This window comes from Pelmatolapia mariae, linkage group LG15 (assembly GCF_036321145.2).
Source record: "Pelmatolapia mariae isolate MD_Pm_ZW linkage group LG15, Pm_UMD_F_2, whole genome shotgun sequence".
Taxonomy (NCBI): domain Eukaryota; kingdom Metazoa; phylum Chordata; class Actinopteri; order Cichliformes; family Cichlidae; genus Pelmatolapia; species Pelmatolapia mariae.
The window spans coordinates 34,427,986-34,713,230 of NC_086240.1; the positions used below are offsets into that span (position 1 = coordinate 34,427,986).

Here is a 285,245-nt window from a genome sequence, read left to right on the forward strand (position 1 = left end):
AATGATTATTTTGTCATTGACCTTTTTTTCTTTAAAACTCGATCAGAGAAGAGTCGGAATCACAGGAGACCTTTATGTCAACAATGACATCATTTTAGCTTCTTGAAGTTTGTTAATCTTCCCTTAAAAAAGTCAGATTCATTAAATGCCTCACCTGCCGAGGATCTCCGAGCCACTGGCTTAAGGTGTTGAGGGTGCTCAGGAGGCAGATGGGTCATCTACTAATCTGAAGATTGGTGGTTCAATCCCTGGCTGCTCCAGTCAAAAGATCACTGGGCATAATGCTGAACCTCAAGTTGCTCTGCAGTGTGTTCAATAGTGTGTGAGTGTGAATCTTGAATCTCAGAATAAAGTGTGTGTGTGAATGAGGCATGTTGTATAAACCAGAGCAGAAAAGTGCCACATAAGAACGAGCCTGTTTAAAAGAATGAGTAAGTTACTATCTTTCAAATGTTTCAGCATTTCACTGACAAGAAAATTCACATTTAACAGAAAAGGGAACTCCCATAACCAAAAGAGTTTCCGTCACTCACAGCCTCCTTACATGTTTTCTCGTTAGGGGTTAATGGGAAGCATTTACAAAATTTATTACATCAAAAATAAATTTTAGTCCAATAATTTAGGAAACTCTCCATCACCCTTTTGCTTTATGAAGATGAGTCATTTAAACTTGCCTCACAACAGATTCCCTCTTTTATTGTGAAAATACACTTTAGCAGCTCTGGATGCTACAATGGAAAAATGTTCTGTTCAAACAAGTACTGGAGCTCTCTGATATGATAGTTGTGCTACAAGAAAAGCCTGGAGCTCTCCTGAGTCAGTACAAGTCATCCTGATGGGAACATTAGTATCCATAGATTTCACAGAAATGCTTCAAACAGTTGGATCTGAAGACAGAAACGTCCAAAACCATGCAGTTTGTGAATATTTCGCAGAAAAAGTAGGAAAATTACAGCCTCAACAAAGTCAGGTGGATTCATCCTCTAGTTGGTGATGATTCCTGGATCAACATTACAAAAAGAAACATTAACAGTTACAAAAACTAGAACAATGAAGATATTTGAGGTCAAACTCATAAATTAACTCATAGTTTCAGGAAACAAACTGTTGTTTCACAGTACTCGCTCACAAAACATTACATAATCAAATTAAAATGATGAAAGTTACATAAAAGAAATCCATTTTATTAGCAGTCTTAATGTTAGTGTTTTACTAAACTTATCCATTACTAACATTTCAGTCAGGTTTTCTGGATTAGAAACCACTAAGATTACATTTTTAAAAACTGAAAAACTTTATTGATTTCTTCTGAGCTGCTCACCAACAGACCTTTGTGGGATATCATATGAATCCCATGAAATTTGAATATTCAAACAAAATGCAAACACTCTCCAGAGGGCTGATTTTGCCCGTGACCCTAATCTCTACACATGCCAACACTTATTATTTGTTTTCTGTTCATTTTCACACATGTGAGGGCTTTCCTCCCAGTTTCTGGGTAAAAGGTGAGCTGTGTAAAAACAGCAGCATGGCCTGCCAGGAGAAGTCACGACCAATCAGAGCGCAAAGTAACAGGATGGAGGGTGCAGTGAACCCCTGAATCAGAGGTTAATACCTGGTTAATACCAAAAGTATACCTGCTTCTTTTTATTGAGTGTGAGTATGCTGAAACATGTGCGATCAGTATCAGACTATTAAACAGGGTGGAGAACTCAAACTTGTGGGTTTTAGTAATCTGGCAACCGCAAATCAGAGTGGAAAGTCCCACAGAGTTTTGGTAAAGGGAATCTTTTTAATGGGAATGTGGACCTATCGCTTACAGAAGAACAACAAGCATACTGTGCACCACACCCACAGCAGATTACTTTAGTGATGAAATTCAGATGAAAACAGCCTAAGATGCATTTGTTTTAGGTGAAAGGGTGTAACTGCTACACCAAACAATGACTGAAGTGTGCTTTGTGTCAATTATTCATGTTTTTCACAAACTTATAAAACATTCACTTCTCCACTTAGCCTCATTAAGCCTTAAATGAGTCATTAGGATCTAGAAGGCGGGCTGTGGCCTGTGCTGATTAATGACATTTTCAGACTGACTGAAAACTCATGGAAATTATGCTAAATGAAGCTTAGACAAATGTTTGATAAAGAACATCTGTCCCTCATTCCTTTTGTTTCTCCATCACTTCTCCTGCCCACATTTTTTTTAAGCTCAGTGCTTTAAACCACTTATTTTTTCCCACTGTGCCACTTCCTCCTCCTCCTCCTCTTGGATGTCCAGTGACTTTCAAAATTTCCATCAGCTATTCCAAAACAACCTTCACCACCACCACCACCAGCATATGGACTACACACATGGTCCTATTCTGTGTTTTACCTTCATCTGATGTGACCTTTCCCCCCTCTTGTCATTTTAGTGTTTACTGGTTGAACTGCTGAATGCAACGCAGGTCGAGGCACAGCATTGTGCGATTTTTCCTTTCTTATAAAAACAAAGTGGGAGTCAAAACAACATATCAAAGAACATTTTCAGATCATATCTGTGATCTCTTCCACAATTATGCAAAAGTAACATCTGCACAGGGAAGCTTGTTTGGGTTGGAAGCAGAAATGAAGATAAGTCCCAGACATGTTGTTTTGCACACAGATGCATGTTTTTCCTTGCAACACAATGCCAACAAATCCTGGATGCAAATGTCCGGGACTAAAGAAGATACTTGCTTTTACACCAGGACAACGATCCAAGTGAACTTCAAAATCTGCATGAATAAAAGCTGAAACTTTTGAAGAGGCGCCTGGAAACCCATGGGGGCAAGATCTTAAATATCCTGAAGTGATTTGTAAAAAAATGAAGTACTACTTTTATAGTTCAAGGAATAGAAACTAATCATAATACTATTTAAAAACATCTGTTTGCTTAAACTTAAAAAAAATAAAGAAATGGTTCCAGTAAAGTGTAAAACTTCTCTCTTGTCCCTTCCTACGAGTGTGGATGCTTGGAAAGTGTTTAAATTTACACACTGATGCTTTTGCACAGAGTTAGGAAAACTGGGTAATAGTCAAAGTGCTACTTTACTATGCTCGGGCATTTGCAGCGGCCATAAAATCCAATTAACACACTGACATTAACACGAAAAGTCAGCATGTTTTTGCAGTCAACACAAATCTAACCTCTGACTTACATGTCTTTGGCTCTGCTTCTCTGTTTGACCAGAGGGAGGACACCCTGAGGAAACGGTGCTGCTTTCTGGGTTAAAGTGCATTCAGAAAGTGTAAAAGAAAAAAAGAAAAAACACCACCAGTCCCAAAGTGAGTTGTAAAGCAGGGATGCTGCGAGAGTGTGGAAACTAGGTAAAAGGTCAGTGTGAAGAAAGTCAGCGAATGGAGCAGCAGCCTTGCAATTGTGAATAACAGCTGTTTTTAATGAATCCCACATGACATCAACACATGAAGCTGTGCGTGGGCTGCGCATGAGCTGTGCACGAGCATTACCTTTCACCCACTTTTCTGCTCTACAAAAGTTGACATGAAAAACAGGAGCCAGACTAACATGAAGGCTCTCTAAATGAATCAATAATATAATGAAAACAAACAAAAAGTAAAATCAGACTTGATTTTTATGATGGAGATTTATCTTCTTCAGAAACAGATATTATACATATAACAGACATTTAAATAATGGGATGTGCAGTTGAGTGCACTGTTCTTGTACGTCTCAGTTTAACGGCGTTATCTACGTCTCTTCTTCTGTCACTCTGTCCTGTGGTGTCCCCCAAGGTTCTGTTTTGGGGCCCATGCTGTTTGAACTGTATTTATCATCTTGTACACCTTTCATCGTTGATATCTAATTTTAAATGTCTTTTCCAAAAATATCTATCGTTTGTGGCTGTGTTGATGCCATTAAGAACTGGATGGCTGTTAATTATCTTAATACTTAACACTGGGAAAACAGACTGGTCCAACTCACTGTTGGACTATTGTATTTCACTGTACCTTGGCCTCAGGATTTCATCTTTGGATCGGTTACAAAATCCAGCTGCAACGGTACCTACAAAGTCCTCCAAGCGCTGGCTCCCCATAAAGTTCAGACTTCAGTTTATGATCTTGGTGATCAAATGTCTGCGGACTCCTATGTGAATGCAGGTAACTGATGCCTTCTCACAGAAACCTGTATACGTTTTTGCATTATTTGTATAGGCTAGCCTTTAACTAGTAAATATTAATGTTTGAGAGCAGCATGAGTTTAACTCCCTCCATCTATATCAAATTTCAAGCTATTTCAGTAAAGTAAATTCATTGTGTAGGTCAGCATCAAGGTAAGGATAATAAAGCTGGGGGGGACTTCTGGTTACAGCCAAGTAAGAAAGGCCTCTTAACACATCTGATATGAAAATGGAAGAAACAGATCATATCCCAGGAGTGGAGGAGAATATCTTGAAATCTCTGAGCTTTATGGAATGATGGCAGCCATAGCACAATATGATAAAGAAAATAAAGGACTGGGTTTACCAAGCTGCAAACGGACAGCGCTTATTTAGCCTTTTTGTCTCATCTTTATGCCACTTACCCGACACCTGCCCTTGTTGGGTAAGTGGCCTTGTAATTGGCCACCACGACCAGATTCTTTTAAAGTCTGAAAACTTCCTTTCAGAGTTCTATGAATAACACTTTTCTGAAGTCGGTTGTTTGAGAATTACCTTGTTTGAGTTTCCTGATAATTACTAAACAAGATAATGGTTACATGCGGATCCAGCTGCTGTGCCTCTGCCTGTTTTTAGAGGCTTGGGTTCAGAGTCCCGGCTCTTCCTCTGGGCCTCCCGCTGTGTGTGTCTGGGCTCAAACAGAGCTCAGGGGGAATAGTATGGGAATAGTTCATGCCCGCTAGAGGCTGATGCAACATACCAGACGTGTAGCAACATCCTCACCTTTCACACACTAACCCACTGGTGCCTGAGGACACCGTCTCCCTGCGATCCCCCGCTCTGGAAACTCATGTACTGTACATGTGCAGATCTGACGGGACATGCTGTGTGGCTGTAATCTGCACAGTTACCGTGCCCTCGTGGGTAATAAACAAAGGAAGGAGGTTCCAGGGCTTTTTTAGACAACAGAAGCTGTTTTGACTTCCTACAAGTTTGAGATTTTAAAACGGCAGATGAACAGAGCCTGATGTTTGTGTTTATTTGTAATCAGACAGACAGCGTTATCCGGCTCTGTGATGATGGAGGTCCTTTCAAAGATAGACACAGTAAATTACACATCATGTAACACTTTTATCTTTGCACAGCATTGATTTTTATGGGGGTGTCGTCATATAAAAGCCTAAAAAGAAATACGCAGGGAGGCGATTACACTCTAGATTTGAACTTTGCCACAGTACCAAATTAAATACATGACGAAAGTGAAGTGTGCTATATTTAGTAATGATTGTAGCATTAAAATGTAAGATTTAAACCAAATATCTGTGCTAAACTTACAAGCTCATAAACATGATGCAATCATTTTTAATTAAATAGAAGTGAAATATTTAAAATCAAGGGTTTATTTATTTAAATAATTATTCATTAAGGAAAAAATGTTTGGTATAAACTGAATATAGAGCAATCAAGAAAATTTAATTTCACCAGAGTCCATTAAATTTAACATTTTACATTCTACTTATGTAAATTAAAAAAAAAATATACATCAAATTCCAGCATTTTTTACATAAATATGTTTTTGAGTCTAGATTGTGATTATCCTTCAAAACAAATAACCCGGTAACTTTGACCCAAAGTAGTCTGTGATCAGCAGTGTGCTGTGTTTCATCTCATCATTTCTTGGTCACAATAATTTCTAGAACTCACACTCAAGCTCAGATCAATAAAACCTACAAATCAAAAATAAATAACAAATCAAAGTCAAAACGTTTACAATAATTTCATTTTATTTTGAAAAATCTAACTTGAGAAGTAGTGATACTATATGTGTAATTACAGTTTTTATTATGAATGGTGATTTTTGAACATAAAAACAAAACTGACATGAAAGGAACACAACATGAGGCTTAAATCGAGGTGCAGCCTTTGAACTGCAGTTCAAAGCGAGTCATCCCCATAGTCTCCCGTGTTGAAATATTAAATGTAACAGCACTAAAAAGCACATTTACCTCCTGGTACAAAACACAGTTTTGGCCTCTGTGGTTATATCTATTATTTTATAACTCATCCACCTGGAAAACAAAGTCAGGGACGTAGCCATGATGACTGTCAGGTCTCTGCTACTGGAGCCTTCTGGAGCGTTTGAATGGATTATCTGACTGATATCAGGAGTTGCTGTGTGGTACAGAAGCTTGTTCTTGAGTTTGGGTGAGTGAGTAGCTTATTAGTCCGTTACTTGTAACTTCTGGCTTCAAGAAACTAACGTGGTGGTGGCCAAAATACAAATGTTCGAGGCTTCAAGTACTTTCATTTTACAGATGATTGCCTGCTAACACAAGTCGGAAAGTTTGGCCTCTTTTGTATACAGTCTGTTTTAGTTCCCAAAACGCTGAGTGAGTCAATCCAAAGTGAAGCACAGACTGACTGGAAAAAATGGTTCCAGGTTTACGCAGGTCCTCCTCCTGTGTCTGCTGGCTGTGCTGACCCTCCTGCAGCTCCCTGCATCACGCAGGGCCACATCACCTCACGGGAAACAACTGTTATTAGAACTGAGCCGAGGCATGGGAGCTACATGCAAGCAGCACAGCCTCATGTTTAATGCGAACACTGTGTTCTGATAGAGCTGAGTAAGGACGTAGACCCGCCTGTGCAGCCGACTGAGGACAATGGTCTGGTTCACGTAAGCTGAGTGCAGCGAGTTCGGAGGATACGTGCAGAACAGCAGCCTGCAGCGGGAGGGAGGCCTACGTGCACCGGGTGTCCAGCATCCAGGAAGTACCCTGCTCCCTGCAGAGGTTCATCATGTAAAAACTCAAATCCTGCTGGTATGAGAAGTGCACCTCTGCATAATGACACATGTGGATAAACAACAATTTTAAGGGTTTAAAAGAGGCTGAAGGAGAAACGCGTCTTTTTTATGACTGGACAAAATGTCCAGTAGAAATGCAAGTTTGCTCTTCTGAGTCAGAGCGAGGGTTTCTTTCACTTTTACTTGCAAGTAAAGGAATTTTTTTCAGTATTTATTTTCCACCATAACAACATATTGTTACTTAGTGACTCCAGTCAAACATTAACCACACTGACCTTTTAGTTAAACACAAACATTTAGTTGTTTGTTGTTGGCTGACTCTCTTATCCCTCTACAATACTCCTTACATTTTCCAGCCTTTCTCTTCCCCGCAGCATGAAACCTCCCAAGTTTACTCTCATCCAGTAATACCTTAACATACAGTGGATATAGAAACATTTGGACATGTGCATTTCATCATATTCCTCGGATGGCTGCTTAGCGGTTTGAGAGAAGTACAGTATCTGAGCCTAATGTGTGATTAAATGTGAAACAGGAGCCGTGACCCGCTGACACGTACGTGTGTGAGTCTGAGCGCCTGGCAGGACATCAGCATCACGTTCCTCATGTCTGCGTGAGTGCGTGAGCGGGGTTTCTGTTGTCAGGAACGAGTGTGTAAAAGGGCCCGAAGGCTTGAACTTTCCCCTACTTCTCACAGTGACTCCTCAGCCTCTGTTGTTCACCAGCATTCCTGATTCAGCAACTGGTTGTCTTCACCCGCTGAGATCATTCAGCTATCAGGGCTTTAGTCTTAAACGTGAAAAAATCCAAAAAGAATCATTGGTTTTTGGGTGAAACTGTTTTAGGGACGGCTTGAAAGCAAATCAGATGTGAAAATAGTGACTTTAAAGACTTCTAAAGGACTTTTTTAAGATGTCATGTGGGTTTTGGGGTCATTTCAAGGGAAAATTTTATAGCCCTGAGCTGTTGGAAATTATCTGCATTTATTCAGATATTATAGAAATAATAAAACAAAAGGTTGATTTGTAAATGAATCAGCAGTGAGAACAGTGGGAAGTGTTTTTGTAGCAAATGAAACCAACAGAGTGGGAAAAAGAACAAAAAATTTGACATCATCAGCATAAAAAGACTAAACTAAGTTTCAAAACTAATACTGTAAATATGTCATGTTTCTGCATCAGTGAGTGTATAACCAGAAATTCAGGCCCTCATTGCATCATGTTGCTCACTTTCCCCGCCCCCCCCCTTCCTCCTCCTCTCCTACCAGAGCTATAAAAAGCCTCAGTGCCTCTCAGTGAGCAGCACACACAACAGACGGAGACAGACTTCAGACACAGCACTGACACCAGATCGGACCTACAAAGATGAAGATGCCTCAACTTCTCATCCTCCTCGCGACCATTTTGGTGCACGCAGCAGTCGGTTTCCCCACTGACAGGAGGGGCCGGGAGAAACAGGCCTCGTGGGACGATGTAAACGTGGTGGCCCATGGCCTCCTCCAGCTCGGCCTGGGGCTCAAGGAGCACGTGGACAAGACCAAAGCTCAGATGGGCGACATCAACGCCAAACTAAAGGCCTTCAACGGCACGGTGGCCGAGCTGGAGAGGAAGCAGCAGGAGCAAGACGAAGCTCTGAAGGCCAGAAGCGAGGGACCAGAGGAGAGTCAGAGGCTGGCGGAGCTGACTGAGGAGGTGAAGAAGCAGACAGTGGATTTAAACTCCAGGATGGAATGGCTGCAGGGAGCGCTTACAGAGAGGATGCTGGACAGCAACGACAGCGGTCACTCAGGAGTCCCAGTGATCCAGGTGAGAGGGGGGAAAGAGGGCTTTTGTGGCTGCTCTTTAACCAGGTAGACACATGAAAGCAGTGCACGCCCATTTTAATTGACCTGAATAGCCCCTTTAAACCTTTTAGCGGCAGCCACTAAGAGTTCTCTCTTTAAATAATAGTTCATTCCAAATTTAAGCACCTCCCATCCCAGACAGGTGGATGTTGTACGTGACATAAAGCTGATGATGTTTCTCCCTGTTGTCTCCAGCTGCTGCTGGCTCAGAACAAACGCGTGGACCAGCTGGAGGAGAAACTCAAGCTGCAGCAAGACAAACTGGAGAAGCAGAGTCTGCAACTACAAGCACTGCAGAACAAGGTGAGCCGCACCACATCCACGAATCGACGTGTTCCCCAGCACCTGAGACGTTAAAGCAAACAAACTTTAACGAGAAGTTTCTGTGTCCTGCAGATTTCGCATAAGAGAGTAAAGGCGCACAGGAGGAAACACGAAGAGATGGCACTGAGGGGCGAGGCTCAGCAGATCCACACAGAATCAGGTAAGATTTGTGCTGATTGAAGTTTAAAGCTGTGCGTGTGTGTGTGCTGCTTTCAGTAGAGTTTAGACCATCAGAGCACTTTCAGACATCAAGTCTCTTTTTACAAAACTGGCAGCCGTGAGCGCAGACACGCATGAACTATACATGAATCATAACAAGTGACATAAGAGGTTCACCTTTGCGCCTGAGTTTATAGCGCTGACTCGTTGGCAGATCTGTGCGAGCACAGTCCAAAGATCAGGGAAAAGGAGGGCAGCAGCTTTAAAAACACGTTGACTGCACATACTTTTATTTCCAGGGCAGAGAAAGTTTCCCAAAGATTAATAATGAACACCAAACTGTGAGCAGAAATGCAAAGTGCAGCCTCAAACTCATCACTCTTCTGTTCCTCTCAGGTTTGACCGGAGAGGGTGATGATCTCCTCCTACGCGGGCAGCGAGCCAGCAGAGACAGGAGGAGCAGGAGGGAGCAGCTCAAGAAGCAGGCGGCATCCTTCTCCACGGCCGCAGAGCGAGAGAGCAACTATCTGAACGCCGGTCATCTAAAAATGACACCGCCATCCCCGAACCATTAAAGCAGAGCGCTAAAGAGAGAATGACTTTAACTTAAACACTGAACTACTGAAGGACTGAAACCAGACTGAGTGTTTACACGCACATCATTGCTCTCTGCTGATTCACTGCAGGGCCAGACACATGGATGCTATGCCATGCTATAACTCATTGTCTCATTGGACATGTTCAGTCATATTGACGGGTGTAACTTTATTCCCTTTGTAAGGGATTTATCCATTTGTTTTGTTTTGTACTTAAATAATGTGCAGTTTCTTATTTTATGGATTTGTACAAAACTTTGAATATTTTATATGAAGCGGATGGAAATAAAACTTTTAAGTTTACCTTACCAGGACGTCCTGGCTCTTTGTTTGTGGTTGCAGAGACTGAATGACGTGACTCCAGGAAGACAGTCTAGACTTTGCTCTTTGTTTATTTTATATTTCAGTGTGATAAACAAATAGAATTATTCACTTATGAGGCATTCATTTCTGTCATTGTGTGGGTCTATATGCAGAGAACTTGGCTCCACAAATGAGCAGCTATTAAACTGCATTTAAACCCGACTATAAAAGTGAAGTTGAAGCCAAAATGAGTTGAGGCCAAACGATTGGAAATCATGAGAGCTACACAAGTTTTGATGCCACCTAGAGGTGGGAGCAAAGAAGTGGCCACTTTACACTTTGCTAGAAGCAGGTTGGACACCAGTTTTCCTTCAGAACGGCTCAAATTTAACAAGCTGCTGAAACCATTCCTTAGAGATTTGGTCCATGTTGACCTGGCAGCATCACACAGTTACTGCTTGTTTGTTGCACATCCATGGTGTAAATTTCCAGTTCAGCAACATCGCAACAGATGTGGGATTGGAATGAGATCTGGTGACTGTTGAGGTTATTTGAGTACAGCATATTTAGTGTCATGATCAAGAAACCAGTTTACGATGACCTTAGCTTTGTGTCACGGTGTGTTATCCTGCTGGAAGCAGTGTGGTCATAAAGGGACATGATCGGAAACAAGACTCAGGTAGGCTGTGGTGTTTAAACAGAGCCCAGTTGATACTAAGGGAGAATATTCCCCTCACCATTACAGCAGCAGCCTGAACCGCTGATACAAGCTGGGATGGATCCATGTTTTCATGCTGTTTAGTGCGAATTGTGACCACCACCCAAATGTCAGACCGGGCAACATTTCAGCAATCCTTTGTTGTCCAGTTTTTTATCTGGAGTCACTGTTGCCTTCATATCAGCTCGCAGCAGTCTGACTATTCTCCTCTTACCTCTGATATCAAATCAACAAGATATTTTCACCCAGAGAACTGCTGCTCACTCGATATTTTGCTCCTTTTCAGGCCATTTTCTGTAAACCCCGGAGAAGGTCGAGTAATACTCAGACCAAGCACCAACAACCATGTGCAAAATCACTTAAAGTCACCGTTCTGATGCTCACTTTGAACATCACTGGGTCGCCTTGACCATGCCTACATGCCTAAATGGATTAGGTTGATGCCATGTGATTGACTGATTAGATATTTGCAGTAATAGGTGTCCCTAATAAAGTGGCCAGAGAGTTAATATTGACAATCCTGTCACCTGGGGGACTGAACAATGAACTTTTAAAGGTTTATTTTTCTTATCAGAGTATTATCTAATTATTACAGAATTGTAAAATAATCTAAATCACTCTGCAGCTCTGTAATAATGAAGCTGTCCTGCATTAGGTCTTCATGAACACATTTAAATTCAGTTTACTGAAAATACCCAATGCACTGTTTAAGTTACCGTGTTAAGTGTTTTTAGTCCATTTTAATAATTGCCTCCTAAGTTTAATAATGAACTGCCTTAAATAATATTCACTCTGCTTTGTGTGACAACTTTTTTTTAAAATACAATATGGTTAAAATGGTGCTATGGCGTGCCAAGGTGGTGCTCTGGTTGAAAGCAACAGTCCTAAAGTAGGTGTGGATATGAGTTGACAGCTGTTAGCCACACTGATCACAGTATAATAGGATGACTGAGGCAGCTCCTGTGTCTGTGTAACTGTGGGAGTGTTGAGGTTCTGCCCATGTACCTGATGAAAGCTGGGCAGATCTCGTAATCACTCACAGTCAGCAAAAATTATTTCAGCAGCACTTTAAGTGGTGAGTGCTGGAGCTGTTTTTAAACCGAGATTTTTACACGAGTATATTCTATAAATTCAATTTTGGACTAAACGATCAACAAAACGCCTTTAAAAACACATTTAATCCGGTGAGAAGAGTTTGGAAAAGATTGTTCACTGTTTATTTCTTCAATATCTGAGGGTACATTTAACCATGTACAGATACCATGTCATGGCAGCTCATCTTACAGATGTTCATCAGACACTTGAGGTACTCTAACAGGTTCCCTGATATGGGTGATGTGAGCGGGCGCTCTTAAACTCTTGCAAGGCACCTCAGATTGCCAACGGCTCTGCCAAACATCATGCAGGTCAGCTTGTCGGCACCAAGGCAAACATGTACTGTGCAAAAGTCCTCAGCAGCAGAAGAAAAAGAAGCTCCCGAGAAAAGTTAAAGCACGTGACTGAGGGAAGCAGCGACAGGTCGCTAACCATTCCCATTATGAATGATTAGATAACAATAAAAGTATAAATTTTATTAATACACAATAAAAATGTGGCATTTGGCTTGGCATGCCACATAAAAATCATCTCTGACAGCACATGAGAAAGAAATCTCAAAGCACAAAAAGACTACAAAGTGTGTGACAAGGAGGGTTAAGCGCTGTTTTGTTTGCTCTTTCAGAGCTTTACATTTAATAGCTTCACATCAGTGTTTATTCACAGGGGGGGAAAGTGATATCTCTGTCAGTTGATACCCAGAAAAGCAGAACTTTAAAAAAAAATGGCACCAAAAAGAAAAAAAAAAAAACCAGACAAACCAGGTTCAAAAACTGGGCACTGCAGGTCCATTTATGCACTTTTTGCATTGCTGATGAATTGATTGTGTTGGTGCAGCATGTTCAGCATCAATCATCATTACTGTCACACTCTCTTGCTCCACTGTGACTACAAACTCAGAAAGCTACAGTTCTTTCTGGCGAATAGCGCCCCCTGCTTGTTTTGTGGCTCAAAGCAACCGATCGGTTCTCTCCCCAAAGCCTCCATCAGCCCAAAGGCTACAAGAGGTCTCCTCAGTGCCAGGCAGTACCTGCCCATCGTACTGACATCTGCATATGATCCCTGTAATGATTTATTGATGCTAAAATGCTGAAGCGCCTTTAAGACAGACAGCTGTCAAGGTGTGATGAGATTTGGCATAGCTTGCATTCAACAGATTATGAAAATCTAGGAGGCGACGCGGAGTTGGACAAATGGAGGAATGTGAAAGAGGAGACAAGGGGAGGAAGGACAGGAAGCGAGGAGGGAAGGTTGCTGCGTCAAAAGGCTTATCAGAGGTTCTGCTGGAGGAAGTGCAGCAGTGTAATCTCATAATGCTCTCCGGACTCTGGACATCTGATGCTGTGTCGCTCGTTGGGGTAAACCTGGAAAAAATAGAAACCACAAACAAGCGTTCGTTTCAAAGCTGCTGCTTCTTCAAACGTGCTGGTCTCATGGTTAAACAGTGCGCAAGTTTGAACCCCGCGAGACATCAGTCAGCGGCCATACCTGCAAGCTGTACGGTTTCCCTGCTCGGATGAGTTGAGACACGAGGAAGTTAGTGTGGAAAAAGTGCACGTTCTCGTCTAAGAATCCATGCAGGATCAGCAACCTGTTGGGCCTGTATTAATCACAAAGAGGGCATATAAAAAAACCCTGATGTGTTGCACCACTCGGAGAAAACAAACACCAAAGAGCTTAGTTTCTTCCTGTGCTGCTTCATACAGAATTTTATGAATAAGTCAAAGTATAATATAGTACTGCCAGAGGTAATACTGCATTATAGTCTCAGCTGCCTGATGGATGCAGCAACATGCAATACCTGAATAATAATGTGTCATAAATGCACTAAAGCAGTAACTGTTTCTCACTCATTGGGAAGCTTGTCAACATGCAGAGCGACAGAACAAGCTTCGTATCCCCTCTGGTTTTTTTCGGGGGTGTCCAAATATCGCTCCGTGTAGCCGGTGTCATAGGCCATCCACAACGTCACCGGAGCGCCCGCGATAGCAACCTAACCAACAAAGAGATCACACAGGAGACGGCGTCATCATTTCTGCCTTTCACTGAAAGTGAAGTTCCAGGTCTGTTCTCTAACAGAGGCGGCAATCACTCTGCATGAAATGTAATTATAGAAACTGCCTAAAGCACCAGGATTATCAAAATCCATACAGCTTTTTCTATTTTTGTAATGCTCACATCCTTAGAAAAGATACGGTAAATGTATCTGATGGAACAAATAATTTACTCCTAAGGTTTCAAAGAGTCATTTATCAGGTGATGGAGACCTATTTTTTATTTAAACAACAAAGAGAGTATTACAAATGTGTGTTTAGATTTTTTTAATGGGTATTTCTGTTTCCCGGAGCAAAGAGGAAAAACTGAACTGACACATCAAACTTCTAGTTTTCGGCTTGTTGGCTGATCTAAATCTGGCAGTAAATGTTTTTTCACCTTAAAGACGTCGGGTCTGTGGATGAGGCCCATGAGGGACAGGAAGCCGCCGTACGACCAGCCGTGGATGGCGACGCGACTCAAGTCTACAAACTTGTACTTGTCTGCGATGTAGTGCAAACCCTCCACCTGGTCTTCAATCTCCACCTGACCCTGGACAGAGGAGAAAAGTTTGAACTTGGCTGCTTTGTTTCTACAGAAGAAAACAAAGAAAAGAGGCTAATGTGTTCCTGAATTTTAGGAAACCTAGGAGAGTTAGGAGAGAGCATCTCCATCTTTAACCCGTACATGTTCGTCTCGTGACATTTACCATTCTGTCCTTCACAGCTCCTTCAAACTTGAGGCCTCGCTGGCAGGAGCCCCGCCCATCGATAACAAGCACAACGTAGCCCAAAGAGGCCAGCGTGCTCAGCCGCAGGTACTTCACCCCTTTATAAGAATTGTTCACTAACTGCACCTGGAAGAAAATAAACTAATGTTTATGTCACTGTGACATGACAAAATGTGGAACAAATGAAGTGCTGTGAATACTTTCTGGATACGTTGTGCGCATTTTTGTGGAGTTCCTTTGTTAACGTTGAAAAGAAATTAAGGATCAGGTCATATAAATGAAGCGTGCAAACTGATTTACTAGCATCTGCAACAGGCTAACTGCACTCACACATCATTTTGACTCATTAAGTAAATCTGGCCCTATGAATAGGGTGGGGAGTGGGAGAGCGAACCTGAGGACCACCATAGACAAAGACGACGGTGGGGTGCTTCCTCCCGGGGACTAGCTTCTCCGGTTTGTACAGCATGCCGTACAGCTCGAAACCCGACTTGCCTGTGAAGCTAAAGATCTCTGGAGGTGTGCCGTCAAGTGGGAAAGCTGGAGACGACAAAAAAACCCAAAACAAAATCTTTAAGTTGTTGTCCATCTTTAATGAGCAGAACAGGAAAACTAAACAAACAGGGAGACAAGGGCGTCAAACCATCTGATAAAAGTGTAAAAATCTGTTTGATTTTAAGGGGAATTCAGTACCAGAAGATTCCATCATGCTCGCCCAAAACTGGGGCTCTTTGTGCAGAGGGTCGCTGTCTGAGCCATTCAGCTTGTAAATGTGGACACACGGCGCAGTGGTCAGGCTGCTGTAATGGCTGATAAACATGTCAAAGGTCTGTGTGAAAGAAAACAGATGAGGCAGAGTTAGAAAGCATCACCAAGGTGTACACAAACACTTCAAACACATATCTGAATGTGAAGTTTACTGCATTGGGTCAGGTTCTCTCATGTGTATTAAACTATTGAATACTGTCCAAGCCTGGCTCACATAAGAGAGCTACTTAAATGATAAAACAGGAAATAATTTGTGAAAATTTCTACAGGAAACAGCGAAAAAGGAACGATGAGACAGTAACTGCTTGTACTCTTAGATTTTAAAAAAGTAAAATAAGGTGACAGGTGTAGAAAGGTCAGAGGAGATTTGGCGAGGTACACGAGTGTGTATTCAGGTACCTGGCTCACAGAGCAGCTGTGGGAGAAGCCAGGTTTGGTGAGTCGGACGATTTCACCCGGCGAGTCGTAGCTCACCACGTAGAGGTGATGCTCCAGAGGAGAGTCTTTGGTTCCCTGAAAGTAAACCAGCTTGGCTGCCTCATCCACCCAAATCTGAGGGCTGGATGAACGCTGCACAAACAAGAAAAAAGCAAAAACAAAAACACTGTTGGGACATTTTGTTTACACACAAACAAAAAGACAGCTGAGCTATGACACCAAACAGTAAGTATCTCCTTTATTAGGTTGTTCTAATCTGCATCTTCTGTGAGTCTGTGTGTTATTAGTCGTCTTTTTTAAGCAAAATGTAGAAATATTATTCTCATATTCAGACACGTGCTGATGCAACAGTACAAGAGAGGTGAGGAAGAGAGCACAGGCAGGGTGGAGCAGGCCCGAGTGTCGAGGTGACAGAAGGAAGAGCAAGAGTGAAAGGGAAGGTTTACGAGGTTTGGAGACGGTGCCGCTGACAAGACGACAAGAGGATTTGTGTTCGGAGTGACCAGGATGGACAAGATTAGAAATGAGTAAATCGGCTCAGCTCGATCAGGGGGTGATTTTGGAGACAAGTGTGAGAGGCAAGGCTGGGATGGCTTTGTATGTGTGCTGAATATGGAGCTGCCAGGCTGGAGGAAAAGAGGAAGAACAGACAGACAGAGGTTTGTTGTATCAGTGGTGTGAGGGAGGAATGCTGGGGATAGGATGAGATGGAGGAAGATGATCCACTCTGGCAACCCCAAAACAGAGCAGAGAGCAGCAGCAGTAGAAGAAGAAGATGCGACACAAGAGTTACAGGAGCAACAAAACATAAAGGCGACCAACTCCGCTCACAGCGCTTCATTAACTGACTACTTACATTTGACGTATACTGTGTCACTACTGTTATACTAATGCTGCTGGCAAATTAGGTTGTGTGTCGTCAACGACAGCAGCTCATTGTAAAAGAAGGAAAATGCCTTTCATTTACTTACACTTACAAATCCTCCTGCCTGCGAGCGCCAATAAAACCTTCAGTATTTTTATTCTATAGAGATTGAAAATGTGACGTCATTCAGGGGTAAAACCGCAAAGGATTCTGGGAACCCGTGGCAAGAGGTACTAGCGCACCCAGGCTTTCAATTGAAATCAGTTACACAGCGATAAAAAGAAACACAAAAAATGGCAAGAAGCTGTTATATTATTAACTGCAATAGCCGGTCGCATGACAGCCACAGGAAGCCGACGGGTAAAGAGATCGGTTGTTATCGGTTTACGTCGTTGAAGAGAAATTGTTCGAGCCATGTTTCCGAAGTAACAAAGAGGCGACGGATGGCCTGGATTGCAGCCATTCAAAGACCAAATGTAACTTCCCAGTCTGCTCCAAGCATTCCCACAAAGGTCAGTGTTTTGTAGTAGTTAATACGTCATTTTTCATAACATAATTGGTGATATGGGTTACAAGCAAGTCTGGCGCTGAACAGAAATTGTCGCGCTATGCTCCTTTGTTTATTGTGCATAAATAGTGAATTGTCCTGACAGAATATTGCGTTTCGCTTCTGTTATTACCACGGTACATTGACAAAAACGTATACTTTTATTCACAGGATAAAACAGGTTTTTTTGTATCACTAATTGCCCAGTACGATTACAGCATACAATATTATTGTCACTGCTACATTTCTGTAATGCCTACCAGAAATTATTTCCACTACTAATTAATTACCGTTGAGCTCAAAGGTCCTATTAATAAACGGTTAACGAATGTGTATTTATGACGACGATTTGTGAGGTAAACTTACCTTTGTTCGTACGATGGTCTTTCGTTCTACGCGGTGCATTTCAAGGTCCTGTACCCATCCGTCGGTAAACTGTACCCGGGCTTGTGTATGTGTATGTACTCACTCCAAGAACCGTATAATTATAAATCTGAGCGTGGTGACAGTTGGGCAGCACGCTAACGTTTTTTGTCCACTCTGTGTGCTCGTAAGGGTCTGACCCTTTCACTCCTTTGATTTTTTCCTCGTATCTTTTCTTTGCCTTTTCGTCGAGTCTGTCTTTGTACGGTCCGGCATTATTCTCCTTCGTTTTGTACATTCCTTTTTTGGGGGGCAAAGAAAAACCAAGAAGGTATTGGAACGGGAGAATGAACGTTTTGCGGTGCTGCAAATGCTTGCGTTTGATGCGGTACTTGGATTGTTTTGCCACGGGTTCCCGGCATGCAATGCGCGAAAGTCACGTGGTCTGTCAATCTCTATATCAGGGGTGCCCAATCCTAGTCCTCCAGAGATACCGTCCTGCAGCTTTTAGATGGATCCTTGTTCCGACACACCTGAATCAAATGAATGGCTTGTTATCAGGCATTTGCCAAACTTGATGGCATGCTGAAGAGGCAATCAAACCATTTGATTCAGCTGTGTTGGAGTAGGGCTGCATCTAAAAGCTGCAGGACAGTAGCTCTCGAGGACTGGGATTGGGCACCCCTGCTCTATATCATTGAATATATATCACATTAATATATAATAGTGACACTACATCGCCTACCTCTACTCTATGTACTCAGGAGAAGTTATTTTGTATAAAACTATAGTTTTAAGTGGCTGCTGTGAATGTGGGAACCCATGTACAGGGGTTGGGCTTTACCTTTGCGCCATGATTGGCCAGCACCTCCCATTCCCCACTGGTCACCATCACCTCCTCTTTGACTGGACACTTGAAATCATCTGATAAGATAAGATAAGATAAGATGACCTTTATTAGTCCCACAGGTGGGAAATTTGTTTCGTTACAGCAAAAGTGCAAGTTATGTACCAGAAATTAGAAAACACTGGAATGCAATAAAATAAAATAAAATACTATATACAATAGAATAAAATAGAATAATATATACAATAGAATAGAAATGCTATATACAACTGAGTAAGAAATTACAAAAGTATGTGATGACAGAGGAGCAAATGTGTCACATAGGTCGTGTGAGTGGCACAGTAAGAACAGCACAGTAAAACTACGTTACAAACCCAGAAACATCCCAGGAATACCGAATTGTTCATAAAATAAATAAATCTCACTTAAAACCATGTCAAAGATGTTCTGCATGAACAGTACAGATGAGTTAGTGTGTGTCTGCACATGGTGTTACCTTCAGAGTGCGTGTAGCCTTTGGCCCAGTGATGGCTGCCCCGCTGTAACACTGAGGTGATCTTATACAGGTGGCAGAAGCCAGTTTTGGACTCGTTTACTGTGATGAAAGTGATCTCGTCATCACTGGTTTGGATGAAAGGATGGAAGATGTCATGGACCTGTGTAGGAAAGACAAACAAAATGTTTTCGATCCAAGTCCAGAGTAGGATTATATTTAAAGTAATCAAGCCTTAATTGTAAACTTCACAGCAAACATCTGCCTCTGTGCCACTCGGGCTGATTGAAACATGAGGGGAAACTAATCTGAGAAACAACCAGGCTCGCTAAAGACGTGCTGCTGGTGCTCACATTGATCCAGATGCCGCTGGTCTCTTGGTAAATGATGAAAGGGTGGACCGAGTCTCCGAGGGCCTCCAGGCTCTCCCGTCTTTTGGCTTCGTCCTGATGCGCTGGGATGAAGAGTTCAGGAGGCAGCAGGACCAGCTGGAGATTCTGCTGCCGTCGGTCCATCATCACCGCCCACGCGCTGACACACAAACACAGGAGAGCTGTGATGCAACGAGAACATGTGCCCTATACTGACAAGTTTACTTCTGGGCTTCCTGTTTTTAACTATTGATTATTTTCTGGCTTACTATCGGCCGTCTTTGGTCCATCCGGCTCTGGTAATGTACTCTGCACGTGGGAACAGGCTGTTGAAGGGAACAGGTAGCTCCTTTTCCTGTGTGCTGACAATCTGAAGAGAGAAAAACACCAATCAGACCAGCTCACATCAGTGCTGCGTTCACTGTGGGGGGGGAAACTCACTGAACTCTGAATGAGCACTTACTCTGCCTTGACTGTCTGTTCGTATTTCTGCTATTTTGAGGGTGATATCAGGATTTTTGCTGCCTGAAAAAGAAAGTAAGCTGATTTATGTACCAAAATATAAGCAAACATTTTACATGAGCACATGTATAAACACAAACTACACCCAGCATTAGGAGTTAAGCCATGTAGGACTATATGTAGAACTTTTGTGTAGGTTTCTGCTGATCTGATACCTGCATGTGGGTATCTGTACACATCTGTCTTGCGCTCTTCCAGAGCCGGAGACGGGACGTGGATGATCTCTACCTCAGACTCATCCACCTCTTCATAGAGAACCTGTAGAGTTTTCCCGCCGTCTGCCTCTAAACCAATGAGAACAGCCAGAAAAGTAAGCAGCTGTGAGGATTATTTAAAGGTCTTTGGAAGAAACCGAACATGAAAGCTTGTAGAAATGATTTCACGAAGAAGCGACTGGTCTCACAAAAACTGTATTAATAAATATCGTGAGTCATTTTCTAATGAATGATAACTACAAAATCAATGTACTCACCTTCACGAGCAGCCGGACACCACCAGTATCCAGTGAAGCGATCAAACTCTTCCTGGGTGACAAAAGTGGCTACGCCGGCAGATTTAGGATCCTCTTTGGGGTTATCGATACCTACAATAAAAACACGCGAGAGACGAAACACGAGAGTGAGCTTACATTAAGCAACCTGTGCCATCCCTGCCAGGGTTTGACCTCCAGTTTAAGTTTACGGTGCTGTGGCTGACTTGAACAGCCGCTGTTATGCTTCTGTAAATATCTGGTGCCATCACTGGCTTCATGCACCACAACTAACAATGACTTGATTTAATAACTAATATAAACTACTGTCTCACAGCCCCAAACATACCATAAACAAAGAAAGAGAGAAAAGGATGAATTACAGATGCTTTTGAGTCTATTTAGTTGGTTTAAGGGAAACCATTTCAACTACAAGAAAGGAAAAAGTTGAAGGGAACTTGATAAATGTTACAGTCACAGTTCACACCTTTGTGGCAGAAGGTGAGTCTCTTCTCTTCCCCTGTCTCAATACTAGTCACCCAAATGTCATTGTTGTTGATGAACCCGATGAAGCTGGGGTCACCGGGGCAGATCTTGGGGTCCATACGTGTGCCTGAATTCTGGCTCGTAATCTCTGTGGGATTCATCGGAGAAGTCTGGGGGAAAAAAAAGAAAAAGAAAAACAAAACATTAATTATAAGATGCAGAGCCGCCTCTTCTTCCTGCGGCAGCTGAGGTCATTTGGTGTGTGTGAGGAGATGCTGCATATATTTTAATCACACTGTGGTGGCCAGTGCTTTCTTTTATGCTGCTGTGTGTCGGGGGTAAAGACGGAGGTTGGACTTACTTAAGACTGTGGTGGAGATGGGCACATCTCAACTTGTCCCCACTGGAATAGGACTTTTTTCCTGTTTATATTGTATTTTTATCACTATTACTAACATTATTTAATTAGATGATTTTGTATTTTTGGCCAGAGGGATTTTTTTTTTTTTAAATAAAGATGCTGGATATTTGAATTTCCGCTTGGGGCAAAGTAAAGTATCGATCTGTCTATTATCATGGATTTATTCTGATCCCTGCTGATGCTTTGCAGGGTTGAGGGGGATGGAGAAAACTTCCAAGATACGTGGAGTGAAGCGAGACTGCAACGTTTTATATTTAGTGATGCACAAAAATCAGATGTCCTTCCCAACTAGCCTCATCGGGTCTGTAATTTTCAGCCTGTGCTCTGCAGCAGTGAGAGTCTTACTTAACTGGCCTTTAACTCACAATGAAGCTGCTGTTCCCACCATCACGGCAGTAGTACAGGCTGCTGTTGGCCTGGAACAGGAAGAGGCCGCTGGGTCGGTGGTAGTCATAGGAGGTGATGCCAGACACCCCCAAACGCTTCCTCTCTCGCAGCAGCTCTTCTTCCCGAGAGAAGCCTCCGTGGTGAGGGCTGGCCTGAGGTCAGGAGTGACAAGAGAATGCACAACGTGACGGTGAGGGCGACCAAAGTCAAGGTCAAAAACAGTTCGTTCATGGCGTGGAAAAACAAAAACAAACAAACAAAACATGACCAAATTCCTAAATTACAGAGAGCATCTCTGTGGACCAGGAAATAAAAGCTGTTCTCTCGCTTCAGCAGGAGCAAGCTTTGTTTGTGAAATCAGTGCAGACCAGCTGGATAGCAATTAACATCAATCATGTGGTCTCATGTGACCTGAGTGTTCGAGTTAATTTGTCTTCAGGAGAAGATTTACAACAGCAGTTTTAAGCTCCATAAGGAGAGGTGCAATTATTTAGGAAATGGCTCACAATAAACCTCTAAATAATTAAATAGTCCTAAAGGGGAAATATCAAACACATTTCCAGGTCTATAGTTTTATTCAGGGGAAATTAAAAACACATCACATTAATATTTCACAGGTCCTTTACACAGCCTCTCAGACCAGACGCCGTCTGATAAAGAGACCGTTTCATCCAGCATTCCCTCAGCTGACAACAACAACATACAGCTGTAGTCAGACTCATTCATTATATTATGACCATTTTTTTTAATCAAATGTAAATTCTGCTGCACAATCCCTCAGTTGTAGTTGGCCCTGTGACACCAGTGACCATCCCTCTGCTTTCTGGCTGCATTCGCTGCTAACTGAGAAGGTGCACGGTCAAACCCAGCGGATTCACCTGGTTGGTGCTTGACTTGAGCCCGACATGGAGCTTCCATGCATTCACATATGTAAAGTTTTATGCAAGTTAATGGTGTTTATGAGGTCAGACAGTCTTTGCTCTCAACTTTCAAGAAATATTTTTATATAAATTCACCTGTAATTCTTAAACGTTTTACCAAATACAAACTTTAAAATCATCACTGTAAATAAAGGGCAAAAAAACAGTAAGCCCCTTTAACCTCCTGCGACCCTGCATCCTCATTTGGGGACATTACCTTTTGGCTCTTTTGCACCTTCTACTCTGCTCAACAGTGCTCAACATTCTGCTCAACAGTGTTTTATATTTTGTTAAAGAATGCCAACGTTATTAAATAAATGCACTGTTCATATGACGATACACAAAAACACGTCTGAAACGAATGTCAAAACATCCGACTGGACAGAAAGATGAGGACTAAAAATTCTTCCTCACCTGAAAGTGATCCAGCATTGGTTTCCAAGACAAAACCAACAGGGCATCTTTGCGGATCTTCTTGGGAATGTCTGAGTAGAGTAACGCATTTTCCCTGCTGGCGTAAGGCATTCCTGTGAGGAAACATACCACAGAAGGCATCAGACCAAGCAAGGCTAGCTGGTCTTGTTGTAGGCGCGCTCTGGTTCGACCGGCATTCGCAGCAGTAGTGTTGGCTTACACAAGCTTCTTACTGAGGAACATACCGTACAGAGTGCCAAGATGAGGGGGCAACCCTTGTACCACAGGGCTAATGCAAAGGCCCAGGTTCAATTCTGCCCTGAGGCCATTCACAGCACGTCTTCCCCTGTGCCTCTTTCCCGTTTTCTCTCTACTGTCCCTTCAAAATAAAGGCTAGAAAGCTCCAAAAATATAATAAAAGAAAACTCAAAGTCCATAATCAGGGGTTTCCATGGGGTTTTAGACCTGATTGTGTTGTCTCCCATCTAATCAGTGTGTTCATGTACACGTCACCAGCTTACAGTCAAAATCCTGCAGTAAGGTCTTAAACAGAGACAGGTTTAAGACTGAATTCAATTCAGTTTTATTTATATAGCACCAAATCACAACAACAGTCACCTCAAAGTGCTTTATGTTGTAAGGTAAAGACCCTACAACAATACAGAGAACACCCCAACAATCAGATGACCCCTTTAAGCAAGCACTTGGCGACAGTGGGGAGGAAAAACACCCTTAAAACAGTGAAGAAACCTCCAGCATTGCAAAGCTAGGGAGGGTCCGCCATCTGCTGCGACAGGTTGGAGGTGAGGGGAGGGAGACAGGATAATAATAGCAACAACTAATGACAAGACCCTTACTGTCTTGTCTTACATGATCACTCTTCAAAAAGGTTTGTCCATGTAAGTGTACAGTTAGCTTTTTGTGTGCAGCTGTCTTGTGGCTGCATAAAAAAAAAGAGAAATGGCAGCTGATGTTTGTCATCACAGATGTTTGACACAGACAACACATTTGTGTGCTATAAAATGTTCTAATAATCCAACTATGCAGTTCACAGAAAGGAAAGAATAAATACTTGTGTAAGAAGTTATTTTAAAAGCATGAGGTAGGTGTTTTTGGTTTGTTTTTTGCGCGGCTAGCTATATTTGAGACTGAACAACAAATCTATTAAATCAGTTTGGGAAGACTCTACAGCAAAACTATGTAACTTCAGCTAAATGACAGTCAGGGGAGGCAAACAGCAATTAAAGGATGATGGCCAATGAAGCATAAATACATCACAAAGATAAAAAACAGGCATGAGATCAACATCTACCACACACTTCTGGTCACAGTGAAGGTCTAAATATAAAAAGAGCATTCAGACCAGGCGGTAACTGTTAAGGTCTGACTGGTTGACAAAACAACCAAACCATCAGTTATGGTTAGCAGTTATAGCTGACTAAATTAGTCAACATTACACAGCTTACTATAGCCAGGTATCAAAATGTAAAACTCAGAGCAACAAAAACTAGCAGCCATTTTACAGGAATCCTGTGTGCTACAGCTGCAAGATGAGGGGGAAAAAAAAAGCAGAAATATGTCCACAATGCAAAATGTTGTTCCACATTTTTTTCCAGCACACACTAAAGCCAGTGCAGCTCTGTGGAAATCAAATGAACTCGAAAACAGGTGCAGGCTGGCAGCTCTGACTCACCAGCTGCATCCACAGATTTTTCACAGACGTGTGCTACCTTTCAAAGAGACTGAACGGAAGCCACTGAATCTGCAAGCCAACAAGTCACGGCCGCTAAAAAATGCCTCTGTGAGCTCGGGCTTCTTACACCGCTTGTGGAAAATGACATGTTTTTTCAGCCATTCATGTGTCAGACCTCGGGTTTCAGTTACCGCCGCTCACCAAGGTAGTAGATGCGGTGAGAGTGCGGGCTGCTCTCGTCTTTCTGGATGAACTGGAAGTCGTGCGGTGCCTTGTTGATAACCACGCCGGTGTTTTTGCGGCTGTTGTGGATGATCTTCCGCAGGCCATCCCACGAATGTTTCTCCACCTGGAACTGGGTGGAACTCACGTCCTCCATCTCCACCACCTCTGTGCTGTCTGAGAGCTCGTCCACCCCGGTCATGCCTGCCAGTGCTGCTCTCACACTGTCGACAGACATTTATACAGATTAGCGTGATCTGCCTACGCTCAGCCCACAAATAAAACAAAACCATTAGGCTTCTAAATATATGAAACGCTCTAAACCACAGATGTGAAATTCAACTTACCTTTGATCGTAAGTGGGCCAGATCACTAAAACTCCCCTTTCTGTTAGTCTAAAGATATTAAACTAAGCATTTAATCCCTGAAATATCTTAATGTAAGACAAATAAATGTAATTTCTACGGGCCCGTTCTTTAAACGACCATAACTCTGCTACCGCTTGTACTAGAGACAAAATTCAGGAGAAGAAGAGAAGATGAGCGTATCGGGGTTATTTGGGAAATCATGGTGGAATAAAACACTCACAAGGCACCGCTGCCTGAACACAGACAGAAAATTTGGCTCCTCCTAGATTTTATCATGTATGCTTCCCAACTTCTCCTGAATGATATGAATAATTTTGTAATTTTACAACCCAAATTATATAAGTCCAAGCAGCCTGTGTGATACTTGGGTGATGATGATTACATGAATGGGGAAAGTCCTAATCAGCTGCAAAACCTACAGTAAAGTTAAACAACTACGGACTGCTTCACGTCTTCCAAAGCTATCCAGGGGGCTGGACTGGATCGCTTTGCCAGGCCGATTTTAGCCCCCACGCCTTATGTTTGACACCCATGGTTTAACCAGTTGAAATCAATCCTCTAAGACAGCAGTCCCCAACCTTTTTTGCGCCACGGACCGGTTTGTGCCCGACAATATTTTCACGGACCGGCCTTTAAGGTGTCGCGGATAAATACAACAAAATAAAACTAGTACCAGTACCAAAAAAAATACGATTTATTCATAACACACGTGAAAAGACCCAGGAAAACCGAGTTAACGAAAAAAAACCAATAACAAAATAACGCTAAAAACCGATAAAAACCCTGAAAACCATACATTTCACACCCGAGTCTCACTCTCGCGGCCTGGTACCAAATGACTCACGGACCGCTACCGGTCCGTGGCCCGGGGGTTAGGGACCACTACTCTAAGAGATCTTTTGAAGTCAACAAATGCTGCTAATTAATTGGCATGAAATTCAGCACCGATGTTAAAGACTTTGGTGTTTACTGGTCCATTTACCCCACCAGCAGGTCAGTATTTTAGCTTGTGAGATACTTCAGTCTATGATCAAATATCTACAAAGCTAATTAAATTCGTCAGAAAATACTTCTATTCTAATGATGAACATGTTAATCTTAACACTAGCTTTAAGCTTTTCTAAACTTTTTGTTCATTAAACCTGTGAAAATTGTTAAAAAATGATTTGATTGAGCTGAAAATTCAAACCAAATGACAGTCAGATAGCTTCACCTACCTTACCTCGCCGTCTTCTGTTTTGTCTTCAATTTTCGGCCTCTTTACTCTGTGCATTAACTGTTCAACCAGACTGAACCAGACCTGACACCCTGTAAAACACCAGGCAACCACATAAAAACTGGGAAACTTTCTTTCCAGATCACAGAAATTCAACAGCATGGCGACAGCTCGTCTAACTCGGTCTAATAACAAAAGCAAACAGAAACTACAGCAATCCATAAGCTAATCTAAGCTCACAGGCTATGAACAGTGAAACTGTTACTGGGGTTGAGGCCCTGCTCTTGTCCCACATCTCTGCACTTCTTCATGGAGGAGCTGCTGTTCTTCAGCTTGCCATATTCCAGCTGAGCATTTCTCATGTGAAGCCTCACCGAGTGTGACTCAGCTGCATGACTCGAACACTACAGCGTCTGTGTCATAAGTGTGGCAAATTTCACACTGCAACTACGCATTTTACTGCAGCACTGTAGGCTGTTCTGCTGCCTGGATCCTTAACATAGTGTACAGCACACACTGCAGTATTTTTCCAGAAGTTAGCCAACTTCAGGGATTTTGCCACACTGGGAATAGTAGGAATGATATACAGTCACCGGACACCTTTTCAGGTACACCTGTTAAACTGCTTGTTGACACTAATCAGCCAATAACATGGCAGCAACTCAGACCATCAGAATGTGGAAGAAAGGGGATTTAAGTGACTCTGAACATAGCATGGTTACTGGTGTCAAACAGGCTGGTGTGACTATTTCAGATATTGGTGATCTACTGGGATTTTCCTCCTGTGTGGAAAATTCCCACACAACCTCAACTGGGGGTTACCAGAGAATGATTTAAAAAAGAGAAGATATCCAGTGAGCAGCAGTTCTCTGTGTCAGAGGTCAGAGGAGAAGGACCAGACTGTTTCATAAATGAAGGCAACGGGAACTCAAAAAACAAAAACAAAAAAAACCACAAAGGTTATAGTGCAGTAGAGCATTTCTGGATTCACAACACCTTGAAGCAGAAGGACTACAGCAGTAGAAGACCACACATTTACCACTCCTGTCAGCTAAGAATAGGAAACTGAGGCTTGAATTTAAACAAGCGCAACAAAATTGGACAACAGAATACTGGAAAAACATTGCCTGGTCCGATGATTCTTGATAGTGGGGAATAAAGCATTGATGCTTCATGCCTTGCAGCAACGCCTCTTGCTGGTGGTAGTCTAATGGTGTGGCAGATTTTTCCTTGGCACATTTAGGACCCTTGATAAAATTTGATCATTGTTTAAACACCACAGTCTTCCTCAGTGCTGTCACTGAGCATGCCCATCAGTGTACCTGCTCTACCAGGATAACGCACTGTGTCACAAACTTCTAATTATCTCATATTGGTTTCTTGAACATGAGTTCACCGTACTCAAATGGCCTCCACAGTCACAGATCTCCAATAGAATGCTTTTGGGATGTGGTGGAAGACTTGCATCATGGATGTGCAGCTGACAATTTCAGTCATGTCAATATGGACCAATAATATCTGAGAAGTATTTCCAATACCTTGTTGAGTCTATGCCATAAAGATTTTAGGCAGTCTTGAAGGCAAAAGGGAGTCCAACTAGCCCGGTGTACCTAAATAAATGTCCAGTGAGTGTATACAAGTGAAGAAAAAAAAAACATAGCTTAATGATGTAAACATGTATTACATATGGTAAAACAACAACAAAACTTTAGTGCCTGATAAATAGAGAATATGAGCTGCTTAAAATACCAATTACACGTTTACAGTCCTCAGGCTAAAATATTACTGAATATTCCCCAACACCTGTCAGGGCATCCAGAAAGTGTTGTGTCACTGTATTTAACTTCTACTGACTGCTAGCTTAAATGTAGATTAGACTCATTTGACTCCACAAAAGACACCGTGAGAACCTCGCGTTTCATTTTTGACATCCGTGTCCTCTACATCTGTACATTTTTATGTTTCACTGACACCATAAAAACGCAGATTCGCGTTAGAAACAGCGGCTCAGTGTCACTATTTCTGCCCAGGCTGACACTTATGCTAGTAAACTTAAAGGTCTAAGCTAATAACAGGCTAACAGAAAACTTCTGGCAGAGTGTGTCCTAAGCGCCAAACTTTGCAAAGCCTAACCATCCAATAATTATATATGCATATATATTATATCCAATAATAAAACACCCTGTGGCTGTGATGCGCTGCTGGGAGCTAACACGTTAGCCACCCATTAAACAGAACAGAAACTAGCAAGCTAGCTATTGGGTAAACCAGAAGAGCACAAAACAGAAAACGTAAGAAACAAAGCAAAACAAAAAAAATAACCACTCGCTTCCATCTTACACTTTCTGCCCGGAGACCTTGAAGCTGTATCTCCTTTTGTCGAATAGACGTCTGTGTTGAAAAGTCGTGATTAATTAGAGTTAACTACTTTTCAGAGACCAGGTAGCTTGATGCTAATACGATAGCAACGCGGAAATAGATTGTGAATCAAACCCGAGCAACGTTAGAAAATTACTACCTTTAACCCGGATATACTCGATCCGTTTGTTTTTCGTGTCTTTCAGCGTGTATTTTTCCTTTTTTACTGGGCGATATTTCAAACTTGAACCTGCTATTTTAATTTCGAAGAACCCAAAATGATTTGCTCCCTTGTCAATGTGACAACAGCCAAATGTGACCCCTTCATTTAAAAACAATCAAAAGATACTTACATCAATCCTTTTTCAATTGTTTTACCCCCCCACCACCACCACCACCTTTTTTTTAAAAAAAAAAACCCAAAACACCAGATAGAAACACAACTGAGATCACAGAGAATCATTTTATCCTTAAAACGTTTATTTTTGTAATAATTTTTCATCTTTACTTTTTGCATAAGTGCAAAAATGCACCCAAAACAGCCACCTGAGGGAAGTCTACATCTTTAAATAAAAAAACAAGCAAAGTGTACATTTATAGTACAAAATTTTTTTTCCTTTTTAAAAAATTGCACAGTTTGTGTATAATATATATATTCATAATCTCCATTTTAAACAAACTTTAAAGGCTCAGAAAGTAAACAAAATTCACCAAATGAAAAATAAAAACATTTTCCCTATAATTTAAAGCTGAGGAAACTTGAGACCCTGTTTTCATTTGTGTCCACCATAAATATACATATTCATAGGCAAGTCTCTTTACATATAGTCTCTGTGCTAGTGTTTGACCAGACAAAATTATTGCAAAGTAGTTTATTTCTACTATAAAACATGGGTTGGGGGTGGGGAATAAAAGCTTCTTTCTGCTGAATGTTTTTTAATTTATGCAAAACGAAAAAATAAAATAAAATAATTTTAAAAAAAGACAAAAAATACCCTTTTAAATTTACTGGAATCCCTGTTTCACAAACTGTGTGCATTCAACATTCCTAAAGAACATCCAGAACTCCAGTTTTGCGTTTTAGCAAGAACACAGATTTCCCTGACTTCTTATTTTTTGTTTATTTTTGAACTTTACACAGCGGTCCTGCCTGGGAAGGGGTGATGGTGGTGGTGGTCAGCGTCGATACGGGTGGAAGCCCTGTACGTTGTGGTTCTGCCCTCTGCCGAATGCGCTGGCGGCGGGCTGGGGAGCAGCGGTGGGCTGTGCTGTCGGGGCACCGTACGAGGCTGTCGGCTGGCTGGGGTCTGCGAAGCTGTGGCCGAAGGCTGTCAGGTCCTGACCGTACCCTGAGGTGAACGACACACAGGAAAGTGCAGACAGGACAGAGGGGGTGACGTTAATGTTAGGTTCACCGGACGGTGTTTCGGTAGAAGGCTCGTGCCTTAAATCCTTTTATTGAATAACTTTAATGTAAAATATTCACAGTTTCTACTTTAAGGAAAAATCCAACACCAACTGCTTCTTATTGTACTCACACTGCTCCCATATTCCAAATATTACAGGATACACTGCTGTGCGTGTTGCTTGGTGCAGGTGCTACATTTGCAGCTTTGAAGTAGTTTTGTGCAGCTCTAACCAAGCAACAACAGGGGTTTAGAAACGGAGTAAGCACTGCTTGACAGTAAATTTAAGTTTTCTCAGTGTTTCATGGTGGATTTTTCCAACTAGTTGTGTAATCCTTCAATGAGCCTTTTTATGTCAAAACCTGTGCGTGTTCAAACAAACACTAAAAGGAAAATTTCAATTGAATTTAAGGGACATTTTTAAATGGCTTCATTGAGGAAAACATTGTTTAAGCTTTCTTGAACAATAAGAGCAACACTTAGGATGTACACACACACACACACACACACACACACACACACACACACACACACACGCGCGCGGTGGCACCATCTCCCTGCAAACACACGAGGGAACCACAGTGACTCCCAGGGAAGGTAACCAATCTTATAAAAAAAAGAAGCACTGCTCACACTGCTGAAACCTGCTTATGGTGACTGATTATTTTCCAACACTGGTAAAACCCAGTCAACAAAAGAGTGAAGGTATCAATGTGTCACCAAAAAAACCCAAACAAACAGAAAACAAAGCATTTCAGAGATAGTTCTGAATAACTGAATTGAAAAGAGAGAAAGAAAATGGTGAAAATTAGAAAATACAACAAAATTTCATAGGAAAAGAACTAAAATGAGGAGTGATCCCAACAGGACCATGAGACAGAACAATCTGAGAGAAATTGAAATTTACTGGTTTTGTGGCCTTCTTTAAATCTTCTTTCCTTTCTCACCCCTTTAGCTAAAATGTGGAGACAGTACATGGGGGAAAGAAACAATGGGTGAATGGACTGCTGATGCATAGAGATAACTGAACCATGAACACATTTTCTGACAATTAGATCATCCTTTAACAACCAGCAAAGCAATGCAGACTGAGAAAGTGAACAAAAAAGGAGGATGTGGTCGGTCTTGGTATAGTAAAGCTACAGCTGCTGAGGGAAATGGCAGGCCTACGGCTAAGCTTGCCAAATTTAAATTTCTTTCAAATCCACTCAGCTTTGGGGCTTGCAATAGCTGGATTTTACTATACAAGAATACACATAGTAATTTGTATGTACATGCAAAATGTACATGCAAAATACTCAACACAGAGCAAAAGAAAAGAGGCACAGAACCAAGTTGCAGCTCTAAATACTGTATTACTGAACAAATGCTGCTTTTGTGGTTGGAGAAGACGATGCTGGCACCTACCTGAACTATATCCTCCCTGCTCATCCTGACCATAACTGTGAGAAGGACGCGTTGGTCCGTAGGCAGAGGGGTCCTGAGGGTAGTTACCCAAGCCTATCAGGGAGATGAGGAGACCAGGTTGACTGAACCCACATACGGCTGGCCGACTACTTTACATAGTTCCCCCTCTTACTGAGCTAACAGAGCTGTACATTTATACTTATTTAATGGGTCTGCACTATGCTCCGCGATGCATTTCTTTTCAGCTTCGCCTACAAGTCAAAACACATTTGTGAGCTAGCTGCTAGCACGCCTGACTTTATCATGCCAGCCTGGTCTCGCAAAATTTTGTGAAATGTGCATTGTTCTAAAAAAAAAACAAAAAAAAAAAACCACCACAAAAACCACCAAAACAATAGAACAAGTAAGAAGACTGAAAATACGGGAAGGAAGCAGCTAGAAACAAGAAAGAGAACCATTGGTCTACCATGGTACACATTTCTAGGCTTGTTTCCCATCTTTCAACATGCCACTTGGAGTCTTTGTGTCACTGCTGTGTGCACTTTTCATCTCTTTGTTTGGTTACTTGAATAACCCCAGTTCTCTTAGAAATCGAATGCACCTTGGCAGTGCACTCAAGGGCATTTTGACAACTGCTGCTTTTAAGACAAGCATCACTTTAATAAAAGCCAAACTAACCATTTGCTAGTTTTACACACAAACTTATCCAGTATCTAAATCTTGCGTCACTTTTGAGCTCCGTGTTTTATGCTCATTTCACAAAACCTTCGCAAGGCTCTGCTGTTTCTACTAACTGATAAGCAGACAAAGTGCCTGAACAGTAAAAGCAAAAAAGCTGGATGGAGGGTAAGCACAGGCACAAAACACTGAACAAGATGGGCACCTGTCATGACTGGCAGCAATCGCAGGACTGCTGTAGATGTGGGATTAAGCAGTTGGAAGCAGCTGGAAGCCACGTCAAAATAATAATAATAATAAAAAAAAAATAACATCAGTCAGCCAAGAAACTGGATGGAAGCTATGAATGAGCATCTGACTGTTATCTGACTGTGTGCTTATGTAAGTGAATGGCTCGGTGTTGAACAAAGACAAAGACTGCTCCTTTTCCATGGACGCTGGTTAGTTTTTATCTCGGCCTTTTGTTTCACATCTGAAAACTTCCAGCCTCCATTTGTGCTCTCAGCGTGATCGCCGTCTCTCCATTGTGCGTTTACAACATGTGATTCAGGCCCCTAACAGTCTTAAAATCATACAAACTAAAAATCATCGTTTTCTACTAAAGTGGATTGGCAAACTGTCTCATTTTCAAGGCACTGAATGCTGACTGAAATGTGGCAGCAGTTTCAGAGCTCAGTCAAGATCCAGGACGAATATTTATTCTGGTCCGACACGATCTAAAGGTTTTGTTAGACTGGTCGACAGCACTGTTCAAAGACCACAAAGACAGAAACCACAAAGTACAACCTACAGACACATTAGTCAAAAATGACTAATCCAGTACTCCAATATCTCTATGCATTTACAACACAGAGTGGAAAAAGGTCACATTCTGCAGACAAGCATGCAAAGCTCCGGTGTAATAACAATGATGAACATGGTGAAAAAAATCTGATAGTTTGCTTGGCAGATTGGACACGGCATATTCCAGAAACAGTGTTTCATAAGATAATATTGTCATGCTGGTGCTCTTCTATGGGAATCGTGCCAAGTCTGGGAAAAGAAGCCAGCAAAGTCATCAACATGGAAGAGGAGGAAGGGTAGAAGGGATTAACTGAAAAGTAGGAGTGCCTGAACCAAATCAAATCAAATGGTTTGCACGTTCAGGCCAAGTTTGGAATCCTTTTAAAATAAAAAAAACAAAACAGGAAAAACAAACATTGCAAGGCAGGATGATCTAATTCAAACCTACCAAGACCTACCAATCTTTTATCAATCCAAGGACCGCCGGAAACACTCAACTGAAATGACTGCTGAGGACTCCTGGGTATGGCGAAACTTCAGCAGTGATCTTCTTGGCGGAGCCAGAGGGGTTCATGTATGCAGAAAGCATGTATGCATGTGTAGCCGTTCAAGCTAAATGGTACCATCAGCAAGCTCCTGCTCGTCTAAGGGGAATACTCATGAACCTAAAAAAGGCTGTAGCTGCACCCAGTAAAATAACCAGGGAGACGGGCAGGACCGAGAGGTGAAGAAAAATCAACTGGGAGAGAAAAGAGGCGGCATTCTTTATGCACAAAGCTCGTCTTACCATACTGGCTATAAGTGAAGTCGGGCTGCCCGGTGGGAGCTTTGCTCAAATCCTGAGTCGGTGTGGTGGCTGGTGCAAAGCCCAGCGGTGCAGTTCCTGGAGTCGTGGGTGGAGGAGGAACCTGTGGAGCATACTGGTCTGCTTGTGGTGTGCCGAAACTGTAACCTGTTGGAAAGACATATCATGATTTGTATTTGTTTTTCACCCCAAAGAAAGTTTTCTAGCGTTGCTTTAGCATTTTATACCATTTGTGTGCAAATCTCAAAGGAGAAAAAAGTGGATGATTTCTGACACCATTACCACCTCACAAAAAACACTTCTAGTCAAGGTACTAGCTACCATTTATTCACCTAATATCACTGTCTTACAGTCTAAACCTAGACCACAAAAGGGGTATAAGAACCAAAGCTCTGTGTGGCCAATACATGTCTTTCATAAATACAAACTGCCAGATCAAACTGTGATTGTTACAAAAATGACTTAAATCATTGTTTCAAATTTTGAATTTGAAATAATCAACCAACACTGATCGTTTTTTCCTCTGTGGTTTACACAGTGTCAGCTTATTTCATCTGTCAGTTTTAACTGACTGAAGGGAAAAACATGAAACAAAAACCCACAAGCTTATAAAAAATGTTGGATGTCTGTAAGTCATGATTATATCTGATAACATGATATTTCTTCAGTGAAGCTGCACTAAACATGTTTTTTTTCAAATGCTTTAAAAATAAATACAAGCCACCGTCTACTGGCCTTCGAACTATTAATTTTTTTATATACACAGCATTACCAATCAACATTTCACAGTGGTAAAATGTGACTGAGTTAGTACGACTGACCAAACTGAGGTGCGGTGCTGTAGCCCTGCTGAGGGTAGCCCTGAGGTGCAGCAAAGCCACCCGCCGGGGTCGTGACCAGGAATGCGTTGAAAGGCGACGGAGGCTGGGCGGGGGTTCCCCGGCCTGTTGGCAACGGAGGTCCATACCCGCCTACCCCAACACAGAATAACAAAGACTAATGAGACTTGAGCACAGTTGACAATAATAGGATACATATGAACTGCATCAAACAGATTCCTGATCATCTCTGATTAAAAGTGTGCACAGAGAAGTTGTTTAAAGACTGAAGCAGACGACAATCTGAAACTGAAGGATCTTGCGAGCGAGCACAGAGTCGACACTGCAGCGAGCGCTGCAGGTTGACCCGGAGGTGGTGATATGAAGCAGAGCCTGACCAATAGCAGAGGGAGGCCCGGAATCCATTCAATGCTGCCATCTGTCTCGAGCAGCAAATTATCAGCAGCCTCAGCCTTTATGAATCAGTGATAACATGTACTGTTAACTGTCATCGGTCCATGGGCCACACCGTGTGCAAGCCCTGTGCTGTCACACAAGCGTTTTGAGATAAGCACACGATCACATGGCAAAGACACATGTATCTGCAGTCTAACAGTTACACAACATGCAAGAAAGCCACAAAAATAACAAAAAGAAGACAGTTTTTGTGTTGTCAAGTGGAGGACTAACACCTACCTATGGGCTGGCCGGTAGTTGACACCCACACTCCTTTAGGAAGAGATAGAAAAAAAAAAAGATTAGACTGAAAACATAAAATGTTCACATAACAGTTAAGTATTCAAACTGTCACACGGACATACAAACCTAATGTTTAAGCAGAGGATTAAACATTGGATTTTCCTCTGAACAGTGAGCTTCTCTTGCTCTGCTCTGGGACTTGTTCCCACTCACCCTGTGGCCCATAAGGCTGTTGCCAGCCCTGGGCAGGCTGTGCTGTCCAACCATTAGCTGCACTCAAGATGCCCCTGGGCGCCCACTGGCCAGGGCCGAGCTGGCCAGGAGCTTTGCTGTCACGAGGTTCGGCCTTCTTTACTTCCACCTGGACAAAGGACAAGGAGGGCACATTTGGCAACACCAGTAAAAAGTCCATGAAGCCCCTCACCTAGACAGACCTGTCCTAGCTCTCATACTTAATCTCAGCAATTTGGGCCAGTTTGAAATATTTTACTTTATGTTTATTTAATTTATGTGGGCCAGCTATATATAAATTAATATTACTGTGTAGCCAGAAGGGCTGTATGGCTATGTGTCTCAGGTACTCTGTGTTAATCGGGAATTTCACTGGCCAGAAAAAAAAAGAAAAAAAATCATAGAGCCAATCAATGATCCAAGATCTGAAACGTACCTGAGAAACATAGATGTCTGTCTTTTTCTTTGTCATTAGCTACCCTACATAAAAGATAAAGACATCTAATGGAAGGTCATGACTTACCTTTCTCCAGCTAACGCTTACAGAGAATTTCATTTGTATTTTGTTTTGGAATAAGTTTTAAGGGGGAATGGATGTAGATCGGTATCTCAGCTCTAACAGAATATAAGGTAAACATGCAGAAACTACAAATGAACAGTCTTTTTTTCTTTATTCAATCTAAATCTGAATCTTCATACTGTGTCAAAAGTGAGAAAACAGTTTTCAAACTGGATCCCAACAATTGTCCATAAATTTGACAAGTTGTTTCTTCATTTTTGATAAAGATGATGTTAATTAAATGCCACATTTGATTTCATTTTATTTATATATATATAGTTGATATTTGGAGCTAAAAAAAAAAAATTGGGTGACCTTGAGTCAAGTATGAATGTGTTGACCCAATAACAAAACTTCCCTGTCTATAACTAGGCAAAGCTGCCAGCACTTAACCAGAGCAAAGAAACAGGCTGAGACTAAGGGGGAGCCAACCATAAATAGACTGAGAGGCTGAGTTATTGGGGTCACCTTGCGGGAGGAAAACGAATTGCAAATTCCTCCCTGCTTTAAGGTGTTACCACCTTCCCCAGCCTCCCCTCTTCCTTCTCTGTCGACCTAATTACATGCACATGTTTCCGGGAGTGGCCTCGCCGCCACCGGCGGTTACCTGAGCACTTTCTCCCTTGGGCATCTCAGCTACGAGTGATGGATACCGTGACTTCTGTACAGTCCCCAACAGCAGAATTGGGATTTGTTCCACAGTTTGATGTGCTCCAATTTCTAATTTTGTAACTCATATCTCCCAGCCTCCCTCAAGTCCCAGCGTAAGGTAATGTCAAGTCAAGAACAATGGATTAAGTTGAGCCCCCAATCCTACAAGAAATGAGGGCAAAGTCAAGGGGAGCGGGTACCAGCAGAGAGTATACAGGTCGGGCTGAGCAAAATTGGATTCAGCTCATCTTTTTCATGTAATAATCAGTGACATCTGCATGAAAATCTGTTGCCGTTCTAAATTGGCGAATAATAAAATCCAGTTCAGGGAAGCTTTCAAATTTACTGGCCTTAGGTATTTTCTGGAGAAAATTAACTGGTAGTTAATAATATCATTTAATTTGTGGTTTGGACTGAGGACTCCTGCTGAGGTCTTTATTGAATGTCACATCCAATTCAGAGTGGCGATCGGTTTGTTTTACAGCCATCTCGTCACTGTTCATTCTCCCTCGAATACTTACTCCAAGTCAAGTTTGACAGAGAAAAACATCTAAGAAGGGAGACACAGAGAGGTGTGCCTCTCCAAAATCATTTTAACATACGTTACGAAAGATGCACAAAGGTCTTCTACGTGTCAGCTACTATGGACTGACCTTGAAACACTAAAACCACTTGTGCAGTAACAGGATATGCATAAGAGTGGATGTAACTGTACTGCGATCATTTTCTCATGCCCACAACTCATTATTATTTGCATGGAGGGCAAGGAGGAGGCTGTCTTCATTTACTGCCTCTCCGGGGTGGTTTTCCTGGGGAGCGGATAAAGTCCCATTTAAACCCAAGTCAATGTCTTTTTGCCTCACTCAGGTGAGGTGTCAGCTGGATTGTCTGTACAATAGTACAATCAGAGGTGTGGCAGCAGGTTAAGAGCTGTGCTTAAATATTACAACACAGCAGACTTACTGTTACTTTACCGGACGGACGGCCTACCTGACACTATCTGAACTGACTCTGTGCACTAAACCTCATCCATCTGCTGCATGCGCTGAGTTAAAGCAAACACTGTGAAGTGGCAGACTTTCATTTGGTAGATTTAAAGAACTGACAGACACAGTATGGAGATTCTTCAACGGAGGTCACTGAGTTGAGCTTTTCTTTAACTTTTCAAAAAGAAAAACAAAGAAAATAAAACATGTTGACGTGTAAGTGACCTGCCAACAAAACATTAGAAAAGAAAACAACAACAACAAAAAAGAAACAAAAAAAAAGAAACAAAGAAACAAAAATAGAAGTGACTCGACCAATCCTTTAGGTGAGTTAAAATCTCAAGAAGACTGCTGGATTTAAAGCCTTGCTTTTCATTCATTTGGTTTCCATTTTAGCACATCAAGAGCCAGAAAATTACTGTAATTGAAATTCGTAGAATACAATTTAACTTGTTTAGACATCCTAAAGGAGTGGTCAGTTTAAACAAAGCCTTGGGCGACAATTTAAACTGTAACAGCAGCAAGAGAAGGATGAGTGCTTTTAGAAACTATGAAAGCATAAGTGGGAGATAGGCATGTAATGTGATGAAAAAAATATTACGTACATCAATTTAAGATATTAGACACTTAATTTTGAGCTGTATGATGCTGCGTTCACAAATAGGAAGCCGCTAGAAAATTAGCTCTGAGCAATAAAGCAGCATCACAGTACAGTTCCTGCTCTGTCGCCCAAGCCTCAGTTTGATCTTAAGGGTAAAATAAAACTACAACTACACACTTTTTTGCCCATGATGTCGTGAAAATGCATGTTGACAGCCTGGTCCACTGATTGTTCGGCCTCGAAAGTAATAAATCCAAAACCTAGCCAACGACCAAGAGTGAATCAAGGTAGCAGGGGGGTTGTGACAACACAAGATGAAGAACAGTATTGGGCTTCAGCAGAGTGAGGATCCGTCAAGACTGAGCAAGAGGCTCCTGGGGTTCGGATGACGTCGCAGACAATACAAATCCAAGACTAACGCCTGGGGAATTAAAGGAAACTTTACTGTGCAGAAAAACTTTAGGTGAAGATTAATAATGGAGTGCTTAAATGTTAAACATGAAGGGTGACAGGTTTGATTTAAAGTGAAATGTCACATAAAAAGGTCAAACGTGTAGCTGATGAATTCCAATTGAGCCAATATTACAATTAATTACTTCATGCTGTTTCATCCAAACCCCACCTTGATCTGTCCCGTGGTATATTGCTGTGGAGCACACACTCGCAACAGCCATTGTTAATGCATCACAAAAAATATGGAGAAACACAAACTGTAGAATGCCTAAAGCTTTCTCCAAGCTTTCCCAAATTCAGTATTTTACTTTTGAGTCAGCCAGGATAAGCCTAAAATGGACAATTAAAATATTGCTCACAACGGTAACACAAAGATATAGGCCACAACTGATCGTCCGCACTGATGAGCAGGGTACGTTTTGTTTCATCAAGGGAATACACAAAGTGCATCAACAAGTTCGACAACTTTTTGACCACGCCGGCTGTTCGGGAAACTATTTCATCTGATGGTCTGAGGCAAAACCCTGCAGAGCCAACAAGCTGCTGCGTGCTGCAGTGATCTACTTTCAATCTGATTAACTTTCCACTGTGGCAGAATTGGGTTGGGTGTGCATCTCTACTTGGGGACCTAACCTGAATCCAATTAAATGTCCTACAAGACAACTGAGATTTTCAGAGACCTCTAGTACCCTGCCAAACATTCCCAAGACTCGTGATCTACTGCTATTATTAACATCTGTCGATGACCCGTTCCCCAACCTAAATGTAAAACCAAGTTGGCCCATTAAAGATTTTGACATATGGTGTCATTGGTAAGGATTTTACCCAGACTAAAATATCACCTAACAAACTACAGACCGTCTGGATGGAGAACTAGAAAATAATTTGACATTTTCAAATTATTGGCTTACTAATTACCAAGATTTGTTATATTCAAGTGATAATTTAAGTATTTTTAATGCAGAAATGACACAAATTTACTGAACTCAAGTATTTTTTTTTGTCAGATTAAACTTTATATTACAAATTTGTATTATTGAAAATATTTAATAATAAATTATTATTACTGAAGTTGTAATTAGTTAGACTTTTTTCCCAAGGCAATGTTGACCTTTTGGGGTCACAATTAAGCAAGATTGGTCCATACAGAGTCTGTGTTACCTTATATATATATACATTTTTACATCTAAAATTCATTATATGTAGGGAAAAAAGGTTATTATTTATAATAATTATGCTGCAACATCATCTGATCACAACTGTGAGACACTGTTGCGACAGGACTTTCCTTAAATTGCTCTTAAGCTTAATAGAGTGAAACCATCAGTCAAGTCCAGGTAAACACAGATGCAGCTTTGTGTACACCTCATTTTTTACCAAGTTAAAAATTAAAAAAAAGTAAAAAATAAAACAGATAAAATAAAATAAATTGGCTGCATTTACGTTTGGCCTGTACCTCTGTGCTACCCATCAATACACAGTAACCTAAAGGAGAAAAGACAAATCTTAAGAGACACCGTTAATCACATTCAAACCATTCACAAGAAGAAGGGGGACAGAAGAAAGAAAAAATAGAAAGGGCTTACTTACAAAAATACTTAACTTTCTACATATGGGAAAACACATACTATGCCATTTAAGATACATGTATCAGTTACTTCTAAATCAAGGTAAAGAAAACTTATTCCAATGATCAGCATCCAACGGTTTTAGTAAAAGAAGGTTTACACTATTAAAGATTATGTAATGGTTGTTACTTGTGCAATAGATCATGTTAAAATCCAATGGCAAACTATTCTGGGTTTTTCCCAACAGAGAGTGAACAGAGAGTGGGTTCTGAAGGGAGAGGGGTGCTTGTTGTGGGTCAGTGACCGCTTCATCGTTTCTATGTAGGACAAATGCAGATGAAGCAGCTGTGACTGTAACTCAGTGGGCAGGGCCTGACACCATCGCGTCCGGTGGCACGGGTCTGATTCCCAGCGAGGCCATCCGTGCTAAAAGTGTCGGCACATGTCACACACTCATGATACATTTATGACTTAAGTGGGCAAACGTAAAAGGTCCTTTCTGAAGTTCAAAATTAGGTCTCTGAAAGTTTTGAGGAGTCCAAGGGAAATAAAAGGGTTTAAAATGATTCCATTGTTCTCCAGACAACAGGCTGCAACCAGCCTCTTTGAAGGACAAACCCCCCCTTCACACGCTCAAAGTGTTCTCAATACGCCAGTTGCACAGTGTGATTAAGTACTGTGTTTTTTTGAGCACCTATTTTTCCTGCAAAATGTCTCTTTTTCAGTTAGTTAGTCTTAGCTTGTTTCCGAGATCGTTTTTAATAACTAGTGGAAATAGTTTTAGTAAATAAAAAAGATAAGAGTAGTTTTACTTCATGGTGATTAATTGTGGTTGTCAAGACAAATTTGCATCCTTTGCGTTGTTTTCTTCTTCTTTTTTTAAGAATACGTTTTTATACCTTTTATTTCAGCTATTTGTAAAGAAAATGACAAAATGCACTAGGAATGGAATATTTTGACTAAGCTGTATTAAAACTGCACAATATATTTTTTCAATGTCATTTCGAAGGCCAAATAATGCTGGGGAGGTTAACTGGTAATTAAATATCACGTTACATTTGATTGGTTATGGACAGCGACAGCCACAAAACAAACAAAACGTTTGATACGTAAAAATCTAGTGTCAATATTTGCTTTAAGGTGTATTTGTTTTTCTTTTTTAAAAACTGAAATATTCAGCAGTTCTTAAGTGTCTTTAGTCCTCCTGGTTACACTCACTATGAAGAGATCTCTGCTTAAACAGTTCCAGTTTAAAGGTCACTGCAGTCTCAGATTTTGAAAGACACCAACTTTGTTTGACTTTTTTAGACTCAAGTTAGCTCCAAATAAACAAGGACTGTGGACTTTGCTTCCATCTCTCACACTAGAAGTGAAGTGAATACGAGCAAGAGGAAAAATTACACCAACAAGTAGTTTCCTAATTTTACTTCTTCATTTTACCCAACTATTGTTTACATACTTGAAAAAGTGAAGCCATCATTTACACTAAATGCTAATGAACTAGTTACGCTCATGATAGCCAGTTAATTTGCTCTTATGACACCAGTTTGCTAGACAACCCATGCAAAATTCACATATTCCCACTGTGATAATGTACAACACAGGTTGAGCTAAAGTTTTGCGTTATTATGTTATAAAAATACATTTACAAATGCACAATTATTGACTCCATTTATCTTGAGGAATTTAATGCAGCCTCAGCGGGCAGTGTTTTTTCCACAGCAATAATAAAAACTGGTTGATATTGACTGTAGCAACCTAGTATGGGTTCCAGTTAATGCTTGTGTTTACTATAAACAAAATTCCCGTTCCAGTGCATTAACTAAACGAGATCGCTGGGGCTGAATGGGATTTTTTTTTGGGCCAGAATAGTTTGTCATTAGATTTAATATGGTAAGGTATGGAGAGGGGAGGGAAAGGACAGGATCAGCTTTTACCTCGGGGCCTCTGCTTCTCCGCATCATAGATCATTACCACCTCTGTGACCTTGAGTGGGACAAAGGGAAACAGTGGCTCAGTTTTAGAAATCTGGTAAGGGTCCATTCTCATTCCAGTTAAATATTCTTGCTCAGTTTAGAAAAATAATGAATCGTCCTATCGCATCTCGCCCCATATATTTTTATGCTGTAGTACTGACCCTGTTCAATGTCACATCCATTCAAGCACTCTTAATGACAATAATGAACTGACTTGTATTATGCACTTGGCAATACTCACCACTCCGAATCTATTGAAATAGTCCCTGAGTTCAGGCTCGCCGCAGTTATGGGGGATTCCACCTACAAATATCTTCTTTGATTTATTGCTATCAGCTTTGCTGCCCTTCTGAAAAAAAACAGGGAGTGTATGGATTTCAATGTCTCTTAAAGGATCACTCTGGGAAGGGGCCAGTTAGCCATCATCTATTCAGACAGTGCAGAAGAAATTAGGTTCTCCTCTTGCCCTGGGGTATAATTCTTAACATGTCATGTCGATGCAAAGACTAGTCTCCACAGATCAGAGAACACGGTTTCTTCCACTTATTCTCAACCACTAAGCGTTTCGCCGTTGCTGTACACTGCACTCATGCCATAAGGGCTAGAGGCTGTTTACAACAATGATTTCTAACAATTACATCTTGTGTTTACTTAGTAAAACATTCAGTACCAGCTGCATGACTTAAAGCAAGTGAAAAGGGCTCCAGCAGCAGCAGCAGCAGGCAAAGAGCCGCATTTCTAAAAGCTTCTGACATACAGTCTGCTTACAGCCAAATAAGCGACTTATGAAAACGTTATATTGACAGTAAAGATGCAAAACTAAAGTCCCCGCTGCCCAAAGGGACAAAATGACTATAATAGGTCTGCAGGGGTTTGATAAGCATCGTTGATCGACCCACAAATTATCCGAGCAAGAGCGGAGATTTCTGCCTTTCAGAAAATTTGTTGCTGAAAGCGATGCACCACATTAGCCAACTCATGTTCGAACCATCCTTAATAATACCTCGATGTGTGAGGGCAATTACAAGAACATCACATTTTAGATAAGACGGCTAGAAGAAAAAAATTAATGCAATCATGCAGCTGTATTTTAATTTAGTGTCGTTATACAGGAACATTTTAAAATGTCACAATGCTATACTTCAATTTCAAATAAGTGGAAGCTGTACCAGAGAGTGGCTGATATTGCTGCAGTCCCTGCAGTAAGAGATCGAAGCTGACAGAAGTCACAGATTGTTTAATGTTTCTGTGATTTATCCAGACCTCAAAGTAATAAAGGCTGTGTTTTTGTCACGATGGGAGAAAAAAAGAAAATTATTATACTTTAAAGAAAAAAAATATAATTTACACTTAAAAGCTCAAGGTCGCCTCATTAAAACAAGCTACAGCCTAACCTCCAGAAGAGGAGGGGACGGAGAGGCTGGGGTCTATTCCAGGTTTATTCCAGTAGAAACAGCTAGCCTAGCATCCCCAGAAGAAATCAGATTCCTCTTACCCAGCCCTCCTTGGTTCGAGACTTTTCAGGCTGCATTCCTCTGGGAGTACATGGCTTCGGGTCAATCTAACAACAGAGAGAGTTTTCCATTAGCCTAAAATACAGGCACCTTCAAATGTTCCTCACCCCCCGCACTGTTTCTATCAGCACAGCAAACCAAGCAAAATCTCACGTGAATGAAACTGATTTAATGGACTTGGGAGAAACCCATCCCTATTCCAATTTCACTCATTTAAACAGGTAAATCTTGTTGGGCAAACTAATGTCAGTCTTTCCAAAATGCATCATCTGTACTAATGGTTCCAGGCATGTATGGCCTAAAGAAAACCTGTCCTCTCCCTTAAATAACTTCTAACTGGTGGATGATGAAATACAATATGAAGGTTTTTTTCACAGTTTTCTCACAGAAAGCGCCGGCAAATTACTGCGTTTGATTCAACCATCTGCTCTTCTGTTGTTAAAATACTTACATTTCTTCCATCGAGATTATGTGGCTTTGTCTCCAGCACTGTCCGTACACAATTGGGGTCTTTGAACTTAACAAAGCCGAAGCCTCGCGACTGATTTGTAGTTTTGTCCTTCATGATGACACAATCTACTACTTCCCCATACTGTGAGAAGTAGTTTCTCAGTGTCTCTGAGAAGAGAAGAGAAGATAACAAAGCAAAAGCATTGAGCCACAGCAATTTTCCTCATGAAGACAAGGAAGTGCAGTCATTATTTAAATATTAGATGACTTCTTTATGCTGAAGGACACCATAAAAATATCTGTGACACTCCAACTTGGACCAAAACCTGAATGGAAAAGTATGTGTGGATTATACTGGCAACACCAAAAGGTATTAAGGAACCTTTATTGCTATGGAAGAATATCTGGTATTGTGCTATCCATGCGAAAACATAATATTACAGTAAGTGACACACTGAAACTTCTCAAGAGCAAATGAAGCATTGACCCACTGTCATCTTGCATTGCACTAAATATACAACCAACAAATGTAAGGCCTGCACACGCCCACGGAGGCAGGACAAGCAAGGCGTGCAAGTTTGAACAAATGAGGAGTCACATTGGAGAGCGTTACCGTAATTGCTTTTCCTCATTGCTGAGAAGCCCTGAGGCATCACCGTAGAAACAAGCTCAGAGTTACGTAGCCCTGTGGTTCAGTGCTGGTAGCACAGACAAGCACCCGTGCAATGTTACACAATGGCCAATCTAGCATGAGACAGTGCAGGGCTTTAAACAAGCGAGACAATCTCCGGCTCGGACTGAATGAGAGGACAGTGTAAACACACACCCAACAGAAACGTTCATATATATACACGTGAATATATCAGTTATATTGCGATGTGAAAAGCACATCAAAAGTCACTACAGCATATCAAAAAATTCAATAATACCGAGAAACACTTGCTACAAGCAAACCATCAGGGACACTTACACTATATGCTTGGAAATATGAAAATTAAAGGCTCATAAATGACAGTTTGAATGAAATCATAGTAAAGCGAGAGGCGTTACTATGCCTACTTTTTATATTCGTGTTATTTATAACAGACAAAGCAAATTAATGACCACGGAGAGTTCAATGACATGATTTAATATCTAATAAATGCTGCTACTAACTATACGTTCCCAGTATGCTGTCAAGCCTATGCATATTACGATGTCACTATACCAATAATATCATGCAAAACTTGTTATTATCTGTAATTACGGTTACTGTGAGACTGTTACATAGTCTGATTCTAGATACTCAAGGCTAAGGACTAATTAAAATGATACACATGCTTTGGTACACACCAAAACAGTGCTCACAACAAACAGGAATGAGCAATTCCACCTCGGCAGGTTATGTTTTACGAAACCTCGCTTTCAGGTGCTCGTTAGATAAAAATGACATTGAGTTTTGAAGGGTTTGACATTAAAGGGTCAAAAATGTGTAATTAATATTAACTACATACTCTAAGCAATCATAAGGATAAATTTACTGAGACCTCTAGAGAAACTACTTCTCTACAGGTCTTCACATGACTCAGTGACAGGTTATCAATTAAATGCAAGCCCCATTAGTCACTGTCAGTATATCATCATAATACTGATATTAAAGCAAGATTTTATTTCATTATTATCTCTGGAAATCACCTCTGTATTGCTACTGACTTGACCTGACCTATATGCTACATTCACAACTAATTTCTGATACACTACCAGGCAGTGTGAACAGTGCAATGCAGAAAGGGTTGAATTATGTAAATAAGCCTTCATGGTGAAACCGTGTGACATACCTTGTGTGGTACTCCAGTCCAATCCACCCACAAAAAGTTTCCTGAAAGGAGATGTGACCATTAAGTGAGCACTGATCATCACTCTGAGCCAGACTAAATGATAATCTGGAAATCGTCAGGACAGAGTCACATATGAAAGGCATGATTTTAAAAAAATGAAAGCTCTCCTGCACAGGCTGAAAGCACAGCTGATTAAACAGCCAGGAACACAGCTATTACACAACATCAGGCAAGCCTGCTACCAATGCAGCATCTGGTTATATCCACAGTACAGCTACAGTTAAAATGTCCGTGTTTGGTGTGACTCATGTTGAGGTCTAGTCCTTGCTATGGATGTCACTTTGGTCTTCTAACATTCAAGGCAATGGCCTCGACAATAAAGGGCTTTTTATGAACCTCCTGCCACGTAAGTTACCCGGGACAGAGCCCTGGTGTCTAGCAGGCTAACACAAACTGAGTTCCGAAACCACGACAGCCCGTGTCTATCACCTTTCAACGCTGAGATCCGTATTTCCATCTGTGAGCGGAGCAACGAGCGGTTGCTCGGCTCTCCGCATGCGGACCAGTGAACTCGGATGATGCCTGCATAACTGGAAGTTTAGCGGCAGTTCAAACGGTACTACTGTCAAATGCGCTAGCGAGTTCGTTAATGTGTGCCTCGGATCACTGCTGAAACACACAAATGACAATTGTAACGACCGTGGGAAAAGTGAAGACTGGCTACACACGAGGATGCTCCATCCTCCAGCAGTGCCCGCTAAATGTCCTCGCACCGACGAAGTCAGGAACGGAGACTTTCGCTTCGCTGGCAAGCGTTAGCTCAACTAGCTCAGTTGCTTGGAGCTAACCGAAAACAACACAGAAATAACTAACTACAATTCCGTGTACTCTTCTGACAAGTGGTAGCACTTCACACAAACATGGTAAATTTCTCCATGAGCTGTGGCACCAAAGGTTGAGCTACTCTGAAGACTACTTTCACTTTTTTTGGCCGCCTTTCCTCTGGCTAGCGACTTCGCTAAGTTACTCAGGCTAGCTTAGCCTGCTAGCTAATGTTAGCTGTCAAATGACAGCTTGACAACACAGCGCTCTAACATAAAGTCACAAACAGATTCACGGTTCCATATGGATGCCGTGCACGCCTCTGTTAAACCGATCTTACCCGACTTCATCTCCGACTAAGTTGTTGTTCATTTCTGAAGCTAAAGCGGGGGGACTGCGGGAGCTGTGACCGGCTTATTGCTTCAGTGCTGCCCCTCTCAGACTGAGAGCGGAGGAAGGTCACTCCGCTTTTTGGTTCAAACTGCTCTGCGCAATGACGACGCTGCAGGGGGCAGCGCTCTTTAAAGGAACATTACACCCAGCAGCACCCACACACCCGTCAATTCTAATGAGCCCCGAGGGGGCAGCTAAACGCTTTAAACAACGATTCTTATTTCACAGTTAGTTTACTCAGCCTTAAAATGCTCTGATAAGGGCAACATTAGCGAGAAACAGCACCGAATGATAATCAAACACAAAGACAGTCAAAGAGAGCCAAAAAAAATCCTTTCCGTCTCAAAGTCAGCTTTGCGATTTTATGTCATGTTTTTTCTTTTATTTATTTATTTATGCTCATTCAAATGTAAAAGCTCCACCAAGAGACCCGTATGTAATAATATAATAATAATTATTATATTATCCATGAATGACAGTGTTTTTCTATCGAGGTATGCTTTTACGGCATTGGCAGTCTGTTTGTGACTATTGTCATGCTGAAAAATTAAGCATTTGCCAATCAGACAGATGTTATTGCATATTGGATCAAAATCTGATGCCGTCATTATTTCATTACTTTTGACAAAATCACCAACATTACTGGCTGAAATGCAGTTCAAGCCATGAGAGCCTCCACCATGTTTTATAGATAGCTATAGACAATCACCTCCTGAACTCCTGCGAACACAAAAACGTAAGACTTGTTGTTACTGATTTTCAGTCCAGTTCTTTAATCATTACCTTAGCCTCAGACAAAAAAAAATACTATTTTATGCCCATCAAACTGTATGTATTTTTTTGCTAGATTTAACTAAAGCAATTGAAACAAATTGTGTTTTTATGATAGGCTGCTTGTTACAAGTGCCTAAAGATAGTTGTCTATTATGTGTAGACACAACACCAATTCTCTGAGTTAAGTGCCCGTTACACTTCAATGATCCATAGGACAATGTTGAGTGGTTCACAAAAATGGTCAGATATGAGAACTGGACTGAAATAAGTGATAAAGTGACCAATGTCCAAGGAAAAACTTTGAACCCTCAGAAATCCTATTACTTATGACCACATTAAAGTCTGACTCCTTGGAAGCTGGCTCGAGACATTTACATACAGTGCTTTAGTTTTTAAAAACTGTAAGCTCAGCCTCCAGCGATGTTACAGCAAAGAAGAGGTCCAAAATCAACTTTCCTCCTCGCAGACAACAAATTTTATGCAAATTCAGACCTTACTTCAATATTTGTGCCTGATAACCAGATGGTGACGTGACAACGGCTCTTTAAATAAAACCACACACAAGTGACAGCAGTGACAGTTTAAACATGGAATGCAAATCCAAGTGTCAGGGGTGACACATGATGTGTGATTACATAACACTTTACATGCACAATGCCCATTATTTTATTTTATTTTTTAAATGATTGAATTCTTCTGTGTTCTGAACAGAGTGTGCTTATGCTGCTAATAGTACTCTGGCAAATTAGACTTATTCTACCCTCAGTAATGTATTATGTGCTCCTGTGTGTGGTTGTAAATAAACTAACTCTCTGCATTTATATCCTCGTTGTATGTAGACATGCTGATATTATTCAGTGCTGTAATAACACCATTTTCCCACTACAATCATTAACCACCAATCAGACAAATCAGGTTTTTGTTGAACGTATTATTTTGAACCTCATTATTTTTCTGGGTATCATTACAGAAAAATATGCTTTATGAGAACGCCAGACTGTATATCGTATAACTCCCCATCGCACATTTATTCTAAATGAAGCCGGCAACACTCTCTGAAGGATCAACAAAACCTGCATCCAAGTCATATCGGATTAAATGGAAAATCTGTCAGGAGAGAAAAAACTCGAGCTCTTTCACTATAAAACATAAAAGTACTTCATGTACATCTCATAATTTATACACATGCTGCCTCCTTTACTCTCATTGAAGGCATTAAATTGTGTAACTTGTAACATTCAATAATTGAAGAACTAATTAACAATGAAAATAGAGACATAGAGGTGTGCAGATACCCCCATGTGGTTGTGTTCCCTGAACTTTCCTAAATATTCTTGTGGGAACTGTGAATGTCAGAGAGATTCACCTTCTCACTCAGTCCTTGGAAGATCCTCTTCCTGTCTCTCTCTCTCTCTCTCTCTCTCTCTCTCTCTCTCTCTCTCTCTCTCTCTCTCTCTCTCTCTCTCTCTCTCTCTTTCCTTTTTGGAGGACAAAGTGAGGTTACAAATCAGCATGTCAAGATTTATAACGCACTCTCCGCTGGGACTGAAGCCAATTTTTCTTTCAAATTGCTTTGCATGTGGGGGGTAAAACAGCTGATCATGTTTCTCAGAGGAAATTGGCTCGCTTGAAATGGGTACTGTTGTGTTAACAGGGAGTTATAAAAGAGCAGGAGCGGGAGATGGTGATATGCAGCAAGCATACTCACTCTGTACTCACTAATTATTAGTCGTCAGTAATCTCAGAGTTACAATGATCAGCTACATTCTCCACGTGCATTTATGAATAGCTTGTGTTTTCTCTCATTTGAAGAGGATCTTAAATGGGGAAGATGATGATAATACAGCACATCATGTCATCATCACGAGTTTTGTTAGACAAATTAAAAGTCTATTTGTACACAAAGCAGTGCCAATAAAATGAAAAGTCAGTGGTCACTGAGTTGTGTAATTGCAGCCCTTATCTTTCGATCCTAAAAGGTCCAATATTTCCTGGTCTGTAGTGTGGTTACATTTTTGTTAATACTGATCTGTAGTAGTAGCCATAACCACTTCTACTACTGCTACTATGAATCTGATGCTGTTTAAAACTGATGCTGTTTAAAACAGATCCAATGGTCAGCAGGCAGCTTTGCAGCACTGCAGTCTTTGTGGAAAGGCTGTCATGAAAGTCAGTCTTGCATCATTCATTTCTGACAGTTGCCATAATACCATAAAGCTCTGCACTGCTGTTGCCTCTTTCTCACAATGAAATAACAAGACAAAACAAAGCAAAAGATTCACAGTCATTCCTGCTGTGTGCTGCGCACAGATTAACGCTGTGGGAAAAACAAGAAGGGGTAAATGTTTTTGTTGGTTGGTTACCACTGGGACACTGGTTGACCATGAGTTATTACAGCGTTACTATGGAGATATTATATATATACACACATATATATATATATATATATATATATATATAAATATATATAAAAACACCCATCTCGCCCCTACGGGCGGTTTATCCTTCAAGCTCGGGTCCTCTACCAGAGGCCTGGGAGCTTGAGGGTCCTGCGCAGTATCTTAGCTGTTCCCAGGACTGCGCTCTTCTGGACAGAGATCTCCGATGTTGTTCCCGGGATCTGCTGGAGCCACTCGCCTAGCTTGGGAGTCACCGCACCTAGTGCTCCGATTACCACGGGGACCACCGTTACCTTCACCCTCCACATCGTCTCGAGCTCTTCTCTGAGCCCTTGGTATTTCTCCAGCTTCTCGTGTTCCTTCTTCCTGATATTGCTGTCATTCGGAACCGCTACAATCAATCACTACGGCCGTCTTCTCCTGTTTGTCTACCACCACTATGTCCGGTTGGTTAGCCACCACCATTTTGTCCGTCTGTATCTGGAAGTCCCACAGGATCTTAGCTCGGTCATTCTCCATCACCCTTGGGGGCATCTCCCATTTTGACCTCGGGACTTCCAGGTTATACTCGGCACAGATGTTCCTGTACACTATGCCGGCCACTTGGTTATGGCGTTCCATGTATGCCTTGCCTGCTAGCATCTTGCACCCTGCTGTTATGTGATGGATTGTCTCAGGGGCATCTTTACACAGCCTGCACCTGGGGTCTTGCCTGGTGTGATAGACCCCAGCCTCTATGGATCTTGTACTCAGAGCTTGTTCTTGTGCTGCCATGATTAGTGCCTCTGTGCTGTCTTTCAGTCCAGCTTTGTCCAGCCACTGGTAGGATTTCTGGATATCAGCCACCTCCTCTATCTGCCGGTGGTACATACCGTGCAGGGGCCTGTCCTTCCATGATGGTTCCTCGTCTCCCTCCTCTTTCTTGGGTTTCTGCTGCCTGAAGTATTCACTGAGCACTCGGTCAGTTGGGGCCATCTTCCCAATGTATTCTTGGATGTTCGTTGTCTCATCCTGGACTGTGGTGCTGACACTCACCAGTCCTCGGCCCCCTTCCTTCCGCTTAGCGTACAGCCTCAGGGTGCTGGACTTGGGGTGAAACCCTCCATGCATGGTAAGGAGCTTTCTTGTCTTTATGTCAGTGGCTTCTATCTCCTCCTTTGGCCAGCCTATTACCCCAGCAGGGTACCTGATCACGGGCAGGGCGTAGGTGTTGATGGCCCGGATCTTGTTCTTACCGTTCAGCTGACTCCTCAGGACTTGCCTGACCCTCCACAGGTACTTGGTGATTGCAGCTTTCCTAGCGGCCTCTTCATGGTTCCCATTCGCCTGCAGGATCCCCAGGTACTTGTAACTGTCCTCTATGTCTGCAATGTTGCCTTCTGGTAGTTCAATCCCCTCAGTTCTGACTACCTTCCCTCTCTTTGTTACCATCCGACTACACTTCTCCAGCCCGAATGACATCCCGATGTCATTGCTGTATAGCCTGGTAGTGTGGATCAGTGAATCGATGTCTCGTTCACTCTTGGCATACAGCTTGATGTCATCCATGTACAGGAGGTGGCTGACAACCGCTCCGTTCCGTAGTCGGTATCCGTAGCCAGTCTTGTTAATGATCTCACTGAGGGGGTTCAGGCCTATGCAGAACAGCAGTGGGGACAGAGCATCTCCTTGGTAGATCCTGCACTTGATGGTGACTTGTGCTATGGGCTTGGAGTTGGCCTCTAGTGTTGTACGCCACATCCCCATTGAGTTCCTGATGAAGGCTCGTAGGGTCCTGTTGATCTTGTACAGATTACTATTATAAATGTGAGCGATATATATATATATATATATATATATATATATATATATATATATATACATATATATATACATATATATGTATATACACATATATAAATATATCCCAGGCTTTTTTTGTCCTGTCTCCTTCCCCTCACCTCCAACTGGTCCTGATCCTGCCCCTCCCTGGGCCTGGTTTTGGTGCAGGTTTCTTCCTGTTAAAAGGGAGTTTCTCCTTCCTTTTGTTGCCAAGTATTTTGCTCACAGGAGGTCGCCTGATTGTTTGGGTTCTCTCTGTGATATTGTAGAGTCTTTAACTTATAGGGCATCTCCCTATGTCAACAAGAACAAAGCACAAACTGCTTGACAGAGTAGAAAAACTTAAACGACACGTTGTAGTGGCATTTGAAAACATGGAGAGAGAAAACAGGTGAGTTTATAAGAAACGCTCAGTGCATCATGCAAAGTCCCCCAGCACACCAAGCCTATAGCAGTATAATACAGGTTTAAATTAATTAAGCTTGTAGGATTTTGTTAATTAATGTATTTATTTATTTTTGCATTTATTAAAATAAGGCACATTCTGATCACTCCTGCTGCCAATAGTTAAATACCTGTCAGTAACTGTCACTGCCACTAGAGGGCCGGTTTCCACAGTTTGTTACAGCTGTAACAAAGTATTAAAATGCACATAATCATTTTAAATAATATTATCTTGTAGTTAATTTCGACTTTTTGCTTTCATATGTTTGGTTGGAAAAACTGTAATTTATGTCCATGTCGATTTTAAATTTATAGCACAATTTTTAAAGCAACAATAGATTTAATAGAAAAGTTTAAAACGTAAGTTTAATCTTATAAGTAAGACCTATAAGATTAGATTTCATAAGATTTATGTTTTTATGAATGAATAATAAAGGATGTAAGACAGAAACGTGTTAATAAAAGTTTGTTACATAAAGAGCAACACCAGCCTGATTCTTGAGATGCTTTTTAAACTTTCAGCTGTGATTTGATCTGACCTAGCATCAGAGCTACCTTCCCCTTTAGGTTCTATTTTAAAACTCTGGACCAGTTAGAAATTTCTCATCTGAAGATATGAACGTGTTTGTATTGACTGTGAAAAGTATGACGTTTTAAAACAACCTTAACTGACATCCGCTCTTCACTGCAATTCAGTACCTACAGCGCCCAACCAGAGTAGGACATTTTGGAGGTAAATCTCCTGAAAAGATCTCTAGTGGGTCCATGACATGACTGCATTTTAGTGCTGCAGAATAAGAGTAATGTTTTATTGTTTCACATATCAAAGGCAGAACAAATCAAGTGCCTCATGTGAGAAAGAGAGGTAGGTGGATGAAAACATGATGTGGTGAGGACTCTTACCGAGGAGCCAGTCCCTCTCTGCCTCACCTAATGGGAGTGAAGTGGATGATGAGTAACCTGGGCAGAGGGGCCTGACCAAAAGAAGACCATCTGCCTGTATCACCAATAGGAAAAGGCTAGTGACGCTGGCTAACACAGGGTTTATAAGCTTGAAGTTAAATGGAAGTCCTTGGTGGGAAACAAATGAATGAAGATCCTGAAGTTATTCCCATTGTGCTAATCAGGAGTTTTATGATAAATCCATTGCTATTACAGCTGCAACCTATCTTCAGTCGATTGCTCTGCTCTGCTCTCCACACTCCCCCAAAACATCTTTGTTTGTGCAAAATCCAAAGACTCACTCAGATGGAAAACACTCACATTACAGAAACTGCATGAACCCGCTGAATTCTCGCATTTATCCAAATGATTGTTATTACTGTTATGATTGTTGTTACTCTAATACTCCTTCACAGCATGATGTGTCACTGTTAGTTAGCTCAATAACACCATCGTACTCCTATAATATAATGTACAATGTATATAACACATACATAACGTATATGGAGTTTTGGACACAATATTCTGTCAGTCATAACATCAAAGCTCCAGTGGAAACATGTGAGTACTATTTAGCTTATTGTAAAGAGTTCCTGCAGTATTTGAGTTTGTGAGCAGAGCTGGCAAAACATCTGGGGAAGTGTATTTACTTGATCATTTGAAGGATGCAAAACAAATATTAAGCTCACATTTATAATAGTAATCTGTTTGCAATGCAGGAGTAAAGGCCTAACTACTTCTTAGAGTAGTGGCTTTTAATCTGCTTATCCCTTTGACTGGACTGTTCCAATGTTGTGCAACAGGAGCCAATGTGCAGCATTTGTGATTAAGAGCAAATGGCAATGGTTAACTTCAGCATGTCCATTAGGAGAGCAGAGCAAAAGAAACACCTCTCACTCTGCTGATAATTCTGGATCCTACACTCAACTCAAAACAGGACATTTCTACACCAGTTATTGAGGCTAATTTTCTCCTGGATATGTAATGTTTAGCATCACTTTATACTGCTGATCCTGAATAATTAACCAGACAGTGCACACAGCTACCAAGGGATCCCACAGGTTTATCGCTGCTTTTGGAATTTAGATTTAATGTTAAGTGTGTGCGGCTGAATAACAACATCACGATATCTGCCTGGCTGAGTGTGGTGGAAAAGCGCTGCATCAAAACCTTGTTTTATGACATTTATTATTTTTATTTCCTGTCCTCAAATGGAGCGTGTTTAAAAATAATTTTGTCAATCTGGGAATTTTCCTCAGTTTTAAAGGCATCAACTCTGACTCTGGGGTCTACAACTTTTGGTGTAACCAGCAAATACTATATGTTGGGTACACTGCAAACGGGCTGCTGTCAATTTTATTGTAAAAAAAAAAAAAAAAAAACTAAACAAAAAACCCCCCAATCGTACCGTAATTACTGGTAACTTACACTACTATAAAAATTTATAGTAACCTGTTTACAGTGTAGGGATTGCACTTCCATGTATTAGCCATTATTTACAAGTACAGAAAAAAACTGTGACTACAAACTAAATAATCCCCAGATTATGGGGGAAGGTTTCGAGATTGTATTTCTACAAGTGCTTTTCCCCTCAGCATGGACTGTTAACTTGCATTCAACCAAAGCCTGTTCATCACTGAACACTGCTCAGTACCACTTGAATTACAAACTGAAACCAAAAAGCTTCCAGCATGTGTATATAAATCTGTATATTCAAACTGAGACATGCTGAGGTTTCAGAAAAGGAAATCCGGTTCTAGGGGTTAGTTTAACTACACATTTAGATAGACATGTTAATATGAGAAAGCAAAATTGAGTTTCATTAGTACGTCTTAGTTTTTCTACAATGCTGCTGTAGTAAATAAAAATAAATCCATCAGCATGACTCTTCAAACTTAAATTCCAAGAAATTCATGTGTCAAATTACAGAAAAAGTTCTGCTAGCTTATTGTCTAGACCAGGATGTCCAACTTAAGGCCTCAAAAGCCGGTGTCCTGCAGGTTTTTGATGTATCCTTGATCCAACACAGCTGATTTAAATGGCCAAATAACCTCCTCAACATGTCTTGACGTTCTACAGTGGCCTGATAATAATAAACTAACCATTTGATTCAGGTGTGTTGACCCAGGGTGATATCTAAAACCTGCAGGACACCGGCCCTCGAGGCCTGGAGTTGGACACCCCTGCCCTGGTGGATCTTGATCAGCAGAAAAAGCTATAAGAAAAAAAAGAAGTCCAAAATATATGTCCTCATTTACAGTTTCCAAAGCCGGTGGCCAAAGGGAGTCCCTGTTGGGCCGATTCTGGCCCACACGCCTTAGGTTTGACACACAGGTTATTTCCCAGTGAGTGAACCATCTTGTTGTCAGAGGATCTTTGGAGCTCTTGGAACGTGTGTGTGCGCGCTCCAAACTCTCAAACTCCCGTCGAGTCAGCACTTTAACCCAGATATAAACCGCGACCTCCCGCCTTCCCCTCCCTCTTCTGTGTGGAGACCCGGCCTGTCAAACCGTTCACCAGAGCCGAACTGCATCAAAACAAAATGACCACCTCTGCTCAGCCCATATTCTCAAAGGGAGAGGACTGCAAGGCCACCTGGCACGACGCTAGCGCGGGCTACAATGACGCAGACACGCACCTGGAGATCATGGGCAAGCCTGTGATGGAGCGCTGGGAGACGCCGTATATGCACTCCCTGGCCACTGTTGCTGCCTCAAAAGGTAAAAGCGGTTACTTGTATGAAGTGGCTTGTCCTTTGTCGGACACTGTACTCTGCGTCATGAGGTTTGTCCGATAATGGAGTCACAAGCCACCGTATGGAGTCGGCACAGCAGGCACTCACGTACTGTTTGTAAACACTTAGATGCCATCCAAAGGATACTATATGAAAACAAACTGTGGTCAGATGAATGAAAAATCATGACATCACGTGGGAGAAAACCAAACAGGGGAAAATGTATGTTGATATTATTTTTCAACTATACATACATGTTATTTAGTTTGAATGGAGTTTTCACACATATTTGAGCTTTTCTCTTCATTTACGGTTACTGATCTTGTGAGCACATGTGGCAGTGTGGTCAGTACTGGTGAGTACTACAACAGCTGTTACTTCACTCCAGGGACAGAGCCAAGAAATCAGTCTGCGGGAGGGGGGTGTCATCCGCTTTTAGCTATATGTGAAAATAGACTGATCCACATGACCTCACAGACAGCATGTGCACACAGCAGTCTGCACAATTTTGCAAAATTGCACAACTTTCTCACACTTGAAAGTGTTATTTGTTTAGGTGATTCAAATTGTTCTTCTATTGAATGCATGCTTTAATCAGTGTGATTTCCATTGCACAGTGTTGTTAGACTGGGGTCTTTTTACATTTACACTGTAATTTTACCACTTGTTTTACAAAATGACTTCACCTTTATGTGGAACAGTAGCTCTTATGTTTTCACCTGTCAATACAAGTAAAAATGTTATTTTGCACAGCCCTGATACTTTTCATTCACTTTCAGTAAGTTTTATTAGTATTTTTAGATATTTTTACCTCATCTGCACACATTGTTCTGGGACTACATAAAAATGAATACATTGAAAAGTGTGAAAATAACACTCAGCTCCTCTGATAGATCTTCAAAAATACAAAAAAACCTCCTATGAAAGGGTGAGGCAATAACTAAAAGGCTTCAGCCCACATCTATTTATATTCCACTCTGAAAGGAAATTAAACCCTTTGGCCTTTCTGTTCAGCCACAAGTCTGAGTGTTATCATGAAAATCAGCTCCAGTACTAGAATTATCACAGACGTGTCCTGTAAAGATACCGCATGTAAGAAAAACGGTAATATGATAATGGCCTCCCCCTAACCTAGCTTAGCTGGAAAAGACATTTTGACAGCACATCTGTGTGCAGTTATGCAGAAATACTTTGATACTCATGTCGCCAAATCTTTAGCAACATCTTTTGTTTCTGTGTTGAACGTAGGCGGTCGGGTGCTGGAGATTGGTTTCGGCATGGCCATCGCTGCCACCAAACTCGAGTCTTTCCCCATTGAGGAGCACTGGATCATCGAGTGCAACGATGGAGTCTTTGCCCGCCTGGAGAACTGGGCAAAGTCTCAGCCACACAAGGTCAGTAGGTCTGATGAATCGATAGGACACTAAGACGTCAGCTGATCTACCTGCATGCAGGACTAGCTTACAGTAAATTTTACTGTTCCTGGCCTTAAATGTGGCGGTGCTGATTAATGTTGCTGCAGGTCGTCCCTCTGAAGGGCCTCTGGGAAAATGTTGTCCCCACTCTGCCAGATAACCACTTTGATGGTGAGACAGATGAAGCTTAAGCTGTTTTCACATTTAAGAGTTATATTTTGTTTTTGTTAAAGGATAAAAGTGCATTAAAAACTGTGATTGACCTGCTGCTAACACACTGTCCTCCTCTCTCAGGTATCCTGTATGACACATACCCTCTGTCAGAGGAGACATGGCACACTCACCAGTTTGATTTCATCAAGGTAGGTAGTTAAACCTACCTTGTACTTGTGTGTACTTGTAAATACTTACAGTAAGTTACACACAAGGAATAAAGTAAAGAAAGTAGAACAATTTGACTGACCTACGTTTGAAGAGATCAGTTCATCTGTAGTGTGGAGAGGCCTTTGGTCATATATCCCTTGTATGCTTACACATAAGGAAGGGCTGAGGGTTTTTTGTGTCTTCTATAGGGTCATGCTCACAGGCTGCTGAAACCCGGTGGCGTCCTCACCTACTGCAACCTGACCTCCTGGGGCGAGCTGCTCAAGACTAAATACGACAACATTGAGAAAATGTTTGAGGTTGGTGCAGTTGCTAATAGACATACTGACATTTAGTGAGATGTAATTGCGTTGCTTTTGAGTTTCTAATGCGTTATATGCTTAAAACGAGCAGTGCAGAACTGGGAACGTTGTTGCTGTCGTTAAAGTAGCTGCAACTGCTATGTTGCAAAAGGAGGACGAGCACATAAAAAAACAAAGATGCGTGTAATTTCAACACTATTTACAAATGATAAATTGATTCATAAAATGTGATTTTAATTTTAAAATGCACATCAGCTGAAGATTGAACCGGTTGGTCCACTCATAAACATGTCTCAGGCCTGTGAGTCTAGGACTCGATTGATTCGTCAGTGTAGCACAGCACCTGGATTGGGTGAGGCAATCACTGGAAGGTTAATGATAAACAGGAGCGTTGTGTAGAGGCCGATAACGCCGTGAGACGCCTCACGCTGACCGTCTCTCTCCCCTCCCGTTAATGATTTCCAGGAGACCCAGGTGCCTCATCTGGTCGAAGCAGGCTTCAAGAAGGAGAAGATTAGCACCACCACCATGGACATTGAACCACCCAGTGAATGCAAATACTATTCCTTCCGCAAGATGATCACTCCCACTATTGTAAAAGAATAAAGTATAAAGACACCACTGTAGCTTTTTTTTTTTTTTTTTTTTTTTCTCTAACGTGCCTTTTCCTCTGACCTCTGCCATACATATTCAATAAACTCCATCCCCACTCCTTTACACATCCTTGTAATTACTTTGTCATGAGTTTATTTCCCTGTGTGGTTTTAATTCAACATTTCAAACGACTTCTGGAGTACAGTGTAGTTTTTAGCTCCAGTTTTGGGGGTCTGCACGATCACCTAGCTACAAATATATTTCAGTAACAAACGTGAGACAACAGCAGAGGTGCATTTACACCCCACTGAGACTCACCTGTTTCAGGTCTTTAATCACACAGCATCTCACACCATGCGTAGCCCAGTTTCAGACCAGCGAATATATCACTGCATGTTCAAAGACATGCTTTGTAATGAGTTTCACAAAAGTGTCCACCATGAAAAGTCTGTAAACTTATATCTGTCTTTATAATGCCAAATCGGTGCAAAAGTTTCCAGTAGTATTTCAGAAGTTATACTGTATGTATGCACTCATTGGCCACTTTGTTAGGAACACCTGGTCACTTGCTCGTTAATGCTGACATCTAATTACTAACATGGCAGCTGCTCTGGTGCACTTAGACATATAGACATGGTCAAGACAACATGCTGAAGTTCAAACTGAGCATCAGATGGAGGGAGAAAGATGACTGAACATTTCAGAGTGTTTCAGGAATTGCTGAGATTTTCCCACGCAGCCATCTCTATGGTTGCCTTGTTGAAGCAAGCGCTCAAAGGAGAAAAGTCAGACTGCTTTGAGCTGATAGGAAGAAAACAGTAAATCAAGTAACCATGAGTTAAACTAAGATGCAAGACCACCTCTGAGACTTTTGGATGGTAGGGTGAGACCCTGGTGTAAATGGTCCATGAAACCATGAATCCATCTTGCCTTGTATCCACAGTTCAGGCTGCTGGTGGTGTTTTGGTGTGGGGGGGATATGTTCTTGGCACGCTTTGGGCACCATAGTACCAACTTAGCATTGTTTAAACACAGCCTGCCTGAGTATTGTTGCTGACTGTGTCAGTTAGCACAGTGTACTAATCATCTGATGGCTGCTTGCAGTAAGATAACACACCGTGTCACAAACTCAGATCATCTCAAACTGCTTTCTTGAACATGAGTTCACTGTAATCAAATGGCTTCCACAGTCACCAGATCTCAAATGGAGCACCTTTGGGACGTGGTGGAACAGGAGATTCACCTGCAGCACCCGTGCGATGCTGTCATGTCACTATGGACCAGAATCGCTGAGGGATGTTTCCAGGACCTTGTTTAATCTATGCCACGAAGAATAAAAGCAGTTCTGCAAACAAAAAAGGAGTCCAACCTGACACTAACAACATGTAAGCAATAACACGACCCGTTGTTGAATATCATGCATGTTCACAAGAAAAGGCAAAAAGACTGAAACAAATCCCATAAAAATCACTTGCTTAAAAGTGACATATTTCTAATAACTGCGCATGTTAACATCCATCTACATAATGAAAGACAATCGTTTAAAACAAGGCATCAGCTGTCGAACAGTTCATCGAGGTTACCACAGACTACACTGTACACTATGTTTTCATTTATGGTCTCAGATAACGGTGCACGTTATCTGAACATGTGGAAATAAGTTACCACCTGGCGCAGACTCATTAATCATTAGATGGATGTGATGATGCAACACCAAGCGGCAGTCAGGTGGGAAACTACAGCAGCTGGCAGATCTGAATCAGGACTCGTATTTTTGCAAGTGTGCTCATGTGCAAAATGAAGAAGCAAAAGAAACAGACCTTACACCCAAGAGGGCACGAACTACACACAAGGACTGAAACTTAAGTGATATATAAGAAATTAATCAGTCTGTGCAATAAAGTAAATCTGCTTATTATAGTTGCCAATAGTTAAAGGGGAGCAAACAAATGCATGCATTTGTGGTACAGTGCTGTGCAAAAGTCTTGAGCCACCTCTTCTTTCTTTATATTTTGTTTGGAAAATGGGAAATATGTGCCATAGTGTAAAGGACATTCAAAGCTCTTCTCTGGATGTTAGCGGCTCGTAGTTCTGTTCTCTGTCAAGATGATCCCACAATGCTTCAGTAACGATGAGGTCCGGGCTAGGGTTAGGTTTAAGCCAATCCATGACTGATTGGGTTCTTTGTGCATTTTTTCTATCCAGGCCTGCTTTTACTGCATTGGCAATGTGTTTGGGATCTTTGGCGTGCTGAAAACTGAAGCTGTAGCTAATCAGATACTTTTCAGATGGTATTGCATTCAAAATAAAAATGGTTTAAACCCTGTCCAAACCAACCTCTCATAGTGAGAAGGAATTGAACCAGATATTTGAAATGTACATTAATCACTCCATCAGGTGTGTTGACACTGATCTTCACTCTTGTGTAACTTGGCAGGTGTCAGCCTTTTTTCCCTTTTCCCTTCCTTAAAAACAGCTTCCTGACAGCCACCCTCCCACTAAGACCATTTCTGAAGAGACTTGATCGAACAGTAGCTGGATCAACTGAAGGTCCAGATGCATCTCTCAGCTCTTGTGTCAGGTCTTTTTTTTTTTCCCCCTATTTCTTAAGAAGATGACTTTCAGATGCTATTTTTAGGCCGGTCACTTCTTTCATTTCCCACTCGTCCAGTTTCCTCAAAATATTCAAGGATACGTGTTTCAAGATTTAATTTAAAATAATTTCTTTGCTGTTTTGTTTAGACACAATGTGGGTTCATCCCTTGAGTTAGGTGCCTTTTTTATGTTTGAATGATTCATAGGTCAGTGTTAAGTGGCTTAATCGATAACAAAAAACATTCCTGAAAAGAGTTGGCTACAAGGACTGAACTGGAGATGAATAAAAAAGCCAAAGTCCAAAGAAAATCTTTAAAAGACCTTTGGAAACCTTTGGAGAGCTATTGCTCAAGACCACTTTAAAAATGACAAAACGTCTGGCTCCCTGGAAACAAAATAAGTAAACTGCTCAAGAGCTTTACACATGATCACCCCCTGTAATATATCAAGGCTAGTATAGCAATTCAACTGTTGAGGATATTTATTTCAGAGCTTCCTGAAATTTTAGTTTTGGTTTGTGCTGCTGTAACTTTTGACGACTTAATAACTAAATATCAGATGAACCTGTGGACTACAACGTGTTTCAGCTCAGTGAGACTAAACCATCACAACCTGCAGAAATGTTTTTAAATGGTTGATTCCTCTAGCATCCTGCTACCTTTTATTGAGCTTCATTATTTTGGTATACATTATATAGATACACACAAAAAAAACACTGCTCATAAACATGTAACCTGTTTTATTTTACTTTTGTGGAATTGAAACAATCAGATTAATGGAAGAACATAAAACAAAGACCCTGAAGTCACAGTAAAGAATCCCTGCATACTTGTGTTTTGATTGCACAGTGGTAGAGCGGTCTCAACAACCAGGTTGTTGGGTTTCCTCCCAGAGTTTAAAAACATGCATTTCAGGTTATATTGTGACTCATACTTGGCTCTCATGGCTGCACGGTAGATAACCATAAAGTGAATTCTTGTTTGAACTTTTAGGAAAAAAAACTCTATATTAACTGTAGGACACCTACAATAGGCGATTTTCACCCACGTCATTCTTGTTTTTGCTTTAGAGCCATTTTATAGGTTACCTTTCTTCAGTTTATGAATGTTGTAGAGGCAAAATAAAATAAGAGTAATTCAGCTTGCCATGTATTTTAATGGGCAGCACATTATAAGGGTTAAAATATACCTGATATTAGTGATAGTGTTACAAAACTGCACATTAGTGCTCTAGGGTTAATGTCAGCCTATTCCATTATAGCAGTACATGCAAACATACACTAACCTTTTTACTCCTTTGTGTGCGTTTTAAAAGATCAACCTCAGAGCGAAACAATCAGCACACAATAAAAGCGTATTTTGCTTCCAACCACTGCAGAATCCACAAACACCAGTGAAGGTCAGGGCTGGCGATCACAGGAGCCCCCTGGTGGCCGAGACTCGGCTCTGGCGTTCACAGCATCAGAAATGACGACAGCTGGCACGGGACTAGGTTTTCACGTAAGCTCAGTTTATTGAAAATAACACTTAAGATTCTGAAATATGTCACTCATATTCTATCTTCATGAATGACTGATGAGATATACAGTTTTTCTGATGGCTACTTGAAGACGTGAATTCAATTTAAAAGCTGTAATTTAAATACGCAGCGTGTGCCGTCTGTAAATTACAAAGACTTTAATGAAGTTCATTCCTGCAGCTCTACATTGAGGAGGAGCAGCGCTCCAAATGCAACCAGAAATACAGTGTTTACAAACAGACGCACACACATATACAGATTGTTCATTTCCTGTACCAGATCTTTAATTTCTTCTCACGCTTGATTTTCTTCTGCAGCTGTAAAGTCCCGTAGAGAAGAGCCTCTGCAGTGGGCGGGCAACCTGCAAGGCAAAAGTACTAATAATGCATGTTTCAACAGAAACACGACGCCACATTATTGCACAATGACATTAGCATTGCGCAGTCATCTCCTATTTAAAACAATCAAACCATCTATATTTGATTACTGCTGATGACACAATTACTAGTTTTCCTACTGCAGCTACAGATCAAGTATGAGTGCTTCTCTCCCCTTCCCCAGCCAGCAGACTCCAGGCTGCCGTGTTTATAAATTATTACTATGAAAAAGATGTTGATCTGGACTAGTGTGGATGGGGAACACAAGACCACAGACTGTGAACACACCAACAAATGTGAGAACAACATCTCTTTGCAAAATCTTAATCTATCATTCAGCAGCAGAAGCACGAGAGAGGTCAGCCACTGAAGGCCTACAGGCGTTTTCATAAAGGTTGACTTGGTTTATTGGTTCAAATCTAACTGGTTGCCAGTTCAGCTCCACTCCAGCAGAAAATATATGAAGATGGAAAAGGTCACAGATTGAAGAGGCTTGCAATATGGTAGCAGAAACCCTTAATTTGGTAATTCTTAATAACCAGACTACAGAAATGGCAATCCACAAATATCTCTCCACTAACTGGGTGTCTAGAGTACATTTTCCACTTTCATTAATAAGAAAATGTGCAAATTTTATCCTTTCTCTGTAATAAACTCTACCTGGAACATAAATGTCCACCGGTACGATTCGGTCACAGCCTCTGACGACAGCGTAAGAATAGTGGTAGTAGCCTCCTCCGTTAGCACAGCTGGAAAAGAAAAAAAATCCAATCAGCTTTCTTTAAACGTGACACAACAGCAGCAACATTTCACGTCAACGTCACAGCAGTAATAAAGACACTGCCGAGTTTCACGTTCAGCTAAATTATGGATTCCTAATGACACAGATGTGTTGTGTCCTAAAACCCAGCGTTGCTTTGATTGTGCTCGACCTTCTCCTCTGCAATCTCTGATTGTGTGATTGGCTGAGCCTCAGACTGCAGCCCAGTCTGCTTCCCAGCTGCTGTCTGAAGACTGAGTGGTGAGAAACCCACTCCAGCTTTTCCACCACACTCATGTTTGCTTTATTTACATGAAGCAGAGATGATGTGATTTCACGCGAACAGCTTAAAATCATCTCTCTCCTTTGATTATAACAATAATCCTGTTGTTGTAATGAGTGTTTGTATTTGCATGAAGCACTCATTTCACTACCTGGGACAGGCTTAGTTTTATCTGGTTGACAAATTTTGTGTGCACTAAGAGCAGAAGTGTTGTTAGGTGGTTAAGTGTATTTCTTTTCAATCACTTCTTCAGTTCTTTAGTGCTTTGTTAGTCTTTTGACTTCCTTTACTCTGATTTTGCTGCTTCTCTCATTCCTAGCAGAGCTGATCATTAAAAAGCTCATTGTGATGATCTGAAGGTGTCGGGATCCTCAAATCTTTTTTTTTTTTTTCCCCATCCACCTCAGTCTGCTAGTGTTGCAGTGAGGGTCTGACTCTACAACGTCACAATTTAAGAGTGTGCAAGAGTAAAATTACAAACGTGCCAGATTATTTGTCTTTGTAAGACGGAAAAGATGGGTGCAGAAACCAGCTTCTAAACATTTATCGTTAAATCAAAAGTTAATAGGTTGCAACTCAAAATTTCATAGTTTGGAACGAGCAGCTTCAGCACTTTAATCCAGTCTCTTTATCACAGAAGCCTAATATTTCTTTAACTGCCCCCCCCCCCCAAAAAAAAGGAACGACTTGATCAGTGGATCAGTGGTTGGAATAAAAAGATTAGAGGAGATCTCTTCAGGACTTACCTTCCCATGGAAATGACATATCTGGGCTCAGGCATCTGGTCATACACCTGTTGGGAAGAAGAAGCGGTTCAGACACTCTTATATAATGTCTAACTAAGAACTAATCTGTAGATTCAGCTGGAGGCGGCTTCATGCCAGTCACTCAATCCACCGGCAGGCTGCTCATAATCCAGCCAGCGTTTGCTCAGCTATCCTGCAGACAGACAGCACTGACTATGTCTACAAGCTGTGAGTGAAAACACATTTTTTGTTTCTCCTTCAATTCCCAAACCCAAGTCAAACCTCACACTTCAGCTAATCAGTTAAACTGCAGTTAGGTGAAAGTGATGATGATGATGATTAGTGGAGGCCCTTTTCTCACCTTGCGCAGGGCTGGAGCCATCTTATTGGTCAACGTTCCTGCCACGATCATGACATCTGCCTGCCGGGGACTGGCTCTGAATACGACTCCAAAACGGTCCATGTCGTAACGGGGAGCCGCCATGTGCATCATTTCCACAGCACAGCAAGCCAGGCCAAAGGTCATGGGCCACAGAGAGCTCTGAGGAGGAAACAGCAGTCATCGTTTGTGCAGTTTCTGGGCAATAGGCCGCAACGTTCACAGGGTTATAAAGGTTTTGAGGACGTTTACTTTCTCAAGGTGTACTTAGCTCTGTATGTGCATTATGTTAATGTGAAAGCAACAAGTCTGCAAGTTACTTTTGGCCCTTTAACCCCCTGTAGTCACGCTGTAGTGTCTAAATCACGTAACTGATTTAAGATGACGTAGCAGCAAGATGCAGCCTCGCTGAGTCTCTGTTTCAACTCGTGTTGAAAGCCTGGACTTCAAACTGCATACTAGTTTTTAAACTCTGTTGATAAGCCAGAAAAAAAAAAGTTATGATAAACTTTTTTTTATCATAACTTTTTTTTTTTTAAACAACTTGCACCATACTTTCTCCTAAATACTTTTGTAACAGATGTTGCATCAAGAAAAAAGGACAGCCCTTGAACAAAGACAAACAAAAACAAAAAAACCAAAAAAAAAAAAAAAAGGACACCCCTTTCCTATTGGTGGGAAAATGCACCACGGCAACCAAAAGAAATTATATGACAACATGTGGCATTCGGGTGCTTAGAAAGAGGGGAAAGTTTGGGGAGTGACGGCAGAAAGCAAGAGCAATATCGATAGTGAGTTTTGAGTGTGTTTGGAGTGAATGGTTAGTGTGTAGTTGAGATGTAGTGTAGTCATTTGTTTGATTTTGTGTGGCAAAACAATGAGGTGACTACTAAAAATAAGAAAATAACTGAACAGAGAAAAGCGAAGTTGTACTGAGACAAATGATACCAAACAAGACAAGGTCAATAGTTTTTAAAGGTGAAATATAAAGAGAAAATCAGAAGTAGTTGACCCCAGGGGGTTAAGATCCATAATACCACAGTTACAGTGACACATTTACAACGTTCTTCAGGTGATGTAGGGGTCACATCACATGCTGACAGAGAACTTGGTTTTATTTCCAGATGTGTACTTTATATCAGACTGCTTTGTTCTCCATTAGGCATGTAATGAAAACACAGCGCACATACTCATGAGTCTAACCCAGACATGCAGCACGTTAACACAGCTCACAGTTTCTCATCTACTCACCCTGCGAGCCCAGTTAACCAGGTCGTCCAGCTTGGTGATCACATACTCGCCCTTGCTGCTGGCTACAGACGTCGGTTTGGCTGCAGCGACAGCCGTGCTTTTCTCTCTAGCTGGCACCACGCTGCAGAAGCAGGAGGGGGGAATGAGAGAGAGCAGAGTTTTACCATGGTAGTAGTTTGAATGTATCTGTTACCACAGGATCTCTCTCATAAACTCACCTTGTGCTGTTGTTATCATTTTTAGCAGTGCTGTGCAGGCTCTTGTGCTGAAGAGCGAAAACCGAAATGGGCCTGCGGGGACAGAAGTAACAGTTAGACATAGCGGGATGTTAAATGTTAAAACCACTCCTAACAATAAAATAATGCACCACAAAAGCTCTCAGCTTCACAAAAAGACAGCATTTGAAATGCTATCATCATTTGATGGTACCGGGTGATGGACAGATGGGGGGGATTTCTTTGAGGGCGATGCGATAGCAATTTTGCCTGAGCCTTCAAAACCTGGTGGTGCTTTAAAGGATTAACTCGCAGGCTGGCTGCTGCTGCTTGCCAGTGTGGAGGAATAAAACCTAACAGCAAATGTTTCAGTCTTTGTTTTTTGTGGAGGTTGCTTCATCTTGTTATTTTCTCCAATAACAAATTCAGAATGTTGAGAAGTAAAATCGGGTCTACTCTATATTTGTGACTACCTTTTGTTATTTTATTTTTTTTAAGATGACCGCATACAGAATGCATTTGTACACAAGTATAAAGAGAACCTCTTATGAAGTGTGTGATGCTGTAACAGCTGTAAGCAGGACAAGGCCGGATTAGAATCGGTTTCAATACAAGGAACCAGATTAGAAGGTTCTTACCTTGTTGAAAAAGAGCCAAATATGGCCAGGCGAGGTGCTGCAAAATAAATACAGAACACATTATTACACAAGGTGAAGAAACTTTAACAACTAGAGAGAGTGCAAGAGCTAGAGGTGTATAAATGGGGCCTTTGCTCAAACTATGCAAAGAAGGATTTTTGCAAGCTATAGGAGCAGCACCATGTCTGCACACGAGAAACACTTTCTCTGCAACTACAGTTGTTGCAACTACACTGCAACATCTGTTCACTTAAAGTAATGTCAGCACCCAGCTGTTGACAATCCACCAAAAACACTATTTAACACTTAAATATTATTATAACCTTAGGGTGGGGAGAAAAAAAAATCTAGGAATAGAAAGGTATTAGTTTTCTTGCTGTCTGTAACATATCAAATTAAAGCCGAAAAGTCGAAAATTTCTGCCTCGTTTCAAAAAGTCTTTAACTTGTGCTTCTTAAGCTATGGTGATCGCAAACTCGGGTGACAATCCTAAAATTGTAAAGTTTTTACACGAAGTTTGGTTCCATGATCAGCACTTCGAACCTGTCGTCTTGCACTGGGAGCCACCAGCTTTAATCCAGTATGGATGCAGTCGTTAGTAAACTAAAATAACAGCAGTCTGGGTGGTTTAAACACGACATTTGTCCAAGCCTGTTTTAATATCTGTTTAATGTGACTACTGCATGCTAACATGGCTAGCCGCTATGCTAACACAGACAGAGCAAGGTCAGCGGCGCTTTCCTTAAAAGTTACAAACCGGCCGTCAAACGCAGCCAAGCCGCCGCGCAGTTCACTCCCCTGGGCTCATTTTTAAAATACTCACAGCAGCATGAGTATAAAAAGACACCAACGACTACAGAAAAGCGTGTAGTTTCAGTCAAAACATCACTCACCTACCAACGCCGCCATCTTTGGAGGTTCTGGTTACGTCAAACGGGCTCTTGTCGTGTCAGAGCGCGAGCAGCTGAGGGCGCTGCTGCCACGTGACAACAACCACATATTCGATCTGCGCACTTTAAACCAGCTCAAGTCCTCAGAGACTCATAATCAAAAACCAAAAAACAGACAAACAATAATCCCTAAAAGTACTAATACAATACTGGGGAACATTTTTAGACTCTGACTTTTAGAAATACTGAATTTTCAAAAAGATCGGAAATCTGTGTCACAGTGCAACCCTGAGCATTTAACCAGCAACCAAACAGGTCTGATGCTTCAGAAGGCCATGTTAGGGTCACATTTTACCTGTCAAATACAAGAATAACAGCATATCATAATAAAATATATTCTGTAGCCTAAAATAATGTTTTTTTCAAATTAGTATATTATTATAACTCTTAAATAATCATAAAATCAGTACATACGTGTCTAGATGTCTATAATATTATTAAATAGACTGATCACAGTTATTGAGTCTTTAGATAGCTGTTTGGCGCCTCCAGTGGAGGCACATTGCTACTGACAGACTTGAACGTCTCCGAGGGTGATTTATGACTGTAGTTTTTCATGTATATGTGTAGGTATGCATTTGTAAAAACCTCTGCAATGCTAAAGAGTATCCACAGATACTGTCACCGTGACACATTCAGACTGAGGTTAACTCACTGAGCCTCACACGTTTTCTGAGATGCCCCACATCTGATGCATGATTTTATCAGTTACATCCCACCTACAGTGGCCCATCACTGGGTCCCACCCCACAGTTTGAGGTGCAACTTAAGTTTCTGTGCAAAGGAAACAAAAAGTAAACCATTTGAGGTTGAGGTTGCTTTGACTTTCACTTACATGTCAGGTAATCAGAGCAGCAGCAGGAACAGCCTGGCTCTACTGGTTGAGCTGCATTCAGGAGCATGTTGTCATAACAAATACATTTATTAAATCAAATCTATCACACTCAAATAACGCTGTCATGTTACCCAGGGCTGATTTATAGCTGCTGCAGTAACAATATGATCCTGTGTGTGCTTGATTATATTTAAAATATGTCCGTGTTGACTCTTTTTTCATTACTTTACGATCACAGATGATGTTAAACTTATTGTCTCAATTCATGTGAGTGTTGCACCATGAAAACAGAGCACAGCCACACCAAAGGTTCGCACCAGCATTAGAGCAAAATAACATCAAACATTGCAGGAGCGCCTGACTTATTATTGGAGCTGCTCAATGGCTGAAAGCAGCAGTCTGTGGTTTCAGTTTGGTAGCAGAGAGCGAGAGGTCCTGCACGGTCTAACTTGTGTCTCATTAATCTCCTGATCCATCTCTGTAAACAGATTTAAATGTCTAAAAGTGTTTAAATGGTTAATTTTCTGTTCATTTGCTGACTTAGAGTGATGGTTTGTTTCCGAGTTCCTGCAGGAATAAATAAACTGACACGTGGACCGGGGTCCAACAACTACAACAACCAATGTTTCCTCTTAATTCTATCAGGAGGAGGATGGAAATGATGAATGGGAAGCTAATCTAACATCTTTATGTGCAGATTTAAAATAATTTATCTGAAATTAAATGAAAGCAGAACAGACGAGAAGCAGCGCAGCAAGCAGATCGTCCATTAATCTCCTATTTATTTTACGATGAGTCATTTAGTGTGAAAAAAGAAGCTCAATCTTGAATTACTTTGCTTGCCAAAAAAATCCAGAACTTCAACTGACTCTGAAAGCAGCTTATAGAACAGGAAGTTTGCGACAGATGAAATTTATTCAAAGTTGTTTGGAAACATGTTGAGGAAATCCCCAAATTTGATGTTATATACAGTCCTGTGCAAAAGTCTTGAGCTAATTTCTTTATATTTTGGGAAATGGGAAAATAGGTGAAACATTTGCAAACATGCATGGAAATACAGAAGACAAAAACAGTTTGTACAATTCTAACAAGATTTAAAAAGTCAGTATTTGGTGTTACCACCTTTATTCACCACCTTTATTATTTATACACACACTCTTCACCCTGCTGAGCATCCGGGCAATCACTGCCAGACTGAGGAACAGTTTCTTCCCCCAAGCTGTCAGACTCCTGAACACTCAGTGACTGGACTGACACACGTACACCTTCATACACATCACTACCAAGCACTTATCTGTAGTATCTCTCTCTCTCTCTCTCACACACACACACACACACACACACACACACACACGCACACGCACACCCCTACAGACACCAAGTTACTTTTGCACAATACTCAACATTTTGCACATTTCCATTGCACTGTGTTGTGTCTGTATCGTCCTGTTCTGTCTAGTGTTGCACTGTCTTGTCGTGTTTATTTTTGCAATTTTTTGCACATTGCACTTTTACGTAGTCCCGTGCTTGTCTGTTATATGTCATGTGTAGCACCAGGGTCTCGGAGGAACGCTGTCTCATATCACTCTGTACTGTACCACTGTACATGGTTGACTTGACTTATTCTTCAACACAGGCTGAACTCTCAGGCAAACTTTCTTTCTTTCTTCTGAAATATTTCTCCAGACTTCTCAAAGCTCTTCTTTGGATGTCGGCTTTCTTTCGTTCTGTTTTCTGATTCCATAGAGTTGACATACTTTGACATACCACTGCCTTTTCTTCCTGTTTCCCTTTCTTAAGAATGGTTTCTGACATCCATCCATCCTCCCACTGAGACCACGTCTGATGGTCAGTAGATGGACATGACTTCTTCTTTAGTCCCCCATTTGTCCTGTTTCTGCTCACCATGTCCAGTTTCTGGCTCGTGGCTCTTTGGGATTCACTTTGCTATGGCAAAAATGTTACTTTCTTTGGATTTTTTTGTAGATTCAACTAAAGAAACTGGAACAAATTATGAGTTATTGTGACATTCTGCTACTAAGATACAATTTCTTTGCCAAGTGTGATATTTAACCAATGCAGGTTCATCTGCTGAGTTAGGTGCCTTTTTATCACTTTTAAAAATGACCAGACAGTCTGGCTGCTTGGAAGCAAAGTATTTTGAAGAAAAACAAAAGAGTGGTGGCTCAAGACTTTTGCACATTAATGTATAAGAAAGTAAAGGTCTTTTAATAAACAGTCATTTGCAAAGTAATGTCAGGCATTCACTCTGAAACGCATCAAAACGTCTGTGTTCCCCTCTCACTGTGCTCCGTGCTCAGATACCTTTAGAGCCGGTTATTTAGTCTGACGCTGACAAACCTGTGTGCTGGTTGTTTGTAACGTGCGTGAGTGTGGTTCAATCTTTACTGCTATTTGGAAAACTCAAATAAATCTCTGGATTTGACGGTGAAAAATGTGCATTCAGATTCAGTGAATACCTCCGGTCAACAAATCTGCTGTAATTATAGTAATCTGGATCCCTGGGTATTCTCCAGTCGAGTGTCAGTTGTCAGACAAAAGGCACTGTGTCTCATCTCGTTTTTGTTTTGGCCCCGTTTTAGTGCCACAAACCGAGCAAGTTCATCAGCAGCAGCGAGGACGCCAGCAGGGTGGAGATGGAGCACGTTATTATCACATAATGACAGTCCCAGCTCTGAAAACGCACGCCGCCGTCTCTCCAGGAATAGACGCTCAGCCAAGGGAAAAGCAACGAGCGGTCAATGGAAAACCAACAACGGCAAGGCATTTTTTCATTCGTTTTTTTTTTTTTTTTTTTTTTTTTACAAAATGGCTTTTATTCTGTCTTCATCATGTACAAACTTTGTCAAATAATAATAAAGTCTGACAACTGCAGCTGCTTTGCTCGTGTTTCAGTCAAACCAAATCCAGCCATATATATGTATGTATATATAGCAGAGCTTTTAAGTATTTAGAGTTCAAAACATTAAATGTAGGCACAGAAATAGCTTAAAAGAACAAATGTTTTATGACTACAGCATTGTTCAAAGGCGTCTCCAGCCACTAGCAGGCGGAGCTCTTGCATTTCAGATAATAAGCATGAATCCACATAAAAGGTTGTGTATAGGGAGGAGCAAGAAAACACAAGTCAAGCTGTCACATAGTCGGGGGTTGCAGTGGCAGCACGGGTAGCTGTGCTGAACTGCAGACCACAGGAATGGGCTATTTTTGGAAAGATCTCCTCCTCTCGGAGAAGGAAGCAGGCAGCTCGCCTCTTCACTGAGCGTCCAGGATGTCTGGTGTGGCACTCGGGCTCTGTGATGACCAGGAAGAGGGGGTGACCTGATTATAGAGGACGTCCTGAGAGCCAAAAAGTGGCTCTCTGAGATGGAGCATGTACACAAGGAACAGATTGAGAGCCACCATGGCGAGGAGCGGGAAGACGCTCAGGCCGGAGCCGAAGCCTCGCCAGGAGACGCACGTGTTCAGGGCGACCCAGTAAACAAGCCTGAGGAGCACGAAAAGAAAACATCAAACAGGAAATCAGACACTCACAGCTTCCCCACCAGCGTTACCTCCAATCTGCTAAGCTCAGTCTGCCAGACATGATTAATAACTCCATATTTTTACATAAAGTCTCCCAAAATACATATACGCCTTTCATTGCACTGCAATAAATGTTGCTACAATCGATTTGTAGGGTCATAAATGGACCTTTTTTTGGGAGTGGGTGCAATAACACAAACAGCTCTCAGCAGTTTATAGCAACTTTCAAAACCACAGTTTTACTGGGTTTTTTTTGTACTCTCGTTTTTTACTGGCCACAGCAGACAGCTGCTCAGCTTTAAAAACCAACTGAGTAATACCCGTCCAGCATCAAACAGCATTGCAGACGCAGTCAGCAACGGGCTGTTTAAATGAGCAGGTTAAGAGACAGATGCTGCATTTCACTCAGATCTTAGAGACCAAAGTAAAGGAGACAAAACTTCAAGAGGTCACAAATGAGGCCTAACTAATATCTAATAAGACGGTTGATAAATCAGATGCACAAACCAACTTCACTTTGTAAAACTGGCAAATTTTGAGGCTCGCAGTCTGAGCTCTGCACTGCTCTGTGACGCAGAGCCAGAGCTTCTCTTTGGGTTTGTTAATGACAGTGGTTGTGTTCATTTTTAGCCCTGTCAGTGGCGTGGCTCTACAAACGGCAGTGTCAGCCTGTCAGTGCATCGTTTTGGACTAAAATAACTATCTCAACGCCATCGCCGTCATTTATCGTGCACAGAGGATAAACTCCGTGGCTTTTGGAGAAAACGTATGTGGTTGTCACACTTTTACATGAACTACTGATCACTGAAACATCTTTCAATAACCTTTTCTTAAAGTGCTGGCTCAAAATTGGTTTCCTTTTTATTTTTGTAAAAAAATTTTACTGTAACAAAAAGTAATTAACCTTTTGACAACTGGTCTTGGTCCCCTTTACCTCTGTCTAGTTTCAACATGGGGTTGGCATTTTGCACTCTTCCTATTCAGTGTACTAACTCTGTGTTTGCACACTGATGACAACACTGGGCTCACAGGAAAGCCTGGCTGCCAGCATGGCTATAAACTCTTAGGTTGTTGCAGGTGTAATATTCAATAAAGCCTGTCTTTATCAACTTTTCTGCCAAATAAAAAAAATAAGATATTAAATATTAATCTGCATATATGGGTTTTCATTTATATCGTATTTGCCAAATCCACTATTTATTACTTAAAAATGTGTTACTGGTGATGTAGAGGTCTCAAAAACTCAAATATGATACACGTGGCGTTACAGGGTTAACTCTCCGTGCGGACATCACGGTCTCATCTTAAAATGTCAGAGTTCTTTACTGGGAACAAAGTGATCTGTGTGTAACAGTGTGGAGTTATTCTAGACCTGACTTTTAGGCGGATTTATTGGTCCTTATTTGTGTAGCACTCCGGCTACGCAGATAGAAGGATTATGGAAATTCAGCTGACGCGGAGGCTGCTGAGACGTTTATGTAAAGTCCTCCAACAAGCCAGCAGCTAGCAGGCCCATCCACAGTGGGTAATTCAAATGGCTAGAATGGGGAAGAGAGTGACCACAGAAGAGGAAGAAATAAAAAACTAATCGTGTATCCGGTAAGGTCGGACCAACCCCACTGGCTCACAGGAGCTTTCCACCTTTCTCGCTTTTGAGCCTCACCTTCCAAAGATGAACATTATGACCAGGATAGGCACCAACTTCAGCTGGTCTTGAGGCAGTAACGCAGCCATAACAACAAGGTTCAGGACATAGAGGAGTAACTGCTCCAGGGACGTGGTGACGAAAAGCTGCTGAACCGCACCTCTTCTGGGAAACGACTCCTGCAGATCGAAGGAGCCGTTGCAGAACTGGCAGGCTGCACCCATGAGCATTGCTGCGAGGGATAAAGGAGCAATAAGTCAGTTAGCATCTTGAATCTGGGCCATCTTTCCGCAAACAGCGCGCTCGTCCTGACAGCACACTTTGTTTTTGCAATTCCATCATTTGAATGTGAAGCAAACGCCAGCAGACTGGCCCACATGCAAATACTCCTCACAGCCACCAGCCTGACCTTTATTTTTTTTACCACCTGCCCTCTTATTCCGAGTCACTCTCGGTTGGGAAGTGATTAAAATGTTCTTGAACAATTAGGCCACAGCCTGGGAGATGAGGGACACAGCCAGCCTCTTATTGTAGATTCCATTTAAAGCTATGTGAAGGAGAAGGAAATTATGCTTCTCCCCAGAGGCCTGGGAGACGTCTGCTGCTACTGAGGCTGAAAGCGCATGAAATTAAAGAGGACAGGAGACACTGAAGCATTCCAAGACAAAGCAGCCAGACAAACCAAATCCTTTCTTAATCATTATCTTTCATTCAAGGCTCTCACATGGCTGTTTTTGAATGTCAGCGTGCAGGTGTGTGTGTGTTTGTGAGACGCATACCGAGCAGGATGGGGACAGTGGCCACCACACAGCAGCACAAGGTGAAAACGATGCGGCTGGTTACGTCAGGGAAGTCAGGGGGTTTGATGGGCACGTAGAAATAGAGCGCATAGAGGATCCCGGATGCACACAGAAGCGAGGCCAGCACCGAGAAGAAAGCGGGGACTCGGCTGCTCTGACAGCATGTGCACTGGCAGCAGCGGCATCGCCCCCGATCCGAAGCCTCCCGTGCAGCCATGCAAGTCTCTCCCCGGCCCTCGGAGCTCCACACAGCCAGCTCCACGCTCTCCGGCGGCGGCCCTATCAGAGGCCGACCCTCGTCCACAGTGCAGTCCAGATTGGTGGATTCTGGACTCCATCTCGGTGCGTCTGTGCCATTGGGAATGTCTCCCTGAGAGGCCGGGGTTGGAGGGCCGACGCAGTTTTCCGTGGCGGCGTCCAAATTGCGCGCCGTGATGATAGGACTGGAAAGAGTTTGATCCAGCTCCCCCTCCTCCCCACGATGTGCTCGAGGCTCTTCTGGGAGGCTGACGCCAGACTGCTGGTGGCAAGGAGCAGAGCCTGTTCGAATCAGAGCACATTTTAAAAAAAAACATCAAAAGCAATCAGCTGCAGACTTACTCCAATCAATCATTCACTTTCTTACTTTCAAAATACAAAGCAGAGTCGAAATACTCATATAAACTGTTCTTACAAGATTACTCTGATGATGGTTAGGCCTGCCCACTAATTGTCCGGGGGGGGGGAGCAATTAGTGGCAGCTCTAGTTTACATGGTTGAACTGCGGTGCTCACGCACTAATTACATTTACTATAAGGCTGGATTTCTGCAGGCTGCTGGCCTGCTCAGAAATGACTGTTCATAGTTTAGTATTCGAAGCATGTAAACAGTAGGTAATATTAGCCTAATACACAGTGTCCTTAACAGGCTGGCTTTGTGTACACATTTGTGAAATCTATATTTGAAAGGTTTGTTATCATGTTTTAGTTATTTCTCTAGTCGTTTCAATGCTACTGAAAATATGTGTGGAATAAAGATATATCAAAATATTTAAATGAACCAATAAAGAGTCTAATAATTACTTTGAACTGTAATTCATCTTTGGTTGAGCTGTAGTAATGATATATGCATTCCCGGGCCATTTTATTAGGTCAATCACATGGCAGCAGCTCAGTGCATTTAGGCGTGAAGACATGATCAAAACCACCTGCTGAGGTTCAAACTGAGCACTAGAATGAAAAAAAAAAGGTGATTTAAGTGACTTTGCATGCGGCAGGATTGTCGGTGTCAGACAGGCTGATCTGAATATTTCAGAAACTGCTCATCTGCTGGGATTTTCTTGCACAACACAATGGTTTGACGAAGGGAAGCAATCCAGTGAGCAGCAGCGCTCTGGATGCCTTGTTGATGTCAGAGGTGACCTTTTAGAGTGCTCCGAGCTGATAGATAATCAGTTCACTGCACTCAAACGGCCCCCAGATCTCAATCCAATAGAGCACCTTTGGGATGTGGTGGAACGGGAGATTGATGTCATAGATGTGCAGCCAACAAATCTCAATCAAACTTCAGCACCTTGTTAAATCAATGCCCTAAAAGAACCAGAAGACAAAAAAGGGCCCCAACCTGGTACTAGCAAGGTGTCCCTAATGAACTGGCCTGTTTGACACCAGAGCCAAAGAGATCTGAATGTCCAGATCCAGGAAGGGGGAGAGGGAGAGCCTGGACGGGTCGATGTGAGTGTATTTGCATTACTGTCAAATAATCTAATGAAAATGGCCAAAACAACCAATAACCAATGAAAGGAATTAAATTTTCTGTATACTAAAAGTGTGACATAGTTTAACCAAAGGGTTGTGTTTTAATACACAGAAAATAGTCCTGTACAGATACTTCTTTAAAAATCTACCTATCTAAAGTGTAGATGGTTGCACCAACTCGCTGTTGGTTTTGGTCTTTAAATGGGATTTGTTTATAAAAAGTAAAGTCATACATCATGAGGTCCATCCCGACGGCCACAAAAACCACGTGTCATCTTTAATTTTCATTACATTTCATTCACTTCTAATTAAGCATCTGACGGGTGCTATATGCAGAAGAGAGCCCAAAGACCAACAGAAGCCCTCAGACACAAATTAAAGCTCTAGAAAAAGGGTTTGGACCAAAACGTAAAAACATCCAGACCGCCGCTGCTGCAAGGACACAAAACAGCACCCATTAAACACCAGAAGCTATTGAGGAGGGTTACAAACATCCGGACACTTCACATTACAGATGGGAGTCACCCACCAACAGCACTTTAACTGTTTCCCTCACAGCTTGGACTTGGTTCTCTCACACAAATATTAAATATAATTATAAGAATGTTTGTCTTGTTTACAAAAAAAAAGCTCAATTTCCTAAAGCACAACTCAAGTTTTTATGATATTTTACTCAGAATTAAAAGCTGATTTTTCCAAAATCTGACTAAAGCCAAGGATTTTAAAAGTTTTTCTCTTCAGGAAAATGAATTAACTTGTTTTTTCTTAATGTTTTTGTGATATAATTGCACTTAACTTATTCCATTCAACACAAACAATGCTTTTTTTCCTCTGCAGGTTCTGTCCTAACTCTATTTGGATCCAGCCTGGACTCAATCCCACTTTAGCTTTTGCTAATTTGCTCTGGCCTCCCTTCAAATCCTACAGCTCCGACCAGGAGACAGTAAAAAGCAGCGGCAATAACTCACTCCTTGGCTGATCCGTCGCTGGTGGCGGTTCCAGCGAGCGCTGGGAGCCGGAGACAGAGTGGGAGGACGAGTGCAGCTCCTCCACTGACGACTCGGGGCTGTCTGACACCGGAGCCAAAGAGATCTGAGTGTCCAGATCCAGGAAGGGGGAAAAGGAGAGCCTGGCCGGGTCGATGTCCTGGAGCTGGTTGATGATATCGCTGATGGATTCCTTCATGCTGTCGAGCTCCTTCGCATTCTGCCGGTTAGTGGCCTGAAGCCCCGAGGTGCTCATAGTCACAGAGCCTGAGAGGAGCAGGAAGAGGTCCAGGTGGAAATCAGGCCAAGATCAGTTTAAAACATCAGACTGCAGAAAGAGACAAGAGTGAGGGAGAAAATCACCTTAATTCCCCAAAGTGTCAGAAAAGCTTGATTAATACACACGTCTGAAAAAATATCCCCGAGAAAACACAGTGATTCATCTTTATTTTCCCTTAAATATCGTCAGTAATCCGCTTTCTTTCAAGCCTCCGCTGTCACATGTGGGCTTTATGATTCTTTGCCCTTTTCTTCTACCTGTAAGGCCCAATTTATATCCTACTTCAGGAATCTGTTTGTCCTGACCAGAATAGCCCTGACCTCAGGGGAAAGGTCAGCGCTGAGAGAGACACTTACACTCAAAAACTTCACTGGGACTTTACGCGGGCTTTTTTGGGGGGAGGATAGAGGAAATTATGGGTTTATGCACATGGTTATACAATAATCATCACTGACAGGATGTCAAAGTTTATCTTCCCCTGTTTCTGTTGGGAACACTTTCTCATCAGGTTTGAATCCCTGTCAGTAGAGAAACTCAGGAAATCAGCACACGAATGCGTCACACTCTCGTGCACACCGAAGCACGTCACAATAATCGCAGACTCCAGCTTTATGATCTACAGTGGGAAGTCCAGAAGGTGGCTGGTGTGCACCGCGCTGTTGCCCTGCATCCTTTAAATGTATCACACACAAGACTGTGAATCTGCAGGTTTCAATACTTTGGAGGGAGCTTATTATTAGTTAAAAGCTTCCTTTTGGCTCGTATTTCGCAGCAGGATGACTCAAATATCTATGTAGTAAAATGGAAAGCACTGCAGAGGCGTAATAAATATGCTTTGACCGTTTTCGCCTAAAGGAGCAAATCGATATTTTGAGGGATATGAAGCTCGAAACCATGAAGCTACAACAAACAGCTGACCTGCCGAGCAAAACTGAAACAGAGAGGAATGTTAAATGTGTTTTTACTCACATACTGATTAAACAAATGAGACATAATGTGTTTATTAACAAGATTTAAAGGCACTGGAAGTATTCACATAACGTCCCCCCTGTTTCTAATCTTTCTTGAGCAATGTGCTCAGACTGCTCAGTGTGTCACCATCAGGAATCTCTAAAGTTATATTTTGAAGTTTGGATGTCACCACACGTCCCGTCAGTACTGATAATCAGTTCTCGGCATCTTGTAAAAAAGTATTTCCTGTCCTGGCAGCTTTGACCAAAGTTTTAGAAGCTACAAATTTTAAGAACAAATATTTCAAATCCAAAGAACACAGGATCATAACACTGATGGAATTTCAATTCAGAAACTCATGGAAAATCTTGTGTTACATTGCTACTGTGAGGTCAGACTTTAGCTTTCTTCTAAGAGAACTCTGGAGGATGAAACAGGGCAAAGTTTCACCTGTTCCCATCTCATGATGTGAAACTGAACCAGAGATGTTCAAGTTAGTTTAAAAGGTCTAAAAAAGCACAGAAGCAGCTTACTGGAACATCTCCTTTATGGCTCTTCATGGACTACTTCAACTCCACTATTGATATCACAAATAATCCTAATCAGTTATTGTAACACTGTACCTTTTCCTGTATTACAACTGCACAACAAACACAGTAAATACAATCTATAAATATATATTCATTTATGACTGTTTTTCTACACATATGCATACACACGGGCGAATGTTTCCAGCACTTATGAACTCTAAAGCACATAAAATGCACTTACTGGACAAAAGCGTCTGCCAGGTGTGCGTAAAATAACATCAGTCACGCGCCTTTGTCTTCAAAGGCTTCATTAACATCTGCAGATTGAATCTGGAGCATTTTTCTCTGGGTTTTCTTGGCGCACATCCAACTGTGGCGCAGAGCGGGCGCGCACGGCGACGTTTCTCCAAACAAGCGAGGACCTTACCATGTATAGAGATCAATTAGGAGCCACGGGGCTTGAAGGTCTGAAGGAATAAATGTCGGTGGCGGTTATCGGAGCTGGCCTGGATGTGGCGCGTAGGGGGCGGAGAGGGGTATGTGGCTTTAAAACCCGCTGAAAAATAACTTTCCCCTCAGTGTTGAGCCACTCTCTGAAAACAAAAACTTTATACGATGCCTCCTCCACGAAGCTTCTCGGGCTCAGTGTAGCAGCTGCAGGAAACACCTCATTTATTGATAGATAAATAAATGAGGGCAAAACGCACGCGTGAAAGCTACGCGTAAAGGACAAGTCATTCACAAATCACGAATCGTGTATTTTGTGGCATCCAGCAGCAATTAAAGCGATTCATTTCATTTCACAGACAAACCTGCCTCACTTTGGCGAAACGAAATTCCCAAATGTGCAAATCAGCGGAACAAGAAGCGTTACTCTTATAAATGAACTTACTTTAGTCGGAGGTTGCGGAGTATTTGGGTGAGTTTACTCTCCTCGCAGTTTAAAAAAAAAACCCTCCGTCCTCGTCTGCCTTTCTTCCCTCCCCCTCCGTTTGCTTTTTGTCTTCCAGGATCCCGAACTTCTGAATCAAATTTCAGGACGGACAAAATACTAGGCTTTTTCCTCCGCCCACACAAGTTTTTTTTCCTTCCTGGGTACCATGTCAAACACCATATGGAGCAAATAAAGGCAGAGGAGCGGCAGCAGCAAGAGGAGGAGGAGGAGGCACTTACTTTCAGTTTACCTTCAAATTCAACATGAACAATCACATCCATCACGAACACGAGTGCATCTAAACAGGGCAGTAAATGTTTACACTGAAACCAAACCTCGGCGCGCCTCTGATATTCATACACAGGATGAGTGCGTGAAGTATATTAATGCTCACTCAGACAGCATCCGCTACTACAGACAACCCGTTTATAGAAAGCATGCTCGCTAACTAAATATGTAAAGCCGTTTCACTCAATAATAAGTGATGAACTTTTCAAAATTAAGGTTATAGAGACGTCATTGTGTTTTTTTCTGATATTGTTGGGCTTTTCATTATCAGGCACTCCAACTTCCAACAGTCCACTGATAACTCCTCGGTGGCCTCGGGCGCGACGAACAGACGCCAAACATTTTCGGATTGTGTGTAACTTTACTGCGCATGCCCCCTTTTCTCTAAACATCTGATTTCTGGAATTTCTCATCAAATAGGTAAATAAAAGCGTTTAACATCTTTGCCCACAAACAATACATAAAAGCCACTGGTGAATGAAGTCTGTGACTCACACATGAATCCTGGGATGCTTACTGTGCTGTCAGTGAATATCAGATTACCAATGGTAATAAAGGAGTGATCTAGGAAAGGTGTGCGCATGCGTTACCACCAATTTCTATTCCAGGAATCTTTTCCACTTGCCCTTGTGACACTTCCATTTCCTCCTTAACAGGAAGTGATGAGCAGGGTTTGAGCATTGAGTTATTGTGAATAGAAACAAGTTTAAAGCCCTGCTGCAGCGGTGCAGATGTTCAAAGGGTTACAGATACCTGCATAGGTAGTGCAGAGAGCAGCTGAGATTTTTGAAAATCCTATTACAGGATGTTTCCTTAGAGGAAATTCTCACATCGCTGCTTTTCGCTATGTTGAGGAGCGTTTCCTGGAAACACACGACTTTCACCCTTGAAAAATAGGGAGACCTGAACTAGGAATGATTGGAATTCAATTTCAATTCAATCACCTCAACTTTATTAATATTTATTTTTGTCTGACTCTTTTAGTTCAGCCTCCCTGAGCCAATGTGTTCTCCAAATATGTCACTTCCTCCTCTTCCTCACAATCATCTGCATGCTCAATGAAAACATTTCAACTACTGAAGATAAGGGGATCATATAAAATAACATAATCTAAATATGAAAATCAAATGACACCTGGGCATGAATGCTTTATTTTCCCCAGTTATTATCAGGGATATTTTATTGCATAAGAAAACATTTTAAAATATACAGATAACAGCTGTAGATTTGCAATATAATCAATAAATTAAAAAAAAAATCATGACTATAAACAACATATTTTGGATTCTGAGCTGTAAATATACACAGATATGAGTTTATTGCTTGTGTAATGAGTCCCGGAGAAGGACATCTGTTGAGTGACCAGCAGCATGTCTGAAACACCGCTCTGCTGTCATTTCAAGCCAACGGGAGGACGGAGGAGGGCGCACAGGTCCACCACAAACCAACAGTCTGCAGGTTACCTAGGTCCAACTGGCTTCTGCCTTTTCGCCAAAGCAAACATGGGCTGTGAAAGTCACATTAAGCAGTCAAAGTGGGGGGTTTGTCAATCCTCTGACAGCAGCCTGTGGAAGTGATCCTTCCTCTTCTTCAGCACCTCCCGAAAATCCTCCTGAAAAAACACCAGCGGGAGATATTCAGATATTCAGAGTCAATCATGAAACCGGGGGAGGAAAGACATCAGGCAGATGCTTCTGCAGATAACCAGCTGTTTCACTCACAGCTCACTGACCGGGGAATCAACAACAACCCTAAAAGAAAAGGAAAATCCATTTTCTCTATGACAATCTGAGTCTGTAGCACTTAGCCTGCCCGGCATGCCCAGAATACCTTTTCACTATCTGTCCTCACCAAACCACAAGCACGGTGACGCTGAGCAGCTACACGACAAGGTTATCAACTCAGCAAGCCAGCCCGGGCCTCCCCGCTCCAGCCATCAGCATGTTCACATAAAACAGGAAGCGAGCGCAGCATGCGACTCATCCCAAACATGGACAGGTTTATGCAGCAAAGTTTTCAAACAAGGGGTCAAATTATAACGCTGACAATAATAAACTAAACCCAGTGTGGATCCGCCCAATATTACAACATGTATCTCACCATATTCATGTGTCCAGTCCGTGAGGCACTAATGAACGTGAAGCATAACTGAGACTTGTACTAGGGCTAAGTAGAAATGTGCTGTAAGAGTACCACGCCAGTTACCGTGCATTCTTACAGCCTCAACTATTAAGATAAATCAATCATTGTATTAAATGGTGAAGATTTTCTAGTTTATCGAATGCGAGCATGTGAGAACTCTTTGTTGTACATGATAGATTAATAGTTCATGACAATTATTAACTGCAGCTACATAACAGACATCAGAAAAAACACTAGCATGTTTTAATCTCGTGAGATTAAAGACAGACAAACGCTTGCATCTTATCACAGGCACCATCACACGGACACGATTAAACATTTGTTTAACAAAACCGATGCAAATGAGCTCTGAGTCGATTAAGTGTCCGCCTGCCACACATCTAAACGTCTGTATAGATCGCAGGAAGCAGGCTCACGGACGAGAGGCCTGCACTAAAGCTGACGATCAAAGCTACTTATCTGAATTTTATATTCATTTTAAAATCTTCTTTGTTAACTGTAACTCACGTAACAACGTAAGTGGCCACTTGGCGGCAGCAGAAACAACACTAGCATACATTTCGACTTGATGCGGACCTTAAAGCTCAATCCTTTAATTTGGTTGGTGTTTGTGTCCGGCCAACTACTGTAACTCACACTTTTACTCTCCAAGATCTGCTCTCGTTCTCTCATAATCTTTAAAGTAAACGTGAGGCACTGATAAATGCCATCTCTATGGGTTTGCTGTCCAGTGCAGAGCAGCACCTGCAGAGCAGCGGGATTTTTCTCTGAAAACAGCCGCCTGCTGGGACCAAAAACAATGATGCTGGTGCAGCGAGAGTGGAAGCGGTGAAGGAGGAAGCACATGTTGTTGCCTCTGAATCCGTTTTAAACAAGCACACAGTAAACACAGAAGATGTAAGCAGACTTACAGCTGCAGACAGTTTCTCCATGTAGGGGATGAGCTTCTGCAGCTCTCTGTCATCAGACTCCCCAGACCAGCTCTTGATGGGAATCGTGTTCAACAACTACAAAAAACAAACAAACATGTTATTAAAAGTCAGTAACAGCAACAAAGTGCTGACAGAGCAAAACAAATTAATTAAGGATGTGTGCGAATAGTCAACCAGATGAATAATCGTTACTACTGCCAGTCGATGCCAGACGTAGTCATTTAGTCTAATTATTAACATTTTAATTGATGACCAGTTACCATAAATTGTTGTGTCATAAATGTTATGCAGTCATCTGCCACCAGATGGAGCTAAAGTCCCAATATCTAAGCCTGGTCTCATTCTTTATACTGTTACTGTTAGCTCGAAGAATGAGATAGTGGATACAATCAGCGCAATGAGCTTTCTCCGAAGGGTGGACGGGTCTCTGTTAGAACAGGATGAGAAGTTCAGTCATTCAAGTGGGGCTCAGAGAAAATCAAAGAACACAGGCTTTAAACTTACATTATATGGATATGTGTGGGGTGCATTATCCAGAACCACCGTCTTCTTCAGATCCCTCCCGAGGATGCTGAGATCTTTGATGTAGTGGCCAAGAACACAGGCACAGTCGTCCTGATACAGCCGGTGTCTACCAGAGATATCACAAGTGAAACTCACATTTACCGTCCTCGCTGTATGGCACGGGCAGAATGTTACAGGGAACATTTGAAGCAGACCATGTCAAATTTCTGAGCACGCAACACAGCAGCAGTGCGAATCTGCACATCTCTGCACTCAAGGACCGAGTTTACAAAACACAAGTGGAAGCAGCTCATACCGAAACAGCTTTCTCTGCGGGTCCAGGATGTCCAGGATCTTCTCGGCATATTCCCTCTTCGCACATGTGTAAACGAACAGCTAGAACAAAGCACGCACAGCAGTTGGAACAATTCCACACGTTTAACTGCTCCAGGTTAAAGCAGTGAGAGAAAAATAATTTGTTTAACGTGTGAATGAGGCTCAAAATAACCAAACTATTTGCTAATCTACACACTGACACACACCTCGTAGATTTTTGCCATGGCCTGCAGGAACTCCTTCACATGTGGTCGTAGCACCATGTATACCTGTTGAGAACAGGGGAAGAATAAGTGGTCAAGTCAGTAACCTCAGGTCTGCTCTGCTGACTGAAGCTCATCTTTTAACTCTGTTCCCCATCAAGACATCTGACAACCTTCCGGGTACCCTTTATGACGAGCTTTGACACCTTGGTATATACACACACCAATAAAAACGGTTTGACTACCTCTAGAATGGTTTGTCTGCATCAACAGAGGCCACCCTCACCAACTGCTGATGCACACTCAGTCATTTTGTTCTATAAGCCTGAGAAATGACAGAAACCACTCAGTTCATAAAAGAGCTTTGAGGGTTACACATAGTAGGCTTTAAGGGGTAAAGAGTTAAGTGCAGTTGTAGAGTCAGCTCCTGGACTCACAGCGTCCCAGATACCAAAATTTGTAGTTTCAGTAAAGATCCAACTGCCTGGTCTAGTCAGATGATTAAGGTTAGGATCATAACTTTTGGCAAATAACTCAAACCACCAAACATTTCAACTAAGTGCGCAGCGTTGTGAAATGTGTTGTCTCAGACACTCTTGCCTCCTACGTTATCTGCGCCCCAGTGTGTGCTTATTAAAACCCATTTCACCCTCACCTTTAAACCTCTGCCAGTGTTATGTCAGTGTAATGACAGCTGTGTAGCCTGCCTTGGAACGACATATCATTATTTATAACTAGACTGACTTCACTGGCCCTCCGCAGCATATCATCTTCAGATCCCAGCTAGATAACAAGCTTACAGCCAATTTCTAAGTCTGCTCAACCTCGTGAATCCTTTTTTCCACAAAGATGCCTTGATGCTGCACTTGATTACAACACTTTGGAGAATAATTACTTCTGTGGGAACAGAAAGAATTTAGACCATTTTAGCCCTCGATGGAAGCTCCCCAGTTGCTCACAAAACAGAAAAGAGGTCAAAGAAATCAAATGCATATTTCAAAATTCATAAAAATGTGTGTGTGTATCTTTTCAGTTTTCCAAAGTGGGTTTTTGCACTTCATCAACTGCAGTTTTTAATTTTTAGAGTGAATGAAAAATGGTTTCACAGATGCTCGCATGCAACACTTTCTACTAGTTTCCTAATTCATGCATCTTGTACGTAAATGAGCTGCCAAGGAAATAGAGAAGTGCACAATTTCCAAATACAGAAACCCAACGGCATCAAGTTATTAAAAACAAAATCCAATAGGTTATGTGACTTTCAACTGAAATATACATTTCCTTTTGTTTTTAACGACGTTAAGAAAGATAACATAATGTAGAGCTCCCCTGAAAATATTGGCTGTTTGACGATCTGCTGGTATCAGCGTTTATAAAAGCCAATTAAAGAGTAAAGACACGAGAAATTATCCATGACTTGTGACAATGCAGTTTAAAATTTTTTTTTTTTTTAATTATTGCCACATCATCTTAATAAGGAATCCAATAAGCAGGGATAACAAATGTTAGGGAAGTCTGCTTCTGTTTCGTGTCTCTGAAAGAGAAATGAAGCTGCTGATATATCAGTAGCACCATCACCTGCACTGTAATATAATGCACCAACATGTGAGGCACATGTTAAGTTCTCACACAGTAAATGAAAATGAAAGATCTTGTTTGTTGTTAAATAAGTTGCTGTGGTAAACATCTGGTCTGCAGAAGAGACTACCACAGAGGGTTGTGAAGAGTGGCTTCCAGTGAGTGGTCACCTTGTACTGATGGTCCTGGAAAGCTGCATGGAAGGTGTACTCTGCATCTTCGATCACATTCAGAGAGCTGAACATCAGGGTCTCCTCCTGGAAATAAACACGACCATATGCCTCAGATTACTTAATATTTTAAATATATAAATGACTGCTTTCACAAGGGAGTAAGGTTAAAGTGTCCAGTTTATGATTTTAACCATGTTAAAGCCACAGAAAGTTAATCTTTAACAATAAAATGTAAACCATACTCTATTCTTGCTAAATACAACATCCAAAAGGAATTGCAGATACTTAATAATCAACTAGAAAATGCATTTTCTGAAGAAACTGCTGTGTGAATGCTGATAGCTGAATGTTTTGAGCTGAAATGAAATAATTGCTGAATTTAAGTTAAAAATGTTGAATGAGATGAAAAATACAGAATTTTTAACCTGAAAACAAAAGTGCAGAACTGCTAAAAGCTGACGTTCACACAGAAGTTGGAAAATAGCTGAACATGTTTTAAATGTAAATTTGAAAAACCTGAGTAATAAGAAAAGAAAATTTAGAGTCCGAAAACATCTGAATAAATATTAAAAGTTCATCTTGTTAACTTGTTATTTTCTGTTATATCGCGAGAGTACTGTTGCCCGCGATGGTTTGTTGTTATTGTGGGTGAGCGGAAAAACATGGCGTATGGAATAAAGCGCTTGAAGTGAGACTATGACGTCGTGTCTTTTGACTTTACATTGGTAGCAGAGGATGGTTACCAATTATAAAGTACCACCAAAGCTTGATGAAGCCAGGCCATACGAGTGCTGGAAGAATGAAGTTAATATTTGGAGACGAGTTATGGAGCTGGATAAAAAGAAGCAGGCACTTGCGGTGGTGCTGGGGCTCGAGAGAGCCAGAGAACGGCCATGCAGATACCCACAGAAGATTTGAACAAAGATGACGGTATGGAAACACTACTTGCAAAACTGGACGCGGTGTTTCAGAGAGAAGAAAGAGACCACGCGTATGAAGCTTACTCGTGTTTTGATTGATTGCAAAGGGCCACAGCGTGTCCATGGCAGACTACATTATAGACTTTGAACAGCGTTATAACGGGATGAAAAAGTACAACATGACGCTGCCTGACGCTGTGTTAGCATTTAAGCTTCTAGATACAGCTTGTCTTAATGAGAAAAGTCGACAGCTTGCACTGACAGGACGCACGGACTTAACATTTGCGTCTATGAAGTCTGCACTGAAACATATTTTTGGAGGTAAAGTAGCCGGAGTTTTACGCAGAATTCAACTGAACCAAGATGCAGTTTTCCTTACGGAGCAAATAGGTCCCAAATAAAAACAAAACAATAGTACTTCGTTGCGGAGTGGACAGCGACAACCACTACAAGGTACCAACCCATTTGACAAGTTTGGCAAGCGAACAAGATGTGCCATTTGTCAGAGCACTTACCACGGGGCTAAAGACTGTCATAATCAGAATGGTGACCAAGTAAAGCTAACTGAAGATGGAAAAGTGGAGGAGTGTAACGTTACTTTGTACTCTAAAGCCTCAATGACAGACTCTGAAATCTTCCTGACTGAAGCACTGGGGTCAGCCATTATTGATACTGCATGTACACGTACAGTTTGCGGTCAGAAGTGGCAAGATAGTTACATGAGTCAAAAATGTGTGTCTACTAGGTGGGTCTGAACACTCAAAGAAACTACTAATGGTATTGTCCTGAAGGCCCGACTTGTGGCACAGGGGTTTGAAGAGGTAAATACTCAAGAGCTACAGAAAGACTCTCCAACATGTGCGTCTGAGTCCCTCAGACTGGTGCTAGCTGTGATATGTCAAAACAAGTGGAAAGTGAATTCAATGGACATTAAATCTGCCTTTTTGCAGGGAATGGAACTGTCAAGAGACATTTATCTTCGCCCCCCACCTGAAGCTGGCAAGGACAATGTTCTATAGAAATTAAAAACGTGTGTGTATGGACATGCAGATGCTTCACTTTATTGGTACAATAAGGTCAAAGACATTATGCTCAAAACTGGTGGTAAAATATCACAGGTTGATCCCGCAGTGTTCTATTGGCAGAATGAACAATCTGAGCTTACAGGAGCGCTTGCATAATAATAATAATAATAATAATAATAATAATAATAATAATAATAATAATGTTGATGATTTCCTTTGGGCTGGTTCAAGTCACTTTGCAGCTCATATCATTCCTGTACTGAAATCTACCTTCCTTGTGGGCCGTGAAGAACATGACAGCTTTTCTTATGTTGGTATGGACATTTGTACAGTTAATGATGTAATAGAGGTGCATCGACAACTTTACATTGACAACCTACAACCGGTTCAGTTACAAGCAGCACGGGCTGTACAGAGGGATGCTTCCTTAAGTGAAACAGAACGGGAGCAACTCCGGTCAAAAAAATAGGACAGATTTTGTGGGTTGCCAAACAAACAAGACCAGATGTTATGTTTGACACATGCAGCCTGGGATCTAATATCAAAGGTGCAACTGTGCAGTCCCTCAATCATGAAGTGAACAAAGTTATCTGTAAACGCTTCATTTTGCAACCTTCCCGATGGCGGTACTCAAGGAGGGGCATTAATCGTCCTTATGGGTAAAGGAGGAAAGTTTTGTCCTCTCTTTTGGCAGTCTAAAAAAAAAAAAAAAAAAAAAAAAAAAAAATCAGGCGTGTGGTCGAAGTACACTGGCAGGAGAAACTCTTGCCATGTCAGATGAAATAGACAGTGCAGTTTTCCTGGCAACACTTTTTTCTGAGCTTACAACTGGTAACACTGGTCTGAATGTTCTTCCGTTGATCTGTGTGACTGACAATTATTCCTTGTTTGATGCACTCAAGTCCACTAAGCAGGTTACAGAGAAGAGACTGAGGCTGGAAATGAGCAGCATTAAAGTGCTCATACAAGCCAAGAAAATCAGACAGGTTTGTTGGTCAGATTCCAAATCCCAACTTGCTGATTGTCTGACAAAAAAAAAAAGGGAGTTTCACCTTTAACCCTTCTAAAAGCACTAGATGAAGGACTCTGGATACTGTGATCCTTTGTTTACGAAGTTTTCTTTGCATTAAAATGCACTGTTTAGCCTAATTATTAACATTGCATTGTTTATTGTATGCAGTGATAGTATGCTTTAAGTAAAGCAAAGCACATTGAAATGTTTCCTGAATGTTCAACAATGTTGGCAAAGTTTTTTTTGTTTTGTTTAAATATATATGTATACAAATGTTTAAAAGGGGTGTTTATACTTTTATTTTGTTCTGGACTCTGGCGTGTACACTGAAGACAACTACAACCAACAGCGCTGGACATTTAAGACTGACCAACAATTTCAGTACGAGACAGGATATGAGTCCCTGGAGACTCGATACATAAAACTTACGCGTCTTGATGACCTCGAACAAGTAATGATGTTTAGACGAGGACCTGAAAATGGCCAATGTTTATTTGTCAGCTTAATTAAAGGGATGTTGGCCTTGGATGCAAACCAGCGGATAACACCCTCGGAGGTTCTCCGACATCCCTTTTTCAACCCTAAGAGTTCCCCTTGCACTAACATGAGTGCTGAAAGACCACAAAACCCTGTAGTCTTTCAGCACCCTTCAAACTTGAAAAGCAAGAGATCACAGAAAATCAACTGCAGTTTCCAAAACTCGGTTGAATTTTCTCAGCAAGTATACGTCCACACATCAGCCAGCTCATCCTTCAACTCAGATGAGCTTGAAATAGTTGAAGGGAGCATTTTGGGAAACCGCTACAAGGTAGAGGCTTTCCTCGGAGAAGGGGGCTTTGGTATTGTAGCCAAATGTCATGATACCAAAACCAACCGAGCTGTGGCTATTTCATTGAAGACAACTACAACCAACAGCGCTGGACATTTAAGACTGACCAACAATTTCAGTACAAGACACGATATGAGTCCCTGGAGACTCGATACATAAAACTTACGCGTCTTGATGACCTCGAACAAGTAATGATGTTTAGACGAGGACCTGAAAATGGCCAACGTTTATTTGTCAGCTTAATTAAAGGGATGTTGGCCTTGGATGCAAACCAGCGGATAACACCCTTGGAGGTTCTCCAGCATCCCTTTTTCAACCATGGCCTCTCTAAGAGGTTCCCGTGTATTGACATTGAAAGACCATACAGAATCAATCTCCAGCATGGCTTCCTCCACCTTGGACAAAAGTGACAAAAACACAAACTGGGGTTGGAAAAGGATATTAACAGCACTGAAAAAATTCATTAAGCTGCTCCAATAATGATCACTTTAGCTTTTTTTTTTGAGGGTAAAATAATGGCCGTAGACCGAACACTCTGGACACAGCAGCAGTTTAAAGAGAAGATTTTAAGATAAATTTTTCCCCTGCTCCCACTCTAGCAGTTGAGCTGTCTCACTTTAACCGCCAACATTCCGTCCCATACACACCCATTATAAACTCTAAAACGGGTGAAAAAAAAGCATGAAACTTAAACTGGAGCTGAAGAAAAAGTATAATAGATATTAAAAAGATAAATACAAGTTGAATAGTTGAATGTCTTGGCTTCGTTTTAAAGTTTGAATGGTGGCTCTAGGTCAACGTATGTGGAAGGAGTTAGAGTTGAAAGATGGGTAAGTTCAATGAGGATTTGAAGGGTCTCCCCACTGAAATACATTATACATTTTTGTTGAATAAAGTTGAATAATTGAAAAAAAATATATATAATATAAAAATGAGAAAAACAGAAGCAGTAATGCCCAAAAGAAGAGGAATCTAATGGTGATTGAATGGTTTTTCTAAGTTGAACGGTGTTGAAGGAGATAAACGGCAAAAAACATATGGAATAGATAATAAAATATTATAATAATAAAGATTTGAATAACAATACTGTGAATGCTTACCAGCATTCACACTAATAAGCAAAATAAGCAAACTATTCCTGACCATGAAAACATAATTAACACACAAAAAAACTGAGTAAATATTGTTTGTGATTTTTCTTTAAGATGGCCCCAGTTCGTGTTCCACAGTCGACATCCATGTGTCCGAGCTGCTGTTAATGTGTGCAGCGAGCAGGAGGCCACGGAGGATAAAACTCACAAGATCGACCACCAGCGTTCCCTCTGGGGTGCTTCTGGTCTTCGGAGGAATATCTAGAAGAGCAGGTCTGGAATGCTGGGACTGCGACGGCATGTTCTTGATGAACGTAAAGCTGCAGATGAAAATGATGTTCAGCAACAGAAACTTTCAAACAAAACTTTTGTGTTTCTCAAATAGCTAAGTTACCAAACCCATATCCACTGCCGGAGGTTTCTTCCTGTTAAAAGGGAGTTTTTCCTTCCCACTGTCGCCAAAGTGCCTGCTCATAGGGGGTCATATGATTGCTGGGTTTTTCTCTGTATCTATTACTGTACGATCTACTGTACAATATAAAGCGCCTGGAGGTGACTGTTGTTGTGATTTGGCGCTATATAAATAAAATTGAACTGAATTGCCGACATGATGTTACTGAAGAACTAGAAAAAGATATTTTTGGATTTTGTAAACTGATTTTGAATACTTCCTTTACAATAATGTATGAGATGAAGTTACATCATGGTCTTCTCCTGTGACTGTATGTAGAAAAACAACTTACGGATCAAAGATGTCATCGTCCTCGTCTCCACCCAGAAGGTCAATGGAGCCACAACCGAACACACCGTGTTCTGGGCTCATCAGTACACTGGTACCCGTTCCTGCGTACTTCAAATCTGAATAGAAAACACACACACACAGACTCTGTAAGTACCAAGTCTGACTTTATGACATCACATAAGACTTATGGTTGACTCCCGACCAAGTAGTTTAAGCAGGTCAGCTTGTTCAAGGTGGAGTTTATCCCATGGATCACAAAGCTGCATTCAGTTGTATGGTGATGTCTCTCAACCAGAGACTTTTGTTACATGTAAACAAGTTTCAAATGGATGACTGGTACTCACTTTCTTTGCTGGGTGTGAGGAAACGCACAATGGGTGAGTAGATGTTTCTAGCTGTTGTCGCGTTACGCGGAGTCACCAGGTCGATCTCTGACAGTATGCGCTCGTGGTGCATGATGGGACGGACTGGAGTCTTGAAGGTCAAATCTAGACAGTAAAATGAGAGTCATTCAGAAAACACGACAGAAAACGATGAGCATTTCAACTAACAACTAACAGGTAGTGCAATTGTGCTTTAAAGCAGAATCGGCAGATGGCGCTAAAATACCTGATTCTTGGTCATTCACAGCAATAGCCCTCTTTCTCGCCCGGCCACGAGGCAGCGGTCGCCTCACCATAGTGGGAACTTCATCCTCTGAGTCTTTATTCACAGTCTCTTCATCCTACACGATAAAAACAAGAAGAAGAAAAAACTGATCAGTGAAGCAACACCTTCATTATTACAGTTAAAGGTCCATTTAAAACTTGGAAACAGCATAATTAAATACATTTATTGCTACAAAAAAAAAAAAAAATAAAAAATTAATAGTGCATTACTTCAGGATGTCTCAATCAGGATCCCACGTTTATATATATATATATATATATATAAAAAAAAACAACAATTTCTGTTAGAGAAGACCCAAGCTGCACTTCCAGAATAACCTGGACCAGAAGCTGCTCCTGACCTTCTACCGCTCCTCAATGAAGAGCAAGCTTTCCTACTGCCTGGGTGTTTGGTACGCAGGGGCCACGACTGAGAACAGGAAGGCCTGCTGACCTCTGGTCAGCACTTCAGGTCAATCAGGTCCTACACCTCACAAACACCACCCCCCCACCAATCTGTGCCACTTTCTGAGTAATCCCCATCACTCAGGCCTCACATACGGACTCTATACTCAGACCAACTCCTTTGCACTGCTTCTAAGCACTTTGCTCTTCAATGTGTCCCCTTCTCTTGTTTTGCTTGCTCTAGCTTGTATACATTTCTCCTGTATGCCATTTATTCCTGTTGTTTTACTATTTATATTTCATTCCTGCACCGTTGGTGTAGAGCACCCATAGTTTCGTTGTACACGTACAATGACAATAAAGGGTTATTCTATTCTACACTATAGTGGCTAAGTATTCACTTACTCATCCAAATCATTGAATTCAGGTGTTCCAATTACTTCCATGGCCACGGGAACACCTAGGCATGCAGATTGTTTCAACAAATGCATAGTGCGCAGAGGTCGCCAATTTTCAGCAGAGTCAATCATTACAGACCTCCGAACTGTGGCATTCACATTAGTTCAAAAACAGCATGTAGAGAGCTGCATCCAAGTCTTACATCACCAAGGACAATGGGGCTTTGGAGTTGACGTCACGCCGCAATGCATTGTGGGAGCGCGGCACCATTTTAGCAGGCCACGAATCAAAACAAACACACTGTGTTGGAAGGAAGATTGCTACGAACCATACTTAAAAGCAGCTCAAAAGAAAAAGAACGTTATAGAGACAGATTGCGTCCGGATGCAAAGAGACGGTACTTGCAAAAAATAGCGCGCATTGGAAATGTGGACCTGTATGAAATACGGCAGTGGAGTAGAAACCTTGAAGACCAACCGCTATTTATTCTCAGCACATACAGGGCGAACCAATTTCGCAATTATAAATCTCTGGAGGTGCACATCCAATTCACCAAGGATGGGTACAAGATTTGGCTATTTTTAAGCCTTCATGTAGTGAATACGCCGTCATTCAAACAAAGGTATGTCAGTTTGAGTACTGCGAGTAAAATGCGTTTGATTTCCCCCCGAACATTCAGATTAGTGCAAGCATAAATTCATTCATGAGGGGAAATTACAGTGAGAACATGTTGAGGCTCTGTTAGATGGATAACATAGTGAGTTCAGTGCACTGATGTGACATTGTCCTGAAGGATTTAGTTATTCTCTATGGTTAAAAAAATTGCACTAATTAATTCACATTTATTATAAATAATTCTAATTATACATATTGCTTCATTGTTTGTGTGCTGTGTCACTAAAAATATATTCTATTTTGGTTTTCTACATTGATTAATGACCTGCAGAATCTCCTTATCATATTAGATGATTCATAAAAGTCAGGCTTTATGCTTTCTCCTCTTGAAAGTTACATCCTTGCATTACATACTTTAGGTTCATTTTTTGCTGGCAGATTTAAAAAAACAACAACAAAAAAAAACAGGCAGATTTAGAATATAACATGCAGGGTTCTATAGATGGATACATAAAAAGAAAAAAAATACATGTATGTGCTAACTTTCTAAACACTTTATTTGTTACATTTATGATAAATGGATTTGAAAGTAGATAAAACACATTTGTGTCTGCCTTGGCTCATTAAAGTTCTTGTCTTTAAATTAACTTTGTCTGTGTGTGTTTCAGGTACTGCACTCTCAAAGACTGATTGAGCCAGCATTGCAGCCATGGGTCATTGTGAGCATCACAGGGAAGGTTGAAGCTGCCCACTGCACCTGTATGGCCGGAGTCGCGGAGACCTGCAGCCATGTCACTCCTCCTCTGTTTAAAGTAGAAGCAACCGTGTTGATCTGTGGCACAAGGACTGTTACAGATGAACCTGTATACTGGGTTTTGCTGGGTAATATGACCAAGATACAGTCAGTGGTTGGCCATAAGATAGACTTCTCCTCTTTAGCTGCCCCTAAACCGTGAACCGTACTTTTTTTGACTGCATTAAGCCAATTGTAAAGTTTAGTGGAGGGGGAGATTATGTGGTTGTTTACCACAATATTTACACTCCTCCTATTTAAAGGCCAAAAATAATACCACCAGATCTCTCCCAATTTGGCCTTATACCACATGACCATGTGCCAAGTCCATCATTGTTGGTGTTCATTTGGTAAATATGTAAAAGTTCTTCTACGGGTATACATTTGAGTGCATGGGGTGGATATGTACCCATAGGCTGCTTTTTTTTGTACCCAGAGGTAGAGTCCTGAGTTTTCCATTCTCACACTCATTTTCGAGACAGAGCATATTACAAACTACTGAAAACGAAAACTAATAATTTTAGCATCATGTAACCCACAAAGTAACAAAGCAAGGATCTGTTCATGTGAATGATGGCTGTTTTTGTTTTTAGACCCCATGTGTTCCACACTTTGACCAGAAACCTACATCCACTACGTAAAGAGTGTGAGTTGAGAGACATTTGTCAAGAAGTAAAGTTGTTCTTCAAATACAACTATTACTGGATCTCCAACCTTTTTAGACGTTTGCTCTTCTCCATGCACCTTTGAAGGTAGGCAGAGTTGAGCCCTACTTTGTTTCCACTAAAAGGAAATCCTGTATTTTGGTAACCACACAGTTTCACAGCTATTTACAGTACAATTGTAATATGGTTAGAAACCTTACTTCAAGCAGCAGTTTGCCCCATATTTCAACCTGAGTATCAAGTTTATTTAACCAACACCAAAGTCACCACATATGTTGCCCTGAATGGGATTCTGTTCTGTATGGCCTCTATCCACACTAGTCTAATGGGTCTAAACAGAAAGACATGTCCTGGTGACCTACTTTACTGGGACCCTCTTTCACATGCAATTGGGATCTTTAATCCTTGTTGGCATCAATCCTCTTGGAATCCAGTGTTCTGATGTGATTAACGCTGCCTAGTATGTATGCTTCTTCTTTGAGATGTTCTCAAGTTTCTCTTATGGGTGAAAAGACCCTCAATTTTAAGGTAAAGGATTAAACTTGAAACCAAAGTTAACTCACTGTTTCATTTTAGTAATTTAAAGCAACACACAACAATGCGACTCGGTGTAGAGGTTAAAAGAAAAGAATACAAAAAAATAATACTAATGATAGTTTCATTGATTGATTGACTGATTTACTTAAAGACAGCTGCTACTAAGAATGAATTGGATCTGTATGGACAACATTGTTTTCCTTTGTTCTTTTCGACACCCAGTGAATGATCTACAGTTTAAATCTACAATGCAAACACTGGTTAGTCACAGTCATGTTTGTCAATCCAACACGTTTTAAAATCTAAATTTAAAGTCATAAAGCTTAATCAGTAGCTCGAAGTTTTAACAGTAGCTTATATTTACAACCACGATAGTTTATTTTCACGTCTAAATTGGAAACTATCTCTACCAACCCTCCTTGCTGTATTTAACCTACCAATTAAAATTAACCAAAAAACTTACTTAAATAGGTCCAGACAGATCCAGCTAAAACTAGAGAACGGTGGCAAAAGCCACCTACCATCGAGAAGGTGCTAATGTTAGCAACTCTGTTAGCTGTTTTGTTATGAGAACGCTAGTAGCTAGCTAACTAGCCTAGCATCCTAACAAAGGGACGATATTCAACATCCAGCTCTGTATGCTACCATAATGTTTACCTGTTCCACCAACATTAATAACAGCACTATCACCTTAGAGAAATAACCCGGAAAACAATAAGTTACCTTGGTTTGAAGCGGACTTTCAATCTCCGACCCGGACAGGCGCGATCGACTCCTTTTCCCGTTAGACCGTCGACGGGAACGCCTCGGTGTCTCCGGACAAGCAGCAACGGTTTTCTGAGACCTAAGTCTCATTTTTTTTTCTTTACGTGGGGGTTTGTTAACATCTAAACGTAACACTTGCCACTGTAACGAAGATAATCGCTCTCAATCCGACGCTTCGCTGTTCAAGCACCAAACAGAAGCTAGAAGTAGCTCCGCCCTCACTCACTGAATCAGCGCGTTCGTTTGAATCTACCGGGCTCCGATAGGTTTAGCACCGCGGAGACGCTTATTGGGCGGTGCTTTGTAAAAAGCCAGCGTCAACGTGATACGCCCGTCACGCTGCGAAGAACCTCTGGGTGAGCACGATTATTAAAGAGCAAAGAGGCAATTTCTGCAACAGCATACCTTACTTTTTAAACAACTGCATAATTCAATATACACGGCGAACTTGAAATGAAGCATTTTAAGTGTAGAATTCAGACTTTAATTCAATTTTATTTACATAAATGGCAACAACAGTGGCCTCAAGATGCTTTAGGGCAAAGACCCTACAATTATTAAAAGAAAACCCCAACAACCATACCCCATATTTCTAAGACTCTTAGGGCCCAGTAAGAAATTAAAGGCCACAATGATACAGTCAATGGGAAGCATGTGTAATATGAATATAAATGGTTCTAGCACAGAACCCTGTGGAACTCCATGATGAAACTTAGTGTTAGGCAGACTCCCCATTCACACAAACAAAGTGGAGTCTGTTACATATATATGATTCCAACCCCTGCAGCACAGTACCTTTAAGTCCTATTGCAAGATTCTCCGCCACCTATTCTATGCCACATCAACATCTCCTCCTTCACTACATCCATTAATCTTCTCTATGTTCTTCCTCTTTTCCTCCTTGCTTTGCCATCTTCAACATCCATTGTCCAGTATATCCACTATCCCTCCTCTGGACATATCCAAACCATCTCAGCCTCTCTAACTTTATTTCCAAATCGCTTGTTCAATCTGTCCTCCTGATCTACTCATTTCTAACTGTGTCCAATCTGATCACTCCACATGAAAATCTGAACATCTCCATCTCTGCTGTCTGTGCTTTTTGTCAATGCCATCATCTCCAAACTTTGTACCTCCCCTTTCACTTTTACTGCTCTTCTGTCACAAATCACCCCTTACACCCGTCTCCACCCTGCCTGCACTCTCTTCTTCAATTCCTATGTGCTTGAGTCTGTTACTTTTGATAAGTAACTGCAATGATTATTTTAAATTTGGATGCAAATTGTGTGCGTCCATGCACGTCACATCATTCTGACTTTCCTCCCTTGGGATGCTTGGCCAGGCTTTCCTGCAGCTGCCTTCAGTTGCTGCTTGTTTGTAGGACTTTTCTCCTCACACCCTCAGACCAGCTGACTTCAGGAGACAAAGCATTTGCCTATCAGTACTGCAAGGCATCATCCTATCGGTTTGGCTGCATCCAATGCAGTTTAAGCATACACTATAGTTGTAATTCATTCTGCTGCATCTTCAGTCACAAGAAATAGCACATGGTAAAGCCATTCCATCTCCAGCATCTCTGGGAGATGATATTTGAATCCTTTTTACATACCTATCCATCATTCTTGCAGAAAAACCTCTTAGCTTTTTTTTTTAAAGATCCACTGAATTTGTGTACAGAGGAGAAAAAGCTTTTCAAATCCTTGTGGATCTGACCGTCAGCATGGCACTCCCACAACCACCTTTGTTAATACAAATCTTGTTGCTTATCAAGATATTTCAAATAATCAAAAAATATAACATTTAAGGGAAAAAATAAAAAACTTTTTTTTTTATGCTAAATTGTTTTCACTAATGTAGAAATAATTTCCAAAGACTATACTGTGAACCGGTGGTAGGCTCATAACCATTAGTATTTGTTTATTTTAGGTTGCAAGTTTCCATAAGATGTGTAAAGTGAGAAGCTTCAGTAAATGGATTTTAACAACTCGATACAGTCAAGGTCAAAGAGACAAGTGCTGCAGCAGCGTAAATGTACAAAGACAACTCAGAATGAGGCAATCATTATTATTGATCTACTCATTTTAAGCAGTATCTCAAGATTTCAAATAATAACCCTGCAGTTGCTTTTACAGTCTTTATATTCTGTTAGATAGTTTGCAACAGTTTCTTGAGTAAAATTAATCTAAAAAATAAAGGAAAACCTTTTAACCTTTTCTAATTAGAGGATAACATCATCAGTTAAACATCTGGGACAGCAGAGGGGGTTGTTAATCAGTCTCAGCTGTTTTGGTGTTAATGAACTTAACAACAAGTACACTAGAGGGGCAACAATGAGAACACAAAACAGAAAAGGTTTTACAGGTGGAGGCCACTGACATTCTTTCCAACTCCTTCAGGTGTCTGCCAGCCCAGTCTCAAGAGCATGGGGCGATTCCAGCAGACATGCAGTTAGTCTAGGAGAACTGGGTAGGGCTGCAGAAGGTCCCTAATCCATGAGTAGGACCAGAATCTGCTCCTTTGTGCAAAGAACAGGAGCTGCCAGAGCTACAAAATGACCTCTAACAGGCCACTGGTGTGAATACCCAAGCAGAAACAGACTTTTATGAGGGTGGCCTGAGGGCTCCATGTCCTTTAGTGGGCTCTGCCCTCACTGACTGGCACCATAGAGCCCAAGAATACCAGAATTGGCAGGTCCACTACAGGCACCCTGTGCTTTTCACAGATGAGAGCAGGTTCACCCTGAGTACATGTGACAGCCGTGAAAGGGCCTGAAGAAGCTGTGGAGAACATTATGCTTCCTGTAACATTGTTTAGCATGAACCGTTTGGTGGTGGGTCAGTGATGGTCTGGTGAGGCATATCCATGGACGGACAGACAAATGGCCTACAGGCTACACAATGGCACCTTGGCTGATTTTTAACACATATTACACTCTGTCATTATTTAGTTAACGTGAAATCAGACAAAATGCAGAAGCGGTGTGTGGAAAACTAAAGTACACCCCACAACTCTGTAGCTTGTAAAACCACCTTTAGCAGCAATAACCTGAAGTAATCATTTACCGTAGATTTCAGTATTTCACATCATTGTGGAGGAATTTTGTCTCACTCTTCTTTGCAACATTGCTTCAGTCCACAGAGGTTTGTGGGATTTCATTTATGCACAGATATCTTAAGGTCTGACCGCAGCATTTCAATCTGGTTGAGGTCTGGACTCTGACTGGGCCATTGCATCACCTTGATGCTTCCTGTTTTTTTAGCCTTTCTGTCGCAGATTTTGCTGCAGTGCTTGCGATCATTGTCCTGTTTCATTTCAGCCAAGCTTTTGTTGGATAGATGGCCCCACCTTTAACTCTAGAATCCTTTGGTCTACAGAGTACACGGTGGGTTCACCCGGAACCTCGGCTGGTTGTGACCCACACCCGTTTTCACACCTTGGCTCATACGATTAGGTAGAGGATCAATAGGGGGTCCAAGTCCCTCTTGGTAGACACTCCCATAAGGCTCAAATCTACTACCGAGTAGTTCATGGTTGACTAAGTGATTGCAAGATGCCTGGCTCTAAACTTCTGCTTTTACTGAGCTGCTCACACTTGAAGGTGATCAATTAATCTGGTTGGCAGCACCTGGCTCTGCTATCTCTTAATTCCTGTGAAAGCATTAGTACTTAGTGGTCTAATTTTTGCAAAATAAATACTGACACAGTCTAATATTTCCACTGAGGCTGTATAATTCAGGATAACTGGCTGTTAAATCTTAGGCCCAAATACTTAAAATAACATCCAAAACACGTCTGACATTTAACAAAGGTGATATTTTATTAATTTCAGATTCAAAATAAAAGTATTCACACTAACATATATTGAGTAAATAGGCAAGAACAGATCTTCACCCTTCAAAATAAACAGTTGCATTGCCCCGCTGCCACATCACTGATGTGGTGGCCATTGGGGAAACATCCCACTTGTGAAAAAATGTGATCATTGATAGAAAAAAAAAAGGAGGAATAAGCACACATTAATAGAGCAGACTGCAAAACTCTGAACTGACAGTGGTGCGAGAAGCAGTACTTGTCCGAGTACTGGTAGTAGTTAGCTGTTGAGCTGGAGGTTCCCTGTTGTTGGTACTCAAATAAGCTAAACAGCAGAAGTGTTACGAAAGTGTAACGACAAACAAGAGGGCGGCGGACGCCCCGGCGTCAGAAATGAACCTCTCAACCAAGAATGTCTTGTTTGTATCTAACACAAGCACGGCGTTCATATCAATCGAGGTCGGCTGAAGTTCACTTCAAACGCCGGCGCCCGTTCTCGTGTCCTCTTCCTGCCAAACTGTTACTTGAGCCCTCACCGGGTTAAATGCATCAAACTGGAGGTAGAGGTAGATTTTCCTGAGACGTTGTAAGAGACAAGAGAAAGAGTCCTGTTTCTGTTCTGAGGATACACGTGAAGCTCTCTCACACACACACACACTCTCACTTGCTCACACACACACACACACACACACACACACACACACACACACACACACACACACACACACACCACATGCTTCCCTATAATAATCACATTACCATTATAATTATCATCACTGTATTCATAAATCTGCTCTATAAGTAATCTCTGTGTCTCCGTTGCTACAGCATGTCCAAAACAAGGAAAAAAAGAAGCAGGGAAATAGCCAAAAAACCAAAAAACAATAAAAAAAAATTTATATATCTATAGCCCTAAAAGCCATTTTCAGAAATAATCTACTTAATGAGTCTTAGTAATACATGTTAATTCATACAATTGTCACAGCAGAAGGCATCTTGTTATTTTATCATCATCATCATCATCATCTTCCATATCCACAGTCCCCCTGATTGAGGTAAGGTGAGTGGTGAAGTCCAGTCAAAAGTCCTCGAGCCCCACATGCGCCTTAACCCGTAAATGTTCTAGCAAAGTGTCCATGTCGGCAGCAGGTGGGAGCACGAGTCACGCTCCAAGCAAGACCCTCAGAACCATGTTAAGGTTTTCAAGCAGTTATTTTATCTACAGCTCTGGTTGGGATCAAAAACAGCTGAGATTCAGACGCTTAAAAGTTACGATTGAAGAGACAGAGAGCGAGCGAGCCGATCGCGATAGACTCTGAGGGTTTGTGCTGATATTACCATACTGTTATCAAAATTGGACTCCAAGACAGACAAAATAGACGAGTTATGTTGCTGTTCAAGTCTGTACAACAGTGTCAAACGAAGCAGGCTTCTGAAAACAGTCCAGGGCCATTAAAGAAGAATAAAATAATAAAAAAGCCAAAAATGTTGTGCAGGCATTGTCTAATCTAATGATGGAAAATCTGCAGGCTATAGGAGTCAAACTTCCTACAATACAATAAAAAACAAAAACTCCAGCCTGAACAAAAACCTCTACAGGCTACAGAGTTAAGACTGATGCAGTTTTCTTAGCTACACTGTGCCTTAAAATATCAGAGATGAACTACCTCTGACCAGAGGATCATACATGATCGCACTGATACAGGCCAGACTGCATTTTCCCTGTCTGAACTACTTCCCTGTTTGAGTGCCTTGCTGAGCTACTGATTCTAAAAGCCTGTGAAGTTTGGTTTTAGTGTTCCGTGATCTGAATGCTGATTCTGAAGCTTTTACATCCCCCACAAACATTAAACTCTGGAAACACCACAAGGAAGTAAAGACAGGAAAAGAAAGTAAATGGAATAGTTGAAGCCTTCATATCCTTCCATGTTTTTTTTTCCCCCATACAGGAAACTTTGACTGATTGTACGCTGTAACAAAAACCTTCCACTGAGGGGAGCTCTTGCCAAAGAGCTGTCTCTAAAACGGTCATCGTTAAAGGTGAGAATTGCATTTTCAGCTGATTGTCTGTGGTCACTACAATCTCTTTTAAAATCCTTATGAACCGGCACCACCATCACTTGAGTGGGGTTTTTTGGCCTGAGCGCAGCCTCCAGCAGGATTCTCCCAGGTGTGGCCCTGCAGGAGAAATCTGCCAAAGCTTTTAGTCCTTGAGGTAGAAACGGGATTCGATTGTGGTTGAAGGGATGTCGAGAGTGTTTGGAGGTATACAGTGTTGTCTTTACGTCTCATGATTGTTGCTACCGCGCATGTTAAGAACATGTTCCTTGAAAATGCTGCCGTCCACAGAGAGAGCGAGTACAGTCGAGCGGCGGTACCTTCGTTGTTCACGTGCAAATATCACACAGAAGCAGTCGATAGTTATACGATCAACATGGATCCACCGAAGGGGGGGCGGGTGCTTTAAAAGCTGCCTTGGGGGCCAAAAGGTCAAATGTGAAAAAGCAGTGTTGATCCTTTAGATTGGGATTGATTGAATTTAGCTTCTCTCCAGCCATCCTCCCCCAACATGCTTCCAGCTGCAGTACGTCTCTATTTGATTGTCAGCCATTACCGGCAACTGTGACACCTGCTACTCCTGATACAAAGAAAAACAGCAGATACAAGGAAGGAGGAATACGTGAGGGCTGTCATTTTCCCCTTTTGTTTTGTTTTGGTTAGGGCCTACGCAGTACTCCAACATACCAACCCATTACTGTAAGGGCATGAAAAAAAACAGATGACGTTCATGGAGCTGAGCCTTTGAATCTCACATTCACAAAGTGTTTACTGTGTTTCTAAGAGATGCACTTATCAAACATTTAAATCAGCTGTACGCCCGAGTTAATGAAGAGCAACACATTCTACACGTAGACACTCTCTGAGCCTGACGGCGTCCTAACAAATCAGCCTCATGTCTGAACGGGCACTCTCAGTCACTTTTTCAGAAAGGTGTCCTGCGCGTGGTCATGGGTTCACTGGAGAATTCGCCAAACAGCTGAATGTTTTATCGTCGTTTCTCAGCAACCGTGCGTTCGGTTTACGGCGTCTGTGTGGAACGGCCTCCTCGAGCCCCCGTGTGAGAACCAGGAGCAGCTACTGCTTGATGTTGCACCATGCACCAAACGCAGACACACACTCGCAACTCTAAATGTTCAAAAGTGTGGTTTAACCTCATCATAGTTGACATTGGCAATCGATGCCACAAATGCAACACTTCTTGCATGTGTCTGGCAATTATTGCAAGGTTAGTGTGGCTGTCGCTGCCTCAGCCATGGGCTCATCTTTGAGAAGGAGGAGGAACTTTACGGTAAACGGGCAAAGCCAGCAATGTTTTGTATTCCGCATCTAAAAGGCGCTTAAGCGTTTTGTGGAGAGAAACGAATTTAGTTATTCAATTTGCAAATCAAATGGTTTCTGAAGTCTCGAGCAGGGTTTTACATAAACCTGAAGTCCCCCTTTGCTTTCCTGTGCCTGAGGCTGGACAGTTCAATCCTTCGTGGACATTGCACTGAAATTCAAGAACGCCACTGTGATGACTGTGAGGTCCGTTACAAAAAACATAAAAATAATGACCAGTTGCTCTGTAGCAGCTGGTGGTGATTTCCCGCCGAGAAGTGAGTCCAGAATCAAAGCCACGACAGCCATCTGGTGATATTTGACTTGAACAGTAAAAACTGATTAAACTGAGGTACCGCGCGCTCTCTGGTCAGCTCATGCTGTGCCAAGGTCTCTGAACAGAACCCACGTACAAAGCCTGATTTACTTCCCAACGTCAGTAGGAATGAGGCTGCTTTGTGAAGTGGGGTGACTGTGTGTGTGTGTGTGTGTGCGTGTGTCCGGGCTGTGGGGAACAATCTTTAACAGTTAACAGTTCAGAGAGGTAACAGGTTAAAGTTCAAAAAGCTGAATTGATTGACTGACTTCAAAAAGCACGGACACAAATGACACAGATTCTCCTCTGTGTTTTGTAAAGCTAACAGAGTTTGTACAAACACGCGAGGCCGAGAGCAAACGCCGCAGCTGCGATCGCCTCTCAGCCATCGCAGGATCCCAGACAGGTCGCAAGCCAGCCTTAATGAGACCCTGTTCGTCTCAAGGCGTTGGGATAAGAAGCACTTGGATCAGAAGACGCACAAATTCATCAAAAACACAAAAGCTGAAAACGCTAAAATAAAAATAAAAAGCATCTGAAATCTATAATACAAAGCCAAAAAAGAAAACACAACACAATGCCACATACGAGCTGAAAAAAGCACTCGTCCGAAGCCCAGATAAGCATCTCCTGACACCTGATTGTCCATTTGAGCAGCTCTGCAATAATAAAGATTCAGTATACGCTCGACTCCTGCGAACCTAAGATGGGAAATCACTTCATATCTCATTAAGGGGGCTTTTTATCTACAAATACATGCATGCATCTTTTCTTTTTTTGAAAGACAATCACTCCACTAAAGGCCAAGTTAGAAAGAAGATAAAGCAGATTTCAACACGTGGAAAAGCAGTGCTCTGTCAAGTGGGATATTTGTTTAAGAGCGAGAAACACCTGAGAACATTCACCTAAAACCTGTGTCTTCCACATAAAACTGAACCCTAAACAGGAAAAGGAACACTTGGTGTGGACAGCACTGAGAAAGTCCATCCTGTGATGAGGTGCAGGGAGGTGGAAAAAAAAAACTAAACAAAAAGAAACACCTTAATTTTACCGCCTGTACAAACTGACCTTACTCTTACAAAAACTCTACCAGCATAATGGAGAGAGGAAAAAAAGGTAAAAGGTGTATTTAACAAGCCTCGTGTCAACAAACAGGAGTGGATTTTCTAGCTAAATTAGCCGAGCGTCACAGGAAGAACAACTATGCCCGCCTCCAATACGTGCTCCTTTGCATTAGTCTGAGTTGGGACGCCGACGTTACTCTGTCTATTCACAGGAGAATCTGTGATGTAATGCATATGTCCCCACACGACAGGAGCACAGACCTGCGCTGTTATCTCACACAGACACTCAAAACGACCGCCGCGTGTATAAGGTTTTACCCAAAATGAGGTCACAATGGTACAATTTATATATATTTATATATATTTATATATGCCCTGAAGAAACAACACTTATCCTTAAAGTTATTCTGATTAAAAATAGATGATATTCTTTTTTTTGTATAGAATTCTTAATATAGATTTTTTTTCCTGCAATGAAAAGATTGTTAAAGATTTAAATGATAAAAAAAACAATAAAGAGAATAAAATAATGAGAATAATGACAATGAAAACTTAAAATAAAATCTCTCCCCTGAAGGATAAAACATCATTGTCAGTCAGTAGCTGTGTTTGTGTGTGTAAACAATGCTTTCCTAGTTTTTATCTTCTCTTTTGTTCTCCAAATAATCTGTACATTGATGCATAAATAAATAATTCACAGGCTGTGCATATGTCTTTGTTTAGCATATACTGGCTCTCAGTTGGGAGATTTTGCTTTTTCAAGATCATTTTGGCGATGAAGAACAAAAGAGTTTGTGAGAGGAAACCTGAGATAGTGTACTTCAAGTGAACAGAGTTCCAGTTTGTGTCTTTCTGTATGGTTTATGGTTCTTCTCTTTTCTTTTCTTTTCTTTTCTATTTTTGGCATTGGTGAGATAGAAAATGAGGTTGCTTTTTGGCTTCACTTAGCGTGGTAAATAAAAAAAATATGAATGAAGGAAAGGCTGGGAGTTTGTTAAGACAATGAGTTGCTGGAGTTTGAGGTAGGTGTGTTCTGCGGCTGCTGCTGCTGCGGAGCGACGCGACTGCTGGGAGCCTTGTTGGTGATGGACGATGCAGATGCACCAGACGAGGCTGACCCTGGTGCTGCCTGAGCAAAAAGAACGCCTGGATAGAAAACAACAAGAGGGAAAACAAAAAGGAGTCAGAGTACAAAACATCTGTCTAATGCTTTGAATTACAGTCTGTATATACAGGTCTAGAGACTGCAACCGCTTGGCGACCACTTTTTGCTAGGAAAAAAACTGCCTTTCCTGACCAACTGGCTGCTCGAGGGCGAAGGTGCTTCAACAAAAACCTCCTTGCAACTGCTATGGTCGCATGCAGTTTGTATGGAAGAAGCTGACTTGTCTGCAGACACAGGTGCCAACTGCTCACCTGTTAGTAGTCAAACGGTGAAAAGCGAACATTCACTTTCAAAGAAAAAGTTGTCCCATTTGAAACATGTTGTTTAAGCTGCACCAGAAGAGATTTGCTCTTCACGCATCAATCTGAAGCTGACGGCTGGTCACTAACAACATTCAGGCTCTAGTTACCTAGGTAATCCTCTATTCTATTAACTACACGATTGGTGGTCTATCAACGCTTGATAGATACTTCACATTGCCAACTTTGTCTTCGCCCCGTTTTTATTCTCTTGACGCAATCCAATGCCTCTGGTTGGCACGTTACTGAGAATCACTTCATGTGTGAACACAGCTTAAGGTACAAATTTTTAGTTTAGTTTTTAGTTTCAAGGCAAACGTGCTCAGTTTCCCATTTGAGTCACACTGACGTTTCACTGCGGCTCTGCAAATAGTCAGTGAGAATGTGCAGAGAAGCCGGCACCTGCCATTTAAACTACAGGCGACAGCAGCGTTCTGCTAGTGACTAAAGCAGTCCCAAAGAGCTCTTTGGTGCACAACTGTACACCTATTTCTGACCAATTTCACCTAACTTTAAGCAATCTCCAACAGCCATTTGGGGAATACACATTATCCAAGGGGTCTAGGCCCACGAGACTGAGGTCTTACCAAACTTGGTAATCTTCCTCCAACAACAACACTCTAGGATGTTACTGCACGACTCTGCTTTGCCACAAAACAGGAATAACCTGCCCTGTGTGACATCTCTTACAGCTATAGTCATTTCTCCATTTCTTCACAAATCAAATAAGCAACGAAACAACATATGAAACAGAAACAAAAGAGGTGCTGATAGGAACATTTGGAGGAAGAAAGGGGGCTGGTCTTTATACCAATCTGATGCTTCTCCAGATCTGTAAGTCAGGCAAGAGACTTACTGGAAATACTTAACTGTTCATGACTAACTGCGAAGCAGTGAGCTCATATCTGACATTTTGTTGTGTCACTTTAAGTTACAGAGGAGCTGCTCACCAGTGTATACCACTCCATTGAGCTCCACGGACATGCTGATGCTCCCTGTGCCGTTGGTGGTGAGGTTCAGAGCTGAGTCTTGTCTGCCATCTGGAAGAAAGCAGTTTTCATCCTTATTCATTTTTGGATCCAGATTTGACTTAAGAATACTCAAACCAAATGGAGAAACAAAACCGTCCCACAGTAGGAGCAAAACTGAATTTTTCAAAAATGTCCCAATGAACATTTCTCTGAAGTCACTTACCGAGAAATGGTTCATGTGCATGATCAGATAGACAGTAACCGAGACAAATCCTTCTATAAGATCAAGGTGCGTGCTTACAGAAGGGAATCCCCACACAGATAATCATGCATGTATGTATGCACGCACGCTGCTTCTATAAGCTAAGCAGGTCAACCTATAGCCCTGCTAGGTGTTACTTTCTCGCAGTTGGGTGCTGTGGTTTGTGGTGAGATTACAAGAATGCACTGAGATACTAACTGTCATGAAAAGGGAAATGTGTCAAATCTAGCTTGCACTGACAACAATGAAATGTAAAAGCCTGTGATGCCAAGAGTAACTGTGATGTCGTAATAACTCCAGATTTTTATTTTTAGTTCATTTTGATTTGCAGTAAAGACAAAAATAAACTTCAACTCTGGAATACTTAAAAAAACAACAACGAATGTCCCTAAAAATGCACTCTAATTACCGATCGTTACCATTTGAAATACATTAATTCACCTTCTTCTTTTACTGTTCATTTACATGTTAACCACTACCAGAGGTGACATTTTCATTTTCACGTGGGTGTTTGCATACACAGATCACTGCTGCTAGCGCTCATGCTGACATTATTGACTTAATATTTCCCAGCAACCTTAATATTTGCTAGACAATTATAATATCTGCTTTTATCTGGACTTGGCCATTTGCTTTTTCTTGACAATCGAGAATAATTGAGAAATAACAGTTTCATTTCACATCAGCAAAATCAGTGTTCTTGCATCTTTGAGCTTTTGAAACCAGGGACATGTAAAAAAGGTGGTGTACTCTTTTATCTCATGTTGATTAGATAAAGGAGGAATTTCCTCAAACGACAGTGTAGAACAGCCTGCAGCTACTGTGCAAAACATGAAAGTCATGTCTGACTGGTTGTTTTGTTCCTCTCTCACTACCCGAATATGTCAGAGCTCCACTGTTCAGTACCTTGGTTGTTGATGCGAATGTTCATAGGTATCTGAGCAGTCATGGCTAGCAGGTTCTGCTGAAGCGCTCTCTGCAGCAGTCGCTGGTGTTCCTCGGCAGACAGCGCCATCTTCTTCTCTGGCGGCTCGCCCGCTTCCAGTTTGTCCCTCAGCTGCTCCAGAGCGGCCACCTGAGCAGCCATGGCGGCGTGGGCTGCTGCTGCCTGCACAGCAGCCACTGAGTGACCTGCCAAGCCCCCCGCTGGCAAACGAGCCATGCTGACGCCTGCCAGAGGCTGGCCTCCCTCTTCTTCTGGCCCAGCAGCACAAAGAGAAAGGGGAACTCAAAGTCAAGCAAACTCATATGATGCATTATAGTCCCCAGACATAAATTTCAGCGTGACCGCAGAAAACAGATAGTAAATAAGATGCAGTGTGTTACGGGAAGGTCCGAGGGTTAAGCTCTTTTAAAGAGAGAGATGACAGCAAATCAGATTTGATGCTATTTCTTAATTTGAAGATTAGAGCTTCCGTTTAAGAGATAAATTTGGCAGAAATGATCTCTGATAGTTAATGTGCTATCAGTAAAATTCTCAAGATTTCACAGTGGATCCTCATTTTAACTTAAATTTTCAAAGCTTTGACTGATCCAACACAGTCAAGAGTAAATCGTTATACTGTCACGTTATACTGACGAACCGTATACTTGACGTGAATTTGTCCTTTTGACCTGAGATTAGACAAAGTTACTGCCACATCCATGTATTTTAACCTGTTTCAAAACAATCAGCGTCAAAGAACATGTCCCTCAAACAGTAAATTTTCTCCGATGTGCATGCAGCGCAATAAACAAATCTCACCTTTCTTGATCTTGTGGATGTGACCCAGCGAGGTCCCGTTGGTGCCCACTGTTAAGCCTATGCTGGGCGTGGGGAGCTTCGGCGAGGACAGCATGGTGGGAGTCCCGTTGGGAGAGTAGGTGAAGAGAGAGCTGCCAAAGCTCTGTCGCCGGCCCTCCCGTCGATTGCTGTCGATGGCTGCTTGAAGCTCGTTGGGGTTGCTCAGTGCCCTCTTTTCACATTCATATGGGTACAGGTACTTCATGTATCTGAAATCAACAAAGTGCACAACGGGTATGCCCTTCTGAGTTTTCGAAGACAAAGTTTGGCCCAACTTCAGCTAACTAGGAGTGATCGGTCTTTAAAAAGGACAAACATAGGGATTCACTTCTACAGCAACAAGTATGATTTAACTTTAGCTAACTCTTGCTTAATTGCTTAATTAATAAAGGGTTCTAATAAGGGTATTTTCACACGATATTTAGTCAGTTTAAATCGGACACTGGTTCTGTTTGCCCACTTGGTGTGTCTAGTTGTGAACACAGTAATCACACTCGGGTGTGGACCAAAACAACAGCGCGAGACCCTTTGGAGAAGGTGTGAACATGATCCGAACCAACTATCAGGTGTACGTTAAACGTTTCAGGTAAAAAAAAATGTCCCGTAGTCATGTATGCTTTGTATTCTTAATGCGGAAAGGTACTATGGATGTGCTAACAACTAACCGTGAAATGAAAATAAATTCTCCATGTTCTCCAGTAGACCAGAACACAGCACCTTCTTCCTGTATTTACTTTTCTTGCTCCCGCCTCAGACACATCTGGCAAATGAGTGGACTGAACATTCTTACATGTTTTGTAGTAACGGATGCATTTTGGACTTCTGAATGTGAAGTCAAACCAAACCAAAGGAAAAACTACAAGTTTACAAACTCATGACCAGAGTCGGGCCAGAGTAAACAAACTACAGGTGTGAAAACGCCCTGAGTAACCTTTAAGCACCAGTTAAACGAGTGTTTGTATACTGACTGTGTGCGAAGAGTGAAGGCTGCACTGGTGATTGAGGTAGGCAGGTTGAGTCCTTTGGTGATCTCCCTCCACAGTTTCTTGTTAATAACCTCCACCAGGCCACCCTTCTCTGTCACCAGCTTGTACAGCATGTACAGATCCAGGACCTGTTTGGCCATGATGGGAATACGATTCACTGGGGTTCCTGCAGCAACAGGAAACAGAAAAAAAAATACAGTCATGCTCCACCAATAAAATACATATGAAATAGCATCAAAGAAAAACAACAGTACCTGAAATAACAGTTGTCTCCCTTTAGCCAATAAAGGTGGTGCGGGGTCACACCCATTCATTTTACATGTTTAAGACAGTGCTTTAGCTCACAACTTAATTGTAGCAAAACCTTCTTTGGCTCTTTTGTCACGATTAAAAGACCACACTTTTACCATTCAGTATTAGCAAACAGTAATTTGCCAGTGCATGGTGTTGTTTAAGTGCTCAGAGTGACGGTGCTGCGGTCAAGTGGCAGAGCTCACCAACGCGCGGATCTAAAAGATGCTTCGCCCATGCTAGGAAACTACACTAGGTTTGCTTTTACCCTTGAGCTGAACCAACAAACTTGGCATCCAGGCAACCCCACAAATAATCAACCAGATTCAGAACAATTTGACTGTCTTTTGGCCAGATGTTAAAACACAAAACAGTGGGCAGAGTAAGACCACTTATGACATTAACGGCTTTACATAGAAATGAACAAAAACAACAGGGGATCTTTCTCTTTCTTTTTTTGTGTTTAAACTCTGAGTAAGCATCAAATATATCTGTGAGCGTCAGTGGTTTGTGTCCTTGTATGACCACGTTTTTTTCCAGTCCACTCCTGATGGGGTTCAGAGGTCAGCCCTCACTTTTTAACTTTGAATTCTTACATTTCAAAACCTGGAACTATTCTTCCAACGAAAACGGTCATTTTTACAAGTATTTACCTTGAATATCTAATATTTCAATTACATTCTAAAATCACAACAAGAAGTTATTATCATTAGATACTTTTCAGCTTATTCACAAGGGCACGCCACCGTGGGCAACTCCACGTGTTTATCTTTTACACTTGATACCCTCCCTGATACAACCCCAGAGAGATTTGTGGTTCCTCTCAGAAATGAAAAGGGGATCTTTATCTAATTAGGGGAATTAGAAACTCTACTACTGCACAATAAACTTTGTGTCTTTTCGAAATCCACATTTAAAATACTGCTTGGAAATCTCCTTTAAAAGGACTTTTTTTTTTCTTTTAAACCAGAGGGCGGGGTTAAAGGGGTTCAGGGGATGTCCAAAGAAACAGGTTTTTATACCCAAAGGGCAGTTTATCAAAACTTAGGCGTGTGACTCATTTACGGCTAGTAAAGATAATTGGAAACAAGTTAAGACAAACTCTGATGAGGAAGAAGTTGCTCTAAAAATGTCTGGAAAAAAAGGCAGAGTAATTGTGACAGCTATTTTGATTTTATTTGAGAAAATTGTTAGAATTTAGTTAGAGCTCAAGGTCAAAGTACGGAATAAAACGCTTTCATTTACATTACTAATATGTTGTATTATTGCTATTATTATATTGGCTGAAAAACCAAACCAATCAAAGCCTTTTTTTAAATCAATTTTTCTTCTCAGTGATTATAATTCTCACGTCATATTTCTTATAATGGCCTAGAGATGGCGCTTTCAGAATCTAGGAGCACACTAGCAGAGGCTGTGTGAACATCTACTACTGTTTGGCTTTTTGTTTTTCAGTCATGAGCAAACTTTTCTTTTCTCCCATGTCAGTCATTCGCCCACTGATCTGATCATATCAGCCATGAGCATCCTGTGAAATCAACACGGCTTCAAGAAAATAATTATCTCAAATTGGCAGTCTGGCGTTAGCACACCAAACAAGAAAATACAAACAATTCACTTTTTTTGTTAGGTGTTTAGATAAGGAGAGTGAAAACTGGTTATGCGTATAGTGTTAGAAGTGGGGGTCGAGCTATGTGGACAGCCAGCAGGATGGGAAGGTAAACCAATCCATCCTCAAGCATCGATACAGTGTGTCCCTTCTAGTTATAGCCTGGGAACGCCGACTTGCTGTGTGACCATAAAGCAATCATCTCTGAAATGAATAAAGACCCCACCCATGCCAGTGAAAGATGAGTAGACAGTGCTGTGTCATATATCAGAGAAAGAAGGGGGTGGGTGATCATCCTCTCCTCATCACATTAAGAAGCTGCCTACGACAGCGGCCGGAGATAAGGTGGGGATATGTGATACAGCAAGATAAGAAATGGAATAAATAGGACGTCCTATAGTTAGTGAAATCAAATTTGACACAGGGGGACAAGGATATGAAAATATACCTCGTTTTTGCATGAAGCTGAAGAGGTCATCCAGAAACTCTTTCCTCTTTGGGTCTCCATCCAGTTCATAGAGCTGCGAAGAGACAGTGGATAGATGGTGTTTTTAAATTCTGAGACCACAATAAAAGTATTTTTAAAATATGGAGAATGATTAGTCAGTGCTGTAATATGCAACAACAAGACGGGAGGTGGGGGTCTCCGTCTGATAATAAGAAGATCTGAGAGACACCGTAGACCTTGTGGCCTGATGAGGACCTGATTAGGTACAGCTGTTAGCGGGGCCTGGGGCCTCAGAAACTTCAGTGAAAGTTGGCAGTAAAAGTGAAGCGGGTTACTCGAGGGGGGTGACAGTGAGGCCACCGAGCCTGTGGATGTTTTTTTCCTGCCTAGTTTCTTCATCGTGACTGTGAAACATCCTCTTAGAGCTCTGTTTACTACACGCTCGCATTTATTCGAAAGCGAGAAAGCAGCAGGCACACATTCGCCATCTTCAAACTTCAGCGGCGTCCGCAGTTATATTTACAAGGCTCGATAAAGCGCGAGAGTATCGACAACTGTACATCACACCGTGCATAAGTGAGGTCACAGAGTTTCATAATGTGTTATTGAAAATAGAAGGTTGTGAAACACAATGTACAACTGAGCACCACCAAACAAAACCACAGAAAATAGCACCAAGGCGTATTGTTACTACACAGCCACCAAAACAGCAGCCAAGCCACGAACCCTAATGTTGCAGACGCCCGTGAAGCGCGTTTGATATCACGTCAGGAAATCACTCGGCTCAGCACAAAGCTGACGCAAATAACCATTGTGAACATTTTGTCTGATAGCAAATTGCAGCTCTTTGGATTTTGGTGTGTTGGTGGACAAAACAAGCAGCCGGCAGACGCCTCCACATAGTTAATACGCAAAACAAAAACAACACAAAACAAAAAAACCTTTCCATTGCAGAAAAGTAACAAGTCATGAAAGCAGCGTTCCCATAGGAATGCAACACAAAGCATCTAGGGTGTGTACAATAGGATACGTGCCATTAGACAAAATGAAAGCAACGCATGATTGACTTGGGAAATTCTCATGACCTTCCTGCACCGGGTCAAAGAGTAATATGCGACAAAGAATTTATCAAACGAGTTAGTAAAAAGATGTAAAATAATCCTCCATATTGTCCTGTAACCTGTGCTTGCTACATAAAGAAGAAAAGATAAAAGGAAAGCCTTTATCGCACAATGTTACTGTATCTTGCTACCAAATTTGCCCCTCTCTGTGGCATTCAGCTCTCATTAGTGACGCCGAGCAGTCGTGAGATCTTATTATCTAGTGGGTAAGGGTTAACAGCGGGCCGGAGAGGGCTGTGGGGGATGCCAACTAATGTAGACGCCTGCTGGAGGCAAAGGGGGAGTTTTAATTACAGGATGCATGCATTTTGTGAAGTGCCGCGCCATAAATCTTAGAAATTACCCTCTCCCCAGCTACCACCCCCTCCCCATGTTGCTTTATTTGCTCTCTCTCCTGCCTAATCACACCAATAAATATTTCTCTAGTGGGAGCATTCAGATCCCATTCCCCATTTAATGCTCACGATGTGGTAACAAAGCAGGACAATAGAAATCGCTACTGTAGATTTAAATACGCCACGCATGATAAGAAATAAAAAACTGAAAGGTCTCACCTGATAAAATAGTTAAAGGTAACATTTTCATGTGTTAGTGTTACAGTGCTCAAAGACTGTGGCGTGCTTATTTTTGGTGGTCTTTCTGCAAACTAATCAAGTGAGTAATCTTTAGTGAAGTCTGAAACGTGTTAACAAAGTATGCTTGTACATATCCAGGTTCAGGTTTCATCCAGGTTTCACTGATGATAGATGTGGGTGAGGTAGTCTATCCTGCTTAGCAACAACGAACAATTTAACTATACTTTAACAATATCGTTTTAATGCCAAATAACCGATCCAGTTAGTATAAAACTTCAATGTCTACTTGAACTGCAATACTCTTAATCTAATAGAGGCAATAATCCACATTTTAAGATATGAGTTATTTTTTAGTTCTAGTTCACTCACATCATAAATCATGATTGTAGTTTTGCTGTACTCTATCTACTGACTTGGTATGAGTGAGTATGGAAACGATGCGATTGATAGTAAACCTATGGGAGCGTTTGCTCCACCGTGCTACATCTAAACACCAAATGAAAGAACGGCGCTCAGCCCATCCGGTAAAGTTGCACAGACTTGAAAAACCAACTCTGTGCTGCACTGAAGTTACTGTGAAACATGTGGTTGCAAAGCAACTCATTAACTCTTTCTGTTGGCTTTTTCCCACTTTGATTCAGCTTCTGTATAATTTTCCATTTTTGCTGGCCTGTGTCTTACTTCCTTAACACTCTTCTGTTTCTGGCCGTCTCACGGTTTTATGTATATATAACCCTTGTGTAGATTTATCACCCTACATACTTACATATGAAGAGTATCTATCAGGCTGAGCTGGGTGTGGATGTTTTAGGCTAGTATAGACTTTCACGTCTATAGTATGCACACTGGGGCAGGGGCCTCTCCTGGATTAAAGCGCTGTTACTAGAAACTAGATAAACGACTAGAAACTGGGCCAACTGGTAGCACAGGGTTCATGCCCCTTGATCCAACCCTCTAGAAAAAACAAAAAAAGACAACTGGGATTGCAGAGATGACTATTGTGTTTTGAAACTTGCACTAGCTCTTTTAAGCTCTTTTAAGTGGGAATTCATATAACTGTACTTATAGCAGTAAACTCATAATTGCAGCTAAAGACAGGAGTGTTATGGGGGCAAATTGCGACAGTAGAAAGGTCACCAAATGTACTCTACTCTGTTAGTGATTTATTGTTTTACTGCTGTCTTGATAGTTTCCCACCCCGACACCCTGTGTATGTAGGTCAGTGACAGCCGGCTACATATGAATTGAAACTAGGGTTGGAACAAAAACAAAGTGGTTTTATACTACAAATAATCAGTAACCAAAGAGCAGCCTTCGCAGCCCTCGCTGAGGTGACAATAACAGTGCAGTCGGAGTGCATGTGTGTGTGTTTTTAGAGGGGCTGGCCGCCCCACTGTTAATGCAAATGGCAGGTGTGATGGCACACAAGTGTCACATAGCAGATAATAGAGGCTTGCAACTGAAAACCAAAAACTGAGAGAAGACAAGGGTATCACCTACATGCTTCCTTACACCTGCTCATCACCTTGGGGTGAGGCTGACACACAAACACACGCACGCCAACCTACACACCTGTAAGCACACAGTAGGTCAGAGCAAGACAGAAGAAAACGTTTTGTGCTCGTGGTGGCTTTCCATTCTTCTCATCTGACCTAAATTGCTTCGCTTTGACAGTATTTTTTTCCAGGGGTGCAGCAGGTAACTTAACAATACAAGGAAATAATTCACGTAATTTTTGAAATAATTCAAAAATGGGCACATACACTTTTTTTTTTAAATAAAGGCCATTAGCTATTTGATTTTCCTTTTTTGAATGATCCTACTGTCAAATCATACAAGATAAATTTTAAACGTTTGAAATGAACAAGGTGGGGTGTGGTAGTACATAAGGCCATTTGTTTCAGTCACATCTTCTGTATGGTCCCCATATAGTCCTCACTGGTTACCCAGTTATCACGTATAGCCACCAAGAAGCTTGTTACATATGTAAAAGCACTTTACTATTCAGAAGGTTGTTGTCAGTTCTTGTCTTTACATATCTGAAATGTCCTTGGGCACTATAAATCCTATCATCAGATGTTAAAGTGTGTCTCTGGATGCAGACTGGAGTGCTAAACATGCTTTAAGTGCTAGGTAAGATTAAAAACACTATCTAGAAAAAGGTAGAACACTTGGATGGCAAAAAAAGTAAAGATTTTCATACCCAGTGAGATTAGTTACATGGGGTAATTCTAAAGTAGCTGTTAGTGTGAAGGCAGTTGTCTATGCTGTCCAGGGTGTACCCCATTTCTCAGCTAATGTCTGGGAAAAGTTCCCAAAGGTGTCAGCAGGAGAGCGCTGAGTGTTGAAAGGGAATAAATTGGCAGCGGGTGAATGTCTGAACCTAGCTGAATGCATCACAATGTTATTAAAGAGGTAAAAGGCTAATCGATCCAAAACAAAGAGCCTCTATAAAAGTCATAAATTTGACTTTAGACAGAAATAACAGACAGGTTATCATCAAATTCTTCAGCTTTCCAAACAAAAACCATTCTATGTTAAAAATGCAAACATTACTGTGTTGACTAAGTCTCACAATACATTTTATTTTCCTTCTTTAACTTAACTTCATGTGCAATAGGTCAGAAACGACGTGAGGGTTGAACTTTAGGCCATGTTATAACCTATTATATTGATTAAACTAACAAATATATTGTATACTTCATGACAGCTGAGGGTTGAATGCATGTACCAATCATTGTTTTCATTATATTATGCAAAGGAGCTTAATAAAGTGAATGGGCTTGTTTGGTTTTGTGCAGCATGACACTATAGAAGCTCATAATTCACTTTTAAATGCAGAGAGTGATAACCTTGTTGTGTGTGTTATAACGTTCCCTTTGCATGCATTTCATTCAACAGGAATCTTTGTTTTTCAGCAGCTATAGATGGCAGTAACTAACCTCTTCAGCCAGTGTCAAAGGAGCAGTTTCGCAACATCATATTAATCTTTGTCTTTGCATTGCCCCACCTAATCTGAATGGAAGGTCTTGTATGGCGTAATTTCTAGAAGGCTGTGTTAAAAAGAGTATACTGTATATGCAACTGTGGTTGAAGTGCTCAGTCAGCATGCATGTGTTAACATTGGTTTTGTTTTTTTTTTAGCTCCCTTTATATTGATAAACTGCCTCTGTGAAGCACACCCTCTGGTTATCATCTGTTTAACTGGGTTATGTGTGTATTATATTTCAATCTATGGAGAGCCTATAACATAAGTTATTCAAGTGGCTGTTCTATAATTTTACCGCCAAAACAACAAACAAACAAAACACCAATTTTTACACTTCCAGTTGGTTAAAAAAAAATTCAGTGCCAGAAGTAGTAGCTGGAATGTAAAAGGAGGAAATGACAGTAGTGGACAGGCCAGACTGTGTCAATGTACAGTGTGAATATATTTTAAAAGATGTTTACAGATGGTCAGATTAGGGCATTAGTTTTCAGATAAGTTTTTGGTCACAAAGTACCTGTGGAATAGGTTCAGCGTAGATCTGTAGTCTGATGTAGCCATAAGAAGTTTCATGTAAACACTATATTTTCTTTTTTAATATTCAAGCGTGCTGATTAATCCCAGCTTGTGTTGTCTAATTTTTTGTCCAGTTGCAGGCTGACCAGATCTCTGGTGTGGTGTCTATGGCAGTTGTAGTCAAGGGTGGTGGAGCTGGAGATTGTCTTTGAGAAGATAAACTCATTGGAGAGGCAGCTGACTGACAACAAGGACCGCTAAAACAGTGACCTGAGCGGACTGCATGTAGGGAAACACAATGTTGCTGTCTGAAGTGACTGAATTTTCAAGCTATTTCATTCTGTTGGGAAACCTCAGGTCCTGGCATTCATGTGGATCTCACTTAGCATACACCCACATGGCCCATTCACAGCAGCCATACCACATAAAAGCCCAAAAGTTCAACAACATCTCATGAAACGGAATAAGGCATTTTGAGCACAAGGCACTAATCCAAGGACCCACTGCAGACTCCCAGTGTCAGATACCACAGGACAGCACTTAAAAAGTCCTGTTTTGACAGCACAAGGAAGACCTATACAATATTAGGTGCTGGTATCTAAAATTGGCAGTTGGGTTGACAGAGAAAACAAAAATAAATGATGAGCTATACTCAAATTAGGGATGTTCCCGGCAGCTAGTTTACGATATGCTTAAATGAGAAAGGCAGAAAAACTGAGTTCAACATTAACTAGACACTGTTTTTGCTTTAATTACTTTGCTATACCAGATAATATTTTTTAACAAGATGACTAGAACTGAAAATAACTGTTTTCAGTTATTTGACAAGGCTTGAGACGAGATGAAGTGTTTCCTCTTGTTTTTTGGTTTGTCAGTTGCAAAGATGACAATGCGTGAGTACTAAAGCTGTCATCACAGCAAGATCATTAAAAAAAGAGCGGCCTGAGACATTCACACATTCAGGATACTGCTGAGTCTTCATCACCATTACAGGCGACCAAATGCCTCCTCCCTACCACCCATAACAAAAGAAGCACACGCAGTAACACCTTACGCCTGATTCAGAAAACACAACATAATGTACTTATGTTTGGATTATACTCTCTGTTATTTTCTGTATCACTGTGTTCAGCTTGGGCAGGAATTTTATTTTAATATGGCCAGCTTACAGGTTTCAGTGGGGTATGGAGGTGGAGCTGGAGGGGTTATATCCTTGATCACTATTTTTATAGGCTGAAACATTAGAGCAGAAGTCAGAACATTATGTACAGTCAGCCTTCATTTCCTTATAGAGCAAGACTGGAAGACTGAGGCATCTTCCAACTTAATAAGCACAATACTGCTACAAAACACAATACTCGGCATTGCATTTGATCAGCAGTAACACCTTTACGGTAATGTTAATGTTTACTGTCGCTGGTTAAAAGACACAAAACAAAAGAAAGGAACTCTGTTTTTACTGTGTGACATTTGAAAGAAAAGGAATCAGATTCCAGTTGTGTTCTTATTTACGATGACACATCCAGCATTCATCTGCTAATCAAACAATGTCAGCACAATTGAAATTATAGTTTCCGTGTGCAGAGTTCACAGACGTCGGCCATCGGTGCTTATCACGATATAATACTTTTGAAGAGGGAGGATTAAAAAAAAATAAACTTTAGTGCATTCACATTATTGCTTTAAACCTTGACTCCAAATTTTAAAAAAGCAATTTATGTGCTGCATTTTGCAAATCTAATATATTTTGACATAAAGCACTGTCTTCATATTTTGCTTCCAAGAAGTCATGCTATCTTGGAATTTTTGCAGCTTTTTTTTTTTTAAAGAAATTATTCTCTATGCTTTCTCAAAGTCCTTCAAAGTATTCTTTGGACCTTGGCTTTGGACTTTATGGAACTTTTCACATGTGCAAGATTTTCAGGAATATGTTTGTTTGTTAAGGCACTTAAATTATATTATTATTAGACCCTTTGATACTAGCAGCCTGTCAGAAAATATAGCCCCCCCCCTTTTTTTTCCCTCAGTTTCTTTAGTTGAATCTAAATCAAAAATGCCAAAGATAGCACAGTTTGACAGATGTAAAATGGTATTTTGGCACCAACAAGGTGAGCTAATATCAGAAAACTGAACATATCTTAGCATGGTGTGCATTGTGTACTTAAAAAAAGAGAGGAAACTGGACAAGTGTAGAATAAAGGAATACGAAGACTAAAACTATACAGCAGTATCTGAAAATCATAGCCTTAATAATACTGACCCTTTAGTTGGACTATATACTGTGCACCAGAGCCTCGTCAGAAATGGTCTCTGTGGAGGGCTCGAGAAGCCATTCACAAGGAAGGGAAACAAGGAGAAAAGGCTGAGATATGCCATATGGCATACCATTACATACAAAGCATACAGGAATACCTTTATTGAAGCAGTGTGGGATCATCTTGACAGAGAACATGACTAAAGGCAGCCAACATCCAAAGAAGAGTTTCTAATGTCTTTCACAAAGCCTTGAAAACTAGTCCTGAAAATGTAAAAACTACAAGTCAACTGGCTTCTGGCTGCGCTGAAGGATAAATGTAATCATACCAAATATTGACTTTCAAACCCATTAGAATTGTACAAACCAATATAGTATATTTCCATGTGTGTTTGCACGTTTCGATAAATTGCTGCACCTATTTTCCATTTTCCCAGGTTGATATGAAGAAATGGGGTGTGGCTCAAGACCTTTCAACAGTACAAGAGAGGCAAAGATATTTATACTTTTGCAGTGGTTGAAAATGTACAACAGGTAAACAAAGTAAACCAACTGTTGTAATACATACACACCTTTCTTTTATCAAAAATGAACACATGTAATACTCCTTTTTCAAAAGGCTTTCACAACCTATTCTAGCAAAATTTCAAAACAGATGACGGCATGTGCTTAAAACAAGGTAAATGTATAAAACTTCTTTGCATAGTAATTCCAGGAACCTATTTAGATTGGCTGTCTGCCCATCAGTGGGTAGTCTCCTCAAATACATGGATGCAAATAAAACAGCTTTTAGAAGCGTTAAATTATTTTGTGCAGCAGAGGCCAAAGCCAATGCCCCATGGCACAACTATAATCAAAGTGATGTTGGTCCTTTGCTCCAGCCCTACACTTTTAAGATATTCAGTTGAGTACGACACTGTCTCGACTCTTACTTTGGGGGCTCTAACCACCACTCCTTATTTCCCCCCACTGTTCCTCAGTCTGACATCCAATTGCCTCCTCATCTGAAAAAATGACTTAATCAACTGAGGTGACAGCACCACAAACCGGTGTGCCGTATGCACTGACATGCCCCCATGGACTGACATCTTAAACGAATCCATCTTTGCCTGCTCTGCCCTCCGCCCTGCCTTTCTCCATCCCCCCACAAGCACACAATTTACAGCAACAATAGAGCTGTCGCCCTGCTGATGCTCTCAACGCTGTTTTATTGACAGACTGGATCAAAGGAGATCATAATCTGAACTAACCTCATAAATTCAGCTCCATCGATTGAGGACGAGGAGCCGACAGCCTGCGTGAAAACACCAGCGCTGTGGCTGACTGTAACTGATGTTGCTTTATCTGCAACAGTCACATGTGGCCCAAAAATGGCAGACAGCGATAAGAGAGTTAGAAAAAGAAACCAAGAATGGGACATGAGTAGTTTGCATAGCTACTGAATAAAACCCATGTTTTTTTGAATGTGCCAACTGTGGTACAACAACAGCAATATTTAACTCCTATTTCTTCTGGACCCTTAATACATGGGCACGATTTAAGATTAAGGGCATATTTCAAAGCTTTCCATGGCTAAACTATATCAGGTTTGGAAATGCAATAAAAAACTAAATAAATACTTGAAAAACAAAACTAGGTAAAGGTGTTTTACTACAAACAACAAGAATGATTCCACTTCATTTCCATGAAACCACCACAAGCTTTCCTTTTGCTGGGAAACACCTGTAGAAATTCAGCAAACAGTGAGGGCATAGTTTCTTTATGGTGTGAAAGGCTGTAAGCGAGACCACATCTTCAGGGCTTTGCCAAAGGATTTAATGCTCAGCTTCTGTTGGTCGTTATTGGAGACACACTATCCCCTGCTGACATGAGAAAAAGGTGAAAGGCAGTTGATGAAGACAAGACATTAAACCAGAATGAGCACCCTCCCGCGATTACACAAACTAAATTCCTTCCTGCTACTATCAGGTCAGCTGCCGTGGCTTAGGGATTTGGATAAGAATCAGAAATAGCAGCCAGGTTTCTCGTGGCCCTCCAGAGCCTGATGTGTAGTATGTAGCTGTAAGCAATCCTTTGTAACTGCACTGCTAATGAGTAGCATTACGTTGATGGATGCTCGAAACTGAGGAAGACAAAGCTACATGGGCGGAAAAGCAGGGGAAGTGGGTGTAGCAGCAATTTAAGCTCATAAATTGACTTCTTAGCAAACAGTAGCTAAGTAACTGACACAGAGCATTAGGTCTTTTCAATTTGGCTCAACCTATTATTTTCCTATTAAGTGTCCGTAAGTGAACACGCAAACCAGCCTTGCCTTAAAAGAAAAGAAAAAAAGAGCAAAAGCGTGACCTAGATAGTCTTCTAATGAGTGCCTTACGAAAGCTGAAAGTATTTATTCAGCGCCAGAGCAGATGCCATGATAATGTTTGTGTCTGAAGGCAGTAAGATAAGGACAAAGATGGCAAGGAGGATGTCTCAGAGGAGGGTTTATACCTTTGTTACAACACACTGAGACAAAGACATAAAAGACATCATCAGGAAACGGAACTGGGACTAAAAATAGCTCAGTGTGGAGCACCTTGCTGTGGGGAGGGATGGACACATGGCTGGGTGCTTGGGCTGTCAATCAGTATGATTGATAGGCAAGGCAAAGGGTTTAATGGTTAACAACAGTGGCCTTAAAAACTAATATGGCCCACTGTGCCCACACGGAGAGCAGATAGCTGTGCGTGTGGCTCTTAAGAGATGGAGTAAACCCACTCCAGTCAACATGGGGATGGGCTGTGGCCTGAACAGGAGCAAGCCTCTCTTTCTTTCTCTTTAGGCATTTACTGATGTCACTTTTGGAAAAATCTGAAGCATCCATGTTTTCATGTGAAGATATCATCACATGTAAAAAAAAAAAAAAAAATCTTGTCATGGCAAGTTAAACACAAAGACTATCAGCTTCAACGACACTTCTATCACCACGCTAAAAATCATATTTTTTTATTTGACGTGGCATCACGACCGCCTTAAATACAAGTGCACAGGCCAAACTGTGTAAGATTTATACCTAAAGCATCTCTGCCTTGTAATTACTGCCCTAGATTGCTGACTAAGGTGACCGTGAAGCATAACAGGCAATAGCTCATGAGCTCTCAACTGGTCTTTGCTGATTTAAAAAAAGTAAATTTTAACTATAAAGAGCCAATTCACAATAGCTGTGCTTTATATTGTATATTATATAATATTAAAAAGAAATCCCAAGAATCAGACAGCCCCCTTTCAGCAAGCAGTTGCCAATAGTGGCAAGTGAGAAAATCCATCCTCCCCCTTATTACTAAAAGTGAATACAACTGTGTAGTGTTCTGTGTATGTGCACCACAATTGCCTAAAACTTGAGATTTGCTCTTTGACTTTCTTGATTTGAGAGGTGATCTAAATATGAATCTGACCATTTCCTGCTGCGTGTGAGCCGGAGCAACCTTATTCTTCCAAAAAGGTCCAAAGTTCATGTGTGAAAATGACTTATTTTCTTGCCTTGACATGTCAAAGTATCCGCAGTGGAAAAGGGTTTATTATCAGGTCGTATTTGTGTAAAATACACATTATGAATGACCGTTAATATCTGTGGTGTGAACAGGCAACCCCGGCTTCTTTTCATACACATATAATGATTAAAGGTCAGCTATTATCATACAGACAAGACAGGGCAGCTTGAGTGCTCTCGCTTGAGCCTAATGTGATGATGACGGATCAAGGAACTAACAAAGTCTTTTATGAAAATATGTCTGAGATGGGGGTTCTGCTTTGCAGCATGCCTGGCCTATTGATTGCACAGACCATTTAAGCCACATTTCAAAGCACGCAGATCTCTGTTCCAGTGCTTTCCTGTACAGTTTCATTTCGCACTGGGACAAAGAGCAGTCTCAGACCTTGAAAATGTACAGCTGTGCACATCTTATCTCTGTTTAACCTATTTCTTAATTAAGTCCTCTACAAATGAAAGCTTTCAATATCCACATAGTGCTTTTGCTCAAATGAATGCCTATCAGTGTCCTTGTAGGTAAAGAAGCCACTTTGGTTTTGTTGATTGCTTATTGAGGACACAAACTATTCAGCACATATCTATTTCTGTATGAATGCATGAAAAAAACAGTTTCTAATGGAGGGACAAAGAGCAAAGAATGAGATGAAGCGGCATCCATATAATCCTTTCTAAAGGAAAAACAGGGTTTAAAAAGTTAAAAATAGAGTTTTCACATAAGAATGACTAAGCGAATGAAGAATGCGGAGCTTCTTGGGTCTTCCCAGCTTAGAAAAGCAATTTCCTCATTCTTGACAAAGGCTTACACGTTTGATACATTTGAGAAAGACACAATACATGTCGTGAGGGAAGCTGCCTACACAAAAATAGCAACATTTAGCAACCAGGGAAAAAAGAAGGGATGAAAGAGCTAGCCTCAGCCTTTACACGATCTTTGTTTACATTCCTGCTGCAGCCCCCACCTCTCCTCCCCCATATTGAGTTCCTGCCAATTTCCAGAATCCCCATGGCTGTACACTTTCTGACATCAGCTCCATGAAGCACACTAGGAGTTGGACACAATTCAAATGCTCCGCAGGGCTTCGCAGTCAAAACGAGCATTTACTACATGCTCTACTTGGCAGCGGTTCAAAGACCAGCGCCAACTGACGGTCTTTTTCCTGTCACACCTACCCCCTTTGCTGCTCCTCCTCCCTTCAACAGGAAGACTGAGAGGTCTTCCCGTGCTGCTGTGGCCTTATTCCTTTGCCTTTTGTTTTCATGACATAAGCAGAGCCCATTAACCCTGTGTTGTCACTTTGTTAAACACAGATGGCAAACAGAGGCGTCTCAGAGCACAGTGAAACATGCCTGAGCTGATTCATTTTGAACCCTGCAGACTAGATTAGGAATGAGTCTGCAGAATATTGCAGAATATCTGGCTTAGGTCTGAAAATCCAAATGACACGCTTGATAAAAGTAATCGCTCGCTGATTTCTTAATGATAAAACCAAGCAGATGGATCGGATAAAAGCTCAATAGCATGTGAAATATTGATCAAACACAGACGTATAGTCTGACATTAGTCAGTCATTAACAGTAAAAGGGTCATCTGATTACGAAATCCAAGAAGGGCAGCAAGATGTGGTTTAAGTTCCATTTCATTGCATTTTATCACAAATCTTTCAACAGGAGCTTGTGGGCTATACAGAAGCAGAAGGAATAAACAGAATTGTGATAAATAAATGAAACTCACGTCAAATCAGAACAAACGGCTTCGCTAACGTAGAACATAAACCCACTGAGCACCTTTCAGACAGCTGTATCAGCAGAAACCTGATGGGCAATCCCAATAAGTGTCGCTCCCAATTGGCTCTCTTTGGAGCTACACTTCCTGTAGTCACTAACAGACAGCCCCCCGCCCCCATACCTCCTAATATATATGTGTGTGTTAGCAATTTAATGTTTAGTGCCAGTCCCCCCTCCCCCTCCCTGATCACTGTGAGTGCCATGAATTTTTAAAGACATCCCTTCTTTACTGTCCATCTGGGCTCCATCTGCCCAGCTGCTGGTGTTTAAAGCAGACAGAGACACAGGACGGGATACTTCAAAGGCTTTGCATGGCCTCTGGCCCGAGGAGGATAGTGTTCATAAAAAAGGTAGCTTTTTATGCTGACATGTGCACCACAAAGAGACAACATAATAACTGAAACCTGATTGTTATTGTACATCAACTTTGTTTTGAAAAGCTCAGTATTTCTGAAAGGTGATCAGGTCAACACCAGAATGCATGAAATAATAAATGAAGCTGCTACAAATAGTTATTCTTCCTTTTATGTAGGAATTTGGATTCCTAATTTGATTTGGATTTCTAACTCTCTCTCAAAGCTTTCCAAGTTTTTATCAATAACTATGCCATAACAAAGCCTCCACTCAAATCGCCCAGTATTTCAGTGGAGATTGATGGAAACAAATGCATGCAGGTCTCCTAGCTATAGGCTTAATTTAATAACTAGCTGGGAATAAAAATGGAGCGTGATACTGATACGGACAATTCCAAGAGTCAGACATATCGGGGAGGGTCATACATGTGTTCCGTTTGCGGCGGTATCACTGAAATAGCTTCACCAGACAGACAAATCAGTTGCATTTACAAATAATCCAACAACCCTGGCATTATTTGATATCTGTATAAATCCTCGCTCTTTTATTTCATTTGGCACCGCTCTGCCTCGGCCAGATATGACGCAGCTGGCAAAATGCCTTGAATAGTCTGATTAATTCATTTAAAACCACAGCGTAATCAGACATCCGACCAGGGCAGACCTCTCGGCTTCATTTAGTCTGACCTTTCAGGCGAAAGAGGCGAGATAGAAGGAAGGTGGCTGGGTGATCCACCAGGAATGCAGGTTTGCTGATATATCTTTCCAACACAGCCTGGGGCAAACCTCAACTAAAAGCTGGGTGTGGGCTGGTTTTAGTTCGCTGAATCCACATCTTATGTTTATTGTATTTATATTGTGCACTAGAGCTTTTATGACCCTGTTGTTGTCTTGTAAAGTGATTAAGGATGCATTTTTTTGGTAACCGTTTATGTACAATGTTCTTATACATTCTCTCCTGTCCCCTGTGTGTATAACCACTGCTATGGACCTGTGGTGCCACACTGAGACATTTGTGCTGTAGGAACATAAAGAAGAAAAAAGGGCAGTTTTCAGTTTGGAAGTGCTCCAACTGCTCTGCACTGATAGAGGCACGCAAAGTTTCTGCTGAGGATCTGAGGTTCCTAGTGGCCACATTATCACCCTCCATCAGGCACATTCCAACAGCCTCCACCCACCTGCCCAAAATAAACTGTACAGTCTTAACCCCTTCCTTTCCACCCAGTGCCCTCCAAAGCACCCTACCAGCACATGACATATCTGAACATGTGTAATTGTAAGCGAGGAGGTTAGTGCTACCCATCAAACCCTCTTTTCTCCCCCCTCTGTGATAGAGATATTAAGTCTACACCCAAAAACTTTTCATGATATCTTGATAAAAACGGACCATCAGCTCGGTTGTTCTGACGCAGCACTAGTTGCCCGTTTTGCGCAGTGATGACAAGTGCAATATTTTAACCAACATAAATTACAGCCTCATGTGTCTTTTAATTGCCACGAGGGCTTGGTGGTATGGACAGGTGGTGACAGGGATTTTTTTGTGGGTGTAGCTTTCCTGGCCTTGATAGCTGCATCATACAGTATTTTTATATGTTTCAGATGATTGCACAAATACTCAGAGGTACATATAATCCCAAGAAGCCTTTAATAAGCAGGTTTTATTGTTTTGTTTTGTTTTTTGTTTGCACAGGGGCATCTATGACTGTGCTATGCGCATGTCTATGCGCTCAGAGCGCGTCAAGTCAAGTTTGCACTGAAGCCGTTTGCGGATTTTACCGTTTTTCACATGACGGGGAGAAACCACAAACGTTAGGTTCTGAACAAAAAAAGAAGAAGCAAAATAAAATTGGTGCACGCCACATACAAATTAAGGCTGAGGTCAACAATTTTGATTTGCTTGAGGTTAGAATTATCAGGGGACAGACTGTCTTCGTCGTGCCAGGCCACGGCTGCAATTATTTCCATCAACTGTAATCATCTGGGGGCAAAATAAGTGGATGTTCAAGACTGGAAAAACCTGGTTTTACAACGTTACAGACCGTCGAGGAACACCGTGAGCTCTACACAGATTTTACTGTTGTTACCCAATTCCCTATATCATGCCACAATGCTGAGTTCCCTCTTCTCAGGCTTTAAGTTGTGTAGGCGTGACACAGTGTTACCCAATCTATTGGGTATCTGACCAGCCATGGTGCTGACTGTCTTGATTATATAACGGTCTGCTGCACTAACACAGCCCTGTCTGATCCTCTGCTGACTGAGGTGCCATGATAAAAATAAAATAATAATAATAATAAAAACCCAAAAGTAGCCAGTCAAGTCACACACAACATTTACAGAGGGAGGGGTGGACTATTTAGAGAAGCAGACTATAGGTTTCAGAGAGTTTGAGTCCACGTACTCTGTAATTACAAGAAATGTGCCTTAAATGACATAATCTATAGTTTGGCTTAAAACTGGAGCACATGTCAGCTAGGAGCAACGTGGCAAAGATGTTTGACTTAAAAATAAATAAAAACTAAAGTTAACTGTATTAAAAGCTTTTTCTCTTTTCCTCTGAAGCAGTTTAGCAGCTTGTCTGTTATCTGTCCTGATAAAATATGTTTTATGGTTAGAATTGTGCGACAGGACGTGAGGTTGCACTTTAATGGTGGCTTTCATTATGTAATAAACTGCTGAATGTGATGGCGGGTTAGTGTATATTACATTTTTAAACTGGCAAAACAACATTTAGTTGTCACACCATGCAGAAGTAGTTTTGTTTGTTTTTTTTAATTTAAGGAGGCTAAAAATACTACTCTGTGAGCAGTTTTGAAGTTCGCATAATTGCACATTTTAGAAATAATAAAGCCTATGGATTCATTTTGCTACTAATCTGAGTATTAGGGTTTGTATTTTGCTTTTCCGCATCATCTGTGTGTCATGTTTGTGTCAAATGTAAAAATAAATACAGTAAAGAATTCAGTTTTATATCATCTGAAATAAACTTTTAACCAACCATCTTCCCGCTTGCGTTCCCTTTTTATCGACAGCTGCCCTCTATCCAAACTAAGCTGTTGACAGTCTTAAATCTCTTCACGTAAACAGCCCGTCTTTATTCCACCAGGGCCTCCCTCATAATATCCAGCCCACTAGCATGTTTACAGTAAACGCCAGCATGGCAAAGCTGTTAACATGCACTCTAACCCACCCACAGCCCTCCCTGATCCCTCTGAGCTCCTCTTCCTCAGCTTCCAGTTCTTCAAGACAAGGAACAACTTTCTTTCATTCTTAGTCCACATTAGTTGGAAAATCAAAAATCTCACCAGGCACCAAGCTGCCACCGGAAGAAATTGTCTCTTCACTTATCTGCCTTGACCAGACTGAAGTGGCAAAGGCAAACTTAAAACCCTCACCTTAGCCTTTATCAACATTTTGCCCGGTGGCTAGTGCTAATTTCCCACCCTGGTCAGATTACATCACATGCCGCTGAGAAAGTGCCATGGAGTTTTAATGTGAATGGCTTGAGGGCCAGATGTGGCCCACTGGTCAACAACAAATATTTTAGACTAATCCGCTTCTTTGGCCAGAGTCCCTCCAGTCTGTAGCCCTTAATACCATCAATCAGCAGTAATGACAGCAACAGTTAAAGCTGCGGACTTAAATGACTTAAATGGCAACTACAGCTGGGGCTAAGATATAAGAAATAAGTGTTTATGCACGGCAGAGTATTATAATTTACAAAGCTATAATTGAATTGGTCACATTTTAATAGTAAGACAACTGACTTTTTTCCTCTACTCTGATTCACTTGTACCATATCGCACCAGTTTGTTTAACCATTTTACCCAGCTCGGCCTGAATCTGAAATACGTACATCCAGTTGCATTCACATAATCCCCTGGTATCTGGGAGATTGTTGTTAGCAGGGGGTTAAAGTGGGCCAGAATGATCCAGAATGGTGCTCAGACACTTTCGGTTAATGAGCAATTAAATCTGATTGGCTCATTTCCATTATCACAAACTGCAATGGCTCATTTTAGCCAGTGTCACAGAGTCAGTGAGGTCACTCCAAGATCCTGCCTGCACGCTTCCTTTTTTTGTCTCATTTCTGTGATTTGTTCATGGTGTAGATATAAAGGTGTGTTCGAGGTACAGAAGTGGACTGAGTGATTCAAATAGCTTGATTTATAAGACACAGGAAAAAAAACATATGTTAGTGTGTGATCATTTTGCTCCCCAAGCTGGAGAAAAATGCAAGAAAGAGGACACGAGAGGAAGCTGAGAGATTATAAGAGCCATCAGAATGAATTGAAGCTTACTGTATTCGTTAGTAATAGGTACCAATATTCAGCTTTATACCGTTTAAGGGTTGGAAAGCTGCCACAATTGCAAATGTAACACGGCATTATATAATGCACAACGTAACTGTTCCTCCCCACACACACACATCTGACCTTAGGGTTCCCCCACCTGCCAAATCCTACTTTAACCTCTAATTGTCGGTGCAGACCTCCATACAGTAATGGACCAGAAAGTGATGGTACCTGTCTGAACTGCTCCTCGTAGGTCCAGTCTCCGTGGTCCTGCCCACTCAAATGGTTATGCGTGGTATGTGAATGCAGATGTGCTCCCACTGCTGAGCGGGACTCCTGCTCAACACTGGGACGGACCTTCAGGAGCTGGGAATGGGGGTGAAGCTGGCGGTGAGGCAGCAGGAGGATGCCCTTGCCAGGGGCTACTGCATCATGACCTGTAGGCAGACCTTCCTCTCCAAGGTCATCCTCAAAGTCTTCTTCCATCTCACCTTCAAAGTCCTCCTCGTCCCATTTCTGTTTGCTGTGTGCGTCACAAATACATTTATATATTGAAAAACTACACTACACACAGAAGCTAGTCACTGAAATTTTCAGAAAAGTCCAGCAAAGAAATTTACTTACATCTGTTCCTCTTCATCTGACCCCATCATGTCCTTGTATTGCTCCTCTCCTTCATCGTTGTCCTCGTCATCGCCTTCCTCGTCACCACCACTGCTGCGCTCCGACATGGGGCTGTCCGACACCCTCTGCAGCCCGGCCGCCGCGGCACGCATGGCTGCAAGAGCCGCTATCTGAGTCTGCTCCGTCTCAGGTGCCGGGCTCCCTATCAGCTCATCCCCTCCGGCCGCACGGACCTGAGTCTGTTGGGCGGCGGCTTGCTGCTGTAGCTGCTGCTCCATCAGTAGCTTGGCCCTCTGCTGCCTGTGCAGATTTTCCATGACGGCCTGCAACTTCATCTCCAGGGAAAGTGGCAAAGCGTTCAGAGGCCTTCTTTCCCCTCCCTCCCCTGCTGAAGGAGCACCAGTCGAAGGCCAGTCAGGGGTCAACAATAGGGGGAGCAATAGCCAACTGAACCTGGGAGGAGGCAGCTAGCAGCTCGCTGTAGGTCTGGAGGTTACGATGAAATGTGGGTCTCTGAGGGGGAGTGAAAGGTGAAAAAAAGAGGAGCTTGCTGACATGCAGTCAGAGGTTGGCTGCAGTTCTGAAGACAGAGGCCTCTCTCTTGTCTCAGTGGTTTTTCCTACAGTTGGGGAGAAACCGAAGCCGGTAGCAGAGGTGGCTGGTTCAGAGAGGCACAAGACGTGGAAGTAAAGAAGGAGGGAGTACAAGTCTTTGCTGACAGCCTACAAAGACCTGAGGAAGAGAAAGAACAGAGCGTCAGATTGCCACTTCCCACTCTCTGTAAAGATCATTACCTATTCAGATCACCCTTGATACTCATCTAGTAGTTTCTCCATTTTTGATTTTCTGGTTTCAATAATCCTGCAAGAAAACTCTGTGACTATTAATGAATAAATAAAAGTTCTGTAAAATCTCAGCGCTACCCTGTCTACTCAAAAAAGGAAAACACAAAGGAGAACAAAATGTTTAATATTACTAACAAAAATGCAAATTGTAATTCGAGATTCCTGTGAAACACAAAATACACAGTCTTTAAAGGTAACGTACATTGTGAAGGATTAGTCAAACAAAACAAAACATGCGAGGAACAGGACAAACTGTTTCAACCTCAACAACAAGAGGAAGTGAAATCACAGGAAGAACCATCACTTTTTTTACCTGGTTGGCTATGAGTCGAGATGAATTTCAGCCTACTAGCAAAAGATTTTAGGCAACGCTGTCTCAGCAGCATTAGCAAAGGTTGAATTAATATTCACACAAGTGTCACATCACTGAGGCTTCACTGCTGTGTTTTCCCCTTTTAGAGTGAGACACACAGTGGGGAGTTTTCTGAAAGTCACGTAGGTTGCAGTTGTTCTCCTACACACCTGCTCCATAAGTGCCCAGGTATGCAAAGCAGGCTGTACTATAAGCAGTGACCTTCAACCTATTGACAGTAACGACGCCTCAAAGATCCCCTGCTAAACCCCGCTAACCTAGAATCTGGTCAAAATGCTAAGAGGCGAGGGTTTGGGGAGGCCGCGTTTAGATCAGTCACATACAGATAAGAGCAGAGTCGACAGCGCGAGGGGAAATGAAATTCAAGTGCAGGTGCTGGACATGCCAAGCTCCAGTCATGACAAGAAGCAGCAGTGACTGTACGCCAGTACTCATTCGGCTATGCTGACTAATATTTGAAAGAAACTGATCTCGATAACCACCATCTGGCACGATCTTTGTCTTTCACAAACTTCAGATTTTGCGTTGCGTCTACTCATTGAGTATCCTTTAAATGAAAGCATGAATGATCGTCTTTTCGAGGTTAGCTCAATCTGTATCACAACTACACGCAACGCAGTGGCACACAAACACAGTTTTTGGATTGTTTTTTCAGCTGATATCTCAGGCTTGCATTTGCTTTTCTTACAGATGACAACATCTATGAATCCCCTTTGAAAATGTGACCAGCACAGCAATCCTGGGCACAGCATACCTCATCATTACAGGTATTTTCTTGAGCACAGAGGTTGTTTTTCTCCAGCGTGCGGCTAGCTGGAATTACACAGGAAATCTCACCAGAGTTTCACAGGTTTGGTAGTATAATTACATGTAGGCACGAGAGGGTAAACAGCGTATCCACTTTTCAGGCCCGCGGTTTCTTGAGGCTTCCAACTGAAAGCCATGGTGCCACTCACAGGAAAATTAACCTTTTTCCATATCTTGTGTTTACATAGCTGTGAATACTTGATAAGAACACATACAAGCATCCTGGCCATCGCCAGGAGATGTGTTTTTCCAATCAGCCAATTTCTCAACAAGATATTCAAATGGAAAACAACAGCTTGTGCAACATTATACCTGTGTGACTCATGCAAAAGCTCAACTTACATTTGCACAACATTAGTAATCCACAGAGAATTAATTGTGCACGACACAAATGACACACCAGACCGATGAATGAAAATTTGCACATGACACTATAAATTTAGGTGCCGTTTATGTTCCTGTACCGCCAAAATAAGTATACATTTCTTATACACCAAGTATTAAATAGTCACAGTCTGGAGTTAGGTACAGCAAGAAGTCAAATTCAGCAGCAGAGCTGAAACCCTGCAGCTCATTCTGAGAAAATGCGCTTCAGAAGCACAAACTTCTTCCACTACTAAGAATCGAAAAGCTTCAGAGGTGTTTGATAAAGTGCAAGTTACATCCCCTCACCCCAACATTATCATGCACCAATAAAAACCACAATAGAAATATTTCAGCCACTCTATACCATGGTGTTAAGAGAAATGTTGCGCAAGGAAACAAGAGCTGTGAAACTTTGTTTCCACATAGGGCGAAGGAAGTGACAACTGACGGAGCAGATGTAGTAAGGCAGCTGACAGATATTCAATATTGATTCAGTGCATTCTTTAGGGGCAATCGAGGCGCAACTGAACGCCTGCAGTTGTCAGACGGATAATAAAGCAGGATTATGGCGCCTCACCGAGCTGGATCTGGTTCGACTGAAACAACTTGTGCACGTTGTATTTACAGTGGGATCCAAGGGGAAAGATGCCGAGAATGACAGGAAGCAAACTCTCGACTCCCGACTATCTAGCAGCAATAAAGCATTAAATGACAAGCAAATCCATTTCGGAACAACGCACTCGCACACGTTATCTTGATAGCACATGTTGCTTAAAGTGGGTTTTTTTTAAGAAGTCACACATCACAGTCACGCAATTTCTGGTGTTCACTTCATGTTTGTGCCATGAGCATTACAGCTCCGGATACTGCGCCCCTCTCTCTCTCTCTCCCTGTCTTCTTGTCATATATGTAATTTCAAAGACAGAAGTGATTACAACAAAGCTCGTCTGTTGACTCTTCCTGTGCAGGGGGAAGCAGAAGTGGTCTCTTTGTTTCATGCCACTGATGATCAGTAACATGATTTCCTTCATGCTAGATGGTGCAAATTACATTGCACCAATACATATGTTCCCTCCACTTCCCCAAACGAGGAGGTGCGCTTGCTTATAAAGACTTTCTATATGACAGCGTGCATTACAAACGACTACATTGATGTTGTTGTTGTATACTGCCTGAACTAAAAGAAAATCTGACTGTAGCTGAATTTTTCTCACTTTGTGGCTTATCTTAACCAGAGATTCAGCTTTTCAGCTTTTAGTTTTTTTTAGTTATGACATTAGGATATTTCTTTTTAATGTGAAACAACAAATCAGCTTCAGTTTTCCTCAGTTACGCTGCTCTCTGTCAAAACCTCAAATATTTGCTGTTGATTACCACATAAGCTCAAAAAAAATAAATAAATAAAGATGTGTGTGGGAAACCTTAAAAAAAAAAGAAAAAAAAAGTAATAAGCGAGTAAGATGTTAACACGTATATATCTGCGCTGCAGAAACATGTATGCTTCTCACTTTTTGCATGAGCATCACATATTTTTGCCTGCGTGACAAATGTTTTTTTTTTACATCTTCTTTGCTGTCTATCAGCAAAAAACAACAAAATTTTCATGCTGCCATGCAACATTTCAGATGCTATTATTTCAAGAACACCTTGATTTGTTTTGGAGCTCTGACTTGTGAAGAGTAGCTAGATGACTAGTTTTGAATCCCGGTCAGAGGGGGTGGGTGGGGGGGGCCTTCTGGTTTATATTAGAGTCATAAAGCCGGGTACTTATTAACAACAGGATTCGGGGAGTTAAGAGTGCTTAAAAGAGCTGAAGCACTACCACTACTCCTTTTTAACTGCAGCAAAACGGCCAGAGGTTGACTCTTGAGTGAGTGATAAGGCATTTAGTATCTAGACCACAGCTTGCTGTGAAATTTGCAGTGAAGCCGTCTGAGTGGCAATGGGTGATTTCCCTTAAAACCCCCTCATGGGGTTTCTTTGTACTGTACTACACGTGAGAAATCAGCGTTCGTGGGGGAAATGTCTCGACATTTTCGACTAGTTACACGAGTAATATTTAGAATATTTAGAAGCTGCTGTTGCACTAAGAAATTCTATGTGTACAAGATCCTGTGGCGAGAAAACAAACAGCTTTCATGCCCTGTCTGTCTTCCTTTTTTGCCAGTCAAAATGCTTTACAAACTCATTTACACCAAACAAATTATACCATGGTGTTGCTCCTTCTCTGGGAAACATTTCCATATCTCAGTATGTCGGGAAAAGGGGTTAACTCAGGAGCTTCTGAGAACTTGACAACAGCAGACAACTTCCTCTGCAGTTTTACTGCCACCTTTACGAGGGCTTACTGGACAACAACCCCACCAACATCTGGCTTTTGTAGTCAGTGGGAACAGGCACAATGGGCATTCATTCCTGTGTAAGTAGTCATGAGTATTCATCGCGTCCAGCAACCTCTGTCACCTGCCTCCCACAGTGCTTCAAAACCAGAAACATGGCTCCAATATTTATTTATAAAGCATACAAGCTACACCCCGCTAACCCCTCAGGTTTAGTCTTCCATTCAGAATAAACTGCAACAGTCTGCCTCCAAGTCTGTATTTACAACAAATGGATCAATTATATAGAACAGCACTTTATATGTACAACCAAATTATGAAGAATAGATCTCACAGGGACCGCCGATAAAACCTCTGGAAGAAAGTCCTCTTATTTTTTAAAAAAAAAACCTCTGGCATTTGTGTGGATATATTCCTTGGGTTCATTTAACAGCTAAGTCTAAGTAGACACTACCTACTGGGATAGATAGCAGGAAACCATGAGTGGGTGAGAGGAATTGAGGAACCACTGGAACAGAAACGTAAGCAGCTGGATGAATGGGGTATAAAAAAAAGAACACTAGCAGCTAATGGGTTAACCCTGTTTTTTTAAAACCCACATTTGGGAAGTGGAAGACTGCAAGGTCTGAGCAAACAGGACAGAGTGATAAGAATGGGAGCTAAGGGTCTAATTCCAACAAGATAAAGTGACCCAGGCTGGCTCAACATACAAGCACATACAGACTCTTGATAAATGAAAGGAAAACCCTGAACCCTTAACCCCATACACAGAGGAAGGATCTGGTGGCTCTGTTCTGCCATGCTGGCTATTTTCCTGCCAGGTTTTGGCCACATCTGTCCTCTTGGGGAGCGTGGAGGGTGAGGGTGTAACAGCAAATCCATACAAAGATGTTCAATTGATCATCTTTAACTTGAGATGTGAGCTGATGTGAGAACTCTCTTCCAAGATGGCATCGCCCCCATCTACGAGGAGCCACAAAATGGCTTGGTTACACCTGTGACTCTCTCCACCACCTTTTGATTTAGGACAAATCAAAATCTTCCTCCTACAAAAGCAGACTGAAGCCTTTCTGATGAAACCTTTAAGACTCTTTAAGTTTTTTTAATTTGATTCCCGTCTGTTTATGTTCAAGAGTGGCTGCGTGCGATTTCCACTCTTGAACCAAAACCATTCATTTGAGCAGGATTCATCTTTGCAGACTTTGTTCATAAACCCATCAACATACAAAAAAGCACTGGGCTCACACACGCCCGTATGATGTTTTCGGCATGCGTGCCACAATGAGCAATGAAAGAAAGAAAGAAAAAAATTCTCAGTGAGAAAGGAGCATTAAAACCCAAGGGTTTTTCCTCAGCGGGTACGTTCATGTGCCAGCAAGATTGCAGATTGTTTATCTTGCATTTCACATTTGGAATAAAAGTGTTAATTTCCTTTCATGTACTGAAACAACAAACCACCTTGTTCCTGATAAAACATCTGCGGTTTGAGATGAGCCGTGTGAGGTCTCTGCAGGTCCTGAAACTAGATATTAAAATGAATGTCTGTCTGTTCTGCTTGACTAAAAATCTGAGAATTAGATTTTTTTAAAGCTGTAATCTGCTTTTTGTGCCCCGTCTCGGCGTATTGCTCGCTGACGTGAGTGGGTGGGTGACACTGTAAAAGTTGTTTCGGTTTAGTTTCCGTAGATGGTTCGTGGTGTATGTTCTTTCTTTACATCTGGTTTAAATAAAAAAAAAAAAACAAAAAAAAAAAAAACAAGCTCAATCCAAATGGACGTGCAGACAGACTTAAATGGCATCGATGTTTTAACGCGATGCGGGTTAACTGAAATCCTGCAAGTTGTTATATCATTCAGCATGCTGTCATGCATCGATAGCTTGTACCATACTGTTACGTTAGTAGAGAAACAGGCTTTGTACTGATGTTATCAACAACATTCCCGGGCAAACATACGTCTGCCTGCCCCTCATGAATAATTCTGTCTGTCTTTACTTTTAATATCAACGCTCAGTCGACTCAATCATCACACCTGAATTTATCAGATTATTACACCACGGTGCTCTCTGCAGCAAAGTTTACACACTTTTCTCAACAAATAATGTAACACAAATTATTTAAATACTACACACTGGAGGTCGCAGAAGAAGAAAAAAAAATGCAACCACACCCATTCTACTTCAAACTGTTTAAGTATACAAGCTGCTTTCTGTGTACACTAATTTACATATGATCTTTTTAAATAAAATAAACATATACTTGAACAGCCAAAATGCTTAGCTCGCACACAATTACCTGCAGCAACTAAGAAATATGCAGAAATCATTACTTCAATTAACAAGTTGCATTCTCCTCCTGAGGCAAAACATTAACCGGAAAGGCTGTTAACCTGAAACTGAAATGAACAACACGCCTGTAATTTCAGGTAAGCAAATATTTTAGTCGGAACACACAACTATTGCAATAAAGAAAGAGAATCAACTGAGTTAGTCACAATAAAGTGCACTTTTCAGTCTTTATTTATGTCCACTGTGTGCATTCAAATAGTTAACATGCTGCTTGGATATTAACTGAGGATAGCATTTAAAATGACAGATGTTTGCAGCAAGGGATTCACGATTACCTCTGAATCTAGACAAAATGGGGAAAAAAGGAACGGGGTAGGGATAACAGCAAAAAGTCGGTTAGTGGTGCTGGTCTTGATTATGCCTCACTCTCGCATTCCTCGCAGTATTACCTCGTAAGGCAATAACACAGGCTCCATTGAACCCCAGTGGAGCAACAACAAGATCATTGAGGAAGTGTCGCACAGGCCGGTCACGTATTTTCCACTGAACCCTACCAGCAAGTCTAGGCCAAATCTGATTAGCGCCAGCTATGCTATAAATTAAGTGGGCATATAGCAGCAATAATCCAGCGATCCACTTCTCAGCAGTGAAATCTGTGGCCATCAAGCAACTGGATTAAGCCGTGCACGCGAGCGAGGCTAATAGTGTTTTGCATGCTAAAACCACCATATGATCTACAGTGCTCTGATTTCACTCGAAGGAAATGTAAAAAAGGCCTCTGCATGTCATTTGGAAACAGAGGAAAGTCACTGCTCCTTGCTCACATGTCTGAAACACTCTGAAACAATATGAGTAGTATTATTATTAATAAGAAACTGTAAGCAGTGCGAAAGGAAAACTGCTGAGGTTCAATACTTCTAGGAAAATGGAAGGAAATCCTAAAAATCATAAAAAGATTCAATTATAAGGCTGGATACTGATATAAGTCAGGTAAATAAAAAAAACAATACGAGCTGCTTAAAAGAGGTCAAAGAATAACCACAGGAACAACATGTAACCATGTGTGTGGAAAGGTTTGCATTTCTGCACGTCAGACACATGTAACTTCAAGGCCAAACAACTGACAGGGAAAATGTTTCTCTGTTAGAGAGAAGACCGTCCCCAACTGCCTGAAAAGTTATCAGCTGAACATTCAAATAAAAAAAAAAAAAGAAGAAGAGAGGTCTCTGCTGATTCAGCTGAAACGTTTGCTGCTGATAATGCCTCGCTGGTGGATATTGACTTTGCCATGTTACAACCCTACCGAGAGCTTCGAGCAGACACTGTATTATTACAGGAGCAGACATAAATCTCATGTGACGACAGCTCTGGTGGGGAGACGCAGACCATTCTTAAGGAGGCCATCGCAGTCTGTGCTGCAGTGAAAACAACAGATGACATCAGTATTTTTATGGTTAACTCTCTCATGGCTCAACAGTTTCATTTATACCGGCTGGTACCCGTTCTTTGTTGTTCTGTTTTGCTTTTTTTTTTTTTTTTTTTTTCATTTTTCTTTTGTGCAGCTAAACCGCAACCTAAAAAAAAACACAAAAAAGAAACAGTTTTCTGAAACAACTTCCAGAGAAAGTGAACAAACAAGTCATATCAACAGATCAGTGCTTTCATTTTAGGCAGCTGTTACTGTGTCCACTGATCCATGTTCATTTCTGCTTAAGCTTTCACTACTTTACTCTGTGTCTATTCCCTTCATGGTTTAAAAAAAACAAAACAAAAATAACCCCACTACTTTTTTAAATACAATTAGTGCATTTAATCAAGCCACCTGTACTGCTAATATTAATATTAACTACTTTAGTACCTCCAGTGATTACTATGAAGGCAGTTACCAGGTCAGAACTTTGCCATGAAAAACAGAAGCTCAGGAGACAGGCTGCGTGTTGCAGCTCGCAGGTTTCAGTGCACTGCCATTGTGGCTCCAGAGTGATGATATGACGGCGCTTCGTCTAGCATGGGAAAGGTGGAGGGGGGGCATTTTTCATTGAATGGCATGAAAACTGGATTAACTTGTCGGTTTATATAGAGACTACGTGGTCACGTCACTGCATTGTGATCTTTTACAATCCATCCTTTTGTGTGCACACGGTTGATGGATGATTGGAAACCTAAGATAAAGACTTCTTTGCACACAGAGAAAAGAAAAAAAAAACACTGCTGGTGGTTAGTTCTGTATTAGATGTGGATTAAACATCTCTGCCTAATAAATACCAGCAGCTTGATCTGCTAGCAAAGGATTTAGATTTGATTAAATTAGTTTTTGATTACTCGGGTGGGTTGTTAGTGCCAGCTGACACAAACGTAATGCTAAATGTAACAGAAATGCTTCAGGTCTGATGGACACGTCAGCATGTTGCAGCTGTGGCCTGGTATCCGGGCAGATGAGCACGGGGCACATGTCTGGTGCCGAACCCACTGCGTTCACAAAGCTTACATCTGTCTGAGCAGGTTGGCTCAGAACCTGCAGGCCATCCCAAAGCCTTAGTCCTTTCCTTTTGCCTACGTCACTGTCAGGCCTGCTGGGATTCCCTCATGACTTCAGCCCACGTAATGAAGTAACTGTATGTGTTTTTTTCCCTGCATTTTTTGGCTATAGTTAAAGGCCCACGTGCTGAACAGTGCCTTCAGAAAAGCAGCTTTTGGCATAAGAACAGCTGAAAGGCAGCCAAGCCGCGCTGCCTCCCACTACTTTAATGGCAGGAAGGCTTGTGGTGTGCAGACAGCACTCAACATTCACAGTAATACAATCTCTGCTGATACAGAAGCGTTCAAGTAGTCAATGCAGTCCTTGAGCCAAAGCCTACACCCCTTGGGAGTTGCAGGAAGGGTGAATAAATAAAAGCAAGAAAATAGCTCTGAACACAGTAAAATGTTTATAGTTTGATAAGAAAACAAGTAGACTTGTCTGTCCTGTCTGAGCATGTCTTCCTGTCATTAACTCGCAGCCACTAACCAGTTTAGTGGCCAACTGCCAGTGTCTGCCGTTCACTCAGCCGTGATGCTCGGAGGCAAACTGAACAAGCTATTTGCATGTGACACTTACTACTTCCAAATGATCTTCAAATACACTTGGGTTGAGATCAGGCACCGCTGACGACAGGAAGCTATGTGGATTTTTGCTTGTAAATGGCAACGTGACACTGCCTCATGCTGATATGTGCATTTGGCAAGCTGAGAAACAGTGAGGTGTGAACCTACCAGCAGCACCAACTCCTTAAGACAAAAAGAAGAAGAAAAAGTGAATTAAAAGAAAAGCAGAAGTCTGGCTCTACATGGAACACACATGACTAATATATAAGGTGTTACATGAACCTGAGATGGTTTCAATACAGATAATCCCAAACGCCAGATTAAAGAAGAGGCCAGAAGGGACTATGTTAAACAGCAGGAGAAAGAAAACAGAAAACACACTCCGGGGAACCAAGAACAAATGATACCAGCAACAGAAAGCAGGCATATCAGTAGAAGCCAATGCAATGAGAAGACAGACGTGGCCATCGGCCAACCCACAATACATGTGTCAGCAGCACTGATATCTAGATGATAGCAGGCTCAATCGCCTACGATAATAAACGGAACAAAAAAAACAAAAAAAACAAGCAATGAGTGAGAAACACATTACATTTTGCTTTGAATGCCAGTCATTTCATTTCTAATCCACAATAAGCCAATCACAATGTAAAATAAAAGCCTGGCTTGCTTCAGCTGCGTTTCCCTATGCCGCTGGTCAAAGGATACCATATGGAGAGGGGACCAAACAGATTAGCGGTGCAGTTTTTCTAAGGTGATTGAGGAATGGTGGGGCGTGGGTGCCATGATCAGGACCTGGAAATCTCTGTTAAGATGATGCCAAGTTCTGCGACTCAGCAGCTCACACTTTCTTTGCGTCTGTCAGCAACAACTTAAGAAGTAATTATGCCCGCTCAGATGCGGGACGGCTCTCAACCTTCTTGGCAGCGTCTTCTCCTGGTTCACCTTTTTGGGTTTCAAAATCACCTGTCCTCATCAATTTGTGTGCGTGCTGAAAACTTTTACAAAATTGATGACCACACAAAGAACATTTCAAAACCGTTCCTGTGACCTCAAACCACACAATGGACCACTTTGTTGCATTTTTGCAGCAGAGAATCATGAATCTGAATCTAACGCTTTGATTAGAAGACTTTTTTTTTTTTTTACTTTTTACAAAGAAGCACTCATCCTGATGGAAGGGAAAAGCATCTAAAACCACCTTTACATAAGACAGTGAAACCAGACTTGACTGTTTTTTCGTGACATAAATGTTTAATGTCATCCAGACAAATATACTCTATGGGGCATTTCCTGTGCCTGTACTCCACTGTCCCCTTTACTTGGGGAGAAACTTTAACAGTAACCACAAACCAAATGTTAGTCAGTTTTGGTTGTGGCTGCGAGGTTCCTCGTGAGACAAAACAGACTATTATGAGAGAAATACAGTTTGAGGGCCTCTCGACTCTTTTTTGGATGAAACGTTAGCCGTCCCCCTTTTTCACAACTGCGGACGTCACATGAAAACAGTCTGCAGGGCTCATACTGTGGACTTTCTCACTACCATGCTGTAGCACTCAATATGGCACATTGTGTCCAAGCCACCGCTGTGACGCGACTTTTCTTTGGAATATTTTTGACTGGACTTGATTTTATCTAGCTGCATCAGAGTTGCACTTACACAGAAATGTCAGCAACTTATGGGATTTTTTTTTTTACGTGTAAGAAACCGAAACAACCCTTGAACTCTAGTGAAGATCATCTCATTCAGACGATCTCATGTAGAGTTATTTTCACATCTTTAAGTACATCTACTTTCTTACATTTTTATGTTTTTGGTTGTTTTTGTTTTTTTTTATATCAGCCTTTAGACGAGTAGTCCATACTCCCAAGAAAGATTTGAGGTTTTCAGAAGTAATTTCAGGTTTAACACAGTTTTATTTTCAGTGTATGTATTTAACTTCTTTCCTGGGTACAAATCTTAACCTGGAAACCTAACAGTCTGTGCTTTGACTGACAGACATGTGTAAGCCTTTGAAAAGCGTGTCACCCCTGAACGAATAGAACTTCCTTGATGAGAGGCTTCATTCATTCATTCTTTTTTTTCAAGTGTAGGCTGTAGGCAATTTCACAGCCATCAAATTGTCCTAGAGGCCTTTATATAAACATAATCCAGAGAGAGGGAGCACTTAAGCCGTGTACTTACGTGTTGATAAGATTTGCAAAGTCTACTTACTTTTTGATAGGTCTTTATTTGTTCATCTATTTGCTCCCTATACTACCAAGACGTATTTAGCCTGAAGCATTGTGATTACAGGTATAGTCAGATAATTTAAAAAAAGAAGAAGCTGGCATTGATACTGAAAGGCTTATTAAGGCAGGAATTCACACAGTCAGCATTCATCTCTTCTTTTCCGCTCTAACATGAAAAACTAATGCTTTTTGCTCTGTGCTAGAGCTTAAATTCCGCCAAATTACGTTGGTTTGGTTTCCTTCTTCGGAGGAAAAATGCAGCACTGACCCTGTCCATGTCTGCTATTGGTCATCTGGTTCCAGCTCCGCCTCTTTTATGTGAAAGGACAGAGCTAGATTAGGAAAACCTGGTTTTACGTCCACTGTCGCGTGACTGTGGTTTAGAGCCTTATGGAGCTACATATGTTAACCTTGCTTCTTAGCACAGGTCTTTGGGGCTGCCTGCTCTTACTAAAGTGAGTGGCATGAAGCAGTCTTAAAAACCTGCTTCAAAGTAGTCCATAAAGCCACCTTTTGGTCTCCGGTGACTCCCCCCTGCAAAAACACCACCACCACCTCTCTTTCGTCCCCTCCCAGCTAATGCAGAACATGGCAGCCAAACCTCCAGTGAAGGCCCCAGCTGTACTTGCAGTCACATGCGCTGGCTTTTATATCTAACTTAAAGGGCAATGGGATGTACTTATGTTACACAATCATACAGTGGATGTGTAATGGCGGTGTAAAACAGTGAGTTCGAGCTCTACAGGACGCGGCGTCAGACGTCGTTCAAAATGTTTATATGCATATATTTATATACGTTTGTTTAAACCCCCCACACACATACTTTAATTTGCACTTTTAGCTCCCAAGATTTAACAGCAAGAAAAAGACGCTTTGTCTGTTATTGGCACGTAGCGAAGCCGGTGTGTAGTGTGACTAATCCTCCTGCAGTGTGAACTTACGGCTTTACGTTTGGGACGTGGTTGAAGTGACAACGTAACGGTCAGAAATCGAGTGTTAGCCCTTATTACTACGGTGACACGGTTACCAGGTAACACCAGAGACGAACTCTGCTAGTTATAAAAATTACAACTTTTTCTATTTTTACTCTTCATAGTATTAATAAATATATACACATATATATAAATATTTGAGGGGTATTGGGGTATTAGTTTGCAAAAAAGTGCCCTTTCAATCAGCGTATGGTTAATATCTAACCGTTGTGAGTGATTCACGGTCCTTGAGTCCATCCGCTGCCTTTGCAATAGGCAATTGATCAGACATTTGAAAGCGTATCGATAAAAAAAAACCCTGCGTCCTTTATAATAAGTGACGAGACAAACACAAGGAGGAAGCCACGGAAAAGTGAACGGAGTTTAAAGGGCAGCTCGGGCACAAATAAAGCGAGCGAGACAGAGAGAAAAAATAAACTTACCACATCGGCTTCCGTTCGGTATTCTCACTCCTCAGAACCGGAAGAAACATTCCTTGTTTTCTCCGACTCTGAATCCCGACTGCTCTCGCTCTCACCGGTTACGCGCACAGGAAAAAGTCCCGGAACGAGGTCGAAGAGAGGTGATTAGCGTGTATATCGACTAGAAATGAAGTGGCTTCATGTGACTGCATGATACCCACTCGATCGGCTCGCGCATGTAATTGTGTTTTTTAGAATTTGCGTGGCGCTAGACAGACACGGAGACAGAGAGAGAGAGAGAGGCGTGGAGAGACGGCTCTCTCCGGTTTGCACACTCACATCATTGGTTGACAAACAGCAATCAGATGCAAATTCCTAACCTCTGAATCAGCAGGGGCCAGCCCCCCCTCCTCACCCCAACCTCCCCTCCTCACCCCAACCTCCCCTCCTCTTCCTCCCGGACGCCCCCAACCCCCCCGGCAGGGTAAGTGCAGGGCTATAAAGTGGGAGTGGGGCAGAAAGCTGGGCACGTTAGAGCAGATGATGCAAACTTCAGGCACACTTTGCATTTGGTCTCCCTGCGGTATTTAACAGATGGACAGTAGCAGGTGAATTAAAGTAAACGTAGCAGTGTCAACAGACGTCAGAAGTAGAGTACTCAGAAGTAGCGGCGCAGAAAGAGAAGGGGGAAAAGGTGTGGTTTAATGTGCGGCATTTCGTGGCCTATTACAGGGGTTTAAAATGTGAATAAATAAAAATAAAACGTAGCGTAGAGCGGAAACAGCCACGTGCGTAAGGACACAGTGAAGCTGTTTACAATCAAACTACAACAGAAAATGGTTATTTAATCTGCCAAACTGACTGAATTCAATTTCGCATGAAAAAATATTTCTATAAAATATTATAAAATAGAAAATATTTTATATTTTTAAATTCTGTTGTACCTTCGTTAAAGGAAAAATAAACCCAGTCGCCAATAACAAGTAATTATATGGCCAGTATCACGGATACCAATGCCAATACCGATATTTATAAACTTTAAAGGTGGTTTATGAGATGAATCAACATTAATTTGCAAAATTTAGAACATATTTTAATTACCATATTATTATTTTATTTAAAAAAAAATTGGTTAACAGTGGGCAACATACTGAACTATGATCTGATACAATAACAAAGTTGGTATCGATATGATCGATATTTGATTGATCATCTCTGTAGCCCACAATGAAACACTGTTTTACTGTTTTGCTGATACTTGGGATCTAAAATGCCAACGATGTGCATATATTTAAATGATATTTCTTCTACCTTGTATATCTACATTTTTGTTGCTAGGTTATGCTGCATCTGTTTATTCCCGCTGTGTCCACTCTGCTGCTGTAAAATTGTGTTTTCCCCTTTAATAATTATGGGGCTAATAAGTGATATCTTGTCTTGCCTTTTATTATTCACTTTTCACAGCGTTTGTCATACTGCAAGGCTTTAATAGATCAGGCTGGAAAAATATCCTGCATTAGTTATTAGAGTCACTTGGGGGGGTGCACCTTCAGGCCTCTAAAAAAGGTATCTGGCTAGAATAAATGATTAATAAAATGGTAATTAAAAAATACAATCGCTCCCAAACAGAGAAAAACAATGAAAATCTTTCTCCAAACACTTTATATAAAGTTTGCAATCAAAAAAACAATGCTCAGTAAAAAAAATAAGTTTGTAAGCTTGTGTGAGCTTTTACGCGAAGCCCGTTCCATTTAGGGTTAATCGAGTCTAATTTGGCTCTATCTTAATCGTTGATGGTTTCATTTTATTTCATGTCGCAACATTCATTTTGAAAATATGAAGGTGGCAAAGTGGTTGAACGTTTTACTTTCACAACACGTGTAACTCTGTAATCTGAATTAACAAGTTAGACTGAGATAAAATCGATAATTAGCCCCAAACAGGAGATTGTGCAATACTGTACAACCGCTAATTCGCGTTTTTGTTTTTTGATAGAAGCTTACGCCTCTTTGTCAGCTGAAACTCTGTTTAACTGCATTATTTTAAATGTTTTATATGTCGTCGCATTTAAACGAGGAAACAGTGCACACATCTGTTTCCAAACAAACTTTTCTGTCTCAAAATCCCAAACTTTAGGTGTTACATATCAGTGTGCAGTGTGTAAAAACACGGGAACAGCCTCTAATGTTACAGTTGGGAATGGAGAAATTACAAACCATAATACCTTCACACAGATTAAACTTGCAAAATGTGCACAGAAAATAATCCCTTTAGCCACAGGTAAATAATCTGTAGGTCGTTTCTGACCTTTATCTCTGATAGTTTCCAAAAAAGCTCCTGGTTACATCTTTGCTTAAAAAGAATCATGTGGGAATCAGGCAGGTGAATGCTGACTGGCTGATAGCCCGCTGCAGCTGTTAGCTGAAATGTACAGCTCGAGATATTTAAAACAGAAAAGTGATCCCGTGTCTGCCTCATCAGGTGAAATGGGATCCGGGAAAGCAGTTTGCTCATTGCCCCGGTCCCAGAGAGAGGTGTAATTAAAATCAAATGGGCCCCTGTCGCGATGACAGCTCTAATTTCACACTTGATACCAAAATAATTAAAGAGCCCGAAGCGTTTTCAGTACAAATGAACTGCTGCAGGGGTGTGGTTGGCATGAGGAGCGGCGGCTTTAACAGCAAAATACAAAAACAGTCATTTTGCTTTTAGATATAAATAAACAGCCAGACAAAAGCTTCAGTGACAACAATGGAAGGATTACTTAATGAGAACATGGACACACAGTTCTCACCCTTATATTCTTACATAAACAGAAAATAAGTATTCCTGTTTTCATGTAAATACCGAGTGCTAGGCCTGTGCGCTACTCAGTGTTTGGCATGCAAATATGACAATCGGTTTGGGCTTGTATTTAGATTTAAAGGGTTTAGCCTTGAGGGATCTTATCTCTGACCCGTGCTCTCATGATAAACAGCAATAAACTGTGTTTCAGCGTCTTTACGGAAGGCTGCGAAATAAAAAGATGCTCATATTCCCTTACATTTGTTACCCTGTTGTTATCTTCATGTCGGTTACCTTCACGTGCTGCTCTTTGGCAGTTTTACAGATTTTATTCTGAACATCTTTCTGAAGTGACTGGTTTTTGCTTGTCTTCAGCAGAAACTGTAAACTAATCCAACTTGCTGAATGTATTTACACAGTCTTGTTTGCCTCCAGTGCAGTCTCTTTGTCACAAATGTGAGAAACAAATTAAAAGGTGATCAGGCCAAAAGGTAGTGAAAAAAATTCAAAATTGTGAAAGCGAAGTGCCAGAAGAGGAAATAAATGGTCACAAACTGTGTATCAGGTTAAATTGTCTAAATGAGGGTCATGCTTGTGTTTTACTATAACACCATCTAGTGGAAATTTAGTGCTCATTGCTCTTTGACAAATACTTTTCCAGAAAGGCATCACTGAAAAGTTGTTATTCTTTGATCTGTTATGTTTTTAAGTTTCTATTTTCTCTGGTGGTTGTTACTAGTTTTGTTGTGGTTACTGCACTTGAGGGAAGTATTAGAACCCAACTTTGCTGTTCAATTATTTAGTTGTAAAAGGTAAATGATCATAAAATACATTACTGTAGGCCAAAATGCTCCTTCATTAGCTGAAGCTTCTGCGCAACACAAAACCACATGCAGTCAGGCCCTTAAATACTCAAGGTATGAAAATATCTTGAGGAGACTGGCATGTCATTGTGATAGACTACAATCAAGAGACATCTTCATGAATGGAAACAGAGAGGCTTCACGACAATCCAGTCTGTCAGTTAGGGTGGGGACAGCTTATGACTTGGGGAGCAGCTGGATGAATTTTGAATTGCACAGGGCTGTAGTCTTCGCCAGATTCAGCAAAATGCTGCAAAAATGACCAGATAGAGCTTCACAGTGCAAAAGCAACCAGAACTGAAGGCAGATACAGTAAAGGCCTCGCAAGCGAGAAAACAACATTTGATATCTATGAGTTCTACACTCCAAACGGTCAATTATTAACAAAAATTTGAAAATGGGGGGATTGTATAAAAATGTCTAAATCCTGAACAAGCATTTTCAAGGATTTCAAGCACCTGTACAAACCCTGTTCAATGTTCACTTGAAAGACCACCTTATAAAGTACTTCTAGCTGAAATGATGAGGACAAAATACATGCTGCTTGTTATGTGAAAAATCTGAAAGTTGTGGCTGAATAGACAAACACAGTGAAAATCTTCTGAAGTCTCAGTGTTCTCCTGTGTGCTGATGCAGACTGTGTGCACACAGAAGACTCAGTGCCAGTTATCAATTTAGTTATTTTTTGCACTGCATTAGATAACATCAAAATAGTGTTTTCAAAAATGACAATAATATTCCCCATTGTGTTATTTTTGTGTTGTAATCTTTAAGAAAAAACTAAAAAAAAAACCTACCTCATAATCTTTTGAGTCTGTTATATGGCGGGGCGCTGTGGACACCCAAGTTTGTGAATGCAATAACTCAAGAACGAGACAATGTAGAATTTTTAAATCAATACCATGGTTGCATTTACTGAAAATCTCTGTAAGGTTTAAATCTCAGGGACCTTGACTGCAAGGTCAGAGCTCAACTTTTCTAAAGAAAAGAGGATTTTTCCATTTATAAAACATATATGTCTACTAGGAGGCTAAAGGTTAGCACTATATTTAAAAAGAGTTACAAACAACAATTAGATGATGCTTAAAGCTGGTTTATTTAATAAACATCCAGTTTATTTCCAATTTGGATCAAATTAGGTCTGATTGAAGGACTGATGTAATGGTAAGTTGTCCGCTGCTCCACTTTGAATATTGGTAAGAACTTGACACAGAGATGACTTAATGGATTTTAAGCAAAATTGTGCCTCAGTTCAAGAACATATTCATCAGTTGTTTTTGTCTTTTTAAGCTTTTTTTTCCTTTTAAATTTTCACAAGAATTGCTAGTTCCCCTAGAACAGGGGTCCCCAATCCCAGTCCACGAGGGCCGGTGTCCTTGCAGGTTTTAGATCTCACCCTGGGTCAACACACCTGAATCATACGATTAGTTCCTTACCAGACCTCTGGAGAACTTCAAGACAAGTTGAGAAGGTAATTTATCTATTTACATCAGCTGTGGTTGATCAAGGACACATCTAAAACCTGCAGGGACACCGGCCATCGTGGACTGGGATTGGGGGCTCCTGCCCTAGAGTTTTGGCCACCCCATCAAGTGATTCCCTATGAGCAAGCAATGAGCGACAGTGGGAAGGAAAAACTCCCTTCTAAAAGGAAGAAACCTTCGACAGAACCAGGCTCATAAAGGGACAGCCATCTGTCGCGACTGGTTGGGGTGGGGGGAGTGAAAATTAAAAAAAAAAAGAAGCCAAAGTGATCATTATTGGAGCAGCTTAATTAATTATTGCAATGATATCTGCTGTTAATGCCTTTTTCCAATCCCTATTTGTGCTTTTGTCCTTTTTGTCCGTGGATGAAGCAGGGAGAACTCTTAGAGAGGCCAGGATTGAAAAAGGGGTGGTGGAGAACCTCCGAGGGTGTTATGCGCTGATTTGGATCCAATGCTAACATCTGTTTGATTAGGCTCACAGGTACATTTTGGATTTTTTCCCAGCACCCCCTTATCTTCAGTAGTTCTTCAAGGTCATCGAGGCGCTTAAGTCTTATGTATTCAGCGTCCTTGGACTGATAACCTGTTTCATCTTGAAATTGTCTTTCGGTCTTAAATGTCCAGCGTTGTCCATTGTAGTTTTCTTTTATGAAATAGTCTTCAGTGTATAAGCCAGAGTCTAAAACATGATCTGGTGGCTGTCCCTGGGTCTGTATAATGAATTTCAAAACCTCATAATTGTTTCTCGCAGGGTATAAAGGAAACCCTGTAGCAAGCTCCACAGCTACCAGCCCCAGGGACCACATGTCTATTGCTTCATTAAATAGACTACCAATCATAACCTCAGGTGCTCTATAACCAACCGTCCCCACACAGTCACCAGGAATCACTTTAGACGCGAGACATGCAAGGCCAAAGTCTATAAGTTTGACTTTGATGGGACACTCATGGCGGTCCACAACCATTATGTTTCCAGGTTTGAGGTCAGCATGCACTATTCCCAAAGAACCCAGGTGGGACAGAGCATTTGTGAGTTGATGTAAAATTGGCCTGACTTCGCTTATGGGGAGACCCTGGTTGTTCCGGTCCTCTATGTAGTCCCACAGGCATTGGTCAAGGAGTTCAAAATTTAAGCAGATCCGCTGGTGGTCAAGGAAAAATCCGTTCCATTGAACAATGTTGCATCTATCTGCATCCAAGCCTCGTAGCTGCTCCAGGATGAAAATTTCCATTTTTGTCCGTTGCAGAATTTCAGGGACGCTCTTGTTGACTTTGATAGCAACAACTTTGTTGGTTTTTGTATTGCGACATTTGGCTACAGTACCAAAGCCCCCTTCTCCAAGGAAACCCTCGACCTTGTAGTGATCTCCCAAAAGGGTCCATTTAGATATTAGATCATCTATAGTGGAGGATGTGTTGGCTGATGCGTTGACGTATTCTTGTTGAGAAAATTCTTCTGAGTTTTGGGAACTGCAGCTGATTTTCTGTGATTCTTCTCTTTTGCAACTTGAAGGCTGCTGAGAGACCACAAGGTTTTGTCCCCCTGTGCTACTCATGTCAGTGCAGGGAGAACTCTTAGAGAGGCCAGGACTGAAAAAGGGATGGAGGACAACCTTCAAGGGTGTTATGCGCTGGTTTGGATCCAAAGCCAACATCTGTTTGATTAGGCTCACAAATAAATGTTGGCTATTTTCAATTTTTCGGCAACCACCCAGTATTCCTTCAAGGTCATCGAGGCACTTAAGTCTTATCCATCGAGTGTCCTTGGACTGATAACCTGTCTCATCTTGAAATTGTCTTTCGGTCTTAAATGTCCAGCGCTGGCTGTTGTAGTTGTCTTTTATGAAATAGTTATCAGTGTATAAGCCAGAATCTAAAACGTGATCTGGTGGCTGTCCCTGGGTCTTTATGATGAATTTCAAAACATCATAATCATTTCTCCCAGGGTAGAAAGGCACCCCTATAGCAAGTTCCACAGCTACCAGCCCCAGGGACCACATGTCTATTGCTTCATTAAATAGACTACCAATCATAACCTCAGGTGCTCTATAACCAACTGTCCCCACACAGTCACCAGGAATCACTGTAAATGCTGGACATGCAAGGCCAAAGTCTATAAGTTTGACTTTGATGGGACACTCATAGCGGTCCACAACCATTATGTTTCCAGGTTGGAGGTCAGCATGCACTATTCCCAAAGAACCCAGGTGGGACAGAGCATTTGCGAGCTGAAATAACACTGCCCTGATTTCTCTCATTGGGAGAACCCGGTTCTCCCGGTCCCCCATGTACTGCCACAGGCTTTGATCGAGGAGTTCAAAATTTAAGCAGATGCGGTCACCGTCGATGAAAAAGTCGTTCCATTTAACAATGTTGCATCTATCTGCATCCAAGCCTCGTAGCTCTTCCAGTATGTAAATTTCCCATTTTGCCTGTTGCAGAATTTCAGGGTCGCTCTTGTTGACTTTAATAGCAACGACTTTGTTGGTTTTTGTATTGCGACATTTGGTTACAATACCAAAGTGCCCTTCTCCAAGGAAACCCTCGACCTTGTAGTGATCTCCCAAAAGGGTCCCTTTAGATATTTTAAGATCATCTATAGTGGAGGATGTGTTGGCTGATGCGTTGACGTATTCTTGTTGAGAAAATTCTTCTGAGTTTTGGGAACTGCAGCTGATTTTCTGCGTTCTTTCTCTTTTGCAACTTGAAGGCTGCTGAGAGACCACAAGGTTTTGTCCCCCTGTGCTACTCATGTCAGTGCAGGGAGAACTCTTAGAGAGGCCAGGATTGAAAAAGGGGTGGTGGAGAACCTCCGAGGGTGTTATGCGCTGATTTGGATCCAATGCTAACATCTGTTTGATTAGGCTCACAAATACATTTTGGATTTTTTCCCAGCACCCCCTTATCTTCAGTAGTTGTTCAAGGTCATCGAGGCACTTAAGTCTTATGGATCGAGTGTCCTTGGACTGATAACCTGTCTCATCTTGAAATTGTCTTTCGGTCTTAAATGTCCAGCGCTGTCCGTTGTCTTTTATGAAATAGTCATCAGTGTTTAAACCAGAGTCTAAGACATGATCTGGTGGCTGTCCCTGGATCTGTATGATGAATTTCAAAACATCATAATCATTTCTCCCAGGGTAGAAAGGAAACCCTGTAGCAAGCTCCACAGCTACCAGCCCCAGGGACCACATGTCTATTGCTTCATTAAATAGACTACCAATCATAACCTCAGGTGCTCTATAACCAACCGTCCCCACACAGTCACCAGGAATCACTGTAGATGCGGGACATGCAAGGCCAAAGTCTATAAGTTTGACTTTGATGGGACACTCATAGCGGTCCACAACCATTATGTTTCCAGGTTTGAGGTCAGCATGCACTATTCCCAAAGAACCCAGGTGGGACAGAGCATTTGCGAGCTGAAATAACACTGCCCTGATTTCTCTTACTGGGAGAACCCGGTTCGTCCGGTACCGCATGTACTGCCACAGGCTTTCATCGAGGAGTTCAAAATTTAAGCAGATGCGGTCACCGTCGATGAAAAAGTCGTTCCATTGAACAATGTTGCATCTATCAGCATCCAAGCCTCGTAGCTCTTCCAGTATGTAAATTTCCCATTTTGCCTGTTGCAGAATTTCAGGGTCGCTCTTGTTGACTTTAATAGCAACGACTTTGTTGGTTTTTGTATTGCGACATTTGGTTACAATACCAAAGTGCCCTTCTCCAAGGAAACCCTCGACCTTGTAGTGATCTCCCAAAAGGGTCCCTTTAGATATTTCAAGATGATTTGAGGTGAAAGCCATCTTGACTGACTGAAATGTGTTTGTTTGTTTACTCAGTGAATTGGTGAGAACGTTTAAAAAAAAATTGGTTTCTGTCGCAAAACTCTCGCAAAACTTTTCAAAAGGGTTTTGGTTGCCGTCAGGTCAACGTCAGTTAAGCAGTAAAGTTTAACAGTTTACATACCACGTCAAGCTTTTCTTTGTATATGTTATGTTGTAGGTTTGGGTGCAAACAAGAAATCAATTAAAATGTTTTATTTCAACCAACATCAACCTTATATATTCATATTTATTCAAGCAGTGTTTTTAGAGCTTTTCAACCCTGGCCTCTCTTCTCGCTGGGCTATGGAACATGCAGATATGTTTATGTTTAAATTATAACACCACATTCTGACATGTTATTCTATACTCAGCTGACCTGTTAAATGTACAAATATATATTTGTATAAAATCTTTTTATATGTGATTTACGTATCTAATTTTCTTTATACAAAGTTTAATCAAGATTGCTCTTCTCATCCAGGAGGAATTAAGGAACACATACATAAAACTTTTATACTACGATGATTACCCTTAGAAAAGTGGTCCAAAGGCATAATGTCGCATGATGATATTTCAGTTTAAACATGAATAAAAAAGGATATTGATCTCACACAGATTTGGTTGTTGAACTGGAGCAATGATGCTGGAGAAGAGCTGTTAGCCTTCGCGTATACCTGTGCTGTTAGGCCAGCAGAAAGAGAACGATCTCAATAATAAAACTAGGTCTGATTTTAAGTCAATATTACAAATGTGAATGAAAACTTTAACTTCCATTTATTTAAAGCACTCACACAGATTTTGTTTTCAGCATTCAGACGATAATAAAATGAGAAAATGAAGAAAAAAAACTTAAATCATTTAATAGTTGCAGTGATACTTATAAATATGCACACATACACAAAGATTTTTCAGTTTATTGTATAAAGCTCTCAAACGTTTTGCGCATTTTCAATTCAAATGTTGGCACAAGTCAATTAAATGTAACATGATTGGCACAATTATGTGTACATGTAATGGAAAATTTGACAGGGCCCCGAGGTGAACATAATGCAAAAACAGGCTGGGCTCTACACAGTACACAGAAATGAGCACTACATGACATTCAGAGTGACAAGTCAAAAGCCTGAGAAGTTGGATTTTCACACGCACACTTTGGTTGTTGACAAAATGCACCAACAGGTCAAGTTTTGTTACTCTGCTGCCGTCATTATAAAAAGAAAACAGAAATAAAGTCTCTTTTTCCTTATATAACCTGGATACATGTTTCCAAAACCCAAGTACAGTACAAAGTAGAAAATTGTACAGAGAAAACATAGAAACTGTGTTCATAAGGCAGAAGTATTTTCCAGGGATGCAAATACTGAGATTTAACATACCTGAGAGTCAAAGCTCAGCAGGTTTTATCCCCCATTTACTGTAGGTACAGTATACATTGAATCCGTGTTAGCAGTTAAAAGCTGTGTGTTCATGTAAACCGAGAGAGCACTCTGTACGTTGATGTACCAAAACATAGAATAATATAGTTTCTTATCCTAAATATTGGCTATTACTGACATAACACTGACAGTGTGCAGTGACAGCAGCAGTCTGTCAGCATCTATGCTCGATCTGCTGCACATTCAGAAAACTGAACCTAATGCCCACATGGCACACACATGCACTGGAAGCAGAACTCATAAAGCCGCTGCTCAGCTGTCACAAAAGATGCCTCTGACTGAACTGTAAGGGTTTCTCAAACCCACCTCAAAGCCTCAATCTGCCTCTAAATAATACACACAATAGAAAGAGAGTAACTATAATTTGCAAGTAGCAATGAGAGAGATGTACTTTCTTGTGAGTAATAAAGAGATTAAAATTCATGCTTCATGCAGGCTACTGTTTCAAGCGGTGATGCATTTCATTTAAGAACGGTCCTAAAACCTTCACACACACAGCGCTGCAGACTACTCACAGACCTTACACAGTGTGCTTTCTATTACTTTCAGGACTTACTGCTGTAATTTACTGTGCCTGTTTTGTCAAGTGTTAAGTCCACTGTTAGTAAACTTCAGCAGCTGGATTTCCTGTGCTGCTTGTACACACACCGTGGGGTAGAAAATGTAACGTTGTGCCTGAGGAAGGTGTGACAGGAGAGGTCAAGTTACCAACCTCAAACAGGTATCAGTTTGTAAGCCTCAGATGGGACTTTGTGTCCAGACCCTGCTTTGCTGAGCTGTATACTCACTACATATTACCCAACCTACAGTTTAAAATTCAACTTTAAGCACGAACTAACCTAGCTAACGCTCCAGTGATCGATTCTGTTGCGTTTTTGGATCTAGTTAATGGAAAATTGACAGAGAGAAAGAGAAGCAGACATTTGAGCTGGGTGGTTATTACAGACAACGTGTGAAGACTGCACATCATATCTACAATTCAGAGCTCCTGTCTGCAGCAGGAAGAAACAGAAACGGGCGTGGTCCTGTCCTCAACTCATCTGCTCCAGGTAGGCAGACAGCAGGAGTCCAGGAGGCAGGAACTCTTCTTGTTTGTTCACCACTTCAGTCTGACGTAAGCCATTGTAGTCGCTGCCTGGAGGCCCAACAAGCGAGAAATAGACTTTGATCACTGTGATGTGACTTAAACAAACTAAACTGGCTTAGCAGGCGCAGCCAGGATTGGATAAGTAGGATTATGTAAAGACAGAAGCATTTATAATGATAAAAACTCAAAATCTTCCAATTTTAATGAGATGAAAAGATGATACGTGCCAGTAAGTCTTTGGGGGGGGGGGGGGATTTGTGTAAAAAATACATTCTGTTTTTCTTTTGTTGTTATTTTTTATTTGTGAAGACGCTGTTCAAAAATTCTGTACATTTAAGAACACACAAAGTGGCTTTAAACTTGAAGTACGAGTTTAAATACTTGCAACTGTAACACTCCCAACAACAAGGAAATTTGCTGTTAAATTCCATGTCTGTTCAGACTCAAGACTCAAGGATTTTAAGAGGCAGACACCAGACTAGTGTCACCAATTCTGTAATATAGTCTCCTTTTTGGCATTAACGTCAGAAACGTGTTAGCGCTGAGTGTTTAGTTTCACCGTATTATTTAAATCAGCATATTAATTCTTGAGTTATAATTATAGCTTAAATCTGCATACACAGGAATTCATATTCACCACTTATATTCAGTACATCTGACTATGACCAGCAGATTAAGTAAAAAAAAAACAAACAAAAAAAAAAACGATTGGCTCCAGGTGTCCATGATTTATTCCAGCTGAGTACAACTAATTATGAATTAAGAATATTTCTTTTCCAAAACCCTGACTTACTTGTTTGCTTAAAAACAAATTACCCCCCCCCCCCCCCCCAAAAAAAAAGAAAATTCAAATATTAACATGTTTTGTTTGTTTGAAACTAATATCATTATGAAACTCTGTTTTCTGCTGTACTGTCACTTTGTGGTTGGTTAAATATTGTATTCAACATGAGGAATAGGGGCCTGGTATGCCTACACCCTCTCTCTTAGAAATATATATATATATATATATATATATATATATATATATAGTCCTGGGAACAGCTAAGATACTGCGCAGGACCCTCAAGCTCCCAGGCCTCTGGTAGAGGACCCGAGCTTGAAGGATAAACCGCCCGCAGGGGCGAGATGGGTGTTTTTTTTTTGTATATATATATATATATATATATATATATATTTTAAATACTGTTTGCTTTGTTATGATCAGAGAACAAATAAAATGAGTGAATGAGAAGCTCATAGGTCGACACAGGCGCTCAGCGACCTTCCCTTTACACAGTAATATAACGAGCTGAAATAACCAATCGGCTGAGTCGAGCCTTAACTGCAAAGAGACACACCACAGAAGAGTTGTTCTCATCGACACAGACAGACTCAGACTGCAACATGTTGTCAATCTACCATCCTAACTTTACCCTAGTGTGACTGAGCCATTATGTATTATTGCCACTCACTTGCAGAGACGAGGTCCATATACTGGCAGATGGCGTGAAGCAGCAGCCTCTCAAAGCTGATTGACGAACACAAACAACAGAAATGTGACAGTTATTAACCCACTTGATTCAAACTGACTACGTTTGTGTAGTGTACCAATTTCCCCGCACATCTCGACAAAGGGAGACTGTGTATTCACCACCGGCTGCAAGCTATTTTCTCCTGTTCCTGTTGTGTTCCTGTCGCTATGGTAACGGACGATAAAGACTTGATGTAATCTAATACAGCAGGTTTACCTGCATGCTTTCAACCTGCATGTTTGTCAGAACAATCCAAACAGCAGCACTGTTGAGATGAGATTAATTAACACATTAATGAGGTGCCAAAGCAATGCACTGAGGGTCACTAGGTTGTAATTTGCTCAGATTTTACTTGACAAATGACATTTCACTGAGCTCTCCAGACCACTTCCCACAGGTGTAATTCCACTGTCCATTATCAAAGTCTAACCAATTAAAGACTAAAGTGAATGAAAAGCTTTTGAAGAAGTACAGACACACCAACTGAAAGAAGAGGATTTTTACCTGCTGCTGAGGTTGGTTGTGTAAACTGAGTGAGGTTGAGCGTTGAAGAAGCTCAGAAGGTTTTCCTCCAGAACTTCCAGCGTTCCCTGAGAGAAGCAGAAACCACAGATCTCACAAAATTCATAGTTTGTGTTTGGGAAAAATACTAAACTTCAGCAGGCGATCTAAGGGAGTCCTGCTCTCGTGTCCTTGCGCATTATTTTCGTCCCTGATAATGATTAGGAGCATCTTATAATTTCTGATTTTCTTCAGTGTTTCATTGGGCGTATTCATACAACAGAAGGCTAATGAACATCCTCTTTTTCACAAATTTCAAACATTATATAAAACACAAAAAATAGGAAGATTAATCAATGAGAAAATAACTCTTGCAGCACGAAGCCACAAGCAGATGGGTCTATTAAGAGGACCCGCCAGTAGTGGTTAAGAGATAACTGGCTCTGGTCAAAGGAGTTGCAAAGAAAAGCGTCTGGACTTCTTTAAGTTGCTTGAAGACGTTTCACCTCTCATCAACTTTCATTTAACTGTCTGCCATCTATAATCCAGTTTTGAGTTCCCTCCCCAGACGCCTTAATGCCCACTCACATCCTGGGCCATCTGACCTCAGGAATTCACATGACAAGGTGGGGCCAGGTTTCACAATGAGCTCACCCGAAACCCTGGCTGATTAGGTCCCACACCCGCTTTCACACCTTGGCTCATGTGATTAGAGGATCACCAGCGTGTCCTTTGTCCCTCTTTTGGGGGGGATACTCCCACTGGGTTTAAATCTGGGACTCTCGCCCATTTGACCTTAGAACTGAAGAAGCTTCTCGGATGAGAGGTGAATAGTCTTCAAGCAACTTAAAGAAGTCCAGACGCTTTTCTTTGCAAGCTCCTTTGACTACGCTTACCTGGATGACCGAGAACCTTCACAGACATAACTGGCTCTGCATAAAACTAACAAGAGTTGAACTTACTATAAAAACAACGACTTCAACTACATGAGTGATGCAATCACTGACCAAACAGTGAGAGATTTGAAGCAGAGAAGACACTCACCATGGGGATTTGTTTCCGCCTTAGAGTCGCTCGCAACCTGCGATCAATTCTTTGGAAGCAGTCCTGAGCAGTGAAGGCAGGATTTACTGCAGAGAGAGACGACAAAGTCAGACAAACAGCTTCACTTTAAAGGCTCATTAAGGGTGACACTCACCATTCCTCTGGTCTTTGAGGAGCTGGTTGGTGTTTTTCTTCTTGGCCTCCTCCAGCTCCAACAGAGAGAGCAGCCTCTCCTGCTCCTCACCAGAGCAATTCATGAAGTCGTTCCACGGCTAAAACAACAACAAGACGAGAAATGACATTAGTCAGCGTCCCTGATCTTTCTAGGTGGTCTTCAAAACCCTGTGCCCTGTGAGACCCCGCACAAACCAAACCACACAGTTTACATTTCTTTGGACACACAAACACGGTTTTTGAGCGGCAGTTTCCTGTGGGACCTCTCAGGTAAATATTTGTGCACACAGTACATAAAATTTGAGAACATGACATGGTGAAATTATAAATCTTTTCTTAAGCCATTCGCACTTCTGCAACAAATGCCACTAATTTGTGTACCTCTACATAGTTTCCATTGGTGCAGACTTCATAGAAGATGGATGGGATGGCTGGGTTGCTGCAAACCTCCAGATCATCTTTGGAGCACTCATCTTTCTCAAGGAGATTAGCAAGGTAGCGTGCTAATTTTCAAAGGAGAAGATTAGAGAGAGATGAATAAGCAAAGCAATGACAGGTTTATGACTTTATGACTAATGTAAAACTTTTTCTCATCCTCTAAGGCACTGAAGCCACTAACGTCAGAATTGTTTGTAAAAACGTTGCCCAGCAGCCTCGGGAGCCTCAAATACATCTTATAAAACATCTTGAACTTACACACAGAGACTCTTCCTCAAAGTAATCCTTTCAATGCTTTCCCAGCATTGCCCGCCTGCAGTATCTGACACCGTCTTTTAATTTACGTGAAATGAGAGCTTACTGTTCTCCTGCCGGCGGAGGCTCTTCTTGCCTTTGGCCCTGGGTGTGAGGTCAGAGTTGCGGATGGCTTGGTTGATATAGAACTGTTTCTTTTTGGTGGGTGACACTCGCTTGGCAGGAGAGCTAGGCAATGAGGTGCATTTACGCTCCTCTACCAGGCTGGAGAAACAGAGCACAGTGCATCAGTTTAGTGAGTTTGAGTTGATATATCTTCCAGAAGAATTTCCAGCTTCCAATCTCAAAATCTGATTGAGCTGTTGGAATTTCGAGGGAATCAAGTCAGCTTACTTGTTCCTCAGGCTGCTTTATTTAAACCTATCCAACTGCTCAGATGTGAAGGTAAAAGCAAGGTGTACCCTGTAACAGGCCCTGTTCACAGAAGCCCTTAGCAGGATAAACACATATAACTGACTATTTACTTATTTATCGTGTTACAGCCTTTCCTTCACAACACCTGGTACAGGTGCACAATAATAATTTCACCCTGAAACGACATGCAATAACAGCTGTAGTAAAAATCTATTGAAATATGCATATTTACATGGATGGCTATGTAATCACCTTATCTGAGGAATAACTAAGACGAAAGCATATAGATGACATTTATCCTACTAAAACTGAAAATACACCCATGAAAGCTGCAGATTTTTTCCTCCTCTGGTTTCTCTATGTAACTGGGTCAGAACAGAGCAGAGCATCCCACAGCAGCTTCAGATGTAGGTCAGTGGGTGTCTGTGTGGACCGCCTCTGCTGGAGCTTCTTCCTGTGAGCTCAGTTGTCAACATGCTGATGCCATTTTTAGCCTGAGCTCTGCAGGTTATTAGCAGCATAATATGATGTAATCTGTGCCTTGGCTATTTAGGTTCGCCAGAACTCTCCCTCTGCCATCCAAACCTTAGTTTAATAAGTGAGACCTAACGAAACATGTTTCAATGCAACCTTAAAAACGGGTATTAGTTATTATGGTCGGTGTTGCGATTTCTGGCTTAAAACAGGATTTTGAACATTAGACCCGCCCCTCACCTTTAGACTCCGCTACAGGAAGGCTAGTTAGGTGCTAACAAGGACAAGTGTTTAAATTGCCCTTTAACTCTTAAATAACCAAAACAAACTACAGAGTGTATTGAAATTTTTATGTGCAGGAAACGTTGCAGTATTTCAGCTGAACTAAAACAAGCAACAACTCCTGAAAATAAACCTAGCTATTTATGTTAATATGACTTATTTTACCGGCTAATAGCTAGCCAGCCAACTAACGAAACAGACTCGTATTTTTGTTGTTTTACTCACATATAATCCTGTTCTTCATTGCTATTTGTCAAAACGACCATCTTATTCCAGCAAAAATAGGCGGAAAGATCCCACTGTCTGTATCTTTACAGCTCGAGAACAAAAATAAATACAGTTGACACAAGAAAAGAAAAACCCGGACAGATTATCAGGTGAGCAGCTAGCTGCTGACTGCTAGCTTGACAGTAGGCTGTTGTCTTTTCCATAAACAAAGAGAGGAAAACACCGAGAGCACTCACTCCGTCTCACATGGCTATAAATGAATACAATACATTTGGAGGACAAATCCTTCATAACACAAGACTTCAGGATGAATGATAAAACATCTACCATGAATTTTTTTGGAAACATTTTATTTTTGACTATTACTAAAACATTTGTTGTTGCAATAGAGTGTAGAAATAAGCAGAATTTATCATTGGTCAGTGAGTGTCTGTTTAAAACTGAAGCATTCACTTTAACCTAAGGGTTATAATTTTAAGTGCATATGATTCTTAACAAAAACATTTGAAAGCAGCTGAAAAAAAGCTTCCAGATTTATTTCTAACAAAATGGTTTGATGTTGTTGTTGTTTTTAAACGTCTCCTTAGTGGGTCATCTTGCATCTCGCTCATAGACGATCTTTGGCAAACAAGACCTCAGCAAACAAGAATTCCTGTCATAATTTCTGTAAGCACCTCCATCATCTGTAAAACTCTCCATGTTGGAGAGCTTTGAGCTCAGGCATTATTCCTGCTTTGACTTTGGTTTCTTTCTTCTTAAAGTTCAGGTGACAGCAGTTTGTGTGCTCGTTACCATAACAGCAGATTTAATGGGCCAACCACAGAGACCTCCAATTGTTCTCAGTATTTCCCACTGCTGCTGGAGAGAGAGGAGTTCAGCCTGACAGATCAGAGAGGGAAGCTTTTTATGCAATAAAGTTTCGCGGGATATGTCTGAATAATTTCATAGGAGGTGGTCAAAGGTGGTTTTATGTACATTTATTAAGTGAGATGGGGAAAGAGAACAACACAGTGATAGTAAAACTAGAACCAGGTTTCCCACTAAATATAGAAGCAAAGAAGCAATTTCCCAGGATGACCACAGCGAAGTCAAAGAAGAGGATTAAGAAGATCACATCGGACAGCAGGTCCACCACAGATAAGGACGGGACTACATGTGAGATATCAGGGAACATAATGAGGCTTTGTGTCAACTTAATGCCGGTTTTAACCTCAGCTAAGGAGACTGAGCAGGAGGAGGAAGATGAGAAAGAAGAAAGCAACACCTCCATGAGTCGACAGGAAACAGAAACCGGCAGCAGAGACCCATCTGTCAGCAAACTAGTGGAACAGGAACAAAACGCAAGTGACCTCCAGTCAGGATTAACCTCAGAGAGAACAACCAAAACAAGACTCTCACTGACTTCTCCATTTCTGCTGCTGCCTTTAAGCAAACCAAAACCATTTGATCAGAGCTCAGGCTGTCTCACTCCTCTGCCTGCCATCACTGTGCATCAACAAGCAACAACCAGCTCTGCAAAGCGTGGAGCAGAAGGCTTTGGAGGCAGTGGAGCAGTTACAGCGCAGGTGTCAGACATCAGGCCCTGGATAGACAATCCCCTGTTCTCCAAGAGTGTGAGTTAGTTTCAGATCCATTCACTGGGACATTTTCTGAACATAGTGGTTCCTGTCCTTGCTGGAAGTGTATTAAACATTAAAGAGGCAGTCTACTGATTTTAGCACAGGTGAAGGGTTGAGGGGGAGCACCTCTCAGCCTCAGCATCAGAAAAGAACAGCAGCATGTAGCAAGCTGTGTCTAAAAGAAGTTGGCAGTTTAAAGATTGGATTGTGGGAAATATAGGCTTCCAGTCAGGGCATATTTAGCATGAGCATATGCCCATCTTTATATGGGACTGCACAGCATCGTTATTCTTTGTCCCTCCCTCCCCACAGCTTCAGACATTATCTTATATTTTGAGTTTGTCCTTTTCTGTGCAGAGATCGGCTGAGGTTCAGCTTCCTGACATCACCTTGTCCAGCCTGAATGCACTTCTGCAAACTGTCACATACAGACTGAGGAAGAAGAGGAGAGGGGCCGAGGAAGGACTATGGAGACAAGACCGGTGTGATCAGCTCCTCGTGGCCTTTACAGACCAGAAGAGTGACGGGCAGCAGGATGGGAAGCGGGGCAGCATGTACGTTTGATGGATGTTACAGTTTCCGTTAATCTTCAGGGACAGCAGTCTGTCCTGTTAGATAGCAGCAACAATAAGACAATAAGGGGATGTGTTTGCAGGGGATTTTCTCTAGTTTTTCCTCTACTTTATATCTTCATGCCCTTGTCACTAGTGGTAGCATGAGACAGTACCGACACATGTAGTCAAACTCCTTCAAGATATGGTCAGAGAAGGTTTTGCTGTCTCTCGCAATACAGTTTCAAGACTGAAGGAAATACCAGGAGATGGGCCATCGCACAGGGAGAGCTTGACAGGGCAGTAGAAGGGTAGACTGTTGTCTGAAGCGGGACAGCACTGACACAGCCCCACAGAATGACCTCCAGTGGGCTGTTCATGGGCAGATTTTTCATCAAACTGTCAGAAATGCAGTCCACAAGGCCCTGATGTCCTGTTCTCACAGTCTAGCACCCTGCAGCTTGACTGGCCTTCATCAACGATATGCCTGCTCAGGCCATTACCGACCCACTGTAAACCCGGGACTGCTGGATGATGTTCCTTCAGGTCCCGCTGAAGGACATCAGGAGGTCACAGCATCCTCGTGGAGTCACTTTCATTTGTACCAAACCAGGAGGATTCACAGTGATTTCTGCTTCCTAACTGGACACACTGGTATCCCTGAAGTTTAACTGATTCTGTATCACACTGTGATGATCGAGCGTTCCCTTCATTATTTAAAATATACTTTAAATAGTAAATGGCCTGTATTTGTATAGCGCTTTACTAGTCCCTAAGGACCCCAAAGCGCTTTACACATCCAGTCATCCACACATTCACACACACATTGGTGATGGCAAGCTACATTGTAGCCACAGCCACCCTGGGGTGCACTGACAGAGGCGAGGCTGCCAGACACTGGTGCCACCGGGCCCTCTGACCACCACCAGTAGGCAACGGGTGAAGTGTCTTGCCCAAGGACACAATGACCGAGACTGTCCAAGCCGGGGCTTGAACCGGCAACCTTTCAATTACAAGGCGAACTCCCAACTCTGTCGATTATTTCTTTTAGAAAATAACACCCCCGTTCTCTACTAGCCATCGGGGCGGGGGGCTGGGAGGAGGTATTGGCTGTCCGATTGGCCTCCCTGCTGCTGCGGAGCCTGGGGCGGTCTGCTTTCCTCCACCCCGGGGGAAAGGGTCACATCTCTTGGGTCTGGGTGCCGTTTCCCCCTCTGGGGGCGAGGGTACCTGGACCCGGGGCATAGAGTATGTTTGGGGAGTATGATTGTGTGTACATGTCCATGTATGTCTATCCCTACGTTGGGTGAGTGCTGAGTGTTTGTATATGTGTGCATGAGGGTGGGAAAGCATGTTTATGTCTGTGTGTGCCTGTTTGTCTGTGTCTATATGTCAGGTCGGGTCTTAGACTCCACCTCCCTGGGAACTCCCAGGCCCTCCAAGTGTGGAGGCCTATCTCCCCTCACCACACTCCCTGCCGGTAACTGATGCCCTCAGGGGTTGGTGCATTGGTGGTTCTTGGTGTCCGGGGCTGGGCGCTCAGGTATGCACCAGCTCACTCCCGGTGGCTACTTGGCGGGGCCTGGTGCCTGTCGCTCGGTCAGGCCTCTTCCTGGGCAAAGGGGGCCCTCGGGCCTCCGGCCTCGGTTCACTCTGGCACAGCTGGCTGCCGGCAGAGCCGGCGGGCACGCCAGTGCAGCCCCCTCTGGCTTCTGCTCCGTGGCTACTGGGTGACCCCCTCATCTGGGGAACTCCTCAGCCCTTCCCAGGAGGGTGGCACGGATGCCCCTCCGGTGGTACTCCTTGGGCTCTCGCACTCTGGGGCCTCTGGATGTCTGGAGCCTGGATCTCCTCCATGCCTGCTTCATGCCCTGGGGGACGGGGCTATGGCCCTCCACACCCTCTAGCAGACCGTTACATGGGGAAACCTTTTGTATACAAGCGCGCTGATCCACACAGGTGTGCACACGGGTGTTCACTGTTCGTAGACATAAACTACACCTTTCTTAGCTGCTACTTCAAAGCACATTGTGCGCTGTCTGTCCTGCGTGCTGCACAACAACATTCAGTATTTAGTATTTACTGCTGTTCACACTTAGCTAGATTAACGTGATGGTGTTGTGTTTAGTATGTTGCTTTGTTTTGTTTTTTTTGCTTGTTTTCTCTGCTTTTTCTCTCAACAGGTGATCCAGGAGATTTTTTTTTCTCTTTGTCTTTGTAAGTGCCCTTTCTCACTGTCCCTTTTCCCTTCTGTTTTTCTTTTCCTTCCTCTCTTTCTTTCTCCCTTTCCTATCCCCCAGTCATGTCTGTCCCATCTGTAACAACTGAAAATAAAATAAATAATAACAACAAAGTTTGATCAAATGGACCAATACGGCAATGCCATGATGATCCATTTGGCAAAATAAATCCATTTGGTATCCTTGTTGGTCTTCAGACAACAATTCTGACGGCTAAAGAACCAAATGGGACAGACAAAAAAAAAAAAGAAAAAGAAAAAAAGAAAATAATTGTTTTTATTGACTTCAGTAGTAAGTAATCCACAGGAGCTGTTGACAGTTAGTGACACATAAAATCATGTCAGTTAGTTAAATTTAGTGTTAATACTCCAAGCTGAACTGAACAAATATTATCACAAGAGCAAGTTTTATGCAGGTTTCGTGTGTGTACATGTAAATATCTACACCAAATAAACGGAAAAATTTGATTCTACATTTTTTTCTCCTTTAAAACAGCCGAGCTGGAAAAGACAGATCACCAGGTGCCTGCGAGGTAAACAGACAGATGAGCCTTCCTCCACTTCATCCTGCACCCAAAGCGCCGCTCATCTTCCTCAGGATGGTGCAGCCAAACCACCTGACTGCTCAGACGCCGCAGTGACTCAACAACCACACATAACTTGCAGTGTTTGAAAATTGTGCTGCAGGTCAAATATTTTTAATTTTTTCAGAACAGACATTCTTTTAAGCTACCATACTTCGAGGAAATAATGTACATCTTACAGCTGATATTCAAGTAGAACAGCATATTCATTCCAAAATGAGACATCCAGCTTACAGTTTCAGTTCTGCAGTATTTCAGGGCATTTTAGTATAATTGTTGATCTTTTATTAAACATTTTCTGCCTTTTTTCCAGAGATAGACAGGAAATATAAGAGAGGGAGCTGGGAAATTACAGCATGCAGCTGTGGAAGGCTTTAAGGTTACACTACATGGACAAAAGTTTTGGGAGTAAGTCTGTACTGTTGAATTAAAGCAGCTAGCCATGCTGTCTGTCTTTACAAAGATTCCCGAAAGAACGTGCTGTTGGAGAGAGCTCACTGAAATTGAGCTTGGTGCAGTAACAGGACGCCACAGCCGCAGTTTGTGACATTTCTTCTCTCATAGATATACCACAATCAGCTGTAAGTGGAGGAAGTGTTTGAGAATGACAGAAGGTCAGACTCCAAACATGGCTTTGGTTTCCATGGCTGCTCCACTACTTTTATCCATGTAGTGCACGTGTCCTAACCACTCACCCGTCCAGCTGCCCCACATTGTTAAAAACAGGTTGCATTTTGGAATGAAATCCTTCTGATATGTCACGTTTGTCTCATGCATATATATATAAAATGCCATTACAGTACGGTAACATTCAGCAGCCAGTGTGTCGTTTGTTAGAAAGAAACAAACACATAGTTCAGAATAAAAACAGTTGTTGACTGAAGGCAATGTTTTTGTCTCACTGATTGCTCTGTTTTGTTAAATATTACTTCTTTGATTGAACGTGGAATTTTTGGCATGTTTGACATGAATTTAACGTCTACAGTGACACCTGTGAATCTCATTTATCACGAGGTTTCCAGCTCTTTTAATGAAAAGCAAGCAAAGATATGAACCCCTCCAATTCATAAATAATAAGATTAGTCTGCATAATAAAACTTTGGATAAATAAAAAACATTCAGATAAAAGATATAATAAAGTTGTTTTTTACAAAACAATAAGAGGTAAATTCTCTCCTCAAAAGAGATACTGTATAGTCCTGAAACAACCCGCCACTCAAATGCCCTCTAACCTATAAAACCACCTTAAGAATTAACATAAAACAAACAGTCTGAACATTTCAGTATTCAGACTGAAAGAATGCTTTTTGTAAAGCAAAGATGAGGTTGTAAGAGGTCTAATGACTGAATCCTGAGCTACACTGCTCACTGGTTTAGCAGCGAGCCCTGCATAACATTCATTCAGGACAAATAAACCACTGAGGAGTGATGACACTGACACAGAAAGAGAAGACACAGTGTAAGACTAATCGACCCATATACAGCTGGTAAAATAAGTACTGAACGTGTCGCCAATTTTTGAAGCAAATCTATTTCTAAAGGTGCTACCGGCATGAAATTCCCACCAGATGTCAGTAACAACCCATCCAATCCACACATGCAAATAAATCAAACCACAGATGACAATAAATTAAGTTAATAATAAATTAAGTGTAATAATGAGAAATGACACAGGGAAAAAGTAGACGCAAAAGGCAAAAGTCATGACATCAGCTGAAATCAGTCATTAGTAATTTGCCACTTAGTGCAAATGAATATCAGCTGGTTCAGTTCTAACTGATGGCCTATAAAATGTGTTTCATTACCAAGCTGTCATACAAGAAACATCTCATGATGGGAAAAACCAATGAGATCTGTCAAGACCTTCACATGCTTGTTGGTGCTAAACATACTGATGGGATTGTTACAGAAGAATTTTTAAACTACTGACGGTCCAGTGAGCACTGTTGGGGCCATAATCGTGAAGTGGAAAGGACATAATTTCACCACAAACCAGTCACAAACAGTGGCTCTTTGCAAGACTTCAGACAGAGGAGCGAAAAGGATGATCAGAAGAGTTCTCCAAGATCTGCAAGAAGACCTGAAATCAGCAGGTACAATGTGGATGCACTCATCCATGATGGCCTATATGCATCCTTTTTTTAACAAAGTATTAAATCCATTTCAGTAACCGTGTTCAGCACTTTTTCCCTGTGTAATTTCTCATGGTCACACAAAACATAATTTGTGGACATCTATGGTTTGATACGGTACGGTATAGTTTTACTGTCATCTGGTGAGGATTTCAGCAGCACCTTTAGAAATATATTTACTCAGAAAACTGATGCTTTCTGTACTTATTTTACTCGCTGTGGAGGGTAAAGAGTTACAGATATAAGAGCTGAGCAAGGCACCGAAGTCATTACCACAAAGGACCTTCGGTTGTTTCTTTTAAAGCTTCTACTCTGTTTTTCTCAGACAGTAACATTTCAGTCCACTTGTCCACTGCAGCTTTCTTACTGATGGACTTTAAAGTGCTCGTTTGTTCATGTCCCTGTGAAGACTTTGCAGCATTCAAATGACGATACAGAGGGGAAGATGAAGCTTTTGTTTGTCTTTGGTCCACTTGTTTAGTGCCAGTCCGCTTCACAGCGTGCTCTCCTCTGAGTTGCTGCCGACTATAAAGAGAACAGAGGGATCTTTGCTGGAACTCTCTGCTCTGCGTTTCGAACCACAAGATTTGCCCGATTCTCCCTGAACACCGCTGTTACTGCCGTCTGATTCAGTGCTGGCCCTGCGGCTCACCTTAGCCACCTCCCGGGCCATTTCCTCTGGCTGTGGTAGTGCGCGCATTGCCACAGAGCCAGATTTGCCTTTGCTAGATTTTTCTTTTTTCGGCTTACCCGCCCTTGACTTGCTGTCAGATGATTTCCCAGGCAGGTGTGGACTTTTGCTTGGTTGAGGAGGAACGATTGGTGGTTGTGGTTTATTGACGGGAGGATTAACTTGGTGCTCAGGTGGGTTTGGCTGTACTGTCCCGTTGCTGACGACCACATCTGTGAGGCAGTCGTCATCAGTCTGATCCTTGGCAAAGTTGACAAACACCTACAAAAGGTAAGGAGCTTTAGTGTCACTGAGACTTATTCTTTCTATACGACCCAAGTCTTGTTTAATTATGACCAAGGTTTAAAGTGGGATTTGGGAGATCGGGTATAGCGGCGCCACATGTGGAGAAAATCACTAAGAAAGAATCACTTGGCTCCACTTATACGGGATCACAGGCCATGAGACTTACACCACCCATTTTGCAGAAATAGTCATTTTCCAAAACACTAAAGAGGTTTTAAACCTTCATCACAGCCCTCACCTGGTCCAGCGTAGTCTGTGAAATGGAGAAATCAACGATATCCAGCTCCTCGTAGTTGTTTGCCAGCACGTCGAAGACGCGAGCGAGGCAGCAGGCGTGTGAGGGTAGCTGGTACTGCAGCACATTCTGGTGCCGCTCCTTCAGCTCAATACTGGGAAAACACTCCTTCATGTAGGCGCTGACGGGACACAAGTCAGGGTCCGATTTGGTGTCTGCCAAACGAAGGATGATGGTGTATCCATCACCGAACCTGAAAGACGGGAAGGAACAAAGCACGTGATTCACGACTGTTACATGACAAGATAAACTTCTCAGACCCTGACCTCTTCACAAATTTGTTCACCTTCCGTTTGGAAAGGGACATGGCTATTTGCGGTACTTTTTTCAGTATTAAGTCATGCACTTTCAGCCTGTCTAATGTAGACAACACACCAGACATTAAATCAGGGAGAAGTGCAGCGTTTCGTAGAGGTAAGTGGATATTGTTTAGCTGGTATCGGATCGTATGCCTATATTTGCTGTATCGCACAGCACTAGCGTTTGGTTACCTGTTCTTCAGGTGCTGCACAGACCCAAGACACCGAAACCTGCCGTTGACCATGATGGCCATCCTGGTGCAAAGTGCCTCGCACTCCTCCATGCTGACAATACAAACATTTAGAGACAGCAGTAAATATTTTGCCTTTACAATACAAAACTCCATCGGGAATGAAATAAAGCTGAACCGATTGGTACCTGTGTGAGGTTAGCACTACAGCTCTCCCCTCTTTGGTGACACTGAGGATGCAGTTCCACAAAAATCTTTTGGCTTTTGGGTCCATGCCAGTGGTGGGCTCATCCTGACAAAAGGTGGTGGGGGAGCATAGAGGAAATATGGAGTGAGATACAAGTTAGGAATATTTTAAGGATGAAGGTCATTCAATAATAACCACATCATCTTTTCTATTAAGCTGAATCATCACCAGGAATATGACAGGTGGAGACCCGATGAGGGAGATAGCTGTGGAGAGTTTCCTCTTGTTGCCCCCGCTGTAGCCTCCAGCCTCCTGATCTGCATACTGAGTCAGCCCCAGCTTCTTCACACCCCACTGCGCCACCTAGAGAACAGCAGAGAAACTGCTGCCTGTAGCCAAACTTGATACTTCACCTCTTGAAATAACATTTAAAGATGATGAAACCTAGATTTTTACAATGGCCACACATTTAGCTAAATAAAAACACCAACTCTTCAGCATATCTTCTTTCACAAAACTCTAGCTTGGGAATTTTACACCACCTTAGAGACGAACTCCTCTGGCACCCCCCGCAGGCGGGCGTACAGCTCCAGATGTTCCCGACCTGTGAGCAGGTCGCTGATGGCATCGAACTGTGGGCAGTAACCCATCAGCTGGTGGACCCGCTCCATTTCTGTCAGCACACTGAGAGCAGAGAAATAGCTGATGCAATGTCTGTGGTTTGGTACAATAGTAGTTCTGTAGGGGCTCAAGCCACTGCAGCAGACACGCTTTGTACCTGTGCTGGCTGAGGAAAGCCTCTCCATGAGTGACAGGTGTATCTCCAGTCAGCATCCGAAATGTTGAAGTCTTCCCAGCTCCGTTGACCCCAAGCAGCCCAAAACACTGGACGGCAGAGACATAAGAGCAGCATGCTACAAACATCTCTATATACACACAGCTCAGTTATTAACGCATAAGATAACAGAAGCTTTTATTAGCAGAAGCAAATATAGAAAAAGTATAAGGTCCATTACTAGTAACGATGGTATTTTTAGAAACTGCATGTGAAAGTCTAAATAGCAGTTACAGTGGTGAAAAACAGTACCTCAAGTTGCATTTACAATATCATAAAACAGTCCCTGTGATAATGTGGCTGTAACTACATGGATAAAGAACACAGCGCTGATAGCCAAAGGTGGTGTGTGTGTCTTCACAATCACTGGTGCGCAGATCCCTCACCTCGCTGCGAGGAATCCCGAGGCAAAGACGGTCTACGGCAGGCTTTCTGCCGGCTTTATAAACCTGAACAACAAGAAGCTTATTTGTTACACTTTAAAGCTGAAATTCACAACTCACAGTGTCAGTGTAGGAGGAGGACAGCTCATCAGTGAGAGTCTCTCGAATGAAAAACATTTAGCTGCAGTAGAGTTAATTAGTGACCTAAACAAGTTCAGCGTTTACATTTTCCTGCACGTTGTACCTTGCTCAGGTCGATCATGGTGAGGATGTCTGAGTGTGCTTTCCCACTTTTGACCCTCTCTCTCTCTCTCGCAACATCCTCATCCTCTGGACCGAGAGGAGCCAACTCAGGCTTTGTCCACCAAGGCCTGAACAAACACACAAGCAACCAATCACCAACTCACAGATCCCACTTTTATTTGATTTCAGAATTTTTATCCATTAATCTGACACACTTGCACGACAACAATAAGAGGAAGGAAAAGGGAAACAACTTGAGAAACAAGAGTGCACAGAAGGTTAAAAATAGAGATTTTTACCTGTAGCGGATGAAGAATTTGTACTGAAGGAGTATGGTAAAGATGAAGAAGACAACACCTTCTACTGCCATTGCAAAAAGGTTCTTTCCTACAAAGTCCCACTGAAGGGGGTCCAGGCTTGGTTTGGTACCTGGAGGAGAGACATTACATATTTATTTCTATATCTTTCTATACTTATACATCTATATTTAGTCTTTGTAAGAGCAAATAACCCTTTTGCGGCTGACTAATATGTACCCAGTCTTTTGAAGGCATCCACCATGGCCTGGTTTTTGGCCATGTCGATAAGTCCTCGTCCCAAACAGAAATGAGGGAAGATTAAAAACACCTTCTTCAGGATTCTGTTCACCTCGTTCAGATACTGGAAAGACAAAATCATTCACATATGATGGATTAGTTAAAGGTGCATTAAACAAAATTATGTTTCTACTGCAGAGAAATATTTTAAGGAACATTTCATTAGTTAAGAAAATGTAAAACAAGACGGTTAAAAGCATAGTTACTGTTAATTAAATATAATTATGCCTTACTTATTCCTAGAAGACAGGTGAAGAAGTAATTGAACTTCACGCCTGCGTAAAATGTGTACCTCATCTACAAACAGCTCCAGGACAAAGGTGGCGATGCTGCCGTTGATTCCAATGAAGAGGTTGATGGAGGTCAAAAATACATAAGCTGTGCTTGGGACACTGAACACAAAGGATGCTGGGTACATAAGAGGGGTTATGGACCACCCGTAGAACAGGAGGAGCAGGATAAGAGCGGGCAGGTTGGTCTCAGAAACGTATGACTGCTGCTGGAAACTGATGAAAATCAGCACCACCATGATAGCAGGAATGGTGTAGTTTAACTGGAAACAAAGAAAAAAGGGAAAACTATCCTGAGCCTGGATTTTTATCTAGTCAAGTATGTGATGATAGTCTAAAGGCCTTTACACGCCTGACATGTAAAATCTGTACAAATATTTCGTGTTAAAAATGTATCTGGGACGATTCTCAATGCAACTATTCATGCTCACAGTAATTTCCCTGGACATTTATTTTTTTCATTCTGAGCTTGACTTTTCTGATTTCTTTGGGTCTGAATAAACAGATTTGATCAATCTGACCACTGCATTTGGCAACAAGAGCGCTCGTAGCTCAAAATGTGCACCGGTATTGGATCCACAAACAGTAAAATAATGCTATTTTACTTCAGACACACAGCTAGACGCTTCTCCAGGTCAATCAGGTCTCTGAAATTATGTCTCTGCTTCCTCAGATGTGGAAGCCAACGAGAGCTCAAACTGTCCCACCGACATCCTGAAATGTGTGCGAAAGCACCGTGATACAGCTGCAACTCCTGGATCAAACTGAAATCTCAGTTTCTTCCTTGTCTTGTTCAGAAACATCCGGACCAGCTCATTATCGCTCAATGCTGTGTGTAATGGTCTTTACAGTGACAGTACCCTTTACAGTAGTAAACGGATTGATGAAACTTCCTGACTTACACTGATGCATACAAATCTGTCTGAGTGAGGACAGTTAACTTCTTCTATCTCGAGCTATACTGACCATGTCCCAGGTAAAATTGGCCAGCCAGTAGAGAATCGGTTTGACCCCGCTGACAAACTGCAGGTGTTTAGCTTTGCTGACTCGCTCCTCGATCAGAAAAAGGACGAAACTGGCCGGCACGAAGGACATGGCAAAGATCACACAGATGGAAACCAGGACATCCACCGATGTAGTCATCCTGAAGAAGAAAGCAGAGAAAAACGCATCAGAAGACTGTGGACCTCTTTATTTAAAAAAGAAAATACAAAAAAGAATAAATATTTTTTAACAACAGTGCACAGAGTTTAAATCCACTCTAATCTTCCCCCTCACATAAATAGAACTAATACAACGAGCACAAGAGCCAAACTGGTGAACTTGAACTCTCCACAGCAGTGAACTAACATGGCTACTTCGGTGAGCTGCTCCTTGGTGAGGTTGAGTGGGTGATTGTAGGCAGTGATGCCGTGCTTCCTCCTCTCAGGACCTGGTGGCAGACTCGCTCTCAGCAGGCCGTTGTTCATCACATTGACAAATGACACCATGGCGTGCCAGCCTTTGTTGTTGTACCACACCTGAGCACAGAAAAGAGAGCGTTTGAGGCTGACACAAATATCTGGACGCATCACCTACATCGCTTTCTTTAAAGTCTGTGGAAAAACAAACAGAAGACACAAAGACGAATAAAAAGACGCTCATTTACCTTCACATTGTTTTCACTGTTCAGCCCTCCTAAGACCTCTGGGAGTCTGTGCAGCAGGTTTCCCAGTGAACTGTTCTGTGATAAAGCAAAAAGCACACTCTCAGTGTTGACTGCTTTAATGGGGAATGATGTGGTGTGGGGGATGGTGGGTGAGGCTTTTTATTGTTATTAGCCGGTGCTCTGGTCAGGACTAGCTTTTCCTGGGACCAGCAGTAGAACTTCCAGCCCTTTTAAATATTTTACTTCCATTTTCCCTGCTATTCTCTCTGTAAAGGTAGAAAAAGGAATTAGTCTTATTAAAGCACTTATCTTAAGGCTCTCTGTACCTGTGGGACTCGGAAACGAGTCCTGATGGCCATGACCGAGTCTTGGAGATATTGGGTTTGAGATACAGATCTACCTCCGAGGGAGAAGCCTCCGTATCTGTGATACATTTTAGAAATAATACAAAGGTGGCTCAACCGAGTTCATGTAAACCAGTACAAAGCATTTAAAGAGATATCACAGTTAAATAAAGCAGATATTTTGTATATAAGTGTAATTTAACAGCTTACCTGAATTCATTCACCCACTTCTTGGTTTTTAGGCTATTAAAGGCAGAGAGAGAGACAAGCGATCACAGAGTTACAATCATGATGGAAAAATGCAAATCAGTCAAAGTTTATGAAGACATTTATGAATACTGTGAAGTGCTCGGTCAATTGGGATCAAAATAAATGATAGCTATATGTATATTTTTATTGTATTGAGTTAATGAAGTACCTTTTCTTAAGGATTTGAGAGTAGGTCTTCACCAGGTAATCTGAGATGTTATAACTTGTCAGATTTTGCAGGATGTCTCCAGTCGGCCTTTTAATCTGAAAAATAAAAAACTGCAATGGGTCAGTTGAAAGCACTGGGGTCCAGTACAGTACAGACATAGTCTACAGTATTTAACGAAAACAAACATTTCATGACAAAAATTCAGATAATGTTGGTTCTGTTACGAGTTAACTGGTGATATTTTCTGATGGTGCAGAGATCGGATCACTGATCACTGTGTTACAGTAAATCAGTCCTGATTGGATCCCGCACTGACCTGTGGAGGCGGAAGCCCTCCAGCACCCTCAGGACACTCGGGGAGCATTCGGTAGACGTCTTCTGTGCTGCACTGACATTCAGGTGAGGGTCTGTCTCTGCTCCAGTTGCCTCTGCTGAACATGTCCCAGGTAGAGTAAGATAACTGTGGCCTCATGAATAAACCACCCCGCCCAGCTTCACACTGAAGATCCCTGCAGGGAGAAGACAGTTTTAGTGTCATAGTCATCGATGTGCAGTGAAAATATTAAAAAAAGTATGCAGATTTACTCAAATCTATATGTTTACTTATATAGAGATGCAATTTCAGCTGAATGCCACTGGAGGTTTTATATTGTCTAACCACTCTGTAACCAAAGTAAAACCGACACTTTCTGAAAACCTGAGGAAAACGTGCATACATTTTAGCCACAGCAGTAATATCTGTGTAAGGAAAATAAATATTTTCTGGTGCCTAATACACTGTATTTAACATCATGATGTCTCAGCACCACAAGTCCTTCTATCTTTACTACTGCCTCCATAAATACCACTAAAACCAGTTCAATGGGATGATCTTACGTCATGTTGTCCTCCTTTTCCATGCACTTGGTACCAAACCCAGGCTGGTCAAGGAGAGCTTCAAGCAGATTCTCCATGGCTGGGTTTCCAGGATCATCGTTGCTGTGAATATAAAAACAGAGATGAAAGAATTCCTCAATAATATGCTCAATAACAGAAACAAAATGCTGAGAGAGCTTTTGTAGACAGTTACGACTCATTGTGGGGTACCTGAAGAAGGTGTACTGCTCGCCGTACATCCAGGGATGCAACTGCAGGGCAGGGTACTTCCCAAAAGGAGGAACAATAAGGCTGAAGAGCAGGGCGATCAGCACAAATACAGCAGGGAGAACGATCTGAGGCACAAATCGAGACGTCCTTAAAGATATCCGTCTATGTTTCAGAATAACTATCATTCTGCAACATATAGCTAATGACAAGCAGCTAATTTCAAAGAAAAAGGCATAGCGATAGAAGTGGGTGGATATTTTAGTCAGCTGCTGACAGATAGTCTAACCTGGGCAAAGATTCCCCGACGGCTCCTCCGAGCATAAAGCCAGCGTTTGATGAAGAGCGCTCTCAGCTGCTGCCACGTCAGCCACCAGCCAGTTGCAGGCACCCCACCGTGGCCATCGCCATTCAGCAGGTCTGTCTCCTGAGGTTCTGCTGACAAGAAAAACACAATGTGAGAACCTGGACTGTTAATGTACATTTAACTGATAAATACTTGGACCTAGACACGTCCATGGATACAGAGGCAAAATAAACCAGAGAAAAATACTGAAATGTCATAATTTACGTCTACTTTTTTTGCATTTCACTTATATTCTGCTGAAAAAAATCAATCTCATCTAATAATTATTTTCAGCCAGTTGTGAGCTGAGAGTACCTTTTCTATGAGGCTTTTTCCTTCCTGGCAGCATTTTGGAAACAAACAGTCACAAGGGGAAACAGAACGCTTTCATGTGCATGATATGTGATATGTGTGTGAGTGTGTGCGTGTACACACACACCTGTTTCTGCTTCATCTAGAGGGTGGCCATCAGTTCCCTGTCCTGACGGCTGCTGGCTGTGGGGTGATTCAGGCTGCACCTCTGCTTCAGTGTCCACACCTGTCTCCTCTGCCACCCGCAGAAAGATCTGGAAAATACTTTAAATTTAAATCCTCCGTACATGCACAACAAGGCACTCTTTCAAAGAATGTGAAAACGAAAACAAAGAAACAATAAATAAACCCCACAAAATTTTATTTGTGGAAACAGTGTCTTAAAGGACATTTGATACTCTACTCTGTTGCAGGAGTTTCCTATAAAAACTCAGCCAAAGCAATTTTAAGTTCAAACTGAGGCATTTCCTTAACGGTGTAAGCTGCAGACAGCAGGTGGCAGTGAAGGGAGCATCCAGAAACCTTGCAAAGGAGCAGAGAAGTGAGAAGGTAAATCATGCAAAGGTGACTTATCAGGCTCCACAAATCTGCTATCAGTGCTAATCGAAGGCTAATGTTAAGCCTGTTACTGGCACGGCAGCTCCACAAATATCCAGCCTTCCTGAAGAGACGGATAATACGCCATTCGATCCGTTTACTCTTACGTCACCCTTGTGGACTGTGCATTCACTATATTGATTACTGTGTAATAGGAGATTTTTATACTAGTTTTATCACAACCAAGCACTCACTGGCCTAGTTTCATATTTTCCAGTGATGTAACTGGGTAATGTAACTGTAACATTGTCTCACCTCCTCCAGCGTGCTGTCTGACAGCCCGTAGCTGCTGATTCCCAGTTCAGTCAGTCTCTGGTCCAGTGCGATCAGTAGGATGGCCAGGCTGCTGTCTTTGGCGGCCGTCTGCGGCAGGTTGATCACCGCCTCACGTCTAGACTCCTGCACCAGTCTGGCACCAGGGATGTGGTGTTGAACCAGCGACAGCAAAGCTGCCAAATCTGCCATGAAGATGATGATGAATGTCATTTTAAATTGCTTCTAAAGAGGTTTTCAAACATGCACTCAACATTTTCAGTCTCTCCTATTGTAAGCTACATATTCAAAGCTACACATAAACCCGACAAAATGCAACTTCAGACGTTTAATGCAAAACAGGAGGAAGTCCATGGACACAGCCCACGACTAAATAGTTTGTAGAACCAGCTTTAACAGCAAGAAATGGAAATAACCATTTTCTATAGGACTTTATCAGTCTCTCAAATTGTTGTGGGTGAATTTTAAACCCACTTTTATAACAAAATTGCTTTAGTTCATTGATGTTTGTGTGCATTCATTTATGCACAGGTCACAGCATTTCAATCAGGTTGAGGTCTGGACTTGGTGAGTGCAAAGCCTCGATTCTTCAGTTTTTCAGCTGTTCTGTTGTCCTGAGATCATTGTCTTGTTTTGACCAAGCTTTTGGTGTGATGGGCACATCCTGTGGCTTCAAAATAAGCTCAAATCATCACTCCTCCACCACTGTGCTGACAGTTGATATGAGGTGTTTGTACTGAAATGTTGTGCTTTGTTTTCGCCAAATGTGGCGCTAATATCTTTGTTTCGGGCTCATCTGCAAATGATAATTGCAGTTTCTTTGCTCCAGACCAACAAACCACCAAAACGTCTGCTTTTACAGAGGTGCTCAACCTTGCTAATGATCAATTAATGTAGTTTACACTCACATGAGCTGCTTTCCTCACTTCCCAGCCCGGTGTCTTCACTCAGTGACGAGTCGCTGTCCTGAAACATAGAGCAGAGAACGGTTCTTTCAGTACTCCACATTTCTGTGCTTTCTTTAAACTTATGTACAAATTATAAAAACTATATAACAGCAAGGTAAAAGATAAACAATTAAAACTTTAAATTTGCTTTCATTTTTATGATGAATATAAATGAAAACAAACCTTGATGAGAGGAGGGAGCTTGTTGGAGCTGGCACTGGTGGAAATACTGAAATTACTGGGAGTGCTGGTGTCCAGTCCTTCCCTCTTCACCACAGTGAGGTAGTAGCCAGACCCCAGCTGAGATTTAAGGAAGAGCGGTGAGCCACAGCAGCACAGCTTCCCCTGAGAGATGATGGCGATCCGGTCACCTAACAACTCTGCCTCGTCCATGTAGTGGGTGGACAAGATGATGGTCCGGTCTGAGGGGGAAAGAGAGCACGTTAGTGGGATTTATTTTCTTATAAGTCTCAGAATAAAGATCTCGAAAGAAAGACAAGCATATCCAGGCTTTATAGAGATGTGGATCAAGGTTCCGTTGCTCAATTACTTCCCGTTTTATTTGTCCTGTCCTGTGTGCATTGTATTTAGTTTTAGTTCTTTTGTCTTGCTTTCCCCTGATTAGTTTCAGATGTGTTCCCTGGTGTCTTCCATTGCCATCAACCATCCTAGTGTGCACTTAAATCCCATCATGCCTGCCTGTGTTTTTCCACCCCACTTGAATTAATAGCCTTTGTGTTTCTGCTGCTTGTTGGATTTTTATGTCTCGCCTGAATAAAGGCTAGTTTTACTGTTTATTAAGTTTGCATGCTAGTCTTTTTGTTTCCCACTAAACATATCAAGAAGAATGTTATCTTTAAACAAATTACCAATAAATGACCGTTTAGTCTCCTGGCTAAAATGTAATTTCTTCTTACCCTCAAACCCTGATCAGAAAACACTGTTCACAGCACCTTTGCGGTATTTGAGCAGCAGGTCCCAGATCCCTCTGCGGGAGTACGGGTCAACCCCAGCTGTAGGTTCATCCAGGACGACCACCTTTGAGCCTCCGACAAATGCTATCGCCACAGACAGCTTCCTCTGCATGCCGCCTGACAAACGGAAAGTTTTAAGCTTGAAAAGAAAACTATGCATGAAAAACAACAGGTTTGTTTTTCAGTCAAAGTCTCACACAATGAAGTTAAACTAGTAACTTTACCTGAAAGGTTTTTGGTCTGTTCGTGTCGCTTGTGCAGGAGGCCCACATCCTCCAGCAAAGTGTCCAGCTCCGCCTTCACCTCTGCTTCAGACAGACCCTTCATACAGCCATAAAACCACACATGCTCCTCTACCGTCAGCCTGAACGAAGGAGAAAATATGAAAATATCTCTTTAATAGAAATCTGATCAAAACAGTTGACACTATAAAAAAAAGGTATTCTGAACGTTGTTTCAACACGTTGCAGCTCGGGCCTTGCATGTCTCAGTAAAGGCTGTTTATTTTCTTCCTGGCAGACGTCTTCAAGCATCTGTTAACTACCATCTTCTGGTCTTGCTATCAATGTGTATAAATGAATTGTGCATAAATGAATTGTGCATTCACCCATTCGCACAAGCACATTTGTCTAGGTGCTTTCTAAGTAACATTCACACACACTCATACTCGGAGAGCAATTTGGGGTTAGTATCTTGCCCAAGGATATTTGGCATGCAGACTAGGGGAAGTCAGGAATCGAACCACCAACCTTCCGATCAGTAGATGCCCTGCTCTACCACCTGAGCTACAGCCACCCCGTGTATAGGGATTAAGTCTTTGGCTGGGCCACCTGAGGACAATCAGAGGCCTCTTCAGCATGATGTTTGCCGTTTACTTTGGTTTACAATTGTGACGTGATAAAAGGTGACGCGTGTCACAAACATAGCCCCTGGAGTTCTGCCCGAACAGTTATTTAAAAATGACGCTTTTTCACATGCTCTCAAAGTCTTGTAAATGCAGTTTGACAAGGAAGTATGTTGTAGCACGCCTTTTACAGCTGCTCTATAATAACTGTTGATAATGTGCTGCAGAAAGCTTGTCACTCTTCTGACTGTTTAAGGACTCACTTTACTAACTCAGGTTCGTCAAACATCCAAATCTGGGAGTTCTTCTATTTTACACCCAAATCCTTATAAACAGTGTCATACCTGTGCCTTATTTATGTCTGACCAGCTTTATCTGAGGATTTTCCCAAGTCAAGTGTAAATTGTTGTCTCTTTCTAAATTATGTTCAACCACGAGTGAAAAAACAAGTTCTAAAATGCACCCAAGTGCAAATTATGTAAAACCAGTTTCAATAAATTTTCACTTTTTGACTTTCAGCTAACATGAAGGGACTTATAAGTTAAAAAATTAGCCCAAACAGACAATCAGGCTGTTTGTTTCCTAATAAAACTGTTTAATTTCGTTAAACAATCAGGAAAAATAAATGTAATAAATTAAAAAAAAAACACACACAGAAGAAGCTACACGCAAGGTAAAATTAGTTGCAATCAGAGCTTGTGAGCAGGCCTTACATGTCAAACAGGACGTTGTGCTGGGGACAAACTCCCAGCGTCCTCCTGATGAGGTCCATGTCATGGCGGATGTCCATCCCTTTGATGTACACGGTCCCAGAGGTGGGTGGGAACAGACCGGTCAGGACAGATCTATCAAACATCAGACACATAAAAAAAAAAACATACTGACCCAACGTGCCATCTACATGAAACTACAATCACATCTCTCATTAACCATTTATTCTAATGTGATTTTAAAATTTGAAGCCGCACAGCCACAGCATTGTTTGTAAAACCACATTGCAGTTAATGAAGCTCCAAAAATTCTGCATGTAAATTATGTTTGTGATCCACAGTCTAACTTTCAGCTAGCTGCTCTTACATGGTGGTGGTTTTGCCGGCTCCATTGTGGCCCAGGAAAGAAGTGATCTGCCCCTCATAGAACTTCAGGTTCAGGTGGTTTACGGCCAGTTTCCCCCCCTTCTTGTAGATTTTCACCAGATTTCTGATGCTTACGCCCAGAATCATGTTACTGGGTTCTGGTTCAATGTGATCTAATTACAGGTATAAAGAGGCAATATTAAATATTTGAATATGCTAAAGGGAAAACAGCACATTATTATGCCTTAAAACAACAAAACAAATGCAAGAACACAAAAAACAAATTGAAAAGGATTATGGGTAGCTTGAAGTCATGAAGTCTAGGCTCAACTTCAGTCTCCTTGTTTTCTAAAATCTTTTTAATTAATTGGCTTATAGTCTCATCTCATTACCTTGATTTGTACTTAATGGTCTTAAGACTGCAAATTTGCCAGGAATGTCTTTAAACTGGTATAAAGAGCCGAGCTCAAAAGTCATCACGGTGCAGGATGACAGGTTACTAAAACTCTGTCCAATAAAAAAGCACCTTATATAAACGATAAGTGACAGTAACGAGCCTTCCTTTGGGAACCTGCAGTGGAAAATGAAACAGTACCTTCATTCTGTTCTGTAGGTGCAGGGGGGATCGGCATGCCTGCTTCAAGGGGAACACCTCCCCAGTAGTTGAGCTGAAAGATGAAGTACCATGGCCTGGGGATCCCATACTCACCTGGTGTATAAAACACAAACTTATACACACATTCATATAAAGGATAACATTACAGTGTTTAAAAAGATAGCCAGTGGTGGCTACAATGTTATGCCACTGAACCGGTTTAGTTTGTCTCTGAACTAAACACATAAAGTGAAACACACACAAAAGTTTCCAGTTTGAAACACAAGACAGAAGACCATGGTCGTCTCATACCATTTAACAGATAAACAGATGTAAAATATCTATAGCATAGCTAAGATAAAGCAGGAAACATCCATACCAGGAAACACTGCTTCGATGTACCAGGCAGCGATGGCATAGATGAAGGCATCCACATACAGCATAACTATGGAGACAGTGAAGCTGTATCGGTCTCCTTCCACAGGGCTGGAGTGCAGGTTGTACCACTGAATGCCCACACCTTGCTCTTCATACTGAGAGAAATACTCACAGCCAAAGCCAAAGGCCACAGGAGAAAGGAAACTCTGAGAGAAACAGACAGTCACATTACACCCTGTTAAATCATTGACTGACATTCATAAATAAAACTAAGCACTCTCATATAAGGGCCATGCTCATATTTAACAATTAAGGGATTCCTTTTCCCTATAAAATGTTCCCTGATGAATGCACCCTATCATTTTTTTACTTACAGCTAAGATTCGGTGTGTGCTGTTGAGGTGGTCTCTCCAGGCGACACACAGGACGTAAGGCAGGTAGAGTCCGAAGTAGATGAGTCCCCCACAGGCAGCTGACAGGTTGGCCTTTGAAAAGAAGGTGCTGATGAGGAAACACTGCATGATGGTGGCGGTGGCAAAAGCTGTGAGGAAGAAAAAAATAACGGCTGGGTTGCTGTACGGCAAGATGTCTCCCCACTGCAAAAAAAACCAAAAACATTTTAGTCATCACGAGAAACTATAAAACACTTTAATACACAAATCATTTCCACTAGAAAAATTCTCTCATTACTTAAAAAAATATGACTGCAGACTTTGGGATGGTCACATTTTCCTGTTCAGCCTACAGGGTTGCAATGTAGTGTGCGTGTGATGACGGCTCATCATCTTGCCTTGAGCAGAGCGATGAGCAGTGCTGCAGAAACCAGGAATGGCACTATGCTGCTGATGAACCAGCTGAACCAAAGTGTCCCAGTTCCTAGACCCATGATCCTCATGGTTTCCTTCAGCCTCGCCTCCTTCTCGTACACCACACCTTTGATGATCATGGCCACAGAGTAGATCCACGCCAGTGTCATGAAAAGCGGCAGAGAGCGGTTTAGCACTCGAAGAAAACTGTGGGGAAAATAACCAAAGACGAAATGTGTGTGCTGATGTTAAACCAGTGATACACGGAAGGCTACAGCAGCAAGTGTTAAACACAAAAATGTGACAATTATGAAGGTTTTCCTGAGCTGCACTCCAACAGTCCTATCAAATGAACTCGGGAACTCCGAGACACTCAACTTGTTTTTACAAGAAGCTGATCTTGTTGCACTCTGATATTATACTCAGGTTCCAAAAACCACGCTCACTATAAAATATTAAGTTGGGTTTTTTCTATACATTTTTTTAACTCTGTTTGGATCGTGCCTATAATTATTTTTTGTCCATGTTTATTCTCCAGCTTCTCTCTTCAGCAGGTTTCTTTAGTAAAGGTACTACTAGTAGTACTACTACTAATGATTTTTCTAATACATTTAGTATTAGTTTATAAGTTAGCTTTAGTTAGTTTATAAAAGCAGAATTAGAAAAGGATGGAACAAGTGTGGCTTGTTTGGAAGGGATGATAGCACAAAGCTGGTTTGCAAAGTTACAAGACTTATGGAACAATGTCCTTTGGAAAGACCAAATCGGAGATGTTTGGCCATGATGCACAGGACCACATCTGGCAAAAACCAAACACAGCACATCAGCACTAACACCTTAAACCAACTGGTCAAGGTGGTGGAGTAGTGGTTTACACTTGTTTGGCAGCCACGGTGCCTGTCCACCTTGCAATCACCCAGTCGACCATGAACTCATCTCTCCACCAAAGTATTCTAGAGTCAAATGTGAAGCCATTTGCTGACAGCTAAAGCTCGGCCCAAATTGAGTTACGAGTTTATGATCCCAAGCAAAAATCTACAGAATGACTGAAAAAGAAGAGAATAAAAGTGAGATATGAAAGAGATTTTCCTTGTTGTCATGGCTTAATGTTTCCCCTCAAGGACAGCAGATTCAGCCATCTCAGAAACACAGAGACAGGGGCTGACAGGTTAAACAGAGACCTCTCAGTTCATTTCAGACCCGGCGTAACTCTCTCCTCGCCTACTGCTGCTCTACACGAAAAATTCGACTATAGATCAAGAGAGTTCACAACATCCATTTACAACTGCACGCCACTCACACATCGTCCACATAGCAGGGGTACGGCATCTGCTGGACGTAGATGCCAGTAGTCTGTCGAACTCCGGTAAGCACTCGGCTCACCGCTCTCTCCACCAGGTCCTGAACATACACGAAACCACCCCAAATATAACGCATGTCGCTGAAGGGGTCAGCAGCTGGACCCGGATCCCAAAACCTGAAGTTAAAAGAAATCATGAAATCAAGAATTAAAGTGCTAGAGAAACCGTCCTAAGGTCTTCCTTGTTTCATGATGAGGCTGTTTCAGCATGGTTAGTTTAATTACACATTAATTACAGCATTATCCAGAACAAACAATAACAGCAGGAGCAGCCCTGTGTTTAACTGCTGTAAAGTGTTGGTTAAAAGGAATAAGCTACTGCTGATAGTAATGAACTATAACAGGAACAGTACTTCTCAGTACCGGTCTTTGAGCTTGTTGGTGCGGGTCACATCATCAATGTCCATTCGGATCTTGTAGGTGACATGTGGGGGCAGCTCAGACGAGGAAGTGTTGGGCAGCAGGAAAACCACGCCTGCCCAGAACTGCCTGTCCTCTAGTAGCTCCAGCGCTCTTTCAATCAGCTGACCCTCAGTTTCCAGCCCCTCCAGTTTGTTCAGAGAGAAGCACTGCAGGAGACGAAGGAAAACGTGCGGAAGATATGAACAGACAATCACAAGGAAGGTGGAATTAGGCTTTAAGCAAACTTCACTTTTCTATTTTATTAATATTTAAAAATAAATAACAGCAAAGGAGGAGAACCTCTGTAACTTGTGCAAGAGTGGAGATAGTTTGGTTTATGTCATTGTAGATGTCCAGCCAGGTCAGCTGTGCTCCGGGCCTCCGTGGGATATCTGGAGAGGGTGTCGACAGGAAGCGTGCGATGCGTGAAGCTGTCCAGGGCGTGTCTTCCAAACGCAGGTTAACCAGTACTGCAATCTCTGGCTGCCTTAACAAATCCTGTCTCAAACACATACACAGACACATTATTATGAATGAAAATGCTGAAAAATGCTATATATTTCACTCTTTCCTCTTGTAGTGAGAGAAAGTCTGACCTGTAGCATCTTAACCTCCACACTGGTCTCCATGTAGCTCTTGATTTGTGGTCCCACCTCAAGCCAGGCTTCATTTAGCTCCTGGATAATCTGCAGGTCTTCAAATGTTTGGTTCACCTTCAGCGGAACCGAACTTAAAGTTAGCTTAAGAAGTCACGTCTGACACATCTTACAGTCAAGGTTTCCTTTTTAATTTAATTTTTTTTCATATAATGTCATATTGTAAGATAAAGACCTTAAAATAACACAAGGAAAACCCCAACTATCAGACAATCCTCTATGAGCAAACATTTGGCAAGAGTGGAGAGGAAAAACTCCTTTTTAACAGGAAGAAACCTCCAGGGAGGGGCAACCACGTGCCCTGAGTGGTTGGTGTTGAGGGGAGGGAGACAGGAACAAAAAAAAAAACCACTGTGGAAATTGTTTGAATTTTCTGGATAAAAACCTAAAACATCCCGGTCTGAAGACACCTTTTGTTTATAAAACAGTGAGTATAAGATTGCTGTACCTCTTTCATAACTTGCTGGACTGCGGGAGTGTTGGGTGTGTAGAGGAGTTTTCCTATGAACAAAGGTTTGATTCCTCTCCACACAATGCGAGACAGAGGGTTGGACTCCAGCGCCTGGACCAGATTTTTACAGAAGGGAGCTGCAGGAAGCAAAAAACCCACCAAGCATGACAATCATTAAACAACACAGGTGTTTCTCAGTGGGGTTGTGTTGATTTAAGTGGTGCAAGTGCACACTGAAGTACAGAAGGATCAAGGCCTCAAGCCACGTCTTGTCTGCACATATTGCCATTAACATCCTGCCACAGAAACTGCACAGCATCTTACTTGTATTGTTGTTGTGCTCCACATCCATGTCCTCTGTGCCATTTTTGCCCAAAAAGGACTTGATGTCATTGTCTTCATACCAGTTAAGGGACGGGATGCGTTCACCGTCAAGTTCGTGGTGACCGCACACGATCTTCGAAAAAGCTCTGAAACTTTCTCTGGGCATTGCCGTGCGATTTTCTGGAGACAGGACGCGAAGAGCCGCGCTCATGTCTGCAAAACTGGAGAGGGAGGCGATCTGAGAGAAGTGAAGGAGGAACAAAGAAGCTTAGAAGAGGCAGAAATGAAGGGCGAAAACAGGTGAGAAAGACGAATTGTAATACAACAAAAAATGATGAAGGTCTGATGGTCTTACGTCCTGAAGCACCTCGAACTGATTATGTCCAGTGTGATTAAAATAGAGATATAGACTGAATGTAATGTGCTCTTACATCATCCAGGAGGGCAGTGAGCTCCTGGGAAACTGAGGTGACAGCCTGACTGATGGCCCTGAGTTCTCCAGCGTTGGCCATTAGACGGTCTCTCTGACAGGGACAAGAGGTGGCTCGTGTTACTCCTGCTGCTTTGAATTCACTAAATTTCACGCTGGTTTCTCCATCAGCTGATGCTTACCGTAAAGAACTTGGTCAAATCGAGCTGAGACAGGAAAAGGCGCTCGGTCTCCTGCAGCACATCAGCTGGTAAGTCACACATCTGGGTCTGAAGATCAGTCATGGTGGCTTCTCCTCCATCCACCGTCAGCAGCTGTTCTAGGACGCTCCTATTACACACCATGTCCTTTAGCTGCATCTCCGCTACAGCCAGTGTAGTCTGGAGTGGACAAAAACGTACTTTTAAGGATGTTTGGCTATCAGACAAAAACAATACAAAGGTAATAAACTTGCTACTGACCCAACATAAAAAATTCAGTGATGCCTTAAAGGGAAAACTAACAGTTTACATTAAAATATCATCACAAATTACATGACTTTCCTGTAACAAGTGACAGTAACTGCTTTTCAGCACGAAATGTAACTTTGGTGGTAGCAAACACCTCAAAGACTTGTTAGTGACAGAAATCTTATTTTCATTTTGGATTATATCTATCTTCTTCTTCTCTGTAATAAATGTTATTTATTCTGTATCAAATTTTACATTAGATTGGTTTTCTATCTTTAATCCTAAAAGGGACTAACCACTTAGGCCGAAAGAGTTTTAGTTCTACGGAGCAGATAATGGGTTTATTTGTGATTTAAGCCGGCAACCAACCTGAAAATTAAGTCTAGCATTCAGCAGTGTGTCCACAGTCACAGGTGACATGCTGGCATTGGTCAGGAGGAAGGTGGAAAATGTCTCATTGGGTCTCAGGTATTGTTTTACTGGGAGATCTGCAGTGGAAATACACAGATTAAGATTACAACCAAAAACCCACAAAGCCCCACAAATCAAAGTCCAAGCTAGAATCAACACTTAACATCTAGAATAGAGCGTGCAGCTGAGTTTGCAGTATCAACACTTTAAACTTAAAGTTAGCAAAGTTAATTTGTAGTTTTTTCAGGTAGCACATGACGTCCGATAGTTTCTTCCTTTTCATACTGACGTGCTTGACAGATTTTAGCCTTTTTTTCTATTTTATCAGCTTTATCATAATTAAAAAAAAAGATTTTTCCTGCTGCTGAGAGTAAAAAAAACACAATTACAAACTCATAAAGTTAAAATGCGCTCAGCTACAGGGAGGCAGAATAGAATCAGCCCGGTTCCAGTCACTGGTTCATTATTAATGACTTTCAGGTCACAGAACAGTGCAGCAGCTTTCTCCATGTGTTTGCTTGTATGATTTCTGCTCACATAAACTCATCGATACAGGCTTCATCATTTGAACTTCCTTCCTTAATATTTTTGTTTTTCTTATCTAGAAATCTAAAACCATTTCACCAAGAATAACCTTCTTTTTCTCTTTCACTTGTCTCCTGTGAGGTTTAACTAAATATTAATTTCATCCTTCCAAACAGTTACCCAGATGAAACAGTGCAGCAGGTTCTTTAAACTAAGACCTGAGCACATGTTAATGTTTGCCTTGCTGTAGAAAAACAAAACACTGACAACCTGCTTTCATTCAGTCTCTTGTTCAACAGGGGAAGTCATGTAACTCAATATGACCGAGGCAGGGCAAGCTAAGCAATCACTATGTCCTGCTTTCACAACAGCAATAAGACACAATCATTCAGCTATGCTTAAACCACACGTACACATACTGAGTAAGGCCTGCTCAGATACATCAAAGTTAATCCAATATTCCTTTCTTTGTATAAATTCTTGTTTTTTCCCCCTATTTCTTTTAAAAACAAAGAAGGTTTTTGCATTTGTGTGAAAAGTGGGAATAAAGTGCAGCTACATGTCAACCAACCTTAAAGAAAAACCCTCAATGTTTAAAGTCATAAACATTGACTTTATGTAAAGCTTCATGTTCTGCCACAATGACTGTACTTATTCATGACTCTTTCTGGCTAATGGTGCCCATTTAAGAAAGAAATTCTAAACTGCCCCTCTTCAAAGTTTGCCCTCAGTTTAATATGTATTCCTTGGATCAATGCTTCAACAGATTTAAACAAGCTGCAGTACTTGGCAGAGCTCCACTTCTTTGTCCCAGCTTCCGGACGCTCTCCATTAGCTTCTGAAAGCCGGCGAAGCTCTGATTACCACTGTAGGCCAGAATGGCCTGGACATCCACTAGAAGCCGAGACAGTCTGGAGGAAAACAACAGTGAGATTGAGAGTGTGTGTGATACTTAATGACAGCAAACACTAACTTCATGTTTGTATAGAGACCAAGGCTATTCAATCATATTGCCTGCTAATCCTAAATTTGCCTTCCAATGATTTCTGTTGTGTACAGTACCGAACTACTAAGACACCTCAAAAAATAATACAAAACTCTGAGCTGTTACTTCATACTGCCTGAAGACAAGTGTTCTGATTTCCTTCTGAAATATTTTAAAACTCTTCCTATAGGATGTGTTTATGTAAAGTCATGCAAAGTATGCACATTTTTGCAAATGAGCTGAAAGCTGCAGGAACGCAGCTGAGGTTTTTCCATCTGCTTTATTTCTAAAATATACTTTTACTTAAAGTTTTTCTTGTTTCAGAACACTTGTAATCAGAATACTAGTGCTGTACCCTTAAAGCAATGATCCTACTCTAAACTGCACCACTCTAGGCGGCTGGCCATGTTTTTAATCTCTGATCTACCTACATGGAGTTGTTAAAGTTGCCAACTTGGCCGGGTGTCTCCCCTGGTGTCTGGCTGTGGAAGCAAGGGTTGTTGATGTTGCAGATAATGCCCTGAATCCAGGGCAAGGTCCCTGCTGATGGCAGTGCTTTGTTTGGAAAGTGACCTACAAGGAAAGGAAAGGAGATCAGCCTGAGCCACAAAACAATGAAAATACTGTGAAAGTGACCTGAAATACATCCACCAGGTACTAGACTGAGCAATAATCCTAACATCCTATCCTAGGATTCAGCTGTGTGTTAACACAATGCCTTCCCGTTAGTGGATATCCCAGCAAATCCACCTGTTTCTTCCTGTTAAAAGTGAGTTTTTCCTTCCCACTGTCGCCAAAGTGCTTGCTCATAGGGGGTCATGTGATTGTTGGGTTTTTCTCTGTATGTATTATTGTAGGATCTACCTTAGAATATAAAGCGCCTTGAGGCGACTGTTGTTGTGATTTGGTGCTATATAAATAAAATTGAATTGAATTGAAGGTCTGACTATGCAATGTTCAGAGAAATTGCAAAAACTCAAGAGCTACATCTCAGACTGTACAAGTCTCAGTTAGCGTGTTAAATGCTAATGTTCATGCTAGTGCAAATATAAAAAGAAGATGGTGGAACAACTTTGGTTTTTAAAGTTTCATCTTAACAAACTTCAACTTCATAGGTGGTGATTTGTTCAGTTCTCCACCTTTATTGATGCCAAAGGTGATGAACAGCAATGCTGTGAAGAGTGCGACAAAATCTCTCCACAACCCTAAGAGAGATTAATAAATGATTACTTCAAGTTATTGCTGCTAAATGTGGACCTACAAGCTAAGGAGTCATGGGTGGGCTTAGTTTTTTACAGAACTGCATAAAGTCCTGTGACGACCTTTCTCACATGGCTGTATATATATGTAAAACTTTAATGTTCAGCCTTATTGATTGTGGTCCAGTGGAAGCACTTGGAAACATTTCGTGTAGGTTTCGTGTTTGATACAGAATGTTTATTGATCCTTTGAACGTTGCAGTTACCATAAATGCCTCTGTATATTGTTCTAGCAAAATTGAAGTTCACCTGTCTATCAGGTAAAACTTGATCTAGTTTACATCTTCTTAAACTCAAAGTTAGTGAGATGTAACTTTATCATGCACAGACTAACTGCCCATTACACTCTCACCTGGCATGCTGTGTTTTCTTAGGTTACCAGCAGTGTTGGTCAAGTTACTTGAAAAAAGTAATCAGTAACTAATTACTGATTACTTCCCCCCAAAAGTAATCCCGTTACTTTACTGATTATTTATTTTCAAAAGTAATTAGTTACTTAGTTACTTTTTAAAAAATGATTTACAACCTGAATAGGTAATAAAGCAATATATCTTTCAGCCCAATTACTTTTTCTGCATAATCCATCATATAAAATGTAATCAAATGAAAAAGTCTCATTTTGAAACTAGTTTTATTAGTTTTAATCTTTTAACTTTATGCATGATGCAAACATTAAACTATATGCAACATTCTCTGACTGGAAGAAATTTGTTTAACATTTAAACCTATTTTCTGCATATTCCAGCACATAAAATAAATTTTTTTTGTGTGTCTTTCAAATAAATGCACGTCAAACACAGCAAAAAATAAATAAAATCAAAGACTCAGCGGTCCTGTTGCTCTATTTTCACATGTATAGCAGGAGTGGGGCAGGCGCAGGTTTGCCCTGGTGCAGGTGTGTCGTAGCGGTCAATGGAAGGATCTGGGAGTTTCACATTCCCGTGGCAGTGTACTGTTGGTGCTCGCTCGGAAGTTTGGGGGGTTTTTTCGCTGTAAAAAGAAGTTTTCCTCCCACGCAGTGAGCAGTGGACGCTAATGTTTTTGTTACGTTTTTACAGAATCAAACTCAAACTAAGGTCAGTACTTCCACGCTTTAAACGCTGCACGGGCATACTCTCTGCCGCCCTCGTTATATTATCCATTGTTGATCTGCACACAGCTGTTACCACGAACGTCGCACTCGCTTACGTCATTGTCATGAGACACTCGCAAAAAATCACGGTTTTAGTAACGCAGTAACGCAGCGTGCTTACGGGAAAGTAACAGTAATCTAATTACCTTTTTTGCAATAGTAATCCCTTACTTTACTCGTTACTTGAAAAAAGTAATCGGATTACAGTAATGCGTTACTTGCCCATCTCCGGTTACCAGTTATGTCACTACATGTTTATCGTGAACTAATCAAAGCAGGTCAAGAACACAAATGTGCGTGTGTGGCACAAGACTCACTCTTAGTGAGTTAATCCTCTTTAACCAGTTGGCAAAAGGCAATTTTGAAGACGTGTAAGCGTGTTTGTGAAGAGACACAAATATCACAGCATCACTCACATTGGCTCTGTTTGTAAGGAGGGTGCGAATGACGGACAGAGATAAGGATGACGAAGAGGAAGAGCGGCCAGAGGAGCTCGATAATCAGCTGGATCTGCACAAGAGGAGAGCATAAGAGGTGTTAACAGTAGGTCAAATGATCAGTGACCTTTACGGGCCAGGATTATGGCCAGCAAGGAAACTGACAAATAAGTGCTGTGATACTTCAGATGGTGATGTATACACAGGAAAACTGAAGAATGATCTCATGTATTGTGCAGTCTGTGTCTCGTTCATTATGCTTCCTTATAGAATCAAACAATCTTTTGCTTTTTATCTTGAGTAGTGGAGATGTGATCACCTTGTTCCTTCTGCGGTACGTGATGTTCTTCCAGAGCAGGAGGAACAGTTGTCTGAAAAAACCCATCGCTCTTAGCAGCTACCTGACCATGGCGTGATCCTGGAAAAATGGTGGAGAGAAGAGGACAAGTTCATCAGGGCAACTGTGAAATGTACACAAAGGAAAAAATACAGAGCCAATACTGCAATCATCGACAATCATAAATACAGGAGGTAAAATAAGTATTGAATACTTCACTAATGTTCTAAGTAACCTGACCAGACTGCATTTTCCTTTTATTTCACAGGCTTGTCTAAACTTTGAGGGAGCACCTGGTCATGGCCTGTTTCTGGTGAAATTATGTACCTTCCACTTCCAAATTACGGCCCCTGATATTAATTATCACTAAGTGGCAAATTACTAATGACTGATTTCAGCTGGTGTCAGGACTTTCCATGCCTTTTTGTATTTCCCCTTTTGGGCGGTATAGAAAATTCTTAGAAGGAAAAAGAAGTGTCATTATTAATGTTAACTATGATAAATGTTATTAGTGAAGACAGACCATACAAGGTATTGAATAATCAGCCCCGATCTTATCTTAAAGACCTCATAGTACTGTATCACCTCAATGGAGCACTTCACTCTAAGACTGATGGCTTACTTGTGGTTCCCTGGGACATTTAAAAGTAGAACGTGAGACAGAGCCTAAACTTTTTTAAGATTAAAAGGTTTAAAAATGTCATTTTTGATAAATCTTAAAGTTTGCACAGGATCAGTTGACAATAAACCCTCCCTTAGTTCTGCTGCAATAGGTCTAGGCTAGTGGGGACTTACCACCAAAATTATGTAGAAAAAGGTTACAGACCTAACAGCCTTACTATGTGTGTTTAGAGTAAAGGTTTTCTTCTCTGCTCACTCTGATCTGCTCAAGTCAGACAATCCCATGCTTGATCCTGAAATCCTCCTGATCCAAACAGCTTACCTGTCTCACTCTAAGGCATTCACTTTTGCTCAACCATTCGCCCAGAATATGGTCTCTTCTAGCTGTAGAAAACAACATAAAGCTGTTTAAGTAAAGCTAGAACTGCTCTGACTAATTCCCTTTGCAAACCTTACAAAACAGTCTGCATGTCTGCGCATGTCAGTGGAGGTGTAGGATGTAGTTTTTATAACCATTAAAGCCGGTGTTAACTTTTTTTTTTTTTTAAATATATTTTTCTTTATTTTGACCGCCAGGTTTATCACGGGGTTGTTATTTCCTGTTTGAGAACAGGAAAACATTAGCAGGTATCTAATGCAGTGTTGATGTAACAAGGTACAGTAACGATTCATGCTCTCATAACACAGAAACTACGCATCCACATAAGTTACAACTTTGCACTGCTTGAATGAAATTAGGTTATTCAATCAGGTATTATTTTCTTAAAGTAGACATGTAAAAGAAATAAAATCAAATCAAAAGTACACTGTAACTACAGGTTTATCAACAACAATATTAGCGGTTAAGCGTAAACTTATAAGGGCAATAGCTTAAAAAAGCTTGAAGAAACATTAGCTTCCTTGTCTTAGCATCCTATATAGTGATGTTGCTATTGTGTACATCAGCTCATTTACGAAAACAGTGAAAAGAAACCAATTTGATTACCTCAGTGTAAAACAGATGTTAATGATTACCTCTGTGTAATAAAGCTGATTTTAAAGCTCCTCTCCGCGTTTCCTATACACCAGCGGCCGACAGCTTGACATTGACTTCCCAGTGTTTGTGATAGCAGCTGTAAGCAGCGTAAAGTTCCGCCCACACATGAAGCGGATTGGGCAAACACATTCAAAGGGGCGTGGCCGTAAAAGCCGGTTAGGAATCCGATTGGTTACTGTTATAATTTGGTAACTGAAGAAAAATGGATTGGCTCATGGAAAAAAGAGAACTGACAGGTTCACAGCGCTTTAAGTAATATGAACCGTTCCCTTGTGTTCAAGAAGTAATTCATAAAGAAGGATATTTTTATCAATACAAGCAACAAAGCATTATAACTTTAGTCTGACACTATTAAAAAAATTACAATTACAATTAATCATTCATAAACGGCACCATTTCAGTTTCACTAGACATTGCACTGCTGTCATTTTAAGTGGCATACCAGTGTATAATCATCCAATTTATTTTATATGGAATCGGTAGCTGTTTGTGAGTCTGTAGGTGTGGGACCTGATTGACCTGACATACCGACCAGAGTGCAACAGGTGAAACACCCAGTAGGAGAGCACGCTCTCTACTGATGAGCGCCAGAAGACCAGCAGCAGCAGCTTCCGGTCCAGGTTATTCTTTCTCACATGGAGGAAGTGAAGCTGCTGCTGGGCCTTCTTTACCAGGGCGTTGGTCTTATGGGTCCAGATGCGATTGGCGGACGTGTGGATGCCCAAAAACCTGAAGATGGAGAAATATCTCCACTTATATTTAGAGGGGAGTGACCCTGTCTGTGCCTCCTGAAGTCCATTATGAGTTCTTTAGTTGGGAGCGCTGTGCCACTGCATATGTCTGTATGTGCCGACTTCTTGAAAAGTTGCACCTTGACCAGACGGTTCTGGTAGCCATAAAAAACAAACAAACTTGTGGCATACTTATCACTCCTCCTGGCAGAATTGGTAGAGGTCGTTTAAAACAGTTGGTTTTCTGGCAGTAACCTGGCTATAAGCATAATTGTCCAGCTGGAACTCCAAGCTGTGTCCAAGTTTCAACAGTCTAGCTGGTGATTTGAGTTGAAGTTGATGAATTTATTCAATCCATTTTCTGCAATGTACCAGTACCACTGGTAGCAAAACATGATGTTACCACCACCATGCTTGACAACTGGTAGTAGTCTTAGGTTTGAAAGCCTCACCTTTGCTCCTCCAAACAGCTCAATCTTTGTCTCATCTCACCTTAAAGCTTTTCTCCAGAAGACATTTGGCTTGTCCATGTGGGCAACTTCAAATTTAAGTTAAGCTTGAACTGTCCATGGTGATGTAAAACTTGTTTCACTGTAGACACTGGTGTTCCAACCATTTCTAATTAATAGCAGGCTTTGTGTCCTTTCATCTTAAGGTGGCAATGTGGGTCTTCTTCCAGACCTCTGCAAAGCCATGATACAGCCAAACAACCTGTACTTACAGTTGTTTAAACTGATGATCAAACCAGAGTGTTGTCAAACAAATCCTTAGGCTAGCAAAGAGAAACTCCTAATTGTATTTAATCACAATTCTAACAAGAATAGGTATTTACCTTCTCAATTTATTAGACATTGTAGAAGCCTACACTCCACTTCTTAAAAGATTTAAGTGGGTATGTTTATATTTGACCCTTGTGGATCAGAGAAAATTCAAAATTCAGTAAGTCATTAGAGATATAAGCTGTACAATCATTCTACTCTGGAAAAAGAACACTGCAAAGAATTAATTCAAAGCCCAAAATTACCACAACTTCATACATGTGATGAGTTTATGTAAACTTCTGACCATCAATGATTCAATAAAGCATATCAAGATATTTTCTTACAGATCATTTTAATGAACGTCGAGAACAGTAAAATCTTAAAAATATATGCATCTCTCTATCAAATAAGGCAGTCTCTTAATGTTGCATATCTTCTCTGACATGTTCGACACAGTCAGAGAAGCTAGTGTATGTGCATGTGAGGGGCTGGAAGTACATCACAATGACAGCCACAGACCCTTTGTCCTGATTCAGTGAGGTCCCCCTCTTCAAGCATATTTACCTCAGGCACACTGGCGCCACACGACAGGCTGGAAGACTAATGAAGTACAGTGTTTCTGACGCTGCTCACCACTAAGTACGTAAGCAAAGTAAAAAAAGCATTACTGCATCTCAGCTACTGCCTGAAATGTAAATATGTGATAAATACAAATGAAGAGCTACTACCTATCCCTGTCATTTTAAATCGCACTTTCATATTCAGATGTTCTTATTGTCCTAAAAACATGCAAAACTGATCTGGTTTGCAGCTTTCAGTGGTGTCAAAACAGCCTGTAACACACTTGCATAATATTTTCTGTTTGGCAAAAGCTCATGAAGTTTGAATACTGAAGAATTTTTGTCCAGGTGAAACAGGAAGTGCTCAGAGAAACACTGGCTGCTCTTGTCCTGTTAATAGTCGATACGTTGAAGCTGGCATCGTCTTCAGGTGGATCTGCACAGACAGAGAGAAGTCTCATTTTAAAGTGTAATGAAGTTGATTATGTAATTGTGAATGTAAGCATTAGATTACGTCTCACCTCCCCTACAGCGTTTGTCAGAATCTGGATGATCTTATCATGGGGCGTTGCAACAACGCTCTGCCCGTTGATTTCAATGATGCGGTGCCCGACGCGGATTCCTCCTCTCTCTGCTATACCACCCCGCATCAGACTGCAAATCTGCAACCCAAGGACAGAAAACTGCATGTTTGTAGTTCAGAATAATTTACTTGTACTGAGTGCTACTGGCCTTTTAAACCAAACACGTTAATCTCTTAAAGCTATCTGGTAAAAACACTGTTGTTCTATTGCTGGTTGCTGCGGGCTCAGCGCCAAGCTGAAGGGTTATGTCTCATAATGACAGATGTGAAATATGAATGCTGACGTACAATGCCATCTTCCACGCTGAAGCCCAGCTGAAATTTCGGATCTGGTCTCCTGATAATTGCCATGGTGACAGGAGGACAGTGGACGATGCTGAGCCTCACATACTTCTTGCTTTTCTGATCCTAAGTGGAGAAAAAAAGGTGAAACAACAAAAAGGGAGGCTCGATCCAGAGTTAGAGCAGTAAAACTTTACTGAGGAAAATATGCAAACTATTCACCCAAGTGTACCTTTTCAGCAAAAGTTATTTCCTTTTGTAATAACTTTTGTGAATGTTTACAACATGTTTTCATCATTACAAGCCTAACATTGGACATTTTATTGGGGTCAAATTGAAGGAAAAGTATGTGCAGAAAGGTGAAATGGGGGAATGCAGCACAATAAGGGTTTTATCTTTATTACCTTAGTTTGATGATCAGTGGAGGCCAAAATTCTAAATGAAACTAAAGTTGATAAACTGCACAGCATTAAGTAACTATCGTATTGTGTCTTTGATTAAGTGTTTCAAAGGTATAAACTTCTGTCAACTCGAAACAACAAAAATGTTTGTTAAAGCAAATTTTGCTTTAACAGTTTAAGTTGACAGATTGGTCCTGTGTGGACCCACAGTGCCACCTGGTGATCCTAACTTGCATATACAGCACAGTAAAGACTTTCACAGGAAAGGCACTTAATCTGCAGCATAATATGTTTCTTTTTTTTGTTGTTGATTCCTTTCTTCTCATCTTAATTATGACCACTGAAATTTGAAGTTTATGTCATTGTGTGTCCTACTTACGCGGATGATGTTCTGGCAGGTGGTGATGGGCAGACCCACAAGGCTTGTCCCGTTGATGGACATGATGCGGTCCCCGATGCTGAGCTCACCACAGCGTTCAGCCGGGCCTCCATGGAGGAGGCTGGCCACCACCACTGTGGGGAGGATGGAGCCCCAGCCCGACTCCACCACCGCCAGTCCCAAAATCTCCCCTGGAGCCTTGGTCATGATTACCTGATCCACAGACACAGAGAGACTTGTAATATATCAGTGGTCATTTTAATCCGAGCTCGTTTTTTTTTTTTGGCTTGTTTTTTTTTTCTCTCCTGCAACACCTTCTATTAATACTTAGAACCACCAAAGGAAAGCCCCTGCACACTTCTAAACAACATGACGAAATAAGGAAATAATGGATGAGGTGCAGATAATATAAATAACAAACAGCTCCTTTTAGCTGTGCATATATAAAACACACACTTTGAAGTGTGAAGTCTGAAGCAAACTGCAGACCATCTTGTGATGGGATCACACCTGCTGCAGTGCCTCTAAGCTGTCAGACCATAATCACCCACAAACCCAGTCTTCGCTTTAAAACTCTGCTGCACACCTTTAAAGATTTGTGAATGCATCTTGCACGGTTCTGACTCTTGTGTTGAAAATACCTGTCCAAACAGGTATTTGCAAATTTGCCATATCTACCTTTGTGCTACTTTAGGACCATATGATGACACATTTGGGCATTTTGATACATGATTTGCAGTAAAAAGGGGGCCTGCTTTGGAATAAATTGAACACGTTGGCTAATTAGTGACTGGTCTATCTCAGTGAAAATTTGAGCACCTTCAGCTCCACCTTTTAGTCAGTGCCACCATCTCTAAACCATACATCATAGCAGGTCTCACTTGTAAACGTTCCCTTTCACTCTTGCTGCTATCCTCCTGTCAAAAATCAGCCCTGACACTCGTCTCCACCTGCTCCACCCTGCCTGCACTCTCTCCTGCACCTTTAATTTGCTCTGTGTGTTGCCTTGGTTAGTCCTTTAACTACACAAGCCAAAATTATAGGTCAGCTGTATTTTGTGTGGGTGGCCTTGCAACCACAATCCCTCCTGCTTACTTCTCTGAGGTTTTGAGAGTCAGAGAAGTGGGCCAAGTCTCCGTTGTAGAGTTCCTGACTTTCCAGGTAGTCGCTGTACTCGCCGGGCCTCAGATCGCTGGCCTTGATGCCGTTGGCCTGGAGGAACTGCTGGTAAGCCACTCCAAACGCCTGCCCGATAGCCTGGGCTATGATCTGAGCCTGCAAACAGGAGGAGACACAGACAAAACTGGGTTCAGCACTGTTGTTACAGTAATGTCTACTCTATATTTAAATGCTAGGGGCATTTGTTAAACAAATTTTCTCCCTAGACTTTTCCTTAATCCTCCATTTAAATACTAACAAATCAAAGCAAATGTGTTCATTTGTAAAGACAAGCAGCCACAGGGTCATACAACTTGATACTGGGGCATCAACACAAAACACTCTCTTTAATGCATTTTATCTGAATTTATCTGTGAAGTTCTTGCTACACACACATTAGCATCTGCTGTAAACATAAGTTAATGAAAGTATTTTGAAATGATCTTAAACACGTTAAATGAGCTCAGTTTGAAAAAGCTCTGAGCAGACGCGGTCACAGCCTTCAGCATCCCAGAGCTAATTAGCTTCTAAAGGAAGCTCTTCCTCCCATTCAGCGTTGCCAACTGTGGGAAACTGGGACAAGAGCCAGACGGTTTTGACATTGAGGAGAACTCAGTGGTTGTCTGAGGAAGGAAACCAGGCCAGCCAAGCTGAAGCTGAAACTGCTGTCAGCAACCGACTTGGCAATTTAATAAGAGATGCAAGAGCGTGCAGGGCGAGAGATGTCAAGATACTGAACGCTACATCTATTTACATTATACTGCACTGCTGTTTGAGTGAGGGTGTTCCACAAGGACATGCGGTAACCAGTCTGTGGGCAAAAGTATGTGACTAGGAAATCTGGAAGAGTTCAGAGGGGCTCTGGGAGAGTCCAATGTCAATTTTAGCGATCTTAGACACATTTTAATGCCATATATTTCACCATGTACCTTATTTACTGCATGCTTAATGAGTTTAAACATGCAGTAACCATGCAGCAAAACTGTGTAATTAGAAATGAAAGACCAATATAACAATGAGGCCTGGCTGGACTTGTAAATGAGCTGTTTGGCCAGCAACCAAGCTTCCTGAAAAGCTCTGCTTGGAATCCAGAAATCAAAATATGAGTGCTAAGAAGGAAAGCATCATGCTGACTGCACACTTCTAGTATATGAACACCATATAAAACCCTCCAGTTGACTGACTCACATCCTCAGAGGAGAACACATGGCAGATCATCAAGCACTTCTTTGCAGATGATGACGAAGAGCTTGAGTCGGTGTCACCATCTTGCCCTTTACGTTTCCTTCGTGCCATCAAGACCACGATGTTGTCGATGTCAGCGATGTAAGAGATCATCTGCAGAGCGTGATCCATCATGGCTTCCTGCAAACAGGACATGACGGTGGTTAAGATAAGAAACAAAGACAGGGAGAGGGAGCACGAAGGTCTGCTTTGGAACCAGCATAGAGTTTAAACCTCCTGCAGATAGGTATTACTTAACATTTGTCCTCTTAGAAGCCTCTCTTGTTAAAGGCATTTTTACAGAACTACAGGAATTATATGATAAAGATTGGTGTGTCTGAGAGAGCACATCCCAAAGGGAAGCCCAGGCCTTTATCAACGTAAATATGAAATTAAGGAAGCTCCTCATTCTGTGTCTTCAAGCAAAGCAGGATTGTCTGTGCACCCTCACCTCATCAAAACCATTTCTCCAGGCCAAATATTGTTTGTATCAAGTTAATGTACCAAACCACTGACCTAGCAGACAAACATACAGACCGAAGGCAAACCACAAACCAGGCGCATAAGATTAATTCAGAACTGAAACTAACTTGGATGAGAATTCTGAAAAAGTGAAAGTAAAGACCGTTGTTTGTTAACATGGAAGCTGGTGGAGCGTTCTTTACGTGAATCAGAAGGGCAATTTCCACAAATATTTGTCTTTGTTTTACATCAAAGTAATTTATAAATGCAATTTTCATTTTCATTGTACTTTTTATGCCTCATCTGTGTCCTAAATGACAACTTTGGATAATAAACGTATATCGCTTGTAAGTAAAAACACTGAATAAGAAAACCATTCATCTTCACATCCATCACTGCAGAAAGGAGCAAATGCAAATGGAGCAATGACAGTAGATGACCTACTTCTACTCTCCTAACAATTCAGTAGAAAAAAAATAGCTTCTACTAGAGGCCTCATATTAAATCACCACCCAATTCTATATTAAGGATTCCTGCAGCAAGAGCTCAGCTTGAATATGAACATCAAGGAGTGCAATGCTGCTTTGTGTAATAAAAAGTCACCAGCTGTGTTGGGTATGTTTTCAGATGTTTACAGAATTAACCTCGAGTCTGACAACTTTTTAACACATTTAGCTAATGTTCATTCTCTCAGAGTACATTTAGGTTTTTGTCTTCATGCTCCATGAAGCCAAAAACACCAAAGAAGCCAGGAATCAACTGAGCTTTCACTGAAATCCATCATCGGATTTTAGTGCTACTAGAGACATTTCTTGCATGATATGTACAATATATAAAACTATTACTTAATTATTGTGTAAAATGTTAAGTGACACTATTTTTCCCCAAATGCTTTATGCTATAAGTTAAAGACTGTGCAGATTTAGGGTGGAACCCCAACAATCTGATAATCCCCTTGGCTACACTGGGAATGAAGAACTCCCTTTAACCAGGAAGAGACCTCCTCCGACAGAACAAGGCTCAGAGAGGGGCGTCCAAACCAGAACAAAACAGAGAGATAGAAGACAAAACTAATGGCATGCAGTAGTGATGTATAAACAGGAGTGACAGGAGGCGAGAGGAAAATGCTCAGTGCATCAGCAGCGTTAACTAAGGGATGGCTCGGGGTCACCTGATCCATCATCAAATTATGAGCTTTAACAGAAAGGCGAGTTTAAAGCCTGTTTCTGTCTCTTGAATCCAAACTGGGTGCAGGTTCCACAGGACAGGAGCCCGATAGCTGAAGGCTCCATCTCCCATTCTACTTTTAGAGGAATCCCAGGTAGGTCTACAGTCTTAGAGAGAAGTGAAGTCTTATGATATGAGGAGACACAAGAGAGGAAAATGAATGTATGTGGTCAGATGAGTGCAGTACCTGCGTGTCAGTAGTGAGCACTTTGATTCTTTGAGTAGAAATGAACAGATCCACTTCTGTCATTGGTTGGGACTCTCCTTCTGGAGCCTAAAAGCACCACAGACAACATTCTCATATTTAACCTTAGAGGAAAGGTACACCACATGTCTATCCTTAACTTCACAATGACATCCCACCTACTTTAAAACAGGTACCTTTAGAAAGAAAAAAAAAAAAAATCCTTCACTGCAACTATAAAACTAGATTTAACATCATCAACCAATGCAGCGCACAGCCAGATCATGATAAAAGGTGCATATTTGGTTATTTTGTTTTTAAAGCACCTTTATTCGGTCCACAGCCTCCTGAGCCTGGGCCATACGAGCGTTTGTAGACGGGTTCTTCTCTGATTTGATCTGAGTGGAGCCAAGATACTTGGCACCAAAAATCACTCCATCCAAAAGGTCTTCAGGATCACAAGGACCAGGCACTAAAACATTAGCACATATTACATTAGATATTTGACAAATGTCAAATTTCAGTGAATAATAATAATAATAATAATAATAATAATAAAAAAGAAGCACACTGAAATGACTCACCATCTTTATATGAAGGCTGGTCATCAGCACTCTGCAAAGAAGGCACGCACAGCAAATTAGTGAATTTAAGTCCATGAAAAACTAAAAGTGCTTCAGATAAGTTCAGTGACGGGTTAGCTGGTGGTACAAAAAAAGAATAAAAGTATTCTGATTATCGTTTTAGTGTTGCTAAGAGACCAAAGACAGATGAAGTCAGGACAGATGTGTGGTAGCTCTGGAAACCAGTGATGATTGTGTTATTTTTGACATTATATAGCTTCATTAATCAGCTGAAAAAAAAAAAAAAAGCAAATATTGGATTAGTTAACTCATCATAACAAAAATGATGGATGTTATGGCACCGACCAAACGTCTCCACCCTTATTATTAGTTTTAGTAAGAGCACCAACCTGCTCGCTCTCTGCAGTAGCTTCTTCCTCTGGAGGCTGCTCTCCCAGCTTCATCCACACTGGCTCGGGATACTCATCATCAGGCAGCGAGGTGAGGGAGTCGTCCCTGTGCCGTTGTTGTTGACCATTCCCGTGATGCCTCCAGAACCTCTGTGCATCCTCCTGGCTGTAGGAAACTGACACCACAGCATCCACGTCCCCTCTGTGCGGCAGAGAGGTAGGATGGGGTGTAGCGCCTATCTCTGTGCACTGTAGCATCCCCAGCAGGTCTCTCTGGTGGCTTTCAGAGAAGAGCAGCCCTGTGGTTTCAGCGCTGTCCTCTTTTATTGAAGAAGGAGCACATGCTTCCAGCTCAGACCGCGTGGAGTAATAATGATTTGATGGCGCTCGATGACTGGGATGTGGCTCTTCCTCCATTAGTTGGAGCTGACTGAGCAGGGTGTGGATATGCCTATGGTCTTCATCATTTGATCTCCTTTCAGCAGCCCCCTCTTCACCTCTCTTGTTCTCAACATCCCCCAATGTCACCACTGCTTGATCTTCCTCTGTGTCCTTAAAGCCCTCAGCGATCACTATTCCCGCACTTGCTTCAACCTTGTCTGTTGATTTCGCCTCGACATCCTCAGCCGGCTGTTTAACGTTTCCCACAAGATCCAGCTGGTTCACGTCGACTGGAGTCAAAATGTCTCTCTCAACCAAAGGAAGCGATACTGACTCACCCAGACCTGCCTTGTCGAGACAGTCAGCTGAGGTGGGAAGGCTGGCATCATCCACATCGTCTGCTGAACCAGCTTCGCTAGAGGTGTCTGACCTCCAGTCTAAGGGTGGAGGCTCGATCAGGTTGTACGAATCCAGATCCTCTGCCTCTGAACCTGGCAGAGCTGCTGCAGCCAGACTCCTGACCTCAACCCCCGAGTCTCCATGAACAGGAACCGGATCAAACAGCAGGGAGTCTGCGGATGCAGGGAGGCAGTCTGAGTCCATTCTGTAAGAAAGCCTGTCAGAGAAAAACTGGCATTACTGAGCTGAACAACTGGTGAAGTCAGAGATTTTAAGCCAAACTGAGCAAGCGCCTATCCCCATGCAGTTTTCCACACACAGGAGTGTATAATAGCACATTGTTGAACCTGGTTATTAAACATCTGGAGGGAAAAGATACTCATGCACGATTACTGCTTGTTGATTTTTCTTCAGCCTTCAATACAATTGAGCCTCATATTTGAATCAGAAAGCTTTTAGAACAGTTTGATTACAATAAAAATCTGAATTATTGATTTTTTTTTTTTTTACTTAAAGAGTCTGGCTGGCTCCATATTTATCTTTTTATCCTGTACACAAATATTGATCAAAGCAGGTCTGAGATCAGGGTCATTTTAGAGAGTGCAGACGACTCAGCTATTGTCAGTCCGCTCCAGGATGACGACGAGTCGTACCTTTAATTAAACATATCTAAGATAAAAGTCACTGACTCTAAGAAATGTACTCATGTACAAGAGGTCACATCCATTAAGGATCAGATAGTGGAACATGTTCAGTGTTATAAATATCTTGGAACAATAGCTGAATTTCAAAGCAAACTGAGAAAGACTTACCATTTCTACACTGATAGAATCATTATGACTTTATTTTAATGTGCTCTTATTGCAATCTGCTTTATCCTTTTCTTGGCTTGAGGTTTGTAAAAGACAGAAGTGGTCCAACATGCTGACTGGTGAACCACAGCATCCCTGAACACCAGACACTTACAGTGGTTCGCTGATTTTTCTTGACGAATCGTACCCTTTCCATTCTAAGTTTCAGTTTCTTATTTCTTGATGATGGTTTTGTGTAAAACAACAATGTTTAAAAATAGCTTTGTTCCAGCAGCCATCACTCAGAAGAACAAATCATAGTGTTGTTACTTTGTGGGGTACATGATGCTCAAAATTATTATTAGCTCTTGCTTTCTGTATTTTGTACCTTGCTTATCTGTTGCTTCTCTCCATTAAAATACCTCATGACTGCAGAGCAGCTCTGCCTAACAATACAAATAAATTATACCGAGCCTCAACCAGACTCACAATTCACATGAGCTACCTCCAAAACACTGTTATTAAATATCAGATCTACACAGTGTGTTTATAGTTTCCAGGCTGCATCAGCATGACTGCCTTAGCGAAAAAGTAGCAACATTTGAAGGACATCTATGCACCCTCTTGTCCTCATTTACCCACAAACACCGAGATAGAAAAATCCGCCTCAGGCTTATAGAAAACATCATGTACTCGAACAGCATGCAGGCCTATAGTGCAATATCCAACAGGCTCAGGGAGCACAGTCCTTCACATCCCTGTATTTTAGAAACAAAAACTATCAAACAACTATAAATAACAACCAAAATAATGTTAATTTATTACACCATAAAAATTAGCACCATGGTAATATCAAAACACACCAAACCTAATTTATTAAATGCCATATTTAGGTCTATGGTCCTTACTGGTAAAATGTTTTTAATAAACAAGACTCGGGACTCGTCAGCTACTATATTTAAGTCTTTTACTATATTTAACATATACGTGATCCATCTGGCAGTGCCATGCATTAAAGAAAAGTTTATGATCCCTCCTTCTTTCACAGATAAACACACAGATCAGATCTGGTCGACGACGCATCTTTCATGGCGTTAATAATCCACCGTTAGATCAGATAATCACGACATGTTATTAAAAACACTGACGCGGTAGTGCAAACAACTGACAGCAGGGTAAAACACACAAACAAGGGAAAATAATTTTCAGGGTGTGAGAAAGACGTGAGTTTGGCTAACCGAAGTTAGCAGTCTAAGTAGCCTCAGGCTAACAGCAAAGCTAGCGTTGGCTTAACAGCAGCAGTACTAATATTTCAATAATTCACTCAAAATATGAGAGTACAAGCGGCTAAAAGAGAAGTTTTCACCTGATATTTTAAATCTCTGTCGCTCTCTTTGTGTCCACACTCAGACTCCCGTGGGTGCCACGACAGATGAGTTGACGTGGTTTGGAATTTGAACGTTTTCCAAAACTCTGGCTTCGTTTTATTCTTCATACTAATAATACCGACACTGTTAAATTCAGTAATGTCGCATACTCCGAAGATGAGACACTCTTAGTGTATAAAGCAGAGTTTACCACTCATTTTTGCCGCTGTTGCCGACTGACAGCTTTTATTTATCGGCTGACTCTGTAGTCGTGCTGCGTTCACGTGCTACCGCAGCTTCTCACATCGCCACGAGATAGTTTGTTCTTCTTTTAGTTTCTTCTTCCTCTTCTGCAAATTGTGCAAGTCTACACAAATAACTGGGCCACGAAGGTCTACAGTCAAATTTCTAAACAACTGATCACAAACAAACCGTGTACTTTAACCAAATTAAACACACGACACTTACAAAAACCTAACGACGTAGAAGTAATTGGAATATTATATGAATGTGTTTATAAATACAGTTTATGGCGATGGAATCGCAGTATTAGGGTCTAATGTGGCAGAATAAAATATTAATCTTATAGATAGGAGTGTAGTAGTAGTTATAAACTCATTTATTTTATTGTTCTTTAGCACTTGAAAGCAACGCTCACCTACGCTGACGTCAACGTGATTTACGTTCAAGTCCCGCTCAATCAAACGTCGAATTTTTGATCGCAAAAGAAGTAAACTTACAATTATTTAATTATTTCAAACGGATTTTACTTAAAACGGCAACATTTTGTTTTGTAATCTATTTCTCAGAGAGACATGATGAAAAACTATTGAATTCTATTGCTTATCCCCCCCCCCCCCCCCCCCCCCCACACACACACACAATTTGGCCCATAAATGAATAAATATATGAAATTTTATACAAATGTATTTACAGGAGTGCCTGGCATTTTGGGGTTAGACTGCTGCCACTTCGCAAATCCTGGATAAGTGGCACAAAATAAAGGGATAGAAACTTCGCCCAAAATCTACCTCCACGAGAAATTGTGTACTTTATTAAATGATATGAGAAGACAAACAATTTAACATTTTATTTTATTTCTTGAAAAACAGATCATTTTGTTCCCATGATATAAAATTATATTACATTTAAATTAGCACACATTTCAGACACATTCTGTTTCATTTCATCAGTCATACAAACATCATCGTTAGCAGACCAAACCACATTCAAACATTTGGACTTTGAGTGGTAACTGTGTGGTAATGTTTTTTTTTTTTTTTAAATGAAACTGAGATATTTCTCCAGTTCTGTGACAGCTCTTCAATGTCTGGGAAACTCATTAACCAACCTGGTTGATACAGTGTAAACTCGAGGACGTAACACGTTGGAAAAAACCTGATTTTAAAAATGACTGAATGCGCGACTGAAGTTGAAACAGCTCAGTCACCACATTCATAACACACAATACTATATTGTGTGTTATATAGTATTGTGTGTAGCATATGATTCTATAGCATAGACTCATACAGTTTTTATGATTCTATGCTATATTTAAAGCCAGGCGCATGGAGTGTGTCTTAAAGGCAATCATTTACAATCCCATTCCAGAGTGCAGACTGGGAGAGGCTCCAGCCTCCTGGTGAAACTGAGCTGGATAAGCAGTTAAGAAGCTGGGTGGATATATTCCAGAGTGAAGCTGACCATTAAACAGGAACTTTAAGGCTATGTTACCACTGGTGTTTCCTCAAGAATCAAACCGTGACCTGCCTGACTTTTCTTCTCTTTTGATGATTCTTTAGACAAAATCATAAAAAAACAAAAGACAAAGAAAAAAGTTTTACAGCAGAAATTCCCTCTTGTTGACCTCAGGGTCGTTAGGGCTTGAATTTACTGCAGAACATGTTTAGTGTAGTGAAATGAACAGTAGAGCTTATTGATATTTCTGATGACTAAAATGTCCAAGTGTAAATCAAAAGCTACTAAATTGAATACGGGTTGGCAAATTCATCAAGAGATGTTTAATTACTCTTAATTAAGCACAAGTGCAGTGACTTTTTTTTGCTTTTAAAGCAGTAATAGGCCACGATTTAATTTTATGTGCTTGTTGCTACAAGCTACAGGACTGCAGTTAATCTCCACAGACAGTCTGACTGGAGTCTAATAATTTTCCACTATTATCCATACATCCGTCAGTCGTTTAGTGTCGCCGTCTCTTCCTCACTCTGGTGAAGACTGTGTAGTGTCTGACTGATCACCGCTACCGGCATTCATCTGGATCAAACCAATCAGAGAGGACGTGGTGCCCATCAGCCCCACCAGCCAGTTAGGGAAACGTCCTGCCCACAGGAAGCCGGGCGGCATCCAGTGAATGGCGTTACTGAGGTCAGCCATGCTGCTGAGGATGGACAGCAGCTCCCCTCGCATCTGCCGGCGGAGCTGAGAGTGACTGCAGGAGAAAACGTGTGGTTTAACCTTTCATAACCGATCAGTCCCTCTCTATGTTATTGTAACTGTGCTTAGAAACACACGAGACAACAGAAAGAAAACTGAATCAAATACCTGTTTCTGCCTTCGTGCCTCTTCTTCAGCTTCTTCCTCAGCAGCAGAAGAACTCGGAGCGATCTAGAGGACAAATGATTCACATTGTACATCAACTCACACTGCTAGGGTTTGATGTCTGCTTCAGTGCTCAGACTTAAAACATGCGTCACAGGTTTCTCTAAAAACTGCATGAAATAACAGATGAGATAAAAAAGAAAGAGGGTCTGGAAAATAAACAAAGCTCTAAGCTGAGGAAAAAAGGAGATGGGATAATGAAATTAACCTGGCATCATTATTGATTTTCCATAATGTAATTCAATTTAACCTGACACATACCCCCCGAGAAATGCTACAGAAACTACATGTTGGGTTGACGCATATCACAATGACTGTGCCGTGGAAGGTTGTGGTGGGCGGGATAGAAGGAGTTTCTGGTCATTACGTAAGTAGGACGTAGAAGTGCTTGACTTAATCTCTCTCTGACTTTCCTCTCACATCCCCCTCCCCTTTCAGTTCCAACTGAAGATTTATGGATTTGAAAAAGGCACAAATTCACCAGAAAAAAATTGAAATCTTGATTAAAAACTGGCTACTGCGTTTTAGTAAACATAACTCTGATATGTGCATTGCTACTGGGTACTTCATCCATCCATCCAGCCATCTTCTATCTTTGTCTATCTTTATCCAGTTCAGCACTGCTGTGTGACTGGAACCCAGTCCCACCTGGCATATGGAAGAAGTTTGCACAACTTTGGCAGGTTGCCTCTGTATCGCAGGGCTAACACAGAGAGACAGATACTGGCTGTTTGTCTATGCATGTTCTATAAAGGAGCTCTGGCCAGCAGAAATCCTGCATATGTTACATTTAGAGCTGCAGAAAAACTACATAAGACTCCTTCTTTCTGGCCTTTAAAACACAAAAATAAGAAAAGCATGCCATAAAGGCAGCATTACTAAAGTAATGTATGGATGTGAACAGGTGATCTCACCTGAGGATTCCCAGCAGCAGCGAGGTTCCCCAAAGCACTGTGCTGAACAGCCACCACTTATCAGACTTCACTCTGATGAGCTCTGCGTCGGCGGCCCAGGCGATGTGTTCACAGGGGTAGTACAGCTGGTCCGCCACATTGTTTAGCACGGATATCCAGCGCACGGCTGCGTCCTCCTCCTTGGAAAGACGTGCAACAAGCGTTACAGTGGGATTTACAGGCTAGCACAGAGTGATGCAGTGCATACGCTGTGTGAATCACCCCATTTCCAAGCCCGTAGCTGTGGGAGTAGGCCAGCATGGAGAGGTCATCGAACAACCTGAGCACCGTCCTGCAGTGACTGAGCTGAGCAGAAAACAGCAGCAGGCTTTTCCCGAGCCGCTGGGACCGGACATCTGCCTCTGCTCTCCGGGAAAGAACTCCTCCAACCAGCTGGGATCCATAACACACTGTCCTGATCTGCAAAGAAGACAAACAGAGACTTGTGGGTAGCTTATTATTATTATTGTTATTATTATTATTTTAAATCAGAACGGACATTTTATTGTCAGAGATTTAGTGAATGTGTGCACTTTAGGCAGACATACATTACTAGGCTGATGCTTTAATTTTAACTAACGCACAGCATGTTTGCTCATTGCTCTTAAGTAATGTAACAACAGCAAATATGAGCAGTTTCTATAGAACCACCGTCTGGTACTTACATATCAGTCTCCACTTGGCATCCACTTCGTAAGCGTGTAACCACTGTTTTTATTAATGGTTTATACCGAGTGAAACACTGTAAACAGATACAATGTGACCGAGTGAATACTCACGACTTTATCTCTGCCTCTGTAGGACTCCAGCAGCTGCACCAGAGACTCCAGAGACCGCTGCATGTCTGCTCCGCTCTGTCGAAGCGCTGCTAGATTTATAACAAAGTCTATTTGGCCAACACCATCTCCAGTTAGATTTGCTGTTTTTACTCGTAATCTGTTCCCTCAGCTGGACTTTGAAACAGGAAGCACCCAAAGCAGACTCAAGTAGAAGATCGTCGATTCAATCGAGCGTCTCCTTCGTCCGGCAAGAGCAGGAATTAATTAAAAAAATTAAAAAAATAAATAAATAGATGGTGTGTGTGTGTGTGTGTGTGTGTGTGTGTGTGTGTGTGTGTGTGTGTGTGTGTGGTGTGGTGGGGTGGGGTGGGGCTGACACAATATTATGCTATGGATTAATGTCAAATATAAATATACTAAATGTCTGCAAATATGCAAATCAAATTTAAATCATTTTCTTTAAAGTAGCACGCTTAAGTAACAGCAAGTACAGCCACCACGAAACATTTAAACATTAAAAAAAAATTATATATATATATAATGTGATATAATACAGTACTGTAATATGTGGCATATTACAACAGTACTGATAATTACCAAGATAATAATTAGCGATGGTTAATCCACTTGCACGTGCAAGCTCTAATTGAAATGATATTTTTAACGATAAAATATAATTATAGTTATTATCCATGAATTTTCAAATTTACAGTTTTACAAAAACCAACCAAAACAAAAAACCTAAACAAAACAAATAAGCTGGAAATAAAGTAAAGCTCAACATTATTGTTGTTTTGATGAAGAAATTAAAGTTACTTACTTTCACTGCTGAACATAAAATTAGTAGTCGGATATCATGGTTGTCTTAAAAAGTCCAGCGGGCTGGCTCAAATTAGGGGATGAAAACGTAAATTCAGTTTGTTATTAACTTAATAAATAGTGATATCATTTTTACTTTAGGTTTTCTAAAGATTTCCAAAATATGGCTGTATTATTATGTTATTTCATGGAAAGCTGTTTGATATATTTTTAAAGCACTGTATCTAAATAATTTAAGAGCATGAGGAGGGATTTGTTTGTATGTTTATTGTGACTGGGCTTTTCACATTACTCTGTCTCAACCAGCACCAACAAAATGATAATAAAAATAAGAATAAATAAGAGCCACAGGTAGAAGCATTTGGACAGAAACTAAAAACTAAAAAAAAAAAAAAAAAAGCAGCCCAGACTGTAAGTATTTGGACATTTTGAATATTTTTGTTGTTCTTCAGTGTCTCTGCTTAAACACATGCATTGTTGACATAAATGATGAGCTTTACATCAGTTTTGGAAGAACTTGAATGACTTCAAATATAGTTTCATATATTTTTTTTTTTTCAGCATTATGAATATTGTTGCGTTAAGAGGTTTTAATTTAAAGAATAAATAAGTACCAGCTAAGCATTTCTTAATAAAAAGCAAACATCTATAAATATTTATGGTTTATGACTGTGGATGAAAGGAAAATAATTTTAGATGAGATGGACATAAACCTCATTCTGTCTGCAAAGCGCTTCTCGAGTGTTCTGCAGGATGCAGGTGAGAGGTTTCACCACAAGATGGAAACAGAAACAAAGGCCTGTGTGTTGTTCCTAGAGTATTTAAAAGTAGAATGGGAGGCAGAGCCTTCAGTTTTCAGGCCCCTCTTCTGTGGAACCAGCTTCCAGTTTGGATTCAGGAGACAGGCACTATCTGTACTTTTAAGATTAGGCTTAAAACTTTCCTTTTTGCTAAAGCATATAGTTAGGGCTGGATCAGGTAACCCTGAATCCTCCCTTAGTTATGCTGCAATAGGTGTAGGGTGCTGGGGGATTCCCATGATGGGTGCTTCTTCTTCACTCACTATGTGTTAATAGACCTCTCTGCATTGAATCGTACTTGTTATTAATCTCTGGCTCTCTTTCACAGCATGTTTTTTATCCTGTCTTCTTTCTCTCACCATAACCGGTTGCAGCAGATGGCCCCGCCCCTCCCTGAGCCTGGTTCTGTTTCTTCCTGTTAAAAGAGAGTTTTTCCTTCCCACTGTCACCAAAGTGCTTGCTCATAGGGGGTCATATGATTGCTGGGGTTTTCTCTGTATGTAATATTGTAAGGTCTACCTTACAATATAAAGCACCTTGAGACTGTTGTTGTGATTTGGAGCTGCATAAATGAAATTGAATTGAATAGAACTGCTGAGTTATTTCAGCTTTGATGTAAACCTACCCAGACAGATAATGTGTAGCTGTCCTCACCTTAGTGATGGCAAACCTCTCAGTCTTTCTAGAAACTTTACCACAGCAGGAAAGGACTTTAACTCCCATTTGACTAAACATAATCATACATTTTCACTAGTTGAGCTCTGTTTTTATTTTTATTAAGAAACAAACAAAACAATCAATCATCAGATAAAAACTATTTTATTTAAATTATCTCAGAGGGTGCAAAATACACACATCAACAGTAATAGTGTATTTATTTTCTATACAAGCACTTTGACAAACAGTGATGAGTTTGTTGACCCTCGACAAATGGCACATCTGTGTGCACTTACACTCACCAGCCACTTTATTAGCTATACATTACTAATATAAGGTTCCAGCCCACATTTTGTTTTTAAAACCACTTTAATTCTTTATGGCAGAGATTCAAGTATCACTGCAGATTTTGTTGTTTCTGAAATACTCCAGCCCAAATAACACCAACAACAATGATGCTACTTTGAAAGTCTCTTAAAGCACCTTTCTCCCCTATTCTGATGCTCAGTTTGATCAATTATACACATCTTGACCATGTCTCAATGCCCAAATGCATTAAACTGCTGCCATGTGATTGAATATTTGCATTAATGAGCGTTTGAGCAGGTAATAAAGTGGCAGGTGACTGAAGGTTTACAGTAAGTTTGTTTACACAGTCTTATTATGAGTGACCTTTTGTGGACAAAAAAAAACAAGTCCTTATAAATTATTATATTTATATTTAAGTTTGATATATCGTTTGATTTTGTCAGTTTGAATAATTACACAGTTGAATTAAGTTTGAACTTTTATACAGCTTTGCACAAACAAATCTACAGAAACTCTACGAACCTGTGACTTTTCAACACATTTCTGCAGTTTGTGCAATCAAATAAATCATCTGTATCCAGACAGATTCTGTCTTTACTTGATTTTCTAGCATCCAGTTTTTGGTTATAGTTCAATAAAGCTAAAACATATTTAGTTTGTTTGTTTCCTTTTCTCTCTTGTATGTTTAGTTTGATACGCTTTAATAATCATTTTGTAGAGAATCGTTGTCATAGACATCTGAAACAAAACAGAGAAAGAAAATGCAAGAGTGAGCCTTTATACTTGCACTTCAATTCCAAATGACAAAAGCTCAGTCTGACTGGATTTTACTGCAGAGTATAAAAACGGAAACTTACCATCTGCATAGTCGACGTCATCATAAATGTCTTGTTCCCTGCAAAAGAATATTTGGAACTTGTGATATTGCATAAGGTTCATCAACAAGGTTTAAGCTAAACTAGTTAAAAGCAGAAAAGATGGTTATATACAAGCCATTGCTGTGACGTGCATATTTTTTGTAACTGAGTGGATAATTTCAGTTTTAATGTTAGTTTATGAATACATGAATACATTTTCAATAATAATATATGCTTCTGAGGCCCAGACAAAAACAAGGTTAGGATATTTAGATAAGATTTGTAAAAGACAGTTTCACTAAGACTACATGTGAAAAAAAACATTTTATTCAACTAAAATAAAAACAAAAACTAGACTTTCAGAAAAAAGACAAAGCTAGAATAAAACAAAAACATAAAGCAAGTATCTTTAGTTTTAGCACTTGTACATTTTGTAAAATGTATTATTAGCATTTGGCTGGTGAGGATTTGATGGACAGTTTGTGTGTATTGGATTTTTGTGTTTTACTGAGTTTCCTGTCTCTTGCTTGAAACACTAAATAAAGGACTAAAACGAACACTGAAGCTAATAAAAACTGAAGCAAAACTAAACATTTTAAGCAATTGAAACTAAACTGAAACACGCAAACTGGCTCGTGAAATGAACTGAAGCTAGACTGATTTTTTTAAAGTTGAAATTAAAAAGTAAATAAATAAATAAAATTAAAAACAAATTAGAAAATACAAAACTGTAATAACTTTGGTTACATTCTTTTTAATGGTTATTTATGATTTTTCATCTTGGCTCTTGCTTAATAACAAAACAATTTAATGTGATAAAATGATCCTCATTCTTATGTATTCCTATTTCATAAACACAGAAACGGTCTGAAGAATAGAAGAAAGGTGAAAGCTCAGAGGAGCCTGAGTCGGGGCAAAAAGACAATGACTGAAGTCTACTGTGGATAATAAGCATTATGGAAGCTGCTGAAGCTGTGGGAAGGGAAACATCAGCTCATCTAGACAGGCACTCTACACTCACTTTAAGTGAGGTTTCCCCTTCCAGAGGATATTATTCTTTCCCCCATTATCAATCTTATTTGTTACTGTGATCGACTGCCTAATGTTGAAGAATCTGTCTCAACCTATTAATAGGACCCAGAATAATATAAAGATAAAGAAAGGATAGGTACAGTTTAATGCACTATATTAATAATTATATAAATCAGTAAATAGTTGAAGAAATCAAACTTTTAGGTGGTTATGCACATTTGTGTGTATCTGAATTCCACTTAAAAGGCTTCTACTTCCTGTTCTGCATGTTGTGATGAAAAAACATCACAGTCCTAGCTTACACATTGCTTCGCATGCACACAGACAGCGTGTGTCCTCACACATCTAGTATACGTGCAAATATACTTTCCAGGTCGGGGGGCAACCAATGTAAAACTAGGAATATGTTTAGTTATAAAATTTCTAATTCTTTTGTCCTGCAATACAGGTGTTCAAGTAACAGCCTGTATAAAATGAAAATATTTGCAAAACTCAGGAGGCAAAAGCTATATGTCATGAAAAAAGTGCAAAAAAAATGCAATTAAATTAAATTAATGTTATTTAAACCTCTAACACTGTCTACTAGATTAGTATTAGTTTTAATTTAAAAGATGGGAATTTATACAATAAATTCCTAGAAGCAATGATCGGATTAAATTAGTTTCAACAGATCTTTTTAAACAGTATCATGCACTCGGACACACAGATGTGCACATCAATGACCCTTATATTATACATTTCATACACTAAGCTTTATCTTTGACAATCTTCAAAAAACACACATTTAGCATGATTTACCACTTCTTTACACTTTAAGGAAGTACATTGATATAGTCAGTCACATATGAAGTCAGAAGGATTCACTTACATTGGAAGAAGAAGAGATCTGGACACATAACCATCTGTGAAATAGGAGACAGCACAGAAATTATCACTATTTATTATCATCATTTGAAATATTGAAATACTTTCTGAATTATTGTCTGATAATTATCAATCACTACACAAAAATGATCTGTGTTGTGTTTTTATTACTCCATAAAGACTTAAAAGGCCGATGGGTATTGTTGTTGCCCTGCTGGGCTGGCAGGCGATGTGAATGTGATAGCTTGAGACCGAGCCGACGTAGGAGTTTCAAATTTATAGCGTAGGTGTAGCTACTAAAAATCTCAGACGAGTTCAAATCCCAGTGACCTGACCTCACAATCAAGGTCAAGTCCACTGGTACATCTTTACTTAGGTTAGAGGGATTGTTCTCTGTGGAGTTCATTCATGTATTGGCATATGTTAGTTCATCCTCACTAGTACTGTATCTTCTTGTATCTTGTCAAATCTTCATCTTCTTGTGTCATGTTGTCAAGTCCTTGTCTCTGTGTAATAACGCTTCCTCTTTTATTTTGGTAGGCATTTGTCTCCCGTATCTTATATTTCATTTTTCTTTCTTTGTCATTACCTTGATTAGCTTCAGCTGTGTTTTGTTACCCTAGTGTTTCCATTCTCCCTGATTACCTCATCAGTGCATATATATCACTAGTCTCCCTACAGTCATTGTCAGTGTCTTTTCTTTTGTTGTTGTTGTTGTGTGCTTCATATGTTTGTTTAAGAGTTTGCTGTTTTTATGTGTTACTGTGAATTTTGCTTCTTTTGTCCATAGACTTCTACCGTCAGTCTAATTAACAGTTATTTTTTATATACTTTGTCTGCATATCCTGCATTTGGATCCCTCTTTGCTGTGACTGTGACACTATGTTTTAAAGACTTTCACTGAACATCAGTGCTTATAAAGGAGTAAATTCTTGTAACTTTGTTGTTCTCTTGGCTTTATCTTTCTGTGGCACAAATTTGTGTTTTATTGAAATATCTTAAGTTTTATGGTAATATTTGGGTCAGGTTTAACCAACAAGAAAGGATATAGGAAGAAATGTCAATAGCCTGATTTTTCATCAAGCAGCAGCAGATCAACATATTCAGCAAATACTCTGCTGTAGCCAAAGAAGATGTAATTTTATAATAATTATAAATAATAAAGAAATAAACTAAAACTGTGTGACATTTACGAAATCCTTTTTTATTATTACTAGAAATAATGTTTTATTTGGCTTTCATTTGGGGTAATTTTTTATTTAGTTAATATTTTTGGGAATATGATTGCACTGTTTTGTTTTGTTTTTCAGCATGCTCTTATTATTATTATTATTATTATTATTATTATAATAATCTTCACAGCAGTTTCTTGTCTAATCTTTGTTTTTAATATTGTCTTTAAATCACCATTGACTACATCTGGGCCATGTTCAAACACATAAACATACAAATGGCTGAAATGTTTTAATTATAAAGCCTCTTCTACGAAAGGTTTAGAAGACGCGTACATCTTTTAAAGGAAATTTTTGTCTTTTTCCAGAGGCCGTAATGCACGACATATGAAAAGAACAGTAAGAAAAGCTCATGACATCATATATTTAAAAAAGGACAAACAAACAAAATCCCAGAGTACTTTATGTTTTCTAAAACCAATGAACTGCAAATACTACAAATTAAAATAACATAAGTGAATGAGATGCTGATTTTTTTACATACATTTCCCAAACTTGTTGCGACACAGAGCTTTCTTGCTGTTGGTGAGCTGGATGACATCCACAATCTCTCCCTGTGTTACAGGCAGATCCTTTGCTCCTGGTTTCTTTATGATGGAGTTAGGATCCACTAACATGGTGTGCAGCACCTTGAGTGGTCCATCATACTGGGAAACAGTCACAGTGGTCGCATTTAAAAAAAATGAAAAGGGCGATTCCCATTGCATGAGTAAAAAACAAACATCTGAATTGATTGCTATGCAGATGGCACTCTGCTTTATCCACTAAACTAAATCATCTGATGTAAAGTTTTTTAAAAAGGTTTACCTTAAATTTCTTTTTCAAATCCTTCTCCACTTTGGGGTCTATGCTGAAAAATATAATATGGTATAACATTTAATTACAAATGAATTTAACAATTTTCTCATTGTTAATTTTTATTTTTCTTTAACACCATCTGATGTCACCAGTGACTAGATCCGCACATGTAAAAGTTCTTTTTATGATGAAAAATCACTAATACTTAATCATCAATATCTCAGCCTTCTTCAAATTAATTGGGGGTTAACTGATACCTGATTTCAGGTGGCGGAGGTGGGAAATCTTCAGGTAGTGGTTGGACATCATCATAGTCATCTGAGAACCAAAAAAACCATCCATAAAACAGATGCTAAAAGGAATAAATAATATTAAATAATAAACGATACATAATAAGATATAATAATAAATATTATCTGATGAAAGAAATATTTGTCATTAAAACTAAAAATTTTAAAAAGTAGATAGCTATCACTTGCATACGGCAAGATTGCCAAGTAGCTCATAGAAATGTTCTAGAAAAGACAAATTAGGCACCAAATATATCCCTATACATTTTTTCCACTAGAGAAAAATACAAGAGAAAAATCCTTTTGTATTTTTATATCATCTTAACTTGGCATGGATTGTTATTTGCACTTCACTGTGGTCTGCAGTCACTTACCCTCATCTTGAATCAGGCTGCAAGTTAGAGGAAACATACAAACAAGGGTTTAGTTGGAAGAGACGTGAGTAAAACTGAAAATGAAATTCAACTGAACAGATGTGAAGTTGCAGCAGAATTAGCAATCTCTTATCCTGCACCTGTCTCTGTTGTTGGAGTCCATATTAAAGATCTGTGGTGGGTCCGGGGGTGGTGGAGGTAACGCTTGTGAGTTTGATTTTTTGTACCCGTGTTTGATCTTCACTGCTTCATAGTCAATATCCACACACGAGTTGTTGATGTATCCATCTGCAGAGAAGTGCAACAACAAAATGAAGCACTGACTTGATTGTGACATTTCATGATTATGCGATACGTATTAGCCACGCATAATCATCTAATACCCAGAATCTGAACTGTATATTAGATTATTACTTATTTTATTACTTAATAAAACTAGATTTATGCTAAATAGCCACAGCACAGAATCCTAGAAGAAAGATGAATCAAGTGACTTTGAACTTGGCATGGTTGTTGGTGCCAGGATTTTCCCAGATAGTGGTCCAAAAAAGAGAAAATATCCAGTGGATGGCAGTCCTCTGGGTGAGAATGCCTTATTGAGGTCAGAGGGGAATAGCCAGACTGCTTTGAGCTGATAGAAACACAACAGTCACTGAAATAACCACAATCAGAGGATGCAGAAGAGCATCTTTCAACACACCGTGTTAAACCTTGAAGCACATGGGGTACAGTAGCAGAAGACCACACTGGTTGGCACTCCTGTCAGCTAAGAACAGGAAACTGTGGCCACAATTAACAATTAACACAATTAACAAAACTGAACAACAGAAGACTGGATAAAAAGTCTGGTCTGATGATGAGTCCTGATCTCTGCTGCCACGTTATGGTAGTAGAATCAGAATTTGGGATAAACACCATGAAAGCATGGATCGATTGTATCAATGGCCAAGGCTTCTCTTTGTGGTGGGGGCACAGTTTGGGATCTTGAGTACCAACTGAGTATTCTTTGGTGCTTCCAGCAGGAACAAGTCACAAAGCTCAAATCTCCAAATATGACAATTAGTTCATTGTATTCAGATAGACTCCACAGTCAGTAGATGTCAATCCAGTAGAGCACCTTTGGGATGTGATTGAATGGGAGACATTACGGATGCACAGCTACAAATCTGGATCAGCTGCACCAAAATCTCCAAGGAGTCGTGTTGAATTTCTGCTCAATTTCACAAAGAATTAAAGATATTCTAAGATCACAGGCACATCCAAAGGGGTAGCTAACAAAGTGAGCAGTGAATGTATATTTATATCCAAAGTCTGCATTTCTAACATTAACACAGGAAGCAGTTGTTTCTCAGTTCCATATGAGAGTTCAACTATAGTTAAATAAATCCGTGCAGAGGGAGCAACAGCATCACTTTCCTGCTACATAATCACGCTCACACAATAATGTGCTAAAGTTCTGTCACACTAACTGCATTTTGTCTACATTGTAACTTTGTGATACTTTTTCCTCTAGTCTTGCTATGACATGCTAGACAGAGGAGTCAACGAGACGTTATGGTCTCAAATGCTCAGATGCAGATACTTTATATTTTTGAGGACATAGTAAAATAAATAAATAAAGTGAAAAGTTGTTGCCAGAGCCCTTTGAGGAAGTAAGGAACAGAAAAAAATATCTTACAGAAGGAAGTACCGTAATTAACGACTTTCGGGGAAAAAAGTGTGAAAGCTGCATTATTTGAGTTTTAATTTGTCAGTTACTGGCATTACTTTGCTCTCAAATGAAAAAAAATTAAATCAGTAGGAAGAAACTGAAGAAATCTGACATGAAAGAGGGACCTTGTGCTAAAATACAACGCCAAGAGGTCCTCACCAAGCAACTCATTTACCCAGTCACACACACCTTCATACAGTCCTTTACCCTAAGCCTAATTATTGCCTAATTCTCACACACACACTCTGGTGGATTCATTAGAGTACAGTATCTTGCACCAGGATACTTTGATATGCAGACTGGAGGAGCCGGAGATCAAACCATCAAGCCTTCCGATTGGTAGACGCCCTGCTTCATCTCCTGAACCACAGCTACGATAATATCACCACCGACGACAATAACCAGTGTTTCAGATGGAAAACTTTGATGCAGAAGTCTCTACTTTGTTTGCTTTCTTTTTTCTTTTTATATTTTGGTACAAGTCAATTTATTCAAAGGCTTTCTTTATGTGATTGACTGAAATGTAAACTTACAGTTTCCATTCATCGTGCGTGCCAACCATCTGCCTCCCGGGTTACCCGTCACACGGAGGATCTCCACGCTGTCCCCCTGGTGCACGCTCAGGTCCAGTTTCCCTTCCCCATTCCAGTCGTACCGGACTTTGGCGGTGTGAATAACCTCTATCTCTCCTTGTAACTGCACGGGGGAAAGATATAACGTTTACACCAAAGGGATGAGGCGGAGCAGGATAACTTAACCATTAACCATTCAGGCTAACTTAAAAGTCATCTTTTCTCTCTCTGTGTCTTTACCTGAAATTTCTTCTTGAGCTCACTCATTTTTTTCTGAATCTCTTTCATGTCCTTCTCCTGTTTCTTCTTAACTTCTTTCATGGTGGCTTTCTCTTGCTCCCTATAAGAGAAGAATCAAATAAACAAACGAAGACCGGCCACCTTTTAATAGAATTCCCCCTTCACAGATTTTGATTTAGATGCCTTTATTTTTCGTTTTCTCGGCAGATAAATGTTTCACACATAAGCGTTTTACACAAAAAGTTTTTCAAGTTCTCCAGTCTTCCCACATTTCGACAGACGTTGCCTGAATTCTGTCACAATGTTTTGCTTTAACAGGAAATTCTGTATGTTGAATCACAGGAAATGAGTGTGACTTACTGTTTATAGTAAACGATAAATAAAGATGTAGATATCGTACCAAGGTACCATTTGTTGCACTGTAACTTAAATACTGCACCACAGATCACTTATGAGGTGCAAAAATAACAGAAGCAGCAACAGAAACAAAAGAAACTGTAGACTGCTTTCTGTTCATGCAGCTGCAGCCACATTTCTATTAAATAGAGACTCAGTGGTTTAATGGGGAAGGCAGAACATTCATACTTACTCATCAATCATCTCATACACCTCGTCGTCATCATCCTGCAAGAGAAAAGCTTTTATTTGTACCCATAAAGAGCAAAGACAAGTCATCTTGTACGGGATTATTAGATAAAAGCGGCACTTCTGATTACTTCTGATAAAAGAATGCCTTTTTGTAGATTTTCAAAGCTTAAATCAAAAAATGATCAGAGCTGTTTATTTTTTGTGCCTTATTATTTTCTAAGAGTGCAATGTGGGTTTTAAACCTAGTCTATTAACAGATTCAGGGAAATGTGCACTATGTTCTTGCAAAGCGAGACTTCCACGCTGGTAAATTTTTCATTTTTGCTTTTCTTCACTCACCCCATCAACACACTGTGAACTGTGATCGCTGCAGTTCTCTGTAAAGTAACGCAAAATATAAATTATAAACCGATATGTGAAAACAGGGCGTGTCCTCTAATAGAAAACACAATGTTAAAAATACCAAGCAGTGACTATAGCTCAGACAATGTAGTGTGTCAGAGAAGCTTCAAGAACAAAACAAGTCTTCACCATTTTTGTCAATGTCGATATCGTCATAGGGATCCTGTTCGTCTTCGTCCAGGTCCCTGAAATCGACAATCAGACAGGTTTCTCTGATCACTGGTCAGCAAGTGCTTTGTTACATCTGTATTCACTCAGTAGGAAAAAGCTTAATTTGACTGTTAAAACCATCATCCGGTCAAGAAGGTTTTTCTTTAAAAGTATACTTAGGTGTGTTCAAAATGCATTTTGAGAAATAGTGTAGCTGTGCAACAAGCGAATCCTCGCACATATTTTCTAATTTCTGGTCACGACTACAGCAGCGGTAAACCCTCTGCTTCGTAATTCTTCAGCATCGCTTGCCCGCACTAGATGTAAATGAAGTCATTTGAAAGCTGAAACTAAGGTGTCCTATAATACTTGGTTTAAAACACTAAGAGTTTCACACAGTTTCCTTTGCATCAGTTCAGCAGCACTGGGCCTCTTACATAAGAGGCTCAAAACCAGACATAACAGGGCTTCACATCATCGTTGTGTTAACCCAAATACTTACGCAGAGGCAATCTGCCGCTGCAGTCTGTTGGGTTTGTCAGAGCGTTGTGGAGGTTTTGGAGGACTGACCACTGCCGGTAAAGACATCCTTCTGCTTCCTGAGCCTACAAAGAGAAGCAGAGAAAAAAGTCTTTGCACAATGACGTTACGACAAAATGAAATGGATGAAAGACGTGTAATCCCACAAAGAGCAATCACACAAACAGCAGAAATTACTGCTTTACACACGTGATGTTTGGTGCTCTGTTTGAGTGTTCTGCTTTTTCCTTTAAAGTGGTTGAACAAATCAAGTTTTTAGCACATTTTTTGTCACTGACAAAGCACACTGAGGACTGTTAGTGTTAGAATCTGTCTCATTACAAGATTTAAAAACAGATTCTTTTTAAAAGGCTCTCCTCCTCTTCGGGTATTTGATCTGCTGTCGGTAATATTCTGACTTTCAAATTTTCCAATAAATCAGACATAATGCTTGATTTACGTTCGGAGCTGAACCTCACCGCAGATTTCTGTTGTCACTTTTAGATTTGATTTGGACAATTCTGACATTTTGAGCCATCGTAGCAGGAAAATTAAAGACATGGTTATGTTTCTGTCCATCTCCGTGACAGGACATGACGGCGTGACAGGAAGGCAGCATGAAGAACATCAAGTCCACGTAAACTGAGCAGCTCAAAGGAAGTTAGTCATCATTAATTTTATTATTTGTATTCTGGGAGTTCAGTCAGGAGATAAACTATACACCAGCCACTGTCACGGTACAGCAGACACAAACAAGTCAAGATGGTCTCACTTACTGTGTTAACTTAATATCGTGGCGTACCTTATTAAGGGACTCGAACACCTGAGCCAGACAGACTTACCATCACTCGTCCTCGGGGCAGGAAGAGCAGGAGGAAGCCCTCTCCTGTTCCTCCGAAACGGCTCCAAATTGACAGTCGGAGGTCTTTTAGGTTTCACGGGCATCGGTCCTTCAGGGGGCAGAGGCCTCCTCAGTGGGGTCACTTCCCCCGCACTCCTCTGTCGAGGCTGCTGTCTGAGTGGAAGAGGGGTAGAGGTGGGAGGTGGAACAGGAGCTGGGCTTCCAGCTCCTAGTCGGGGTACCTGGGGTACCTGGGGGACTGGGGGCCTCTGATGCCTCAGCATCATGTTCTGTAGCATCTCCCCCGTCTGCTTGACTTTGATAGCATCTGTTGGGTGAATGGGGGCTCTGAGTCCAGCATAGGCAGGCGGTCGAGGGAACGAACCCGGTCTGGGAGGGATTGAAGCCGCCATCGGCTCAATTCTCGGGAGCCTCACCGGGCCTGGGCCAGCCAGATGAGGAATCGTGGGTGAGAGTCTCTGTGTCAGTTCACTCTCTGCCACTGGAAGAATGGCTCTCCCAAACGAAGGTCGAGGAGATTTCGGCGAGCCGCTGTCCCGGCTGCTGGTATCCGAGGTGCTGGATTTGCTGATGAACTTGGCTCTCAGAGCCTTGACATCAACGCTGTCCCCCTGAAAACAACACAAGAGCAGAATCTGAACTGCAGCAGCTCTGCTTGTAAAGCAGGAAGTTAGCAGTGCAGCACAGAGCAAGGCATGCCCCCCACGCACACAAACACATCAAACCCCTACGCTATCTTTACAAAGTGAGAATGCAGCGTGCAACAACACTGTTTCCTGGTTTGTTTTGATGTTCACAGAACTGATAGCTCTCTTTGCAGCACTTGAAACTTCTTGGTGAACTCTGAACACCAAAGAACCAAATGATGTGAGAAGTAATTATTATTAGATGTTAGTCAAGAATAATAATAAAAAAAAAGTAGATCAGCACAAATGCATTTTTAAAAAGCATGTGAGCTAAAGTTCTGTTTGTTGAGATTTCTGGTGAAAGTAAACACAGGGTGAAAACAAAAATCTCGTCACTCCTGAGAAATACGCTAAATGAAAGCATCTTCTAATGAAACAATGTTATGCACTGAGGGCTCAACCGTGGGACCAGCTATGTTTTACTTCTTACCCTCGGGTCATCTTAGCAGGCTCATTAATTTGTACTTCAGCTATATTGAAGATAAACAGTAGTGCCTCAGTGCTTCACCATTAATAATCCTCAGTTTTACCATCTCAGCTGAACTTGTTGTGTTTGGCCGTGTTTAGCTTCTACGGCGACCTCAAATCACCTCCTTGAAATCTTTGACAAGAATTTAAATTTTGAACGTCATCTCCGAGCTCACCCAGTCTTGTTTATTTCATCTAAGAAGCACAAATCAAACCTCTGCTGTCATTCAACAAGTTGGAACTTTTATTTTCTCCCCTCTCGATTATTTGAACTCACTGTTCATGCGTATTTCTAAGTCCTCTGGTTGGTTTAGATGCAGCAGCTAAATGCCACATCACCCATATTCTTGCTTCCCTGCATGAACTAGAGGTCGTTTTAATATGTCGTTCATCACGTATAAATCCTGCTGAGATCTTGTTCTAACAGTTTTCGGTCTGTTTCTTTGATCAGGACTTTTTGTTTTTTGAAATCCATTTTTTTAAGTTATCAAAGCTTAAACTTTGGAATCAGGTCGACTGAATCTGTGATGTGTTTTAAACGACTGCTCAAAGCTTTCATTTGCAAGATTTTCCGTAATCTTTCACACATTAAACCTCTGGCTTTGGTTGATACCAAACGGTTTTGCAGATGACTGAAAATAGGATAGGACTGGTTCACATCAAAACTGTGGACCAATTTGCAACTGTGCATTTTAAAACGTGCCATGAAAATAAAGTTATCGGTGCCAAAACCAAGTCTGATACCAGCGCTTTGTTTTGTCCATATTTATAATCTGTTTGTTTCCCTGCAGTGATGCAAAATAACCTATTATGACAATCATGGCAGCATAATCAGAGCATTACTGGTTAAAGTCATTTTAATCGTGATGTATTGAGACCTAACCTGCACATCTTGCAGCTATTCTAAGTAAGTACAAATGAATTTATGACTTAAGATGACTGAAGATAAATATTACAAAGTGCTTCACAACAACAAAGTTTTAGTGGGAGTTCAATGGGAGTGAGTCCACCGTTACTCCAAAAGCTTTAGTTCTCAGCCTCGTTTGCTGCACATGCAGCGGGCCACATGACCTCACATAACCTGCTGGGGATGTATCAATGTAAACGTTTATTTATGTGTGCTGGTGAATGTCCATTTTTAAAAGGAAGAGCTGGAAATCATAAATTACTCTGCTGCATCACTTCATTCAGTTCACTTTAGAGTATTTCACATGTTCTCTAGCAAGCTGGAAGTAGACTATTTATAAAGGTGGATGACCTCACTGCTCCCTAAGAGTAAAGCCAAGACATACTGAGACATATCAAGACACTGCTGACTCCAGTGATGGCTTCCACCGAGTAAGAAAACCCCCCGTAAACTACAGAATATCTTTCTCCAAAGTTGTTTTTCAATCATTTTTAGTAGATCTTGTGAGTGTGAGTAGATCTCACACTGATGTGCTATCAAGCATTAATCAGACATTTAGTGTTACAAACACGGGATGTGATGTCATGCGTGACACCTGCAATGAAAAAGGCAGTCACGAAGGGAGCTGCTTACTTCTTCTTGGAAACTGTACCTCAAGATCTGCAGAACAGACAACTTTGAACATCTGTTCTGCAGATCTGAGGGGACTTATGCAAGTTAAACGTGTGCTGTGTAAACTATTCGTTAAACTAATGTTGTTAATCGCTCTGACAACAAAAAGAAAAGCAAAAATAAAAAGTAAATTGCTTATAGTCCGATCACTGCAACGTCACTCATGGATTAATGCCCCATCTTGAAGCTGTAAGCTGAGGCTTTCATTTCGTCTTTGAATTTTAAAAGTCAGCATGACGAGTGAGGAAGGGACCAGACTGAGAACTAGGAGGACGGCGCTCTTCGTGACATTTGGGACGAAGACACATTTTATTGTAGTTGTAGCTTCTGTACACCACTGCAGTGGATTATAAATCAAACAACAAAGATGTCACTGAATTTAGCATGAGTTGTTTGAGATTGACAGTCGCTTTTATGCACAGCCTTCCCATTTTAGTGTGAAAAACTAACATCAATTTAAACATATATATATATATATATATATATATATATATATATATATATATAAAAATACTCCTTTGAATCCTTGCATGAAAAAAACAACTCACCAAATGTTGTTTTTTCCCTTGAGTTGCTCTACTAGTCCTTTACTGCACCTGCCTTTAGCTGCTGCTTGTTTGAGGGTCTCTCTGCTTTCAGTTTTGTATTCAATAATAGAAAAGCATGCACTATTTGGTGGAGATCATGTGACTTACTCGGCCATTGAAGAATATTCTTTGATTGGCCTCAAGAAACTCTTGTTGCTTGGTTTGGGTCATTATCTATTTTCACAGTGAGGTGCTTTCTGATTGGTTTTGCAGCATTTGGCTGAAGCTGAGCAGAGAGCATGGTTCTGTTTGACACATAATGCTTTGGATCATGATCTGTTTCTCCCTTTCTTCATACCTTTCTCATCATTCTGGTACAAGTTCATCTTGGTTACAACTGTCCAAAGAGTTATTTATTTATTTACTCATTTTTTTATAGAACTGTTTAAGGTGGAGCCGCTTTTTTATGCTTTGCACCATCATGCCACACACGCCATTGAAGAGCCATTGAAACATTCATCACATGTGTGTTCATGTTAACCTTGCACAAGTTAGTTTTCATTGATACCTCTGTAAAGCACTTTGGGATACTACATAAATACGTTGTACTTACTGTTGTCTCTTTCTATGTGAACAGAACACTCACACCAAGGCAGACAGTCTTCAACATGTGACATATTGTTGCTCACCTTTTGTGTAAGATGTTTATGAGCCAAGTAGGGGTGCAAAAAGGCTTAAGCCAAGGGACAGAGGAGGAAGGTATTGGCACGTTTTCCAAGGACTTGCCAGACCAGACCAGAGCTCACAAAAACAATCATATGACTTGCAGGAAAGCACCTTGATGACAGAGAGGTTTGCACCTGTGACCCTGGTGCACGAGTTTCTAGAAGTTACTGGCATGCGCTTCATATGTGCATGACAGGGTGTTTTGCTTTGCTTTGCTGGTGACTGAGCACGGATCTCCCAACGCTTAATCAGCTTTTCAGAGGTCATTTCCCGTCTGATCGCTCTGTGAACCACAACGCACTGCTGCTAGCTGGTTGCTATCATACCGGCAGTTTTAACTAGCCATCCACTGCATTTGAATATTTCCAAATGGCTGAAAATGAAAATGGACAGAACTGCAAACTAATATTAATTATTTAATTAATATTTCTAAGTAAACAAATAAGAAAATTAAAATAAATATATTATTTTCCCCCTATAACCTCAAGATTTTTATGCATTTTAGGCATTTTTATGTTTGTCATGTTATTCTTAAAAAATGTTTTGTATGGATGAAATAACAGATAATAATTAGCATCTCTGTGAAGCTTATATTTAAAATATTTTTTAGACATTGGGGTTTTTAAATGAATCCTTATGAAGTAAATCAAGAGAGGTTGCGTAGTGCTGGGTGGTAGAAGCGGAAATAGAGAAACGTTTTAGAGATTATTATTATTATCATCCTTTATTTATTCAGGTGAAAAGTCACATTGAGATTTAAATCTTATTTCCAAGAGACCCGGCCTTTCAAAATGCTCACAGCATCAAAAGAACCGTGAGGGAGATACAATCGAAAGGGAAGCTGTGAAACATGACGAATGAATATCTCAGCTGTTAACAAAATAAAAACAATAAACGAATCACACCATCGCTCAGTGTCACTCGTTCAGGCTGTGAGCTGTGCAAAGTCAAAAAGTAGCTGAAGAGCAGGAAGTGCTCGCAACCACCTCCATACCTCAGCTAGCATCCTGCACCCGGTTACCATAGAAACGCATGCTGCTGTCACTCCTGCACCAATAAGCTGCAAGCTCCGTTCGCAGTTCGGGGCGGCGGCATCGCCTTTGTTACAGGGAACAAAGGAAGCAGACAAAAAACTTTCCCTCCAAACCACAAAAAGCTAAACAAAAAAAAAAAAACACTCACATGCTCGCACACTTTCAGTCAGCGCGCGCCTGCTGCAGAGGAAACACCGACACTCAGGCTGACACAGTTAACTAGATTATTTTAAAAACCACAGACTGTATGTGCAGGTGTGCTGCACTCAGGTCCTAATGAGAAAACAGTACTACTGTAACTCTACTGTAACAAACAAGACAGTTAAAAATACATATACGACTGCAAATTTCATTCTTATGGTCAGTGTTAAAACCAAGTTTTTTTCAAATAATTACCAATTGTCCAGTTTTAGGGCCACATCATTCATAAGTAAAACTTATTGATTTATTTTATCCCCAGTTCAGCTTTTCAGTCACCCATGAAGCCCAAGAATTATACTAACCTGTAAAATCAGAGTGGCCAGGGTTAGTACGCCCTGCTGATGAGTAAAAACGAAACAAGAAAAGTGATGGAAGAATAGAATCCTTTCCTAAAAGAGTTCATAACCTATCATAACCTATGACCATGACTCTTTTTTTGTCTAACAAAAAGCCTTAAGATGCTTAACATTTGGATACATTAGAAAATAGGTAGCCATAAAGTTTAGTGTGAATCATTAACCAGCAACAGCCTTGTAATAAAACTTGCTTTCATCCGCTTGACCATGAACATTTCTTTTTTTTCCTCTTCAACTTCCCCTTTTTTTCCCTGTGAAACTGATCCAATAAACGCTGTTTAGAAAAACTGTGCCAAACTGTACTTGTCACGTTTTGTGGATATTGTGTTACAAAATGTAAATTGGTGTGAAAAATTTGAACATTTTAAAGATGGTTCAGTTATAAAAGTACATTTGTTCTAGTTGGAGCATACATAGAAACTGAGGTTAGACCTGTAGTGTTACAATAATACCAGCTGAGGTTCCTTCTACAAAAGTCTAGTTATTCATAAACCCCTTGGTGGTCAGGAGGAAATGGTCAGAGTTAAACACACAGCGCCTGAAGAGAATTGTGTAAGCTTCAGTGGAGGACTTCCTAATTAGTCCATCATTGGTACATTCAAAAAAAGAATAAATAAGAATGCCTTACCATATTTTCCTTCAGTGATAGTTTATTAGTGGTCAAAACGTTCCATGTCTAGTAGCAACACCAGTATCCAGGCCGATGTAGCTGTGTGTGCTGCTGCACGCACAACCACACTGAGCTTACTGCGAATGAGGAAATGCTCTGCAATTCAGTGTGGGCAAGAGGGTGACTGATAGTGACACAACATAAGAATAAGAGCAGAAAATAATAGGCGCACCACTTTGTTTCATTTTGCCCTGAAAGGTCAGCCTTATCATAATGTGCACAACAACATCCAGCCAGGCCTTACAAAGTGTAGCATTAATCTCACTGTGTGCTTTTGTTAATCTACTCTTTGTGTTTTATTGTGTGCGAACGCATGAAGTGAAGAAAAGCAAATGAATTAAGGCATGAAAGAATAAAATAACCTTATTTAGATAAGACGAGGAGATGTTGAAAAATACATGAAAGGACAAGAATTTTAGTGAAGTAAGAGCGGGGATTTCCTCGTACGTTATGTAATTTATTCATCTTGTACACGTCATGTAGTCAGCCGTCTTTTCATAGCCAAAATCTGAGGAAGTCACAAGTTTCTTAAAAAGATTTTATATTGTGTAAATTAGACTTCCTCAAACTCTGATTTAGAAAGAGAAAAAACTTCCCCAAAACACAGTATTGTGTGTGAACTAGCCAAACCCCCAAAATCCCTTTTAACAAGACAGAAAGTTGGAATTCATTTGATATCAACAAATTTCACAAATCAAATGCTTAAACAGTCCATTTCAAAAGGTCCTGCTTAAAAAACAAAACATAGTAAGTGATTAACATCAAGTCCTCATATCTACAATCTATTCATCTATCTGAAAGCTACTTTGAAATTTACAGACTACAGGATTTTTGAATGAATTGTATGAAAAAATAAAGTTGGAAGTTCTGAGCATTTATTGACAGATTTCCCTGTTCAGCACAAACATTTTATTAGATATTTGTTAGAAATAAAAATTGTACCGTTTGTTTTCTGTTTAGGCTATTATTAATGTTATTAATAGTATTGTAATATTTATTTATGTATTTGCTGTTGCCATGTTGAGCTACAATAGTTCAAAGATCTGGATTTTAAGAGTAGTCCATAACTTTTCAAGAAGTTTAAAGTCGGGGATTTCTGAAGGCTATTCCAGACGTTTAATGGGGCATTTCTAACTTGAGATTCCAGGATCATCCCTTTGTGAAGGTCTAAAGAAGACCCAAACTGTCACCCTCAGATGAACGGAAAAGGCTCAGGCCTGCCATGAACTGGAAACATCTGGAACAGCAGCATCACTGTCCACAGTAAAGTGAGTATTGCCGTCTGAGACGATATTGATCAAGAAACTCCTGCTCCAAAACTGGCAACTTCAACTGAAATTTGCAGTTGCCCACATGGACAAGTCAAACGGCTTCTGGAGAAAAGTTTTATGGTCAGATGAGACAAAGATTGAGCATGGTGGTGGTAGCATCATGCTCTGGGGCTGTTTTGCTTCAAATGGTACTGGTGCATTGCACAAAGTGGATTGAATAATGAAGGAGAAGTACTACCTCTGAACTCATCAAATTAATCTCTATTCAACAGTTAGACGCTTGAAACTTGGACACAACTGGATGTTCCAACAGGACAATGATCCTAATGGATAAAGCAGGCTAATTAAAGCCTCTGGAATGACCTTCCCAAAGCTCTGACCTCAACCCTATTGAAAATATGACACTCAACAGGTGGATCCATGCCAGGAAACGAACAAAATTAACTGAACTCTGAACTCTATGAATTCTGCCAAGAAGAATGGTCAAATGTTCAGTCAGAATTATGCCAGATGCTTGATGATGGCTACCAAAAGGGTCTGATTGAGGTGCAACCTGCTAAGGAACGTTTCACCAAATATTAATGGTTGTGTATGCATATTTTTGAAACCCACCCCCAAAATAAATTCAAACTTGTGCACGCAATTCTTGTTCAAATAAATCATTAAAACCTCCAAATTACCACAATATTCATGCCCATGCTGAGTGGATGTAAACTTTGTACCATAACTGTACTTCAGTTTACAATATTGGTGGATAAGTCAACACTGTTGGCTCACAGCAAGAGGATTCAGGCTCAGTCTGGGGGCTTTCTGAGTGGCATGCTCACGGTCGTGCCTGTGTGGTTCTCTATGGGTTCTCTGGCTTCTGGAGTCGGTTTAGGTTCACAGGTGACTCTAAATCAGCCGTAGGTGTGGATATGAGCATGAACTGTTGTCTATCTCTGTTAGCCCCTGTGAAGGACTTGAGACCTGTCCACCTCTCATCTCATGGCAGCCCTTGAAGTAGTTAAATATATAAGAAAATGAATTATATAAGAATATTGGTGCTATATTTAGAGCTTCATTATAGGTGTGTGGTGGTGTTTTCTTTTACTAAAAATTCTAAAAACAAAACATGAACTCAATAAATTCACATATCTACACTCATTTCAAAGGAGGGAGGGGTTCTCCAAGGGTGAGGACACTGACAGTGGTGCTGCTGTTGTTCCTGTAGGGGTGGAGTTTAAGGAGTTTAAAGGGGTGGAGTAGCTGTTAACACCAGAGGGTGTAGGGGGTGCGTTTCCTCCCGTCATGAAACCGGGCTGAGGGTTGGCCACGCTGGGAGCCTGGCTTAATGTAGGGGATACTGTGACACCTGGTGGTGCCCATGGTGAAATGTTGCCAGGCGCAGTGGGCCACGGGGCCGCCCACTGGTTTCCTGGAAGTGCCTGCTGGCCCCAAGGCATGCTGGCTGGAGGGTATGTGGGGGATGAGTATGGAGAGCCACCTACAGGATGTGTGGGGAACATAGAGAGAATCTGCGAGCTGGAGAGCACTTGCTGTTGCTGTGGAGGCTCTGACGGAGGAAAAAAAAAATTTTTTTGTTTTTCAAAAAGAGCTACACTATGAGGTGTATTGTTATTACAAATCAGCTGTTTTTAAGAGGAAAGCGTCCTTATGTTTCCACTTACCTGGCTTACTGATACCTGGGATCTGAGTGGGTGCCAGAGGCTCCTCCAGTGGGGTGGAAAACACTTCCATCAGCTCATTGGTGGACGAGGGCTGCTGGCAGAAACAAGGAGAGAATAAAATATAAATTCTCACCTACATGTTACCTAAAAGTGAGGAGACAGAAGTATAGTTGTATTACAACCGTCTTATTTTGCGAGATTCCATAATGCTGCACCAAAGCTATTATAATGAGCTACAACTAAACTAATAAGTGACACTTTGTGTGAAAAAAATTATTAATTATTAATTAGGATAAAAGCTAGACTTTAGTTAAAAAATTAAACTTAAACATACTGAGCACCTGTAAAAGTATAATATACAAGTAATATCATATACAAGTATACAAGAAAGATGTATACATATAGCACTATAAAATCACAATTTATTAAAGAAACTAACTGTGAAAATAGTATAAACTAAACTAAAAATAGTCACGAATAACCAAAAGAGTAAGGTCATGAACCCAAGTGTCTAAAATGAGTTTCCTCCTCAGGCAGGCTGCGCTCAGCCTGAGAGATGGGACGAGGAGTTCAGACAAGCCTCCCTTTGGAGGTTTGGAGACCCCAGTGTAAAACCACAACCAACTGGAGAGATTGCATATCTAATCTGGGACAACTTCAGGATCCCCCGGGAAAAATCGGAAACTGGGAGACACTGCTGCTTAGCCTCCTACCATTTCAACCCAACTTTGGACACTCGCTTTTGTCAGCTATTTCATGTGAAATATGGTTGTTATCTCACATAAAAACTTGTATTGTTGTTTTATACCTGCTTTGTCTGCTGTGATGAAATATCTGGCCGTGGACTGAACAGATCTTCAAGAGCTGGTTCCTGTAAAGTAACAGGACCATGTATAAAAACACAGAAATATTTTATTTAAATTTGGGATTACCTTCATTTAGAAAAAGTGAAGATAATTAAAAATAATGAACCTCTGCTGCTGAGCTCTTGTGTAGAACCAGTAAAGAAACACCCTGAAACAGAAAAAAAACCCCAACAGTGGTGAGTGAAAGCTAACAAATAAACCAACCAAAAACACAGGGACAAAAAAAACTTCTTTCTGACTTGTGTTGGTGTCTCTGCAGGCTGCTGCGAGATCTCTTGGTTCACATGCTGACAAACTTCCTGGATGTCGAGGAACACTGGATATGCCTGACAGATACAGATAAAACATCTTACTGCTGTGCATACTCTTAACAGGCCAATGCAGCCACATGCAAAATAAACTATAGTGACAATCATTCACGTTCATGATGAACTGGCTTTTTAAAGTTTGCTTTGCATGGCTGTTTTGAGGAGAATGTAAGTAAGTAAGTAAGTAAAATGTATTTATATAGCACTTTTCACAGATAAAAATCACAAAGTGCTTTACAACACAAGAAATGGAAATATAAAACAATGTAACAGTAAATAAAACAGCAATGTAACACAATAAAACAATACAAAAACATAAGAGGAAATTAATCAAATGCTTTTCTAAATAAAAATGTCTTCAGCTGTTTTTTAAAACAATCAGTGGAGTCTGTACAGTGTAGAGACAGTGGAAGAGAATTCCACAACCGTGGTGCCGCTGCCTGAAAGGACCGATCACCACGAGTTTTAAAACGAGTGCGTGGTGCCACCAGCAGTCTCTGATCTAATGAGCTTAAAGCTCGAGAAGATGAATGTGGTTTCAGCAGATCAGATAAATATTGGGGAGCTTGACCATGTAGGGCCCTAAAGGTTAGAACTAAAATTTTAAAATGAAACCTAAAACTTACAGGCAACCAGTGAAGGGAGGCTAAAACTGGAGTAATATGAGATCTTCTCTTGGTGCCTGTTAAGAGACGTGCTGCAGCATTCTGCACAGTCTGAAGACGATTTAAGGCTGATTTGTTAAAACAAGTAAAAAGACCGTTACAGTAGTCTAAACAGGAGGAAATAAAAGCATGAATAATCATCTCAAGTTCAGGCTTTGACACCATTAGTCTGAGTTTTGAAATATTCTGTAAATGATAAAAACAGTTTCGGACCAGCTGCTTAGAATGCTGCTCGAGCAAGCTAACTGTATTTATGTAGAATGAACTTTAATGCCACACAGATAAATACACTGCACAGAAATTGAGGTTTCTCTCCTCTGTCCAGACTGAATCTGTCAAACATGCATTGCTACTGTGAGCAGTAAATTGCACAAAAACGCCCCCTGCATGAAAATTGATATTTTCATTGAGCCTGGTTCTGCTGGAGGTTTCTTCCTGCTAAAGGGGAGTTTTTCCTTCCCATTGTCACCAAAGTGCTTGCTCATAAGGGTCATATGATTGTTGGGTTTTTCTTATAATATAAGACACCTTGAGGTGACTGTTGTTGTGATTTTGCACTGTATAAATAAAATTGAATTCATTTGAATTTCATTTAATTTTTTTAAATATATCAGAAGGTGACTGGTCCATGCTGTACCTCGCCTCTCACTATTGACAGCTGGGATAGGCTCCAGCCCCCCTGTGACACTGATAAGCTGAAGAGATTGGATGGTTTGATGATTAAATGAAGTTAAATAATGCTGATAAATCATGTCAGCATTAAATTGCATTGCGGTGGCTCAGTATTTATTTATGTGCTTAAACAACTATACTTGCTATATGTGCCCACTGGAGGAGTTATGGTAAACACTTAGGCTTATAAATGATTTATTAAATAATTCATTTTTATATAATAATCTGTTAAATGTTTATATGTTATGTGGCAGTATTAGCAGTATTAGTATTAGTATTAGCAATGTTTAATAAAACCACCTGTTTCTGCTTTAGTACTGTGTTTCGTTACCAGGTTAGCCATCTTGATGTAGAAGAGGATGTAGTTGTCTTGATGCTGGTAGATGTAAGCCAGAGCTCTGGGGTCAGACTCATCTTTGGTCAAAGAGCTGATCCTGCTCCTCTCATGGTCGTGAAGAACAGCCTGAAATGAGGATTTATCTTTTATTTATTATACAAGATACTAAAACCACCAAAATAAGAACAGCTTTATGATACTGATCCTCAGCACTTGTATAAATATCATCTCCACCTCTTAACATTTTCCGGTTTTGGAAAAAAAACACTGCAGTGTAATAAAATACTTTTATTATCCAATCCAAGCATGAACTGTCCACTGAAGAATCACAGTCATTTTAAGACTAACTATCAACCTAAATTTGAGGACAAAACAACACATGTTGGGAAATCCCTTGCTTGACTCACCCCGGTCCTTTCATCCAGAATTTTCAAGCCACTGGAGGAAATTTTCAACCAAATTCTCCTCTTGTGGATTCCCTGTTTCCTTCCTGCTACTTCAAAGCCCTTTAGCACACACACATTCACACAACAGCACAGCACAGGTGAGCTAAATAAGAAGTAAACATGAAATTACAGACATATATTCCAATGAGATAAGTCAGAGCACACATAAAAAGCGAGATGAATCTCACATTAAGGAGTAAAGCTAAACTAATTAACCGACAGAGCAGTTCTGACGTATTTCACAGTCATTGTGTCTACGACTGAGGTCGATTGACCACCAGTAAGCAAGCTGGGACAGCCGGAGGAAACATTGTATCTGCAGCCAGAAGTGGTCCGCTGAAAGGACCTCTTACAAACCAGGATGTACAGATTATTGCTGCTAACAAAAAAGCAAGTGCTTTCTTTGACGGTTTACTTTGTGAAATTGTTTTAATCCATGATTTACAGCCACAAAAACATTGGCAGTGGATCTGTTTCAGTCCCAATCAATCTGGGTAGGTTGGACCCCAGGCCAAGATCTTAGGTTCTGTGTTTTCTAAGCACTTTTTCCTACTGGAAGTTGTCTTTGATATTGCTGAGTTTGTGATTTGGGTGGTTTTCACAGGTTTCACAGCAGAATGTTGCTTTTTATATTATATTTCATAAAGGTGTCCCCTTCTCAACATTATATGCATTTTATTGATAAATTATTATATTTAAATTGTATAAAATATATAGGTCTCAAAACATGCAACAAGTATACTCTGCAAAATTCTTGAGTCACACTTCCAAGCAGCCAGATGTTCTTGCAGTTTTTTAAAACTGGTCTTGACAAACATAAGGCATGGCTCGAGAACTTTGCACAGTACTGTACACAGCTTACAGTATTCAAATGCAAAGCTGCTCTTCTGCAGTTGCCCTGAAACACTGACCCAGAAACCCTGAGTTGGCCTTCACAGCAGTCAGATCTGTGTCAAACACATCCTGAGCTACTCCACAGTTACCTGTATGAAGTTCACTCTTTGATTCTATTTGTTGAGTGATTTGTGGTTTGTCTGCTGCCGTCTGTATTTTTATACTCGTTACTGTGATGTCCTTCCTGTGACTGCGATCGGTGACTCACACCACTGCTGTAGTGTGTTTCTTCTAACTGTGTTGTAATGTATTGTGTATGGTATAAACATTTATATTCAAAGCAGTGTGTGTGTGATTGCTAAAGTGTTTCACAGTTTAAATTAAAGCCAGTCTGCAGTTTAAAGTTATTCACACTACATTAGATGAATGCTGACACTGACGGTCTTGACAGGTCGCACAACTGTGATTACAATTTTGAGTGATTGTGACCTCGCTCTGTCCGTTTCCCGTGGACCGTGTCTGTTTATCGTTTGTTATTGTTTTTCCCCCTTTTTTTTGACTTATTAAAAAAGCTGTGGCGCGCTCCTCCAAACAAACTTTCACTGCATCATGCAAAGTCCTTTGAGATTAGAAGAACACGTCAGGAGTCAACAGGATGTCAGAGGCATTACAAGCCATTTTTCCACAGCAGGAATGTTCCCACAACTAATTTTCTTTCTGAAAAAACTGTTCATTCATCAAACATAGGGTTAAAACTGTGTTAAGGAACAGTTTCTTTTTAAAAATATTTAATAATAATGCTTTGTCAAATTCAAATGCCATCAGAAAGGTCTACAAAGGTCCAAAAACTACACATCGAGTCTGTTTCTGACAGTTTTCAGTCTGCAGTCTGTGAGTATTTAAAACCTTGTAGTTAGCAAATAAACTCGAACACAAAGAAAAGCTTTAAGATCTGAACTCACTGATGCATGCTCTTCCACTGAAACAAACAGCAATCAGAAGCTTTTCCTACGTATGACTCATATCCTAGACTGTGCATAAAAAACGTGCATGAAACAATACGTGTTAACTTACACCACGGAGGCTTCCTCTAAAAATGATCATAGATTTAACACTCTGCATGGAGCTGGATTTAAGAAATAAGTGGTTAAAGTTAGTTTGTGCAGCGCCGTCATATGCCAGTACAGATGTGTTGCTGCTAAAAGACTTACATTTAGCTAACTAATAACACTGATATCTCAGTGGAAAACAAGGAAACTGAAACTAAAAAGCAGTCTAAGGGAGTCCCTTTTGTACTGCCCCTGGCTGCACAGATGGGTTTTATGTTAAAAAACAAAAAAATGGATACACTGTCCACTTTCACTCTCTGTCTCTGAAGCACTGAGTGGCTCTTCCTTGTTGGCTAGCTGCCTTTGTTAGCTGTAATGTTAGTGTTTGTAGATCACTTTCTGAGGATTGGCTGAACCTGTTTGAGTCTCCTGTGGTTCACCGGGCCGACGAGCTGACGTCTGACACCGAGCTTCCCTCATTGGGTCATGTGGACAGACTGAACAGAGCTCCACAAGATGCGATCACTGCAATTTTATGCAATAGTGAGGTGTAATTTAACCACCAGTTTAATGTCTTTTCTTTCATTGTGACAGTTTTTTAGAGTAGGGCTCTGAGGTGTAAATTAACCTTAATACATGTGATGTTTCGTATCCACTTTAAAAGCAAGGCAGATTTTTATAATGACCGGCAGAGGTCAAGTCAAAAATGGAATCAGTAAACCAAACGGTGTAGTGGCTTTGGCCTTCTTTTATATACAGTCTATGGTTAAAAAACTAAAACAGAAGTAAGTAAGTACGTTCTAACTGTCAACACTACTGGATCTGAATACTGAAGACTGGGATCTTTAAGTACAGTATAGCACATGATTTCCTTTTCTGTTGCTTGTCACCTAACTTACTTTAAATTATTAAAAATTATTTTCTTTTTAGATGGAAGGGTCACCAAAAGACAACAAGGACATTTTTATTCTTCATTTTTATTTTGGAACCAAAAATGTCTGTGATAACTTTCATGCAAATCATCCATTAGATATTGAGACATAAAAAATAGACAGAAAAAATATATCCTCCCAGATCTTGACGTAGCTTTTAAATACTTTTGCTGTGATGCTGAAAAATAAATATTGGTCTGTGAAATACAAGTACCTCCAAATGATAACATCCACTGAGTTTAATCTCAGTAGTCATGAAATATTAAACGTCTGGTGTTTATCTTTGATTTTTGCTCTGATAAAGTGCGTAAAATGAAGATTGATCTTACAGGAAATCAACCAGTTTAATCAAGAGCAGACAGAAGTCAGTTTACTTTGGCGGTGGACTACCTTTAGTTTCATCATGGAGTCTCTACACATCTTTTCTCCGAGGGCGTCAGGTACTGGGTCCATACCAATCAGCTTGGCTTTGTAGCGAACTCCTTCCCCATGGAAACGAGACATAGTGTCCATGGATACCATGGTAGCCCCTGGGAACCACGAAGAGAGGACATAAAGGGTCAAATTATTATGAGGATGAATTTGTGTGAGAGCACGGAAATTCTTACATGTGTATATTTTGGTTAATTAACGGATTTAGGATAATGTTTGTGTGTCACAATTTTATTAAAACCTATGTGTATTTGTGTATTTGATGTCCGCACGCCTTTAAATCATGTCTTTACAAAGATTGCAGTATTTGTGGTTTATATGAGTAAATATTTGTGTGTATGTGTCTAAAAGCATGAGTATGTTTACACAGGGCGTTTCTTTTATGTAAGCAAACTGCAGAGCAAGCATCTAACTGATGCCGAGTCAGTGTTTCAATCCATTTCCTGACATGAAAACGGATAATTTAGCAATAATGCAAATGGCAGCATGTGTGACTGGAGCAAAGGTCGACTCTTAAACGGCTTCATTTGCGTCACGTAACAGTTTTACGGGATTTTAGTCACTGTTTAGTTCGAAGGTGAGCACAAACAGGCCGACACAAAGCTACAGACTGGCAACAAATTAAAGGGAAATCAACACAATTGAGCTTAATTCAGTTTCATTTATATAGTTCCAAATCACAACAACAGTTGCCTCAAGGTGTTTTATATGTTAAAGTAAACAATCGACAATTATACAGAGAAAACCCAAAGCAGCTGATGACCCTTCTAACAAGCCCTTGGCGACAGTGGGAAGGAAAAACTCCCTTTTAACCTCTGGCAGAACCAGGCTTAGGGAGCCGCAGCTATTTGATGGCTTGATTTGATGCTGGACTGCAGGATATTTTTCTCAAGAGATCAGCCCAGAAACCTGCCCAGTGTCTAGCTGGGCTGACATTTGGTGACCGTGAAGCCCATAGCACATGACTGACTCTAGTCTTGTACCCACTGAGTCTCCACTCATGCCCTATGGGTGAAGTAAATTAAGCAATATAAGTAAATAAAATCTTATTTCTATATTTCTATATGACCTTTTGAGACAAAGATTACAAAGTGCATCACAACGAAGCATGTTAGCAGAATTGTCCAGGTAGCTTTCACTCCCATTGGTATAGAAATGCCTCACTTCTCTGTTGTTGTCAATGGACTGTTTCTGCTGACACGGTCAGATCAACCCCTGCACTAACATGCTCAGGCCTCTAGGAAAGGTGTGTTGGGTTTCTTTACATATCAAATCAATAAGGAGCTTTCATTTCACCAGCTTGTGTGCAGAAAAGTCTTCTATATTCATTTTTTATTTCTATGTGTTCGTTTGAAGACACACATTCCAGCTATAAACAGCTACACTGGATGACATTTAGAAGTTATAGCTACACTGGCAAATAAAAGTTGAATTACCAATCTGTGTCACACTTCATGAACTCATCAGTTCTGATTTATAGTTTTCTTGTGAGAATTTGGTAGTTTTGGTCCTCTAAAGAAGTCGAAGCTCCTGCAACACTCGTGGTATAAACTTTGCTGCTTGACCAGCCCTTTTCAACTTGTGGCCTTCATCGGGGTGCTTGGTAACAATTTCCCAGCTAACACAGGCTATCGTACAGTGATTGACATTATGGGAAAATACCAGTGCTGAGCAGTCATAGCTGCGTTAAAAAACAGAACTGGATAAGATCAGAACTTATAAATATGTTGCTTCTCTTGGCTCAGATAACAGACATCTGTGAATGTTTTTTACTTTACAGCCCATGAAATCCAACATTCACTTCAGGGTTCGACATCTTTTTAATCACACTTGCTCTTCTGCTCTTAGCCACTTCTGACTTAAGCAGTGTTTGATAACGTAGACCAGAATCTTTTCCCAAGAGCTTTGAATCACGTTTCGAATGAGTGAAAGTTTTGGAATATTTCGCAACTTGGCAGATACTTTAATTTAAGACATAGTTTTCTTCTGATTAAAGTCAGAATCACTGAGACATTGCATTTCTCGAAAATCTTAATTGCAATTTTATTCAGAAATTGCTTTTGTTCCAGATCAGATGCAACTCACATGGCTTCCTTTGTGATTTTCTGTGCCTTGCGTTTTATTTGAAACTGTAAAGCACTTTGTCTAGAAAATATTAACTACAAAAGGTGCAGAGCTGCTTTAGGTCAGTTGTAGCACTGTTGTGGTGACTGTGGAGCCCATTTGAGTTCCAAGAACTCATTGTCGTGTTCAAGAAACCAGTTTAAGATCATAAATCCATCATTGTACCCTGTAGTTATAAAGGGATGGACATGGTCAGCAGCAATACTCAGGTAAGCTGTGGCTGTTTAACGATGCTTAGTTGGTACTAAGGGGCCCGAAGTGTGCCAAGAAAATATCCCCCCACACCATTACATCAACGAGCTGTTCAGCAGCCTGAACTGTTGATATGAGGCAGGGTTGCCCCATGTTTTCATGTTGTTTATGCAAAATGTTGACCCTATCATGGGAACGTTGCAACAGAAACTGACACTCATCAAACCAGGCAATGTTTTTCCAGTCTTCTGTTGTCTGTTTTTGGTGAACCTGTGTGAACTGTAGTTCAGTTTCCTGTTCTTCCTCCAAAGTGTGGTCTGCTACTGTAAGTTCAGAGCTCTTCTGCGTACAGTAGCTTGGTTGTAACAAGCTACTGTATGCAACAATGTAACAAGCTTTCTTTATTTGGATTTTTTCCAATGTTGTGATTGTTTAGAAGCTTTGTTAGTTATTTTCATGCTCTTAGTTAAAAAAAAGAGTTTCTTGTGTTTCCTTTAGTGTAAAGTTATTGTGTGTATGCATTTGTCTCCTGTGTCCTTGCGTTTAGTTTCACATCCTTTGTGTCATTATCCATGTCGGTTTCAGCTGTCTCATTTCCCCCCTGTTTCTATTTCCTCAAATTAACCCTTTGTGTATTTATTGCGCGGTCTTCTTTTTGCTTTTTGTCAGAGTCTCTGTTGTCTTCTCCCATTTATTCCCAGTAAGTTGGATTACATTTGTTTTTCTTTCACAGATTTTAATTTTGGATCGCAAACTAGCCATCATTCAAGTGCTTTGTGTTTTATTCCCGCCTGCCTTTGGAGTCTGCTTTTGGCTCCCTTTGCGTCTGACCAGTCTCCTCTGACCTCTGTCATCAGCAAGGCCCTTTTGCTCAGAACTGCCGCTCTATGGATATTTTCTCCTTTTTCTTTTTCAGACCCCAGAGAAAGCCATATGGGAAAAATCCCAGTAGATAAGCAGTTTTTGAATTATTCAGACTATCGGGCGCCAACATTCAAAGTCGCATAGATCACCTTTCTGCTTGATTCTGATGCTCGGTTTGAGTCTCAGCAGTTCATTTTGATCATGTCTACTTGCCAAAATGCACCGAGATGCTGCCGTGTGATTGGCTGAATAGATATGTGTTAACGAACAGTTAAAGAGGTGTACCTTATAAAGTGGCTGTGGGTTTTATTTGAGAGCTACAGTCTAAAGTGATCATATTCTCATAAAATCATGATTGCTCTTGATGGCGGTTAATGTGTCAAAGACGTCTCTAAAAAGGATTATGTAATATCTACTGCTGGAGATTAAAGTTCCTCTGACGGTCCGTCATTTTGCTGACCACACAGCTGCTTTGCAAATGGAAACGCCTAAACTGTTGAAATTTACACCTCATAAACAGACATTTATCCGCTTCACATGAAAGCTTCTTGCAGCTGGAAATGTGCCACATGATTTACAGCCACCATGTAAGCTCATATGTTTCTCACACAGCTGGAACAGAACATAACAGAAGAACAAAACAAAGCGTTACCTGCAAAAGCTTTCAGTTCCCATCAAATCTCAACAAACTCACTGTGCTAGGACTAACAGCCAAACATACTGTATTATTGTCAGCGCTGTTTATATTATGCATGGAAAGTGCAATTTAGACCCACTAACTTAAAGTAAATAGTGGCTCTTTGGCAGAACTGTTAGTCTGTTTTTAAAAGCTCATAACATTTTCATTTTACTTAAAGGTTTATTCCTGGTGTTTAGTTTTAAAATCCCATAAAGATCAGAATCTTGGCAGCTGAGCCCAAAATAGCCCAGCTGGAAATGAGCTCTGTGTGCCACAACATGCAATGCCAGTGGAAAAATAAGCAAGCAGAAGGGAGTTCACCTGGGCAGCTGATGTGAAAGCTGAAGATAACTTCTGAGAACTGAGTTAGTCTCTGAGGCTTTATGTATCTGCTTCAAATGTGCAGCAGTTAGAGGAAACAGTTTGAAGAGCCTGGATGAAAATAGATCCAGAGCCAGACTCAGTCAGAGGCGTTTAGCACACACTGCAACTGAACAGCAATAAAATATGCCTTAGCTTACAGTCTAAGCACATCCACGCTTTGCATTGTTAGCCTTTCGTGTAGCTTTGCGTCATTCTGGAGGGAGCACTCTTTACTGACATTATTAACTTTGAACCTTACGGTCAGCTGAGACCAAACACTTGTACCTGTTATACTTGCTGAGACAGCGGTTTGGCTCAGCGCAGGAAAACTTCCAGCCGTTTGCTGTGTCTCCATCACGATGACGTCTGCTTAGAAAATCAAGGCAAGCAGGACAGAGGATCCCGTGAAAACAGTGAGTCCGTCACAATTGCTGGCTGCAAAACAGAATTTGAAAACCAAAGGTATTTTGTAAAACAATCCCTCTAGTATTTCTGGTAGTATTGTAGATTTTTCTAATCTAAAAGCAGAAGACTAAAACCTTCGATCACCTCACCTGCTCAGAGTGTGTTTCTGCTCTCTCCCTGCTGCTTGGCTTGTCTGCAATATCTCAGAGTCAAAGGTCAGGCTGCAGATTCACTGGTGATATATTAACATCCGCTGGGAGGCCCAATTACATGGGAATCCGTGCAGACTGAAGAAAGTCTAATAGGAAGGACAGACAGTATATGGTAATTTCCCTCTCAGGGGATGAATGTGAGGTCATGCTTTTCCCTCAAGGACAGATTTGGGTGGTATTTTCTTAAAATAACAGCTGAGGTTCTCTGAAAAACTCTGCAGGAAGGATGGTTGAGAGAAGCCAGAAAAGAGCAAATGCTGAAAACAAAGGAAAGATTAGGATAAAAGTTTATAAACATATCAGATGGAGATGTTTTCAGAAATAACTAGATGAAATATCAATCGTGATGTAGTTTAATCCCTCATCATACCACAAAAAGATTCCCTTCTTTTAAAATTGTTTTTCTGTTTGTACTCATCGCTATGCAAAAACTACCAACATGAACTTCATGAAAGTCGGTCAAGAGCTCGAGCACTGGCTCCAACAAAAAGATGGACACATTCAGTTATGGCAAGGGTCTGAACCCCTTTATTAAAATGCTTTTATTACAATGTTGGGCTTGGCAGATTAAAGCTTTGTGGTTTAAATGTAGCTTTAATCTGATACCTGGTATCTCAGCATGCATTTTTTAATTTTAAAGGGGCACTCTGAGCATTTTATTAGTTTGGGGGAACAGACTACTCACACATGTTCACAAGAGCAATACTAACATGCTGATATTTGTTGTGTTTTTCTATGTTTACCACATGCACAACATTAAGCTAGTGTTTGCTATTTGGGAGGATGCAGGTAGATTTGCAATGATCATTACAACCTTACTGAAGGAGGCATGACAATGTGTACTAGTTTTCAACTAACTATATAGAAACAGTATGACTAGGACAAGGAGGCAGACAGGACTATTTATACACATTTGGGTGATTATGGGACGATCAGCAGGAGGGTAACAGGTGAAGGAAATAGTTCTCCAGACTCCTTGGAGGACATTCAAAGCTCTTCTTTCCATGTTGGCTGCCTTTTGCTCAGTTTTCTGTAAAGATGGATTTTGACAAGATTCCCAACAGCTCCGGCTGAAATGTAGCCCTAAACCAAACAGAACCTCACCGTGTCATCGTCCCTCAGTCCTCCTGAGCTGCCTGCTGCAGGCTTTGTTTACTCTCTGTCTCCCTCTCCTCTCTCTGTGCTTGTGCGTCTGTCTGTGTTCATGGGTGGGACTCATCGTGGGTTCCAGCCTCTGGCTGAACACACCTGCAACAGTCAATCACCTGCTCCAGATGAGCTCATCAGGAGGCAAGTGGCTGAGCTTTGTTCTTTGCTGGACTGTTCAACTATGCTGTTAGTAAAGCCTCAGCTCTTTAGTGTGGCGTGTGCTCTTTGCCTGCCCCCTGTTCTTTCCTTTGTATACAGACATTCCCTGGATTTCCCCCTCCCTGGATTGCTTGGAGAGAGTGCCTGAGCTGAGTGAGGAGAGTTTGGATTATTTGGATGCCCCTGATCCTTGGATCCCAGGAGCCCTTGTTTCCCCATCACAACTTGTAACATCACCTGGGTGTTTCACTGTAAATAAATGCACTAAACTTGACCTCTCCGAGCCCTGCCATTGAGTCCTCTTCTGTTTTTGACTAACCGTGTTTTACAGATACCTGCTGTACCTCTCACCTTCCCTTTGCCATACATATTAAAAACCATTTAAATGAATAAAATTTCAAATTTGGTGACCTGTTAGCATTGTTTTTTAGTCCAGTTCTTGTGTAATTTGGCATACCTCAGCCTTTCTCCCTGTCCTCCTTTCTTAAGATGGGCTTCCTGAGAGCCTCTCGTCCACTGAGCCCATTTCTGATGAGGCTGTGCATCTTTAGATGCACATATTGAGATGCCAGATATATCCCTAATGTGTCAGGTCAAGATACAGTTTAAATTTGGTTCTTTGCTAAGTTGTCTATTATAAGTAGACATAGCACAGATTTATCTCTTGAGCTAGGAGCACTTTTTTTTCTTCTTCATCTGACAAAGGTCAGATAGACGGAGTGGACAGAAAATGTATGAAAAAGTGGCCAATGTCCTTCAGAAAGCCCGGAGAGCTGTTCCTAAAGACCGCTTTAAAAGAGAAGAGGAAGTCTGGCTTCCTGGAAGGAAGCCAAATATAACCCAGCGATGGGTGACAGTACTATGTGATGTACACTGTGGCCCCTCAACTCATTCATTAAGCATTCATTCTGAAATGTGATGACATCACAATGACATCATCATCATGTTTATTTTGTCAGACTGAGGACTTCCCTTCAGTCACACTCATTACCCAAATGTTGTTAAAGCTGAGTACCGCTCCTGATGAGTAACCTGAACATCCTGTGTTCTCCGTTAAAGCCCCTCTGACTGCAGACTCCCTCGGGGGCGAGTTTATCAGGAGATGACACACTGACTTTCACACATGCTTCTGAAATTAAATTTATAAAGAGGAAAATAGTCTCAAAGACTACGGGAATGCGAGTCAGCAGTTCTGGGTATTCTAGTTTTCATTTCATTTTAAAAAGAAACAGGTGCTGACCTGCGAAGGGCGGGGATCATTCCTCAAAATGAAAACATTCCCTCAGTATTAAACATTAATTTGATTTTACTTCAATGCTTTAACGATTCTGTGTCATCCTGTCAGTTTCATTCTTTAAAAATCATGATGCTTTTTCTTCCAGCGACAGCTCCGCCTCTTACAAGGGTTCAAAATGCAAGTGATGCACTTTCTTGAATAAATATTTATGAACTAGTGCACTTTTATTATTATATTTAGGTTAGCAAAGAGGTTTTAATCCTACTACAGACATTTTCTCAGGGAGCAAGACTAATTTGTTGAAAACCCCCCCAAAACAGGATGAGTTTTATATCAGATTAGACATGTCTTTCCCAAGATCTCTTCTAAATGAGAGGGGTTTATTTAAAGCCAAAATCATAAACAAAGGCCAGAATATTCAGATCACACTGGCAGATCTGGCATCATGTTAGAGACTTTAGTAACTGGAGGATATTCAGTGCCTGATTTAATCGGCTTTAGGCTTTCTGCAGAAAGCACCAAAAGCAGGAAAAAGGTCACGTGGACTGCTGTCATCAAAGCACCGAGGGGGTTTCAAGTTTCCTTTTAATAAGAACAAGTGTGGGATAACACATGCTGACATTTCCCATCATTTATACACACACACATACACACATGCTGGGCTGGGCTCTGCCAAATTCTCAACCCTGGGGTGGGACGGTTTTATTAATGTGTTGGGTTTTTTTGGCCTGATTTGAAGTTAATTTCCTATTTTGCTCTTTAAAGTCACCTAAACAGAGGAACTTGTTTTAAAGAAGAAGTAGCAATATTTAAACATACCCAATCTAAAAAAAATTACCTAGCAAATTAGTTGATTAAATGTATCATTACTTTAGCTTCCAAAAGTCACATAAAACAGCTAAAATAAAATACAGAGGACATGATTTCAGTGGCTGTGAAAGCTACCAAAATGCCAAGGTGTTGATGTCATGCCAGACCTGTGAGTCATTAATTTAGGCTAAGTGCTGCTAACTGCAGCTGATTCTCATCCAAACTGAGACCACATGTGATTGTAACTTTATATATAGGCAAAAGTTTCTTGCAGTTGATATCGCTGTGCTAAAAGTACATCAAACCTCAACAACAGTCACAGGGGTTAAGAAAGTCAGCTGGGACTTACGTCCTCTTTATTCAGCTTGTCCTCTGAGGTGATGGTCATATGTACAGTGCAAATTCAGGAACATTACATTCCGATTAATGGAGAGTGACGTCATAAGCCAGCAATGATGGTGCAAATACATCAGCAGCTTTGATATCTTGATCTGAATAAGTCTCCATCATATTACTGCGATCAATGCAGTCAAGTGTTTCCCACATCCCACAAATCAGCTGTAGTTGTGCGTTTCATGCTTAAACTTTGAAGGATTACATGTTCTTCTGTGTCTTGTGGAAACAGCGTGACCCTTTGAGCAGATGAAACGGATTCAAAACCTCACCGGATGAACAAAAAAAAATGTCGAGTAATTAGATTAGAGCTTTTTTAGCGAATTCTCAGAGGTTTGGTGAAGTTTTAGCCCATACAAGCACAGTAAGTATCACAACCTCAATCTGAAAAAAACAGCTGGGACGCTGTGTAAAACGTAAATAAAATCAAAATGGAATGATTAGAAAACTCATATTTTATTTGCAATATAACTCTGCAAACAGATTGTATGTTCAAATGTACCATTTTAAGAATAGTATTAGCCCACTTTGAACTTGATGTCAGCAACATGTCTCAAAAATGTTGGGAAAGCACATTCTCTCTTCTTGTAGCAACAGTCTGGGAACTGAGGACACCAGCTGCTGAACTTCTAGGAGAGGAATGTTGCCTTATACAGGATTCCAGCTGTTCGACAGTGCTGGGTCTTCTTTCTTGTATTTTTCACGTCATGATCCACCAAGGGTTTCAATTTGTTGAAGGTCTGGACTGCAGGCTGTTCACTTCAGCACCTGGACTCTTCCACTATGGAGCCATGCTGCTGTGATAGCTAAAGTGTGCGGTTTAGGATTGTCTTGCTGAAATATGTCAGGTCTTCAATGAAAAAGATTTAATCTAGATGGGACTATATGTTGCTCTAAAACCTGATCATGTGTTTCCAGATGTGTAACAGGTATTACTGCACACCCATACTATCAGAGATGCAGGAATTTGAACTCTCCAAAATCTCAGATAACAACCCGTGTTTGTCCCTTTCCTTTTATAGTCCAGAGGGCAGGGTGTTCATGTTTTCCACAAAGAAATTCAGATTTCAACTTGTCTGACCACAGAACACTTTTCCTCTTTGCTTCAGTTCATTTTAAATGAACTTTGGTCCAGAGACTACAGTGGTGGAATATAGAGCTTTAACCTGTGATCTGTGTACACAGAAAGGGACTTCTGGAAGTGTTTCTGAGCCACGAATGACAGAATCATGCCTGTTTTAATGCAGTGCTGCCAGAGGGCCTGAAGGTCACGGACATCCAGTATTGCACAGGTTTCTCCAGATTCTCTTAATATCATCAGGTATTACTGTAGATGAGGAGATATTCAAAGTCTTTGCTATTTTACATTTAGGAACATTATTCTGAAATTGCTCCACGATTTGCAGTTTTTGCAGATCGTTGAACCTCTGCCAATCTTTATTTCAGAGAAACTGCCTCTCAAAGATGCTCTTTTATACCCAGTCATGTTACTGCCCTGTTGACAATTAACCTAAAAAGTTACAAAAATGTTCCTCCAGCTGTTTCTTTTTAGTATTAATCACTGAACTAAACGAGATTTGCAGCCTTTTGTTGCCTCCATTGCAGCTTTTTTGAGGTGTTTTGCTGCAATCAACCTCAAAATTAGCTGATATTTTTTATGAGAAGGTGCATTTTCTCATTTTAAACATTTCATATGTTTTCTGTGTTCTATCATGACCAAAATATGGGTTTATGAAATTTGCAAATCATGTACATTTATTTATTTTCATAACTATTTACATTGTAGATTCTCACTGAATGCATCAAAACCATTAATAAACACATTTGGAATTATGTATTAAACATAAAAGTGTGAACATGTTTAATGTTTTAGGTTCTTCAAATTAGCCATCCTTTGCTTTGATTACTGCTTTGCACACTCTTGGCATTCTCTCTCTGAGCTTCATGAGGTTGTGACCTGAAATGGTTTTCCAACAGTCTTGAAGGAGTTCCCAGAGTTCCTGAGCACTTGTTGGACCTTTTGCCTTCACTCTGTGGTCCATCTCATCTCAAACCATCTCCATTGTGTTTAGGTTAGGTGACTGTGGAGGCCAGGCCATGGTACAGCAGTCCATCACTCTCCTTCTTGGTCAACGAGTCCTTACACAGCCTGGTGGTGTTTTGGGGGTCATTGTCCTGTGGAAAAATAAATGATGTTCCAACTAAACGCAAACAGAATGGGATTACATATTACTGGAGGATGCTGTGGTAGCCATTCTGATTCAGTGTGCCTTCAATTCTGAAGAAATCCTCAACAGTGTCAACAGTAAAGCACACCCACACCATCACATTTCCTCCTCCATGCTTCACGGTGGGAACCATGCATTGAGAGACCATCCGTTCACCTTTTCTGCATCACACAAAGACACAGTGGGTGGAACCAAAGATCTCAAATTTGGACTCATCAGACCAAAGCACAGATTTCCACTGGTCTAATGTCCATTCCTTGTGTTTCTTGGCCCAAACAAATCTCTTCCGGTTGTTGCTTTTCCTTAGTCATGGCTTCTTAGCAGCTATTTGACCATAAAGGCCTGATTCACACAGTCTCCTCTAAACAGTTGATGTCGAGATGTGTCTGCTACTGGAACTCTGTGTGGGATTTGTCTGGGCTCTAATCTGAGGTGTGATTTCTGAGGCTGGTGACTCGGATGAATTTATCCTCAGCAGCAGAGGGGACTCTTGGTGTTCCTTTCCTGGGGTGGTCCTCATGTGAGCCAGTTCAATGGTTGATGGTTTTTGTGCCTGCACTTGGGAACACATTCAAAGCAATTATCCAGACTGACTGACCTTCAGTTCTTTTTTTTTTTTTCTTTTTTGACTGACTGACCGTCAGTTCTTAAAGTAATGATGGACTGTCATTTCTCTTTACTTAGCTGGTTGGTTCTTGCTGTAACATGAATTCTAACAGTTGTCTAACTGGGCTGTCAGGTGTGTGCCAACCTGACTTCTGTACAGCACAACTGATGGTCCCAACCCCATTAAGAAGGCAAGAAATTGTCCAAATGAACCCTGATGAGGCACACCTGTGAAGGGAAAACTACTTTCAATTGACTACATCATGAAGCTCACTGAGAGAAGGCCAAGGGTTTGCAGCGCTGTCACCAAAGCAAAGGGTGGCTACTTTGAGGAATCTAAAATATAAAACATATTTAGATACATTCATCATTTTTTTCTTTGCTACATAATTCCATACCTCTTGCTTCATATATTTGATGTCTTTAGTTTGTATCTACAATATAGACAGCAGAAAAATTAAGACAACCCATTAAATGAGAAGATGTGACCAAACTGGTAGTGAATGCAATTCAAAAAGATTTACACCTCCTGCTGGCTCGCAGGCATGGTGTCTCCCAGATTAAAGGTCAGCGGCTGGATTGATGAATATAGGTTAAGGTCCCTTAAACCTTCTATTACTCCATTCTTACCTGGTTTACTTAAGGCATGCACAGAAATACGTCATAATACTGCAGGAGTGTTGCTATTCACACCACCGCAGCCCTATTAAAGTCAGTGTTATTTCCCCAACACTTAATCTTCTCAGTTGTTATCACAAAAGTCAGAATAATGAATTCCAGACACAGCACAGTGTTACTCTGTCAGGGAACGGAAAAACAGCAGTTCCAGCATTTCTTCTCCCGACCAATTTGCAAAAATCTAATGAGTTGGGTCTGTATTTTAATAATGGAGTCTTTGATAAAATAACAAAATCAAAATGATGCCATATGACTGAGATTTATCAAAACATCTGTTTAACACCTGTTTGATGTGGTGAAATTTTATGCAGCTGTAGTGGAGTCTCTAAAAAGGGGGGAAAAAGAGTCCCAGAATTCTTATTGAGCACCTTCATCCTGATGAATTTTAAATGTTTCAGTGCTTTAGTGTATGACCAAGTGGCAACCTTCTGGGGCAAAAAATTTAAGGCAACACAGTGGTGCCAAAAGCAACAGGCCACTTGAGACTGGCTCCAAAAAGCAAGCCAGTCTCTACAGATGCCATATTAAAAGTTCTCTAACTATAAATGGACTGGTTCTTGTATAGCATGTTTTTACTCTACTTGAGCACTCAAACCATTTTACAAAACATGCCTCCTTCACCTAAGCACTTTTTCTCCCCCTAAGTGCTTTTAAATAAAAAAGAAACATTCACACTGAGATGAACATATTGGAGTGCAACGTGAGTTTCAGTTGGCATACAGGACTTGAGCAGCCAGTAATGGAACAGCGCACCTTCCCATTTATAGATGACTTATTACCTTACAGCACCAGGCAGTCCCAAGCGGGCTCTGATTCAAGTACCAGGTCCGACCCTGCTTAGCTCTCGAGATTAGACGAGATCGGGCGTGCTCAGGGTGATATGGCCGCAAGCCATGGTTGTAGCCATGGTTGCATATTGTTAGAAAAATAGTTTTAGTCTCTGTAGGCACTTATGTAAAATTTTATTTAGGCCTAAAGTTGACATTTTCAGGGGAGTGGCTGCTTCAGGGAACCAGTGTACTAACACAGGATGCTGATACCTGCACTCTGTGCAGAATTTACACTATACAGACGTGCTTGTAGTCCTCCAAAAATACAACAGCACGTTCAACATAGGGTGACACTGTGCATACGAGAAATGATGATAGTTTGAGGCAAATGGCTAACCCTCCCCTGAGCCTGGTTCTGCTGGAGGTTTCCTGTTAAAAAGGAGGTTTTCCTTCCCACTGTCGCCAAGTGCTTGCTCACAGGGAGTTTTCTCTGTATTATTGTAGGTTCTTTACACGTGTTACACTTTTGACAGTGCACTATAAAACATACACAACATAACGTAACAAAACACGCATGCCAACAAGAAAACAAAAAACTAAAAAGTTCATGCTGGAAGACTGACAACAGCACAAACGAGAGTCGTTCACAAACTGGTTGTTTGTGACACTACAACCATGGGTGACAGTAAATAGTTACAACATGGAGACAGCCATCCCGAGGCTCTCTGTAGGACCAGAGTACAGGTAGAGTCACCAGTAACCAAGACCTCTCCGCTGTGTTTGTAGTGTTGAAGGGTTTTTGTTGCAGTTATTTAACAGTTTGGGTTGATCTGTTCTATGCTAACAGCCCATCTCAGAGGTTTTTACTCCAGTTTGGGGGAGTTAAGTTCTGGTTTTGCTGTTTTGGTTCCAGAAAATTGACATGAGGATGAACTTCAGAATCAAGGCTTTACCATGGGTACTACTACAGTGGCTACAGCCACTTTTTATCTACAGTCTATTTCTTGACCAAACGCACTAAGCCGATGTGGAGAACAAGATAAATTCATAATTGCTGAAAGCCAAAGTGTTGCCATGTTGACTTTACCAAGCAGTGCTCTGCTTAAGAGCACACTTAGTAGTCTGACAGCACAAAAGTTTCTCTAAGTAATTATGTCTTGCAGACTGCATCACTTCATGTTTGTTCGCTACTGGATCACAGTTTTTAATCTCATATATTAAAAGAAGACGTCTAAATTTTCCAACAGACGTAGGAGCTGCCCTCCATTGACAAAAGTGTGTTGGCACCTAAATTACAAGCCACAGTTACGCATTACATAGCTACAATGGCCAACTGAGAACTGTATGACTTATATACTCTGAATTGTGTCTTGACCTTTATATAAAACAAAAAACAAAAAACATTTGCTTGGCTCATTGCTGGGAAGTGACACAGTAAAACCTCTGTGGTATTTATTAAAGTTGATCACGCCAGTAGAAATGTGCTGGAAAACTGGCTGGGGTTTTCTGGAGATTGAAAGACAACAGGGATTTGCTTTTTTGATTAAGCTATCATCTCAAAAAATATCTTACAAACAGCACAACAAGAAATAAAAAGAACCACATTTGTGGAATCAGCAGATGTTCTCATCCTCATCTGCTGCTCTATGGTGGATGTTTCCTAACTACATTGTTCATCATGAATGTCTTCATGTGGTGTCGCTCTCATCGGAGCATGCAAAGATTAAGGAAGAAATGAATTATGTTCATTAAATACATCATACTGGTTATAACTGGATGATGTGTCACAGAGAGGCTGACAGAAATATGAGCTGCAGAGAGATTAAAAGGGAGTTTTCTTTGTTATATAAACGTAGGCGAGATGGAGTAAAGCTACAGAAACAACATGTGGTTTTGCAAAAGTTGTTTTTTTTTTCAGTTGAAATTGCTTCACATGTGGGTCAAAGTGGTTTTTCATTGGAATTGATGAATAGAGGAGTAATGTTTGTGGTCAGTTTGGTGTTATAAATCTTTATTTAATGAATAAATAAAGAATTATATGTATATGTCATTAAGTATGTATACTTAATGACTAACTAGTTGTGACAGACTCCATGTCACGGTGAGGTTACGCCGGTGTGTTTGTGAAACAGACCCAAAAAGGACACACAGGAGAAATGAACTGGTGTTTTTAACAAAAAGCGAATCTGATACAAAAAACCCCAGAAAAACAAGGTGAGGTGAAACAAGGGTGAAACTAAACTGAAATCTACACTGGGAAAAACTATGACTAACTATGAAGACAATGAAAAGAGACAAGAACTGAAACAGGAACATGCAACAACGTAAAATGAAATAATTCAAACTTGAACAGTGGGAATCAAAAATGCGGACTTGACATGAAAACAAACAGACGACCCGACAAGGAACAGAAGGAGACACAGGACTTAAATACACATCTGAACAAGTTATTAGGCTTAGCAACACACCTATTAACGTTCGTTTGAAACCGTTATCAACATTAACAGACTGAACTGGACTTAATAACAGGAGTCCATATAATTTTAGTAAATTATTCTGGTGAGTATCAGCTGCGCTGGGTATGTAAATGGGGCCATCCAGCCGCGGTGCTGATCGTACACCACTCGTGCCACAAATCCGGACAAATGTCACTTGATCAAGGAGCAAATCTGCATCAGATGAGATCAGCTGACTTTGCGTGTGCGTGCGCTGTGCACAGCGGTGTGTACTCTGTGTGTTAACAAGAAAAACGCATATAAAGTGGTGCGCAAAAGCAGGGTAGTGACAGAATTGATGCGCATTATTGATATTTGAAGCATGTGTACCTGCACATGCATGCTTATTAACACGCGGGTACTGTGGAATATATTTTTTACCCACCTAAAGCGCTCGTGCTCTCGTCCACTCCCCGCAAAAAAATTAGCAGCTGTGCGGTGTCTGTGGCCTCGGTGCTCTCATCGCATGTGATGGAGTAAAAATCAAAAGCACAGCTTTATCAGACAGTTGCAGTTTAATGTTGGCTGACGAGTCTTCAATGCGTCGCACAACTGTATTTCTGGACATGCTGACGTTGTTGAAGTCCTGCACTGTTTCCGGGCACGTTATTTCAGTGACTTCAACGAGGCAGTGTTTTATGAGGCCTCCATCTGAAAAAGGCTTGCCATGTTTTGCATGAGTTGGGCGACCTCATAGCTGCCTATTGTAGGGTTTTCCTGGACCTTTTGAGCACGAAAAAAAATACTGTTGCTGACCCTGCAGGATAGCTACCATTTGCTTTAATTTCTGCTCTCGCAGCAGTGTAGGATGCATAGGCCTGATGTTTGGTTTCATAATGACGTCGTACATTATACTCTTTCATAACTGCCACAGTTTCAGTGCAGATCAAACAGACACACTTCCCCTTGAATTCTTTGAAGAAATATTCACTCTCCCACCGTGTCTGAAATTTTCTGCACTCACTTTCTACCTTTCGCTTCTTTGGTTCTGCCATTTTTAGTAACTTGGGGTAAATTTCTTATGTGATTGTCCTTTTTGGTGGAGCAACTGCCTTGATCAACAGTAGCTCCCCCTGGTGTTAAAACTAAGAAGTGCAATACACTCAGGCAAAAGTTGAAGTGCGGGCCATATTCTATTCTATTTATAAAATTACTTGCGGGCCAATTAAAAGCGGCCCGCGGGCCGGAGTTTGGACACCCCTGGTTTACAGCATCCTGCCATGCAATTGCATTTGTTCCTAACCATCAGGAACCCTCACGTTAACATTTCTCAAGTGGAAAAAAAGTTGTCGTTCATCCTGTAGCTTCACTTTGGTTATATTATGGTAACCATAGCTGTGTAGCTAGCCACCAGGTAGGACATCATTATATACCAGCTAGCCCAACTGCAGTAACCCGACAAATGTCACTGCTGTTTAGTTTTCTGTGTTCATTTATGTCAGAAGTGATAGCAGAGCTGTAGTTAAACTTTTTTTTTTTTTTTTTTTTAGAAATCTCTCAGTCAGAACATATTATATTTAAATAAAAACTAGTGAGCTAACTCCCTGCTAATTAAACTACATAAACTCTTTTTCGTGGATGCCTGGATGTTAGACTTAATGTTACACCTGGTAGAGCAGCAACGCTGATCATTTTATTAAAAATGAAAGAATTTATTCTAGGCGTAGCCAAGTGGCAGAAGGCTTTCACTTGGGTGGTCTCAGAATGTCATCTCTGCTTTTTGAGGATGAAGTGGTTCTGTTGGCTTCATCGGATGATGAAGCTCGCACTGGAACGGTTCGCAACCGAGTGTGAAGCCGAGTGTGAAGCTACCCGGCCCCAGATAAGTGGAAGAAGATGGATGGATGGATGGATGGATGGATAGAAGGAATTTAGACAGTTTGTAACTCTCAGTGATGCTGCAGTGTTCGTTTGAATTTGGGACCTGAAGCCTAGTTTGGACCTGGAAACGGCTAATGATGGAACACATGACAGACTGGGGAGACACAAAACACAATAAGAGACACAAGAGAACAGATAAGGGACGGCACAGGCATAAATAAAAGAAAAACACTGAGGATAAGACAAACTACATAGAGGACAGGGAAAAGACTCATAAATCAGGAGACACAGGTGAAAGAAAAACTAAAACAAAACTCAACTAAAGCCTAACTACTAATAACAACACAAGAACTTAACATATTTTCAATATAAGAAATCACAAATCTAAAATAAACTCAAAAAGCTGGGTCACAGACCCAGCCCCTGTCACTGCAGCAACCATGAACGTTAAGGGGATAAGCAGAACAGATTTGGTGTGCACATATCAGGATAAAAAGTACACGTTTGGTTGCAATGCTATAGTATTGTGCAAAAGTCCTGAGTTCGCCCTCATTTCTGTGTATTTTGCTTTCAAAGAGTCAGACTTTGTAGTATTTTTCAAAAAGTGGTCTTTGGAAATAATTTAATTAATTAAATTAATTAATAATTAATTAATAATTAAATACATTCTCCGGGATTTCTGAAGATCTGTTCTGATCATTTCAGTCCAGTTCTTGCACCTGACCATTCAAGCCACGTAACACTTCTACACTACTATTCAAAGAGCCCATTTTAAGTTATATCTTTAAGCACTTTTTTACTAGCACCTTGTCACAATAGCACATCATGTATGAAGAAGACATGATGGACTAAATCTTTCTTAACAATAGGGAAAAATTCAGCAAAGACCTGACACAGGAGTTAAGACTGTCAGGGCTCTGTGTGTGGGCAGATGAGGTGGATCCAAATGCAGGACTCAGACACTAACTTGAAACTCAAAAACCTCAGCTTTATTGCTGGTGACCAAACAAAACATGAACAGGATAACGAACACGGAGAACCGGAAACACACAGGCATGATCTGATGGTACAACGTGACAGAGAGCACAGGAACACACAGGGCTTATATACACAGGGAGGTAATCAGGGAATGAGAAACAGGAGGGAGACACAGCTGGGAAAAATTGGACTAACGAGACAGAGGCGCAGTAGAACTGAACACACTCACATGAGACACAGACCTTCACAATAAAACAGGAAACAATACACAAAGACGCAGACTAAGAAACACAGACTTAACATGGGCAGAACTAAACATAAACCAGAATAAGCTGGAACATAGAACATCATCATCAAATAGATCAAGAAGATAACCAAAAATACAAAATCAAACCAAAACATGAAAACTCAAAATACTGGGTCAAAACTGACCCAGAACCGTGACAAAGACCTTCATCTGGACCCTCAGTTGATCCATCCACTGTTCACTGTCGCCAAGAGAGGTGCAACGGTGTCCTTACAAGGTAAGGACGTCAAGAGAGGTGCAACGGTGTCCTTACAAGGTAAGGACGTCAAGAGAGGTACAACAGTGAGTGTTTACATCCATCTGTAAAACATGGTGGAGGTTTGGAGCTGTATTTCAGCCACTGATGTTTCAGATCTTGTCAAAATTTATGGAATTATAAATGCAGAATAGTACCTTCAGATTTTGATCCACGATGCAATACCATCTGGAAAACAAGTGATTGGCAACTCAAACACACCGCCAGTGCAGTGGATTGGCCTCCCCAGGCCTCAAACTTCCCCATTGTTGAAGAAGTCTGGAATCATCCTGACAGAGAATAAAACAAAAGACTATATATCCCAGAAACACGATCCCCCTATTCTTCTTCTTAAGATTTTTTTCTTTCATAATTTCTTAAAGGTTTTCTTTTCTTTCTTTAAATCTTCACACTAACAAGCAAACAAGTAATATTATAATAGTATAATTTATTAATTGATTAAAAAGAAACAAAAACTGAAAAAACTCCAGTTTCAGGTTTTGTGGGATTTAGCTGAAAAGTAAAAGTGAAGTTCGTTTCAAACAAACTGTGAAGGTAAAACTGACATTGTGTAAGAGAACAGTGCAAACTGCATTAATACAAAGTGTGTACACTATAAAGCTAGGAAATAACCTGAAGTAACTGTTTTCTGTATGACTTGAGCAGTCTCTTACATCTATGTGGAGGAATTTTCACCCACTTTATAAAGCCGCTCCAGTTCATGAGAATTGGGGACGTTCATTTATGCACAGCATTTCATTTGAATAGGTTATTACAACATCTTGATTTGTTTCCCCCCTCTCCGCTCTGGTGCACTTGTATTGTTGGGATTGTTATCCTATTGCGAGATCTGATTTCAGCTCAGCTTCCGCTCTCAGACAGATGGGCTCACAGTTGGGTCTAGAGTACTTTGGTGTACAGAGGGGTAATCATCACCCCTCGACCACCGTGCTGATATGCTATGTTTGGTCTTTGCAAATCAAGACTGTGGCATTGTCTGGTTTGAATGCTACAGACATGCAAAGTGACATCATCAGCAAGAGTGTTCACACTTGTTGATGATCAGTTAATCAGTGTAATCAGTTTGTGTTTGGCTTAAATCAGGACCAGAAGGGGGGTAGAAAAAAGAAAGACAAAAGGGTCCCAGGCTATTTTTTTACCCACTCAAGCCAATGGACATTCCAGCACTATCACCCCAGTGAATTACATAGAAAACCACTGTTTATAAGGATAACAGATGGACACTCAAAGCTTCTTTAGTTATTCTAGTGGGTATTCTAGGTCTTTAAATCATGTTAAAATAAAGAAAGAATACAACAGAAAGTAAGCATAGTAAATCTTTAAATGGGTGCTATTAACATTTTTGGTGAAGTTTAAGTTCAGACATGTTTTGGTAAGTTGTAGCCTAGAAGGTTAGGTTAATACATTTTTGGAAAATGACACTTTTTTTTTGTATTTTCCTCACCACAGGGTGTTTAACTACAATGAACAGTTTAGCAGCTACAACCATTCTTATACAAAGTCTGATGTTTTCAGAGGATGAAACATAATAAGCTAAGATCATTTAAAATATAATGACTGTTCTTAATACTTTGATGAAAATCCTTTGCAGTCAGTGACTCTGCGCGTGACATCACCCCTGGACTCTGCGAGTCCTTCACTGGAGCTGGCTTCAGTTGCCACTTGTTTGTGGGTCTCTGTGCCTCCAGCTTTGTATTTAATAACTGAAAATCTGCTCCATTGGATTGAGATCAGGTGACTGACTATTTCTTTACCCTGAGAAACTCTTATCAGTATGCTTTGGGTCAATATCAGTTTACACTGTGAAGCGCTGTCTGATCATTTTTGCGCCCTTCGGCCGAATCTGCACAGGGATGTTCCGCCATTGAGCACTCGTCTCAGATTGCTGAGGCATTCCTAAAGTGTTTTCTGTTTCTCTGATAGGTTTATTTTGTTTTTCCAGCCTAATCTTATCACCATCCTTCAAAATCTCTGTGGACCTTATTTTGGGCAATTTCAGTAAAATGCTATCAAATTCAAGTTCAACACAATGCCAGACCCTCCTTTTTACTCCTTAACTTGTCAGGAAATAACAAAGGAACATGTTTCATGTAGCCGGTCAACAGTCGAATTTACTTCTGATCCGCTGAAAACAGGAAAGTGTGCATAAAAACTGGATGTAATGTTCCTAAAAAGTTATTGCAATGCTTTTATTAAACCCCTTGAATTAAAGCTGAAAGTCTGCACTTCAGTCACATCTGTATTATTTTTTCTAATTCATTGAAAATGCACTGCAGCGGTGTATGAAGATGAAAATGGAAAAAACTAACTGTAACTATCTGGATAACCACTCTGTCCACATTATGGGCAGCTTTCCCGCAGTTACAGTCACAGAATTTTATATTATATTAATAAATGCTCTCCTTTTTATCCTACATCCTGTAGAGACTGACAGCCATACCTCGGCGGTCGCTTAAACATCACCACTGCATGAGCTCATATTAGGAGTATGAATGCCTTTGCTTTCCTGTTATTCTTCCATCGTTTATTTAGAACACAATACTTCAGCTCATATGTCTGTGGGGGCTGTGATTTTGTTTTCCTTGATTCATTTAATTTTTTTTTTTTTTTGTTACCGTGGCTAACTTAATCTAATGCTTATGTTATGCTCATGCTTATGCAAGGCTTGACCTTAACTCTGAATTCCTTTGTGCTTTCGGGGACCCAGGAGATAATCTTGACTCACTTCCAGGAAACAGCAGAGTCCAATTCTCCTCAGTTTCCCTCCCCTCTAAAATCCCCAAACGCCTTTTACACCAAATACTTTGTGGGGCTTGATGAAACTATCACTAGGAATTCATTTGTTGCTGTTAGTGAGTTTACCAGCCGCAATGTCCCGTGGGTCGTGTTTAGACTCGCTGGCATCTCAAATAATCAGCTGTACCTTTTGCCTTAAATCTACATATTTATAACTGTGGCACAGTGGGGTGAGTGCTGTGTTCTCATGCCTGTTAAACTCCACAAAGGAGTGGGAGTGAGGAGGGTCCAGATTTAGAAAGGGTCAGACTAAACAGATATAAGACAACAACAATTTGAAGCTAGATGCACACTTCCTGTCTGCTCCTAAAGTGAGAAATAAAATAAAATACAAAACCAAACATTTTTTTTTAATAAAGAAAACCTTGAGATAAAACCTTTCTCGTGTAAAAAAAAAAGTTAGTTAGAAGTTAGTTTTGAATCCAACACACAGATTCCGGTAACAGGAAGATCCAAAGAACTCAAAGACGCCTAATTCTGGATTATTCTTTAGTCCGTTGAGTGGACTGAATAAAATTTCAAGACATTAATACAGCCTAATCTTAGAAGGTGACTGGGCTTCTTTAAGTTTGTCCTCAGTGCATCAACACCTGTATTGCTGTAGATGTGCAGACGTCACCAACATGGCAACAAATGACCACCACACAAGTTCAGTGTTTGATAAACTGCTAAAAATCTCATGAAAATGTCTTTATAGTGACTTTTATGTACAGTGCAAGTCTTGAACGAACCCTCATTTCTTTATATTTTGCTAGCAAGAATCGGTGCAGCAATTTAATGAAACGTGCAAACATACATGAAATTACAGCACCACCTCTATTCTTCAGCGCAGCCTGAACTCTTTCAGACAAGCTTTCTCACAGTTTCTTGTGATGTAGTCTTCAGGAATAGTTCTTTACTTTCAAAGCTGTTCTTTGGATGTTGGCTGCCTTTTGTTCTGTTCTCTATGAAGATGATCCCGCACTTTCGTTCTTCTTCTCTTTGATCCCTAGCTTGCATTAGGCCTGGATCAACTCCTAAGCCCATACGCTGCTGTGGGTGCCAATGGTTGTTGAATTTCCTTTACAACTCGTTTCCATGCATGATGATCGTTGGCGATTGTCCTGCCGTCATCGAGATTTATTCTGAGATTTCTGATGTCATCTTCGACCTGTTTTAGCCATGTTCTCTTCAGTGCCGCTTATTGGATTCTCCACTGGGTAGGTCGCTTACGCCAGAGGAGTTGGTGCGGTGGTTGGCTTGTGTCCATTCGACACACATGGCCAAACCATCGCAGTTGGCGTTTTTGAATTTGCTCCTCGATTGCCGGTTGGTTGTCACATCTCCGTCAGATGTCCTCATTTCGAAGGGCGTCTCTAAGTGATACTCATAATATCTGCCGAGGTAACGCATCTGGAAAACTTTGAGTTTGTTGAGGTCCGCTTTGAGCACCGTCCATGTTTCGGATCCATAGAGTAGAATTGGCAGGATTACACTGTTTCCCTTAATGTTGAGGTCCGAGCTCTGGGGAGGCCAATCCAGGACTGATAGTGTTCCACTTTGTGGTTTTTCATTTAAGATTTGTTTTCATTGCGTTTTGGGCGTGTTTTTAATCTGGCATACCTCAGGTTTTCTCATGTTTCCCTTCCTTAACCCTTTCCACTGAGACCATTTCTGATGAAGCTTCGGTGAACAGTAGATGGATCCACTCTCTCAGCTCCCGTGTCAGGTCTTTGCAAGATTTATTCCCTATATTTTAAGAAGATAACTTTAAGATACTGTTCATCTGTTGTAGCTTTTGGGCATTCTTTTATGGACAAGCTCCAAAGCTTGCTGAAATATTCCTGAACAACACTGTAGAAATAAAAGTACCATTTTCATTCCTGTCAGACTTATCTTTTCTTTTGTAGATTCAACAAAAGAAACAGGCATACGTGACGGACTACTAATAACAACAAAGTGCCTAAAGATATAATGTAAACTAGTTCTTTGTTAAGTTGTCTGTTATTAGGCACAACACTGGCTCATGCCTTGAGTTAGGTGACTTTTTATGCTGGAATGATTCATAGGTCAGTATTAAGTGGCTAAAAAAACCACAATGATTCCTCTGAAATGGTCATGCTTACCAACTGGACTGAAAATGAGTGAAAAAGCAGCCAATGTCCAAAGAAAAAGCTTGAAGACCCTTCAGAAAGTCTTATTTTTTCTTAATTACAAGAAAGTTGGCTCCTTGGAAGCAAAATATGAACAAATGTGTGGTGGCTCAAGACTTTTGCACAAACCTGAATTTTTTTTGTGCTGATTCCTTACACGGTGAAGTCACAGACACTTTTATAGCGCCAGACCACAGCTGAGACCACAGACAGAGATAATACATTTTAAGTGCATTTACAATAAATGCATTAACTTTACAGCATTCGAGAAGTCTATAAACCACTGAGGTCTTAAATATCCCGTGATTCACTGTAGACTGAGCAACATTGCATTTGCTCTTGGAGTTTCCAGGCTTTGGCATCTCTTAAGTGGCTTTGTTTTTCCAGTCTGCCAGCTCCTTTCTGTCTGCATGAGCAGGCATGAGCAGCAGCAGTTTACCTCTCAGAGAGGTGTTTTGTTTTGTCTTTTAAGGTCGCCTGCTGACAGAGACCCCCTCGCCGCTGCTCCTCACTGTAAACATAAGTCACGCTGTAATGAATGTGTGACGGCTGGAGAGTCAGAGCAGGCTAAGTGCAATGACGTCCCGGGTGTTCTCGCTGTCCGTCGGGGCTCTGCTCTTCCTCACTACCATTTACAATAACTTCTGTTTGGGACAGAGGTGCGTGCTGCACCCAGAGGTTCATAACTGGGAAAACAGCACCCTCAGAAACCCCATGGAACAAATGATAGACAAAAGCTTTTCCACTTGATGTAATGTTCCCGCTCATATAATTTCTTCCACCGCTGAGCAAAGAAAGAGCATCACACACAAACAGAAATGTTATTAATTTGTTCGAGTTTAAAAAACAAAAAAGAAAAATAGGAAGCAGTACAGATGTGTAGTTAATTTGCTTGGGATTTGTAAGTTCTGATGTTGTTTATTACATCTGCAATTTCTGGAATGAATTAAACCACATGTGAAAATCCAAGCCACCCATTTCTAGTTAAGAAATACTCCTCAGAGAAAGATGATGACTTTTCATGGAAAACAATTACAGTCAACTTGCTCTTATTTTAATAGCTTTCTGTTGCTGATAGTAGTTGGTGTCCAAAATGTATGGGATTTTAATCATCACTGAATATGAACCAACTGCTGCCACATTTCTTTCATTTACTACAGAATAACAGAAAAGGGCAACATGGAGCTGCAGCACTGTGGCCTCACGGCAACAAGGTCCTGTGTCCGACTCCACCATCTGGCTCAACGGCTCTCCACCGTGTTTGAGTGGGTAGTCTGGTTTCCTCCGACAGTCCAAAGACATGGAGTTAGTGGGGTTAGGTTAAGTGGATATGAAAAAATTGCCCATAGGAGGGAATGTGAGTGTCTCTATGTGTTGATCTGTCCAGGGTGTACTCCGCTTCTTGCCCTGTAGAAGTCCTGATAGGCTCCAGCCACCCTGTAACCCTGATAAGGATAAGTGGAACAAAATGGATAGATGCATTGGATTACAGAAAAAGTTCTGTATAAGAAAAACTAAACAGAAATTTCCATAGTAAATAATGAAATAACAGAATCTTTTCTGTCATTTAATTATTGATTTGTTACTTTATTACTTTAGTGTATTATGATTGTCAGTGGGAGAGATCTTTATCAGTAGGAAAAGCTGTCAAACGTATGAAAATACTGACAAAAGTTCAAAACTTAAGCCCATCATTCATTATTTTTAAAGCCATCCAGTGGCCATGCAGATTGAAGTCCTTGTCGGGCCAATTCTGGCCACCGGGCCTCATGTTTGACACCCCCACTATAAACAATCCATGTCTAGTATAATTTTTAGTAAGTATTAAGTATTTAAGTTGCTTTAGTAAAAGGTTTACAGTAATATTTGTGGATTATTAAAGATAAAAGGTTTGGAGCACCATGGTCACAAACATATGTTACATTTCTTTAATTTAAACATCCATCTTCCACCTACCCACCCATGGCCAATTTCATTATCAGTTAACTTCACATTTATAAAAACAAACGTACACTGTTTGAGTGGGGCACACTTTAAACGAGTAATTGCCATTTAGATTTTATTTTACTGGAATGTCTCCAAACTGAAAACTTTTCAGCAGTGTTATTGGAAGCGGCTATAGGCACAGTTATCATATTTAACTTTCTCTTGTACTGTTTGTTTTTGCGCGCATCGAACGCAGATCACTTAATCTAACGGTTGCCTCAAACGTTTAGATCTTTGTTTGTAACCAAATGTGACTCATATCTAACACAGAAAATTCCGCTGAAGTCTCATCTGTGACACTGTCGTCTCTTTACTCCCTCGTTCAGTTCACTTCCTGACAGGGCTGCCGCAGACATCACTGAGGGCTCACTGACAAATGAGAAAGGGAACGGAAATCCTATCCATCAATTCTGTCAGACTGCTGGATGCTTCAGTATATTAGAGACAACCCACAACTGTGCGCCACGACCTCTCGGTAACTTCTGGATTACTGGAAAGCAGAGGGGATGAGACTACCAGAAAACATGCCCCTGCTGAGTCCTTATCTTCTCTTGCAGGAGGCTGAAGAGGAACTGCGCTTCCAAACCCACAGCACACCACAGGTAGCGTCTCTAACTAAGGCTATCTCGTGGATAGAAATGGAAAGCTCAAACTCTACGCACGGACCTTCTTCCATAAACGAGACCACGACTCAGAATTCACAACGAAAAAGTGTCGAGATGTCAATCGGTTTACCGATTTTTATGTTTGCTGGAGGCGCAGTTGGGAATTTAATTGCAATAATCGTTCTTTCGGTATCAAGACAGCAGCGCAAATCTTCAGCTTTCTACACGCTGGTGTGCGGGCTGGCGGTGACGGACCTGCTGGGCACCTGCCTGGCCAGTCCGATAACTATAGCCAACTACCTGGACCGCAATGTGCTGTTGGACCAACATGTCTGCGAGTTTCAGTCCTTTTTGTTGCTGTTTTTCGGTTTGACCGGACTCAGCATCATATGCACCATGGCAGCAGAGCGATACCTGGCCATATGCTGCCCGTACACCTACCAGCGGTGGGGAGTGGACCGACGCTTTGCGCAGAAGCTTCTGCTCTTCATCTACATCAGTCACATCTTCTTTTGCTGCCTCCCAATGATGGGCATGGCGAATAGCAGACTGCAGCCGTCCGAAACCTGGTGCTTCATCGACTGGAGGAAACACGACCCCGTGTCCACCACCTACTTCGTCCTGTACAGCGTCGTTAGCCTGCTGCTGATCCTCGGCACAATCTTGCTGAACCTGGCGGTGTGCGGCGCGCTGCTGCTGATGCGCCAGAGGGTCGTGCAGCTGCCCGTCACCAGAGGCAGCGTCCGCGAAAGGTGGAGGGCTCTGTCCTCGGCCGCAGAGACTCAAATGATCGCGGTGCTGGTGATGACTTCTGTGGTGGTCCTGGCCTGCTCAGCCCCACTAGTGGTGAGAGAAGTCTTTAATTAACGAGTGGTGTGCAGAGAAACGTTGGTGTAACACTGCCTGGCACTTATAAACACGAGGAATTACCAGTATTGTACTGATTAGTACCGACGCAGCAGTGCGAAACATGCATTTTAACGTCGTTAGCTTTAATTAAAACTGGTCAAAAATAATTGTACACACTTTCCAGCTTATCCTGGTATTTTCCTCTAAAGCGATGCACGCAGTTAGCCTGAATGCCTGCAACAACTGCCCGTGAAATAACGAGGAACTACTTAAATCTGTAAAAGGACCTAAAAGTGGACGAACGTAGTGCTTGATTTGCTCAGTTTGCTTGATTCCAGCAAATATTTTCAGTACGTTCAGCATCAGATACTCCAGAAGTTCAACTATCATTGTATAAATATATATATACACACACAACAATATGCATCATTAAAATTACTACTACTGAAAACTTCTGGTGACAGTTTAGTAGGGCTGCCTTCACATTTCAGGCATTTTACTTGCATGCCAGTTCATCAAATATTCTTGTATATTTGATGAATATATTCTATATTGTTTTCTAAAGTCCAGTCATTACCTGGTCACAGTGGTTATCACTGTTCCCTCACACCAATAAATTCCTGAGTTTGAAGCCTTTCAGTGTGGAGTTTGCTTATTTTGCCTGTGTACTGTGGTACTAAAGCTTCCTCCCACAGTCCAAAGACAGGAGGATAGGTTCATTCTAAACTACCTATAGGTGTGATTGTGAATGGTTGTCTGCAACAGGCTGGTTACCGGTGCAGGGTGTAATCTGCCTTTAATTGGATAAAATATGATCATTTCTCTTCACCTCATACAAGGACGTTATATTTTGTCTTTTCAGAAAAGCTATGAAGTGTTTACACTGTGTTAAACAATGTGGATTTTATTGTGTTAGAAAATAAAGTCCCTGTCTCCAGAACAGACTTTACTAGTTGTTTTCTGCTCAAAGCTAACATTTATTTTTTATACTTACAATGTCCAGCTAAACCCAAATAGCAGAAATTAATAATGCAACTCAAACAGCTTGTGAAATATTTGTAACCAGAGGTGTAGTCTACATGAGGACACCGCCTTAATATTGAGTTTGCTCATTCAATCCAGGAAATCAGGAATTTGATTTGATTTGACAGACTTTTCTTTTTTAAGATGACAAAACAGGAAATCTTCCTGCTTATGAGCTGTTAACAGTCAAAAGAAATAAATTATAACAGCTCCTTTCTTCTGTTTTAAGGTTCGTGTGTTTGCAAACTGCTTCAATGATGAAAAAAACTTCAAAGCAGACCTGGCTGCCATCAGGATAGCCTCAGTTAACCCCATCCTTGACCCCTGGATCTACATCCTCCTCAGGAAGTCCCTGTTCCGCCGGTTCCTCGGTTTATACAGGCGAGGCAGCAGCAGCCGCAGCAGCTCCCCTCCTTTAACGCAAACCACCCTGTTTACTACCAACATCGTGAAGGACAGCAGCGTGTTCACCCAGCTGATGTGCAACGCCAGCATCATCACTCAGCTGCCCGCTACTGTCACATTCACTCCGTGCGACACGGAGAGAGCCTCCAGCAGACTTGACTGTGCTGAGTGAGCACATATTCGACACTGATGAATGTTTGCTGCGTTATGGTGGTATGAAGAGCTTCACACGCGGCCACAGACTCAGAGCCGCTGATGATGAAGATGTGGTGGGCCCACAGCATGGAGGGATCCCCAGAGCTCCTGGAGGATTATTTATTGACTGAAAGAGTTGTGTGTCACAGGGCTGACAAGAAAAGAGAAACAATGTTTGATTGAGTTGTTGTTACTGAAGTGCAATGATAGATCGAGCCTTTCCATTCTGTGGCTTCTGCCTAGCTGAGACACTCTTTCGCTAGATGAATGTCGTCTCTCATGGGGCTCACCTCCACCTTTCCCCTTCCACCTTCCTCCAGATGTCTCTGACAGTGCCAAAGAGCCATCAGATGGTTCTTGTGATGGACAGGATCCTCCCTCAGCTCCAACCGTGTTTATGGAAAACTCCCCGATGGTTTGTGTGGGTTTCGTTATTTCTTTTTCATCAGGAGAAACATATGAAATTAATAAAGCACTGACCAAAATATGCTGATGGCTGTTTGTAATAAAGACTCATGTTTGCTCTAGAAAATCAGTCAACTCTCTTTGTCCTGAAATGAACTGATGATCGCAATAAGAGCCAAGTGAAAATGATGAGAGGTCATATCAACAGGTCACATCAACAAAGAAAAAGTACATGGGATGAAAGAGAAGCAAAAAACCACATCCACTTTCTTTATGACAAATACATTGAAAACGAAACAAAAAAACCCCACCACACCAAAAGACAGATGCAGGGAAATCAGGTCATTAGTCATGTGTAGGCAGGTAAGCACTAAAGCACTTTCGCCTTAATGCTATCAGTCAGCACTCCTGTGTAGAGAAACGCTAAAGAGCTGTCACTGGTGGCTTACTGAGGCTGCCAGCATCCATCATAACATGGAAAGAGGAGAAAGTGAGCGCCGTGTGCCCAACAAAGACACGCTGCAGATGTGCGTCCTCCTCTGAAAGATCACGTGGAGCCACATAAAAGAAACTTGTGCCTGTTGTTACCGTGCCGACTTCTTGTAAACACAGTCTGGTGTAAACAAACATGACAGCGCACATTCGGAGCCTCAAGTAAATCATTCAGTTCTACTTAAAAGTGCTGACATTTGTGCTGCATTATTAAATTGTGCCCACTAGGGGGAACTAACTGACATTTTTTAAAATATATCATCAACATGTGGTTTTGCTTTTGGGAAACTGGGAGATAAATAAGGTTTTAGCTCCTAATCAAATACCAAATTGCCATTTTATTCATCACCACTTTGTATATTATCTGCACAACAGTGGCAGAGATACTGGAAAGTTTTTAAGTGAAGAAACACACATTTGAGGCCTGGAAGAAACATACATGACAGAACAGAGCAAGTGAAATTTTATGTTAGATTTATACACGCTCTCCTGAAATTAAACGCTGCACACACATAATCAAGATACTTGGACCTGATACTTGAAACTGTGCATCAACAGGGAAGAAAGGTGATTTAAGGGATGTTAATAGTGTTTCAGAAACTGCTGATCTGGTGGGATTTTCCTGCACAAAGATTTAAAACATCCAGTGAAGGGAGTTTCTCTGAGTGTAAATGGCTTGTCAAAGCCAGAGGTCAAAGAAGAACAGATGTTTTGAGATGACCAAGGTGTGTAGAAGAACATGTCTGAATGAAACTTGCTGAACCCTGAGACAGATTTATACAGCAGCAGGACAACAGGAGACTGGAAATACATTACCTAGTCTGATGAATCTCAATTTCTGCTGCAGCATTTGGATGGACGGATCAGATTTAGGCATCAAAAAAACAAAAGCATGGAATCATCCCGCTTGTATCAGTGGCTCAGGCTGCCGGTGGTCTAATGATCTCAGTACACTTTGACCCCGGGAATACCCACTGAGCATCGCTTAAATGCCACTCCCTATCTGAGTATCATTGCCGACAGTGTCCATCCCTTCATGAGCACAGTGTACGCTTCAGAGGATAAAAATCTCAAATTGTCTCATACTGGTCTCTCGAACATGACCGCGAGTTCACGGATTCACCAGATCTCAATCCAACAGAGCACCTTTGGGATGCGGTTTCATACCATGAATAATTTATTTCCCTATAATACTTTAAGCAATAGATGGTAATCCTTAACTGCAAGACACATTATCAATATTTAAACCTTATTAGAAAGAAACTTTTTTACTTCAGAGGTCTTTTAAGAATATTTGTCTGCTAACACTTTTACTATACTGGGATTTTTATTCATACTATTCATTATTCATACTTCTTTTATCAAACATTTATCAGTTAAGAAAACACACAAACATTTTCAGTCTTCAATTATGTATTTATTTAAGCAGACAAGACTGTGCACCCCCTGTACAACATTTCTGTACACAGACACCTTAAATAAAAATCTAAAAACATCAGTTAAGTAAAAATTCCGTCTAGAGATCCATTGAAGAGACACAAAAATAATTATACAAGTTTTACAAAGTATTCTCCCCTTTCTCGTCAACATTTACATCCCATTAAAAAGCTTTACGACAGACAGAGAGAGGAAATTTAAAATCATTCGCCTTTCAAACTTTCTCCCACTTTCGGAAACAGAGAGCCGGCATGAACCGTCCACGTGTCCTACGCGTTATCGTTTAGGAATTCCACATCTTGTGGCCGAGCTGACAGAAGGCCCTTCTCTGGTGGCGCGTTGACATCAGAAGGATTACACCCTTTCTTTTGGCAACAGGAGGAAATAAGTGAGGAAGAAAAAAACAAAGAAAAGGCGAGATGGTCTATAACCGTTAGCTGCTCTCTGCATGTGACTGGAAGCAAAATATTCTTGAACGGTGACGCGATCATGTCAATTTCTTTGTAAATCACACTTCTAAAATTTTCTTGGCTCTTCATCTAATACGATACTTCACATCTGAGATCTGTGAATTACTGCACCAGTCTGGTAAGGAGAAGATGAGTCATTTTCTTAATGGGTGAAGAGTTCCCTCCTGCTGTCTGCAAAAACAATTTACATATGTATTATTGTAGATTTAAAATCATGCCCGTGCATCTTGCAAGACTGAAACACTTCAGATTTGTCAATGTTCACATAAGCAGTGGCAGAAACTACAAAGACGCTGCAGTAAAAATAATAAATAAAACCGCATGATTCTTTATCTTTAAGCTCCGTTTTGGGCTCCACCAACTCATTAAAACATATCTGGATCTTTATTATAAACAAAATCTCCCCTCCTTAAAAACAGATTTTTAATAAAACGGCTTTTTAAACATCTGTAAAACCACTGAGCGCTTTCACAGAGGTAAAGAAATGGGCTGTTTATTTCTCTGCCGTCACTCCACTATGAGCGACACAATCACATTTTCCCATCGGATGCAAAACTGAAACTATGCTGCTCAGTAGATAAAGGCTGAGATGATTAAAGCTAACATTTGAAATGGATGCTGAAGTCATAGAAGTTTGAATTCATCACTTTGTTTGTTTTTATTTATGGTTACCGTTTGCTTTGGGGGAAATGTCATGAAGGCCAACACAAACAACAGACAGCCTCAAAGTGAACAACAGACAACAACACACAAACTGTTTCAAAACAATGGACAGCGAGTTTGGTTGTATTGCAATGTTTCTGATTACTCAGTGTAAGAATTATTTTAGAGGACTTAAATTTCAGTATGTAATTTAATAAAAAATAAAATAACATGGTGGCAGTTAATAGCTAGTTTTCTCCATGAATCCAGAAAGGAGTAAACAGACAAGTTTTGGAGACACTGGTTTGTGGTGGGGAAAAACCCACCAATCACTGAATACTGTGAAAGCATTTAATTAATAACCCTCCCCCAAAAAACAAAAAAGAAAACAGGCTCACAACCGGCACTCGATTCGAAAGCAACAGAGTCAAAAAAACAGAAAAACTGTCTTCCTGCACTTTACAGAGATGCTCAGTAATGCAATCAGTAGTGACGATAGAAAGCCCACCTGAAATTACAGGTGAATCTTTCATTGCACAATCCAAACCTCGCCAGTGTTGACAAACGAAAAGAAAACGCATCAAGTCGTTTGAAGATGTGCAAACTCGACACGGCGTTCCGTTTTTAAAAACTGAAACATGACAGAGCAGCTTTTGGTTCAGGCTGACAAAGCTTGAACCAAAGCTTGAAGCTTCGCAGACTGATAAATACAAATAAACCAAAAAAAAAAAAAAGTCTCAATGACAACAAAAACACCTCCATTATATTTTATGTGGTTAGATACAGAAGAAACAAATACATGCTTCATGTATGAAGCTGCACATCTTTTGTTATGCAAATCAAATTTTAGGCCTTATTCACCCATTCAAAGACATAATCATACAAGAGCTTTTTCTAAGCTAACATCCACGCACACAAACTGGAGTGTCGGTGTGCTCAGGATACTTTGACGAGCAGCCGGGAATTGAACCACCAACCTTCTGATTAGTAGACGACCCGCTCTACCTCCTGAGCCACATTTATACCAACAAATAATACAGTAAACTATTTTCTGTTTCACCAGGGAGAAGCACAGATCTGTAAGAGGTCACTAACCTTTCTAGATAACAGAAATGGTCTCGCTCTTCATTCAACGATGTGGTTTTCATAAGTGTTTGACTTTATTAAACATTTATGAACATCAATGGACTCATCCGCTTTTAATTTGGTGCATTTTTCCTAATTGGGCACTTTTATTAGCGGGAGTGTGGATATCGATTGAATGTATACAGTCTGGCGGCTACGCTAGAGGCTCTGTGAGGTTTTTAACTATATAGAATATCATTACAACCCATCTTGATTGTTGATATGTTTCAATCTGGACAGAAAGAATGAATGACTAACACTTGGTGCTGAAAACATTGCCAATCACAATATCAGATCAAACCTGCAAAACCCACTATATTCCCAAGAACTCCCATCAGCGTTAAGGCTAAAATTTATTCACTGATGACTAGCTCAACAGTTTGTATCTCCCCACATTGTATTAAGCAAATTTTAAAGGGAGAGAGAAAAAAAGACATGAAATGCCAAAACCTAAAAATTTTAAGGATCTTGACTGAACTAAAAGACACGACAGACTCGTAATTCGGTGCACGTCAACATTCACAGTGATGGTTACAGATGACGTCCTTTCCTCTCAAAGTAAACAAACTAGAATGTTATGGCTGGTAGTGAAAACAAAAATCAAACATCTGCAAACAGTCGTGTGGAGATCCTTTTCCAGCTACCTTCCTGGCCAATACAAACAGATTCTAACCGTCACGTTCAGTTGGTACCAAAGAAATAAATAAAGACCTACACCAAAGCTGACTCAAAATTAAGTTTAGACAGGGAGAGAGAAGGGGTGGGAGAGGTCACATGACTGGCCCGTGATGTCGGACACCTCATTCTTCAACACAAACAGCCCTCAGTCTACAGGTGATTTAGACCTGCCTCTGAGCCGCCGGGCAACACGCAGTAATGTCTATGACAGCTACCAGAGTGAGGACGAGTCCTCTTTTACACCACATATTGGTGGTTGCTGCTGTAATTTGTCGTGTAGGTCTGCCGGCTGTACTGGAAGTGGTCAGTCAGGACGTGGTTCCAGCTGTGCTGCTGCTCCTGCTCCGGGCTGTGGGGGAAAGGCACTGACCCGTTGGCCTGGATCTTCTCCAGCGCTGGGTTGTCAAAGGACATCAGGTCCTGTTTGGAGCTCGGCAGCAACTTCTTCTCCTTGTTAGAGTCATACTTGGCCTGTTGGCAAAGGACAAGAGCAAAAAGATTTGAAATCAACAAGGTTTTAAATGTTGGATCACCTGAACTGACCATGTAGGTCAAAATGGTCAAAGAAGATAAATGAGTGCAAAAAAGGAAAGCAGCTCAAGTTGGATTGATGGTAAAACTAATGGAAGAAGTCCTTTAAGGGTGAAAGCAAAGCAGTCTGTGGACTGAAAATAAACAAGGACAGTAGTGTAAGTGGACTTGGGGGCTGGTAGAGAAGCAGATCACTTAGAGACAGTAAGTTCCAGACCCTGAACTCTAAGTGCAACGTTTGTATGTTTTTCTTACACCACGACGTAAGAAAGGTGAAATTATTTATAGCATGTGTGTTTTGACAACAATGACATAAAACAGGCTTGCATCACATCGAATTTAAACAACAGAAGCAAGTGCATGTTGCACTGTGCCTTAACTTCCTAGGACCTGGCGTCCACATATATGGACATCACATTTTGGGTTATTTAGACCAAAATATTCAATTTTGCTCTACAAGGGCCTGATATCCACTTACGAGGACATTATACTGCTACTGTTCTATCGAAATTTTAAATGAATATCCTCATATGTGGCTCTTATTTTTCTTAAAAACAAAAATAAGGTAAAAAAAAAAAAAAATCTGCTAATTCTTTGTTTTTACATTCATCAGGTCCCAATATGCCCAAATATCAAAGAGAAATTAAAAATGCATGCCGTGGAAGAGTTCAGGTCTTAGGAGGTTGATGGATTAAATGCACATCTTCATAATGAACCTTCGCTCGGGCTGACTGACCTTGTTGTAAAGGAAGACTCCGACGATAGCCGTCATCATGCCCAGGACGTTTGTCAAACTGACGGGATTTCGCAGCATTAGCAGCGAGATGCTGATGACCATGATCCTCTTGGTGGCGTTGGCGACGGCGTAGCTGAGCGGGCTGACGATGTTGAGTATACTGAAGGCGATGACGTTCTGAGCGAAATTGCAGAACCCGCTGATGAGCAGCAGGATAATGGTACTCATGGACCCCGAAACATCCGTCTGAGACGAAAGGAGATACGTCAGATAAAGCTCACGGTCACCGAGGCGGCTCTAGTTCACGCCAGCCTCTTACTGCTACTCACCAAGTCTCCATTCACCAGAAACACAGAGAGGTCCACCAGAACCCAGGTGGGCAGCATGAAGATCACAGCGTTAAAGCCCAAAATGTTCAGCAGCCTCAGGTGGTGGACCCGCGTGTCACGCAATACCTGTAAAAACACAATAAAACCTTAGGCTGCAACTCTGTTAATGTGTGTTTAAACTGATATAAAGAACTCTAAGCATTTCAGCACACTTTCAGAAATCTCCATTTCTTTATTATACATTCAAGGGATTTCATAACGCACCACTCTATTTTTGGCCAAATCTGGGAATACCTTTAATCTGTTAAGAAAACTACAGCTGCCTTTTTGATAACATGTGAGACTTGGTCACGCCCGACTGATTATTGTGAGCAATCCCGTTTCGTCACAAAACCTTTATCCGGCTAACGCACCCAAGCCTATAAAAAAAAGGCACCACAGGTTTGGAAAAAAATGACGTGTGAGACTTCCAAGACTGGGGCAACCTGAGTGGGATCGTGCCACTGGGATGCTGGAGGAAAAACCCGTGAAGTTGTTTGAATGCGACAGGACGATCCTCCTCGGCAGACTCAGACAAAAAAAGAAAAAAGAAAAAAAGGAATGCTGCGTTATTAAATCCCTTGAGTGCATTTTCATTTCCTCTCTGTTAATGTGTCATATGATCCATCACAGTAGGAAACCACAGCTAAGAGAAGGAGAACCTACATTGGCTTTTTTCCCCCCCTTTGAGACTCAAAAAGTGGCGGTTAAACTGTGGCTATGATTTGAATGAAAAACAGGAAGTCTCTAACAATGTCTGCTGGTTCATTTGGACATTTTTTTAGAGAAAAAAAAAATCAGCAGATCAGCACACGTGGCACACAGCAACATGGATTACCTTTTTGGAGAAGATGTTCTGCAGTGAGAAGCAGAGCGTGGCAGCCAGAGCACTGATTAGTCCCGTCATATTAAAGGACAGCTCGGTCACTGTGGCCAGCAGCACCCCACCAATGATGGGAATGAGCGATACGTACACCTAAGACCACACAAAGCACAAACTGTTTCATCACTTACATCTAAAGCAACACATTTAGGAAATTTCATTTCCAGTGCAGGAAATATTTTGCACTCTCTAGCAAAGATGGCAGGTTTATAAAAATAAATTAGCAACCATGTTTGTAATCAATGAACTGCTTAAATTCATTCATAAATACGCATCCAATCGATATAATGGTCTAACAGACAGTAACAGTAACAGAGAGAGACAGAAGTATTTCCCATGAGAAACTGTGCTGATGTACTGCTGGCAGTAACGCCTGTAGCTTATCAGGAACAAACTCAAAGTCTACAGATGACACGTGTTTATAAATATCTGTTTTGGCTGAACAGCTGGTGAAACTTTGTCTTGAAAATAAGAAAACTGACTTTTAAGATAAACAAGTAGAGAGTTTGTTGTCTCACAACATCCAGATGATTCACTGATTGAGCTATTAGTGAATACATTTTGTAGATGAACTGAAAAAAGAAAGTAGTAATTGTCAAATGAGTAAGAATGTGAGCAGCTTGGTGCCTCCTAATGATACAGTGATGTGAAAGAAACGTTTCACAGGCCTCTATACTCCATGATTTAATCGCTTATAGAACCACCTTTAATAGCAATAATTAAAAGTAACTGTTTTCTGTATGACTATCAGTCTCTCACATGACTGTGGATGAATTTCTTCTTCACAACATTCCTTCACTTTATTGAGGTGTGTGGTTTTTTGTTTATGCACAGCTCTCTTTATGCCCTGCCACAGCACTTCAGTCAGGTTGAGGTCTCGACTTTGACTTGTGTGATGCAATAACTTGATTGTTTTCTTTTTCAGCCATTCTGCCTGTTAACTCAGTTTGGGACTGGCTTTACTGTCAGACAGATGGCCTTGGTTCATGGTTATTGTTGCCCTCCTGTTGCTGTAAAACAAGCCTAAACCATCACTGCTCCACCACCGTGCTTGACAGCAGGTATGAGGTGTTGGTGCTGATATGTTGTGTTTGGTTTTCGCCGATTGTGGCGTGGTCCATTATGGCCCAACATCTCCACTCTGGGCTCGTCTTTCCAAAGGACACTTTCAGAAGCCTTGCAGTTTGTTTAGATGTAACCTTTTAAGTTGGGCCTTAAATTTCTGTCTCCTGGGAACCCTTCCAAACAAGTCATACTTGTTCAGTGTTTTGCTAACATTACTATCATGAACTGGGGTGAATCTGATGGGACATCTACTCCTGGGAAGCCTTTGCACTGTATTAACAAACACCAGACCGGCAAATTGCCAGAATGACTGCTTTTATAGAGGCGGTCACACTTGCTGATGATCAGTTATTCAAGGGCATTTAATTAGTAGCTCCTGGCTGCTACTTATCCTCTTAACTCCTATGAAAGCAGTAAGCGTGTAGTGCATGGAGTTGTGTAAAAACTCTTTCATATGACTGGGTAAACATTGGTTCGTGTTAATTTGGTCAGCACCTCAGAGAAAATGTGAAGCAACATTTCCAACACTGAATTAATAAAACCCAAACATGACCACATTTTCACCCACTGAAAAATAAAGAGATAACGAGAAGTGGAAAATTTCCAAAAATGGTTGCTAAACTGCACAAGAAGACATAATTTCACGTTAATGTGTGTTCGTGTAGTTCTAATCTTCAGCACAGCGATTAGTCCAGAGTGTGCAGCTGGACCTGGTAACTCTGCTTGGCCATACACTTGAGGAGAACAGCTCATCTACAGATTCATTTGCATCCTGAAGTACAGCGTCCAGCACTTGTTATGAAACCCACTTGTGCACCTACACACTCACCCACTCAGCCCCCAACAAACCACTCTGAAACTAAAAAAAAAACAACAAAAAAAACTAAACACTGAACAGCAAATAAATGCTCTCAAGCTATCAAACCACTCTTTATCTCACATGAGCAAAACACACAAGACCAATAAGACAGCCTCCAACTGAGCTGAACCTCCCAAAATTTCCATTAGTATCATTGTGACCCAAACTGAACTGCTGCAGCACAACATACTTAAACTAGCTCCATTAATGTGTTGTTTAATAATTAACCAGTCTCTTAACCGGATGCACTACAAGGAAACAGTTCCCAGTAAAAACTTGTTCACACACAGTCATGTTAAAAGTTAACTTCTGATAACACATCAAAAGTGCAGGTGCATCCAAAAAAAAGAAAAAGATGCAGGTCTACTTACTGGCATCACAAAAATATACAGTGGGGACAACTTTGAACCTTCAGGGAGGAGTTTTCTATTTTGGTAAAGGCCCAGATTTGTGTCCTAATTCAGGTGCTCCAAATTATTTTGGAGATTTAGACTAAAGCTTAAATTACACTCCACAGTGGTGTTGCAGTGGACTGCATTGCATTGTGCTGACAAGGTGCTCTCCACATAAAACCCATCCAACATCATGTAGTCTACCAATTTTACCTAAAATATAACCATAAGCATAATTAAAGTCCATGTTTTAAACATTATACATTGATAAAGTGTTTTATGAGACGTATTATATTAAGTCTCATACAACTTCAGTTCTCACACATAGTAAGAGGTCATCAGAGCCATGTTGCCTCCCGTCTCAACACTGAACTGGAAGATAAACATTACGTGCTAATCTCAGACTCTGAAGACTTTCACATGACGCAAACTCTGTGTAAACATTTCGTTGCCATGGATCCAGTTAGGTTTTGAACACTGCATCTATGTTTAAGTTTAGACTTAAAACTTCCCTTTTTGTTAAAATATATAGTTGGGCCCGAACAAGGTCAACCTGAATCCTGCCATAGGCCCCTGCTGCTGGGAGCTTCCCATGATGCACTTAGTGTGTCTTATTTACTCACTGTGTGTTTACACATCACTTTGCATTTTAATAACTATTAAATAACTGTTTTAATAACTATTAAAATGCAAAGTGATGCATTCTGGCTCTATACCACAGACCCATCTTCCCCTTCTCCTTCCCACTGTCGCCAAGAGCTTCCTGGTTGTTGGGAGTTTCTATATATTATTGTACGTTCTTGCAGTATAAAGGTCACTGTTGTTGTAATTTGGTGCTATAGAAATAACATTGGATTGAAATGAACTGAAACTAAACTGACAGCTCAGTCTAAAGTCAGTAAACGGATGCTACACATGAAAGGAATTCTGGGATTTGTGATACTGGGCAATATAGATCCCACTATCAGTAGTTAGGTTCTAGTAGTTAGGTTTTTTAGATGTTATAGGGTAAATATCTGGTACTACAGGGCTAGGAATGTAGACTCTCAGGAGTGTCTGATCTCAAACAGCAGATATGGAAACCAGTAGAAACATGTTTTCCAGGTAGGGGACTGATAGTATATTTATTCTCATATATACAAGGCATACAACATTCATTAAAATTATTACAATTAAGTGACTGGTTTCTATATTAAAGCCTGAATACAGAATGAAACACACACACTTTTATATCCAAGTTCACTGTGATATTCCCCAGGTAAGACAACATGTACCAAATTGAAATTAATATTTTTAAAAGCCGACTTCTGTTGTTATTAGATCCAAAATTTTCAAGGTATTATCTCTAATGTTCCCATTAATAATTGAAATACTCATATTTATGTACGGCAGGCAGAGCACAAGGTTTTAGTTTAATTTATGCACCTTCACATCCCTGCAGGAAGTTTACCTTTTACCAATAAGAAGACAGGATATGTGCTGGGTGCCATTACAATGTGTATTATAATGGTTTCTACAGACCTTCAAATCTGCTGCCAGAGATAACAGATCCAAATATTCTAAGATTTCAAGCATCCGTTATTCTATGTCTGCAAGCTGCACTCCAGAGAGTCCACATTCACATTTAAAACACTTGAAGGACGGAGCTCAAGTAGTTTTATTGTTAATGGAATTTAAAATAGTCTTAAAGTGGATCTTTTCTTTTGAATATAAAAGACATTTTATTTGATGAAGGAATATAAGAAACTTGATCGGTGTTTCAGGAAAGGAGTTTTCCCATTTAACTCTAATTTAATACAAGTCTGATCAAAGTCAATGCAGCTTTCTCTTTTTCTAAGGAAATATGAGCTCAGCACTAATATGTGTATTTGACACATCAACCAAACAACTAATTACTTAAAAACATCACGACATTAAGGACACCAGGATAACTCCCACATTATAATCAACAGTTGGACAGCTTACTGTACTCCTACATTCCCATCATGCTTTGTTTATTATTAAGAGCTGTGTATACTTCGTCATGAGCGAGGGGCGATTCCTGCACCAAACTATTTTAATCATTGCTGTGTCTGTCAGTAAGACTTTGTGGGAAGGTGGAGCACAAAAAAAAATAAAAATGAAAAGAGCAGTTACAATTTGGAGGGGATTCAGCTCCTTTTATTTGGAGGATGCACTCTACATGTGTCCTACTAGTTTGTTCTTTGCCTTCCACAACCAGTGCAAAAGATGAACCAGGCATCACTTGTGCTCAAACGCTAACCAGTTGATTCTGAACTTATGCTTTGGATTTAAAAAAAGAAAAATTAAAGCTAAACTAAATGCGGAACAGAAATTGCTTCCAGCATCTTCATTTTGACTCACCACTAGGGCTGGGCCATATCATACCGTTCACGGTAATACCGGTCATAATGTTGGGCAACGATAAGAAAATTAAAAATATCGCGATAGAATATGGGGAAAACGCGCATGCGCAGTGCCTTTGTTTTCATACGCACATGGCGGAAAAAGCATGGCGGCGATGGCGAATGAGAAGGGTGAAAGCGGATCGTTGAATGAAACAGATGAACCAGAATTGGTTTGTAAAAATGCTGCAACTTCAGTGGTGTGGAACTGGTTTAGCTTTCATCCGTCAGATACACATCAAAGCACTATTTTTGGTAGAGCATGCTAGCGGGCCGTCGTTATTACCGTGTTTTTTTGGAAAATACGGCACACTTAAAATCAATCCTTTGATTTTTCTGAAAATCGACGATTTTATGTGGTACATGGCACTCGAAAATCTGTCAAATGTTTTAGTACGACTTTGCTAAGCTACGAACCTGCACCGCTTGATGGATTGTCGGAGCATTACGGCTATCGTAGGCAGGAGCCTCGCGGAGTGATACGTACTGTGCTTCAACATAATATTACCGTATTGTGTGTGTATAACCTCTTTTTAAGTTTTGTGGATATTATACATGGTTATGCTGAGGATATGTTGGCCAATTTCCACTGTCAGCAAGGAATTTGCACTGTTAAATTTTTATATAACTTTAGTGCACATAAAAAACAGCTGCTTGTTTAAGTGAAAATACACTGATGGGGTTTTTTTGCACTAATAAAGTTGTGGAGTTGTAAAGTATTTTGTCTAGTGTCAGTTACATTGTCAGTTATATCGTTATCACAAATTTTCAAATGTATATCGTGATAAATATTTTTGGTGATATCGCCCTGCTCTACTCACCACTACTGTCTCACGTTTCAAAGCGCACTCGATGAATGGCGAGAATTACCAATGCAGATAATCTTTAGTTGCAGTGCAGTTCAATCATTTTAATTGTGATATTAAAGTGCGACAATTTCTTGTTGCACAGACTGAGATAAAAAGCTAACAAAAAGCCTTAATGCTTACCTTGCAGTGAAATGCGCTCCAAGATATATTTAATTGATATGAGTTGAACTACCAATTGATGTACTGCTAATGCACGGTGTTGTGGTATGCATGGCCCCAAACCCAACTGTCTAAATAACAGAAGAAGTGGGGGGTTAAATGGGAATTTATTAGGCGAGTGTGGTCACCTGGTGTAAGAAAAAAAGCCCGTCTTCCTCTCTGACCTCCACCCTCCCTCAGAAGGTTTCATCAACTTTGTGGACAAAAGCTCCTACAGATGGCTGTAATATGAGATCCAGGACAGACACAGCAGCACTGTGCCACATCACCACTGCTGAATCTCAGACAGAGCAGGCCTTGTCATTAGCCGTGCTCAACCTACTCACCTTTGTGGTCTGCTTCTCTCTCATGATAATTCTCGACAGCAGCACAACCCATATCGGCATTGTAGCTTTGACTGTAAAAGACATGACAAGGATCGACGTCAGTTTCTTTTTTCTTGAACAAACATGAACTATTAACAGCAGCAAGTAGGCACGGTACGTCAGAGCTAGGCCCACACCTCTGTCAAACATCCAACCTGTCACAAACCTGGGGTTTGCACACCTCCCTCGACTGCACTTGCTTCATTTAAACACAGACTAAAGCGCAACTCGGTTTATCACTATGGGTTTTTTTCCCTGAAGACCAATGCCAGAGTAGCGCTCAGTACTGGCGTCACACAAAGTAGATAGAATGATCATTGTGTCGGTTCACAAGGTTAGAAGCTCATTCCTAAAGTAAAAACACTGATGCAACTACTGTGGCTCCAAAACTCAGGTCAGAGGCAATAAAGATATTTTACAGTGACATTTTATTTACAGACTTGCTCTAAATCAGTTGTCATTAAGTATCTGCTAAACTTAATACAGAAATAATAAAATTAAGACTTTTAGAGTTGTTTCAAGTTGGAACTTGTAACTACATTACAGTGCCGTGGAGTTTGAAGGTGCAATTAATGAGAAATTCAACATGTGTTGCTAACTTGCAGAATCTGCAGGTAATAAGAGAGAGAGTGGAGAAACCAGAGCTGATGAATTCATCTGCCACAACAAGTTCAAGGAGTCATTGGAAACTAAATTAATGGAATAATCTTTAAATAACACAATAGATGCAAAAGGTGAAAGTAGTTCAAAAAGGTGCAGTTGATACATACCACGGGAAATATTTTTGGGAAAAAAAGACAAAAAAGTTCCATACAGGGTTTTTAAATTTACAACATTTGTTTGATAGCTGTCTGTAAAGGTTACCCTTGTGATTCAGATTAGTATTAGTATTAATACTTTAATTTATGCATCTTGCACTATATTTTTCTTACATGTGCATTTATTTTAGTTTTGCATGTAGAGTATATTGTGGTTTTATACAGTTAGATGCTGTAAATCCATTGTGCCTGTATAATGTGGTTGTAAAAGTCCAACCAGAAACAAGGGTTGAGTTAGCAACAGATAATAACTCTGTTTTTCATGCTTTGTACTGAAAGTGCCAAATGGCCCTGTCCCTTAAGACAGGGACTAAGAAAACATTCAGATTAGTGACATGATAGTATTATTATGATACATTTTTATAGATGAAGCAGCCTGGTGTACATTTCCTGGGTGCAACATAATCACAGCCGGATCTTAATATTTCCTTTACTTTACCAACAGTATTCCTACACTATTATATAGTGGCCTTCGCTTCTTTCAGCTCAATAACAATGTTTTTATTTTTACATTTATCAGCAGGTAGCCTCACAAAAATGTCACTTCAGCTTGTTAAAGGAGAAAAAAATCAGTTGCAGAGGCTCGCATTTTATATGGTGGTTTAACATCTAAGTTAGGGAAGCACGGCGGCTCATTAATGGACCCTCCCCCTTAGCTATGAAGCTAGCAAACAGCAGCTCATTAGTAATTCTTTGGAGAGTCTAAAGCTAATTAGTTTATATTAAGAGGACACGAAGCGAGATTAATTAGCCTCATTAAAACAAGACCTACAGTACACAGATTCTACCTGGGGCCCACAGCCTGGTTAAATGCCGTGCCACCCTGCGTTAGCCGCGATGCTAACATCGGCTGACAGGACAGACACATCATCAAGTTACCCCGGCTGAGAGGCTCCAGGTGGCGGCGCATTAAAATGAACACAAAGCCGCTGTACTCACCGGTATGCGCGTACGACACGGGCACTTTCCATATGCTGAAGTGAGCCGACACGGAGGCAAAGTATTTTCCGAAAGCTAAAGGCAGGATGTACCACCAGTAGTACCTGCTCGGCAGTTCTGTTTTGGGGACTCCCCAAGCCCGCAA

General features: G+C 41.0%; 16 protein-coding genes across 28 annotated transcripts in view; 3 read left to right on the plus strand and 13 right to left on the minus strand.

The window, feature by feature from the left end:
- Positions 1–8,265: 8,265 nt before the first annotated feature.
- Positions 8,266–10,147, plus strand: LOC134643337 (angiopoietin-related protein 4-like). The gene is made up of 4 exons (XM_063495654.1): positions 8,266–8,753; positions 8,987–9,094; positions 9,188–9,275; positions 9,671–10,147. Exons 1-4 carry the CDS (start codon positions 8,313–8,315, stop codon positions 9,847–9,849), a joined length of 816 nt encoding a protein of 271 aa, XP_063351724.1. The 5' UTR covers positions 8,266–8,312; the 3' UTR covers positions 9,850–10,147.
- Positions 10,148–12,094: 1,947 nt separating this feature from the next.
- LOC134643446 (dipeptidyl peptidase 9-like) lies at positions 12,095–29,019 on the minus strand. 3 transcript variants are annotated; one of them, XM_063495810.1, is made up of 22 exons: positions 28,901–29,019; positions 28,099–28,170; positions 26,562–26,652; positions 24,956–25,200; positions 23,062–23,174; positions 21,706–21,879; positions 20,921–21,089; positions 20,437–20,547; positions 20,120–20,248; positions 19,906–19,967; positions 19,712–19,812; positions 19,425–19,602; positions 19,075–19,234; positions 18,576–18,655; positions 15,918–16,088; positions 15,444–15,579; positions 15,145–15,290; positions 14,730–14,876; positions 14,420–14,572; positions 13,837–13,979; positions 13,475–13,586; positions 12,095–13,350 (listed from the first exon to the last, which is right to left on the minus strand). In XM_063495810.1, the coding sequence occupies exons 3-22, from the start codon at positions 26,615–26,617 to the stop codon at positions 13,258–13,260; spliced, it is 2,679 nt and encodes an 892-aa protein (XP_063351880.1). In that variant the 5' UTR covers positions 26,618–26,652; positions 28,099–28,170; positions 28,901–29,019; the 3' UTR covers positions 12,095–13,257. The 3 variants fall into 3 exon arrangements, with proteins under 3 accessions (XP_063351880.1, XP_063351879.1, XP_063351878.1); XM_063495809.1 differs by lacking the exon at positions 28,099–28,170; XM_063495808.1 differs by lacking the exons at positions 28,099–28,170; positions 28,901–29,019 and adding an exon at positions 26,826–26,993.
- Positions 29,020–29,389: 370 nt separating this feature from the next.
- On the minus strand, positions 29,390–47,597 carry dazap1 (DAZ associated protein 1). 3 transcript variants are annotated; one of them, XM_063494815.1, is made up of 13 exons: positions 47,483–47,597; positions 46,321–46,361; positions 44,505–44,671; positions 44,035–44,100; positions 42,781–42,885; positions 42,501–42,549; positions 38,720–38,802; positions 35,728–35,875; positions 35,512–35,544; positions 34,819–34,968; positions 33,980–34,144; positions 31,732–31,824; positions 29,390–30,267 (listed from the first exon to the last, which is right to left on the minus strand). In XM_063494815.1, exons 1-13 carry the CDS (start codon positions 47,512–47,514, stop codon positions 30,095–30,097), a joined length of 1,305 nt encoding a protein of 434 aa, XP_063350885.1. In that variant the 5' UTR covers positions 47,515–47,597; the 3' UTR covers positions 29,390–30,094. The 3 variants fall into 3 exon arrangements, with proteins under 3 accessions (XP_063350885.1, XP_063350884.1, XP_063350886.1); XM_063494814.1 differs by having other exon boundaries at positions 42,781–42,888; XM_063494816.1 differs by lacking the exon at positions 31,732–31,824 and having other exon boundaries at positions 42,781–42,888.
- Positions 47,598–56,170: 8,573 nt separating this feature from the next.
- On the plus strand, positions 56,171–59,450 carry gamt (guanidinoacetate N-methyltransferase). Its single transcript, XM_063495399.1, has 6 exons — positions 56,171–56,635; positions 57,898–58,043; positions 58,172–58,235; positions 58,359–58,426; positions 58,637–58,747; positions 59,216–59,450. Exons 1-6 carry the CDS (start codon positions 56,458–56,460, stop codon positions 59,354–59,356), a joined length of 708 nt encoding a protein of 235 aa, XP_063351469.1. The 5' UTR covers positions 56,171–56,457; the 3' UTR covers positions 59,357–59,450.
- Positions 59,451–63,427: 3,977 nt separating this feature from the next.
- Positions 63,428–69,085, minus strand: ndufs7 (NADH:ubiquinone oxidoreductase core subunit S7). The gene is made up of 8 exons (XM_063495846.1): positions 69,000–69,085; positions 68,107–68,143; positions 67,472–67,543; positions 67,254–67,374; positions 65,985–66,164; positions 65,624–65,670; positions 64,495–64,583; positions 63,428–63,818 (listed from the first exon to the last, which is right to left on the minus strand). The coding sequence occupies exons 1-8, from the start codon at positions 69,013–69,015 to the stop codon at positions 63,721–63,723; spliced, it is 660 nt and encodes a 219-aa protein (XP_063351916.1). The 5' UTR covers positions 69,016–69,085; the 3' UTR covers positions 63,428–63,720.
- Positions 69,086–72,044: 2,959 nt separating this feature from the next.
- Positions 72,045–81,368, minus strand: LOC134643299 (transmembrane protein 79-like). Of its 3 annotated transcripts, none has more exons than XM_063495601.1 (5): positions 81,258–81,368; positions 78,587–78,871; positions 75,862–76,422; positions 75,101–75,314; positions 72,045–73,399 (listed from the first exon to the last, which is right to left on the minus strand). In XM_063495601.1, exons 2-5 carry the CDS (start codon positions 78,858–78,860, stop codon positions 73,168–73,170), a joined length of 1,281 nt encoding a protein of 426 aa, XP_063351671.1. In that variant the 5' UTR covers positions 78,861–78,871; positions 81,258–81,368; the 3' UTR covers positions 72,045–73,167. The 3 variants fall into 3 exon arrangements, with proteins under 3 accessions (XP_063351671.1, XP_063351670.1, XP_063351669.1); XM_063495600.1 differs by lacking the exon at positions 81,258–81,368 and adding an exon at positions 80,607–80,703 and having other exon boundaries at positions 78,587–78,932; XM_063495599.1 differs by having other exon boundaries at positions 72,046–73,399; positions 78,587–78,932.
- A 1,364-nt stretch (positions 81,369–82,732) lies between these two features.
- ctdspl3 (CTD (carboxy-terminal domain, RNA polymerase II, polypeptide A) small phosphatase like 3) lies at positions 82,733–98,105 on the minus strand. Its single transcript, XM_063495280.1, has 11 exons — positions 97,859–98,105; positions 93,684–93,798; positions 93,419–93,562; positions 93,076–93,190; positions 92,541–92,652; positions 87,453–87,539; positions 85,708–85,770; positions 85,482–85,561; positions 85,166–85,292; positions 84,641–84,736; positions 82,733–83,199 (listed from the first exon to the last, which is right to left on the minus strand). Exons 1-11 carry the CDS (start codon positions 97,988–97,990, stop codon positions 83,134–83,136), a joined length of 1,137 nt encoding a protein of 378 aa, XP_063351350.1. The 5' UTR covers positions 97,991–98,105; the 3' UTR covers positions 82,733–83,133.
- Positions 98,106–101,703: 3,598 nt separating this feature from the next.
- On the minus strand, positions 101,704–146,325 carry arid3a (AT-rich interactive domain 3A). Of its 2 annotated transcripts, none has more exons than XM_063495848.1 (9): positions 146,067–146,325; positions 132,321–133,052; positions 131,928–132,219; positions 114,283–114,355; positions 111,917–112,100; positions 110,910–111,157; positions 110,072–110,359; positions 108,883–108,972; positions 101,704–107,614 (listed from the first exon to the last, which is right to left on the minus strand). In XM_063495848.1, the coding sequence occupies exons 2-9, from the start codon at positions 132,653–132,655 to the stop codon at positions 107,463–107,465; spliced, it is 1,662 nt and encodes a 553-aa protein (XP_063351918.1). In that variant the 5' UTR covers positions 132,656–133,052; positions 146,067–146,325; the 3' UTR covers positions 101,704–107,462. The 2 variants fall into 2 exon arrangements, with proteins under 2 accessions (XP_063351918.1, XP_063351917.1); XM_063495847.1 differs by having other exon boundaries at positions 110,072–110,362.
- Positions 146,326–155,811: 9,486 nt separating this feature from the next.
- Positions 155,812–163,032, minus strand: r3hdm4 (R3H domain containing 4). The gene is made up of 8 exons (XM_063496273.1): positions 162,848–163,032; positions 161,559–161,716; positions 161,141–161,262; positions 160,740–160,857; positions 160,586–160,671; positions 159,545–159,630; positions 158,981–159,036; positions 155,812–157,574 (listed from the first exon to the last, which is right to left on the minus strand). Exons 1-8 carry the CDS (start codon positions 162,886–162,888, stop codon positions 157,471–157,473), a joined length of 771 nt encoding a protein of 256 aa, XP_063352343.1. The 5' UTR covers positions 162,889–163,032; the 3' UTR covers positions 155,812–157,470.
- A 4,517-nt stretch (positions 163,033–167,549) lies between these two features.
- On the minus strand, positions 167,550–195,795 carry abca7 (ATP-binding cassette, sub-family A (ABC1), member 7). Of its 6 annotated transcripts, XM_063496157.1 has the most exons (50): positions 195,705–195,739; positions 195,013–195,074; positions 194,052–194,150; positions 193,712–193,805; positions 191,336–191,477; positions 190,706–190,830; positions 189,353–189,471; positions 188,717–188,914; positions 188,536–188,628; positions 188,105–188,342; positions 187,778–187,917; positions 187,270–187,386; positions 186,974–187,171; positions 186,635–186,840; positions 186,212–186,388; positions 184,896–185,118; positions 184,480–184,701; positions 184,107–184,311; positions 183,728–183,841; positions 183,134–183,305; positions 182,770–182,901; positions 181,437–181,576; positions 181,192–181,329; positions 180,422–180,660; positions 180,200–180,257; positions 179,274–179,476; positions 178,549–178,675; positions 178,425–178,448; positions 178,053–178,201; positions 177,767–177,891; positions 177,557–177,658; positions 176,997–177,189; positions 176,681–176,775; positions 176,473–176,505; positions 176,245–176,341; positions 175,919–175,993; positions 175,621–175,790; positions 175,237–175,414; positions 174,273–174,533; positions 173,921–174,044; positions 173,684–173,813; positions 173,386–173,512; positions 173,145–173,207; positions 172,702–172,808; positions 172,466–172,607; positions 172,152–172,286; positions 171,925–172,028; positions 171,738–171,830; positions 171,190–171,439; positions 167,550–170,927 (listed from the first exon to the last, which is right to left on the minus strand). In XM_063496157.1, exons 3-50 carry the CDS (start codon positions 194,115–194,117, stop codon positions 170,469–170,471), a joined length of 7,122 nt encoding a protein of 2,373 aa, XP_063352227.1. In that variant the 5' UTR covers positions 194,118–194,150; positions 195,013–195,074; positions 195,705–195,739; the 3' UTR covers positions 167,550–170,468. The 6 variants fall into 6 exon arrangements, with proteins under 6 accessions (XP_063352227.1, XP_065328093.1, XP_063352228.1 ...); XM_065472021.1 differs by lacking the exon at positions 195,013–195,074 and having other exon boundaries at positions 178,053–178,198; positions 195,705–195,795; XM_063496158.1 differs by lacking the exon at positions 195,013–195,074 and having other exon boundaries at positions 195,705–195,795.
- Positions 195,796–197,467: 1,672 nt separating this feature from the next.
- si:ch73-40i7.5 (amyloid-beta A4 precursor protein-binding family A member 3) lies at positions 197,468–207,857 on the minus strand. The gene is made up of 11 exons (XM_063495093.1): positions 207,589–207,857; positions 204,652–205,648; positions 204,263–204,293; positions 204,005–204,150; positions 203,682–203,768; positions 201,770–201,946; positions 200,519–200,698; positions 199,424–199,636; positions 198,650–198,769; positions 198,300–198,440; positions 197,468–198,214 (listed from the first exon to the last, which is right to left on the minus strand). The coding sequence occupies exons 2-11, from the start codon at positions 205,633–205,635 to the stop codon at positions 198,143–198,145; spliced, it is 2,151 nt and encodes a 716-aa protein (XP_063351163.1). The 5' UTR covers positions 205,636–205,648; positions 207,589–207,857; the 3' UTR covers positions 197,468–198,142.
- Positions 207,858–208,716: 859 nt separating this feature from the next.
- pex11g (peroxisomal biogenesis factor 11 gamma) lies at positions 208,717–212,135 on the minus strand. The gene is made up of 5 exons (XM_063495478.1): positions 211,941–212,135; positions 211,384–211,581; positions 211,123–211,301; positions 210,152–210,214; positions 208,717–210,038 (listed from the first exon to the last, which is right to left on the minus strand). The coding sequence occupies exons 1-5, from the start codon at positions 212,001–212,003 to the stop codon at positions 209,810–209,812; spliced, it is 732 nt and encodes a 243-aa protein (XP_063351548.1). The 5' UTR covers positions 212,004–212,135; the 3' UTR covers positions 208,717–209,809.
- Positions 212,136–214,405: 2,270 nt separating this feature from the next.
- si:ch73-40i7.2 (FYN-binding protein 1) lies at positions 214,406–231,608 on the minus strand. Its single transcript, XM_063495698.1, has 16 exons — positions 231,222–231,608; positions 224,997–225,627; positions 224,138–224,240; positions 223,615–223,670; positions 223,423–223,460; positions 223,085–223,119; positions 222,496–222,595; positions 222,217–222,379; positions 220,113–220,260; positions 219,973–219,989; positions 219,566–219,626; positions 219,318–219,360; positions 218,995–219,157; positions 217,283–217,316; positions 215,383–215,420; positions 214,406–215,263 (listed from the first exon to the last, which is right to left on the minus strand). Exons 1-16 carry the CDS (start codon positions 231,222–231,224, stop codon positions 215,226–215,228), a joined length of 1,671 nt encoding a protein of 556 aa, XP_063351768.1. The 5' UTR covers positions 231,225–231,608; the 3' UTR covers positions 214,406–215,225.
- A 2,074-nt stretch (positions 231,609–233,682) lies between these two features.
- LOC134642762 (sialidase-like) lies at positions 233,683–237,475 on the minus strand. Its single transcript, XM_063494713.1, has 7 exons — positions 237,460–237,475; positions 237,047–237,178; positions 235,310–235,396; positions 235,177–235,218; positions 235,013–235,075; positions 234,205–234,298; positions 233,683–234,089 (listed from the first exon to the last, which is right to left on the minus strand). The coding sequence occupies exons 2-7, from the start codon at positions 237,056–237,058 to the stop codon at positions 233,683–233,685; spliced, it is 705 nt and encodes a 234-aa protein (XP_063350783.1). The 5' UTR covers positions 237,059–237,178; positions 237,460–237,475.
- A 29,364-nt stretch (positions 237,476–266,839) lies between these two features.
- Positions 266,840–269,977, plus strand: LOC134642974 (prostaglandin E2 receptor EP4 subtype-like). Its single transcript, XM_063495116.1, has 2 exons — positions 266,840–267,836; positions 269,092–269,977. The coding sequence occupies exons 1-2, from the start codon at positions 266,892–266,894 to the stop codon at positions 269,437–269,439; spliced, it is 1,293 nt and encodes a 430-aa protein (XP_063351186.1). The 5' UTR covers positions 266,840–266,891; the 3' UTR covers positions 269,440–269,977.
- A 2,922-nt stretch (positions 269,978–272,899) lies between these two features.
- The window catches only part of slc35e1 (solute carrier family 35 member E1), a 12,583-nt gene continuing 237 nt past the window's right edge, over positions 272,900–285,245 (minus strand). Inside the window, exons 1-6 of the mRNA XM_063495885.1 lie at positions 285,101–285,245; positions 283,305–283,375; positions 277,185–277,322; positions 276,308–276,433; positions 275,979–276,224; positions 272,900–275,182 (exon numbers count right to left, since the gene is read on the minus strand). The exon at positions 285,101–285,245 is cut by the window's right edge and continues 237 nt beyond it. Of these exons, the coding sequence (XP_063351955.1) occupies positions 274,949–275,182; positions 275,979–276,224; positions 276,308–276,433; positions 277,185–277,322; positions 283,305–283,375; positions 285,101–285,245 (960 nt within the window). The 3' untranslated portion in view covers positions 272,900–274,948. The remainder of the gene's footprint in view (positions 275,183–275,978; positions 276,225–276,307; positions 276,434–277,184; positions 277,323–283,304; positions 283,376–285,100) is intronic.

What these genes read in the sequence shown, in the direction of transcription:
- LOC134643337 (XM_063495654.1), top strand. Translation starts at nt 8,313, where the DNA reads ATGAAGATGCCTCAACTTCTCATCCTCCTCGCGACCATTTTGGTGCAC. An exon ending in CAGGAGTCCCAGTGATCCAG is followed by an intron (nt 8,754 to 8,986) that starts GTGAGAGGGGGG and finishes TGTTGTCTCCAG; the next exon opens with CTGCTGCTGGCTCAGAACAA. An exon ending in TACAAGCACTGCAGAACAAG is followed by an intron (nt 9,095 to 9,187) that starts GTGAGCCGCACC and finishes TGTGTCCTGCAG; the next exon opens with ATTTCGCATAAGAGAGTAAA.
- LOC134643446 (XM_063495808.1), bottom strand. Translation starts at nt 26,922, where the DNA reads ATGAGAAATGCTCAGCTGGAATATGGCAAGCTGAAGAACAGCAGCTCC. An exon ending in GAACAGACAGTCAAGGCAGA is followed by an intron (nt 19,813 to 19,905) that starts GTAAGTGCTCAT and finishes TTCTCTCTTCAG; the next exon opens with ATTGTCAGCACACAGGAAAA. An exon ending in ACAGCTGCTCTGTGAGCCAG is followed by an intron (nt 15,580 to 15,917) that starts GTACCTGAATAC and finishes TCTTTCACACAG; the next exon opens with ACCTTTGACATGTTTATCAG.
- dazap1 (XM_063494814.1), bottom strand. Translation starts at nt 47,514, where the DNA reads ATGAACAACAACTTAGTCGGAGATGAAGTCGG. An exon ending in CTCGAACCAAGGAGGGCTGG is followed by an intron (nt 42,889 to 44,034) that starts GTAAGAGGAATC and finishes GTTTTTTTTCAG; the next exon opens with AAGGGCAGCAAAGCTGATAG. An exon ending in ACGACATCATGGGCAAAAAA is followed by an intron (nt 35,876 to 38,719) that starts GTGTGTAGTTGT and finishes TCCTTTGTCCAG; the next exon opens with GTGGAAGTAAAGAAGGCCGA.
- gamt (XM_063495399.1), top strand. Translation starts at nt 56,458, where the DNA reads ATGACCACCTCTGCTCAGCCCATATTCTCAAAGGGAGAGGACTGCAAG. An exon ending in CAAAGTCTCAGCCACACAAG is followed by an intron (nt 58,044 to 58,171) that starts GTCAGTAGGTCT and finishes ATGTTGCTGCAG; the next exon opens with GTCGTCCCTCTGAAGGGCCT. An exon ending in GCCAGATAACCACTTTGATG is followed by an intron (nt 58,236 to 58,358) that starts GTGAGACAGATG and finishes CTCCTCTCTCAG; the next exon opens with GTATCCTGTATGACACATAC.
- ndufs7 (XM_063495846.1), bottom strand. An exon ending in TTTGGCTCTTTTTCAACAAG is followed by an intron (nt 67,544 to 68,106) that starts GTAAGAACCTTC and finishes CTGTCCCCGCAG; the next exon opens with GCCCATTTCGGTTTTCGCTC. An exon ending in TGGCTCCAGCCCTGCGCAAG is followed by an intron (nt 65,671 to 65,984) that starts GTGAGAAAAGGG and finishes TCTTCCCAACAG; the next exon opens with GTGTATGACCAGATGCCTGA.
- LOC134643299 (XM_063495601.1), bottom strand. Translation starts at nt 78,860, where the DNA reads ATGAGCACCTCGGGGCTTCAGGCCACTAACCGGCAGAATGCGAAGGAG. An exon ending in AGCGACGGATCAGCCAAGGA is followed by an intron (nt 76,423 to 78,586) that starts GTGAGTTATTGC and finishes TGATTCGAACAG; the next exon opens with GCTCTGCTCCTTGCCACCAG. An exon ending in CACTGTCCCCATCCTGCTCG is followed by an intron (nt 75,315 to 75,861) that starts GTATGCGTCTCA and finishes TATCCCTCGCAG; the next exon opens with CAATGCTCATGGGTGCAGCC.
- ctdspl3 (XM_063495280.1), bottom strand. Translation starts at nt 97,990, where the DNA reads ATGAGACTTAGGTCTCAGAAAACCGTTGCTGCTTGTCCGGAGACACCG. An exon ending in GAACGCTGGTGGTCGATCTT is followed by an intron (nt 87,540 to 92,540) that starts GTGAGTTTTATC and finishes GTTTATTTCCAG; the next exon opens with GAGGAGACCCTGATGTTCAG. An exon ending in TCCAGGACCATCAGTACAAG is followed by an intron (nt 85,771 to 87,452) that starts GTGACCACTCAC and finishes TGTTCTCAACAG; the next exon opens with GTATACATGGTGCTACGACC.
- arid3a (XM_063495847.1), bottom strand. Translation starts at nt 132,655, where the DNA reads ATGAAGTTGCAGGCCGTCATGGAAAATCTGCACAGGCAGCAGAGGGCC. An exon ending in GCCTTCACTCTTCGCACACA is followed by an intron (nt 111,158 to 111,916) that starts GTCAGTATACAA and finishes TGTTGATTTCAG; the next exon opens with ATACATGAAGTACCTGTACC. An exon ending in CAATGGAGTGGTATACACTG is followed by an intron (nt 107,615 to 108,882) that starts GTGAGCAGCTCC and finishes TTTTCTATCCAG; the next exon opens with GCGTTCTTTTTGCTCAGGCA.
- r3hdm4 (XM_063496273.1), bottom strand. Translation starts at nt 162,888, where the DNA reads ATGGTCGTTTTGACAAATAGCAATGAAGAACAGGATTATAT. An exon ending in CCTCAAAGACCAGAGGAATG is followed by an intron (nt 160,672 to 160,739) that starts GTGAGTGTCACC and finishes CTCTCTCTGCAG; the next exon opens with TAAATCCTGCCTTCACTGCT. An exon ending in GGCGGAAACAAATCCCCATG is followed by an intron (nt 159,631 to 160,585) that starts GTGAGTGTCTTC and finishes TGCTTCTCTCAG; the next exon opens with GGAACGCTGGAAGTTCTGGA.
- abca7 (XM_063496158.1), bottom strand. Translation starts at nt 194,117, where the DNA reads ATGGGTTTTTTCAGACAACTGTTCCTCCTGCTCTGGAAGAACATCACG. An exon ending in CATCGAAGCAGTGTTTCCTG is followed by an intron (nt 183,842 to 184,106) that starts GTATGGATGTTT and finishes TTTATACACCAG; the next exon opens with GTGAGTATGGGATCCCCAGG. An exon ending in GCCGGCAAAACCACCACCAT is followed by an intron (nt 182,902 to 183,133) that starts GTAAGAGCAGCT and finishes GATGTTTGATAG; the next exon opens with ATCTGTCCTGACCGGTCTGT.
- si:ch73-40i7.5 (XM_063495093.1), bottom strand. Translation starts at nt 205,635, where the DNA reads ATGGACTCAGACTGCCTCCCTGCATCCGCAGACTCCCTGCTGTTTGAT. An exon ending in TCAGCGTGGAAGATGGCATT is followed by an intron (nt 198,441 to 198,649) that starts GTACGTCAGCAT and finishes CTTGGGTTGCAG; the next exon opens with ATTTGCAGTCTGATGCGGGG. An exon ending in TGACAAACGCTGTAGGGGAG is followed by an intron (nt 198,215 to 198,299) that starts GTGAGACGTAAT and finishes CTGTCTGTGCAG; the next exon opens with ATCCACCTGAAGACGATGCC.
- pex11g (XM_063495478.1), bottom strand. Translation starts at nt 212,003, where the DNA reads ATGCAGCGGTCTCTGGAGTCTCTGGTGCAGCTGCTGGAGTCCTACAGA. An exon ending in GCTACGGGCTTGGAAATGGG is followed by an intron (nt 211,302 to 211,383) that starts GTGATTCACACA and finishes CGTCTTTCCAAG; the next exon opens with GAGGAGGACGCAGCCGTGCG. An exon ending in CTGCTGCTGGGAATCCTCAG is followed by an intron (nt 210,215 to 211,122) that starts GTGAGATCACCT and finishes TTTGTCCTCTAG; the next exon opens with ATCGCTCCGAGTTCTTCTGC.
- si:ch73-40i7.2 (XM_063495698.1), bottom strand. An exon ending in TATCGACATTGACAAAAATG is followed by an intron (nt 223,461 to 223,614) that starts GTGAAGACTTGT and finishes GTTACTTTACAG; the next exon opens with AGAACTGCAGCGATCACAGT. An exon ending in TCGCAACAAGTTTGGGAAAT is followed by an intron (nt 217,317 to 218,994) that starts GTATGTAAAAAA and finishes CCTATTTCACAG; the next exon opens with ATGGTTATGTGTCCAGATCT.
- LOC134642762 (XM_063494713.1), bottom strand. An exon ending in ACAAGAGCTCAGCAGCAGAG is followed by an intron (nt 235,076 to 235,176) that starts GTTCATTATTTT and finishes GTTACTTTACAG; the next exon opens with GAACCAGCTCTTGAAGATCT. An exon ending in CCCAGGTATCAGTAAGCCAG is followed by an intron (nt 234,090 to 234,204) that starts GTAAGTGGAAAC and finishes TTCCTCCGTCAG; the next exon opens with AGCCTCCACAGCAACAGCAA.
- LOC134642974 (XM_063495116.1), top strand. Translation starts at nt 266,892, where the DNA reads ATGAGACTACCAGAAAACATGCCCCTGCTGAGTCCTTATCTTCTCTTG. An exon ending in CCTGCTCAGCCCCACTAGTG is followed by an intron (nt 267,837 to 269,091) that starts GTGAGAGAAGTC and finishes TTCTGTTTTAAG; the next exon opens with GTTCGTGTGTTTGCAAACTG.